Source organism: Eretmochelys imbricata, chromosome 10 (genome assembly GCF_965152235.1).
Source record: "Eretmochelys imbricata isolate rEreImb1 chromosome 10, rEreImb1.hap1, whole genome shotgun sequence".
Taxonomy (NCBI): domain Eukaryota; kingdom Metazoa; phylum Chordata; order Testudines; family Cheloniidae; genus Eretmochelys; species Eretmochelys imbricata.
This window is the reverse complement of record NC_135581.1, coordinates 52624099-52874227: the sequence shown is the minus strand read 5'-3', so window position 1 is coordinate 52874227 and position 250129 is coordinate 52624099. Positions and strand designations below refer to the sequence as shown.

The window sequence follows — 250129 nt, the reverse complement described above, 5'->3', positions numbered from 1 at the left end:
CAAATAAATTGGTTAGTCTCTAAGGTGCCACAAGTACTCCTTTTCTTTTTGCGAATACAGACTAACACGGCTGTTACTCTGAAACATGTCATAAATGTTAAGTCATTCCTCCATCTTGTGGGCAACAACGGAAACAACAATTCATGGCATCATGTCACAATATAGTGTAATACAATGCTACAATAACCAACAGAGGTATCCTGGTTTATTTAGCAAACTTCATATGTTATAGTTAACGTTAAGCGTTGAACTTTAAAAATCCTAGCAGTGAAATCAGAAAATTAATGTAGTATTTTCTACTTTTTGCAAAGCCCTATAAAATTAAGGCTGTATCTGTTTTATGCCAGTAAAGGATATCACGTGCAGAGAGCTTAGAAGAGTGAAAGAATTTAAACACAGAGGATCAATGTTCACCAACGACGGTGCCCTCCTGACTGATGCCTGGCAGCATACTAAAGCTGCTTGATGGAAATGGTGGGAGTGACCCCAGTTCTCTTTGAAGTTAAAAGGCAGAATGTACTTTGACCCATCTTAATGTACACACCAGAGACCTGGTCAGTCATTAAAGAGAAACCAGTACGCTCTCCACGGAAATGAAGATGTTCAGATGGTCGAATGGTTGGGCACTCAGTGATAGGAAATGAAATTAGGTTGTAAGGGGCCTAGTGTTGGTTGCTCCAATTGAAGACAAGTTGAGGGAAGCTAAGCTGGGCATATGCAGCAGAGACTGGAGAGTTAGTAAGGGGCCTAGTGTTGGTTGCTCCAACTGAAGACAAGTTGAGGGAAGCTAAGCTGGGCATATGCAGCAGAGACTGGAGAGTTACATTGGCAGGATGATTGCAATGATTTTGGATGGAAGATGACCAAGTAGGAGACTGAAGACTTGGTACGTGGACCAGATATCAGCGAAACTCAGAGAGCTCAATCTCTCTGACAGTCTGGCATATGATCATAAGGTTTAAAGGAAGGCTGTAAAAGTCGCTCACCCCAAACAGGAAGGTGACAAGAAAGGAGGAGATACCAATTCTCTTGACATTTATTGCTAGAAGCAGCCTGTTTTTTAAGCTTTCTTTTTAATGGGTTACATCAAGATGGTTTCATAATACTGGCACAAGCTACCATTAAGGAAAAGTTAGACACTTTGTGGTCCATTATAGAAGAATCTTACGTATAAAAAAGGATAATGAACCATTCCTCAAACAATCTTCATCACACTGATATATCATTCCAATTTACAACAGAAAAAGTCTTGCACAAAAATCGCACAACACTCACATTAGATTGTAATTAAACTAAGGTATTAACCATTGTATCTGATTGCTTTCTGATTATAAGCTATAAGAAAGTTGCAACAGCTCAGGTAACTTAAGTTCTAACTCCCCACCTGTCCTCTATAGCATATTAGCATGCAACAATTTTATTGGTTGTAATGAATCAGTGGGACAAGCCAGAGTGGACACATATGTCAAAAGTTTTCACAGGTACATTTAGCCCAGTCTCATTGCTCTTTAAAGATAATACTTGATCTGGGTATCAGATCTTGAAAGGCTCCCACTGGCAATGCTGCCTCATCTCCACTGGGCACAGAGGAGTCCTTGTGGCACCTCAGAGACTAACACATTTATTTGGGCATAAGCTTTCGTGGGCTAAACCCCACTTCATCATCAGCATCCTAATTGTTTTTGCTGATACAGACTAACATGGCTACCCCTCTGAAAACTGGGCACAGAGGCAGCAGTGCCAGGGGAATGGAGATATGAACATATGGGGAAGCCTAAAACCACAGACATATTGGAACTCAAGACGTGGGCTTATTACCCCCACCCTCCTTTCACAGTCTCTATCCTATCCTGTAACACAGCGCTGTAAATTAATTGCAGATTAAGGGTGAGAATAACAAGTACACTTTGACTGCTTTGCACTGGCTCTGGAGCATCACAGAACCATCCACAGCCAACGGTTCAGAGGTAGGTCTGGTAAGAGTGGAATTTTTACTAATGCTGTCCTGAATAAGGTGACATTGACATTCATTCGGCTAATTTGGCTCCCCGGGGACATCTGAATAAAACGGTGACCCAAGTAAGTGGCTGTGACATTCACTGGTGTACAATCTGGACCGATGGACAGCTATGCTCCTTCAATTCACCAACCTGGGATGTCTCTTACACTGCTTCACAGAGAGCAACCACTCCTGGTCTGCTCTCTCACAGCCTCCAGCATGCAGATCACTCCCAGCTATACTGTATGAGTGCTATAGCCAGCCATTCATGAATTATATTGCAGGTGACACCAGAAGACTCCTAGTCCCAGACTTTTCCCCAGAAATGTATCTTATATTGCACAGCATCCTCCTGGACAATACAAGCTCATATAAAGTCCATCATTTCATTAATAGAAAGCCTTGTTATTTCAAAAGGAGTTTCCCAAAAATGTCAATCCAAGCACACACTTGTTTAAGACAAGACAATAAAACGAGTTTATTAGCTATGGAAAGATAGATTTTAAGTGATTACAAGTAATGAGGCATAAAAATCAGAATTGGTTACTAAGAAATAAAAGGTAAAACACAAACTAAATCCTAACTTGACAAGCTAAGTGAAGTCAAAGTGAACATCTCTCTCCCCACATGTTCTAGTGTAATTCGTGAGTGGCTGGCTATAGCACTCACACAATATCGGTCGGAGTGATTTACATACTGGAGGCTGAGAGAGAGCAGACCAGGAGTGGTTGCTCTCACTGTGAAGCAGTATAAGAGGCATACAGATTGGTGAATTGAGGGAACACAGCTGTCCATCCGTAACTTGGGGACTCTTACAGTGGCACATACTATACTTTCAAGAGTGAAAACTGCTCATTATGATATACAAACTCCAAACATGAAAGATGAAAATGTAACCAAAGTACCCAGTCCCTTCCTAATGTTGAACATCAGGCAAACAACTAAGTGAAAGCTACCTTCTCAACCACAGTGAGAGACTGATACCAACCAAGTTAAGGCATTACCGTTGTCAAATTCCACAACCTGACCATCTATAGAGAGCGGGGAATTCATATGTTATGACAGAACAAGGAGTAATGGTCTCAAGTTGCTGTGGGGGAGGTTTAGGTTGGATATTAGGAAAAACTTTTTCACTAGGAGGGTGGTGAAACACTGGAATGCGTTACCTAGGGAGGTGGTGGAATCTCCTTCCTTTGAGGTTTTTAAGGTTAGGCTTGACAAAGCCCTGGCTGGGATCATTTAGTTGGGGATTGGTCCTGCTTTGAGCAGGGGGTTGTACTAGATGACCTCCTGAGGTCCCTTCCAACCCTGATATTCTATGATTCTGTCCCTCTTTGGGTAACTAACTTGAAACTAAAAAACAACAAACAAAAATTAACTTTGTAAAGAAGTTTGATAAATAAAAACAGACGATGTAGGAGAGACATTACAACAAAATCAGAAAAATATTATAATAGATGTAACTATGTGGCTAAGAGATTGAGACCAATAAACAGTAATCACAGTATAATACAATCCAGAATTCTCCTAGAGTGCAAAGATTGAGCTCCGATTCCTCAGAAAGAAATTTGGTTTATTTCTACTGTGACAAAGTTCCTCCTCTATCTTGGTGGGTCCTGCGCTTATTGGCCGATTTGCTCGCCTCAGAGATTAATGGCAGCCCTCAGTTTGGTCAAATCTGCCATTCACTCAGTTAACCTCATCACTGGCCAGCATGGGGAAAAAGAGAACAACCACCCCCGCAGTCTCTGCTGATCCACCATGTAGGTCGGAGAACAACCCAGAGACCTCCCCTCTGGTGGAACTCACAGTCGAGGTCAACTCCCCCTGTGTCTGATCAGGAGTTGAGAGGTTTGCGGGGGAACCCAGGCCCGCCCTCCAGTCCGGGTTCCAGCCCAGGGCCCTGTGGATTGCAGCTGTCTAGAGTGCCTCCTGGAACAGCTGTGCGACAGCTACAACTCCCTGGGCTACTTCCCCATAGCCTCCTCCCAACACCTTCTTTAGCCTCACTACAGGACCTTCCTCCTGGTGTCTGATAACGCTTGTACTCCTCAGTCATCCAGCAGCACATCCTCTCACTCCCAGCTCCTTACGCGTCTCTCCCTAAATGAAGTGAAGTCCTTTTTAAACCAGGTGCCCTGATTAGTCAGCCTGTCCTAATTGATTCTAGCAGCTTCTTCTTAATTGGCTCCAGGCTGCTTGGGTCCACCTCCCTAAGAGTGAGACCCTCTGGCTTTGGGCCAGTATTCGGGTTCCCAAGGCCTTAGCTAGCTGCCCGTCTTTCCCTTTTCGTCTTTCTCCCCTGTCTACGAGTGGAGAACAAATCTGGGGATATTTCTGAGACGATTGGGGGATGACAATCTACTGTGGATGCCTCACTAATTTCAGGGTTCCCCTCTTTCTCCAATCCTCCTACTGGGAGTAAGTCTCTAAGCCCTGGAAAGTCCCTCCCTATGAGCACCGGGTATGGGAGTTTAGGGACTACATCTGCTGTTACCTCAGTAGTGTTCCCTTGGATTTCAATTTTTACTGGGATGGTGGGGTAGTAACTAACTGTCCCATGGATGCATGTTATCTCCATACCTTTAGCCTGCAGCGGCTGACTACGCTTCATGAGCTTCCCTGATATAAGTGTGATAGCACTCCCCGAATCTACCAGGTGTGACTTAACCGGTTCCAGCTTGTTCTGGAACTGCCCCTGTCACCTTACCCAGGGAAAAGGATCTACTTAATCTGGGACTAATATATCTGCCTTCTATCACTCTTCTGTAGCCATCTGGTCTGACCCTGTCACACTACTTAGGATAAGAGAGGAAGGAGTAATACTCTTATAGTAATTGATGGATTATACTAAGAGGCAGTTGGACACCTGGGTTAAGAAAAAAAAAGAAAATTGACCATGTCAAACTATTTGGCCTCATATAGACTTGTGATGCAGAAACAAATCTGGCATATACTCATCTCCTTCCACCCTCTCATCAGGACAGAGGTTCACACATCTGCTTAGTATCATGCCAAGGCAGGATGGCATCCAACTCCTGATGCCACTAGGAGCTTTGACCCAGGAACAGGGCTGCCACCAGTCCAGGGACACAGTGTAGGAATAAGAGGAAAAGCCTTAAAATATCCAAACGTCTCAGGGGATGATAAAAACCTAAGAGCAGCAACTGTAAAGCAATGGAGATCGATGTCCAATGATCTGCCTTGCTGCAGGGAACCACCTCAGGATGTCACTCCACACTTCCATGCTCTTTCTGGAGCCCATCCTTCTACCAGAGCCCTCCCAACAGGATGCAGCTCTCCATGCAGACATGCTTGTCTGTGAACAGTCCGCACATGGGCACCCATATGGCCTTCTTTGTGTTTGCCCCAATCTCCGATTGTGCTCTTCTTAGGAGATGATTCAGTTGAAAGAGGTGATGCCTCCCCACCCACTGGAGATCATAAAGTTTGAGCTTGCCAGTACCCTCAGGTGCAGGAGAATGGGACTGAAAATATAGAAACACGGTTTAAGAAATTTATCACTACAGAGGCAGAAATAATGGGTGGCCACTGGTGCATTTGAGATTCAGTTGCAACTCTCCAAGAGGACTCTTACCACCTAGGTCAGATTAATTATGAACCAGCCGAACAGGGAAGCAAGACTGGAATTCAACATTCTCAAGGGAATAATGAATATACACAAGTAGGCTCCTTCCAAACCCTCTCCTTGGTCCCCTGTTGGTGCAGATTGCTGCACCTCCTGTCCCATACCATCACTCCAAGACTATAGATTCGGAGAACATAAAGAACTCCTGTGTACATAGCCTAACCCCATAAATCAGCCCAGAGTACAATCTTCACCTTCCCACCCCAATAGCATTCTTCCTCAAGCACACCTGCAGCAAAGCTGCTGACCAATCCCTCCCTCCTTCCCAGACTTGTACTTCTTTCACTGAAAGAAGAAAAGAGGACTTGTGGCACCTTAGAGACTAACAAATTTATTTGAGCACAAGCTTTCGTGACCTACAGCTCACTTCATCTGAAAAGCTTACGCTCAGATAAATTTGTTAGTCTCTAAGGTGCCACAAGTCCTCCTTTTCTTTTTGTGGATACAGATTAACACAGCTGCTACTCTGAATCCTTTCAATGAGTTACCCACTCCACTCCAGGAGATCGAACTCAACATATGGCCTGGGGTTTTTGCAAAAATGAAAGCAAGAAAAAGAGCAAATTTCTGAAAGTGGCAACATTTTACTTGTCTCTTCCCCTTCATCCCGCCCCCCCAGTTAACAATTCTTGGGCTTACTCTTCTTCTGTTGTGTAGCTGGATGAGGTATTTTCAGTTTGCTGATGTAACAGAAATTGACGTATGCAAAACTTTAGACCACCTTTGCTTATATGAACTTTTTAAATTTAAAAAAGTTCGACCTTTTTGAGATGTCCTTTGCTCCTCTATGCCCATCATCCCATCTTCTCCTTCCTCATATCCTCTTCCTCCTCAACCCACTGAAACCCATCTATTGTTTGGAGGCTTTGGAAGGGGGTGTTGGACTCCCCTGATATATGTCATTTTAGCACAAATAGACAATAGTTTTTCTGGAATATAAATCTCTGCTGACCTGTAGAAAGAATGAAAGGAGAGAATGGAAGGAAATGAATGCAAAGTTTTAACTGCAGAAGTTCGTTTGACAGATCAATTTATTTTCAGTATATTTTTCCCCTTTCACATACATTTCACAGCTTTTCTGCTTCAGCTAGATCAAGTGAATAGATGGAACTACCATCTTAGTTGCTGACAGAACTCCATAGGAGCAAATCAGAGCAAAGAGATTATAGTAGCCAGAGTTGGGAGATTTGCATATTCACAGTATTGTTACTGAGACATAACAATACAGTGATTATGCAAATAAAATATCCACAGTTTAAGGAACTGCACAACTGGAAGGACATAAGCATTCATAACTGAACACAATTCCTACACTTTGACGAAGAATATATATATTTCATCTAGATGCATCACAAAAATGTTTTAACTTTGATTTTGTCCTTCATATGGTGATATATGGTTGTCATCAGTTGAAGGTATAATAAAAACAGAGCCCTAATCTGTTTAAGATAACTTGCACATCAGCCAAATGGCATCAGGTGCTTTCTTCTTACAGTCGTAATGTTACTCCCCTTGAAGTTGGTAGTCCACTGGCATCCATTTTGAGAGCTAGCCATTGTTCATATTCACACTTTGATACATGACAATACATATTTGTAAAATGTTGACCTAACTGATTCAGACTGTATTAAATTTACACCAGCTATTAGCAAAAGGTTTACAAGTTAATTTTTTCACATTTTAAATTAAACTTTTTTGACCTTTTTCATATTTTATGTTTTTTCATGAGTTGAGATGTCCTGGGGAAGAAGTTCTTTGCAGCCAATTGAAGATATATATCATGTTCTATTAATTCAATAATTATATTTTCTCAGATTTTTTTTGAATACTACAAGCCATTAGCTGAAGAATCCATTGAAAACAACATTCATATTCCTGCTATGATAGCTTCAGTTTGAAAAGTACTGCGGAAGACAAAATAGAATGGTATTTGGAGAGGAATAAGAAAGGAAGGGAAGCAGATGGGGTTTGCAGGAGTCAGAGGGAGGAGGATGTAGAAGAAAGTGAGGGTTGGCAGCAGCAGAGGAAGTTGGGGCATATACAGGTGAAGGAGAGGGACAGGAGCCAGGGTGCAGGGATTAGATAAAAGGAGTGTAGAATAGAGGCAGGAGCTAGGGTAGGGAAGATAGATGCAAAGCAGGCAGGATTTAACTAGTGGACCACATTCCCATACATAATCTGGAATTGAACCAAGAGCATGGAGTCTTTACGTCCCTCTTCTGTTAGCAAACAGCTGTGATACCCACTGGGAAAGTGTACATTTAGGATCCCCTCTAGTGGCTGGCCCACATAGTTAGTAACAGCCTGACAGTACCACCAGTTACTGTGTTGGCTCAAGTAGTGGAGATCTGCAATGTGAATCAAAATGTCCAAACCCCTTACTAAATGACCAAAGTTGTAAAAATGTTAGTATTAAAAAAAAAAAAAAATCATTTTCCCCCCATTTTTCCATCCAAATATAAAACTATTTCTTCATGTTTATTTAAATGATTAAGTATTATCTACAACATTTGCAGACAAGACTAAACTACTATTACAGATATAATAGCAACTGTGAAGAGAGCCACATGAGTCAAGATAGCAGAAACTGTGAGCAGAAATTTGGGGTCAGTTTTAATCCCCATTACTCCCCTCAATCAACATGGCAGCCTCTAAAAATCCAAGACCAATTTTGGAAAGAGTAGTGAAATTTCTGATTTCTATCAGGATTTGCCACTTTGCTCCTCATAGGCCAAAAATCAAGCTCAGGAAAGGCAATGCAGAAAACAATGAAACAGTGAGAACTCTTGGGCAGTATGTACGTTTACAATTTGAGTGTATGTGAGTACTCTTTTTCCATCTGTAGCCACCACCGTAAGTATTTTAAGAATGTTTATAAATTTCACTTGGAAAATAAACCTCATTCATCATTTGAGATTCATACCATGGTTTTTGAGACTCAAACCATAAATAACTGCATATAAAGATTTTATTTTGTCCGTATTTTAAACACAGTAGTTGAAATGTACAGAATATACCAGACAACTCATTCTATCAATTCACTATACTGTTTTAACATTAGAATGAAACTACACATTCAGGACTTCTCTAGCCAACAGCTGTGTCTAAGGCCTCACAGTTAAGGAATTAAGGGTTTTTCTTCCTACTGTACTATGTGATGTTCAAAACTACAAATGTACATAATAGCAGTAAATGAAGCACAGGTGCAAGTTTGCCCTAGATGCTTCATATTTGGCAGCACACTTTCATTATGTTTAATTTCTCCCCTTTGGTAAGACAGGCAAAGTATCCCACTTAATTAGATATGAACCCAGGTCAGAACACTAGAATTCCATACCCCTGAAATCTGGGAAAGTTTAGATTCTGGTACAGATCTGAAATTTGGGTCCTCTATCTTTGATGATTGCTTGACTGGAAATAAAGTTCAAATATTAACAGAGGAAGAATCTATTCAACACTGAGTTCATACGGGCAGTCTTTAAGCTTGCATATATAAAGAAAAATAAGGGTAAGTCAATAACTGTTTTTTTTCTCTAGTTGAGGAATGAAGTAAAAAATGCAAAAATTTACAAGTGGTGTTTTAGGGCACATATTTTCTCATTTGAAAGCCAAACATTTGACAGTGGTAGGTCTCAGCTAACCGATGACTCAACTGAACAGTTTGCTCATATAGGCCTGATTCAGAAAGGTACTTAAGCATGTTCCTAACTTTAAGCAGTGAGTTGTCTCAATGAAGTCAATGAAGCCATTTACACACTTAAAAATTAGTTATGCGCTTATGTATCTTGTTGAACTTGGGCCTAGAAGTAGAATTCTAGACAAGCAATAGTACACTCAATAAGAATACTACTGTCAGCTATTGATTATACAATTTAAATAAATGGCAAATCTCAGGCAAATCTCAATTATATACTGAAATATGGACAACAAATCAACGTTCAAGTTTTTGACCTACTGTATATAATTTGTTGTATAAAAAAAGTTGCATTTTCTTCACAGGGAAATCTTCCTGCTAACTATTTAAGTTTTCAACTACAGCCAGTATTCATGTACAATCTACTACTAAATCCATTCTATTATTAAGCGTTAAGATATTAAATGGCTTCTCATGTTAGGAGAACCTAAGCTGTCAATTTTTAAAGTGAGTTAGAGCCATTTCATTTCTAATAATACACAAATTGGCTATTATTTCTAAAGTGAACATCTCTGCTGAGAAGTAACGATGTGTTTTATATATACCCACATTCTTTTTTACATTATTCTAAAGTGCAATATTTTCTTGTATCACAGAGTAAAAACAGCCCTGTATTTCTTTCAAGTATAGAAAGACCAACACCACAAGAACATTTTTAAACATTAGAAATGTTTTCTAATACACAAGACATATTGCGAATAAGCTTCAATTAGATATATATGGATTTTAGTTTTCAAAAGTTAGAATTATTATTTATTGCTAATTCATTTGTAAACCATTATGTTATAGTGCAAATTAGGTATAATTTCATGCAAGTAGCAATCCAAGTCTGTGAAAAAGAATTGTTGGATATTTTTCTTAATATCGGAAAAAAGGCAAGAGGAAAATCAGTAGAGGTCTCTTTTTTAAACGAAATTTTCAACGTATTGAATTTGTTTCCTGCAAAATAGTCAAAATACATATATATGCTGAAGGGGAACGTTAGAGTCCATCAGATGACGTTATACAACAATTGCCAAGAAATTTCACTTTTAAAAATGAAAGGTGGTCTAGATAACATAGGAGCTACACCCTGCAGGAAGACCATCAGTGTATTTCATTTTTTTCTGTACATTGTATACAAATTGCTTCTGGTAAATCTTCAGGAATAAGATCACATACCACTGGTTAAACCAAAGGCAAGCCCTGTTATCATTGGGGTGGTGGTTGTGGTTTGATTAATTTCAGTGAAGCTTTCTTCACCAATTTTTGCTGCTGTCTTGCTGCTTGGGCTTCGTCAACAGCACGACAAATTCTCTGTAAAGCAATAGTAAAATTAATAAGGCCATGTTTATCTAGCTATCCCCACCAAAAAACAGTTGCAACTTACTGAATTATGGCAATTTTTGAAACAGGTGTATTTTCTAAAATGTATTTTAGTTCTGCAAACAACAAAACACGGTGACTGATTAAAATGCTGGCACTCACTGTCTGAAAGCAATCAGCACTAGTGTAAAGGTGTGAACACTGGCCAAAACTTTCAACTTGTGCTCCTAAAATTGGGCACCTAGGCCCTATTCAGCAAGACACTTAAGCATATGCCTAATCTTCAGCAAGTGAATAGTCCCAACTGAGGTCACTGGGCATATTCACATTCTTAAAACATACATGAGCCCTCAGTAAGACTCCTCACATGCTTAAATAGTTAGGCACACACTTAGGGCACTGATACAACAAGGTTCCTTAAGTAACTTCATTTTCACATGTGCTGAGCATGTAAAATTTCCATTTAAGTCAGTGCTCTGTAGCTTTGAAAGTCAGACCACTTAGACGTCTAACTAAACATATTCACCCAAGTTGGAAAGCTTTGGCTACCTGTAAATTGGATGTACAGCCAACAACTCAGTAAGGTTAACATTTTAATGACTGCTCTAAGTATCATATGGTATTCCCAAAAATAGTAATAGATGATTTTCTCAAAACAATGTAACAAAATAAGGATACCAAAGGAGAGTATCATATTTAATGAAAAAAATACAACAAGGAGCTTTTAAGCTAAGAGGATGCATTAATTTCCATTATCCTGGATTCAAACTGGCATGCCTTTCTTTTTAGAAACAGTGTACTCATTTAGTGTATGTAATATGATAGAGTGAAACTGGCTTGTGTGTATGTTATCTCCTTCTCTATACCTCTCGACATCTCAATGCAAACTTTGAATGTGAACCAACCGCAAAGATTTAGGTTCCCCAAAATTTGAAGACAACCTAAAACTTGTAATTAGGCAAGAGATTTTTTTCCACCCTGTAAAATGGGTTGGAGAGGATAGCAAAAAGCCCTCATTGTTTATCAGTGTGGGATTGAGGTGAAGGCCCTATGAACTAGTCTAGGTAAATACACTATAGATTTTAAGTCAGCTTGAATACAGAAATAAGGTATAGTATCCAGCAGTAATGCAAGGAACCTGCAAGGCCCAAGCCTGTAAGGTATTAGCTTACAGAGTTAGCATAAGGAATTCAGGCCTATAACCCTTAGCGTAATTAAGTTGACCAGCAGTTACACTTAGTCATAAGATATATTATTTTGCTTGTTTTGCAGTATATAGTTCTGCTGAGATCTTATAAAATGCTGACATGTAACCACAACAAATCTGTTCATACCACTTTGGGGTATTTTAGGATAGGAATACCAGCAGATGTATAACCACAAGATTGCCATAGTAACCAATTGATGTATATGTTGATAAGTTTGACATCATTAATTACTAAGCTATAGGATAAGGATACCCACAACATTATTAAGGTGAAGAAGTTAGTTAGCAAAGGAGGCAGAGATCTCTTATGAATGTTCAGGGCAGTCATCACACCTTATAATAGGCCCAACCAACATCTAAGCCAGAAATCTCAACCATTGGACTTGCTTGGCATGCTAGAGACAGGTTGGCTCGTGGACCATCACCTGTCTGCCCACTTCCAGAACTGTGCGAGTATGCATATTATATATATGAAGCTGGGGATATATATATATATATATATATATATATATGTATGTATGTATGTATGTATGTATGTATGTATGTATGTATGTATGTATGTATGTATGTATGTATGTGAATATTTGATATATGATATGATGCTGGAAGTCAAATAAATATTGCACTACTGTTACTTTCTCATTTGCATAGGGACATTTGTGTTTTTACTAGTGTTAATAAAATTACAAAAGCTTTTCCTAAGTGCAAGTGTTGCAGCTGTGCATGGCAGGGTTCCCAACCGAACAGTAATTCTAATACTACTATACCTGATTCTGGGACTAGAACCTATCAAACTCCAGAAGTTTTGTTTATTAATTGGAGATTTTCAAATAATCAATATAGCCAATTAATAGAAGAGTCAACAGGGACATGCATTGACCTCTTGCAATATGGAGAATGAGCAAGTGCTTAAATCTGCCATTGTTATCTGAGTTCCTGAAGTTTCCAAAACAAAAAATAAAGATAAGTCACCTAACACTTCTACCTAGCTGTGATAATACAACAAAACATAAGAAATTACGTGAATTTTTGCTCAAAAATCTGAGAAGCAGCTCTGGGCACAGAGAGAGGGTCGTTACATGCACACTTGCTTTGAGAAAGGAGGGAACTGACATAGTTGGGGCTACAGTCTTCTCTGAATCATACCTGCTGCCTTTCAGCACTTACAGAACGCACTTTTGAGGCCTCCCCAGGCACTATCTTGCCTTTCACAAGATTCCCAGTGTTCAGAAACATATTACCTTAGGGGAAATTTACAAAGACTATCTGTCTTTGTTAGGATTGATAATGTACACAAAGGTGTACGTCTTTAAAAGGTACATGTATCTGGGTCCAGTGCGGTGTTAAATGACCTCTGTACCAAATAACTAGTAGTCAGGGCAAGCCTGCTTTAATCCTTTCAAGCAGGCCCTCCCCTTTGGCTGAATTACAGTAGTTTTTGATTTAGCTAGAATGGCATGAGATGTTTAAAAAAAAAAAAAAAAGGTTACCCTTGCAGTAGTTTCATCCTTCAGTTGAATTTTCTTCAGACATTCATGAGCTGCATGGTCCTTTTTTTGGAACATTAATAGCCCCTGATCCTGTTACAAAGAGGAATAAAAATATATTTAAAAGCCTTGGGGGAAAAAATTCACAACCCAATACTGGGTGCTTAAATGCCATCTTTTAGTTATATCTGCTTTTCTTTCTGTACAGATCCAGGCCATATTATAAATAAATGATTTTACCCCACAATCATCCTAATTTATTATCAAAGTAGTTATGTTTAGAGACAGATGTTTACATATCTAAAAATTAATTTTAAATTAGTGAATTTCTATGGATAAGTACCATGCAACAAGACTACTAGCGAACTCATAACCAGTGAAAAATTAAAAATACTAGTCTATTTCCCTAAATTTCAGGCAAAATCTTTAGATATAGGAGGACAGTAAAATTAGCTCCTCTCAGAAATGACAACAAAGTGCTAAGTGATGCAAGGATACAATTCAAGTAGAATTATGTTACAATCTAAGTTCCTGAAAATCACGCTTTTTATGTAATTAGGGCATTTTAAAGAGTATAACAAGGCACAAAAAATGTCATCAACATTACACATGCAGCATGCACTGGCTGAATTATAGTAGTTTTTGATTTAGCTAGCATCCTGGAAATGCAAAGATTTTGAAATTGGCTGACATACAGTAACAATATAAGAACACCTGGTAATATAAACAGCCTGATAAGATTGCTTCTTCAAATCTAGGATTCCTAACTTTCCATTAAGTTCTTGAATTTTCCAAGGAACTGGATGCATATTCTTCATTGAAAATTGATATATCAATATAGGTCTTAAGACCAAATGCTGAAAGCAGCAGAGGCTGTGCTACGCGTAAAAAAAATTTAAATAAAAATTTTCAGTATACCATTGCAGAAAAAAGTTAAGCTTTTGGACTTGTTATAAAAATACAGGTTTGAGCCTTATTAAAATATACTTTTTCTGTACTTGACATTATAACTTTATTAAAAAGTTTCAGTCAGTTAAAACTGTGCATGTCTGTTAAAGGCAGTAAAGATGGAGAGGTTTCACAGAGAGCCTACGTATACATCATGGGGTTGCAAATGGTAGCCAAGGGCATAATTTTGCCTGCAAAACCTTTATTAATGGAAGATGTAAGGCCGGGGTGGGGGCAAGGGGGAGGAACTCAATTTGACTTTCAGGGTGGCAGGAAAACACCACTCTCACTGTAATCACTGACACACAGAACTCCACAATGCCATTTCGATACTTTTTAAATCTAAATAATTTTTCAGAGTAGATCTGCATTTCAAAGGCATAAACATTTCTTTTACCTTCACAGTGATTTTTAGTATATTTGTTTCAACAGAAGGAGGATGTGTAAAATCTTCAAATAAATAATCCCAGTCTGTTACATGGCCTAGGATATCCACGTCTTTTACACACATCAGCCTCCTATCCAAAAGACAAAAGCAATGTGAAATATTTAACCTTCTCCTAGGACCACGACTTTATCAGAAGAAAACAAGGTTAATTTTGACTTAGAATCATAGAATATCAGGGTTGGAAGGGACCTCACGATGTCATCTAGTCCAACCCCCCGCACAAAGCAGGACCAATCCCCAACATTTGCCTCTTCCCTAAAGGGCCCCCTCAAGGATTGAACTCACAGCCCTGGGTTTAGTAGGCCAATGCTCAAACCACTGAGCTATCCCTCCCGCCTTGTCCTTATATTTATAACAGACCAGTGATAATGACCCCTTGGCTCTGGAGCTGTGTTACCTGAGGGCTGTGGGTGTGGTGTTGGGACTACCTTGATAACTTGAGTATCAGGAGTACTCAAAAATAGCTTATGTTTTAGACCAAATCTGCATAAACAAAAAAAAAACCCAACAGCAATTGGTTGGTTGAAAATTCAGGGTTTATCTTCATTGCCACAGCTAGCTCAAGTTGCTCCACTCAAGAGCCAGCACACAGCAAAAAACACACTTGAGCTACACAGAGCTATTTGATGAGTTGTGCTAACTCAAACTGTAGCTGCATTCCTGCTGCATTATTAGCTGGAGCATCAGCAGCACTCAAACGTCAACCCATGTCCCCAACAGGCCAGCTAGCTTGAGTTTAAACTTAACTCTAAGTTAAGTTAAATTGAGTTTAAACATTTAACTCTAGCTACAAAATTTGTGTGTGGGGACAGGAGTCTGCTTAGGACTTACATTCCAGTTATATCTCAAGCTCACGCTGCACTGAAGACAAGCATTAACTTGTTACCACTATCAGGACTTCAATAGTAATTTCAACAGGCTTTTTCTACTGCATTGTGAATTTCAAGGTGGATAGGTTGTCAAAATTAACTAAGAGGGATTTTCATGTGGGTCTTGTATTTGGCAAACTTACCCCATGTGATCAGTAAGATCAGAAACCAGCCACTCATTCTGTTTCTCATGTGCTCTTGGCTTCTGTTTAAGCACTTCTAAAAAACCATCAAATCGCTCAGCTGTTTGGGTCCAAGACCATTAGGCAGTGACCTAATAAGTGACGTTCTCATTGTTCCTAAGTAGCGATTGTTATATTTCTTCCCATGTTTGTACAAAAGAGGCACAGGTGCCTCAACCAGCACATTAATGTTGGCACAGTTGTTGGAGCAAGTGCGATAAAGTAGATGTATACAGATGTGAGTAATGTAATGTAAGAAACAAGGTTGAAATCCATTTCTCAAACAATTAGAGTTTGATTGTTACAACAATTTAGGAATTTTAGTTTCAGTATAACCTAGTCTACCTATTTGAGTAAAAGGGGCAAAACAATCATTTGGGAAACCAAACCCACAGTGCTGGAGTCCATTCATCTAATACATGAAAGAGATTATCTTTGTGGATGTTCATTTGCATGCATTGTATGCTTCCTAGTCAAGTACAGTTGCATGAAAAATGCCACAAACCACAATGACATTGATTAAGATGTATTCCCAAGCAGGTATATTAATATCAATAGAGATTTGGTTCCTTTTAAAATTTTTATAGGAACAAAATTAAGGAAGTTTAAAATATTGGGAAATAGAAAACAGGAAAGTTCACAGAAGTTTAATATAACTTCTATAGGGCAAAGAATAATTGATTTTCATTTATCACACTAAGAGAGAGACAAAGCCCTGAAAATATGGAACTCTTCTAAAAAGCAGCTTTTGAATAGACATTAGGCTATGCTGATAGTAATACCTATTGGTAACAACAAGGTTTGTCTTCTTGCCTCCTGGAAGCACACAGTGGTATCGATAACTTTCTCCTTCCAGCTTTCTGATATGAGAGTTCTGAAAAAGGAAAACAAAGATTTAAACTGGTCATGTTTAGTCTTAAGAAAAGAAGATTGAGGTGGGACCTGTTAACAGTCTTCAAATAAGTGTTATAAAGAGCACTTGATCAATTGTTCTCCATGTGCACTTAAGATAGGATGAGACATAATGAGCTTAGTCTACAGCAAGGGAGATTTAGGTTAGATATTAGGAAAATCCCACTATAAAGGGAGTTAAGCACTAGAATAGGCTTCCAGGGTAGGTTGTAGAATCAACATCCTTGCAGTTTATTAAGAACAGGTTGGACAAACACCTGTAGGGATGGTTTACGTTTACTTGGTCCTGCTTCAGCAGAGAGGGCTGGACTTGACTTCTTGAGGCCCCTTACAGGCCTACATTTTTATGATTCTAGAACATATTTTAAATGAGCTCTCAATTTATATTGGATTTATTATTTCCAGCTCAAAAATTTATTAACGTCACAGAACTATAATGAGTAATCTCATGGGAGTCTCAAACCCAAGTTAAGTCATTTTGGAGATCTGTTCAAGTCCTCAGCCACTCAAACAGGTAGAAGATTCCTATTAATTTTTTCCACTGTCATTCTTTTTCTGCCACTGGCAGTCTCGGAGGTCTCTCCTTCTGCCAAGCCTCACACTGGATCCTTTAACACAAGAGTGAGAATCCTGTGATATGTTGTTTAAAGAATATGCCTAGTTTTAAACACACAACTCAGACCATGATCCAGAGAGAGAGAGAGAGAGGGAGGGAGAGGTGTCCCATACAAGAAACTATCAGGTTGCATCTACTCAGCACCTCTCAGGATCACGCCTTTTATTATAAAATGTTAGCAAGTGAAATGTTAGATACAAGTATTTATGGAACATATAGGTTGAAAAAGAAGCTTAAGGAAAATGCATAGTAAATCCAACATCTCAGGTATGTTTCTGATACATAAGTAGTAGGGAGCGGAGTCTTCAAGTAACAGTAAAGTTAAAAAATTGTTTTCATTTCCAGTGAGTTTTTATGGACTTTATTCTGTTAAACCAAGTTCTTAGAGTTAGCAACGTTTTTATCTGCTGTTTAACTGAAACATGACAATTCAACAATGTAAATACTGTCTGGGGGCTGTCTGTAGACTCGTTTATACTAAGGTACAGTTCAAATATGTAGCATTTGAGAGATTCAGTCACTAATATTGAACCTTTATCTTTGTGATACATCACAGAAAAATGCCAGGTACTGACATTTCATAAACACCAAAAAACCAAGCAGTCCCCTCCACGCATTTACATACACAGAGCCAATGATAATACTGAGGCTATGAGACGATGGGGATATGAAAACACATCTGTGGGCTCTGGAGAAAGCAAACAGACAAGATGACAGTAAGTTATGAAGGTAAAACTGTGAAACAAATAATGTATTTCAAGAAATGAAATCATACTGAACACACAATTTTAACTCCACAATCATATGCAGACAAACTTGCACATATTAGAAAACTTGCTTCTTGCCTTATGTGGTAAACAGTGATTTAAAATCCAAGTTCTTCCCTTGGATTAACTTGTTTCTTGTTTACAGTCCGTATGTTCTGGGGAAATGCACATAAAGTTACTCAACTGTAAGGCAGCTTATTAAGGGCAGGGGAGGTGATTTGCTAGGGTTAAAAAGGAATGTTAATATGGCAGCCTAAGATGTGGGCTGTAAACTGCTTTATGCTCATGTACACGTAAAATATGTAGCGTTTGGGAGATTCTGTCATGGTATTCAAATTTAGACCATGTCTGTTACAAATGTAGTACATCATGAGGCATGAATCCTGCATAATTTATTTTATGATTTATCATACTTGGATGGGTTTGGCTTAAGTTTTGGCCATAGCAATTGTAAAAAAACAACATCCCTACTTTCCAAGTTCACAGAATCAACTTCACACTTTATTGCCAAGCACAAGAGATTTCAATACACAAGAATATTTGCAATATATTTTTGAATAAATGTTTAATAAGATTTCAGCTCAATACTGTCAAGGCACTGATAAACATTATTATAATTACTGTCTGAAGTCTTTATAGAACACATAGACTTCTAAGAAATAATATTTTTAATTAATAAAATGAGCAAGATAAAGCAAATCAGTGCATGTCAGTTTTTTCTAAATTAACCCAACTCCCTACACTGCCTGTTAGAATGCAGCATGCACTGTCGTCATGTGTGAAACTGATGCAACTATGTGAGGGAATGAAAGGAGTAAAGAAAACCATACATCCTCTGCTTAGAGGGATGCAAAATGGATTTGCCTTGGATAAGAATACAGCTAATGCCTATAACTGGATGCCCAGAAGTCCTTCTGTGATCAAGATAATCCAAACCTTACTTAAATTATATAACTGATTAACATGAATACTTTTAGCTCCTCATTGCTACTAATGTTACTTAATTTTCTTTGGGTCAAGTTCCAATACCCTTACTCATGCTGAGTAGTTGCATATTTTGTGAGTTGTCCCACTTAAGTCAGTGGGCTACTCATGAACCTGAATGACATTCAATGGAAGAAAGGGTGAAAGAATTTGGGTCCATTTTTCTTCAGTTATTCCCCTGTTAAAGCTAAATTTTCAATTCAGTATATTTCTTAAACAAATATTCACTGTACTAATGTATATCTATCAAGAACAATAAAAGTTAAGATTAACTTTGCTTCTTTCTTTCTATATTCTACTGTGTAGCTACAATTGCTGTTTAGTTCAAGTAAAATACATGGAAAGGTCTCAAAGTGATCATGGTTCACATCAATACCAAGTCCATTAAAATAAGTTTCAACACTTATTTAGGTTTGCACTTCATTTTCCCATATTTAAAAACTCTTTCCAAATACTTAAAACATATTATACATTGCAATATACATTATCTTTCAACTCAGTTAAGATGGATTAAAATTCCAGCATTTTTAAAGTTATACGGACTCTGTGCGCCTTTAGAGAGGGTTTCAACAACAAGACACTCCAATAAATCTTTTTTAATCCAATATCCATTTCTTTCAGTCACCACAAATCATTACAAACAAGTTTCTAATCTAGTGTAGGTTCATGTTATAACACTTTCAAACTAGACTTCTTCTCTTTCAAACTAGACTTCTTCTGATATTCTTAAATGTGCAATGCCAAATCAAAGAAATGAGAAAGCAGGAGCTTCACATTCAAATATAGATCCAAGAAAATTCTTCACATCCCTCCAAGTTAGAGAACTAAGGCAATGTATGAATTCTGAAATACATAACCCTCAACCTATCTAATGGACTTCCTATACATCTGAAGCATCATTGTTTTACTACTTCAAATAAATGGAGCAAAAAACATTTTGCCAGCTTCATTCCAAAGATAACTGTATGTTGTAATCTATGGGCCAAATCCTAAAGTTAGGTGTGCATATTCAATGGCTGATTGTGAAAGACATTGAATTGCAATCCTTTTTGAAGAAACTCAAAACATCTTTGGGAATTTCAGTGTGAGACATGAGAATCCTCTTCAATTTCCTTCTTAAAACAAGCTTAAAATACTGAAAAGCGCTCAGCCTTAAATAAAAACCTCAACTTACACTTTTATGTGCAGTAGGCTAGCTGGTTATCTTGCTGCTATTTTACTAGCTTAGCTGTCTTTAGAAAAATTAAAGCCAGTTAAAGATACAGAGATGACAAGTATATTTCAAAATAAAACCACCATCTACAAATTCAAGTCAATGCCATTTCCTGTTTCTTTTAACAATTTTGGTTACATTGCAATTACTAAATCAACAAACCAACCAACAAATGTAGCTGGAAAGTCTGAGAATGCAGCATTTCATTCTCAAGAGCTCCTACGCTTTTCTAGGGGAACATCTTTTTCGGGGAGAGGGACAGATGGGAGGTCTTGGATACCTTACCTCTATGTCCAATTAACTGTTCTTTCTATAACCATTTAAGGACAGTCATTTTCAACTTTCTTACAACACAAGACTGAAGAGCTCCAAGTTTAGCTTTTAGATTAGAAAGTAGGTTAACTGTATCCACAAGAAACTTTGGAACTTCTCTGTCCCCAGTGATAATCGCATAATCATTGACTTCAGCCTACCATTTTGAAATACCCAGTTAATTTTTAGGACAATTGCAGTAATAAACAATTGACCAGCTCTACTTGGCATTTAGTTTTAAAGGTGAAAATTTATTTTCAAGAAAATTTTATATTTACTATAATTTTAAAATGCAACCATTTTTCAGTTTGTCACCATTTTTCAGTCATGTTTTTGATAGAACAATTACAAGACAGACATTTTTATTTTAAAAGGGTTTTGATAAGCAAGCAGTTTCTAGAACCTCTGATAATGTTTTTGATAAATTAAAAGATAAAGAATTTTTTTTTTTTTTTTTGCAAAAAATAAAAAGTTAACCAGATCTACTACCAAAAGGGATTGGGGTATAACTGTCACTAGTTGCATTTAGGGCGGAACTGGACATTCACTAAAATCACTCCAGCTAATGCAGAAGAACAATCATAGAATTGGAAGGGACCTTGAGAGGTCATCTAGTCCAGCCCCCTGCACTCAAGGCAGGACTAAGTATTATCTAGACCATCCCTGACAGGTGTTTGTCCTACCTGCTCTTAAAAATCCCCAACGATGGAGATTCCACAACCTCCCTGGGCAATTTATTCCAGTGCTTAACCACTCTGACAGTTAGGAAGTTTTTCCTAATGTCCAACCTAAACTGTCCTTGCTGCAATTGAAGCTCACTGCTTCTTGTCCTATCCTCAGAGGTTAAGAACAAGTTTTCTCCCTCCTCCTTGTAACAACCTTTTATGTACTTGAAAACTTATCTTGTCCCCTCTCAGTCTTCTCTTCTTCAGACTAAACAAACCCAATTTTTTTCAATCTTCCCGCATAGGTCATGTTTTCTAGACCTTTAATCATTTTTGTTGCTCTTCTCTGGACTTTCTCCAATTTGTCCACAACTTTCCTGAAACGTGACACCCAGAACTGGACACAATACAATAGCAGAATAGAGCAGAAGAATTATTTCTCGTGTCTTGCTTACAATACTCCTGCTAATACATCCTAGAATGACTTTTTTTGCAATAGCATTACACTGTTGACTCGTATTTAGCTTGTGATCCACTATGACCCCCAGATCCCTTTCCGCAGTACTCCTTCCTAGGCAGTCATTTCCCATTTTGTAGGTGTGCAACTGATTGTTCTTTCCTAAGCGGAATACTTTGCATTTGTCCTTATTGAATTTCATCCTATTTACTTTAGACCATTTCTCCAGTTTGTCCAGATCATTTTGTACACGTTCACAATCCAGTAGAGGTCACCATCCCATGCAAATTATTTCACGTTCCTATAAATGGATAAATCATTAACTATTTATTAAGTATGAAAAGTTAGCTCACTTTATCAAGAGGTTTTCTACCTTCTTTGTAAAGCACCATTATAAGCCCTTAGACAACTAAAACAGACAAGCCACTGCCTTCTCTACATATGTATTAGAATGAAATTGACTTTGTGTGTGGAGTTGCAGACGTTGTGGGGAACAGAACAAAAGAACTCCCCACTAGTGTCATGATGCAGCAGTCAGTCACAACTGCAATTTTTACATTCTGGGCTATAGAGGGCCAAGACAACTAATGGCACAAGCTACCCCAAGACTTGTTGGTGAGTAATTGAGTCTATTCCAATCTTCTGCACTGACTAGCAGAGCTGGTCAGCTATGGACACTCTACTGTAGGGCATTCCAGAGGTTACAATCCAAGAGGCATTGTTACTGCCTCACAGCCAAAGTTCTTCTGGGATGCCAGTCTGCAGCACGCAATTCAATCAAGTGCCTTTCATGCATAATCCAGCTTTAAGACAGAACAAAACACCATCACTGGTAGTCTGGAAAGTAAGACATTCTTCCTCAAGATTCCAAGCCTTTGTCTTAATTATTTTAGAAACTTACATTTAATTTTAGAGGGGCATCCTAAATTTTATATGCCTCGTTGAAGACTGCATTTTAAGCAGGGACTTCAAGCAGGAGATGGTGGAAGCATGGTGGACTTGGTAAGGAAGTGAGTTCCAGACACAGGGGAAAAGAAATGGAAATAAGTGTGCAAAAAGAATTAGTAGCTAGGCATTCACATTAGGAAGAGTGGAGGGAGTGAGGAAGGTAGCAGATACACAGAAGTGGGGTGGTGAGACGGAGATAAAATTTGAGAAGGTCCAATCAAGTGACAATGAGAAGGTTACATTTGTTGCAGAAGGCAAATGAACCCTAGGTATGGTCCAGAGAGAAGTCTAGGTTTTCACTGGAGAACTTTAGTTGACTTACTCAACAAGACAAAGTGAGTCAGTGTTTCAAACATGATATGTTCAAGACCAGAACAAGGATTTCGAAGCAGGAAAACAACAGCCTGGAAATGCTGTTGAGGCAAAGTGGCAGCAGGACAGTGGCAAAGAGGAGGACAGTTGAACATGTCAATGGTGCAAGGCTGTGAGACAGTGAGTATTGTGAAGCTACCAAATGCAACAGAATGAAAGGAACGAAGTCTGAGACAAATTTACACTATAATAACTCATTTACAACTAAAAATATTCATTTTCTTAGGCTTATACTCTGGCCAATTCACTAGGAAAAAAACATGAGGATTACATTGAAATTACTCCTGGGGGAATTCTGCACCAAAAAAAAAAAAAAAAAAAAGTGTGGTACACAGTATTGTAAAATTTTGAAAATTCTGCATATCTTATTTGTTAAAATACCACAATATAATCACACCAGTTTCAATTATTTTGATAATTTATTTCAAAATACCTGTCAGCAAGTATGTCTATAACAATACAGAAAACAAAAAAGATTCAAGAAATGGTTTTTGGCAAATAGATTCCTTATTAGGCACATTAATACAGAACTTTGAGTAATAATTCATTTAAACTACAAGACAGAAACCTATTTCCTGTACCCCTCAGAAGTAGTGCAAAGGTTCAGGGGAGTCAGGGGTAACAGAGGAGCTGAGGGAGAGGCAAGTAATTCCTGGGCAGGAGCCTGGGAGTGAACCTGGAGGTTTATTGGGTATGGATGGGAGAAGTATGGAACAGGTGGTTTTTGTGGGTTTTTTGGGGGGGGGGGGTGGGAGGGGGAGAAAGACTGTTAGGGAGTTGGGGAGCCTCCCCCATGCAGACCGTAGCTGACCCCTAGCCTCTCCCATTGACTCAGGCACATCTGCTCTAGTCCCCGCGTGTCCCTGCACTCCTCTTCCTGCCCATCTCCATGCGTACCTGCACCCGCACGCAGCCACTACCCTCCCCCATCCTCATGTTTTCCTTGCATCCCCCCATGCCATCCCCATGTGTTTCTGCACCTCCACTCCCATTCAGCCCAACGCAATATTGTCACCACACTAGCTTCCAGGCCCCACCCCATCTGTTCCCCCCACTAGCTCTTCTGAATGCCTGTCTATATAACCCCCACCCCCAGCAGCCCCGTCTGCCCACGCTGTCTATCCCTCCCATATCCCTTGTCATCCCACCTGGCCCCATGGCAGGATACTATGATGGGGCAGTAGCTGCCCTGCTCCCTCTCTGCAGCTGGCTGCTCTGGCCCTGAGCTGGCTGCCCACTCTGACACCACAGCAGCCCCTGGTGTGCAAAAAGGTGTAATTGCAGCGCCTCCCCAACATAATGTGTTTTCTGCAGGGGGACATGAATTCTGCACGTGCAGTGGTGCAGAATCCACTCAGAAGTATGAAATAAAACATTTATGTTTCACTAACTGTAAGATTCTGACAAATTTAGTTCAAGAAATTTCAAAATTAGGACTCAGACTGAGTTATTATGCAGTGTTGTGACAAGTGCAAGCTTTTTATGAGAAACGGTGATTTAGTTTAAAGGCTAAGACTCCTTTACTAAATGTCCTATTTTCCCTCTAAGGCTCAACTCTGTATTTGTTTGATCATTAAAACAGCTCATGTGTGCTATGCTACACTACCACCCTAATTTCTATAACCTCAAAATGTACAGGTACAGCAACAGCGTTGGGTGGTGAAGAGAGCTGTTTCACAGCGACCTTAGAATTTCCTAGCTTTCGACAGAAAGAAAATTCAATATGGAAAACTATGTACAGCAATATTTTTTTGAATAATATTATCAAAACTTTAATCCACAAAAAATAGGTTAAACATACAAATCTTAGAGGCTCCATATATTTATAGCAGCCAATTTCCAACATTAATTGTGCTACATCTTTCCTTTTCATGTACCAAAAGCGTTTTCCCCACATAACAGACCAGGAAGTCTAACACTGCACTGAAAAGTGTTTTTAAGTAATAGAGTGAAAAGCACACACCTAGAACTAACATATTTATATTTTTATTTAATATGGCATGACAAACATGAATTTTAAAAAAAATCTGCTTTTGCACTAAGTTTAAGATAGTATTGTTTTACAAAAGATTGCAACTATTTAATATTGAGAATTTTTGAGAGGGGAACTGAAAAAAATTCATGCTAGTGCAGAGATGCACACAAGCACCACAACAAGCCCAGAAAAGAAGTGTTGACTATTGATCACAATTGTATTGATCACAATCTTATAAATAATGTTTAAGACAAATGTCTGAAGCCAGTAAAATTTTTTGTCAACAGCGTTTATGCATAAAACACAGAACAGACATTTTGTTGCTAGTAAGATTAATTATTGGTTTCCCTAATATGAAATTTCACAAATCAAGGAGAGACTAGTGGCTTCACTCACGCTAAAAAAGTTGGCATTTACATACTAGGGATTACAGTTTTAAATGATGTGCAGTAGTATTTATATGCATCGCATAAAATGGAATACAAAATGTTTATTTGGGGCAAAGGGCAGAGTTAACCAAGCCTTCTGTTCCTTGATTGGAAGAACATATCATATAGAAGACTAGTCATTTTTCAATATGAACATGGAGTCATGTGGCTAGTCAGCAGTGTCAAGGGCAGACCTATAGCAGCTTATTTAAACCATGAATGGAAGCATTTTATCTGATATATTTTCAAATTTTATATCACCGACTCATGAAATTACAAAAGCATTTTCATAGACAGGAGCAAATTTTTTATTCATTTTTAGTAGCCATGCTTACTTTCTTTTCTTGGCATTTTTAAGCAAGATCCCTATATAAATACCCTCCAGAGAATGCTGACTAGTCAAGAAGCATTTTATCATCTACACTACCTTGAATATTTCTTTAGTGACCACTTTATTAACACTTGCCATTCAGAGCTCAGAAGTAAGGCCCAACGTCATTTTAAAAACACGCAAGAGGAAATGATTTCATTTTAGCATGTACTACCGTCCAGTCTTACCCTTTAGACTGTAACAGGTAAATTATTTTGTTCTTACTATGAATTGGGTAATTTAAAGTGCCATTCAACTCCTACATAGAGGTTCTAATAGAAGTCAATGAATAATTTGAGTTTCTTTTACGGAATCATGCCCTTAATCTAAATTCTTAAAGGCCCATGAAGGAAATCATGAAAAAATATGGAAAATGTTTACTCCATTATTCCAGTTCTTGCTGCGTATGCAAGGAGAGAGAGAGAGAGAGAGAGGGGACAACATTAGAAACCCATGCCGAGGGATCACAAACGATATCTACAGGAAATAAATGCAATCATCAATAATTAAGATGCAAGTTTCAGTCTTAACTTAGAAGTAAACATTTTAAATCACTTCTTTTGTTCCAGTATTTTTTATGTTTTAACATAACCAATACTTCAGCTAAATTACATTTGAAATCTCAGCCAGCATGTTCTTAAAGTGCTCTTCCTGTTTGCTGTCTTGTTGCATTTACTCAAAATTAACTGGATTAAAATTCCCCAGTATATGAGAAATAGCATTCATTGTCAATATGGCACCCATGTCTAACACCATGCAGGCGGTCAACCAGACTAGACCATCATATGCGTTGTGTAGCTTTTAGCACACTACCATTAAAAACCACAGTTTGAAAACATGGGAAACATAAGGAACAGGATTAACCTCCTAAATATTGTCCCACAATAGACTGTCCCACAAATGCTAAAATATCTTCACACACACCCTTTTTTAAGCGAGGGTCATGGTGATATATTTAACACAAAATGACGAGATGAGCAACTGGTAAAACAGAATATTGAAAGGCTGTGTAGTAATCTGATTTACTCTGCATAGCACGTATGTTAGTTCTTCATTGTGACTAAAGCTTGCACTGGATGGCAATACATAGGCATATTTTATAAACTGAAATAAATATCCAGGTCCCTTCCCCAAAGTAGCATTTTAATAATATACTGCATTAAGCTCCTCAATGGTTAGAAACTTTAGGCTGTACTTATGTTAACAATGCAACTCCTACCTGAAATAAATCATAACCCTCAGCTTCACGCCTGTCATATGGCCGGATAATGCCATCTTCGTGAATGTGACGTGGAGGACGGAGACTAGATACCTCTTCAGTTGATTCTGCCACCCTGTCAAAGACCAACAATTTCAACGCGTTCAGACCTGGTACAGACTTCGCACCAAAATTGTTTTTGTTACTTGCATTTCTTTTATTTCTTTTACTAGTTTAGTCAGCACAGATTTTTAAATAAGCTATTTAGAATTCATCTCCTCAAACCTTGAAAGATCCTGCTCATACTTGCTAGCTAGCCATGAATTATCCAAAATTATTTGTGTGTCATGGCACTCTATATCATCGCCCTATTGCATCAGACAGACAATTATGAAACTACATGTCTATGGGAGAAGTTTCTTCCAAACTCTAAGTAATTATTGACTCTTCTATAGCTTGCAGGAAGTTTTTCAGTTGCACTTTCAAAAGCGCATAAATGATTTAGGATTACAAGTCCCACTGACAGTCATTGCAGTGGTCTAGGTATTACAGCAGGGTAAAGTGAGAGATGGCGGTGAGCATTCAGGAGTTGAAAAACAACATTTTTAATTACTGAGTGTTCTATATTTTTATTTAGTTTTTACAGCCTTGTATGGACTTTTAGTTGGTACACCATAATACAGGACTTTCATTTTATTTTTCATGTTTGCATGGAGCTGATATAACCTCCATATGACACTGTAGTATATTAAGTTATACTGTAATAGCGTCAGTCTCAGGTGGTTGTAGCACTCTTCCTTCACCTGGCACCTAACAAAGCATCACCATGGCGCACTCTCAGTCCTCCTGATGCAGCTTGTACTTTAATCACATCAAATGGCAAGCAAACATATGTTACCACTGTATCTCTAATCACACACTCCACATACCTGAGAACATTTGGTAAACAGACAATCACTAACTTCCACCCCATCGTTTTACCTCTGAATTCCCTGGAAGGTACTGCTTGCCATATCTACGATGCCACCTGTCGGGCGGGCCACAACACCTACAAGCCCTTTTCCAACTCCTTTGAAGAATCCAGCTGCACCTTCCTTTTTAGCCCCTTCAGAAAAGAAAATACAGTATTAGTTACATACCCTTACAGAAGATCCAAATTCTAAAGTTAATCCACCTCCTGCTTTATGAAGACTTAACTTTAATTAGAACAATTCTATACCTGAAACATTCCAAAATTGCTGGTTACATGCAGTTCAGCTCGGAAAAAATACTATGTATTAATGACACCTTTTGCTTTACGGAACCTTCCCAGTCTGTGTTTGGTAACATAGTTGTTCACCTTAAATCTCATTAGCCCTTCAGAACCAACATAGCTAAGAGAGGGTGAATGGGATTCTTCTTTCTTCTACATTATCAGAATTGTTTACTAAAAAAAAGTTACAATTATCAGAGCCAGTTACGCTAGTGCACTTCCATTGAAGACAATTCTCCACAGGTCTGATTAAGAGCAAAATGTGAAGACTGTAGATTTATGCAAATGCAACTAAGGTAAGAATTTAGCTTCCAAAACCATTCGCATTGGTAATGATGCATGAGAAAAAGAACCAAATGACTGTGTGTAGTTTTTTTATACCATTTTTACAGAATCATTGCTCAGAAGAGAAGAACAATTCACTTAATTTATTAGCATCCAGCAAAAATCAGGTGAAATTTAGTGCTATTAACTGACTAATATTTAGATGGTTCTTCTGTAAACATTTAAGGAATTGGGATTGTATACCTGTGAGAGTGTCCTGATTCCCTATCTAAACGCCAGATTTAAAAGAAGCAATTACACCTATTTTTTAATCTCCTTTATTCTTTTTTACCATGCCTCGTATTGATAGAGTGAAGCAGGCTTAAAACAAAAAAACTACCTGACAGGTTTAAGCACAAGCCAGTTAAGCTTCCCAATTAAAAGAAACAGCAGAAACAGACCAAGTGGTTAAAACAGATGTTATGTCTAGTGTGGCTCCCACTCTAATTATTCTTTACCCTGTCACTTAAACAACAACAAAAATACTACCTGTTCTATTATTCAACATCTAATTGTACACACACACACACACACACACACACACGCATGTGCCACCTATGGGGTGAAATACATTAATGCATAAATTTCTCTACTATTTCTCTACTTCTTTGCTGATAGAGACAGTTACTCAAGCTCAGCTTTATACAGTTAATTTGCTGATATAGAGGAAACTCTGCTGAAATTGTCCAACAGCAAAAATTTACATGCCTGCTGTAAATATGACCGTTCAGAGAAAGTTTTCGTTTTAAACTTATTCATACGCAGCTGCACATGATATTATGTGTACTGGTCTGTCAAAGTCTGCATGTGAATTTGCACAAGAACCTTTAGTAACAACTGTAAAAATATCTGAAATCAAAACTTTAATTTTTACAAATGACATGATTTTAAAAATGTTACTTTTCTTCAGAAACACAGAAATAATGAGCTCAGACCTAAATATACTATCATGTTTAAGTCAATATTTCTCAATAGAAAGTAAGTTATAAGTAGCACAGTGTGTTAGCCTTCTGAAGAATGGACTTTAGGTTTATTAATAATTATTGCCTACCTTCTACAGGTTTAGTAATTATTCCAGTCACACCACCAACAATACCCTGAAAGAAAAATGAGAGTTTCATTGTCAACACTTGAAAGCCAGAACTGCTGAAGCACAATTCAGCCACTAGGTGTCTCTCCTGCTGTGTTTTAAAATTAACATTTAGGCAAAGCGTTCAAATGGGATCTTTCAATAAGGCTTATTTTTGTTTATTATGAATTCCTGTTGACATGATCATCATGAAAGAAAACATCTTTGGAATAATTAGAAGGTACAGGGAACTACTAAACTGGACACAGAGACGATTCCTGACAGATAACATGCGAGAATCTTAACTTAACTGTTGTTTTGCACTACCAGTCACTATTCCCTGGCTGTTCTGTAGCCTATGTCACAGGATGTGACCCACAGATCACTGGGGCCAACTGGCAGAGGACATATACAGCAGTTTACAGAGATCCCCGATGTAATCATTCACCAAAGAGTGGGGGCATGTGAGGTCTCTACCAAGAGCTCGTAGCTTACTGGTCATCATAATAATTGCAAAATGTATGTATAATGATAGTTAAGGAGTTACGTGTCTTTACTGAAAACTATGTTCTTGAGGTATATAAGTTAACACAGGTCATCAGAGGTGATAAACAGTATCTATTCGGTAGAAGGGAGTAAACACTTCTCTCTCTGGCTGGTTATCTTGTACTGAAGGCCTTCCAGTTGAAGTACATTTGCAGTAATGAGCCTGATGCTAATGAAAAGCTTGTAGAGTCAATGAGGAAGGAGCACACAGGGAAAACAACTAGCAGGGGGATCCTGGTTATAAATAAAGAATGGATTGTTGTGGCACAACTTGAGGTGGAGAGAGACATCCTTCACTGAGCATAGCTTTTTTCATGAAAAAGGGATCACAGCTTACCTGGCTGAGAAACACTAGTGAGCAATATTATAAGACACAACAAAAACTAGTTAACTAAGCCTAGGTTATGGCATACATGTTATAAGGGCTTCTCTACAGATAGTGTGCTGCAAGTCAGGATGTAAATTTACAGCATACTAGCCTCCAAAGCACTAACTGGCCATGCAGACTCTTCTACCACGCATTACAAGTTCTCTAAGCCAGAGTGCACTTGGGAACTTCTAGCACACTTTGCTATCATGAACTAAAACTTCTCCACATCACAGTCCACACAGCCAGTTAGTATGCAGCAGGTTTGTGCACTGTAGAGTCACATCCTGGCTTGCCACTGAGGCCTTGTCTACACTACAGGGTAAATTCAATCTAAACTATGCCATTTGAGTTACGTGAACAGCATAATTCAAATCAACGTAGCTTAGATTTACTTACTGTGGGATCCACACTACACTTCTCTTCTCGATCAGGTGGAGTACAGAAATCGACGGGAGAGCAGTCTGCAGTCAATTTAGTGGGTTTTCACTAGACCTGCTAAATTGACCGCCAATGCATCGATTGCCACTTGTTGATCCCCCGGTAAGGGTAGACAAGCCCAAGTCTTCATCTAGGTAAGCCCTGATTCAACATGTATCGCAACAGTACTTTGCCTAATCTTAAGTGAGTGCTTTTAGAAATATCCAAAGTACAGTAAAGCCTTTTAGGAAAGGAGGTTACTAATATGCTGAATAGTTTTATAAAGTAAACAAAAGTAGTAAATTAATGCATTAGGCAGTACCCCAACCACAACAGCACTAAAAAGATTAATGCTTAAGATTGGCAGTGCAATACAAGAATAGCAAACAGGCTTTTACAAATTTGTCAGTAAACAAGATTAGAAAAACACGTCACGCTATGTACGCTACTGAGCAAGTTTGGGAAAGTAAAATGAGTTTTTTCTTTTGATTATCAACAATTATTAACAATTCCTAATGTGCTTAATTTGCACTTCATGTAACAAATAATTCTAGCATAAAGATAATAGGTATGATTCAAAACCCACATAAACAACAGACACTGGACGTAAACACAGCCTTTCATCTCCTAGGAAGAATTTCTCACTTGAGATAAAATGGATCACTTGGGCACTTAGCATCCATTCCAGAGAAACCTCGTGTACATCCATTTCAGAGAAACCTTGTGTAGGTAATGTCGTATTTATTTTGTGGTCATTTGTTCCATGATCATCAGACCCTTACCAGATTTTTCTAAAAAAATCAGTTTGTTGCATGTTACTGCAAACTTCAGATTTGAAACTTGTTTTTCTTCTCTGGTGAACCAAATGATTAGTGATCCGAATTTGCACATGAACCCTTTTACTGCATCTTATAGTTGTTTCTGTCATAGACAATAAAGGTGGACACAGCCTTCTTCAACTGTTCACCTGGGGAGTGAATTCTTCCAAAACTGAACATAACTAGTAACTTATTTACATATGTAATTATAGGTGGAGCTGAGAGTGCTGCCTGTACTTAAGGCTGCCCCAACACTTCCTATTATGACACAGTTTTCAGTTTTTCTAACCGGCCACAACCTGAAAAATTTCAGCTGAAGTTTTACATGCTGGGTCTCTGATTCACATTCAACTTTTTTTTGGAAAGTTTTAGCAAAAATATTACAGCTGCTTCTGAAAACAAGACTGGGGGAAATATTTTTGCCCATGTTAAAAATATTTTTACGAGTGTTTAATTTAGAAGCTCTAGTAGCGTCTCCATGCTTTGGAGCAATGAAAGGTGTGTGTACCCCAACATACCTAGCAGCATCTGCAAGAAAGACAGCAAAAAAGCTTAACTGATACCAAAACCCAGCTTGGAAGGGCTGCAGGGATACAGTCTGTAGTCTCTCTATGGGGGATAGAAAAGACAGGATATGATCCAGGGAAACAGCAAGGTGTCTGAGGCAGCAGACCTTTGCTGCCAGCTTCAAGATTCCTGGGTTTCCGTACCAGTCACCAAGGTAGCTGGGGCCGTAGCACTGATCCTGTGGATTTGTGACAACCTCCAACCACCAAGACAGATGGAAGGCCCACTGTAAAAGACTATTGCTGGGTGTGACTGTTACCCTGGAAGGGGTGGATTAAAGCATAACCTGGCCAGAAGGCGAAGTTGCAGGGAGAGAGACCACCACAACGATGGAGTAACTATAGGCAGGGAGTGCCATAGACAGAGTATGCCGCCACGCCTGGCCACAAGGAGGTGGCTCCTGAGGTGAATGAACCACTCTGCAAGCAGGGACTTGAAATTTGGCAGGTGGGTCACACCCTAGGGTTGGCAATCTGCTTCCTTTGTGGTTTCCGTGAGAAACAGCCCACATTTGGCCAAATTATTACCTTCCTGAAAATCTCAGTTCACACGTGCTCAGTAGAGATTTTTTTTTTTAAAAAAAATAATCTGGCAGCTAAATTCTCTTAAGAGTCTATCTGTATTTTCCATGCTCCATCTCCTCACGGGTTCTGTGTACCGAGCAGACTGGGCAAGACCATCTTGACAGCCATTGAGTATGTTCTAGTCCAGGGAGGCAGGGGCTGAGAAGCACCTCCGCTTGAATTGCTCCTCCCAACTGCCAGGAGCCCCTATGGTGTGGCACAGGAACTGAGAGAAGAGATTCTGTCCTGTGCTTCCAATGCTCCCCCTGGTGGTGGCCAAACAATTTCGTAGAATCAGCAGCCTAACTCAATGCAGAGAGAACAAGAATCAAAGTGGGGTATGGGAGAGAAGGAGAAGGCAGTTTGGACAAGGAGCCCAGGGTGGGGAGGGAGGAAGAAAGAGACAGGGAGCTGGGTGGGGAGAAGACTGTGAGCCAGTGCGTGGGGACACATGTACTCTGACAGGGAGCCCAGGGACGAGGAGACCCAAGGGTCAAACTGAAACAAGAAGATGGGGGAACATGGCGAAGTGTGAAAGAGACTGGACTGAAACAGAAAAACTGGAGGAGATGGGACAGAAGGTCTGTAACCAGTAGAGGAATACTCCTCTCCAGAACCTACAACAGAACTCAAGATTATATACACATGGAGGAATAGGTAAACATAGGTATAACAATATTTCTATAGGTAATATTATATACCTGTCCCGCCATGTGTACTCCCCAACTGATGAGGAATGCATCCATGGTCAAGGTCTTTGTTGGGAACAGGGAGTTGAATGGTACCCATACGCGCGCACACACATTTTTCATCTGTGTTCCCACCAATTAAAAGAGTATAAGAACCTTTGGGGAACCCTGACTAGCAGGTTGAGTCTATGCTTGAACCAGGGTATGCACAGTCAGTAACCAAGCCTTCACACATCGGACAAGAAGCCCAGCTAACGGGATCACATTAGGTGCTTGTGGCTATATGATCCAACAGTGCCAGGATTGTATGGACATCCTGAGCGTCATTGGGGTTCACTGTATGAGACTGATGGAGAGGAACTGGCCATCTGGTAAATATATCCTGGCAGTCACAGCATCCAACCTCATCCACAACCGTGGCTTCTGGGGTGGATTTCTTCAGGTTCACCCTCAATCCAATCTGTCAAAGAGATCTAGAAGCCCAGTAGCTGCTTCTTACATTTTGCAGTAAGATTGTCCCTCTAGGAGCCAGTCCTCTAAGTAAGGGAATACTGTCGCTGCTTGTCAGCAGAAGTAACCTGCCACCACTGACAGCATCTTGGTGAACATTCTTGGTGTTACCCTGAGTCCCAAGGGAAGAATCCTGTACTGATCGTGTTTGTTGGGTGTATGGTGAACATGTGCAACCTGAAGGGCACTAACTACACAGAGGGACAATCAGGAAAGAATTAGTCATTCCAGAGATAAAGATATAAAAACCAGTAAGTTTCAGGCGACAAGAAACTTGCTAGCCAGGGGGAAGGGGAGTTAAGTGGTTGGAAGGGGCCTGAATCTGTCCTTCCCTTTGGTCCTTCATCTTTACTGCTATGGGGGAAAGTGGGAAGTCATATAAGGAATGGAGTGGAAGCCTCCTTCCTTCTCTGTTCCCGATATAGCTATTATCTATAAAATATATAAATTGCATGGTTCTTCACACTTACCCATCAAGATAGATTTTTTAAAAATAAAATACCCTTGATATGAGCCTCCTACTTTGCAAAAACTAGCTGCAAAAAGACAGTAGCTCATAACTACTATAATTGATATTCTTTCAGAAGCATTTAGCATATTTGTGTTAGATCTACAGAAGTTGATAATAATGAGTAGTAATACTTAGGACTTATAGGACAGTACTATTGTTAACTAGAATTTCACTTACTTATGATCAGATATCTCTTGGATTTTAACTCCCAACACTCCCCTGTTCTGCCTCATGTCACATATCTATAGTATTAGGTGTCCTATTTTTCAAAATACTTGCATCATTGTCATGAACAGAACACACTTCAGAATCTAAAGTACATTACATTTCAGAAATGTTGAAGCAATTTGTCTACATATACTTCCTCTTCAGATATTTTTTTAAAATGTAAAATTTTTTTACGACACTCCCAGGTCGATTCTAGAAGAAACAGAAAATAAATCACCTTACGATAATATCCAGTACTCCATGCAATGTAAATGGACTTTCATTTTCTGCTTCTTTAATTATTTCATTAACTGAATATGGAGGATGCCATTAAATTGTTTCATACATGCAGTTAATGATTTTCTAGCACAGACCCAACTGTCAGTTCACTGTAGGTTTAGTTTGAATTTCATACCCGTAAAAAGCCTTTTCCTCCTTTGGCCAAACTGTCACCAAAGTCCTTCGGCTGACGGCCCATCTCCTCTCTTCGTTTTTGCTGGTATTCTTTGTCCATAGTTATAGCAGCCAAGCCTTTTCCAACGGAACCAGTGATCCGAGATACCACCCCGGCAGCGCCCCCTGTCAGCCAAGGAGAGATTAAGTCACATGGCTCCTTGTTTATATTTAATAATGGACAAACCATAATGTACAATTTAAATTGCATGCAATTCAGAGGAATCTTTCTGTGCTAAAGTTGACAATATGATAATTTAGTAAAATCATCAGACAAGAAGCATGGAATACCATATTATCTTTCAAGCAACAGGCTCCAGTGTATAGGCATGAAACTTATTGCAGCAAAAGACAAATACTTCATATTGACCTGGCATGCCTTGAAATATTTTTAGCACAGAGTCAGGTTCCATCCTCTGTTACCTGACTTTTTCCAACAACTGATACAGTATTTAAAATAGATGCTTTAATAAATTAGCCAAAGCAATGGTTGGTCTTGGATATACTATTCTCCAAAAAATGTCTTCGAAGTCTAGTACTTATCACTGGTTTATCATCCCAGCACTGACAATGAATTCTACATTTTCATAAATTAGCTGCCTTTTTCTCCATCATGCTGAAATCTAGGAACTTGCAATGAATTGTGTTTGCTACTAATAATCTGCAAATGAACAAAGCTCTTATGGAATGAGTGGCAGACTTTACAACACCTAGCACAGAATCATAGAATTGCAGGACTGGAACGGACTTTGATAGGTCATCTAGTCCAGTCCACTGCACTGAGGAAAGACTACCCAGATGATTCCTGACAGGTGTTTGTCTAACTTATTCTTAAAAACCTCCAACGACAGAGATTCCACCACCTCCATACGTAATTTGTATCAGTGCTTAACCACCCTTACACTTAGGAAGTTTTTCACAATGTCGAGCCTAAATCTCCCCTGCTGCAGTTTAAGCCCCTTTACTTCATGTCTTGTCCTTAGTGGTGATGGAGAACAATTTATCACCCTCCTTTTTATAACAATCTTTTACAAACCTATAACAACCTTCTGCCTTTTCTGAGAGGGCTTTGATGGGGAACCTTCTCTCCTGAAGGTACTCAAAGACTTATGTCCCCCCTCAGTTTTCTCTTCTCTAGAACAAACAAACCCAATTTTTTCAATCTTTCCGCAAGGTCATGTTTTCTAGCCCTTATATCACTTTTGTTGCTCCCCTGGACTTTCTCCAATTTGTCTACATCTTTCCCCAAGTTTGGTGCCCAGAACTGGACACAATACTCCAGTTTAGGCCTTATCAGTGCTAAGTAAAACGGAAGAATCACTTCTTGTGTCTTACTTACAACAGTCCTACTAATACATCTCAGAATGAAGTTTGCTCTTTTTGAAACTGTATTACATTGTTAACTCATATTTAGTTTGTGATCCATTTTAATAAAGTACTCCTTCCTAGGCAGTCATTTCCCATTCTGTATTTGTGCAGTTGATTATTCCTTCCTCATCATAGTACTTTTCATTTTCCTCACTGAATTTCATCCTTTTTATTTCAGACCATTTCTCCAGTTTGTCAAGATGATTTTGAATTATAATCTGGTCCTTCAAATCATCTGCAACCTCTCTGAGCTTGGTATCATACACAAACTTGATAGAAGCGTTCTCTATGCCACTATCTAAATCATTTATGAAGATATTGAATAAAACCGGACTCAGGACCGATACTTACAGGACACCTCTTGATAGGTCTTTCTAGCTTGACTGTGGACCATTGATAACTACTCTGGAGTACAGTTTTCCAACCAGTTGTACACCCACCTTACAGTAGGCTCATCTAGGCTATACTTCCCTGGTTTGTTTATGAGACGGTCACGTGAAACAGTTTTAAAAGCTTCACTACAGTCAAGATATATACCACATCTACTGCTTCTCCCCTAACCACCAAGCTTGTTACCCTGTCAAAGAAGAATATTAGGTTGATTTGACAGGATTTGTTCTTGACAAATCCATGTTGACTGCTACGTATCACCTTATTATCTTCTAGGTGATTAGGAACAGATAGATACTATATTTGCCCTTTCCCAGTCCTCTGTGATATCTCCCATCCTCCATGAGTTCTGAAAAATAATTGCTAATAGCTCAGAGATCTCTTCAGCCAGTGTTTTCTATCACAGCTTCTGCCATGATTCCCATATTAGTGTTTTGAAAATGCTTCTCAACCCAATTAAAATAGCTAAAGCTCTACAAAGACATTTGGTCATACAGTACAAGAACTAAGTTAACAAGTACTTTTGTCAATGACAAAGGTACATGATACATACCTACTGTGTGACCAAGAAGACTCTTTACACCAATCACAAAGCCCTCAGCAAATTCTTCAGGTCCTTGAACAGCTCCCTAAAGATGAAATTTACTATAAATTAAAATACAGAGAGAGAGAGAGAGAGAGAGAAACAAACCCCTCTCTTCATCCTACAGCTCTTCAAGAATCAAATGGCAACTGCTGTGCATTGGAAAATGTCTGTTCATTTAGCGCATGTCTACACTGTGATAAACCCATAGCACTGAGTCTCAGAGCCGAGGTCAGCTGATGGGCTCACCGGGCTCGGGCTTCAGGGCTAAAAATAGCAGTGTAGACATTTGAGGTCAGGCTAGAGCCCAAGCTGTGAGACCCGCCTGCCTTGCAATGTCTCAGAACCGGAGTTCCAGCCCGAGCCGAAATATCTACACTACAGTTGCATAACCCGCAAACCCAGCAAGGCACAGTCAGCTAACCTGGGCCAACCGCAGCCATCCCATGCATCTTCTGTTACGTTATAGACATACCCTTTAACAAGACATTTCTTCGAGTAGCAAGTGCCATGATTTCCCAATTCATTAGGTTCAAAAATATTTTTAGCAACCTATAGCTAACTGACTAATACAGTGACCTAAAAGAAGAAATCATACCTGAAAAGGCTCATAGAAGAAAGCTTCCACACCCTCAGACAAACCTCTGATTAAGCCAAATGGATTTCCCAGGACATCTAAACCCAGTACAAGAACATACATCTGCTTCAAGAACTAAATGAAGAACAAAAGTGGACATAGTACGTATCAGCTCTTTTTTAATATACTACCCAAGTTAGAATTAAAATCTATAGAACATAGTTTTTAAATCTTCCAAGCGCAAGTAAGATGGTGTTAAAACAGTGGCTTAGCAGAAGTACTGCATAATGCTACAGACCAGGATGAAAGCACGACATAGGCACAGGAGTAAGCATGCTCTGCTTGAGTGACTGTGAAAGAGTCTGGCTATGGCAAAAGATGCTGTACATGTACAAGTAGCTCCATCAGAATGTCATGGTAGATGATGAGTCTAGTACCATATTTGATACAGGTGGGCAAAAGTAAAAGCAGAAACTGTTGAAACTGAAATCCACTTGAAGTAGAGGTAATTCACGTTTAGATGCTTTGCCACAGAAATGACTAGGAACAATGGATTTGTAAAACTAATATTTTATACCCAAATAAGCACAAAAGCTTCACATTCCAGACAAGCATATTTATCCTAAAAATATGTTTAAAAAGTAGAATTCACTGAATGAACTTACTTGTTCACTATAATGTGTAACAACTCTCCTTATCAGCTCATCTTGCCTGTAAAACTGATACTTAATTTCAAAGAAAGCAAGTCTGAAAGACAAATAGCAACATTTAACAGCTGAAAAAAAAATCTCTTATTGATTTATTACTTGAGATTAGAGTATTTAAATTTACAAAATTATTTAACTAACCTATACCTTTTATTGTGCATTATTCAGTAAGGTAGCTAGAGCACTACTTGAGACACTTGTAGGAAGCGAAGGCTACCAAGGGATGCAGTGCAAGGGTTTAGAACAATTAGATACCCTTCCTTTCCCATTCATCTCCTTCCCTCTGAGGATCTCAAGTCCACTTTTAAAAATAACACAAACACACTTTCCACGCATGTGACTGTACTTGATTACAAGGCAATTAAATTCATTCTAAATAGTTAAATCAGACCAATCATTTACTGACTACTGCTGAAGAACTGAAATACCTAAAAGGATTCACTAACTCTATTTACAAATTTAACAGTCAAAATCTATTAATCAGAAGTATCAGCTTACTTAAATATAAGATCATCCACATCAGTCAGAGTAGCCCCAATACTTTTCAATAGCAAGTTGACTGAATGAATAGCGATCATTTCTTTTTTGTCCTTATCTGATTCTTCTCCACCTGAACCCAAAGACAGACTCAAATGCAACTACAAGACAAAAATATTTGTAAAGAGTGAAATCAACAGGTATGTATGAAATCCAACAATCATGTTTGTAAATTGTTTATAGTTGACTTGGTTTTTAAAAATTGCACTACTTGAACAGCTACACCTGCAATGCACTTAAAAAACAGTGATCAGGTTCCCTTAATAGCTCTTTTGTTCACCCACGTGTAGAGCCATGCACGGATACAAAATTTGGATCTGCACCCATCTGCAAGTGGCAAATATGGTTCGCGGATATATGCAGATATCCACAGATTTGCAGGGCTCTACCATGTGCACAGTAAAACTCAAACAAAATCCTCTGTTTATAAAAACTGTGAGAATAACACGTTTATTCACAAGTCATGATGACATCAATCACGTTCACAGACAGAAAATAATGTGGAATATAAGTGGGTCCCGATGGAAATTAGTACTAGCAAAAAAGGCTTGTATTTTAACTAGCCTGAATTTAGCTGGCAAATAAATACATCTTTTTTCCAACATTCTTCTCTGGAACTGCACATTTCACAGTGTTGGCAATACAAGATTTAAGTTCTGAGTCTCTTCAAGCAAAAAATGGTTACCTTTCATAACTGTTGTTCTTCGAGATGTGTTGCTCATGTCCATTCCATTCTATTTGTGTGCACGCCCACATGCACAGTAGTCGGAGACTTTTGCCTTAGTGGTATCTGTAGGATCAGCTGTGGCGCCCCCTTGAGTGCCATGACATGCATTGGTATATTAGGCACCACTGATCCTATGCCCTCTCAGTTCCTCCTAGCCTGCAACTCCGACAGAGGGGTAGGAGGGTGAGTAATGGAATGGATATGAGCAACATATCTCAAAGAACAAGAGTTATGGAAGGTAACCGATTTTTCTTCTTTGAGTGTTTGCTCATGTCGATTCCATTCTAGGTGACTCTCAGGCAGTATCTATGGAGTTGGGCTCAGATTTCAGAGTTTCGTGGCTTTCAGTACCGCCCTACCAAAGCCAGCATCGTCCCGGGCCTGCTGAGTCAGGGCGTAGTGGGACGTAAATGTATGGATGGACGACCAGGTGGCCACCCTGCAGATACCCTGGATAGGTACAGGGCTCAGGAAAGCTGCCAAAGAGGCCTGTGCCCTGGTCAAGTGGGCAGCGACAACAACTGGCGGCGACACCTTCGCTTGATCGTAGCAGAAGCGAATGCAGGCGATGATCCTAGAAGAAATTCTTTGGGTGGATACCGGGTGCCCTTTCATCTGGTCGGTCATTGCAACAAACAATTGTGTAGACTTATGGAATGGCTTGGTCCTGTTGATGTAGAAGACAAGAGCCCTCCTAACGTACAAGACATGTAGTCTACCCTCCTCTGCCAATTTAATGCGGCTTCAGAAAGAAGATTCTGGCTTGAATGAAATTAAGACACCACCTTGGGAAGGAAAGCCGGTGCAGTCTCAGCTGTACCTTGTCCTTGTAGAAAAATGTATACGGCAACTCCAAGGTGAGCGCCCGAATCTCCAAGACTCAATGGGCTGAAGTCACCACGACTAGGAATGCAACCTTCCAGGACAGGAGGAGGAGAGAACAGGAAGCCAAAGGCTTGAAAGGGGGCCCCACAAGATGTTACAGCACCAGGTTCAAGTCCCACAGAGTAATGGGGTCCTTGACATGGAGGTAGAGGTGCTAAAGGCCCTTGAGGAATCTGACAGTCATGTCCTGGCTGAAGACCGGCCTGCCCTTGAGCAGTGGATGAAATGCCAAGATGGCTGCCAGGTGGATCTCAATCAATGAAAGGGACAAACCCTGGAGCTTGAGATGCAGAAGGTATCCCAGAATGAGCTGCAATGAGGCCTGCTCGGTGTTAGGATATAGATATTCAGGCCTGTCTGTAAAGGCCTATACTCTAAGAATTTAGGTGTATTCTTATCACTTGGCTAGTGATAGAGGTATAAAAGAAAGAATCAAAATCACTGTCTGCTGGTGTAAGGGCCTTCTCTTACTGTGACAGTCTGAGGCCCTGTTCTTAGGCTAAGGCCTTTGGCTAAGCAGCAGAGGCAGCCATAAGCTGGGAAGCGAACAGTCACATCCTCACATTCCAAACTAGTCACATTGAAATAAGGTGCTATTGGGCTGTTAGGCACTATCAGGACAGGATTGTGTTCCTATCACCTCCAGAGAAACGGAAGTGCCTAGAAAATGTAAAAGGAAACTTAGTTTGATAGCATCCTGTCTGGCAAGAACTCACTTATCAATAGCTGGGATGTGAAATCCTCACTTCTGTATTGTCTTGTCATTATAGTTCCCACTTTGCTGTTGTTTGTCTGTATAATCTCTGTCTGGTTCTGTGATTGTTCCTGTCTGCTGTATAATTAATTTTGCTGGGTGTAAACTAATTAAGGTGGTGGGATATAATTGGTTACATAATCATGTTACAATATGTTAGGATTGATTAGTTAAATTTCAGGAAAATGATTGGTTAAGGTATAGCTAAGCAGAACTCAAGTTTTACTATATAATCTGTAGTCAATGAGGAAGTGACTGGGTGTGGGTGGGGATGGGCATGTGGGTGTGTGAGATGGGAACAGGGAATGGGGGTAAGAAAATTGGAATCATGTTTTGCTAAAGGGGGAAATGGGAACAGGGAATGGGAGTAAGGAAATTGGAATCATGTTTTGCTAAGGGTAGGAATGGGAACAGGGACACAGGTGTAAGGCTCTGGGGTGTCAGAGCTGGGAAGGAGGATACTAAGGAAGGAAACTGGAATCATGCTTGCTGGAAGTTCACCCCAATAAACATCGAATTGTTTGCACCTTTGGACTTCAGGTATTGTTGCTCTCTGTTCATGCGAGAAGGACCAGGGAAGTGAGTGGGTGAAGGAATAAGCCCCCTAACACTCGGGCTGGATGCCTTTTTCTGAGATCCAACAAGTGAACAGCTTCCACTTGGCGAGGTAGTTCACCCTGGTAGAGGGCTTTTTACTTCCCAACAGGATCTGCTGAACGTACGCTGAGCACTGATGCTCCTACTCATTCATTCAACCACACAACAGCCAAGCCATTAAGTGCAGCGCCGCCAGGTTTGGGTGTAGAAGACTGCCACGGTTTTGGAACAGCAAGTCCGGCCTAAGAGGCAGCTAGAACGGAGTTGCCACCGAAAGGTTCAGCAGTGTGCTATCCCACTGCTGGGGCGACAAGGCCGGTGCTATGAGAATCACCCTTGCTCTGTCCTACTTGATCTTTGTAAGGACCCTGGGGAGCAACGGTACTGGAGGAAAGGCATACCTCAGAGCCCCCAACCACAGGAGTAGAAAAGCGTCCAACAGGGGCCCCCATCCAAGCCTCTCATCGAGCAAAAGACGTGGCATTTCCTATTCTGTTTGGATGCGAACAGGTCCACTCGGGGAGTTCCCCACTTGCAGAAGATGAAACTGACCATCTCCAGGATGGAGGGACCAATCATGGCAAGACAAGAAGATCCTGCTGAGGCAATCTTCCAAGGCATTCTTGGCCCCTTGAAGGTGCGCTGCAATGAGATGTATACCATACTGCAGACAGACATCTCAGAGCCTGACAGCTTCTTGACAGAGGGCCATCAACCTGGCTCCACCTTGCTTGTTGATACAGAGCATGGCAGCCATGTTGTCTGTAAGGACCTGAATCACTTTGCCCAGTATATTCGATAGGAAGGCTTGGCAGGCCAGGCACATCGCACTGAGTTTCCTGATGTTGATATGCAAGGAGCGATCGTGACTGGACCAATGACCTTGTGTACTGAGATAGCACAGATGGGCTCCCCACCCCAGGTCCGAAGAATCAGAGACCAGGGCTGTCAACACGGCCAGAGCCTCGAAGGGAACTCCTTCCAGCACCGCCGCAAGGTCTGACCACCAGGTGATAGACGACAGTACACTGTCTGGAATTCTGATCACCCGTTGGGGCCATAAGCCAATGCCAGCCATGCCTGCAGGGGCCTGAAGCACAATCGCATGTGCCGGACCACATACGTGTAGGCTGCCATGTGTCTCAACAGTTTCAGGCACATGTGGGTGGTGATGAGTGAATGGGCTCGCATACACGAGATGAGGTTCACCATGGCTTGGAACCGAGTCTCGGCGAGGAAGGCCCTGGCCCGAGCAGAGTAGAGAACCACTCCCATGAATTCTATGCATTACACTGGGGTTAAGGTTGACTTTTTCTCATTTATTATCAGCCCCAGGTCATGACAGGTCGGACAGACCAGCTCGAGATGCCTCTGCACCTGGTCTTGGGACCGGCCCTGTATCAGCCAGTCGTGGAGGTATGGATATAGTTGTACTCCCTAATGTCGCAGGTAAGCGGCCACCGGCGCCGTGCACTCTGTGCACATCCTCAGGGCTGATGAGAGACCAAAGGGCATCGCCATCAACTGGAAATGGCGCCGGCCCAGCATGAAACAGAGCAAGTGCTGGTGCCCTAGAAAAATGGAAATATGGAAGTAAGCGTTCTTTAAACTGAGGGCGGTGTACCAGTCTCCCGGATCCAGGGAGGAGATGATGGAGGCCAGGGAGACCATGCAAAGCTTCAACTTCACAAGAGACTTGTTGAGGCGACACAGGTCCGGAATGGGTCTGAAGCCCCCTTTTGTCTTCAGAATTAGGAAGTAATGGGAGTAGAACCCTCTTCCTTCCATGTTCTGAGGGACCTTCTACACTGCCCTCAGGCACAGGAGGTTGTCGACCTCCTGAATGAGGAGCTGCTCCTGAGAAGGGTCCCTGAAGAGGGACGGGGAAAGGGGGTGGGAGGGGTGGTTGGTGATATACTGTAGGGTATAGCTAAGGCTAAGGTTTTGTCACGGATATTTTTAGTAAAGTCATGGACAGCTCACATATACAAAAAGAAACATTCATGGAAGACTTAAAATATCTTGGACAAAATGGGGATCTGCGGATCCCCATACTGCCAGAAAGGGGGGCAGCTGTGCAGGGGCTAGAAGCTGCCTACAGCAGCTGGGAGCTGCAGGGTACCCCCAACACCCACAGCTCAGTGGTTCCCCTGCTGCCAAAAGCGAGCTCAGGGGTTCCTCCACCGCCCACAGCGGCTGGGAGCTGCGGGGGACCCTGCAGCTCCTCACCACTGAAGTCACGGCAGTTGCTGGAAGTTACAGAAAAGGTTCAGAAAAGGGCAACTAAAACGATTAGGGGTTTGGAACGGGTCCCATATGAGGAGAGATTAAAGAGGCTAGGACTTTTCAGCTTGGAAAAGAGGAAATTAAGGGGGGATATGATAGAGGTATATAAAATCATGAGTGGTGTGGAGAAAGTGAATAAGGAAAAGTTATTTACTTGTTCCCACAATATAAGAACTAGGGGCCACCAAAGGAAATTAATGGATAGCACGTTTAAAACAAATACAAGGAAGTTCTTCACTCAGTGCACAGTCAACCTGTGGAACTCCTTGCCCGAGGAGGTTGTGAAGGCTAGGACTATAAATAGGGTTTAAAAGAGAACTGGATAAATTCATGGAGGTTAAGTCCATTAATGGATATTAGCCAGGATGGGTAAGGAATGGTGTCCCTAGCCTCTGCTTGTCTGAGGGTGGAGATGGATGGCAGGAGAGAGATCACTAGAGAACCTGTTAGGTTCAACTCCCTCTGGGGCACCTGGCATTGGCCACTGTCGGTAGACAGGATACTGGGCTGGATGGACCTTTGGTCTGACCCAGTATGGCCATTCTTATGACCTCTGTGACTAAATTGCAGCCTTAGGTATAGCCCAATAAAAACTGCATCGAACACTCAACAGTCTGATGAGATACGGGACTAGGCCGACTGGAAAGGTCGGGATGGATCGATCAGATTGACAGGGGCATTATACTCGGGCACAGCCTTAAAATGATTGCTTTTAGCCTCCCTGGATTCTAGGAGGGTCAGGTTGTGCAGCTGAGCAGGAAGATGATGGGTATCACCGCTTATGCTCCTTGCCTTTCTCCTGTAGGAGCCCGCTTTGCAAGTTCTCCAGGACCTTGGACTGCTGAGGGGAAGGAAGGACGGAAAGACTTCCTGGATTGTTGTAGGGTATGAAGGCCCAGGGAGCGGAGGGTGGTTTGGGAGTCTTTAGGTCCATGGAGCCTTGAGTCTGTAAGCTCAGAGAAGAGTCTGGTGCCCTTGAAAGGGAGGTCTTGGATTGTGGCCTGCATCTCTGGGGACAACCCAGAGGATTGCAACCAAGAGCTGCGTCTCGTGGCCACCGCAGATGCGACCACTCTGGCCACTGAGTCTGTAGCATTCCAGGCCATTTGAAGGACTGCTCTGGTGACTGACGTACCTTTATCCACCAGTGCAGCGAACTCATGGGCACAATATTGTGTGAGGGCTTTTTTGAATTTATTCAGGGAGTCCCACAGATTGAAATTATATCGTCTCAGCAGGGCCTGGTGATTAGAGACCCTGAATAGTAGGATAACCGTCGAATAAACCTTTCTGCCAAACAAATCAAGCCTTTTGGCTTCTTTGCTCTTCGGCGTACTGCTAACTTGATCCTGTCCATCCCTTTTGTTCACTGCGGACACAACCAGTTTTGCCGCAGGGTGATGTGTATAGAGATATTCAAATCCCTTTGCAGGAACTTTTCTGCCTTCTTAGAGGTCAATGGAACAGAGGAGGGAGCTTGCCACAGTGACTCGGCAATTTTAAGGACCCCCGGGAGGACGGGCAACACGACCCTAGCAGGGTTGGTGGCTGAAATTACATTGAAGAGGTCGGCCTCTGCTGCGACCTCCTCAACCTGGAGGTTCAAGTTTTCAGTCACCATTCAAGGATGGTCTGGTGCTCCTTAAAATCATCGGAGGGAGACTGCTGGAGTGGGACGGCCTGGCCACCACCTCATCAGCGGACAATAGAGTCTGTTCCCCCTCCTTGTCTGGAAAAGGCTCCTTTGGTGCTGGGGTCCACTGTGCAGGTGCCGTGTCCGGCTCGGTAGTGCTCTGATTGCGACGCCAGCGATGCCATGGCCAGCTTGTCCAAGGCTGCCAGGAAGGGCTGGAAATATGTGACCTGCATCACTGGCACCCATGTGTTCCAGTACGGCCACTGGGTAGGCCACTGTCGGTGCTGTGACAGTCTCACGTGTCATGAGGAGAATTCCCTTGTCAGGGCAAAGGGCTAAATTTTTGGTCTGATCCAGACCACTGTCCCACTGGTGAACACGGTGGAGTCGTTGAGGCCTGGGTTTGCCTGCTGACTTTGAATGGCGACCTGTGAAGCGAAGGCGAGTAGTGACGTCTGTCGGAGGACTGCCGGAGGGCAACCAGGACTGGCGCCGTGATTCTGAGCGACCCCTCCAGGACAGTGACCAATGTCTAGGAGACCACCTGAACGAGAGAGACTGGGGCCTAGTCAACCTGTGGCCAGAAGTACCTGCAGCATGGGAGGCTCCAGCATCCCACGCCTAGTAGACGGTGACCTGGGTCGTCTAGCTAGAGAGCTAGGATACGGTGCCGGGATCCAAGATTGTGGAGACGGGAATGTGCACCTGCGGTCCGAAGATTCGGGGGTACTCCACCCTCCTGTGAGGCTGCACTCTCATAGGCTTTGTAACCTTTTCTCATAGAGTTGTAGCCAAGACAGCCACCTGGTGTGGTGCCTGCGGAGCTGGCCGCCGGTACCGAGTCAGGCCCTGACAGCCTTGGGAGAGGCCGTAGAGCTTTGCCACTTCCTGGGGTTAGGGGTGGGTCCCTGGCCAGGCAGGGGGGTCTGACCTCAGCGGTACCCCCGTAAAGCCCCACGGTGGGCGTCTGGCCTAACAAAGATCCTTTGCCCACAACCCCTTTGTCCTTCGGTGCCAAGGGGCTCTTCTTCTGGAACTTCTTCAGCACCGATGAGGAGGAAGTACTCAGTGTGATTTGGCTGAAGAGGGCTCCAATGTGAAGGCCCTCAAGCAGATATCCTGCTCCTTTTATGTAAGAGGATGAAAGGTTTTACAAATGCGACACTTGTCCTTTCTATGGGCTTCCCCCAAACACTTCAGGCAGCTGTCATGGGGGTCACTGATCGGCATCAGCCTGCTGCATGACGCACATGGCTTGAAGACAGGTGAGCGGGGCATGCCCCACTCGGGGCCAACACCCAGCCAGGACTTTAAGTACTCTAACTTAACACTACAAAGACTAACTAACTACTATTAACTATACACAGACTAGGTAGAACAAGGGACTATGAAGAACCACTAACGATCTTGCTAAACGCAAGACAAGGCACTTCAACCAACTGTTATAAGCGGTAAGAAGGAACTGAGAGGGCGTAGGGTCGGCGGCGCCTAATATACGCACGCATGAGTGTGGCACCCAACGGGGCACCACAGCTGACCCTATGGATACCGCTAAGGCAAAAGTCTCTGACAACTGTGCACGTGGGTGCGCACACAGCTAGAATGGAATCGACATGAGGAAGCACTTGAAGAACTACCTGTTTAGCAAGTAGGAGGGCTCTTCAAAATTTCTCTACCTTAGCAGGGAGCAGCAAAAGAAAGAGCCTTCTCTATCCATATTCATCCTCTCAGCTATGTTGAGAAACTGCTTACCGCATCAACCTTATTGTGGGGTTTCTTAGTATCTCTCTCCTTGCTTAAGTTTTGGTTTTGTTTCTCCCCCCCACACTCACCTTAGTCACTTTCTGAGCCTCATTACCATCCAGTTTTTTTGGAATACTGGGACCTGCAAGGCTAGTTGGTGGGAAAAAAAACAACAGCCCTTCTTTCCCAAAATAACAGATCCTTAAGATAGAGCTCCAAAACACCAAAAGGCATAGCCATCTCCAATGAATTTCAACAGGTATATGACCAAATTCCGTAAGTAGCTCTAGTTGTGCTTCCTCCCTGCTCCCAAATTAAACTAGTGATTGTAACAATCACATAACTTCAGGACAAAGTTCAAAAAAACAATATCATGGAGCCACAATAAAATGGTGGGATTTGACATTAAGTATAATGAAAGATTAATGCTTTTTATTCAGATTGTGCACATCCGTTAAAAAGGTGAATATTTTCACCATCATATATGATGTTAGTATTTTTATACTCTTCCTACTTTTGACACCCATATGACATCCATTATAGCCTTCTGTTTAGACAGTCACTGTTACTAAGTGCAGATGAAACATAAAACAAATATTTCTTGATGATTCCTAGATCAACTGAGAAACGTTTCCACCAGGTATTGAAAATCTGACAAGTCACAGATTCCTGTAGGGTCATATTACTATAAATGAAAGGCTAGAAAATAGTTATTTAATCCGATCAATGTGAATAGCTAGTTAAACATGATGAAGAAATTAGGAGATACTACTTAAGGCTTTTGCTTCTTCAATGTATTTTCCTCTACAACATACCTTAATTGGAGAAATATGGAAGTGCTCAAAGAAACTGAGGGTTGACATATCAGTTAAGGAAGATTCCATCAATTCAGTATTAAGAGCATCTACATCTTGCTGAATTAACTTTGTCTGTTTGTAAAAAAATAAAATTTTAAATCAAAACTCTGGTTTCCTTAATGTCAACCTGAATTCAAAATGGAAAAAAAAAAAAGTTATGGGATCAAAGAAAGGTAAAAGTAAAATAATTACACAATTGCTTAGATAGCTGTAGCAGAGATGTCCTCCAAGTACGCAAGTACAGCACATTAATTATCCATCATATACTAAATTGTGATAACTATGTTCACTTCTTCCTTATTCAAAAGGGGGCAAACTAATCCTTTCTAGATGACCTATTACACTCGTTTTTCTTTTGATGGGTAAATTTTCTCGTTTTGATGACAAATGTAACTTCTCACATTTATTCCATCTCACTCAAGATTTTTCTTTTTTGATTTTTCTGTCATTCTTTAGTTTTCTAATACTTTATTCATTGAGATGGAGTGCTGAGTACAAACTATAAACACCTATGATTTCCATGACCTCTTAGGTCACCTAAAGCTTTTTGCCCCCCCACTCAGTTAGACAGGGCCTTCAGTTCCACCTGGAAATAAGAAACTTTATGGGTTTGAAAGTTTCATTTCAAGAAAAACCAGTTTGTAGGAACTACTCTCACACAGAAATTATGGGGGATCTTTTCATTTCTGAAGATGTATAGATGACAAAAAACCGTTCCGGTCTTACACTGCACAAGTAGCACCTACTGCTTCCTTAGGAAGAAATAGAATGAGTATGCATACTTTACAGCAAAATGATGGGGTCTAAATTAGTTGTTACCACTCAAGAGAGAGATCTTGGCATCGTTGTGTATAGCTCTCGAAATACAGCCACTCAATGTCCAGCGGCAGTCAAAAAAGCAAACAATGTTGGGAATCATTAAGCAGATAAGACAGAAAATACCATATTGTGTCTATATAAATCCATGGTACACCCACATCTTGAATACTGCATTTAGATATGGTTGCCCCATCTCAAAAGAGATATATTGGAATTGGAAAAGGTTCAGAAAAAGGCAACAAAAATGATTGGGGGTATGGAACAGCTTCCGTATGAAGAGAGATCAATAAGATTGGGACTTTTCAGCTTGGAAAGGAGATGACTAAGGGGCGAAATGATAGAGGTCTATAAAATCATGACTGGTGTGGAGAAAGTAAATAAAGAAGTATTTACTCCTTCTCAAAACACAAGAACAAGGTGTCACCAAATGAAATTAATAGGCAACAGGTTTAAAACAAACAAACGGAAGTATTTCTTAACACAATGCAGAGTCAACCTGTGGAACTCCTTGCTCGGGGATGTTGTGAAGGCCAAAACAGTAACAGGGTTTAAAAAAGAACTAGATTAATTCATGGAGGATAGGTCCATCAATGGTTATGAGCCAGGATGGGCAAGTATGGCGTCCCTAGCCTCTGTTTGCTACAAGCTGGGAATGGATCACTTGATGATTACCTGCTCTGTTCATTCCCTCTGGGGCACCTGGCATTGGCCACTGTTGGAAGACAGGATACTAGGCTAGATGGACCTTTGGTCTGACCCAGTATGGCCATTCTTATGTTCAATCTGACAGTCAATTAAAATGGTAACTATTAACAAGCTCAATTAAAGATACTCCACATATAAGTTAACTATGCATTTTTCATTAGCCCTATAAAATAATTTTATGTCTCGTACTGCAATCTTGGCCCCCAACACGTTGTAGCCATGAGATCCACAAGTTGAACATGCATTGTGCAAACAAGTGTTTTAACATTTCTTACGAATAGTAGTTACCCAAACACTGACAAGCTACTACTAGTAGGCGCCCGCACCAACTAACAGAGTACCCAATTCTATACCTCAATTTGAGAATTCATATTTTTCCCCAACTGTCTGAGCATTCCACTGCTAGCCATTTTACCATTTGGAAGATGCTTTCAATTTATTTTAAATTTGATTTTCAAAATACTTAATTGACATGGTAATAAATCAAACCTGTCTTAGTAAAATAAGTACTTTTTTCCTAAACACACATTACCCTTTGCCGTTCAGCTTCTGGATCTGTAGATGGCGTGAAAAGCCCAATAAGTGCTCCTAGAAACCCCTGATCCAATTTCAATGCCATCTCCTGGATAAGAACCATAAAATATCTAAGAAAAAATAAAAGGAAAAATATGGTGACTGACTTTTTCATACCAAAATCAGAGATCATCTTGTAGATACAGATTTAAATTAACTACCACATGCTGGGTACTAAGGTTCAAGCTCATAACAATATTTTAAAGCTCTGGTTAGAGTATTAGAAGCATCAGTTTATAGCTGGAGGGGCCTAACAGAAAGACATCTGAAGAGATCCGCTATTAATAGTAGGCTACAATTCAACACAGAAAAGGCACAATACATTAATAATCTAATCTATTTAGAGTTTATCCTAATAACTAACTGGTATTTCATACATTACAATACAATTGCTTCATGAAACAAATTCTGAGAAAGAAGTAAAGGTCATGGGATACGTGGCGTCAGACCCTTAAACCCTCATTCTGACCACGGGTAGAACTCCCATGTAAACTGCCCATTTACCTGGGAGGTCACCAGGGTTTGTCAGCTTCTGGTGCGGGAAAACTGCATTTACAACATAAATGTTCTTTGAATGTGTTTAAGTAGCTAATCAAACCAGCTTATGCTGGAAGTATACCAATGATACTGAGACTTGTTTTAGTACTTGGGCTGGAAGACTGGGTACGCTAATTGCATCTTAGCATACAATGGTACAGGCTCAAAGTATTAGCTCCACAGGTATTAACATTTCTAAAGCAAGGTATAATATGCTTTTACTTACTTGAACTGCAGTACTTTACTGTACTCATTGAATCTAGTGATGATGCTGATATCTATGAATGGTTTTGGCTCTAATAAAAAATGTACAAATTAGTTAGTTTTATAATGGATTCCATTCTGCAGTTAAATCAAAATATTTGATGTCTCAGCTAACTAACTTTAGATCACTCTTGCATACTTACCTGAATCCAAAGCTATTGACTTGGGAGGGGCTACAGGGTGAAACACAACTGGGAACATTGGACCAGGTAACTGGTTATCAACCTGAAACAAAGTCATATCAGATGAGCGGTATTTTAGCGAGAGTAAGATTTATAAAGGATTCCTTGGCTTCAGGCAGCTTACGCAGATTAGGTACATAGCGATGTTTTGGAGTAAAAACTGTCATTTACAAGCTTATTTTGCGTTTACCCTAATATCTGAAGCCTTGCCAGCACCTATTTATCAAGACGAATTAGGACCATCAGAATAACAGTTGTGATTGGAAGTGTGCAAATAAGGTTTCAACTTTCAGCACAGGCAGGGGTTTAGGTGCTATTAAAAACACTGACTGTTTGTTGCTGTTTCATATTTTAAATAGTGGGGGGCCATATTGCAGTCCTTACTTACAAGCAAGGATCCCACTAAAATCAACTCCTTTAATTCAAAGGGATTTTTTTTTTTTTTTTTTTTTTAAGTTTTACAGGATTTGGCTCAAATCAAATAAGATGGTCTCTGTAAACTCCAGTTTCAACAGCCTAGTCACGTGCCCCATTCCAGTACACGTGCCTTACATTATGATTTGAGATTCCAACTAAATATGGCATACAATGAATACTTGGTACCATACTGTATTAATGCTCCAAGTACGAAGTGCTGATGTGAACACTAAGCTATAAATGACTGAAGCTAATAGAGCTTAGTAGACAGATAAAGATGGTTTAATTTCTTAAAATTTCACACCTCTGTGGACTGAATGGACTGAACTTTTTAAGTTTGTAAAGTTTTTATATAATTCGGCAAACAAAAAAAATGGAATATAAAAAACACTTTCAGTTGTGGCCTTGAGTCAAGTAACAGTTACAGTCCCAGGATTTGGGAAAAAGCATCCAGTTATGAGGAACATTACTGGTTATTTAAAGAAAGGTTCTTTACAGAAGTATTAATACCAGAATACCACAAGTTTTCTTCCTCCACCAACTCCTGTTTCTCATTCTTTAAGGAAGTATTATCTACCCCTCGGAGAAAACTTTTAGCACATATTCTCCCTTTCTTCTTTTGACTGAACAACACTAGAATCTGTTAAGCTTGGACGTAATCAGAATCTACAATGTCAAATTTAATAGCTATATTTCCACTCTAAGAGCACTTCAAAATATTTACCTTTGGTGCTGAATTCATGGCAGTGAATGAATGGGTATGCAATTACGGAAAGTGGTGAAGGGGAGGTTTGAAGCTCAAGTTTTAGAATGGAAATGTTCTGACTGTACAAGTATGGTTTCAGACTTCCAATACACTGAAGAGTCCAAACTTTCGAACAATTACCACCAAGAATAGTAATTTCTATTTTGACTGCTCATGCTAGTAAACACCACTCCAGGCAATTCTTGTAGGATTGGACTCTGAACCTCTAGGCACAGCACAGAGAGTAAGAGATATCTCATAACTAAATGCAAAATACACAACTTAAATGCTGAAACAATGTTTAAAATTATTTTCTCTGCCACAACAAGATTTCAATCATGACCTCAATTATAATGTCTCCCACTCTTCTTTATTCTGCCCTACAGATTCCTCACCAGCACCGCATGTGAAATTCTGGGATACAGTAAAGTCTCGTAGCATGTCTTTAAGGTCATCTAAGCTATACCGTAATGAAAAAAAGCTAACCGTGAGCTCCAGATCAAAGGATTCCTCACCACAAATACCTTGCGGCTACCACAATAGGACTGTTAGCTTCAGATGATCTCACCTGCTGTGGAATTGATCTCAAGGCTTACTAGCAAAGCCTGTTCAGCCTATAGTGAATAATGAAAAATGATACCTGAAGCCAATTCAACTGTGCCCGTAAGCTTCTTTGGTGAGGAGACTGTTTGAACTCAATATGAATGCCCGATAGGAAGTTTCGTCGAATACTGCATTTGATTGGGAGGCGCATTTTCATTGGCATCTTACCAAAATTCACCTAGGAACACATTATACATTTTAGCTCCATTTGGCTACTATTATTGCTCCTAGATTTCATTAAAATGGCCTTCACTAGACATGAATGGGTGTTCAATTAAAAGAAAGTATACTAGTATTAAAAAAGTTGAATTTCCGGAGCTTTCTCGCTGTTGCATAATAGAATGGTTTTTGAACTCATCATACACAAGCCAACATTGAATTTTTCTTTTTCTTAGAAAGAAGGAAAGAAAACCAGATGTTACTTTGTTACATTTGCTGCATATCTTCAGTTTGTTGAAGATCGGAACAATCTTATCCCAATTTAAGGTGGTATTAACATTTTTAGTCAACAAAATTAAAGACATATGCATGCAAATGAAAATATTTTTGTGCCACAAATTTCTGAAAAAATCATCACCCCATTATTTTAACTCAAAAATACTGCAAAAAGAAAAGGAGTACTTGTGGCACCTTAGAGACTAACCAATTTATTTGAGCATGAGCTTTCGTGAGCTACAGCTCACTTCATCGGAGTAGCTCACGAAAGCTCATGCTCAAATAAATTGGTTAGTCTCTAAGGTGCCACAAGTACTCCTTTTCTTTTTGCAAAGACAGACTAACATGGCTGTTACTCTGAAACCTGTCAAAAATACTGAATCACAAAAAATTGTGTGCCCTATGTATCATTTATTTCAAACACAATCATAAATCAAAGCTACACAAAGACTTAAGGCCTATATAATTTATGGTAGTATAAAAGATTACCTTTTTGGATATAAAATAGAAGAAAAGCTCAGATTGTTTATAATACTGTATATCATAAGAGTTTTGTCTCTATTTTATTTAGCCTTAGAGATTTTTTTCAACAATTCCAATATGCTTGGAATGTACATGTTCTACAAATGACTGATTCTTTAGGAACATCTAAATCACAAGAGAGAAATGTTATAAACACCTGAAAAGCTGCAGATTGTTTTTCTGAATCAACAATATAAAAATGGATAATTCTATTTTTATCCTCAGACCACTATGCATCAACAGCTTTAATGCTATGTCCTCAATTTTTATCTGTGAATCAATTTGAGGATGATGAAGATTCCACAAAATGAAACAACAGCTCCCATTTTTAAGTAAGAAGCGATAATGCAGTAGTCAACATTTACATTCATCATTGCCCTAAAATAGATGGAATCCAATTACCACAATTCAGCAGTACACACCTATTTAGTAAAGCACTTAAGCATATGTTTAACTTCAGGCACATATTTAAGTCTGGTTGACTGCAATCTGATTTCAGCACATATACAATGCTGAGTTGAGTGGAAGTGTGACTGATATCTTTTTAGTGGCTGTCACCTGATCCCTAATATTACTACAGCCAAAGGAGAATTTCTATTAGGAGAAGTTTCAGAATAACAGCCGTGTTAGTCTGTATTCACAAAAAGAAAAGGAGTACTTGTGGCACCTTAGAGACTAACCAATTTATTTGAGCATAAGCTTCCGATGAAGTGAGCTGTAGCTCACGAAAGCTTATGCTCAAATAAATTGGTTAGTCTCTAAGGTGCCACAAGTACTCCTTTTCTTATTAGGAAAAAGTGTAGCAGCCTAAATTTTTTAAATCAGATATCTGAGTTTTTCCACTAATTATGGTCTTGAATTCCAAAAGCCCAAACTAAGTGAAATAGCCAATTGTCATAAAGTCCAATGTGCTTATAAAGTTTCCAGTTCCTGTGTCATAAAAGGGATGAGATGTGTTTCGGTGCTTCATAAAGAATATACATCAAGTATAACTTCTGCATGGTAGAAACTTTTTAGACCAATTTAAACAAGGTTTCATAACCAAATTATCTGCAAATTCTGGAATGTTTTAGTCCTAAACGACATACAACTACTGCATAGTTGAAATTACAGTGTGTGTCAGACAAATATCATCAACGTTTATTATAGCATTTGACAAACGTCTGATTGGAGAGGATCTGTAACATACTTAAATGTACAACTGCATACAATTGTGAAGGCATTTCCCAAATGAAAATTTTTACATGTTGTCTACATTCATTACTGGTACTAATATGGTAAAAACTGTTATACAAACTTTTCTATCAAAATTATTGATTAAATACTGAACAGCCACAGGAGTACCTCAAAGTTGTTGTCTATTTTAACCCAGCCCAGATCCTCCATGGTGTTTGTGGAAAGGTATTTCTGATAGGCTTTTTCCAACAGGTTTATCTGCTTTTGATTAAATGGCTTCCATCTCTGCTTTGGTTTCAATTCCCAGACAACACCAGAACTACAAGATAAGTACATTAATGTAATTAACACTTTTGAATAAAAATGCATTGAAGTAGAGTACACCAAATTTTCTAATGTTTATGAACCACACAACGCCTCATCCCCATGTTTCTGATGCTGATTTCCATTCATCTGTCAAAATTATGATTCTCTCTCTGTCTGCCAAGTCAATGACTGATGAAAGTGGAAATGAAATTTAGAAATGAAATTTATTTTTCTTGAAAACAGATTTCTACAGTTACTGTCACAACACAATGAAGACATGACCCAAATTACTAGTGTCCTTTTGTGGATATTTCTGTGCATCTATCTTTGCAATTTTTTGATGAGAGGCATATGATTTAATACAAAGAATCAAGTTAACAGTAAAGTTATTTCTGAATTATGAACAGGAAATTGAAGAAAAGAATGGTTTATAATCATGCACATAGGAGTGTTTTCAAATTTAATTTGCAATTGGAAAAGTAAGTTACTAAAATGCAGAGTGACAAATTAACTCAAAATTTAACTTGTGTTGTATCACAAGGCACAGTACTTTAACTTGTCACATAGTAACTCCACTGTACTCAAATGAGATAATAGGACTTGAAGTCCAGAAATAAATGTCAAATTAATTAGGGAACTGTGTCAAGACAGGCATTTAAAACCTATATTCCCTTGACAGCTCTACAACAGCAGACAAAATGTAATTTTAAAGATTCATCATATAATGCTAAAAAAATGTCCGATTTTAGAAGCATAATCCACTTCAAAATGACAGTTTTCAAATGTATTAAAGTATATGCTTAAACTACTCCTTGGTCCATTTAAAGGTAAACTTGCTTTCCATCTGAGTACCTAGTAATCCCTATGTATGCGATTTCTTGTTTACTCTCATTGTTGACCAGAGAAAGTCCAAGACTATGAAGTGACAAGTTTATTTCTTGATCAGGTTGCTCCATCTCCTCTGCTTGCCGTGCTTTAGAAACTAATGCAACGTCGTCTGTAAAAAGCAGTACTCTCTGACGTCCATCCAGAAAGGACACCCAGTGTATCTGAGTATTTGAATTATAAGGAAATTGACCACATTCATCCTGAGTTGGAAAAAAGAAAGGTACTTTAATTGGTTGCATAAAAAAAACAAAGCAAGGAGCAAGCAAAAAACATCAACGGCCCAAATTAAGCAGAACAATTAGAATTTCTGAGGTGCCTTATTATTGCCTTTAATTTGTTGTAGGATATTAATGGGATGGAGTCTTCTGTCACCGGGGCTGCCTATACAAACCATCCTTTTTTTTTATTATTATTATTTAGAGTCTTGTGGATTATTAAACTGTTAAATAAGATATCCACATTTTTTAAAAGAAGCTAAGGGTAATGTCAAGAATTGAAGACCGTAGCAGTACAATGACAGAGTTCAGAAAAATTAACCCCCTATTATACAGCACATTATACTAATCACAATATTAAATGGACAAATGTAGTGTTTAAAAGTTATAGCATCCCCTTAACATGTTAGAATTCTTTCAGGGTTAACACAACTGTGAATGGAGGAGAACTGAGAGAGTTATTTAGGCTTTTGAAATATAACTTCAGAAGTGAATATTAATGTAATACTCATGTAATGTACAATAATTAATATAATGCTAACCATACAGTGAGAAGATGTGTCTTAACATACATTAAAACAGGATTGAATAGTCAGAAGATACAAGAAAGTAGCAATTTTCCGGTATTTAACGATGTTTACATTGTAAGGTGCCTCAATTTAAAAAAAAACAACAAAACAAACCACCATCACTAAAATTGAGCGAAGAAAAATAAATTCCAACTCTGACACTGGTCATAAAAAATGCTCCTTTATTCCTCTGCCTGTCACTTTCCAGTTATTTTCTATTTTCCTGTCCTAGACTATGATCTAATCCTTTGCCCATGCAAAATTGTCCATCAGCATTCCCCCGCCGCCCATGAAGTGCTGTTTCTGGCAGGATGGATTTGCTTGATCTTTTCCTATGTTTTCACCTTGGTTTTGCTTGCCTTTCTTCCAGTTTCCTGTCTCAGCATGGTCTTTCTACCCTGAGGGTATGTCTACACTTGTGAGTTAGAGCGCATTAAAGCAGCCCTGGGTGCCCTAACTCACGACGCGTCCACACTGGCAAAGCACATGAGCGCCCTGCGTCCGTGGCTGGAGCGCTCCTGGTAATCCACCTCCATGAGAGGCATAACGCTTGGTGCGCCCTGGCTGGAGCACCGTGGAGCCAGGGTGGATGCCCTGGTCTCTTAATGTGCTCTGATCAGCCTCCAGAAGTGTCCCACAATGCTTGTTCTAGCCACTCTGATCATCACTTTGAACTCTACTGCCCTGCCCTCAGGTGACCAACCATCAGACCCGCCCTTTAAATTCTCTGGGAATTTTGAAAATCCCCTTCCTGTTTGCTCAGCTTCAGTGCATCTTTCCATGTGCCAGGCGATCCCCAGTGTGGAGCAATGGCGAGGTGCTGGACCTCATCAGTGTTTGGGGGGAGGAAGCTGTCCAGTCCCAGCTGCGCTCCAGCCATAGGAATTACGATACCTTCGGGCAGATATCAAGGCACATGATAGAAAGGGGCCGTAACCAGGACACACTGCAGTGCTGAGTTAAAGTGAAGGAGCTGCAGAATGCCTACTGCAAAGCCTGTGAGACAAACAGCCGCTCCGGTGCTGCCCCCGCGACCTGCCGTTTCTACGAAGAGCTGGACACGATATTTGTGTGTGACCCCACCTCCACTCCGAGGATCACCATGGACACTTCAGAGCCCAATTCAACAAGGCAGAAAGGGGAGGAAAACGGGAGCAAGGGTGCTGAGGAGGAGGAGGAGGAGGAAGACACCCTGGCATCCCCAGATGCATGCAGCCAGGAGCTGTTCTCAGCCAGGAAGAAAGTAGCCAGTCGCAGCGGCCGGTGCTTGGGGAAGAACAAACACCAGAGGAGGTGCCCAGTAGCGGCTTTTATTTTGGGAAGGAAGTTGTTCGGTGTGGACTCTTGGGGCAAAGAGGGTTAGGGCTGCATGCATGTCTAGATGCGGAATAGGGCGTTTATGAGCTCTCTCACATCCCCGTAATTGGCCTCAGCGATCTCTTCAAAGGTCTCATGCAGAAGCTGTGCAATGCGCTTGCACAGGTTCCTTGGGAACGCTACTGTGCTCCTTGTCCCAGTCAGGCTAACATGTCCACACCACTATGCCGTGAGGGGTGGGGGGACCATTGCTGCACATTACTGCACATGGGCAAGCTGCATATAGATCAGGGCGGAAACCGCATTTGTACTCGGAGTCCAGGTGGGCTGGTGCCAGAATTGGAATGTGTCCCCCATCTGTTGCCCCTCCGCAGTTAGGGAAACCCATTTTTGCAAAGCCAGCCACATGCACGGTTCTTCTGAGCAGGATGCAATTAATGGCCCTGCAAACTTGCATCAATACAAATCCAACTGTCGATTTTCCCACTCCAAACTGGTTAGTGACCGATCGGTAGCTGTCTGGAGTTGCCAGCTTCCAGATTGCAATAGCCACCCGCTTCTCCACTGGCAGGGCAGCTCTCAATCTCTTGTCCTTGCGCTGCAGGGTGAGGGTGAGCTCATTACACAGTCCCATGAAAGTGGCTTTTCTCAGCCACTGCTCATCATCCCAGACTTGCATGATGATGTGATCCCACCACTCAGTGCTTGTTTCCAGAGCCCAAAAGCGGCGTTCCACAGTGGTAAGCATGTCGGTGAATGCCATCTCGTGTCATATGAGTTACGTGAGTCATCATCATCTGACTCCTCACTGTCAGCTTGTAGCTTAAGGAATAACTCGACTGACAAAGGTGACATGCTGGCGAGACCCATCAGCATATTACTCAGCAGTTCGGGATCCATTCCCACAGACTGAAAGGGAAGACAGAGCGCGCAGTACAAACAACGATGAAAGATGGGGCCAAATGTGGACGGAAGCACAGTGGTTGCTGGGATGCGAAGTGATGCATCACAGGGCATTGGGACAGGACCCAGAATGCCCCGCCCCCCCCACCCCCTTCCCACAAGCCACAGCATCAGAATGGGAAGAGGTGCTCTGTGGGATAGCTGACCATAATGCACCGCTCCCAATGCAGCTGCAAGTGCAGCAAACACGGTCACGCCAGTGCGCTTGCAGCTGACAGTGGGGACACACGGCAGTGCTTTCCATACTGCACTCTCCGACGGCTGGTATAACTCACAGCGCTCTACATCTGCAAGCGTAGCCATGCCCTAAATCATTTTTCTCTCCAACCTGCATGTTGTACGTGCTGCTGAACACTGAAGTAGCTCACAGTGAGCAACTCCTGCAGTACAGTACTCTACTCAATGGAAGTGTTTCCTCCATGTGAGGCGAAGGTCATCAGGGTTGTGATTTTCTCCAACCCAGAAAAAATACATATTATATTCTGGAAAATAACTGCAGGAAGTGCTGCTTTCACCTGCTGCAGTCCAAACAGGAATAATTAGCGTGTACACTGTTCACTTTTGATACTGGTATGAGTGACCATCTTCACTTGCTGCACCATTTCCTCTTTCATTGCCTCCTCTCTTTAGAGGTGTATCAGCAAAGACAGATTTCTAGTCCTGGCAGCAGTAACAGTCTATCCTTCTTACTCCTCATTTATACACAGCCTGCTTATTAGGCTGATTAATGTTTGTTCCAGATAAAGGAAATTGGCAGATCTGAGTTTTGCCCTACACACAAGGGCTTACAAGATTCTTCAACATACTCTCAAGTAGAAACAGCAACTACACAAAAGGTTACCTATGTACAGAAACAAAAACCATGACCTAACAAAAGCTCTTGCATTTTAAATGACCATATCAAAAGACAAGGCCTAATCTCCAGTCTCTCAGTGAACTCATGATTCTAGTTTAGGTCATACCTTTCCTCCCACAATATATATTTTTTTAAATGTACCTTAAGCAGATCATGTTCACCAACATTTTGCGCATACGTCCAAGTTAGTTTTCTTATTCCAGTGGGATCTGCCCAGGCAAACAGTCGCACCTCCTTTGGTTTTAACTCCATCTCATCCTGTAACCCACTGCAATAAAAAAAAGCAGGTAAATAAGCCACTGAAACTCATGGCATAAGCCAAGTTTAATATGAAGCACTGTATAATATCAATTTATTTGAGCATGAGCTTTCGTGAGCTACAGCAGCTCACGAAAGCTCATGCTCAAATAAATTGGTTAGTCTCTAAGGTGCCACAAGTACTCCTTTTCTTTTTGCGAATACAGACTAACACGGCTGTTACTCTGAAACCTGTATAATATCAGTTTCTTATCTTCATTATACTGCATTCAAGAAAAGCGCACAAGAATTTAGGTTCCTTACCTTCAACAGTAAAAACTGGATAAAAGTTGGAAAAAAGATGGCTGAATTCTTACTTTTACATACCTCTGTTTATATTTAAGGGTGTCCCATGGAGTCTGGTTAATGATGAGAGCTGGAGCAGCTCCCTCATGGTAATCTGAGAAGTTTATGACTGTAGAATTTTCAGAAATGTTCACATTTACCAGTATGCCTCCATTCTGTTGAAGACAAAGACTTGCACTGTATATAGTTTATTAAATATAAAATATGAACTGTAGTTACTGAAAATTAACTGAGTCACTTTGCATTATGATGTACCCTTTATAAACCTTTTATAAATGAATGTATGTTTCAAGCATGTTACAGATGCACATAATATGTATAGTGGATAGTCATAAGCAACCTAATGATTAACCAATTATTATACCATTTATTAACCCTTTATACACTATTTACAAATGTAACCTTAATGTAGGTTGTGACTGATTTTTAGTTAAATCTTTGAAATAGCTTTTAAGATTATTTGTTTCAGTGTACTGGCTGAAACAATCACCTTAAAATACTGAAGATGTTAGAACTTATATTCAAACCTTCATATTATTGCTTCTTATGTTGGCATTGCTCCTTATGTTGGCATGTAAAAAATGGCAATGTTAAACTAATTCTAACGAAAACTTTAATGGTTAATTCACAGAGAAAAATCATCCTCTAAAATGGAGACACAGTTGTACATGTGTTCCACAAGCTTTAAGGGGTCAGCACTTTTGTCTTTGGATGGCCAATATCTTTTGGGGAGTGAGGGAGACCTTTCCTGGGTATGTAGATGGTTCAGTCTACCAATCAAGCCTGAAAAAGCTTTCCCTGCCTTCTGAATCTTGTCTCACATAAGGAAGAGCAGAGGGTCCAATATGTCTTCCGAAGTCACAGCCACTCTCCCTAGTCATGTGAGGGTTACAGGCCTGAGAACAGTTGTGTCAAACCTTGCTATAGGTAGCTTCAAAGGAGATTCTCCCACACAGATGGTACACCTCATTACCTCACAACCTTTGTTGTTCTGTGGAGTAGTGTTGGGGGGAGGGTGCAGTTGTTATCAGTGAGGAGTTCTGTTGGTGGCCCTATTCAGCTAACGCATGCCTTCTGAAAATCTCTTAAGAGGACTGGAAATAAAAGGGACTGGAGGACTTACACTCTGCTATATGAAAATTAAATTTTATGTCAAAATTTCAAGTTAAGGTGGAAGTACTAAATCTACACTCTATTTGCATTGTAGAGACAGAGGATTATGAAAAGAAGGGGTGTGGCCTAACCCTAAAGCAGTGGGACAAATCCGGACTGCCTTCAATATTTGCAAAGAGAGGCACAGCCCAAACAGTTTAGATCAGGTTGCAGGTCAGGACCCAAAAAAGGGGAGTCAAAGATATCACGCTTACATATCCTCTGTTTCTAACTATTTGAAAAAAAAAAAAAATGTAAGTGCCTCAGCACATCTCTCCAGACATCTACAATCCATGGTCATCCCCAACAATCAGTTGAATGACATGCCTAAAAATCTGTTCAACCATTCAGTGTTTGGTTTTGATTATATGTAAAGTAACTCTGCTTTGAGTGACTTGTTTGAGCATGCAACACTTATTTGCCTAGAATTTCACAGTGGCATATAATGCAAGTAAAAAATTCAAAAATGTTATCAGTTTAAACATGAAACCATTTTTATACCATACTAATAACTGTCCACTGTTTGTCAAGAATGCAACATCACATATCTTTAGGATGTTGTACTAGCTTAAGCATTTGAGATTCATAAAAGTGATCTTCCCTTCTGTTATGGTGGCACACACATCATAGCAAATCTTGCTGCAAATAAAGTAAACAAACTGCAGGTGACTTATACCATTCTATTTCAATACAGCTGTGCAGTTCTTTATAAGCCTGTGAAGAAGTCAATTCCACCTAATTTCATACATCTAACAAAAAGGATTTTTAAAAGTACAAACTGCATATCCTGCTATAATCACCCTGACTTTTCAATAGGTACTTTAAATCTATCTGCCAGCACTCAATGCAGGCGACTAAGGAATTACACTGAATTGGTTAACACCACAAACATAACAAAATTATAGAAAATATTATTATTTAAAGTCAAAGACTCACCAACTCTTCCAGACTTAACAAAGTACCATTGTCCTGTGTATTACAGAAAAATGGTTTGGATGCACTTTCACAGCCCACCACTCTGACACATAATTTACCAGACAAATTTTCAGGCCAAAATGGAAGACACTGGGGAAAAAACGTCAAGCAAAGTGCATATGTAACATGATGATAATTCAGCAATATTGTTATAAAAGATTAGTTAATGACAAATATGGATTAGTCTTTCAGATATTCTCCCTCCATACCGGACATCCAGCAGTACACATTTACACTGTCACTTACTAAGTTACTCCATCTATGATGATCTAAGAACCTTATATCAGACAGCCCACTGAATTTTCTTCATTAATTTGACAAACAGCTCAGCCTGATTAACAAAAATATGAGTATTTGTTTCTAAATATTTTACCTTACACAGAATCATTTGTGTGTTTTAGAAACATTTAAAGCAATAAAAACAAAGAATACCTCTGAAGATGAGAAATAATTCCAATTACGAGTTGGCAAAGAGCCATTAGACTTGATTTCTCCAACTTCCAGCTCCAGAGAAGAATTGTTTGCTATGGTGTAGAACGGAGTTAAGGTAACTATCCTGGTGAGATTAAAACTACTCATTTTGATGCTAACTCCAACCTGTTGAGTGAAAATAACTTGGTTAAACTCAGCCCATTTCTGCATGGTATTTTCATTTGCTTGACATGAATAAAACAAGTGGAAAAGTAAACCTATATGTGATCCCATAAAGTTATTCCTTCTACATATTTATTATCCTATTAACAGCAATACCCAAAGGCCTCAACTGTTACTCAGCAGTAACAGGACCAGTACTAGAGACCACACAAACTCCAAGGAACAGAGACTGTATCTCCAAAGAAATGTGAGATATACCCAATACAATGGACAGAGATTTTAGCAGTGGTATTTTGTATTCACTTAGAAAAGGGAAACCTAAGGAGGAGAAAATTACTGCAATAAAGTCATGAGATAAATATGGCTTGATCAACGTGTGTGTGTGTGGGGGTCAGATTTTCAAAATGCTATTGGGAGAAAAGTGACAGGCTTTGGATTTAGCCCAGATGAACAGGGCAAGAGACGAAAAATGGAAAATAACCAGAGGTCAATTTGGCCTTTAATAGGATAGGGGGTTGGTTCTAAAGGGTTATCAAAAAGGGGGATACGTGGTTTTGGCTTGATGGGAAAGATAAAGTTTATCTTTAAAAGGAAATGTTTGTGGTCTCCCTATAAATGCTTCCATTTTGCCCCTGGGATGATTATTTCAATATCTGCAAACAAGGTAATGTTATTTAGTTATCTGATTTTTTTTTAAGATAGGCACTGTATATAGTCTGAATCTGATTTTTCAAAGTCTGACACACAAAATTAAGTGCATATGTACTATTTATTATTTGTAGCACCTAGAAGTGCCAGTCATGAACCAGGATTCGCTGTAGTAGGCACTGTACAAATAAATCAAGTATCTGCAACTTGACCATCTGTGTCTCTAACTTATCTGAGATAGCATATGTATCTTTGAAAAGGTAGGCCTCACCATGTCCAAATATTTAAACATCTGTTTTCACAAACTAGGCCTGAATCTCCAGGTGGCCTGATGACTGGCCACCAAACGTCAAACTAAGTGGTATTATGCATACTAGTGTTATTATGTTAACAAACCAATGCACCCAAGAAAAACAAATGAAATATCAAGTTGGCTTTTGTTAAACTTATTTGTATCCAATATATTTAATTACTATTATTAGGCTTCAGAAAGGTTAGTAAACAAATACAGAAAGTAGGCCTTACCAGATAGTCCCTGTCATTGCCTGGGCACTTTACACATCCATAACTTCCTACAGTATCAAGGGAGAAGCTAGTGGACCATGAACTAGTTGAAATACACAATTGGATCTACAGAAGAAAAAGCATTTTTAAAGTATTTTTAAGTAAATTTCAAAAACTTAAAAGTTCATATGCTTTTAAAAATCCATGATGTATTCCTAGCAATTTCACCACTGCAATTCCAGCTAGCTGGGTTACTAAAACCACGAAGTTCTCGGGCTTTGGCAAAGACGTGCACTGCAGCAGAAGATCGGTGATCACTGGAAGAGCACACAAAACCAAATATGTCATCTGCCCTGGTAGCCCTTAGTGACCACAGCATGTAGATAAAGAGGGAGAGGAAAATATATAAATGACTGTGGTCTCTATTTAAAGGTCAGGGTAATAACCAAAAGATGTTGCCAAGACCAGTCTTCAATTATTGCTGACAACTTAAAGATGGAACGTCCAGGACTAAAGGCCTACATAATCCAAAAAAATATGAAAAAAGAATAATACTAACAAATTGTTTCATTTATTTTGTCACAGAAACACTTCTTTTTTTAAAATCATGACTAATGTATTCAACACAATGTACCCTCAGACAAGGTAAATTTAACAGCCCCTCAGTCTGTTAAATTGACTATAATTCTAAACAGCTGTGAGAGAAACGATAGCCTTAAAAATCAAAAGCAAGCTACTATCTCACGTGTCTGCCCTCCCACTTAATGTGCCTCTCTTCAAATCTAATAAATAAGAAATGAAATTGAGCAGCCACAAGACAATAAAAGCATCTAGTCCCCAAAATAAGATGTAATTTTCTCCTCATAATTACAACTCCTTTCATTATTTTTGTAAATACAAGAGTAGCACTGCTTCAAATTTACCAACATTTTTTATTTCCTTTTCTTTAAAAGTTGCACTCCAGATTATATCCGTGCAGAATGAACTAATGCTGCGTTGCCTGCACAAGTTGCTCCCTTGTTTCCCCAAACTTCCCCGAGATATTGGGAAGAGACAGACGCAAGAGAAAAACTAGTGTTAATTTTTCTTCTCAAAAGGAGAGCTAAATTTAAACAAAACACAAAAATACTGATGTTATATTGATCGATTACTTTTAAACAAGTACTGATACTGAAGCAGGGTAAGAATTTCAAGGCCAAGCATGAATAATGTCAAAAGTTAAATAATTCCTCATTTGAGGACATTTTAAAAGAAATTAGGTAGCATACCTTGTTTTTACTAAAAATGTTCCTTTTCTTAAAGGAAAACAGGATAGTATCCCTGTAATCTGCTGGGTGTTTCACATGTATATCTTCAGCACGATACTGGAGAACCCGGGAAGTCTTATTGATTATCCAATAAGGACTGAACACAGACAGGATCATACGGCTACCAACTTGCCTAACATGTACATAGATATCTATTGTCATCATATCTGTGGAATTGGAGGTAAAACACACAGGAAAAAATTCTGGCAGCCCATCATGGACTCTAAAATGTCCATTCCAGTTTTTACCCTGATATTTTATCAGAACTAACTCCATTATTTCCCTACTGATTCTTGAGTGAAGAACATCAGCAGCACTCCCTTCTAGCAACTCATGAGCTTCTGCGGTTCCCTAAAATAAAAACAAACAAATTTTAAGAGGCTTACTAGTAAAAACTATACAGTATTGAACAGTGGTTACTTCAAAAAGAGTACAATAGTTAGAAATTCTACTTTTTAAGTCTTACCTGTTCGCTTGACTCTAGAGTTTCCACTAAGGGATATCTTTGACTACAGACACACAGTACAGGGCCATCATGACTGCCCACTGTACACAGGAAGCCTTAAGAACTCAGGGACAAGCCAATATATTATAGCATAATGATTAATCATCATATTATTATTTCAAACATTCTCTTAATAGCTATATTGGTCTAAAGTCCAAACTCAGTGTTTCAGCATTCAGTATGGCCAGATGGGGAAAAGACGATCACAAATTTAATCTGGTTTCAAAACCTAAAACAGATCAAACCATCAACAAGGGGATTCTTATACAACCTCTTTCATTCAACTATTTCATAGTTAAAGAGGTATTTTACAGGTAGCACAGTAGCTAAATCAACTTGCCTCAAGTTACACATAAAACCCATGGCAGATCTGCGAGCTAACTTGGTCTTTTCCTCCAACTACTAGCACATACAAGTTTAGTTTTACAAATTGAGAGCTATTTGTTTCTGTGAGAGGATCCCCTGCCCAGGGACAACAATTGTTACTCACTTTTCTCTCCATACAGGATTACACTCCTGTTACAATTTTGGATCCAAGCATGACCTACCCAGTCAGCCTGTCCCAAGTTTTTCGAGAGAAATTTATGTCGCAACCAGCTCTACCTACAAAGTTTTTTTAGTAACTATCACGATTAACTATATAAATAACTTAATTGGGCTAATTTGTGGCACATCCATGATCCAGAAGCTCTCTCAGAAACTCTGTTTATTGTTTGATAATTACCTGTCCATCCAAAGACTCTCCTAGTTTGGGACTAATATAGTAGTAGTATTCTGAAGCCCTAAGGTAGGCCTATAGCGATCAGATGCAATTAATGCATTTTACCTCTCATCAATGAAGCCAGGACACACAAATCAGCTGGCGATACCAGAAATAAACACTAACTAGTGCTCTTCAATGCCTCAGAAACGTGTGCAATGAACATTAGGCTGCTTCTTGGCAAATCATGGGATAAATACCAATTTCCTTTAGGCCAGGAGGCTGAAACGCCTCACAGCAGTCATTTTAGGCTCTCTGCCGCTGTACAAAAGCTTAACAGGATTTCATTCTTTTAGAGGTCTTGTTTTCTTACAAAACAAAAAACAAAACAATCCAAGACAAAATGTTCTTACTTCTGCAATACTTTAGCATTTTAGCTACAGAGTTAGAAGTTTTTGGGTGGATTTTTTTTTGTTTGTTGGAGTTTTGGGGGTGGGAGGGAGAGCACGTGTGCACAATGGATTTGGGGAAAAGGATTATTGTCCTACTACTCTTTATGGAAGTCTGTCCTCCTTCGATGTGACACTGGAAACGCTTCTCCATGTTACCTCACCAAGAAAGTGAGGAAGGGGAAATTATCAAGAAAGTCATTAACTTCTTCACATTTCTAGCCAAGTTAAATGTTATAGAAGGCCATCATGAAGACCTAGATCAATAGCCAGAAAAAAAAATCTGGTGTCCATCAGTTTTGACATTTAGCAATATGGTTTTCCTTGGCACTAAACTAAGGTACAAGTGGGGAACAGTTTTCCTTGTATGAGCAATATTTGATCCTCTAGAAAAACCCGGTCCCTAGCCATTGTTACTCCAGGTGGAGGGCAACACAGTAACTCCAACTGTCTCTGGGTACCAAGCCTCACCATACAAGAACACTTGGACTGACTTGGGATGAAGAAAAAGACTCCAGCCCACATCCCTTGCCCTAGATTCCAAGAGCCAATGTAGTCCATAGAATACATAACTTAATATCTTCTGTTTATAGATGGAAATCATTGAATGCTTTCCTTAAACTTTATTTTAAAAAGTCACGATTGCTTAAATTCCATACCTCAAGTAAATATCTCAAAGAGTATGGCAGAAGATTCCTCAAAGTGAGCGTTGGGTAAAGATGGATAATGTAGGCTGGATCCCAGTCCTCCCCGTGAGTTGCAATAAAGTTTAGTTGATCAGGAACAGCAGTTGTCATGACTATTAGAGGCAAGAAGCTTACTTCGGTAGAAGGGCACTGTAACATACATCTCACTTCACTACTTCTGTGAAGCTCTTCTCTCCAGGCAATGTAAGTTGTGGATTCTTTAAACTGACCTTCTAAGATCCCTGTTGGTTGAATAAATAGATGACACCTATGTGGAGGGGAAAAAAAAACAAAAACAACCAATAGAGCCTTCACAAAAACACAAGTGTGGACAACACATTTAATTTTAGTCTAAACTTAAATAGAATAACCTAAATTACACTGAATAACCAAAAAGCTCTGAAATCCCAAACTGATTAACCCTTTATGCAATGAAAAATAGTGCATCAGGATTATCAGAAAGAGTATCAACCAACCACGTTCCTGGACATTCATAGACAACCTTATTAACAGTACAAGAAATACTTATAATAAGATGGTCAGTTCTTTAGTGTTTGTAACCTGGATGAAAAAAGATGTTGCAGCCAATGCAGGAGAATTCTATATTAGACTTTGTCCTCTGGAGTGGTTCGCTGTCCTCAGCTGGAGGCTTCCAGCAGCATAGACCTTCCTTCCGAATAGGTCCATGCGTTCAGCTTCCTTAGACTTAAGGGCCGGTGCCTGTTGCTCCTGACACTCCTTCTCATTTACTGCTGAGACCACCAGAGAGCAAGGGTGTGGGTGTGAGAAGTGGTACTCGTAGCCCTCGAAAGGGACGAAGTACTTCCTCTCAACTCCTCTGGAGGTGGGCAGGATGGAGGCTGGTGTCTGCCACAGGGTCTTATTAGTGCTTTGGATGGTCTTTATTAATGGCAGTGCCTCCCGGGAAGGCCCTTCTGGGGCAAGAACGTCCACCATCGGGTCCTCTGTCTTGATCACTTCCTCCACCTGCAAGCTCATGTTGCAGGTGATGTGATGGAGGAGGTCTTAGTGTGTCCTGTGGTCAACGGGCAGGGGCCCTACGGCTGATGCTCCTGCTAACACCTTGTCAGGTGAGGAAGACTAGGTTCCCAGCAGTGGTACAGGGTCCTCCCTGGCCCTTGAGTTGCCTGGGTTGCTCTTGGACTGCACCAGGCTCCAACACTGGCTCCTCAGGGACAGATGTCTTATGAGGTGCTGGCAGGTATTGGGCAGGTTACTGTCTGCGGGGGCAGCCAGGAGAGGGTCACTTCAGCTCCCCGTGGAGCAGGTCTATCCTTAGGTGACTGGGAAAGAAGGCATCCTGAGGTCACCAATCTAGATCTTCTGGAAGGGGTACCCTGGACCTGATGGTAAGCCTAGTGGGTCCAAAAAGGCCATTTCACGGAGGGTTCCACTGTGGCTGCCAAGCTACACGCACGTCCCTTCAGCACCTGCTCAACCTGTGCCAACTGCGCCTCCAATAGTAGGACTCTATCAGAGTCTGAAGAACCCAAGGGCGAAGACCATGGTGGTGCTGGGGACCCATGAGTTGGCCATCGGTGCTGTGCGGAAGAAACAAGGGACCAGTGCCATGACGATCTTGCCGATGACCGGTGCTGACAGTCTGGTGAGGGAGACCAGCGCCACCTGTCTGGTGATGGCCATCAGCTTCTGCGCTCTGGTGCCACTTGTAAGGGCGTTATGGACCGGTGCAGAGGTATGCTTGGTGCCGGGAAGATGGAGTGCTGCACCTCCGGTGCCAGGCACTTTCCCGCTGAGCACAGTGCTGGGGAATGATGTGGTGATGGCGATCAGGAGTGGTGCCGGGCACGATGCCAGACTGGTGACTGAGCGCTACACATTGCAGGCTTGCCTCTGGATGGTGTCGGCCTCACTGGTACCAGAGACTTGTTCCTGATGACCAAGGGGCTGGGCCACAGTCATCTCTCTGAGATCTCTTGCGGCCTTGAAGTGTCCAGGGTGGAGCGTGGCTCCAATACTTCCACCTGGCCGTGCCCTGCTGGAGAGTCACTTTGCACCCGACTAAACAGTGCCTTCTGGGGAGCTGGAGTTGACGGCGCCAACTCATGCTGCCTGGGAGCCGGTTCTTTCCATGCGTGCTGCGAAGCATCCCCTGACAGTCCGGGAGCTCTGCAAGGGGAGCATCCTCTCCCAGGCTTTTTGCACTTGTGAGGCACCCGAGAAGTGGAGTGGTGCCAGGGCCCTGTGCTTATTTGTGGTGCCGGGGATCACTGATGCTGAGGGTCTCCTGCAGTAGAGTCCTTCCTTGGCCCCCAATTGCAAACCGACACCGGAGCGCTCTGCACCGAGGCACTCGGTCCCAAGCCTTGGCGGTCCACAGGCACTGGGTGAAGTGCAGATTCCATGAACAGCTGCCTCAAATGGAAAACCCGGTCCTTCTGAGCAATCCCACAACTGAGGAAGAAGGCAGTGCTGGTCTATAAACTGACCTGGTTTAGAGGGAAAATGAAGGCAGCTGACGAAAGACAGAAAGAAAGAAAGAACGAACGACGAATATAAATCAGAAGTTAGGAATTGTAGAAAACTGATCAAGAAAGCCAAGGGATAGATACAAGGAGAAATCTATGGCCAGCCAAGTTTGTACAATAAGGAGTTTTTTTTAAATATATTAGGAACAACAAGAATTCTAACAACGGTATGGGCCCATTATTAGATGGAAATGATAGAATCACCAATAATAATACAGAAAAGGTAGAAGTGTTAAATAAATATTTCCGTTCTGTATCTGGGGACAAAACATGATCTAACCCAGGAATTGGCCAGACTTTGGCACATGGCCCATCAGGGAAACGCAATGGCGGACCAGAACAGTTTGTTTACCTGCAGCGTCCACAGGTTCAGCAGATTGCAGCTCCCACTGATCGCGGTTCACCGTTCCAGGCCAATGGGGACTGCGGGAAGCAGCGTGGGCCGAGGGATGTGCTGGCCGCTGCTTCATGCAGCTCCCATTGGCCTGGAACGGTGAACCACAGCAAGCGGGAGCTGCGATCAGCTGAACCTGCAAATGCAGCAGGTAAACAAACAGTCCTGCCCAGCCAGCGGATTTCCCGGACAGACCGCAGGCCAAAGGTTGCTGATCCCTGATAAAGCCTCATTGTGGAATGGTAATACTCTCTCCATTCCACAAGTACCTCTGGAGGATGTTAACAGCAGCTACTGAAGTTACACATTTTAAAATCAAGTGATCCAATGACTTGCACCCAACAGTTTAAAAGACCTGGGTGAGGAGCTTGCTGGACCATTACACTGATTTTTAACAAGTCTTGGAGCCCTGGGCAAGTTTCAGAAGATTGGAAGAAAGTTAATGTTGTGCCAACTTTTCATAAGGGCAAATGGGATGAAGTGGGTAATTAGACACCTTTCAGCTTGACATCAATCCTGGAGAAGACATTGAAGCAGCTGATAGGGCACTCCAATTAAGAACTGAAGGAGGATAATGTAGATAATGCAAATTAGCAAGGGTTTATGGATACTAGATCCTGTCAAACTAACCTGTTATCTTTTTTTGATGAGATGACAAGTTTGATTGATTAAGGTAATAGTGTTGATGTAACGTACTTTGACTTCATACCACATGGCATTTTCTTACAAAATGAGAATATAAAATTCACATAGCACACATTAAATAGATTAAAAACTGGCTAACTGATGGGTCTCAAAATATAACTGTAAATGGGAACTCATCATTGAACACGTCTGTGTCCAGCGGGGTCCCAAAGGGATTGATTCTTGGCCCTATGCTATTCAACATTTTTATCAAGGACCTGGAAGGAAACATAAAATCACCACTGATAAAAATCTGCAGATGACACAAAAATTGGGGGAGCCATAAATAATGGAGAACAGGGCACCGATTCAGAGTTATCTAGGTCACTCGGTAAACTGAATGCAAGCAAATAATGTATGTTTTAATATGGCTAAATGTAAACGTATACATCTGGGAAACAAAGAACATAGTCAATATGTACAGGATTGAGGAAACTACTCTGGGAAACAGTGACTCCGAAAAAGACTTTGCAGTTGAAATAGACAATCAGCTTAACATGAGCTCCCAGTGTGACACTGTGGGCAAAAGAAATAATGTGATCCTGGGATGCTTAGACTCTATGAACTCTAAATTTTGTAAAGTCAATAGAGGCAGATGGGTTAAACTGAATCCTTATGAGACACTAAATGTAGTTTATTTCTTCTAATTAGGCCTGACTCTGATTCCACTATTTAATTCTGGTTTAGCCTATGATTCTTTGGATATATAATTCACCTTAATGAGTGTTTCACCAGACACAGGCTGACAGGAAGTTAAATGAACTGTGACACCTGGAGACCTAAATGAAAATATGGACATTGGAGACTGAGAAGAAAGCCTATCTGCCCCTTCCAAAATCATCTGTCACCTTTTGAAATGTCTGCTTAAGTAAGGCTCACAGTTCTAATATCCCATCTGTTTTAGGCCAGAATTCCACTGGCATGCAAGCGTTTAAAAACTTCTACATTCCCTCAAGTCTCAAAGCACTGAAATTCACAATAAACATCAACAACTGAATATAAACACATTGTAAGTAAGATACACTATAAAGGAAAAAAGGAGTTAAAAATCGGGGAGGGGAAAGGGAACAATGGAAATAATAAACGATTATTCAAAAGTACAACGAAAAAAGCCAAAGTGTTTCAGTGAAAAAGCATGTAAATGCTATACCATTCCTACCAAAGATAATGGATTGACTTTGCCCCTGGATCTTAGAAACTCTCCCCTCATTGAAAGTTATTTCAGGTCAGATTTATAAAAATGTTAGATTTGCAAATGCAGTTATGATTAGGCAAATGGAGTAACTGTTCACAAAATATGACTAATAACCATTGTTATGTTCATGCAATACAAGTAACTGCACATATGTAAACTGAGACCATTTTGAAGGACCATTTGCCCTTCATTACTACTATTTTGGGGGCTTTTTTAATGCACCCAGTTGCATTATATAATTATTTTTAAAAATAAATATAATTTGGCTTTTGTCAATTCAATCGTGAAAAAAGCCCAGCACAAGATGAGTATGAGTGGTCTAGTAAGACTAACAGATTGAGTTGGTAAAAAAATATTTTGATTCAAGTAATGGTAATTTCACATCACACGCTGTAAGAGTTGGCATAACGGTATAAGTGTACCTGTATGAATCTAAAGGAACATGGAATTCCTCTTCAGGCTTAGATACTCCTATTGGCTCCAGCAGCCTAACATCTCTAACGAATTTGTAGATTGTAAATGGGACAGAGAAATGATTCTTGATCTATGATAAAAATGTATATGTCTCATTAAATATATTTTGCAAATTTCAAAATGAAAATATGAACTATACATAATGTACAAAAATTAGTAAATCTAATTAGGACGCTCCTTTGCAAACTGAAACTTACAAAGAATTGTCCTCAGAAAGTAACTAATGTGTACATAAAGCAAAAAAAATGCAATGTGAAACATCAAAATAACACCACCACAATCATGCTACTTTGGAGCCCTTAACAATAACAATTAACAATATTACTTGCTTGGAAGAAAACGTTGCATCTTGCAGTACAAATTACATATTGAAAACGTATAGCTTAGAGCTGTAGGAGAGCCAATTTAAGCCACAATTTAATAACTACCGTCTTTAAATGGAATGTAACCAAGGTAGCACTTCTATCCATTACAGGTATTTAACATAAAACAGATTTTTATACCGGCATATGCATACAACATCTCCATTCAAATCCTATAACACATTTAAAATTACAATCTAAAATGTAAATTTAAAGCAGTATTACTTACATTTATGAAATAATTGCTTTTACTTTATATGTTCGTGTTTGCTTTTTTGCTGAAGAATAATCTCAAAATGTATTAAGAAAAAAGGAAGCCCAAGTTACTCTCCAGAAGTAAACAAACTAAGCAGTGGCCTTGGGCTTATTTAACTTTATGCATTTTATTATACATTTTACCTGCAGAGGAGACCGTATGGTAATAACTTTATTCCCTTCAGCTGCATCTATCTGTACCAGAACAGAGTCCGAGTGGTCGACAAGAGGAGTCCGTACACTGTGCAATCGTCGGCCTGGTTTTGTAATGGGGATGTTTGCCACTTCTGTATAGCCTAGAGGCGCTGTTTTACAAAACAACACTGGTATGTGATTCTGCAAACTTACATAACAAATCATTACCATTTTCAAGCAAACACGCAATGCCAGCCCCTTAATAAAATTACCCCACAGCCTCCAACATAAGAGACCCGCAGGTTGTGTTTTTGGCGCACGATAACTAGAAAATGGTTAACCAGAAGGGAAAATTAAAAGTAAGTTTTACATCAATAATGGCTGGGAAAATCAAGTATGATACCACCAGCTTCTACAAAAGATACTTGCTACATAATGGATATAGATCATGAGGCACCCTCAGCCTATTTGTTTCACACAGAAACAACTCAAGATTCTTAATGAGGAGACGGGGGAATGCCAGTATTGCAGGATTCACACTATCTTACTCCCTCCAATGAACTGACCAGCACAACTTGTTATGTGGGAAATCCTGACTATCCCAAAGAGATTGAATCTAACTATATGAAGTGAGTGGTGACAGGTGGATCTCCATTGGGGAGGTCAGCAGGCCAGCTGAGGTGCAATTGCATCAGCTCACAGACTCTCCTAGCCCTCTGATGGAATGGCAAGATGTTCTACCTGCCTGTGCTTCTTACTAACCTTTAATTCTATTATTAGGGAAGTAAAGGAAAAGGGACTTGAATTTTCCCCACTCCTCTTTTCCCAGCACCCAAGTCAGTGTTATGAGAAATTGACTATGGAGTGGCAACCCTGGCTCTAGGAAACATCCAGCAGGGACAAGAGTAAAGACACTTGCCAGCTGGTGGCGAGCAGTTATCTCCAGAGTGAACAAGGAAATTCAGTGGTTAAGTTTGACCACATGGTACCTGGCCTAGTAACTCTCCCCTGAATCTCTTCACCAAGCACAATTGCTACCAACAGTCATCCCTTGCACACTACCTAAGCTCAAAGTGAACAGGCAGCTCTCTTGACGATATAATGCCGACAGCTTTCCTCGATGCAGAGGTTCCAAAACTGAATATTCCAGTTCCAAATTCTGACCAATTTCTACATCATGAATATCTTCTTTTAAGGTTGAACCAACCACTCGAAGATTGATGGTAGGATGCACTTTGAGAGGGACACCCAGTGCATTTTTCACTGTAAAAGGAGCCCTATCTTTTAAAGAATAATCAAAAGTGGAGGCAGTCCCTTCAGAAAATGCCTGTAAGAAAGTACAATGATAAGATTTTTAAAGATAGTGGTCATGATAGAATAGAACATCTTAACCAGTTAACATAAAAACATCCATACACAATACTACCTTCTTTACAGAAGCAACAGTATATACTGTATATCAGGAAGTATGTGCTTTTGGCATGATTGTATAAAAGCAATATTCAGTATTTTGAAGTAATCTGGTATTACATAAATTAATATACGAGTCATTTTCACCACGCTAAAACGTAAATTCCACTAACATTATTATAACTTATTACTCATAAATTAACAATAATCATATAAGTCTGATATAATTACCACCTACATAGATAAACCCAATTTATATTTATTTAGTAAAGTATCAGTGAGCAATATCCATACAATAGAACATCTTCTGGGACATGAACAAGCATGTCCTACCTCCTCAGGAGTAAGAGGAAAATACAATAGAAATTTAGCACACTGGTGGGCTGCAGAGGCTTGCTTCCATTAAATTTGAAGGGCCAACTGTCATAAGTATCTTTTTTTCCCCAATATGCCTATTGAAAGGCTAGGCTACCCTATAATGGAGACCAGAGACCAGATTGATCATGCACCCATGGGGAAGGGCTGCTTCTATGTCTTGTACCAATTCAGATTAAGTTACAAGACTCCCACTCAGTCATTTCCCTCCCATATTTTCTCCCTTTTGAAGTCCTGTGTCAGCACCTCCATTTTCATAGTTAAGGGAGCAGCTGGCTTCTTTCTGAACAAGTCAAACTCACTTTTTAATAGCTAGAAGGATCAACTGTAAGCAAAAGAAAGAATTCACCCCATCACGAAAGACAGAAAATGAGTAAGTGGACTCTCAACCTGACTGGCTGAGCAGAATAAGAATCAGAATTCAGGACTGGCCACAAACAAAATTAATTCATGTTAAGTCCCGTATGGAATAAAATTACCTTGGCTAAATTATTGAAAACAGCAAGACAACATTTGGATATTGTTATATTCATTGTATCCTTTGAAGAGATGTTAACCACAGTTTGAGCTTCAGGAAGAACAACAAAATCATCCCCAGGTATCAAACTTTTATCTTGTATAGGGTTAGTCTTTATCTAAAGGGAAAAAACAGCATTAAACATTCTCTTTGTCTAATTTTATAAGCATGAACACAAACTGTTTCTCCAAATTTAAGTAGCTTTATGCAGGTTTGCAATTTTCTCTTAAAATCATACTTCACAAATGTGTTGAGAAATCATTAGCAAATTCCTTTAATATGATCTTGGATATATTATTTATTTCATACCCACCAACATTCAAAGTCAAACATAGCACTGTTTTCTGCACTTTTATAACAACATACCCTGCTGCACATTTATCATGTGGTGCTCAATGACTAATTGGTTATTATGAATTAATGAGCAATCTGGAAGATAATGGTGCAAGGTGACACTGAGGACCAATAGAATTCCCCATTTTATTTTATTTAATATCAAGACATTAACATTTGGTGGATTCTGTTGCTTTCATTCAGGAAAATAGTCCAATGGCTTTTAGCTGTTAATATATGCAAGGCTAAGAGTTTTTCCATTACCACCAATATTCAGGCTCTTGCATCTCAAGTGGTAACTGCATTCATTTCCAAGATGTCTAAATTAGCACTTAGCTCTTCTCTTCACCTTTGTCATATCATCATCAGCTGGGCCTCTCTCTTTTGACGATGCCTCCTTAGGCTCCAGGGTCTTGTTAGCAGTACAAAGAGGTAAGCTCCCCTGAAGTGCTTTTCTGCTGCCTTCCCTATGTCTCAGACTAGGGGAGAGTTCTCCTCCAGAGATCTCTTCACCTTTTTGTCCTAAAGTGGTTTTTAGTATCATCACTGTTGGGTGATATTGATTTTTTTGTTTTGTTATTACTTTGTCCTCCTTCAGTTTTTACTAGTTCTTTTAGCTTTTTGACTAGTTCTTTGTTATGCTCTTAAATATTTTTTTTTCTTGAATACCCAGGGTCCCAAAATCCATCAGAAACTAGAAGAGGCTGTAAAAATTCTCTCTCATACTAAAACATCAGTTTTAGTAAGAATTTCCAAGTGCAAATCTTATTAAAAAAATGGGATACAATCTGCCTACGGGGGAAAAAGATTTATTGGAATCCAAAACCAGTACCAGGTGAGAATTAAAGTACACGGCTGTTACTTAAAAATGCACATTGCAATATCCACAAAGGCAGCATTTTCTCCACCTAGGCCTAACAGCATCTCTAAGAAGTGTGGATAATTACAATTCCCTCTCTACACAAGATGTTTTTAATCGCTAGTTAGCAGTGACTATTGTCTTGGCAAGTTCTCCTGAAAGCTTGTGTTGCCCCTCTTGTCAGTAAGACAGATTTAGTATCATGTACAAGGAAGAGGCTATTATATATATATTTTGAAGGCAGCCTCCTTGAGAATTCCACAAATAACGTTCAGAATTTTCAACCCTGACACGTCTGTCTACACTGCAATTAGACACCTACAGTTAGCCTGTGCCAGTTGACTCTGGCTTGTGGGGCTGTGGCTGTTGGGCTATTCCATTCCAGTCTAGACCTCCAGGTTCAGGCTGCAGCCCAAAAACTCTGAGACCCTCCCACCTCACAGGATCCTAGAGCCTCAGCTCCAGCCCAAGTCCAGAAGTCTACAGTGCAATTAAACAACCCTGCATCCTGAATTAGCTGGCACAGGTTAACCATGGGGTTTTAATAGCAGTGTACACATACCCTCAATCAAAGAGGACAGTATCTGGGACGTCATGGGTCAGTATCTTAATGCATCAACATGTTAAAAAAAAGCTGTATGTTCACAATGAATATTTCATATATTGTCCGTTATGTTTCCGTACTTCAAGTTTTAAATTCCATGGTTTCCTTCCTCCATCAATTCGTTCAATAAGAGGCTCCCACACTGCATAAGTTTCATTGTAATAATGAACCTGAAAGAAAATTAAAATTGGGTTGGAAAGCAAAGCATATTTTTAGATCACTCCTTATAGTAGTTATATTACCATGTTATGAAAGCATATGCATTTCTTCCAACTCAAACTTTCATATAATGGTTCTTTCATTGGGTTAAATATTAACTATTTTATAAAAACACAGACCATTTTAATGTGTTTAACGAATATCTTTTATTAAAAAAAGAGGTTTAACAGACCGCACACCAAGCTTAGTTTCCTTACCTTTCATAGTCCTAGACTTCTTTCTCAATCTATCACTTAGAAATTGTAACTAGCTCTAAATCTGATTTAGCCTGGACATTCTGATAATTCAAGTTAGTCTATTAGTCAATTCCTAATGCATTAATGTAATCATTGTCACTTCCCACAGCACCAGTGGCAGCATCTGGAGACCCAGAATTCTCAACAGTGTGAGCAGTTCTGGACTCTGTGAGCTGTTTGGTGGGGTTGGGAATTGACCATGGGGTGGGGATGTGTGAGGAAAGGGATTAGAGTGTTAAGTAATAGACAGACCCGTGCCAGCACATTCACAGTCCTGAACTACAGGAATATCTAGTGTACAGCTCATTATCATGGGTCCACTAACAAGTTAATGGATCTTCTCACCTTCCCCAGCTGCAGGGACCCATTCTTGCCACTTGGACAACACCAGAGATCATGGAGTAACTCTTGGGGTCTTGGTGACCTCCCAACCCCATGTGGGACTCAACACCCTCCACTGGGGAGAATTCATCAGAAGTAGTTGTGAGGATAGATATTTTAAAACACTAGCCAACCATGAGATAGATGCAGTAGCTGTTGATCGTCTATGGCTACAAGTATACTAGAAGCTAGGGGTGTGATTCCCAGCTTGCATAGACCTACTCACACTAGCCCTCATTGAGCTAGCCTGATAAAACCAGCAATATAGCCGCGGTAGCACAGGTAGCATCAGCAAGGGCCAACGGCCAACTGCCCACAGTATGTTCACATAGGGTTCAGTCACGTTGGTAGTCAGGTTGGCTAGCCTGTGCTGCTGCTGCCGCCACCGTGTCCACACTACTAGTTTTAACGCACTAGTTCGATGAAGACTAGAGCTCCTACGTCTAAGAATCACACCGCTAGCTCACAGTGTAAACATAGCCTGTATGGAGAAGAGGAAGTACATGAAGCATGATCATGCATACCCAAGATCACCTTTTCCATAGAGATTAAGAGGGATGGGGTTCATCACCAAGACCCCAAAGGATACGCAAAAATGTTAAAGAAGTAGAGAGGCAACAATGATTGTTATATGATAGGGATTTTTAAAAATAATTGTTTACATTTTTGGAATCATCAAGCTACGCACACTGATAACACTATGAAACCACATTACATTATAATGGTTTCTCCTGTCTGCCCCTCCTCCTTTCCCTGTTATCAGTTCTTACACGGATTACATTGTCTCTAATGCGACTGACTTCTTGGGAGTATTGATTATGACTACCTATGCATTTTTACAGCACTGGTACAATGCTAGCCCAATAATTATTGAGGACTTCAAGCACTACTACATAAAAATCAAGCAATTGTCTTTTAGCATTTCAAAACATTTTTCTGCCTGTAACCATTTTAATTTGGAAGCATGAATTGACCCCACTTACCTCCAGTGTCAAGTCAGCAGTGGCACCCAACAGGGAAGACCAGTTTTTAAGTGTTCCTGAAAATGCTGATTCTATTAATAATAAAGGAACAGTGCGATGTCCCAGACCACATTCCAAGGTGATTTGAACTGATTTCACACCAACGTCAAAATTCTCATTTTTCAGAGCGTGCTCACTGTCCGTGAAAGTTTCAGTTGCTTCCATGGCTACATCAACACCAAGGAACCAAGCATTGCATTGGTTAATGGATTTCACATCCCACAAGTTTCCAGAATCACTTGTTGTCCCTTTGGAATCCTCTTCTTTGGCCTTTGGTTTTATGGCAGCCATTATAGTCATCACAGTATTCAAAATGATTGGTGAAATCTTTAACAATAAAGAGTCTCATTTGTAGCTTACTTTTTTTTTTTTTATTTTACATGTAAGCCAGATGGAAAACAATTAGACATTGAAGATATACCACAAAAGTGTGGTATCTGTTATAGGTTATCAACCATCACATAAATAAGGCATGTATCTGATTACACAAACAAACAACAACTTAAATTTGGAGCACAAAAATGGCCATCATGCATAAGTGTCTCTCACCTATGTTTCCTAAAATCCTCACTAGTTTTCCCACACATATTCTCAGAGTTGTAATAGTATTCTTGATGGTCTAAGTCACAAAGTCTAACCTTCTTACTGTTGCGCACAGAGAGCATATATTTTAACAACGTTCTGATATATACAGTGAACACCACCGCTGCTAAAATACTACCAATTTTCTTGTTTAAGCATCAACATTTATGTTAAGCACACAATATTTATTTAAAAAGCTAAACCTGTTGTGTGGTACGGTACATACTCTACAGAACTTCAACCCAAAGTTAATTTTACAGGCAAGCCACCAACATTCTTACCGTCAAGACTTGCTGTGAGTGGTGAAATCTGATTTACTGTAAAACACCATATGTGCCAGTTACCCTGATATGATTAGAACACACATTATATAAAAATGAAGAGTTAGCAATAATGTCAAGTGAAGATTCTTAATGTAGCTATCCTTAAATTACTGATTAAGCCATTAAGTGAAAGGTATTTTATGACTTATTAGTGCTTCATTCTAAGAACTACCAAATTATACCATTTGCACAGAAGTAACTGTGCATAAATTTAAAGCAACTATCAACCTAAGTTACAGATGTAGGTCTTGAACTCAGTAATAGGGGAAATGTGTTTTAAAAATAGGAAAAACCAATTGTGAAACCAAAAAGACTGGCTGGAGACTCAGGAAAAAGGGTACTATCTGATTTTTTTTAACTGACCAGATTTCAAACTACCCGACTATACATTAATATTAATTAATAACTTAGTACACTGCATTTTAAAATACCTCTGAACTATCAGTGCTTGTTCATAGTGGTATTACCAAAATGTTTTGACATCCACACCAAAATTACACATAGAATTTTGATGGTCTAAATTGGCAACTTTGGACAGCAATAAAAGAAAAAAAAACATGTTAAAATTTTAATCTGAGAAGTGTAACTGCTTTTTCTAAGTCAATTTTTAACAATATTACTAACCTTTATAATAAGTTGTTCTATTGTCACTGCCATACTTTGCAATCCTGAAACATGTGTCATATTTTCCACCACCAAAGAACAAGGCTGTAACACCTGAAGGAGTATTTGAATTTATGGTTATAAAATAAATTAATTCCAAGCTTCCATCTTTTAAAAAAAAAATTTCCCCACATCTTTCTTCTTAATGGCCAAAGAGAGTTAACACTTAGCAAAAAGCATGGAGCTATGCACTGTTTCAGGGGAATACAGTCCTCCCATACTCGTTTTATGTGGTCACATAGGAGCTATCCAAATATGGGATGCTGGCATGGAGGCAGGAGCTCCAGTAGCCGGGCACCAGATACTTTCCTGTAAGCAAGAGGACTGAAGGGCAGGGAGGGACAGAGCTGAACAGATTCCTGGAGTGAGTAAACTACTTCCTGAAAAGAGGTTAAACAAGTTACTCCCCACACTCTCAGCAAAAGGAGGAGCCCAATGGACTTCCACAGTGCTACTTCTGGAGTAATGCCGTTACCAGGTGCCCATACTTAAGGCTAGCCCTACAGACTCAAATCTAACCCGTAATATGAAGTCAACAGTTTTCTATTAACTATTCTTAACTCATCATTCGTAAGTTAACTTTAGTTTCCTAGCTACAATATGTTCTTGCTATCATCAATTTCTGCTTTATGCTCAAGCTCTAGCTCACAGGCTTGTGCTAAAATCCATGTTTAAATTAAAAACACACTATATAATCAGTGTCTTCTCTAGGAAGAAATCTTTCACTGAATGTGCTTATGCTCCATAGTTTTACAACTTTTTCTGTAATATTTCTATTTGAGATCTGGGTCCCGTTAAAGTAGAACTTTCCCATTTCCTTGGGGGATGGGGAAGGAAGGGCAGAAGCAATTGGAGAGATGGCTTATGGAGCTCAGCCATGTTGGCCTGTAAGCAAATAGAATGAAATGGAGCTGGGGAAATGGGGTTAACAGTATGTTTGTACAAATCAGAAAGAACACGCCACCCATACCAACTTGATGTTTTAATTGTATGTGGCCTCTCTCCACATGCAATATTGACACAACAGATATCAGCAGAGGTGCTGAAGCTGCAGCTTATTTAAGATGAAGGGAATATCACAGCATTCTCCAGTTGATCCCATCACTTTTTGGACTAGCTCCCTCCCCTTTGACCCAAATAGCCCAAATTAGTTATCTCTTCAGGGCATAGTACCATCGCCCTGCCCCCCCCCCCATCTTTACACATGTCTTCATGTTACCCTGGAACTGAGCTGGACTTTGGGGGCGGCGAGGGGGGGGAAGGAAGGGTGTGCGACTGATTAAAGGCTATATGAACCAACAGTTCTGTGTCTAGTTTCCTTGTGTGTGAAGCATGCTAACAGGTTTCTTACAGTGGTGATATTCTTGTCCTGCTTTTCTCTGAGGAAAGCACAGGCCAGCACTTTTACATCCTTCACTTGAGCTGTCATCCTTTGTGCAAGCTTATCAGATGATAAAGAGAAATCACACTGGAATGAAGCTTTTAAGGCAGGAGCATCAGCCTTGGTCAAATTGGCAACAAATACAATTTCTGGGTCCAGGACCACTGCTTTTACTGTCATGTTTGGCCGTAAGGAACCCTCTGGGCAAAAAAGAAAAAAGTACTGAGACATATACTTACATCACATCTTAAATTACATCATCAGAAATGCTATCCAACAATTAATTTATGGTGGATTAAGAAGGGCTGTGATTTTATACTGTAGAAAAAAAATCTTAAGAAACCTGTTCCTAGTTTCTGATCCGAAGCAGGACTTCATGAAGGTTTTCCTCAAATGATGACACATTATGCTGTGACTTGGTTTCATTACAACCATTTACTAGACTAGAACCCTGTGGGTCCTATAAACGATACATTGCATAATCTACCAGTAGCCAGACAAAGGAGCTGTACATGAAAAGGCTTGTTGAAAACAGTGGGAGCCAGGGTATACTACAGCTGTAAAGTGGTCACATAGGCAAAAAAACCACACACAAAAAACCCCACAACTGAATAAAAAGCTACTGTAAACATCTACTTGTAGTTCCTAACATTAAAAATTACTCGATCTCCTATTTCCAAGTCTTTATGAGTAAATTTATCAGAAAGAGATCTCTTTACAGAGCACAAAATTCTCCAACTTGCTCCCCTACAAGAGGTTATACTGAAGTTAGAGTTCCATATGTTGCAGTTGGAGAATCCAAAGGCATGTGGGAAACAGATGCCTTGTGATACCATCAGTAAAAGGAAAGCAAGTAATTGCTTTAACTGAAAAGCTTCAACACTGAATTTTTGCAGGATCAGTCAAGATAAAGCCTAAATTCTTGACCCTGGCCTATGAACAGAAATAAATTATTCATCATATTAGACCACAGCTGTTCTGAAAAACAAATTGCTTCTTTTTCTTATTTCATCATATTCCAGTGTTGGAGCCTTAAAATTCTACCAAGCAGGGGAAGGTAGGTAGGTTTTGGATTTTTAACTAAAAATCCCCCCAAAATTTCAAACTAGGGAACTCAGTGTTGTTTTCAAGTCTTCTTTAGCCAAGGAGGAATTTTACACTCCAAAAGCATATATGCAAGATCAAATACTCTTTGTAACCTGCATTTAAAGTGTGCTGTTTCTCTCTTCACTTTCTTGCTTTCTTCAAAGCAGAGAGCTATGCTTAGACTAATGATCCATACAGCAGTATGGTAATTGAAGTGTGCTTCCTTTGAATATTTAAGTGTTTTTTTCAGTGCCTACAGATATACAGCAACTACTGGGTGAAAAAAATAGGTATGCAAGTTGTTTTTACAAAATTTACTATACCAGGGAAAAATACTTCTATTGTCACTGTAGAAATTGATCCCAGCCTATTAAGATCTTTGGAGAACATACCTAGGTGTTGTACGACAGCAAGAGTTAGATACGATTACTGTTCAGTTCAGTATAATCTTGGCACCTTAACTGACCATATTTATCTTCATTTTGGGGACTTAACCCTTTGATATACTGTTCCACACAACTTCAAAAAAATATCAGCAAGTTATGTTTTTCTGGATGTTTCCTTTCCCCCAGGGACTCCTTAAAAAGCCAAATACATTTTTGCAAACCTTTGTCATGTTTGGGCTTTCCAGGGGCATGCTTTAACTGAGCCTGAGTAGACCTTTCAGTTGAAGCTGTTGGCATGGATTTAATGAAGAAGTCTGCCACTGTTAGCAGGAACTCCACACTGGCGCACACATATAGTTTATCAAGGATAGCAACTACTTCAATCCCATTTGTATCTTGCTTGTAGTTTATATCAATCATATAATTATCTGTCTTGTTGTATTTCTTGTCAATCATTCTGAAAAACAATAAATGTAAAAAACATTATTTTAATTAACTTTTATAGCATTAGAAGAATTTGGATAGAGAAGGAGATTGGTAATGGAATGCATTCTTTCTCCTCAAAGTCACTTATTTCAATATATCCCAACTCCAAAGTAATGAATTCCTTTTGTGGTCTATAAGCAAAGAAACTAGGGACAAGTATGAATTCTATTTTACAGTCATACAAATGTAGTCTATATTTATATATATATAAATGTAGTGTATTTTATTACAACATTTCAAAAACTGATATAGTGTGACAGGGAATGTGAATCAAGTTTTTAAGTACACAAAACCACCTAGCTCTAAACGGGGTTCAGCTTGAGCCAGCAATTCCAAGCTTTATGAAGTTCCAGAGATCCAGGCTTCCTATTTACTTCTCTTTCCGTGTCTGGCAGCTCTATTTTGACATTTGTCCATACTATTATTCCATGGCTCAGCAAATATATTCAACAGACAAATTATACCTAACGTTTATTTATAAAATTTCAGTAAAGCTGCTAATGCCAAGATTCTTCTCATAAGTAATTTACAAGTGGTAACACTTTCACTGCAGCTCTTCATTTGCGGAGCATTCAACTAACCTCGCTGTTACTTTCTGAATCCCTTCTCTGAGATCATCCAGGGTACACGTCTTGAGTTTAATATTAACATCCATTGAACCATCTGAAAACATCTTCCCTGATGATGCCATGAGATGTAGTCTGAGTTCACCAAGGCGTAAATTGTCACTATGCAGTGAAAGCAGGGACTGCTACAAAAACATTGGGAAACATTAATTATGGGGAATGGAAAAACAGGGAACGGAAGATTAAACATAAGTGTATTTCTGCTTATGTTAGAGATTGAATGTACCTTATGATTTGGTTATGAGAGAAGTTAGTTATACTTATTTAGATGAGATTAGAGCATGGATGAGAGCAACTAAGGCTAAGATGCTGAAGTGCATCATCTGAGTCAGATGAATGACAGAGACAGTTTTGTGTCATCAGCAGACTGAAAACAACCCTCTTGACTATACTCCTTAGCTGCGTAGATGTGCACAAACTATCAGGTGTGACTGAAAGACATCCTACAGAAGATCTCTTGGCCAAGAAAAGCAGTTGTCCACAACTGCTGAGGGGAGAAAAGAAAACAACTTAACAGCAGCCTCATTCACTACTGTAGTCCATAGATGAATTAACACCATCTCATGATCAACAATATCAAAAGCATCTGACAGATCTAATACAACCCCTGCAGGGACATGTGATCTATATCCACTATCCAGAGAGATTACTGACCAATAGAACCAAAGTTGTCTTTGTCACAAAGCCAGTCTATATCCCACCTGATAAAGTATAGAAAGCCAGGTGTATATCATTCTTGTAGGATAAATATTTGCTTCATATACTGTGGGCGGTTTTTTGTGTTTTCTTTAACTACCTTAAAAAGTATGAACAATAAAGACTTTGATAGCAATTCATCTGATCTTCCTGAAGCCTATGCTACGAATTTCTCGACTGTTTTATTTGTCCTGTGGCAAATGGGCAAGAATGCAACTGAGGCATCTTCAAACTGCACCAAGCGTACAGGGGAAGGATGACAACAAGGAAGAAAAAAATAACCTGGTGTGATCTATCATGCTCAATTAACTGAAGCTTGTAAGCTACAAATACTGGTATTTTTGCTGCACTTACAGCTACCACGACAAACCACATCAAATTCAGGCTTGCCAAGGCCCTGATTATTATGGAGCCCACTAAACATTTAATAGTTAAGTTGATCCCAATCTCAAACAACTTTTCTTAGAGCCTTTTATCAAACTCCGTTTATGATTCAAGAATTGTGGTAATAATTATATGCATCACTGTTGCCTTTAGGATATTTTATTTGTACTAGATCACTGCTGGGAACAAACAGAATTGGAAATTAAGCATAAATGAGACTAGCCCTTTTTTTGTTTTGTTTTTTTCTGGCAATTCTAATTCTGCTATTTCTGTTTCAGAAACTTCTGGTTTTGGTACTACTACAAGCTTTCAGACATCAAATGATGCATTATGGTTTCTTTCATCTAAAAATGAGTGAGGAAAAGTCTACTTTAATCCGTGAAAGAGTAAACTATACTTTTGGAATGATTAATTGTATATTATTATAACTGGTTTTTTGCTAATAGTTTATTAACTTCAATTCCACACAAACAGTGATGGTGGGGGGGGGGAGGGAGGAGAAATTTATATATTATCTGAAAATTTGGGATATTACAGGGTAAATTTGAGGAAGCTCAGATATTAAGTGAGTGAAGAATGGAATTCATTCTGCATAATTAGCAAAAGTGTGATTAAGGTACATCATCTAGCTACAACATATGTGATTTTTGTCACATCAATCACACCAAATGTTAATTTCACTAGCCAGAGTATGGGTTTAGCCAGGGGAGGAGGACAAAAATCTCAGCTGGGAGCAACTGCCCCCTTCTACTTTACTTTCTCTCCCACCCCACATGCAGGTAGGTGGGATAGAGCACACGTGTCTTGTCACTGTGGTAAGGTAGTTGCTGGATCTCTAGTTATGATGCTGGGAGCTAAAGCTGAAAGCCATTTTTGCGCTCTGAAAGGGATTTATCCCCATATGACCAAATCAGAAAAATGCTCTGGGTTTTTTCACCTTTCACTCAGCCAGAATCTAGGTGTTCTGGTTTTGAGGGTTTAAATCACAACTGTCCCAATGTTGGCTGGTTCCATTGGAGTGGGTGGGTTAGCAAGGGTCTGACAGAGGTTTCTGTAACCCAGTGGCCTGTTTGGGCATTGGTCCTGGGCACAATGTGCATGGTGAATGGGCACACATCTACGTCTCTCACAGCTTGTGGTTCATCTCAGCCTCTCTCCCTGACTTACTGGAAAGAAGGGAAGCAGGTTAGGACTCTGGATTCCAGTCAGAGTCCTTGAGCATGCCTGAGGGTGCAAAAGGAGGGTGGCTTCACAGTTACCCTCAGATTTACAGTCCAACCAGGCTATTGGTGTTCTTTGACATTCGTATCAGCACAACTTTGCAGGTGAGTTGTGGGCAGTCAATCCAGTTGGATTATAGTTTTAAATTAAGTTGGGGCCTCTGCATTTAACCATATTAGGCTGTCTGTCTGTCAGCATTTACAAATCCAAAACCACACAAGAATTACAAGGTCACAACCTGAAACAAACATTTTTTCATTATGCCTAGTGTTTAAGACACACACATACACGCAGAAATTTTTGTTTAATTTTAAACAAACATTCCCATGTGTCAATTGTTGTCAGTGGCATTCCCAGGGGCCACTAAGAGCAGATTTAGCATTTGTTTTTTAGCCACCTACAAACACTTCACATTTTCCAAGATTAGCCTCACTTGTACATCTCATTTGTCTAAACACTTAGCAATTTTTTAAATGAATTGCCATTTTTAGCTCAATAATGCAGTTTCCATTTTACTTAATAAAGCCTAAAGCCCAGTGTAAACTGGAATGATGTTTCAAATACGCACATATGTAATTTTTCATGGGAACTGGAACTGGTTTACCATATTCCTAGTAGTATTTATTAAAATGGAAAAGTATGCAACAATTTTACCCAAGTAGTTCATAAGTAACAGAATGCAAATCTTAAGTTCTACGGCAGCAAAGGTGTCATACAAAGTTAACAAGAATAGAGAATATTTTTATTCTCCTATCGTAAGTTTTACTGACAAAAAAATTGACATTTTTTCCCCCAGCTTTTAGAAGATTTCACCACATACCTCATTACGGTCATTGATGTAAAGAACTATTGAAAGTGACTCAAAATTGAAGTCAAATTTAAGAGTTGAATAATATTCCAAGGGAGGCTGTAATGCAGAAATATCTGTTTGTCCTGAAGTGAGACCAGGATCTGCAAATTGAAAGACAATTTCATACACTCACAACAACTTAATTTTGCTTTTAAAAACCAAGAAGTCTATTAGAATATGTCCCAAAAAGCTTTATAGTATCTTTCAAGTTCAGAAGGTTAAGACTGAATTAGTCCCAACAAAAAGCCCTCCTGATACAATTCAAGGACTGTGTCAAGATCATGCCTGGTAAACAAGACACAGTGTGAGACTGGAAAAATCAATGAACCAAAACTGGTTTATCAGAAACTAGGCCTAATTGGTACACAAAATGAGAGGATGGGCTATTCCACACATCATTCCCTTCTGGGGTCCTTTAAAAAAGTGATTTTGGGGAAAATACTGGCTACTGGAGCTGGCTTAACCACCTCCTGGGACCCTGAGCCTTTGTCATCCCAATATGAAAGATGTCCAGACCAGATGAGGCCAAAGACCCATATGACATTGTCACCTTGACCGGCTCCAGCTGAATCCCATACATCTACTGGGATTAGAGTATTTGTCTCTCTGCCTGCCACATGTCCTTTTCCTGCCCCACCTTATTTCTTCTCTTTCCTATCCCACTCCTTTTTCCCCATGGTGTAATTATAAGCTGGCCAAGACTGTATATTTTGCAACACTGCTGTTACCCTGTGACCAGGAAGAGGCAATTAAAAGCAATGCTCTTTACAGCCTGATGCTGGTACACGTTTTCCAGTTCTGGACATGGTAGATAAGACCATGAGCTGTGCCTCTGTTTCTCCAAACAGCAACGTTGCAAGTGAGAGTCAACACCAGAGACAGAAGCTGCATTTCCTATCTTTGCTTTTGTTTTCTCTTCCCTGTTGTGCATGTCTGCCTTGTTTTGTCTTCTAGGATAAGATTTTAACAGCAACACTAGCACCAATCCATATCTATCAACTTCTTCTCTTTTCTCCAAAAGAACAGCTATTATCGTCTTGACCGTCAAAGGAGGAGGTTTTTCCTTCTAAAACCTCTCTCCAACAAAAGGGAACAATGGATGGTGCTAAAATGAAATCCTTACTCAATACTTTAGATTTCAAATGTTTTAACGGATTTTCCTTCTTTTCTGTATCCACAATAAAAGTTAAAAGAATTTTTAAAGGTGTGTTTGCAATGGTACTGAGCAAGCTGAGATCTGTTTATACCAAGAGCTCTAAACCTTGTTTAAGGCTCTTTAATATGGACAGTGACAGGATCTCGTTAACATCTTTGACTCTTTGGGTCCGTATATTCCAGCTAATTACAACAGCACGCACATTTAAGGACATCTTTCAATCTATCTGGTTTTATCATTTAGGGTCTGCGTGGGTTGTCACTTTACCTGAAAAAACTACATCTATGGAAGCAATTTATTATAATGAATTGACAAATGAAACTTGTTTTTACAAAAGCAATAAGTATAAATATCTTAATAAATATTGTTCAGTTTTTATTCAGCTTCATAGTAGTATCACTACGCTTCCCTTAGCTACAGATAACCAATGTTATACTTTCAAAGTACATGCAATTAACAACTGAAAACAGCTCATCTTTTTCTCAACTCGCCAAATTTTGGATTAAAGTTGTACCTTCACAGAGATGAGAATCACTTTGATCTTTTTCCTTTTTTGTTTTTTGAGCTTCTTGAAGGGTCTGTTGTGTAGCACTAGACTGGGAAGAAGCATCTCCAAGGTTATCCAGCAAAATTTTCATGAGGACAGTTAGGTCATCTTCACTGACAGCAATCTGTAAATTGTCAAACACAGCTATTTCCAGTGAAGACATTCAACACCACATATTGAGAACTTGCCTCTTCATTAGTAGTACCATCACCACATTATCCAACCTAGACACTTCAGTCCAATACATTCCATGTTAGTGAAGGTCTTTTCTTTCCAGCAATTCCTACCAACATTCTAATTAAGGGATGTTTCCTCTTTAAACAAGATTGTACTTTGATTGAAAAACACAATCTTGGCTGAAGAAGCCTATAAATTCTAAGATGAAGAATATTTTTCCTTTTTCCAAGATGCCATTTGCTTCTTTTCGATTTAAACGAAAAGAACCTAATCCACCACTTTCAAACGCTTGCTGGCCCCACATATCTTAATGACTATTTAATAAAAGAGTGAGTTAATTCATATGGAACAGAATTCCTTTGCCAATGAAAAAAAAGCAGGCAACATTAAGTCTGGGAAGTGTTAAACTATGACAACTCTTTTTATGACCGAGTAAATAAGTAATTCAACATTAAGGAATCCTAATGCAAAATAGAAAGTTATGAATATATAATTATTAATACAATTTACGAGAAACAGCACTACATCTTTACAGGACAATTCTTAAAGTCTCTAGAAATGTATGCTGTTAACGCATTTAGGTTTTACAACATTTGAATAACTACATTGGGCCTCCTTTGGTGCCATGCCACTAATGGATTGTGGCCATAGGACAGACATCTCCAATCCCTGGCCAAAAGGGCCTGATACATCAATTCCCTCCTCCTTACTGGTACAGGGGTTAGGCAATCCCTACTCTGATTCCTGGCTAAAATTTGGGACTCTTGAGCCCATTAAAATGGGACTCTTGCTACACTGTGAACATGATGGGGAAAGAAAGTGAGAGGATAAAGCTGAGGTCTGATGATTTCTCTTTACAATAAGAACTGATAAAGACTTAACATTCACTCAAATAACTGTGTAATACAGGGCAGTCAAACTAAGCGGAGTTTCAGAGCCTGCAGCTTAGCTTCTGGATTCTAGCAAAGCAGTTTTCTTTCTTGCTCTGATAAAGCAGCCAGGTTTGGTCTGCTTGTGTTAAGTTGCTGCATAATAAAGGAAAACTCATGTGGATGGATACAGCTGGCTATTAATCCAAAAGACTATGGTATCTGAGCTCTACCAGGATCAGTTGATCCTAAATACAGGCTTCATTTTATATTGTTTAATTTATTGTATCATGCACCCAAATCATTCAGTATTGGCCATCTGACTACAATGAAGCCATACAACATCTGGCACCACAACTACATTAGATCACAGTCAGGCTGGAATTGTGCATGACTGGGAGACAGCCAAGGAACACCCTAGTACCAAATAAACCAGTATTCTGTAAATATCAAGAACCTAAAGTGCTACAAAACAAGTTCTGCCTAATCGTTACAGAAATCTATTACTACTTACAACACAACAATTAGTTTGCTGTGGCGTTACCTGCATAGGTTTTAGGTCTCCTTTGATCCCAATTGCTGGAATATCGTGATACCACGCTGCAGCTAAATTTCTCTGAACTGACAAAACCAGATTTACTGGCTGTAAAATTTCAACATCTGGTTGAGAAGCAGTGGGTATAATACTCCTGAAAACACACAGAAAAAGATTAAAGTAACATCTGTTGAATCTCTGTTGACATACAGGTCTTCCCCTACTTCTCCACGAGTAGCTGGGAAATTGGAGAATGGAGCAGGTGAAAACCTAGATTTCTGCACAGAAACCATGCCCAAAAACAACAACTTGGAGCTTTGCCCTTCAGCCTTTTCATGGGACTGCAGCAATAAAGCCCATTCAAATCTCAACTCAGAACCATATCTTAAATGTTTTAGTTTATGTATTCATGAGAAAAGGATATAGTGGTTGCCACTAGCAAGTAAAGATTTCCACAGATATCACACAATCTCTGCAGTTGTGCACTTCTTTTCTATGTAAAGTATAGGGTAGTGCAGTATCACAGGTACCACTGTGCAACAACTGTAGGTAAACACTAGCTTGTCAGCAAAAACCACTGTGGCAAAGCCAACCATCGTATGTTCCTGGAGAATATATGGAATACATTCATCTCTACTACTATACGTAACAAGAGTGTTTCCCACGCAATAATGTATTAATTTATTTCTACTGATTTTACATTTATGATGCAAAAAATAAAAGTATATAAAATGTGATAGAAGATATGAGCCTGTGTGTGAATGTATATCTGTATTCTGGTAGTGAAAGGTAGTGTCTTGATTGTAAGTTTACAAATTAACCACAAGACCCTTTATACTGTTCATGTGTCAATTCCAAAGAACCCAAGCCAAGTATTTAAAAAAACCCAACAAAACAGTTTTGTCCTTCCAGGAAACCTAGGAATCCAACTCCTATCCTCTAAAAACAGTGCTAAATAGAACAGGAACTAAAGAAAATGTTTTTTTTAAAAGCAGATTTAACAATTAACATACTGAGCCTCTTCAATCAACCACTTTGCTTTTCTGCTGCACAACTTCCCTCTCCCCCATGACATCTGTACAACCTGTTTAGGTATTACGTTTTTCGAGGCACAGGCCTTATCTTCTTACTCTATGCAGAGCAGTATTGGCACTTTAACTGTTTTCCAACACTAATTATAAACATTCAGTATCAAGGGAAACACAGTAGTTTATACCTTGATAGCTTCAAATGAGTGAGCTGCACATCCATGCTGTCAATGACTGGAGGGACAGAAGATTTATCTGTGAAGTCCAATTTAAATTCATTCTGAACTCTGATCAAACCAAGATCTGCTACCAGAGCATTATGGGAGACCGAAGACTCAGGGATGACTAAAACTGGAGCTTTTAAGTTGATATCCATTGAAAGGCGGAAGCTCTTCTTAGCAAAATCTTTCATGCTGGAAGCAGCCATTTCTGCAGCCTGGACTGTAGCTGCACTCAGGGCTTCCTTTGCTGCTTGGAAATTGTTCAGGAAGTTCTGTTGGAAAACAGCATTATCTCACGTAGCACAAAAATAAACACTTTACATCAGGGTTCCCAAACCGTGGGCCATGACAGTCGTGGGTGGTCCGCTGGTGCAGCTATGGGTGGAGTTGGGGGTGGCATGGGAGGCAAAGCAGACAGTGACAGAGGGCAAAGTGGAGCCGCTGGGAGGAAGACGAGAAGCGGCCAGTCCTGAGAGGCAGCGGCTGGAGGGTTCGCAGCCATTCTGACTACGAGCCACCACACCCTGCCAATCCAAGAGCGTCAAGGACCCTGGAGTATTGGCCCCACAGCCCTCCCAGGGACTGGGTCTCAGAGAAGCTGCTGTTTCCACCTTGACAACGCCATGATCAGAATCATCATAGAGAATGGCCAGGCCTGCCCAAACACCTGCCACTGACAGCCCCTGAGCCTTTCCCTCATTCCTTGGCAGAGGGTGCCTGTGAAGCATGCCAGGATGCTGGGTGGGTGATTGAGGCAGAACTGCCAGGTGACAAGCTCAAGGCACTCAATAGGCTGCTGAGGCAGAGGTTGTCAGTGGGCTGGCTGTCGCACCTGCCTTTGCGCTCTCGCTGGCCCTGGTCCCTGCTCCCTGCTAAAATATAGTTAAGTTGCAGTTCACAATTCTTAAGTCTATCTGCCTCACTTACACGATCATCTGCTAGCTAAGATTCTAACTCATGGGTACTCAGTGTTGAATTCAACCCTACTTGGAACATGCATCTAAAGCAGGATGTACTGTGTACATTTATGTCTAGTAGTTGTACTTTTGGTTGATAAGGTATCTATATCTGAAGGGTTTACGCTCACATTCAACTATTCATACATGCTAAAACTAAGTCACCATATCACTCCTGTTCTTCATCATTCCCCTTCATATTTATCAACCTCTCACTGAGTGGTGCAACTTTTAAACATTATATGTTCAGGGTAAGGAACTTGGTCTTACATGTTTATGTTTCAGAGGCACAAAGTGAGTGAGGTAAAATCTTTTATTAGACTAACTTCTGCTGGTGAGAAAAGTTGGTCCAATAAAAGATTTTACCTCACCCAGCTTGTGTCTCTCATATCCTGGGATCACCACATCTACAACAACACTGCATAAAACAGGTTTCTGTCTTGCATTCTTGGGCAGCACAGAAACTATTAACTGAAACTAAATGTACCAAATTATACATGCTAGTAACAACATCTTACCAGAAGTGACATGAAGAATTTATGGAGATAAACTATCTGAATGCAGCCCACTTTTAGACACATTTTACCATCCACTTTGGACATATCGGTGTAGTCTTCTCCTTCAGTAGCGTTTGGATAAAGGACCATTTTGAATCGAAACACTTCCTCTCCCACTATGGAGACAGCCTGGAAGAATTGAATTGAGCTATTTTATTAAAGATATGTATTTAGTATCCTAGAGTAACCCTTTGTTAATTCTGTCACAGCCCAAGAATGTAACACAAGCTGTCTAAAACAAATAGGATGTAACCACGAGTGGATTAACAAGCAATACATGTGACTTGGTGGTGATGGGGGACTTCAATCATCCAGACATCTATTGGGAAAATGTTACAGCAGGGCAGAGATTATCCAACAAGTTTTTGGAATGCACTAGAGACAACTTTTTATTGCAGAAGGTGAAGAAAGCAACAAAGGGAGAGGCTATTCTAGATTTAATTCAGACAAACAGAGATGAATTGGTTGAGAATTTGAAGATGGAAGGCACCTTGAAATGGTACCTAAGAAATGGCAGGAAGGCAAACAGTAGAATTAAGACAATGGTCTTTAACAAAGCAGACTTTAGCCAACTCAAAGAATTGGTAGGTAAGATCCCATGGAAAACAAGTCTAAGGGATAAAACAGAGTTCAGGAGAGTTGGCAGTTCTTTAAAGAGACATTATTAAGGACACAAGCGCAAACCATCCCAATACTGAGGAAAGCTGAGATGTATAATGAGGGACAACCCTGTCTTAACCAGGAGATCTTTAAAGACCTGAAATGCAAGAGAGTCATAGAAGAAGTGACAGGTTTCAGAGTAGCAGCTGTGTTAGTCTGTATTCGCAAAAAGAAAAGGAGTACTTGTGGCACCTTAGAGACTAACAAAGAAGTGGAAACCAGTGCAAATTATGAAGGATGAATATTAAAAAAAACATCACAAGCATGTAAGGACAAAATGAGAAAGGTCAAGACACAAAATGAGAGGCAAACAGTAACAAGAAAACATTTTACCAATACATTAGAAACGAGAGGAAGACAGAGGACAAGGTAGGCCCATTACTCAATGGGGAAGAAAAGAGGGTAATAGAAAATGCAGCGTGAAATGCCTTTTTTGTTTCCATTTTCACCAAAAAAATTTAGCAGTGATCAGACGACTAATATGGTCAACATCAGTGTAAATGGGATAGGAGCTGAGGCTCAAACTGGAAAACAACAAGTTCAGAATTACACAGACAAATTTGATATCTTCAAGTCAGCAGGGCCTGACAAAGTACATCTTAGAAGGATCTTGCTAAAGGAATCTCTGAGACATTAGTGATCATCTTTGAGAACTGGTGGACAGTAGCTATCAATGGTTCATAGACAAGATGGAAAGGCATGTCAAGTGGGATCCTGTAAGCATCTGTCCTGAGTCCGGTTCTATTCAATATTTTCATAAAGATTTGGAAAATGGCAGAGAGAGTATACTTAAAGTCTGAGGACAACACCAAGCTAGGAGGGGATTAGACAGGACAGAATTAGAATTGAAAATGATCTTAAACTGAAGAAATGGTCTGAACTAAATAGGATACAATTCAGTAAGGACAAATGCATAGTACTATGCTTAGGAAGGAATAATCAACTGCACAAATACAAAATGGAAAATGACTGCCTAGGAAGGAATACTGCAAAAAATTATATGGGGGTTACAGTGGATCACAAAGAGTCAACAATTAAATACTGTCACAAAAAAATAGCAAACATTCTGGGACATATTAGCAAAAGTGTTCTAAGCCAGAGACACGAGAAGAGATTCTTCCACTGTACTCAGTACTGATAAGTCATCAGCTGGAGCATTGTGTCCAGTTCTTGGCACCACAGTTCGGGAAAGATGTGGAGAAACACCAGAGGTAAGCAACAAAAGTGGTCCAAGGTCTAGAAAATATGATCTTGAGGAGAAATTTGATAAGAGTCTTCAAGTACATAAAAGGTTGTTATAAAGACGAAAATAAATTCTTCTCCTTAGCCACTGAGGACAGGACAAGTAGAATGGGCTTAAATTTGCAGCAAGGGCGATTTAGGTTAGATATTAGGAAAAGTTTCCTAACTGAAAGGGTAGTTAAGCACTGAAATAAATTACATGGGGGTGAAAGGGCGTGGAATCTCTGATCACTAGAGGTTTTAAGAACAGGTTAGACAAACACCTGTCAGGATGGTCTGCATGACCTATCGAGGTATCTTTCAGTCCTACGATCCTATGTTTAATACAGCAAATGATGGATACACAAGTTTGAGTGAATCCAGTCAATTCTATTATCTCATTTAGCCATTACTGGAGATTTTAGTCATTTTGCCAAAAGGTAAATCAGAACACTAGCCTAAGCAAATAATGAAATGTTCAAAGGAAAACAGAAAAGGAGTACTTGTGGCACCTTAGAGACTAACCAATTTATTTGAGCATGAGCTTTCCTGAGCTACAGCTCACTTCATCGGATGCATACTGTGGACGATGCATACTGTGTCCACAGCATGCATCCGATGAAGTGAGCTGTAGCTCACGAAAGCTCATGCTCAGATAAATTGGTTAGTCTCTAAGGTGCCACAAGTACTCCTTTTCTTTTTGCGAATACAGGCTAGCACGGCTGTTACACTGAAACCTGTCAAAAGAAAATATTTTACTTTCCTGATTTAAATGTAGTTTATAAACTCAGTTTTTTAACTTGACAATTTTTGAAGCAACACATTTGTCTTCCACATACATATCTCGATAAAATTGATTAAGCAATTGATTGTGCTCTGTTTAGTCATACAGTATCTTTTTTAAAAAAATCATAATTTTCATAATCTTATCTCATTGCACAAGTCACCTTTTTATGAATGGTCTTTGGATCAACATTTGTGATTATGATGTCTTCAAGTCTGGAAAAAACCTTTATCTTTTTAGTTTTCATAGAAACAGAAGCATCCATTCCTGATGAAAAAAATCCAATTTTAGTTCATAGTAACAACAGGTAATCCATTTTTGCTAAAATTCAAAAAAGAATGTAACAAGCTGTTCAGCCTTAGGAGTTTCTGATCTAACCATTTACTTGATGCCCTCTACCACATATTCGTAGATTAGTGATGAAGAGACAAGACCATTTCTAACTTTCTCTGAAAATACAGGGTTGAGTACCAGTTACTAACACTGATGAGTGCCTAACTCTTAGAGAATTTCAAGTCCACAGCATTTCTAGTGAGTTAGCAACTCAAGGTTTTTTCAGTTCACCCTATTAAAAACTAAGCACTTGTGTATCTTTGGCAAATACACTTTCCTCCATCACACATGTATCTTGGCTATTAAAAATCTCAGATTAATGCTCAGTTGCTCTCTCATCTCCTGTTACAAATTTAAGTAAATGCTATTGAAATATTGATGTATAACTTCTACAGTAGCTTTTTAAAACTTAGGGGGGAAAAGCAATGATCCATCTTCTTAAATTCTACTAGTCAAAATACTTAACTGATAACTTACCTTGTATTTTAATGTCTGCAATGTTACATTTCTGATCACAGACAAAAATGTTGAATGCATTCAACTTCACAGTAAGTTTCAAGTCATATACATCTTCATGGGCTGCACCACTAGATACTACGTAGCAGAAAGAACCATGGTCAGAAGAGGGCACATTCATCCCAGTAATTTAACAGATGCAAAACATCTTGTAGTAATTAAGGTTTATATATATACACACTGTTCAAAAGTTATCTGTTGCAACACCTTGGAAATCTTAACTCTATTTGACCAAAGCTACAGCAAAATCTGATTACATTGTGTAGAAGACTGATAATTGTTCTGGGACAAGAACAGCAGCCAAATGAAATATAGGCATAGCAATCACTTCAAAACAGAATATGGTTACATTTTCCATATTTGTCCTCATTTGAAACTTCCTCTGAGAATAGTATAATTCCAAACACAATTAGTAGTTCATTCTTTACATATTCAGGAAAGAAAACTAGACTTCACAGTGTGGTGAGAAATCACCCTCAACACTGTCTATCCTAGACAGGAAGGGAAGCCTGCAGGTGTAGGGAGAAAAGCAGCTCCTAAGACACAGACCAAGACCAATTAGGACAGTCAGTCAATTTCAAGCTCAAGCCTATCAGGCTTAAAAACAACCCTTAAAAACGGCCAAACTAGCCAATCCTTAAATAGCTTCTAACAAAACTCTCTTTACTGCCCCCATCACTAGGTTACAGGCAGCGCTTGCTGATATGAGCGTTTAGGATTCCCCTTATAAACTGTGTTTCCGTATAGTCAGAAAGTTGGCAAATACACGGTGAAGTTTGGTTGATTTCAAAAGATACAAGCATTCATATGGAATTGTCATATTAGGCAGCAAGAGGAGGTAGTGGCAATACACTTATGAAGCACTAAACTTCAGGTATGTTTCACTGCTGTAATGTGTAGTGAGTTTTCATGAGTCACAGTCCAGTGAGGGCATCTGACAACGAAGCCTCATCCTCTGCAGCTCCAAGTTTTATAGGACGTTCGACTGGCCTTTTCAAATTGTCATGCTGTCTCCTTCAGTGAGATGTTAAGGCTACCAACAATTTCTTGCTACATGTTTGAAAAATGCAATGAAGGGGTATACATATTATGGCAGCTAACTTGTCATCTTTTACGAGAAGCACCCTTGTTTTTCCACAACCATTGTTAATGTTCAATTAGAATACTACTCTATTTACCTATAAGGAATAGTAAAGAAAGGTATTTGTCAAGTGACCAGTTTTAATTCATTCAGGTAATTAAAGTTATGCAAGAAGCTAATGGGGAAGAAGTGGGAGTGTGAAATGATCATAGCTAACCTCACTAATTCATACTAATGAAATAGCTTAACCATTGATAAAGCCGGGTTTGTTTATTTTAGACTTTTGGTGGATGTGAATGTCAGGCAAATTAACCAGTCAAGGTAATGGTCTATAAAAATGAATTCACTATTTGGGAAAATACCTAATGGTAGAAGTATTTGTGGAACAAGAAAGTGTTTAGCAATTACCAAAAAGAAGATTCAATATCCTTAGAAACTCATCTGTGATTTTTGTTCAAACAGATATTTAACATTGTGATTTACTATTGTCTTTTTCCAGGTACAACCGGGTGTGTCACTAATGTGTTGCCAGATGAACGACAACAGAGTTCTGTGTTGCTTGCAAACGAAGTTGATTAACAGCAGCTGGCATGCTATTGCACCACAAATAAAGATATGGAATTTCCAATATCACAATACCTGCTTTGATAACAGCGCTTTTTTGTTCCTCTCGTTGAGGTTTTGGGTCAAATCCTTTATCAGAGCTGGTAAGGCCACCTGATGGAACACTGTATGTGACAAAGTTCATGATGGAAAGTAAGGCTTCTGTGTGGAGTATTAGATCCAAAGATGAAAAGGACACCTGACATGATGTGTGTGAGAGAGAGAGAGAGAAAAATGGTAATATTAATGAAAACGTATCATACTGGTATGTTATGTCTTTGTATAACTAATTCAAAATTATCACCACTGAAATGTAGAAAAATTACTTACTCTCTACTTATGTAATCCGACATTTTTGACCAACGTAGCATTGCATAGCAATAGAGAAGAAAGGCGCCAAAATGCTGTCACATCAAAGCTTAGAATGATACAAGACAATCCTACAAGGACATTATACCACCTTCTGTGCCAAATATAAAATCTACTATTTGATGTGAACCTGCATTTTTAACTAGCGCTACTTAGGTGAATATAATATACAGTCTTAATACTACTTTATACTGCTTAATCCTTCTCCATGTCACAGCTCAGGGCCAGAAAGCACTGCATGTTTAACTATGGCTCTGAAAAAGCCAACCAAGGACACACAGCTGTTTCTGTCTAGAGCACCTACTACATCTAGGTGAAGTTCTGGGATAATAAAAGGCTTCAAACAACGCATCCACAATGGAGGGTGAGCTATAGTGGTTGTCACTAAAATCTATACCGTTAAAATATGACAGAATGTAAGCTAGCATGGTATTGCCTTGTACTATAGTAACTTTTGGCAAATATTTATTTTATTATAACCATGGCTTCTCTGGCCTTCCCCCCTCATCTCTGAAGTGCATATTTCAACACTTAATGAGATTCAAAAGGTGACTTGCCCCTGCAAAGAAGCAAGTAGTCTTCTATACTACAACTGCACTGGAGCTGCTCACTGTCGTCCATGTGATCCATGTGTACAGAGCTTGCTTGCTTACTTGAAAAGGATACTGAAAGGGGGTGGGAAAATAGAGCTGAGCTAGCTCACCTGGGGTGCAGTCTATCCACCAAGGAAACATTGTGAAGAACTCTTCCTCCAAGCAAGGAGTACCCTCTTTGTGACACTGTCTCCCGTGTTCCACTTGGGATAGTACACTGCTCGAGCCTGCTTGGCTCATGTCATAATTTAAAAGCCACCCAGTCCAGAGCGTTTACATAGCACAACTGTTCCTTCCCACTCTGGCTCTATGAGCTTTTACTTTTCTACTACAAATATATTCCCATGTGATATATTAACAAGTTTACTACTCTAGAGTACAACACTTCCTCACTTTTAGCAAATCACATCCCACAAACACTATTGTCAGAAATTGGCATTGTCACTTAGCTAAGAACAGATTAAAAATTCATCAGTTCCTATTTCAAAATGAATAATCAATTCTAGACACACCATTTTTCACGTTACCTTAAAACCAAGTGTACTTTAAAAAAGATATTTTTAGTTAATCTTTCAAAATAAATTACATATTAACATAGGAACTCACCTAAAAAGCTTGCTGAAGTCTACGTACTTATACTTACGTTGACAGCTTGTTTGGTATTTTTGTAAGTAGTGGTAAAGTCTGGTCCATCTGCATCAGCCTATAAAAAGAGTCAAGACTGAAGCACACAGTAACAATATCTGTATTTTAACAGATGAAGTACAAAGTTGAAACTGAAATAAGGTGCCAATTTTTAACCATAAGAATAATTAATCAAAGGAAAAGATTACAAAGGTACATAATCAATTCACCATTGCTCAGAGACCTTAAAATTAAGACTGGATGTCTTCCTAAACAATACCTCCTTTGCCATCATAAGTTAATGGGGTCTATGTGCAAATTTACTGGATGAAATTCTATAGCCTATCTTAAATTAGGGGGTTAGAATAAACAACTACAATAGCCCCTCTTGCCTTCAAATCTACAAACTACCTGACAGCCATTCTGAAAATACCATAATAAGCTCTCAAAACTGGAGACTCTCATACAAAACCAACCTTCCACACAAACTTCCACGTGGCTGGACTTTACAAAAACAAGACAAGACAAGCCATTTACAGTGTACACTTTACTTCTTTACAGAGGAAAAAGGACAGTAGACTAAACTCCTACGTGACACAGGGGGCTACAAGAGTGGTACCCTTAATTCACCCAACAATATTGTTCATCTATCCAACCACACACTTAGCCCGACAGAAGAGTCTCTCCTATCTCAGGGACTCTCTGCACCACCACCCCCATGCATATGATAAAGTTCTGCGGTGATCTGGAAACCTACTTTCGACGTCTCCGACTCAAGGAATATTTTCAACACACCACTGAACAGAGCATTGACCTGCAGGAACCCTCCTACCAACACTACAAGCAGAAGAATTCTGTGTGGACTCCTCCCGACGGTCGAAATGACAGACTGGACTTCTAGTGCTTCCACAGACGTTCACAGGCTGAAGTTGTGAACAAACAGCATCACTTGCCCCATAACCTAGCTGTACAGAAGGCAATGCCATCCCAGAAACAACCCTGACATTATAATCAAAGGGGCTGACAAAGGAGGTGCTGTAGTCATCATGAACAGGTTGGATTATGAACAGGAGGCTGCCAGACAACTCTCCAACACCACATTCTACAGGCCACTATCCTCTGATCCCACTGAGGAGTGCCAAAAGAAACTACACCATCTGCTCAATATACTCCCTGCTAGAGCACAGGAACAAATCTACACAGACACACCCCTAGAGCCCCGACCAGAGGTATTCTATCTGCTACCCAAGATCCATACACCTGGAAATCCTATTTGGACTCTCTCCTCAGACCTTATGCTGCCAGGATTCCTAGCTATCTTTGAGACACCACTGACTTCCTGAGGAAACTACCATGCATTGGTGATCTTCCTGAAAACACCATCCTGGCCACCATGGATGTAGAAGCTCTTTACACCAATATTCCACATGAGGATGAACTACAAGCAGTCAGGAACAGTATCCCTGATGAGGCCATGGCACATCTGTTGGCTGGACTTTGTCCTCACGCACAACCATTTCAGATTTAGGGACAACTTTCAAGTCAGCGGCACTGCTATGGGTACCCATATGGCCCCACAGTATGCCAACATCTTTATGGCTGACTTAGAACAATGCTTCCTCAACTCTCATCCCCTAGCGCCCCTCTTCTAGTTACGCTACATTGATGACATCTTCATCATATGGACCCATGGGAAGAAGGCCCTTGAAGAATTCCACTTGGATTTCAATAATTTCCACCCCACGGTCAACCTCAGCCTGGACTAGTCCACACAAGAGATCCACTTCCTGGAAACTACAGTGCAAATAAGTGATAGTCACATAAACACCACCCTATACCGGAAACCTACTGACCGCTATATTTACCGACATGCCTCCAGCTTCCATCCAGACCACATCACATGATCCATTGTCTACAGCCAAACCTTAAGATATAACCACATTTGCTCAATCCCTCAGACAGAGACAAACATCTACAAGATCTCTGACAAGCATTCTTAAAACTACAATACCCACCTGGGAAATGAGGAAACAGACTGACAGATCGAGACTGGTACCCAGAAGTCAGCTACTACAGGACAGGCCCAACAAGGAAAATAACAGAACACCTCCGGCCATCATGTACAGCCCCCAGCTAAAACCTCTCCAGCATCAACGATCTACAACCTATCCTGGAAAACGATCCCCCACTCTGACAGGCCTTGTGAGGCAGGCCAGTCCTCACTTACAGACAGCCACCAACGTGAAGCAAATACTCACCAGCAACTACACACCACACCACAGAAACACTAACCTAGGAACCAATCTCTGTAACAAGCCCTGCTGCCTTCTCTGTCCCCATATCTACTCTAGCAACACCATCATAGGACCCAACCACACCATCAGAGGCTCATTCACCTGCACATGTACCAATGTGATATATGCCATCATGTACCAGCACTGCCCCTCTGCCATGTACATTGGCCAAACCGGACAGTCTCTACGTCAGCGAACAGCAGAGAGGCTAACAGAGGGAGTTTGCCTGGGATCTGCCTGAGAGGAGGTACGCTAAGGGCTGCATTAAGGAGTCTGTGTTGGTGAGTATCTGAGTGTCTGTTGTGGGGACAGTTTGACCGTGTGCTTGATTGGTTGTTTGAAAAGTGTGAATTGGGCGTGCTTTGTTCCAGGTGAGCCTTGAGTGGGCCTGACTGTTATAAAAAGCCAGTCAGCTGTGAACCAACTGAGCGGCGAACAGCAGAGAGACTAACAGAGGGAGTTTGCCTGGGGAGAGCCCACTGAGCCTTACATCTTGCCAGCTTCTCTGAGTAGTTACTACAACTCCTGAGGAAGCTCGTAGAAGGAAGGTAATATGGATGGGGAGCGTTCAGCTGTTGTGACTTGCACTGGATGTGCCATGTTTGTCTTTCTTCCACAGGACAGAAGCAACTTTGTCTGCACAAAGTGCAAGCTAGTCTCCATATTGGAAGAGAAGGTTCAAGGTCTGGAGCAACAGATATCGACCCTGCGTTGCATAAAAGAAACTGAAGATTTCCTGGACAGACATCAGAATATGCTTCTACGGACACAACGTTCTGAAGATTCAGAGCGGGCTGCATTGCGGGGACAGGAGGACAGTGAAGAAATCTGGCAGCATGTGACCTCAAGAAGAAGAAAGGGGAACGTCCATGTACCAGCAATGTAGATACAGGTAAGCAACCGTTGTCATGTTCTCTCCACAGGTACTAATGCGGACAGTGGACTAGATGATACATCTGAGGGAAGGGAACAGAAGGAGACTCCACCGATTGGAAGGCATGAGATGCACTGTCCTAGGGTTGGGGGTTCCAGGACCACCACTCCCAAGAGAAGGAGGCGGGTGGTGGTGGTCGGGGACTCTCTCCTCAGGGGGACTGAGTCATATACCTGCTGCCCCGACCAGGAAAACCGAGAAGTCTGCTGCTTGCCAGGAGTTAGGATTCACGATATGACGGAGAGACTGCCGAGACTCATCAAGCCCTCGGATCGCTACCCCTTCCTGCTTCTCCACGCAGGCACCAATGATACTGCCAAGAATGACCTTGAGCGGATCACTGCAGACTATGTGGCTCTGGGAAGAAGGATAAAGGAGTTTGAGGCGCAAGTGGTCTTCTCGTCCATCCTCCCCGTGGAAGGAAAAGGCCTGGCTAGAGACCGTCGAATCGTGGAAGTCAACGAATGGCTATGAAGGTGGTGTCGGACAGAAGGCTTTGGATTCTTTGACCATGGGATGGTGTTCCAAGAAGGAGGAGTGCTAGGCAAAGACGGGCTCCACCTAACGAAGAGAGGGAAGAGCATCTTCGCAAGCAGGCTGGCTAACCTAGTGAGGAGGGCTTTAAACTAGGTTCACCGGGGGAAGGAGACCAAATCCCTGAGGCTAAGTGGGGACGTGGGACACCGGGAGGAAACACGAGCAGGAGTGCACGAGAGGGAAGGCCTCCTGCCTCATACTGAGAAAGAGGGACGATCAGCGACTTATCTCAAGTGCCTATACACAAATGCAAGAAGCCTGGGAAACAAGCAGGGAGAACTGGAAGTCCTGGCACAGGCAAGGAATTATGATGTGACTGGAATAACAGAGACCTGGTGGGATAACTCACATGACTGGAGTACTGTCATGGATGGATATAAACTGTTCAGGAAGGACAGGCAGGGCAGAAAAGGTGGGAGAGTTGCACTGTATGTAAGGGAGCAGTATGACTGCTCACAGCTCAAGTATGAAACTGCAGAAAAACCTGAGAGTCTCTGGATTAAGTTTAGAAGTGTGAGCAACAAGGGTGATGTCATGGTGGGAGTCTGCTATAGACCACCGGACCAGGGGGATGAGATGGATGAGGCTTTCTTACGGCAACTCACGGAAGTTACTAGATCGCAGGCCCTGGTTCTCATGGGAGACTTCAATCACCCTGATACCTGCTGGGAGAGCAATACAGCAGTGCACAGACAATCCAGGAAGTGTAGGGGCCTATTTTCTGGTGCAAGTGCTGGAGGAACCAACTAGGGGCAGAGCTCTTCTTGACCTGCTGCTCACAAACCAGGAAGAATTAGTAGGGGAAGCAAAAGTGGATGGGAATCTGGGAGGCAGTGACCATGAGATGGTCAAGTTCAGGATCCTGACACAAGGAAGAAAGGAGAGCAGCAGAATACGGACCCTGGACTTCAGAAAAGCAGACTTTGACTCCCTCAGGGCAGGATGGGCAGGATCCCCTGGAGAATAACATGAGGGGGAAAGGAGTCCAGGAGAGCTGGCTGTATTTTAAAGAATCCTTATTGAGGCTACAGGGACAAACCATCCCGATGTGTAGAAAGAATAGTAAATATGGCAGGCGACCAGCTTGGCTTAACAGTGAAATCCTTGCTGATCTTAAACACAAAAAAGAAACTTACAAGAAGTGGAAGACTGGACAAATGACCAGGGAAGAGTATAAAAATATTACTCGGGCATGCAGGAGTGAAATCAGGAAGGCCAAATCACACTTGGAGTTGCAGCTAGCAAGAGATGTTAAGAGTAACAAGAAGGGTTTCTTCAGGTATGTTAGCAACAAGAAGAAAGTCAAGGAAAGTGTGGGCCCCTTACTGAATGAGGGAGGCAACCTAGTGACAGAGGATGTGGAAAAAGCTAATGTACTCAATGCTTTTTTTGCTTCTGTCTTCACGAACAAGGTCAGCTCCCAGATTACTGCACTGGGCAGCACAGCATGGGGAGGAGGTGACCAGCCTTCTGTGGAGAAAGAAGCGGTTCGGGACTATTTAGAAAAGCTGTATGAGCTCAAGTCCATGGGGCCGGATGCACTGCATCCGAGAGTGCTAAAGGAGTTGGCAGATGTGATTGCAGAGCCATTGGCTATTATCTTTGAAAACTCATGGTAATCGGGGGAAGTCCCGGAAGACTGGAAAAAGGCTAATGTAGTGCCCATCTTTAAAAAGGGGAAGAAGGAGGATCCTGGGAACTACAGGCCAGTCAGCCTCACCTCAGTCCCTGGAAAAATCATGGAGCAGGTCCTCAAGGAATCAATTCTGAAGCACTTAGAGGAGAGGAAAGTGATCAGGAACAGTCAGCATGGATTCACCAAGGGCAAGTCATGCCTGACTAATCTAATTGCCTTCAATGATGAGATAACTGGCTCTGTGGATGAGGGGAAAACAGTGGATGTGTTGTTCCTTGACTTTAGCAAAGCTTTTGACACGGTCTCCCACAGTATTCTTGCCAGCAAGTTAAAGAAGTATGGGCTGGATGAATGGACTGTAAGGTGGATAGAAAGTTGGCTAGACTGTCCGGCTCAATGGGTAGTGATCAATGGCTCCATGTCTAGTTGGCAGCCGGTATCAAGTGGGGTGCCCCAAGGGTCGGTCCTGCAGCCAGTTTTGTTCAATATCTTTATAAATGATCTGGAGGATGGTGCGGATTGCACCCTCAGCAAGTTTGCAGATGACACTAAACTGGGAGGAGAGGTAGTCAAGCTGGAGGGTAGGGATAGGATACAGAGGGACCTAGACAAATTGGAGGATTGGGCCAAAAGAAATCTGATGAGGTTCAACAAGGACAAGTGCAGAGTCCTGCACTTAGGACGGAAGAATCCCATGCACCGCTACAGACTAGGGACCGAATGGCTAGGCAGCAGTTCTGCAGAAAAGGTCCTAGGGGTTACAGTGGATGAGAAGCTGGATAGGAGTCAACAGTGTGCACTTGTTGACAAGGCCAATGGCATTCTGGGATGTATGAGTAGGGGCACTGCCAGCAGATCGAGGGACATGATCGTTCCCCTCTATTCAACTTTGGTGAGGCCTCATCTGGAGTACTGTGTCCATTTGGGGCCCCACACTTCAAGAAGGATGTGGAAAAATTGGAAAGAGTCCAGCGGAGGGCAACAAAAATGATTTGGGGACTGGAACACATGACTTATGAGGAGAGGCTGAGGGAATTGGGATTGTTTAGTCTGCGGAAGAGAAGAATGAGGGGGGATTTGATAGCTGCTTTCAACTACCTGAAAGGGGGTTCCAAAGAGGATGGATCTAGACTGTTGTCAGTGGTACCAGATGACAGAACAAGGAGTAATGGTCTCAAGTTGCTGTAGGGGAGGTTTAGGCTGGATATTAGGAAAAACTTTTTCACTAGGAGGGTGGTGAAACACTGGAATGCGTTACCTAGGGAGGTGGTGCAATCTCCTTCCTTAGAAGTTTTTAAGGTCAGGCTTGACAAAGCCCTGGCTGGGATGATGTAGTTGGGGACTGGTCCTGCTTTGAGCAGGGGGTTGGACTAGATGACCTCCTGAGATCCCTTCCAACCCTGATATTCTATGATACGTAAAAGGATAAATGGACACAAATCAGACAACAGGAATGGTAACATACAAAAGCCAGTAGGAGAACACTTCAATCTCCCTGGACACTCAACAACAGATTTTAAAGTAGCCATACTTCAACAAAAAAAACTTCAAAAAAGAGACTTCAAGGAGAAACTGCTGAGCTACAATTCATTTGCAAATGTAACACCAACAATTTGGGCTTGAATAGGAACTGGGAGTGGTTGGCTCACTACAAAAGCAACTTTCCCTCTCTTGGTATTGACAACTCCTCATCAATTATTGGGAGAGGAACACATCCACCCTGACTAAATTGGCCTTCAACATTCGTTCTCCACTTGTAAGGTAACTCCCTTCTCTTCATGTGCCAACATATATTTATGCTTGTTTCTGTAATTTTCACTCCATGCATCTGAAGAAGTGGGGTTTTTACCCATTTATGCCCAAATAAATCTGTTAGTCTTTAAGGTGCCACTGGACTCCTCGTTGTTTTTGTGGATACAGACTAACACGGCTACCCCTCTGATACATAAGCAGCTTGATCTCTTGTTGGTTACAATTATGTACTTCCAGATTAAAAAGACAAAGAAACGCACTAAGAGAAAGGAATGCACTAGTGTTAAGGACTACTGAACTGAGATGGTGTCCTCAACTTTGTCCCTAATAACCACATACCTTCTGAAAGATATCCTGCATTGTAGGTTCTCTCTTCTTATAACTAAATCTACATTTATAGCTCACTCCCCCATGAGAGGCTGCCTTGTTCAGAGTCCATTCCCCACAATTTGTGAACCCTACTGAGCCAGTACCACTATTAAAGGGGCACCTGCCACACAAATAGGTATGAGCAAATGTTCCATTCCATTTAACAGAGCATTCTTGCAAAGAAGGTTGTTCCTTGTGTGATGAATTGAGAGTTCTGTATCTACCACTTTGGAGCTGTGGACGGTTTTAAGAAATTGTATCATGTAATTATTGTATCATGAAAAGTCTACATGTATGTGGATGCCCCATGAGTTAACAGGGTTCTATTGTGAGTCTGTCAGGCCAGAGACTACAGTGAGTCGTCAGCACTCAAGGAACATCTATTTAAAAGTAAAGTATCTTGGGACAATGTGATTGCTCAAACTGGCAGAAGAAACTCCACTTCTTGTCTGAAGGAAAAGGAGTTTGTAAGTGCAAAGCTAACAGGAGGAAAATAAAAGAAGCAGGTGACTCCCAGCAAGAATTTATAAAGGGACTCATGGGCAGGAGTTGTGCGGGGGGGAGAGATCCATTTTGCATCAGATTAAGGTAAGAGGCTGCTGCAGGGGCAGAGTAGGTAAAGTTGCGGAAGACCCTGCCTGACAGAACACAGATGATCCCTGCCCCAGGGGTGAGCGAGTGAAGGACATTGTGTTTAGGATGTTTTACTGTTTTGCACGATTCCATGATTAAATATAAAGATCATAAAGATACTGTACAAAGTGCGTGTGTATGATGACTGTACAAAATGTGTGTGAATGATGTGGTATGTTCAACCACTGGGGAATGTGAAGGGTCACTGTTCTGCACCCAGAGAGCTAGGCATCTGGACAGTCAGTTCCGACGCTTCCAAAGAGAGCTTCAAATAGAAGGTCTGCACCTTGAAAGTGCATCTAGTCACCCTAAAATTGAGGCAGTGGCTAGATTCTGCTCAGACTCCAGAAGTATAATACACCATTGGGAATCCAAAGCACATGAGGCTTGGATTCCTCACACAGAAATGCTAGTGGATGGCCAGGAAGGGGTGCTTGCTAGGATCTGACACATCTTGTTCCCAGTGGGAGAGGATACATTCAATCATTTGGAAGATATTGCTTTCAATTACTTCATATTGATTCTTCACTTCAGCGAGCACTATGCTTGCTAGTGTAAGAGCAGAATGCAGATTTTATTCTTTAAAATTGACAACTGGCACAGGACTTTGATCATTTAGATCCCAATCCTTCAAATACTTCTGCCTGTGATTGAAGTTTAATGCAGGTGTGTTTGCAGTATCAGGGCTTTAAAACTGGTTAAAATAATCCAGAGGTTTAAATAAAGACTATACTAAAACCTTTATGTATTCCATTTTCAGAAGGTGTTCACCAGTCTCATCTGAAGAATTAATAATATGAAGAGGATCTCCTTTTGAGTCTGTAGACAAAAGGGCACATATACATTTATATTACTTCAAATCACTCTGTCTCACATACACGTTTTATAAGAAAGCAAGCCCCCATGCAAATGCTTTAACTGTTAATTGACTCAGCTATTGAAAGTGAACAAGTAATGGGTCATAATGAAAATAATTTTAAGACCACTGATCAAGTGGCATTTAATGAAAATAAATATTTTATGTAATTTTATCCAAGTAATGCTCTTGGTCGTTTTCATACTACGTTAAACCCAGAAAAAATTTCAGTTTGGAAAAACTGTGCATCTTCCCACTGCTACTTCTATATCGTAGCAAAAATCAGAATCACTACTCAGTTATTTCAATTATACATCTAACACTGCAAAAAAAAGACCAGTAGCAGCATGTTTCAGAAACAAGATCAGCTGTCTCAAGTTCATGCAACAGGACTAAAAATAATAGCGCAGATCTTTAGGCTCCGCCTGGAGCCCAGGCTCTGAAAACTCCATGAGGGACGAGGGTCCCAAAGCCCAGGCTTCAGCCCAACCCTGAACATCTACACTGTATTTTTAGCCCCATAATGTGAGCCCAAGTCAGTTAACCAAGGCTCTGGGACTTGCTGCCACACGCTGTTTTTTTGTTGGTTGCTTGGGTTTTTTTTTTTTGTTTGTTTTCAGTGTAGACACACCCTTAGGGGAAAAAAGTCTTCCTTTTGGGCTCAAATTTACTTACGGATTTTTCCTTATTTAAAAACACACAAAAAATGCTGGAGTTCTCATCTTAACATATATCTATTACTGAGTAGTACTTTAGCTGGGTATGAAGTCATACAACTAAAATTAAACTTTCACTGAAAACTTTTTTTTAGCATTTACTTTTGGAAACAGTACAGCTATCAAATAATTATTACACTATATAATATTAAGGTTGCACAATTAAATTGACAGTTTGTCTTCATTGTGTTGTTAGCTCAAGCTATCACCTGAGTTTTGTTCTTAGTCAGACTCATACTCAAAACCATCTGGCTCAAATTAAGTGGTGCTTTAAGCTCGAGCTAGCTGGCCCGACAGAAAGGGTTGAAGCTCCAACATTGCTGAGAATGCAGCAGCGCGAGTTAAAACTCATCATTTGCTAACCTAATCACTCTGTATCTCAAGTGCTGGTTTGCGGTGTGGTTGCTCTCACTGGAGCTATTACTCCATTTGAACTAGCTTAAGTGTATTAACTCAAGCTAACTTTTTCACCAAAGACAAGCTCTTAGACTATTAAAGGCTGACTTATTGAAGCACCATTACCTAAGGGCAATGTCACAAAGTTAATGTTGCTGTAGAAATTCATTTCTGCACTTCTAAAATTTTTAACTGTACAACCTTATTGCTATACTGTTTGTGTACTATATAAAAAGTGCCAAGTTACAATGCACCCACCAGTAAATTCAAGGCACTTCAAAGTAATTTTATTCAGATATGCTGTTGCAGTCATATCGTGGTTTCCGATTCTGGTTTCAGTTCCAAGCTGCAGCACAGTTAGAATATGTAAGGGATGCCCCTCCTTTTGCACCTGTCTCATCAAGGTTACCACAACCTGGGGGGGATAAATTAAGGTTATATTCCAATAAAATAGTTCACTGGTTATAGTAGGTAATTATAATGTCCACAACTCTACTCCATCAGCAATGCCAGCCTTGACACCTTATTTATTTACCTAACACATGCCTCTATCTATGCTTTTTCCATACTTCTCTATATGTATGTAATGTTCTCCCAATTCCACTTAGTCAAGCCACTATACCTGTAAAATCCCTCCAGAAAAATTTTCACTTACAATCTATTGAAACAGTATGAAAAGAGAAAAAGATTCTCTTTCTCTGGCTTTTTCTCCTCCTTGTCTTATCTAGACCAATTTTATATTATAAACTCTTTGGTGTAAGACTTTGTTCAGTGCTGAGCACAAAACAAGCAAATAAAAACTTAGAAAAATACCAAGTTGCTCTCTCTGGGGGCAAGGAGGGGGGAACTGACACTAATGTGAACCATGTGCCATTTTAGATGAGTAATGTATCTAAATCCTCAAGTGAATGAACAGAATGTGCAAGTAAATAACTGTTCTTCCAGTTAGAATCAAGATGATTAAAAAATAACCTTAACACCACCATCAATGTACCCCATCTCAGTAATACACAGTGCTTACCCCTCAGCACCTTATGATCTGAGCTAAGGGGAAAAACCACCATGAGTCCAGATCCTGAGTACAGCAATTCTGGGTAAGAGATTGATGAGGTAGTAGAAAGCATTGCAGGATGAAGTTAGTTTCATGGAAGTAGATGAAAAATAATAAAGTGCTTGTTAGAATATTATGAGGAAACCATTCCAGGTAGAGAGCCAGCATGGTAAGAGGCATGAAGATAAGAAAGCACAAGAATTATAGTGAGTCAAAAATATTGGGAGGGACATAGGAGGAGTAGAGACATAGAACCTTATAATCAAAACGACAATGTTTTAAATGAGCTATTTTCAAATACAATCATGAGTTAAAACCCAGATTCTATCCCCAGTTCTGGCCATTTTGCAGCATGAAGCACAAAAGACACCTAATCCGTCCCTAACTGAAGAAGTGAGAGTATCCCTGGCATAGGGGAAAAACTCAGATGGTGTAAAGCAGACCAGCTTGATTCTATGGCAACTGTTCCCCAAACCCTGTCATGGGCATCTGCATTCTGTCAATTCTCAGCTAGTGTATATCCCCACAGTGGCCAGAGCTAAGGGGATCAAGTTAATACAGCCATTAGCATGATCCAGTTTACAACAGAACTGGGGACAGAGCCAGAACATTTCGTATTTGGACAGTCTCTGGAAAACAAATTGGTTTCATAATACAGATCAGGCAGCAGATTACAGCTCCTGGATTTCCCCCACCCTCTCAGAAAAGGAGAAAAAATGGGCCAGTATGTACATTATGAATCAGAGCATGTAATTAAGTTTGACTGAATGAAAAACTTAGAGGCTCTTTTCTCTTGGAGGATGAGAATTTTTATTTTCCATTTTGTAACTCTTCTAAAAAACAGTGATTCTAGGGACTATTTTGGATACCACAAGATTTCTTTGCTGGAATCCAAGGTTTTGCTTTGTTTTATTTTATTTGGACTGACACACAACATTCTGATATTGCAAAAAGTCAAAAGCACAAGGTTGTCAGTATTTACATTTGATTTGGGTCCATTTAAAATTACCTAGGGAAATTATTCTTTTCTATAGCAGCATCCATCTCTTACCAACATTTCTTCACTGGCTGAACATGTAACAGACAGGTAGCTGAAAACTGCTGGGGGGGCGCGGGGAGAAGGTGCTACACTGGGGACCAGGAAGCTGGCATTGAATTGAGTGAGTTCCAGCCACTAATGATATCCTTAACCAATATCAATCTGAATATCCTGCTGAACTGGCTTTATGGTTACTCTGTCTTGGTTGATGCAAAGCAGCCCAGTCAGACACAAGCAAGATATTGTACAGTTAAATATATACCTCTTTGATTTCAAAATTAAGGAGCATGTTGGTTACATCTTCACGTAATGCTACTTTTGTTGTACCAGGTAAGCTTTCTCCTGAAGTACTCTCATTCTGTGTTGACAGAGGTATCTCAGTTCCTTTAATTTTTCCTGCCATTTTCAATGATTTGTTAATTTCATTCAAGGAAGTGTTACTACAATTCATTTCACACAAGAAACACACATTCTATGTATTTTATATATTTAAAGATTTTTAGTGAAAATGTACAAAATTTCTTTCAACTGAGCCTTTCAGTAAAGAATGGAAGAAGAAAGCATTGTTGATTACAAATACTCTCACAATATGACAATATTTGGCTAACTCCACATGAATTTTTAGTTCATAACATTTCTCATTTTTACTTCCAATATTTTCACTTTGAAATATATGTTTAAGTATGAGCAATGTCAACATTCATACACAAGACAAGAAAGCAAGAGAGCAAAACAATTATGTAGTAAAAATTAGGGATAGGCTTAAAGAGTTACAGTTGCTTTTCATTTACATTGATCTGTTCACTTTCACTGAAAATTTAATGAAGACTAACACCCATTTAAAATTGAGGATTGCAGAAGAGAAATTCTCTTACCTTCCTTTTGCACTATTGGCTTTGCTTTACTTAACATTTCATCTGCTTCACCAAGGTTTTCTGTCAGTACTTTAAGCAGAACGTTCAAATCCTCTTGACTTAAAATAACCTGTAAAGTAACAGCTTTATGTTTTTAAGAATGAATTGTATATCTGTTCCTTCTACTGTTTACCTATATCAGCAAAACAGCTCTTTATGGCAGGAATATATTACTCTTTATTTATCACGTCTCACTCAGCAGTACCATTCAAAAGAATCAAACACCACAATAATATGGCTTTCATAAATGCAGCTCTAGATGCGACCATCCAAGAAATACAAAAAACAACAACACACAAGTTATGGGTAATGACTTTTTAGGACTGTGAAAAGGAACCTGACTATCTACAATGGAATTCAGTCTTATTTACAAGATGTTCTTTCTAAAAGATGGCTATGAGATTTAAACTCATTGGATTTTCTTTTTATACAAACGTACACACATTCTTGATTACAGTGTATTTTCTTTAACAATTTAAAAACAGTATTTTAGTTCAATATTCTCATGCAGTAAAATATTTTTAAAGAGTTTTTTTCTTTTTTGTTTTTTAATTCCAACTAAATCTAACACAACATGATGAGTCTCTTCTTGATCCAAATAAACCTGCATAGATTTAACCAACCTGTAACTTTTTTTTTTAAACAAAGAATATTTATGGAATTGTTAACAATGTAAAGGTTCACACTATCAACACAAAACAATCAGAAAGTAGTCTGTTTTAAAAAAAAAATACTTACATTCATTGTGTCAAGATGCCCTTTGATTTCTAACATAGGAATTTTGTGATACCAAGTTGCAGCTAGATTTCGATTCACAGACAGATTCAGATTAATAGGATGAAGTATCTGAATGTCAGGCTGTGAAAAACCAGGCTGTATAATTGTCCTAATAAAGAAACAACCAACAAAAATATGAAACAAACCATATGTTGTGACATTTCAAAAAACAACTTAAAGCTCAAATACAAACATTCTTGAAGTGTATTTATATTTTCATAAATAGAACACTATTTGAGGTGATGTTGCCTTTTGTTCTCAGTCAACTCACTATGTAAATGATTTACAGCTTTACTTACCTTCACAATGGAAAAAAATAAACACCATCTTTTTATCCTAAATTCACCAACTAATTTAAGCAATATTTTAAAAGTAATATTTTGTTCTATCCCATTGAGTTCTAAACTACAGAGAAGTTATATTAAATAACTTCATAGCAGGTAAATTACTAATAACTCACTGTTGAATTTTCAGTTCAAGTTCAAGATGGTAAAATCAACTATCATACCTAGACAGCTTAAGCTTCGTGAGCTGCACATCCATTTGATCAATGACTGGAGGAAGTGAGCAGCCTTCAGCAGGTACCAGGCTAAACTTGTTTTGTACCCTGATCAAACCAAGATCTATTAAGACAGCATTATGGGACACTGAAGACTGAGGTATGATTATAACTGGCGCTTTCAGATGAATATCCATTGAAAGGCGAAGACTCCTCTCAGCCAGATCTTTCACGCTAGTAGCAGCCTTTTCTGCAGCTTGAACTGTAGCAGCACTCAGTGCCTCCTTTGCTGTTTGAAAGTTGTTCAGAAAGTTCTGTAACAAATGTAAGGGGGTAGAAAGAAAAAAATTAAGATACAGCTTAGCTGCTCTCCTTTTGAATAACTAATGGGGAAAAGCAAGTTTCTTATCTGTTAACTTTTTCCCATGGCAAGATAATATGGGTTGACAGATCAGATATGTCTGGTTATCTGTCAATCAGAATTAAGCATTTTTTGCACTCATCTACACCCTTATCACCCATTCCCTACAAGAAGGCTCTTCAGTTTGGTGACTTTGTGACATGTCTATTCATTTGGTTCTTTCTCCCTGGTAGCAATTCAAGCCAGTACCTAAATGGTGAGTAACTACATCAATGTCACCTCATCATGGAAAAATACAACAGGTAAGATACTTGTTTCTCCTATAGCAAGAGTGCCACAGGTACAGAACAATTCACACAGATTAGTCCTTGCAATCTTCTTTCTTCTCACATGGTGGCAACTAATATAGTGGAATTGTGTTTAAGCTTTAAGTTAATCATGAGTCTACCATGTAAAAAGCTACATGAAAGCAAAATCAGAAGCTGCCAGAGAGGTAATCCACAGGCCTCTTCTTTTTCCTTGGAAACTGGAGCTGAGTAAAGACAGAGTGGGACTTCCTCCTCTATTTGGTACAGTCTAGATGAAGTTTAAGAGTTCTATGGGAATGAAATAACTGTCAGAGGATCTTACTCAATTTAGCAATTTCAGAAGTGTGGGAACAAAATCTCCTGGTTACTGTGGAAAGCAGAAATTGTAATAGGAAGGTAATTGTTTTAGACTTTCTCTGAAATTTCGATGGTTAGGTCCAGAACTCATGCAAAAAGAGTTTAGATCCTTTGAAAAGAGACAGTAAGTGCCTGAGTTTGTAGGATGGGTCTCCTAGCCATGGACAGAGAGCTCTGAATACCAGGAAGGAGGATTCTAGGATGCCAGCCTCTCGATGGATGGATTTCTGGGACTTTACCAAGCAAGTTAGTGGCCTTTATGTGCCTGGTGAAATTCCTGTGAACAAGTCTGGGTACTTTAAAAGCTAAGGCAACAAGGGATCTAGTCAAGATAGCACCTCAGCCAGAAACACAAGTTGCTTCTTCAAGCAAAGCGAGAGGTGAGCTGAGGAGCATGTCTGCTGAGAGGTGAGAAAAGGTGCAGCCTGGCACAAAATAGGTTACATTTTCACTAGCACCTCCCAGTCTTACTGGGAGAAGACAAGCCACACACCTCATCTCCGTGCCACTTCCACAACAAGAAATCAACGCATGGATAGATAGTGAATAAAGTTAACATTATGTGACATGGTCGGACCAGATAGCTACAGGAGAGTAATAGAAGGCAGATATATTAGCCCCAGGTTAAGTAGGTCCCTTTTCCCTGGGTAAGGTAACAGGGAAGGTTCCAGAACAATCAGGAACCTTCTGGAGACAATTAAGACAGGCTGATTAGAACACCTGCAGTCAATCAAGAAGCTGCTAGAATCAATTAAGGCAAGCTAATTGGGGCACCTGGATTTAAAAAGGAGCTCACTTCAGTTTGTGGTGCGCGTGTAAGGAGCCAAGAGCAAGAGGCGCTAAGAGATGAGAGTGAGAATGCATACTGTTGGAGGACTGAGGAATACAAGCATTATCAGACACCAGGAGGAAGGTCCTATGGTGAGGATAAAGAAGGTGTTGGGAGGAGGCCATGGGGAAGCAGCCCAAGGAGTTGTAGTTGTTGCACAGCTGTTCCAGGAGGCACTCTAGACAGCTGCAATCCACATGGCCCTGGAACCTAGATTAGAGGGCGGGCCCGGGTTCCCCCCAAACCTCCCAACTCCTGGTCAGACAGAGGAGGAGTTGACCTGGACTGTGGGTTAAAGAAAACGGCCAAACTGATGGCTGCCGTAAAGCTCCAAGGCGAGCAAATCCGCCAATAAGCGCAAGACCCACCAAGGTAGAGGAGGAACTTTGTCACAATTAATACAGAAAATTTGAAAAACAGATACAGGCAACAATAGAGACAACTTTGTGAAACTGAAAACTAATTTTAAAAATATTAAGCTTTATGCTCTTTCCTCTAGTTTGCGAAACAAATTTAGTAAATGACAGCTTCTTCAGTGTCTTCCCAAAAGGTATATTGAAAAAATACTGGCAATTTTAATAATTTTAGATTTAACAACATCTGTGATCCAGAGTGAGAACACACATTTGTTTCTTATGGTTTTACTAAAGGAAGATACACGCATATGCTAGGGGACAATTCAGCAACAACATTGTGCTGGGCACATTTAATTGATCTGTCACTCTCTTCTTCATCAGCATTATTTCCTAATTTCCAGATAAAAAAAATAAATGTTTTCCCCTTAAGCATGTCCATACCAATATTCCACAATTTTATAAAAGTGTAGATATTTTTCTTCAAACTATTAATGTGTTTTCACAGACACCTGAATGATTTGGACACCCAGGTCTTATTAGTTTTCATGTGAATTAGGCATTCAAATTGTTTCAATGTAAATTGGACATTCAGCTTTGACTATCTCAGCCCAGACCAAAAGGTACAATGGTTTCTATTACTCCTAAAAGAATTTGTTTCCATTTTCTTAGAACATTCAGAATTAGAAGTACCACAAATTAAATCATAAAAGTCTTGTAAATAGAATACATACAAAATAATGCTGTGCATTAGTTAAAGCAAAAGAGGAAAAATTTGGAATATAAACTTTCCCCAGAGATCTCTTAGATAGAGCATTCTGCTGGATAAGAGAATGGGACTATTGAACACTCAGTCTAGAACATCATTCAGCAACAGTGTAAACAGCTTGTTCTGCTTAAACTGGCATTTTAACAATGTTCACCAGCGATTGAAGGGGTCCCCATTCTGCTATTTTCTCAAATGTAACAACTCTACTTCTTTACCATGATTCACTCTTATGTCAACAAATTGCCAGCCTTCATTAAAGGAATCAAAACTCATTAACCTCAGGGCACAGCAACATTGCTCTTTTGCTCACAAGTCAGCTAAAGAAACCCAAGATGTGGCTAAAAACAAACAATATTAATTAACTGCATTTTAAAAAGTCATTTTTCAGCAAACCGTTCTGAAACATGGAGAACACAGGTCCTAATGACGTCAGCTTTGTAGTACATCCCATGTAATGAAAGATAGTTTGCATCCTGTAAACTAGATAAAAACATTTACCTCATCCATTTTATGAAGAGCAGAAAAGCAAATAGAAATAAGTCTCATGAGCTGTAGGTTATGGTAGAGGTAATCAACTGCAAGAGAAGATCACCTCTAATAATACTGGGTTTTGCGTGATGCATTTGAGTCACTGTGTGTGATGCTGAGAGAGAAAAAACACGTTTCAATTCTGGATTACCACTATGTCTCATTTTTGTAAAAGGAGTTTCAAGCACTTGTAGATCAACATCAGCTTTTTAAATTCAACAGATATTAAAATTAAGAATTTATCCTACAAATTAATGCTTTATCTAACCTTTGTCCTCCTAGTATGTATTTAAAACAGTAAATCTGTCCTTTTTTGTAATGGCAACTGCAAGTTACCAGTGGCTTTCATACAGAGGAGGTACTCAGACAACACTGAACTGGTAATTCAGTACAATCAACAATCTTACCAGAAGTGACATGAGGAATTTATGAAGATAAACTATCTGAATGCAGCCCACTTTCAGAGAGACAATACCATCCACTTTGGACATATCAGTGTAAGCTTCTCCCTCAGTAGCAACTGGATACAGTGCCAGGTTGAAACTGAAGACTTCATCTCCTACTATAGAGACAGCCTGGAGAAGACATAGGTACAGGATCCTCACATCACTATTCCCAGTTCTCAAATAAGTGCAAAACAAAATTTTAATCTATTTTCATATTACCCTTCTGAAGGTTTATGAATAGATAAAGTAGAAAACTAAATATGTAAACAGCAGACAAAGCATATACATTAGTCTGAAATGGGTACTCAAAAGATTCTACTTCAAGTTAAAAATAATTTGCATATCCATTTTTCAAATATCAAATCCATCTGCTAGTTTGTCTTCATAACCACAAAATATTTTTATTTTAAGCCCTCCTGCAGGCAATTTAGCTTTTTCAGTGATCGTCTCTAATGCAGTATATGCATGCAGTAGTTTTAATATTGAAGTCAAGCCAAGCTAAGAGTGTTCATTCACCAAGTCTATTTAAACACTCCATGCTCCAGTTAAAATTAAGGATCCCTTTAAATGATACAAAATTCAATATACAGGTACAATATAAACAATTCTTACTTCTGAAATTTCTTATGCTTAGAGCACAGATATTTATTTTAGCTCTTCTGAAATTTAAGAATTAAGTTTAGAAAGTTAAGAATTCCTATGTCATTTCAGACCTATGATCACGAAAATATTTTAAAGTAATGGTCAGATATTCACACAGCACTGCAATAATCCACTAATTTGTCCTCATTTAATCTTCAATCTTGGCATGAACATCAATAAGGAACTGATTTGCATTCTAAGTCCAAGAGTAACTGGTTAAGTATCAAGAAATTATGGAATATAGTGACAACATACTGTCTGTGCACAGTATACCATTTTCCTCATTTATCCATGTACACAACACAGATATTTTGTGACGATACCTGCAGACAAAATTTGATCCCCTAGGACTTGTTTTGCGTTATAATAATTTTTTCCCCCACAAAGTCCTCTGAATCTCCAGTACTATTAAGGAGGCATTAAAAGCCCCACACTTCTGTCAAACTTGGAGCTGTGATGCTTGTAATTTTTGCTCTTTATGGCATACAACTTAAAAGCAAGTCTAATTTTAAAATGATGTATGTGCAGTCAGAGTAAAAATCAAAATATATATTTGGTTTTCCTTCATCAAATAAATCTGGGATCTCTGGTCATTTTTTTCCTCCTCTTTTTCTTTTCCTTTTTTAAAGGGGGAAAATGCAATCAACGATGACAACATAGCAGTGCAGTTCAATGTTTGGAGAGAAACAATTAGAATGTTCTATTATTCCATTGTTTTAACCACATCTTTAAATGTCTTAATGTAACTCCATATGCAGTAAGACAAATAAGGTTGTTGGGAACTATGTGATCTTCTTCCTTGAGAAGTTGCAAGTTACATGTTGCTGGATTTTCATGTCATTTTCAATCTTGTAGGCAAAATATTAAGAACCAACCCAATATTACTCCTATCTAAATGCTTATTTATTTTTATTTAAAGGGGTACAAACAGTAATCAATTCAGCATAATGATCTGAAATGTGAAAATTATGACAATTACCACAGTAGGTGAAATAATTATAGTTATTTTTATAGTTATATACTAGCAAGAAGGAAACTGGTAGCAAGACTTAGGAAACATACAATTATCCATATTTTATAAAAATCTCCCAAATGCGAGCCTTAAATCCATCTGTTGATTTGTGACAATGCTTCCCATTAGGTTAGCAAGGGGAAGGGATGTAAACTTTCAGTAAGTTTTCATGTCAACGTACTTCCCTTGAAACTCAGTGTTTTGAGCCACAAAGATAGGACATTATGCAACTGCCCAAATATAACTCTGCAATTTCACTTTTATTGAAACCTGCAATATTCCCTGGCTATTCTGGTGCTTGGGACTCATGAATCATAACTGCTATTGTGCCAAATTGAAGTTTTTGTGATTCAAGATCAATACCACCTACAATTCAATTTCTGGAATCACCAATGAAGACCTGCAAACCTTCACCACTGTAGACCTACATGTAAAGCCTACTTGAAGGAGAGAATGCTATCCCACTGAACTACTTACTAAACATTAAAAAAGGTATTACCAGTGGTTTCACATTTTACAGTTCTACCTAGATATTACACACAAAATCTTGTATGCAGCATTGCTATAGCCTTGCTAGTCCCGAGACAGAGAAAGTGGGTGAGGTAATATCTTGTAAAAGTTGGTCCAATAAAAATTACTATCTCACCCACCTGGTGTCTCTAACATCTTATCGTGTTAGAATTTAGCAAATCAAATATTTAAAGATATTCGGGTGAATTATTCTGTCACAAATGGTTTATATACATAAAAGTAAGCAAGGATCAAGTAAAATAGGAATCATCTTATCATGAATTATACCTTTTTATGAATAGTCCTTGAATCAACATCTGTGACAACTATGTCTTTAAGACGGGCAAAGAGCACAGTGTGACTTGGCTGAAGAATGAGCGATGAATCGACACCTGCAAGAGAATGAGAGGTAAGTGCTACTGCAAATTACCGAATAGCATTATTTGTTTCAGAAATATTTGTCTAGTAGTTTTACGTATGATAGATAGTAAATGAATTCCTGTAAGAGCTCTGAAGAAGTTGTTATTTTTAAAACAAGTATGCCATTTGCCAATTTTTGTTCCTATGTTGATTGCAGGTATTGAAGAGAAACAAGCTTCTATTTTCTGTCTTGCTACTGACTAACAAAAATGCGTTTTATCCAGCAGCAGACAGAGATGTGCATTCTTTGCACTTCAGAATCAGATCCCATGCTGCTTGCTTTCAGTTATGTCTATACAAATGCAGATTGTACCACAAAGTTTAACTACAAGTCTAACAGTCAGCTACAGAGTCTCAAGCTTCATACTCAAGCCTCCCCTTAAAGTCTATGGACAACGGTTCCTATCTGCCAAGAGAACGTATCAACTCCATTCTGACTTAACACCACAGCAATTCACCCACATCTGTGTTTAATGGAACTGCTTCCCTATGTCCCTTTCCTCATCTCCTGTCTGTATTTGTGTGTTTGGATGCAGTATGGTCTAGAGGTCAGAGCACTGTGTTGGGACTCAGGAGGCCTTTGTTCTAATCCTGTTAGGTCACCTCAAGCATGTCACTGCCTGCCCTGTGCCTCAGTTGCCCCATCTTTAAATGGGAATAATGATGTTCACCTCCTTTGTAAAGTGCTTTGAGATCTATGGATGAAAAATGCTTTTTAAGAGCTGGTTATTATTATTCAGTTAAGGAAGTGTTAATGTGACATCACAGATAATGTAAGTTAAATTTTCTTTATTTACATATTACAAAATGGAAATGTTTTACATCACGTGTGATTATTAAAAAATTAAAACTTGGGGCAACAGATGGCTTCAGCATACATACCTGGGGCACCAGAAATAGATCTCAAAAAAGCGAAAGAACTCAAGTTCACACTTCCATGGTAAGATATACTTTATAACCTGGTAAAAAGTAATTAAAGAAACTACCGCTAATTTACTAACAAGTCCAGTAATCACTTTCTTTACTAAAGAAGCCATTACCTTGTATTTTGATTTCAGCAATGTTGTTCTTTTCATCACACACATTTAAACAGAAGGCATCCAACTTGGCAAACAGCTTGAAGTCAATAACTTCCTTATCCTTGGCAGCTTTGGTCACTACTAAGTAAAAACAAAGAATATCATAATGCATTTTGTTTGTTTGTTTTCAATATACTTTGAAGCTCTTTGGCCTCTGTCAAGCAGACAAAGGGAGTGTCAAGATTAACCTTTTTATTTTTTTAAATTAAGAACTCCTACTACTGCTGTCTCTGGTTCATCTTCATTTCTGATACCATCAATGGCAGTGCTAATCTTGACAGAGTTCCAGATGACCAATAGCATTTTAAGCTGCTCAGATCTAGTCTATAGGATATGTTTTAAATGCCAGCAGTTGCCTGGAGCCCTTTTGAAAGTAGCACACCCACTTGTGCTACCTCTGGTGGATCAACAATTTTAGAGAAATCAAGTGTGGCAACATTAGGCTTAAGTGCAGTCAATGTTAATTAAACTAATTTGTTTATAAAACATCAATTATAGAATATGAGTTGTTACGGTGATTGATAAATATTTTCTAGTTACGGAAACCCATGAGCATTTTATCAATTTACATCTTCTATGTACAGGTGGTCTTATTTTCAGGATTAAATTTTATTGCTTGGATAAGAAAGGATTTTCTTAAAATCTGAGACTAAGTATTTGTGTTGATTAATAAAAGTGCTGACTGACATAGTTAAAAAGTAATGCTCAACACTGAAGTTTAAATGCTCATAGTTTGTTAGTTATCTGTGCAGTAACTTTGTTACTGGTCTGCAGAAGGAGTGAACCTATCACCTGTAAACAGATCATTAGCTTGATAAACCGCTTTAGACTGCTCTTCTGCCAGAGTAGTCCATTTCTTGGCCCATGTACATTTTATAGCTCTTGGGAAGCTGGCACAGACTGTTGCCTCTGTCACCAACTGTCTTGGGATTTCTCCTTTTCCTCCTATGCTCCAGAAGCACATAGAGATTTTCATTAGGCTAAAAAAAGAAACATGCTACGTCCTCAGCAAGTCTCATCAGAAAAAGTTTATTCTTGCATTTTCTAGTTCAGCACCTAGCTCTTAAGTTAATAACTACTTGCAGAAAGCAACGTGTGCTTCTTCTCTCTGTGTATTACCCTACAATGAGGATTAAGATCCTGCCTTACTTTTTATTCCACAAGCAGAGAAAGAAAGCCATTGGCATACCTCAAAGTTTGAGTGAGCCACATGTGAAGCAGCTCTTAAACAAGCATATATAGGAATAAAATGCCCAACTGAAGACAACACAGGTGACAAACATTTCAATTTTTTTTTCCTTTTTACTAAGGGTATGTCTACACTACGAAATTAGGTCGAATTTATAGAAGTCGATTTTTTAGAAAGTGGTTTTATACAGTCGATTGTGTGTGTCCCCACACTAATGCACTAAACTCTTTAAGTCAGTGGAGTGCATCCACAGTACCGAGGCTAGCGTTGACTTTCGGAGGGTTGCACTGTGGGTAGCTATCCCACAGTTCCCACAGTCTCCGCCACCCATTGGAATTCTGGGTTAAGCTCCCAATGCCTGATGGGGCAAAAACATTGTTGTCATAAATATAAAGGGAAGGGTAAACCCCTTTAAAATCCCTCCTGGCCAGAGGAAAAATCCTCTCACCTGTAAAGGGTTAAGAAGCTAAAGGTAACCTCGCTGGCACCTGACCAAAATGACCAATGAGGAGACAAGATACTTTCAAAAGCTGGGAGGAGGGAGAGAAACAAAAGGGTCTGTGTCTGTCTATATGCTGCTTTTGCCGGGGATAGAACAGGAATGGAGTCTTAGAACTTTTAGTAAGTAATCTAGCTAGGTATGCGTTAGATTATGATTTCTTTAAATGGCTGAGAAAAGAATTGTGCTGAATAGAATGACTATTTCTATCTGTGTGTCTTTTTGTAACTTAATGTTTTGCCTAGAGGGATTCTCTATGTTTTGAACCTAATTACCCTGTAAGGTATCTACCATCCTGATTTTACAGGGGTGATTCCTTTACTTCTATTTCTATTAAAAGTCTTCTTGTAAGAAAACTGAATGCTTTTTCATTGTTCTCAGATCCAAGGGTTTGGGTCTGTGGTCACCTATGCAAATTGGTGAGGATTTTTACCAAACCTTTCCCAGGAAGTGGGGTGCAAGGGTTGGGAGGATTTTTGGGGGGAAAGACGTGTCCAAACTACGTTTCCCAGTAAACCCAGTTAGAGTTTGGTGGTGGCAGTGGATATTCCAAGGACAAAGGATAAAATTAATTTGTACCTTGGGGAAGTTTTAATCTAAGCTGGTAAAAGTAAGCTTAGGAGGTTTTCATGCAGGTCCCCACATCTGTACCCTAGAGTTCAGGGATGAACCTTGACAATTATCTCGGGTGGTTTTGGGTACAGCTCATCAGTCGCCCCTCCCTCTGTGAAAGCAATGGCAGACTATCGTTTTGCACTTTTTTCTGTGCGGGCGCCTTACTGCTTTCAGCAGACGGTGCAGTAGGACTGCTAACTGTTGTCGTCATCCACCGCTTCCACTGCCACTCTGCTCTCTTGATGCTATGAATCCACCTTGCAGGTCCTCTATATGACCATCGTCTTCCACTGGCACTCTGCTCTCCTGGTGGTCTCGCAGGGCTGCTTCCACCGCAACTCTGCTCGGCTGCTCTTGTCTTGCCATACCATGGCAAGCGTGCAGCCTGCTCAGCTGTTGTGTCCTGGCAGCAGATGGTGCAGTAGGTCTGCAAAACTAGTCATCCAACCACCGCTTCCCCTGCAACTCTGTTCTCCTGCGGACGCCACACCATGGCAAGCATGGAGCCCGATTAGACCACCGTGGCAGTTATGAGCATTGTAAAACACCTCATGCATTATCATGCAGTATATGCGGAACCAGAACCTGCAAAAGCAGGCAAGGAGGCAGTAGCAGCGTGGTGACGAGAATGATGAGGACATGGACACAGACTTCTCTCAAAGCACGGGCCCCGGCAATTTGGCCATCCTGGTGGCAATGGGGCAGGCTCATGCCATGGAACACTGATTCTGGGCCAGTGAAACAAGCACAGACTGGTGGGACCGCATAGTGTTGCGGGTCTGGGATGATTCCCAGTGGCTGCGAAGTTTTTCCATGAAAGTGCCCTTACGCATGCGACGATGTGACTCGCTTTCCCCTGCACTGAAGTGCAAGAATACAAAGATGAGAGCAGCCCACACAGTTCACAAGCAAGTGGTGATAGCCCTCTGGAAGCTTGCAATGCCAGACAGCTACCCGTCAGTCAGGAATCAATTTGGAGTGGGCAAATCTACTGTGGGGGCTGCTGTGATCCAAGTAGCCAACACAATCACTGAGCTGCTGCTATCAAGGGTAGTGACTCTGGAAAATGTGCAGGTCATAGTGGATGGCTTTGCTGAAATGGGATTCCCTAACTGTGGTGGGGCAATAGTCGGAACGCATATCCCTATCTTGGGACCCAACCACCAAGGCAGCCAGTACCTAAACCGAAAGGGGCACTTTTCAATGGTGCTGAAAGCACTGGTGGATCACAAGGGATGTTTCACCAACATCGACGTGGGATGGCCGGGAAAGGTACATGACGCTCACATCTTCAGGAACTCTGGTCTGTATGAACAGCTGCAAGAGACTTACTTTCCAGGCCAGAAAATAACCATTGGGGATGTTGAAATGCCTATTGTTATCCTTGGGGACCCAGCGTACCCTTTAATGCCACGGCTCATGAAGCTGTACACAGGCACCCTGGACAGTAGTCAGGAGCTGTTCAACTATACGCTGAGCAAGTGCAGAATGCAGTCATTGTTGTTTCAAATTCATGCATTCTTTATTAATTCGTCACACAAATAGGGGGATAACTGCCAAGGTGGCCAGGGAGGAGGGAAGCATCGAGCGGGGTGATGGAAGAAGGGAGGAGGGAAGGACAAGGCCACACTGCACTTCAAAATTTATTGAATGCCAGTCTTCTGTTGCTTGGGCAGTCCTCTGGGGTGGAGTGGTTGGGTGCCCAGAAGCCCCTTCCCCCCAGCCCCACGTTCTTGAGCATCTGGGTGAGGAGGCTATGGAGCTTGGGGAGGAGGGTGGTTGGTTACACAGGGGCTGCAGTGGCGGTCTGTGCCTTTCCTGCCCCACAACCATACGCTGGAACATATCAGTTTGATCCTCCAGTAGCCTCAGTATTGCATCTTGCCTCCTTTCATCATGCTGCCACCACCTTTCCTCTTGATCCCACCACCTCTCCTGTTGCTCCAGCCATCTATCCTCTCGCGTGTCCCTCCTGTCCTCGTGTTCATTTTGTGCTTTCCTGGACTCTGCCATTGTCTGCCTCCACGCATTCTGCTGGGCTCTTTTGGTTTGGGTGGACTGCATGAGCACAGAGAACATTTCATCACGAGTGCGTTTTTTTCACCTTCTTATCTACCCTAGCCTCTGGGACGGAGATGCTAGTTGCAGCGTTGAAACATTTGCAGCTGCGGGAGGAAAAAAGGGAGATTAAAACTGAAAAAGACACAATGGCCATTTAAAAGGAGGGGCTGATGTTTTTCAGTTAACGTGCAGCACAAACCCAACTAAACCGCCCCCACACCCAATTCTCTGGGATGATCGATTCACCTCTCCCCGCACCAGGTGGCTAACAGCGGGGATGATTTATTTTGAGCCACAGGCAAACAACCCAGCAGGAACAGCCACCTCTGATGTCTCCTTAATAAAATTCCCCTATTTCAACCAGGTGACCACAAATGATATCACTCTCCTGAGGATAAGACAGAGAGATAAATGCCAGCAAACACCGGGACCACACGCTGCCATGCTTTCTTATGCAATGATTCTAGACTACGTGTTACTGGCCTGCCTGGTAAAGTGTCCTAGCATGGAAGACGCAATAAGGCTGCCCTCTCCAGAAACCTTTTGCAAAGGTTTTGGGAGTACCTCCAGGACAGCTTCATTGAGATGTCCCTGGAGGATTTCCGCCCTATTCCCCAGACACGATAACAGACTTTTCCAGTAGCAGTACTGGCCGTGAATGCATCCCAAGTCTTCAGGCCAAATTAATCATTAAACATGCTTGCTTTTAAACCGTGTATTATATTTACAAAGGTACACTCACCAGAGGTGCCTTCTCCGCCTTCAAGGTCCGGGAGCCCGGGTTGGGAGGGTATTGGCTCCAAGGTGATAAATAGTTCCTGGCTGTCGGGGAGAATGGTTTCTCCGCTTGCCTGCTGCATGTTATCTTCCTTGTCCCCAAAATCCTCATCCCTGTTGCGTGAGACTCCCTTGCAGGAGTCCACGTACAGGTGTGGGGTAGTTGTAGGGACACCCCGTAGAATTGCATGCAGCTCATCATAGAAGCAGCATGTCTGGGGCTCTGACCCCGAGCGGGCGTTTGCCTCTTGGGTTTTTTGAAAGGTTTGCCTGACCTCCTTAAGTTTCACGCAGTACTGCTGCGGGTCCCTGTGATAGCCTCTGTCCTCCTCCAAGGGCATGATTTTTTCAAATATTTTTGCATTTCGTCTTTTGGAACGGAGTTCGTCTCCCCATACAGCAATCAGATCCAGTACCTCCCGTTCAGTCCATGCTGGAGCTCTTTTGCGATTCTGGGACTCCATGGTCATCTCTGCTGATGAGCTCTGCATGGTCACGCCATGATGGCCAAACAGGAAATGAAATTCAAAAGTTGCCGGGGCTTTTCCTGTGTACCTGGCCAGTGCATCTGAGTTGAAAGTGCTGTCCAGAGTGGTCACAATGCAGCACTGTGGGATTGCTCCCGGAGGCCAATACCATCCAATTACATCCACACTACCCTGAATTTGACCCGGCGATGTCAATTTCAGCGCTAATCCCCTTGTCGGGGAGGAGTACAGAAATCAATTTTAAGAACCCATTAAGTCGACAAAAATGGCTTTGTTGTGTGGACGGGTGCAGGGTTAAATCAATCTAACGCTGCTAAATTCAACCTAAACTCGTAGCGTAGACCAGGGCTACGTGTTTTGCCTGCCACACCTATCTTTAGATCATATCAATGCTCCTGCATCTTGATCCAACAAATTAAGCACATACTTAACTTTAAGCGAGCAAATAGTCTCCATTAGTTAAGTACTTGTTCTGAACTTGTTCACTGGGTCAGGGCCAGAGTGCTTAGTATCTTGCATGATTGAACCCTTTACTGACCATTAAGATTGGATACAGGAGTTTTAAAGCCAGGAGTTTGGGAAATTTAACAATACACATGTTTAGCTAATTATGTGACAAAATGTTGAAGCTAATCAGAGACATTAAGGAAGGTTTCTGCTTCTAATCTTCCAAATACAGCCAACACTAGACAAACCACGTAAACACTTTTTGGAAGCAACCTAATTGTGAAAGGAATGCAAGACTATGTTATCGGAGCAATAAATCTAGAAGTAAAATGGGCCTACACCAACCACCCCCACTTTTCTTTTCAAAGAAAAACATGAATTTAAACTCTGACAAATAAAACTAGAAATATCCTTTTTGAAATTCATTTTTTTAGTAAACACATTAAAGTCTTCATTCCTTGAACCTGAAGAACATTTATGGTGGGAAACGTTTTACAGAAGATATTGGTTACTTCTAACTCATGTTTCCACTTAAAGATGAAAACCTTTGTTGGTTCTCCAATGCTTACAATGGCATAAGCCTCTTAAAAGGCACATTTGCAAATATTTTGTATCTAAATTAATGCCTTCATTTAATAACTTCCTAATTTCATTGATATATTAATAGTCAGATGTTTTATGCACAATTATAGCAACGTCATTTGAGGCTAAGCTAATTACTCATGTAAGAAGTCACTGAAGTATATGTTTATAGGAATGTAGAAATTAATTAATTGCTGACAGTGCTCCAATAACTCTCAACCCACTCAAGAAGACGAGAAATCATCTTTCCAAAAATGATCATATAGAAGCAACAACTTAATTTGAAGACTTTCAATAAATTATTTAATTTCAAAAGACTCTTGAGAAATAAAAACTGATCAAAAAACAGGAGCATTTGTACTTTTTGAAAAGAGAATTTCTTTGTATTCCGTCCATTATCTGAGGTACTCTTTCAATTTTATTAATGCTTGACTGGAAATAAAAGAGTTAAAACTAACTTTAAAAAGTTTTCTGGATCTTCCCTGCTATAATATTGTATATTAATAATACAAAGTGCATATTCAGGAGCTGAAAGTGCCACCTAAGCCAACCCCAAAGGCATGGAGCCAATGAAAAAGTGATAACCAATTTAAAGCTGAAGAAGTATGAAAAAGGTGTGTTCTAGCATTTCATGAAAATAAAGAAAAGGCTATAAAAAACTCTGAAGTGAGCGCACGCACATGTGCGCACACATACCCTACTACTTAGACAACAAGCACTCCACAACTCATCCTGGCCTCCTCTATAAGCAACCTATGTAAGGAAAACGGAAAAAACCTCAATAAACCAACCCAAAGAAACAGCCCCACTACTTCAACCTGGACTAGTGAGAGGACATTAAGAGACTGCCAACGGATTAGCTTTAAAACTCTGGTCATGATTTTCTTGGTAATACTGAAATGTTGTAACTTAAGAGACGGAAAAAAAACACAACAAGGAGTCCGGTGTCACCTTAAAGACTAGCCGATTTATTTGGGCATTAGCTTTTGTGGGTAAAAAATCCTGAAGAAGTAGGGTTTTTACCCACGAAAGCTTATGCCCAAATAAATCTGTTAGCCTTTAAGTGCCACCAGACTCCTTGTTGTTTCTGTGGATGACTACCTCTCTGATACGTAAACGACTAAGTTTCTCCTGTTAATCACCAAGTGGTTAAACCTTGCATTCCTGGAGAGAAGACAGAGGCTAAACATTGGTAAACTGACATTCAGTGGGATTTAATTGGATTTAAGAGTCTTAATTTTGGCTAACTGGCCTGTCTCAAGATTGCTCCTTAAATGGCTTCTTCTAAGTAACTGGGTTTCCACGTTTTCTTCAGTTTCATAAGATGCAGTAAAGATCACTTACTTTGCCAACTATAAACTGGCTTATTAATATATAAATTGGTTATATATTAACAAACAATGGGACATCCTGCCTTTAACCAAAATTCTCCCCATCTATGAACATTATTTATCTAAGGATATACTAAAGAAAGGATTCACAATAATTTCAGGAAAAATATACTTTAGTTTTAACTTACCAAGAGGAAAACATACCTAAGAGGTGTTCATTCTCAGGGTTGTAATCTCTGGTAAAAGCTTTCCACAGAAAGAGATACCACACAAATTGTAATGTAAATAACCAGTTTATCATTTGTATTGTTTAATGTTTTCTTTTCCTCACTTCAATAACAAAATAGCCATAGTTTATAACTGCCATTATTTTGCTTGGCCTTAATCATGATGTCCCCTAAGCGATGTAAAATAACTCTTGTGACTAAACAGTGGATGCCTCTGAGTTGGCAGTGAAAGAAAATTAGTAAGAACTTGTCTACCATTTCTTGTTTCTGCAAACTAAATATTTTAATAATTTTTAAAATTAAATTAATGTCTAACAATTTAAATCTACCCTTTCAATCCAACGTAACACACTGAACAACATTAGGCTCGCCAAAAAGATTAACTATACCTTTCTTCACACTAGTATCTTTTTGCTGCTTTTCTCCTTGTGTTTGCAAGTGTCCTGTGTCACCAGCACTTGGACTGCTTGATGGAATAACACTTGTTAGAAAATTGATAGTAGAGAGAAGGGCCTGTGTATGTAGCAGAAAATTTAATGACGAAAAGGCCACCTGTTTAAAACAAAAGAATCCAAATCACAAAAAGTAAAGCTACAGGTAACATTCATTTAGCATGTGGATCACTTCCATGAGTAGACTTGTTGAATGGGTTGGGATTTAGGCTTGCAGGGTGACAATTATATAAGAAAATAACACAGATATGTAATCACCAATAAGTATTTGGCTTCATCTTCCCACAATACAAGAACAAGGTGACATGCAACTAAACTAAAAAGACATCAAATACTCGACTAGTTGTGTTTTTTTCCCCCCCTTTTAGTTGACTCCAGTATATTCTTTGAGTAGTTTTTCCTGATCTGTTTTTTAAGTTTGTAAGTTTAAGTTTAAGTTTTCTGGTTCTCTTAACCTTTGTTGCCCTGAGAACTTAGTCTGTTGGGGAAAATGCATAATACTAATTACCAGAAGATGCAGAAAATACCTTCCCAGAGAGTTCTTCAGGGGAACACTTGCATTATTAAACTGTCTGTTCTCAGCTGGACAAAATAAACCTTTCAAGCAAGCTGCAGTTGAATGTTACTAAAAATCCCGTGCTATACCAGAGTTATTAGCCAGGCTTATACCACACTGTAGTTGTCCCAAACACACAAAAAGACAGACAAGATGAAAGAGAGGTAGTTTAATTAGGCCATAACTTGATAAATTAATCTGGGAACCATCAATAACAACTTCATTTTCATTAAAATTATGCTGATGTATCCAAGCCTAGTTCTATCACTTTTCACTAACCTTGACAGTTTCATATAAGGAATGTAAAGATTTAACACTAAGTATGTACCAAAGTATTCAACTCAATATATAGAAGGATTCACAGAAATATAAAACATTTCTAAACTGGGAACAAACAGAATTCACAGACCCAACGTAGAGCACTCTAGTTGACCATTTCAGTCAAATATTCAGTTTGACTGTAACTGGCAGATGCTTCAAAAGAAGATGCCTTCATCCCCAAGGTACTCCTTACATCAGTCACAGCTCACACCAGGGGAAAAAAGTTTCTTCCTGACACCAATTGGCAATATGCCCTATGGTAAGAAAACTGATTACCTTTCTCGTTTTTCATCTCAGGCACAGTTAATGGAGATTTTTTTTAACCTCCCCTCCCTCCCCCCAGGTTGTTTTAATCTCTTCCGACATTTCACCCAAACATCAGATATTGAGAGTACCACACAATAAATGTATTTCCTTTTCACATACTTAAATTTGTTCCTTTATAACTTTAATACCTCCTTGTTCTTGTACTGTGGAGGAAAAAAGCATTAGTACAGAGCTTGCTCACTCCGCCAATTGTTACAGTTATCTAGTCATTTTAAAATGTTTGGTGCCTGAACTAAGGCTTTTAAGCACATATTTCAGTTCATTGGCAGGGAATAGCTGAGACTTCTGATCCATACTCTAATAGCTTCTGGGAGAGCTGGACCTCTTTGCACTGCCAGAGTGGCACACAAGGACAGTAAAACTGCCCTAAGTGGGCAGCTGAGAATTTTCCTAGGTTGGGGCAGCTGTTATAGCCATCTCCTATGAACCCCAGGGTGTAGAGATGTGTCAGGGGCAGGGCTGGAGTGGTATGGTGGCAATCTGGACTTCAAGGCCTTGTCTCTACTGGGTGTGGCGGGGCGGGGGATGGAGATGAAGGGTGTGTTAACTCATAACTCGAGTTAGCTAGTTAAAACCCTAGTGAAGACCAAGCAGCTGGTAGTTTTCACAACAGTTTGCCAGTCAAGGTAAGACTATGGAGGAGCCTAGGCTTCAGCTTGACCTACTGAAACTACAAGTTGCCCTATCATTACTAGCATTTTACCTTAACTTACTTAACACGAGGTAAGATCATACCACTTTACCTAGGGAAGTCAGGCTTAGTCTTCAATGAGTCTGAGTTTTGACTTGCAGGTACCTGCTAAGTAAAGTGTCTAATACTAGACACTTGAAAAAAGTTCACTTACCTGAAGTGTTTGTTCAGTGTTGTCAAAGCTTGACTGAAATTTTGGACCATTTTTGTCAGCCTAAAAGGGAAACATGTTATAAAAGGTTAAAGATAGACAAATTGAATGAGCCATTGCATTGTATAGACTGCAGTCATTTATACCTTGTGTGCTAAATTTTTAACTTGTTACCAGATACACTGAACAGATCATTTTAATAAATACTTATTAAATAGTAAGCATGTACCTTGATATATTCCACCTTCAAAAGGTCTAATCCAGGTCCATCTGAAGAGCTAATTAAGTGAAGCGGTCGTTTTTTATCTGTAACATACCAAGTAAGAGCATATTAAGAAGTCAGCTTTCACAATATTGAAGCAGGCAAAGAAACGATTTTATGAAACCCTTCTCCTCTAACATCATTTTCTATTTAACACTTCAAATTGTGATGCTGCCTGAAGCATTGTGCCAATAACCTAGAATCCATATTTACATTTTGAGTTGAACGTTTAGGCAGGCAATGACAAGTCAACACTGTCATTAGACAGGCTTATACCTTTTCTTTTTGCTGTATTTAAAATACTTATATTGAAGAATAAGAATATTAAAACATTTAAAGGGCTGTAATTTTCAAAAAAGGTAGGTGCCAAACTCGTATTAGAAGTCCATGTGTGCTGGAGACTAATGTTGATATGTGCCCCTGAAAAATGTTTCACAAAGCATTTAGTTGGAAAAAAAAAAAATCATGACAAATGGAATAGGCTCTGCTTCAATATCTCAATACTTTATCTGTACAGTAGTAAAGACAGTAACATGGACAAAATATGCAGTATACACCAAAATCATTAATGAACAAGTATCAGGAAGATTGGAAGAGGCCCTGGAGGTTTTTCGCCTTCCTCTGTAGTGTGCGGCACGGGTCACTTGCTGGAGGATTCTCTTCTCCTTGAAGTCTTTAAACCACGATTTGGGGACTTCAATAGCACAGACATAGGTCAGAGGTTTTTTGCAGGAGTGGGTGGGTGGGTGAGATTCTGTGGCCTGCATTGTGCAGGAGGTCAGACTAGATGATCATAATGGTCCCTTCTGACCTTAACATGTATGAATCTATGGAAGTTCTTCTAGGGCTTGAATTGGGCTAGCATGCACCTAGACTGACCAAAACAGCTCATTTATCAGTGTGTTCTGTCATTTGTCTGTTTTGTTTAAAGTTTTCTTTTCCTTAATAATAAAACACCCATGGTTAATAATTGTGATTATTTTACTTGGCTTCAATCATGGTGTCACGTAAGGTATGTAAAAGAATCACTGGAGACTAAATAGTAGGAATCATAATGCCGGAGGATAGTCTCATGAATTAGCCTGTAACAAAGATTCCATCTTTTGATTTGATTTTCCCTGAATTAGCAAGAGCTAGGCTACCACATCTTGTTTCTCTGGACCAAATTTAAATTTACCCCCTTCCCACTCTTCAACAGATACATTGCCACATATGTATTACTAAGAAAGGTGACTTCCTTTTCTAGGTATCTTCCTAAAAATTTGGATGCGTGTCGAAGGGTAACGGTCAGATTTTTAAAACTTGACTTCCACCATTTTGCAACTACAACTTAGATATCTAAATTACTCATTTACTAGATAAGCACAGAAAACGAGATGGATGTCTTAATGGCATCAACTGTGCCGGCACATAAGTTCCATTATTTGGGCCCACACAACCGCAGCCTCAAAAGAGAAGGGGCTCATTCTAAATATCAAACTTAACTGTCATACTGTAGAACTTTTCTCTGAAAGCGTAGGGTAGGCAGTCCAAACCTTGATACAAAAAGGTTTAACTATGCAGTCTACTAAGCAGAGACATGATTACTTTTATCCTCCATTTTGTTTTATTATTTTCATTACCTTGAATTTTGTGGTAATCCAAGCTGATTTTCTTTAAGTAAGATACAGCTGTTAAGTCGTATGTTCTGACTGTAGCTTCTGTTCCGAGCTGCATTACATTAAATACAAGTATTGTTTCCTCTATTTTCTGTTGCTTTGTGAGTTCTAAAACCACCTACATGAATGAGAATTACACAAATGTCAGTAATAGAGTGGTATCTCTTTTCATATCTGATGTTCCATTTTTTATTAATCAGAAAGAGGAAAATAAAATTGCTGCTAATTTTACTGTCTTATTTTCCTTAACAACTAGCATTCTTGCACAAGAGTCTGAAAATGAAGGTGGGCTGTCAAGATCTGAACTACTTGAAGCATAATGGAACCGGGGGGGGAACACGACATTTCTAATTCTTGGTGAACCAATATTTTCAGTAGAATTTTGCTGTTACAAAGCAGAATCAAATTCCTAGAGTTGGTTCTTTGTTAATGACTCTCCTGATGTTTCAACTTCCTCCTTCATACGTGGCATCACTATCAAGTTACTACATATGGAAGATTGCTGGATTATGGTGCTAAAGTAAATGTATTATCTTCTGAGATTACACTTCATCAACGTGTTGTTTATAAGACTAATGGGGGTGCACTTTGACATGTAATGGATCATATAATAACTGCTTTATAATGGCCTTCAGATTAAGAGAGAGTAATGCAATTTGAAGAGAGAAGAGTAAAACACATGCCTCTTTAATTTCAAACTTCAACTGAAGGTCTATGAACTCCTCATTAATAGCCTCTGTTTTGTTTTTTAGATCATGTCCCTCAGGTAGAGCCTTTTCAGTTAGTGAAAAAGAATTTTCAGCATCAAAATATTCATCAGACTCTAGGAAATAAAGACATGTAATATTTTTATGCTGTCTGTGGCACTGACAGCCAAATATAAAAACAAGCAAACGTTCTCTTTGCAACAGCTAGTACCTTGACATACTGATTTGTCTGTCATTATCAATTCTGTATTTACCTGTGTTTGAGGCCTCTTCATGTAAGTATTTTCTAAATATGGTAATTACAAGCGCAAGATAGTTGTGACAATCAGGATCCAGACACCACAAGTTAACAGCCCATTGAATGACTGATCTCAGATTAGGAAAGCCTCCCATACACTAATTTACATTATGAAAGCTATTTTCTAAACAAAAAAGGCTAATTATTTATTTTTAAAAAGCAAGCTTAGTGTCTTAAGATACTATCAGCAAGATCTGCAAGGCCGCCTTAAATTTTGCAATTCATAGGTATGCACAGGTATTTATTGTCCACTGGACAGTCATTTCATGATCAGAAACACCTAGCAAAGTTTTGTTGCTAAATAGACAATAGTTTTTTTTTTTACTTTTAGAAATAGTTATAAATATTTTGTTACCTGACTCTACTCCTTCCAGCAATATTGAGGTGTCAAGTAACCCTTTCCTCACATCAGTAACCGTGGGGATAGCAGGTACCTAGAAAAAAATAGCCAAGTACAGAAACTAATCTACCATAACTTTTTATGACTTCAGAATGTTCATTTATATTCTCATGAAAATCCACCCTGCTTTTCAAATAAAATCTGTGGATAAGACTCAAATTTTAATTTGAGCTTTCAAGTCAACATATACACTGCCTATTCAAATAAGACTAGTTGTGTGTGCTCAAGTGGACTTTGAAGACTATCTTCATCATCATTTACAGCAACACATGAACATATTACTATATTTTTTTTCAGATATCCTGTAGCTTTCTCTTACCTGCTAATATCGGCTTTCCATAAATACTAAATGAAGGAATGCAGTCACTAAAAGTGGTTTTATGCAGTTATACTATCATGTTTTAGTTCGAGTTTATCATTATCCTAGTCAGTTTACCTTTGTGCTTTGAACTGACATGGCTGACATCTGAGGAAACGGAATGCTATCAATCAGATCAAAAATCCCCTTAATCTTTTGGTCAGAAACCCTCACATGTACCAGGGGAAGGCCTCCTGAAACTTTAAACCTGTGGGGAGAGAATTAAAAAAACCAGCATTTTGTGAACAGTGTAATATTGGAATGAAGTTACATGCGAGCCAACTTTTCAGCAGATACTAAGAGGTTTACTAAATTTTAATTTTAGCATGTCATTAACCATTGAGCAAAGAAGCTCATGATGCAGACATCTGCGTTCAGGGCCTGTTAGTACATATACTTATAGTTAACGCAGCCATAAAAAAAAATTCTATCAGTGAAACTATATTAAACACCCAAGCTAAATGGAGATTTTTCCCCCCCACTATTGAATTTCACAGATAACCCCTTTCCCCCGCCTTCCTATTGAAGCCCAGGGGGCTAGTCATAACTCCCTCCTCCTCTCAGCTCCTCCTTTGTGTTAGCCATACTGATGGCTGGAGAACAATGTAAGGTACTTGCCCGAAAATCCAGAAAAACTGCCTCTACATACATTTTACGTATTCAGGTCACTGGTTTTGCTCTTAACTTGTGATATTTGTTTTTCTTGGAAAAGTTAAGATGTGGGGACAACCCACCCGGAGCTACTTTATTCAAAACACACTCAACTGCCACAATGTTCAAAAGTTTTTGTTCAGTAAACAGCAGAACAGTTTGTGCTTTTAAACAAAAATGTAAAGGAATTATTTGCAGCCTGAAACCGTGACCAAAAACACTTCAGACAAGATTTCCTTGAAAATTTTAAAAGGTGGTATGCAAAAAAAAAACACAATTACTAACTTGTTCCTCAACTGTGGTTATTCGAGGTGTGTTGTACATGACCATTCCACTCTTGGTGTGTGCATGCCCCGAACACAGTGGTGAGAAATTTTTCCCTCAGCAGTACCCATCGGGGCAGCTCGAGAGCTCTCTGCTCTTGCATGCCTGTGCATATATGTATAAAAGGACAAGGTCACCACCGCCATCCTTCAGTTTCTTTTTGCCGGAAAAACACTGCTGCAGAGAGGTAGGACAGCAGGTCGTAGAACGGACATATGCAACTCATCTTGAAGAGCAATAGTTATGGAACAGGTTAGTAACTGTTTTTTTCCTTCGAGTGATTGCACATGTGCATTCCTCTCTTGATGATTCACTAGCCATGGAAACAGGTAAAAGGATCTGAGCCTATCTGCCCAGGGACTAAAGGATAATTCGCCCAAATCTGGCATCATCCCGAGCTTGCTGAGTGATGGCATAATAGGAAGCAAACATGAGCACCAAAGACCAAGTTGCCATCTTACAAATGTCTGAGATAGGAACTTTAGCCAGGAAGGCTGCAGAAGCAGCTTGCTATCTCATTGAACATGCTATCACTCCGCTTAGCAGGCTAACATTAGACAAATAGTAGCACAGGCGGATACATGAAGTTATCCAAGATGATATGCTCTGAGAACGAACTAGGAGCCCCTTCATTCTGTCTGTGATCACCACAAAGAGTTGGGAAGACAGATAGAGAACTGTTTGGACCTGTTAGGGTAGAATGCCAATGCTCTCCTAATAACCAGAGTATGTGCAGCCTTCCTTTCAACTTTATCTGAGTGCAGTTTGGGGCCCACAGCTCACTTACCCTCATAGTCATGGCCTCCAAAAATGTTACTTTCACTGAAAGAGACAATCAAGAGCAGGTAGCTAAAAGCTTAAAAGAAAGAACAAACTTTTACGGTATCAAGTTTAGGTCCCATGAGGAACAGGATCTCGTACCTGACGATCTTTCCAGGTCTTTCAAAAATGTATTGATATTCTGTTAGAAAAGAGAGCAGTCAGCCACCTAAGAGTGGAAGGCTGAGATAACTACTAAGTGGACCTTGATGGAACTAACAGCCAATCTATGTTTTAGGTACAAAAGATAGTCCAAAATATATTGGATTGAAGAATGTATCAGCAAAATTCCAGGCAGATGAGACCAGGCAGAGAAATGCTTCTGCTTAGAGGGTTTGTCTATACAGTAACTCGACACCTGCGACACACCCTGGTCAGCTGGTTCAGGATTGCACAGCTCAGGCTGAGGGGCTGTTTGATTGCTGTATAGACTTCTGGGCTCGGGCTGGAGTCCAGCCTCCAGGTCCCTGTGAGGTGGAAGGGTCCTAGAACTCCGTCTCCAGCCCAAGCCTGGAAGTCTACACAGCAATCAAACAGCCTTGCAGCCCGAGCCCTGCAAGCCCAAAGGTGGCTGGGTTTTTTTTTTGCTGTGTAGACATACCCAGAGAGGCAAGTAGATGTAGATGATCATTTTCTACTATGCAATAGCACATCTTAACCTCTTTTGAACACAACTGCCCCCCAGAGTCTAACCATGGAGCATCTATGCTGTTCGATGGATGTCTACAGGTTTGGGTAGACAACAGACAACCATCGTCTTGAGAAATAAGATTTTGGATGGTCTAGATAATACTTAGTCCTGCTGTGACTGCAGGGGACTGGACCAGATGACCTCTCAAGGTCCCTTCCAGTCCTATGAAATTTAATCCGGGTCCAATGGAAGCAGTATCAGCTTTTTCACTGAAAGGTACAGGACAGTGGAGAGTCAGTGCTGCCTTGGCCACGCTGGGGCAATAAGAATGTTTCAGGCATGGTGCAGTCTGATTTTTTAGTAGCACATTGTGAAGCAGTGGAATCGATCGGAAAGCATGCAGAAGATTGCTCCTTCAGACAACAGGAAAGTGTCCATTAGGGAACCCAGACAGTGACCCTGTAGGTAACAAAACTGTTGGCATCTCCTGTTTTATCTCATTGCAAACAGGTCTACCTGAGGAGCTGCACAGGGCTGGAAAATGAACCTGGTTCCATCCAGATAAATAGACAACTCATGGTGATTCATCAATGACCTGCTTAGGTCACCTGCCAGCCTGTTCTGCACTTCCAGAAGAAGCACTTCTTGGCAGAACAAGGATGAGCGGCCACCTCCTTGTCTGCTGAGGTAGAACATTGTTGCTGAGTTGTCTGTGATACTGAGAAAATTGAAATGGGACGGAAAAACTGGGCACACTAGCCAGATAGTTGTCAACTCCCCTTACCTCATGAGTCAGGTCTTTTGCAGACTATAACCCCTAAAACTGAGGGGGAACCCAGATCAGCATCCCAACCTAAAGCAGATGCATCTGTTACTACCATGAGTGATGGCTCAGGAGGACAAATTAACTCCTTCTCAAATGTTGGCAGAGTTTGCCCACCAGTCTAGTCTAGTCTAGAGAATCTAAAATGTGAGGTGCCCCTTGAGCACAGTGTTCACATTGTGACAGCTTGGCAAAAATACTGAGGCTAGCCAACCTTGTAGAATCCTGATATGTAATCTGGCACACCACACTACATATATGCATGAGGCCACAAGAAGTAAGAAGGAACAGAGGGGTGGAGGGAATAGCTTTTCTCTTTATACTGACACAGAGGTCTGCGACAGGGAAGAGTGAACTGCCATGAAGGGTACCTCAGAAGAAAAAATTTCTGACAACTGTGCTTGGGATGCACCCACACCAAGAGTGTAATGTACTTGTGCAATCATTCAGAGAATAGAATAAATTGGTTAGTCTCTAAGGTGCCACAAGTACTCCTTTTCTTTTTGCGAATACAGACTAACACGGCTGCTACTCTGAAACCTGTCAGAGACTAGATTATTGCAGGCCAGTAGGAACTGTGTGAGCATGGAGCATAGTCAGTGCAAATAGTATCTTCTGAGAATTTAGCTACCAAATGCTAACAAGTATCCACGTGCCATTTTTCAGAGGCTCACAACTAAGGCCAAATTTCCACAGAAATGACAAAAAGCACATTCTTGACACGAGTGTGAATTCTCTTAAGTGTATGCTCTAAAGCATAGAGACGCTTTAGCAATTTAACATGGGCAAAAGAAGATGTTTTTCCTTTATCTGATTCTCACAAAAGGCTACATTGTTTTAGCTGAAACTTTGCTGCAGGCTAAGAATTTTGTAAATGCGCGATATGTCAAGTTTCATCCCAAATGATTGAAGCTTGGCAAAGTTACAAGCAACATATAAACTGTTAGGCAGCCTTAATTATAAATGTAGCTACTGACTTTGCCGTAACAAGGAGAAAATTAAGTCTTCAAACTCTATCTTGTCCCACTGGGCTTCAGTGACAAAGCCCTTTTTCAATAAGAACAAATGACCAAGCAAAAATTAATTGTCTGATAGTGCTGATACATTACTTAGCCATTCTGAGGTCTTTCTCCACCATTGATTTGGCTAATTGCACATGCATATCCATAGGCTGTAATATGTGCAAAGCAGATGGATGCTGAAATCGAGCCTTCTTCCAGTCTTCACCTGAAGGAATGTTTAACCAGTTTAAAAATTAAACTTCACAAGCTTTATTTTGTAATGAAGAGACAGTATAAAAATAATCCAGAAAAATCATTTAAGAATTACTTTAAAAAATCCAGCCCATCTAATGAACTGCAGAAACCTAAGTTCATATAGGCAAGATATTGCATGGATTTCCACAGGTCAGAAAACAGCCACCCCTAACATCATGCTTTATCAGCATCTAGCATGGGCCAAAACCAAGAAGTATTTTCACTTACAACTTTGAAAACCCAGAAGCAAGAGCTATGAACTCAGCCATTATCAGTACGTCAGATTTCTTCTTTTCCTCACAATATTTTTCCTAACATAAGAGTCCTCACATGTAAATCATCATAAAAGACCATCATATACATTTTGAGCTAGTCTGAGCTGTCTATTAATCCAAATAAACAAAAATTCATGAGCCTATCAATCGGTGCGGAATACTAAGTTACCTACCCCTAACTTACTTGCTAACACTTGAATGAATACAGCAATAATATAGATTTCCAGAGAACAAATGGGCATTTTTACACAAGATACCGGAAACATTAAAATAAAGGAAGTTTTACAGTTTTAATTTCTATTTTCTTTACATTATATGTAACTTATTTTAAGAACAAACCACTATCTACTAATATATATTTAAACATTTTTATTGTTCGTTGATTAAGAAGTGATTATGCTTTAATACCTCTTCTGCCAAAAAGAAGTTGTACATTCTTGATTTCCACATCAAACGTGTCATAAGCTTTGTCCATAATCTCTTCCAAGGATGAAAAACTAGAAGATTGATGACCCCCTTGATTTATGCTGGTCAACTGGTGGGACAGATTGAAAGAAATAAAAGTACAGTATTTATACACACACACTATATTATTCATTTCAATACTGTACAGGCAAAACTACTAGATTTTTAAAGCCTGTAATTTTTGGTTTGACTACCTCAGAAGAGGTATTTTAGAAATATCAACGCCATTATCCCTAACAAATATTAAGATAGCATAACTGAAAATAGAGCAAGTTCAGTAACATTTATTTTTATTTTTGTTAGTATATCACATTAGGTCTACAACAGTATATTAGTCAACTTATATAGGACTTCAAGTTTCAGCTTTACAGCACCACCATAGCATCAACTTCACAGCTCCAGAGTAGCTCAACAGCTTTTCTTAAGTCTTATTTGTTAAATAAAAGGAAGACTACTTCGCTGAAAAATGTAGGTGCACAGTGCTTTATAAACAAGTGAAATATATGGCTTTGAAAATCACATAGCTCTTACAGTTTAACTTGTTTGATATATGGAACCACATTTCACAAAGAATGAAATATAGTTCTTCTGGATGATTCTTATTCATGTGTTTATGTCAAAGATTATGATGCAAATGATACTAGTGGGTTTACAAAAAGGTGTCTGACCACTGATCAGCACTGTTGTCAGTCTTAAAATGTGAACAAATAATTGTATAATTTCCCTCTATCTTGAGCTCAAATGAAACCAGAGGAAACCAACTGCATACCTGAAACGTACCGAAGTCCAAAATAAGTAGGTCTGACTTTTCATTGTGGAAACCGGTCTGTGGAACCACAAGATAGGATGGTTTCAGATTAATCCTCAAGTCAAGCACTTTCCGTGTTTCAATAATATGAGCTAGTCCTTAAATAAGGAAAAGAACAGATTAAAAGATGAAAATATATTCACATCTGTAACCAACAGGTATGGCACATGGAACAAACAATACTATACCAAGGTAAAAGTCATATTTTCACTGTAGGAGCAGTTACAGATTAAATGTGATCAATCTTTAATGCAGACATCTTTTTGGTTCACTTCTCTATATGCTAACATCTTGTAAGTTTTTCAGTCAATTTTTCAATTTATTGCTAGAAAGCATTCTATCTGGAGGTTAATCACTCATCTTTGTATTGACTCAAGAGAAACAGAACTCAAAGCAATTTTGATTCAGAGATCCCATGGTGTGATGTTTATTCAAACAGCAATACTAATACTGCCTCGCAAGTAAGGCCCCCAGGCTCTTTGCTAATATTTAAGGGTTCACTTATCAATGGTAGTTACTTTTATCTATTTACCTGTAGCAGTTCTTTCTTTAATTTCTTCCAACTTCATCAAGGTGGCTGATGTTAGTCGTTCCAGATCCATTCCCTTACTTGTCTGGAAGAATTCCACCATTGCATTTATTGTTCTCTTTAAAAACAAATAGCATCAGTTTATATGCAATCATCCAATACACACTGCTTCAGTTCCAAAATATAAATTAAATATCAATTAAACTGAGATGGCAAAAAATTAAGGCAAGGAAGAAAAACTACTTTGGTACAATATTTGAAAGGAGATGGAAAGGCAATGAGGTTGAGAGAGAACAAAAAGGTATTCCCATACTTTTCTAATTTGAATATTACTCACAGCATCATATATGATTTCCACAGGCTGTGATTCAACTATAAGGCTCTGGTCAGCAGTACTATCTTCTGGATTTGTCTCAAACACTATTTTAAGCAAAGATGATTTGGTATCCCCAATAGAAGCCACAAGAGAAGGTACGATACTTTGTTGTTTCAGTCCTGTTACATACCAGTGCTCAAGCTTTGCCTCCACTCTGTAAATGAAGACAAGAATTGTTTTAAATCAATTTGTATTGAATATTCAAGAGTATGTAAATGTAACAATGGAATACAAGCTGCAATTTCACTTTGCACTAACATGAAACAGGAAAATTCACAGTGTCTTAGACAAGATGTAAGTGAACACAAGACACAGGGGCGGCTGGCTAATCATTAGCCAGAACTGTCTCAAGAAGTATCCTAAATTCATAGGACTAACTGCATGCCAAAGGATTTTAGGAGATTCTTGCCTATAAAAAGGCATCAAAGAAATACCTTAGGTTAAACGAAGCTAAATAGTTTAAGTGACAATGCAGGCTACACAAAGAAAAGAATACAACAGGAGACTAAATTAAGCCCTGCGATTTTAATGTCCTTACCATCTACATTCAGCTTTATTTCATTTTAAATTCAGGTTCACATTTCTCTTGTAACTGATTCTCTTATTCAGAGATAGTGCATTTACGCTAGATTAGAAAAAAAGTAATTAATGATTTAGGAGAGCCAGTTTGGAGCCTAATCCTGTAGATTTCAATGCAAGTTATGGACCCAGTCTTGCTCCCTTTGATACCAACGGAAGGTCTTTATTGTTTACTTCAGGAAACAGGAACCAGATTTCTCAATGTGAGATTCTGTTGGTTGGTTGCACCTTAGAAAAAAAATACATGGTTTTTCTACAACTGTCTATTAAGATCTTCATTCAGTTTTAGTAGTAAAGACTTGGGAGTTTAAAACAGGAAAGTCCGTTTAGGCCCACGTTCATAGAGATGTGATTTTTTTTAAACCTTTTAAAAGAAAGGAGAATAGCTAAGGCAGATTAGATCCACCTTTTCCTTTATGAAATTTTATTAGTAAAATCATCACTTCCACATTTTTGAGCATAAGTCTCATTGCCAACTATACTTTCAAAAGTCTCCTTTTTTATTTTTGGGCCAAGTGCTAGTTGTGTGTCCCTCAATCTGCCCAGTGAAACCACATCACACATTACAGAATATTTTAAACAGATATTCTGTGAAATGGGGTTCTGCATAAAAGAAAAGTGGGGGGAAAAACAGAATCTGTTAAAATTACTTCTCCTACTCTCACCACCAATATGCTAACTTGAATTAGAAAAAGTGTGCACAGGTTCATTTTCCAAATGCAACATCTAAGGGTGAGAGTGTATTAGTTCCTCGGTGAAGATTCCATAGGACGTTTGTGGCAGAGCTGGGAAATAAACTCTGATTTGAGGACAGAACCATATCCTGGAAACAGGCCACGTTGTCCATCATCATAACTATTATTTCAAATCTCTGTATTTGATTAGGGCACCCTTTATCATAGAATCATAGAATATCAGGGTTGGAAGGGACCTCAGGAGGTCATCTAGTCCAACCCCCTGCTCAAAGCAGGACCAATCCCCAACTAAATCATCCCAGCCACAGCTTTAAGCAGGGTTAATCCTTTGTGAATTGCTTTGAGATTTTCAGATGAAACAGAACTATGTGCAAAGCAATATTTGTCACTTCTTCAGCTAAAAGTAATCAAGATAACCAACTTAACTGGGGGTGGGCACTCTGGTCAGCACATTTGGCATTGACTGAGGAGCCAGGCTTGGTATTACTTTTAGCACTTTTTAACAAAATATGGAATGAAGACAAGCTGCACATGTATGAATGGGTAGCATAAATAAAAGGTAATTATGTTAAACATTGAATGAAGCAGGGCTCCACAAGAGGCCTTTATTAAGCAAGCCAGCACGGCTCACTCCTTCAACTTTTTTTTTTAAAGATCAATATTTATAACTTCATTTACCTACAAAAAAGTTTTAAGTTGTAAAAAATCTGAGAAAATGTAATAAGGAGAGTCATACACAACATATTGCTTTGTTCAAGAATCATTAATTTTAAAAGGGAATAAGCAGAGTGAAAATTAGCACCCTGAAAATATAATTGATCACTGTTCACAGAAATATGAAAAAGCAAACATGTAATTACTTAAGTGCTTGTGCTCCTGGTCTCTGAGATATTTTCGTGCTTAGATCAATTATCTGTACTTTAAGAGTCTCTGGCACATCCTTGTCTTCTTTAATTGTAAGAGAAGTACTTAACAGCTTCAGTGTCATTACATGAGCAACATACTAGTCGGGGAGATAAAAAAAATTGAGATTAAGAGTCTTTGCACAAATGCTTCATGATAATTTCTACTTTCTTATATTTACCACATATTGCACTGTTTTATATAGTTTTAATGCAGCCAATTCAATAGCCCAACATATTGCCTGGTTACCCACAAAGAAACCTGTGTTACAGGCCCCTGAGTTCAATCATCATCCCCCTCTCCAAGTTTAAAAAAAAAAAAAAAAAGTTACTGAGGTATTTCCTTTCTCTGACAGAACAGACATCAATTCCATCTAACAATAATTATTTTTACTCGAGTCATAGACATACTACATTGATGAAAATCCAGTGAAGCCAGGCAACTCCTAATCCCATGACTAGTTAAACTCAAAGATATAATTACTAGGTGTGGCCATTAATTTTGATTAATGATCTGAATAATTTACACATATATGTATGTCAGTCTCAGCAGCAAGAAAGATTATGTAAATCAAAGTTACTGGATTACTTCCTGGGACCTATGTTTGAGTGCATCCACATAAAATCAGAGCACACTTTTCCTTTTTGAGAACAAGAAGAAATGATTTCTCTTTATCTGAATCAAAACAGAAAAGTAGGATTTGAACATTCCTTGATACATAAACATGGAAAAGAAACAGTTATGTAACCCATACATTCTTCTGAGTACGTGACTAGCATCCCTAACCTAAGGAACAGGACTACCAGTGTGAAGAGAGAAATTAAGAGGGTAGCAATGTACACCGAGTATACTGCCACAGTATATCACCAAAGATTCCCTCATTAAATAATAAATGTTTTCCCACACTGTGTGAAAGACTATTCTACAGAAGGGAAGGTTCTGTATTCCACTGAGGGTAATGTGCATGCTTCTTGCCCCTGGAGCTGGAGCTTTTGAAAATAGTAGTGTCCGTCGGTCTGCGCATGCACCCTTCCACTGCCACATGGTTCCGCCCGAAGCAACAAAAGGCAAGGCAGACCAGTCACGTCTCCAGTTCCTTCTCCACCAGAGACGTATCAGATCCACAGCAGAGGGGAAGTGGGGTGGGTTTGGAATACATAGAGGAACCACACATCTCAAAGAGCCTCCAGTAACTGGTAAGTAACCTCCCGTTCTTCTTCGAGTGATGGTCCCTATTGTACTCCACTGAGGTGATTGACAAGCAGTACCTATATAGGAGAGTGCAAGGAGGACGACGGAAGCATTGAATGAAGGACCGCTGTACCAAATGAAGCGCCCTTTGCCGAAACATGCACCAAGGCATAATGAGAAGAGAAGGAGTGCACTGAGCTCCAAGTGGCCACTTTACAAATGTCAAACAGGGGCATGTCATGGAGTGCAGCGGTAGTTGAGGCTTGTGATCTCGTGGAATGGGCCCGTATCCCACCCAATGGGATCATCCTGCTAGTTCATAGAGCGTAACGCATCCTGAGACCCATTTTGATATCCTCAGGGTGGAAATGTGCTGTCCCTTAATTATCTCTGCTAAGGCCACAAAGAGTCTGGGAGACTTTCAGAATGGCTGTGTCCTTTGAAGCTTACAGAATCAACCTTGTAAAAGTACAAACATTTTCTTGTGATGCTGCCCTGCAAATTTTTTTGGTGGATGTGCATGCACTTTCTACTCACTAAGATGTTGCATAGTTTGTATAGTGAAGTAATCACATCCAAGTTAATATCTGCATGTTTATGTTTGCATTATGCACAACTTCCAATGGTATATTTTTGAACCCCTACTGCAGCATCAAACCAACCTCTGAGGGGACAAACAGAGCAAGTTTATTTGACGGCTGATCATTTTGTTAACAGGGTCAGTGAAACAGTATTCAGGGTCAATCTTGAGAGTAAATACTTCATTGAGATACATAGAAGATTACTGTTTCAGGCTGGTTTACATCTCTCATGAGCATCAAGAATTATTCTAGTTTTTCTTTCACTTATGAGAAGTTACAACTCAGATTACACTACTAAGATCTCCAGTCAAGTCTTCAGGACAAAAAAAATCACATTCAAATAGGTAACACTTGCTGAACTTCTGTATAGCTACAATATCACAAAATACATAAATGGCTAGTCCACTCTGTGCCAAAGGGGTAGAGTTGCCAAGGACAATATTTTGTATACTTGAAGCTCTCTGATTTACTGCAAGGTTCTTATCTCAAGCAATATGCTGTAAATCCAGGTAGTACATTTTCTCCAGCCCTCCAATTATTTTGGTGGCACTTGCTCTGATTTTTTTCATTGTTCTTCTTAAAAAAATGTTGACACCAGAAATCGACATAGTATCCCAGCGTCCATCTCACCAATCCCATATACCAAGGTAAAGTCACATCCATACTCATTACTTCCCTGTTTACATATCCAAGGATCCCATTAGCTTTTTGCCACAGCTCATGTTCAGTTGATTGTCCACTATGACCCCTTAATCCTTTTCAGAGTTACATCTGCCCAGGATTCAACCCCACATTCTGTAAGTAGAACCTACATTATTTGTTCCTGGATGCATAACTGCATTTGGCTACATTAGAACGCATTTTGTTTGAATGGGCCCATCTTACCCATCTGTATGACTGCCTTGTCCACATTAGTTACTCCTCTGCCAATCTTTGTGACATCTTCAAATTTTGTCAGCAGTGATTCTCTACTATAAATGGCCCTATTCAATACTGATTCCCCACTGACAACTGCTTTTTTAAAATCTATCAGTTGACCAATTCTTAATTCATTTAATGTGGGCTTTATTGACAGCGTGTAGTGCTAATTGTTTAATAGACTGTTTTTGGTACTAAGACAGACAGCTTATATAAGTTTAAGTACATTACATCTACGCAGTTAACTTTATCAACCAAACTGGTAGTCTCAAAGATTTAAATCAAGTTGGACTAGAACTCTCTTCCATAAAATCAAACTGAATGACATAGGAATATGTTTATAACTGCATCCCAGATCAGCTTTTCTATTATTTTGGCCAGGACTGATGTCACGCTAGTCAGTCCACTGTTAGCCTGGTCACACAGTTTGTCTTTTTTGACTATTGGCATAAAATTAGCACTCTTCCAGTCTTCTGGAATTTGGTAGGTATTCTAAGATATATTAAAAAGAAGAGATCTCAACCAACTCTTTTAGGACTCTTTAGTGCAAGTTACCTGGGCTTCCTGATTTAAAAAGGTTCATCTCTAGCAGATGTTCTATGATTCTAGTACATTATCCCACTTCTTTCCAAATACAGAACAGAAATATTTATTGAAACTTCTGCCTTTTTTGTATCATTAATTTTACCGTCTCTATCTAGTAATGAGTCTATACTACTGTTAGGATTTCTTTTGTTCCTAATATATTTAAATTCCTCATTGTCCTTAGCCCTGCAAGCCATGGATTTCTCCCTGAGGTCTTTAGCTTCCCTTACCAATTTTCTACACTTCATAACTTCTAGTTTATTCTCATTACTCACTATTTCCTCTTTTTTCCATTTTTTGGGTTTTGCTTTTTGATTTCTAATTGCTGCCTGCACTTCACTGGTAAACCAGGACAGGTTTTAGCCTAAGCTGCCCTCTTTCTTACCTGGAGTAATCGTGGCTTTTTGGCCATGTGAGTTTCTTGTGCACATAACTAGCTGGAATGCAGACTTGGGGATTTCTGAACAATCTAATTGCTTACTGCTGTTTGTTACTATTGTGTTTGTGTAAACAGCACCTTGTGCATATATATTTTTAACCCAACAAAATTACACAGTGTATATACCTGACTCATATGATCAATTTCTCATCCTAACATGAACCACCCTGCCAAGCTCTGAATATTGGTTAACCATTGACCCAAGGCATCAACAATACTATACTAATGTTTGAACTAAATACATATTTATTTCACTTAATTACCATAGAAATGCACTGATGTTAGGATTCTAAGTTTAAACTCCAATTTAAGTTCTTCCCTCCAACACTCAGCAAGAAATAGAGACACTGAAGAGGTCAAACTATTTTAGTTGTTTTTTTTTGTTCGTTGGAATTTGTTTTGTTTTCCCCATTTACAGCAAACCTTTTATTTTTTCCTCTCTTTTAAGCAAGTTTATCTTTCAACTCATTCTGCTCCCATTACCTATTTGCACATCATCTGGGGAATAAAGATCACACATGAATGATTTTATTAAGACATCCTGATAGTAACATCAAGCAAGTGATTTGTCAGGATGCATTTGACTATTGGACACCAAAATCTCAACAAGCCCAGATATTTATACAGCCCAATATAATGATCTTTTAGTCTATATATAGTGAATATGAACTCACAGTGAATATATATTTGGCAGATCAGTATCAGTGAACGATTGGCACTCAAAATATAGTCATTCCTAACTTCACTCCTGTATTACTGACGTATACCAGGACAACAAATTTTTTGTTCTTTTTTCATTAAAAATGGTAAGTTTACCTTCTTAGGTAAAGTCAAGTTGTGAGAGCTGTCACTATACCCAATAGCAGTAAAGAGCTTAGCCTTTTCTTCTGGGGTCATGAGGTCATCAATGGCTAAAAAAAAAAAAAAAAGTGTTCAAATTCACATTAGTACCCATAACTGGTATAGGAAAAACATAATTTAATTAATATATCTTAAAACCACAGGCTGCCAGGGCACTTAATTTAGTTTCTGCTATGAAGTATTTCTCAAAAAGATTGTAAATTATGCAATGTGACTCTCATTCCCCCACCACAGGCTAGTGATATATACCTACGTAACATAAGCTCACTGAAATTACTTGCACCCCAGTGGCACAGAGAAGCCCAGCTGTGATCAAGACTCCATTGTGCTAGGCACCATGCAATACCCTAAGAATTCCTGGCCCAAACAGCCAACCGTCACTAGAGGAACTTGCTAGTGAATACTTACTTGCCTTCTACAACTATCATAAATAATTCAGTATTTTTTCTTTACAATGCACTTCTGAAATTTTCATACATCATTTACAAGAGGCGACAGCTTATTTGCTGACATATTTTATTACTGTGTTTTCACTAAATTACTATCTATTCAGTGATATAACAGCAGAGAACCAAAATTAAACACAAAGAAAACACTGCACTCCATACCTCTACCTTTCTTCTTTTCCTATAGCCAAGCAGGACAGACAGTCACCTACCCACAAGTGAATTAAATATTAGTACTATTTGTCAAGCTTCATGTGAGAATGACCTACTTAAATTCAAACCTACTTTCAGGAACTGGTGATTCTTCATCTTCCTTTTTTCTAGATTCCTTCTTACCCCAGAACCCACTAAACCATCCTCCACCTTTCTTCTCTCCATCAGCAGATTTCTTCCTCAGCAATTTCTGCCCTGATCTTATTACCTACAAACCAAAGATAATTAGTTAATTAACATAAATGTTAGAACCATTCCATATTAACTTTTGTTTTACCAGAAATTAAACAATGGATATATCAAATGATGTACATGCATTTTCAGTAATGAGAGAGGTCAGAGACTAAGTCCCAGCATAAGATGGAAGTATTTATTACATTAGTCTCCCTATTTCAAAGGGGCAAAAATGCTTCACTACCTAACATGACATTTATTCTGTGTTGTGCCCTTTATCTACTTGTAATCCATTGCTCCAAAGAGGCTCCAATCTAATCGCAAACAAATCAAGTGAGAGCTAAAAAAACTAAAGCAAGGGAGATAAAGAAAGGGAAGGACAGCTGCTGGCCCTAAAATCTATGTACTGTTAATACAGTTTAGATACTTTTTTGGATTTGCTATAAATCCATCTTGACAGTTCTACCATTTTAAATTTCTTGTAATCATATTTAGACCTTCCACTTTTAGGTTTTAAGCAGAAAGACCCTATTACCTCAAATTCTAAGTGACAGTCCCTAGCCCAAAGAACTTGCAATTTAAAGATACATCTTACATTATTTCTTCAGCTACCGTTAGCATAAATGCTTGAAAAATTTAAACTACATCAATGGTTTCCTCTCATTATGGCACTATAAACACATAGGCTATGTTTAGTTTATCTGAGGACTCATAGCAAACTGAAAAATAGAAAAGACTTTGCAATAGGACAGTCAGCAAAGAGAAAAATACTTTGCCAGGCTGCCAGACTTTTCAGCATCTTTCAAGATCAAGCCCTATATACAAATGCATCATATCATGGAACCGATGTGTGCTGTTGCTAACACATTATTCCTTGTTGAGCCCAAGACAATCTATATATGGCTCCAGTATAACAGATCCCGGAATACTACGTTCAATTCTGGGCACTATGTTAAAAGATAGATATTAAAAAACGGAGCAATTACAATGAAGAACAAAAAAACTGGAGAAAGCCAAATCTTTATTCATAGAGTACCTAAGTGCTCATCTTGCTACCCGAGATGTGTAACTGATACGACTGGGGGCAGTGAGGACACATGCACCACCAACCACCTCCCACCATTTTGGGTGGGAGAAAAGGAAAGCAAGGGGGAACTCTAGATTGTGTTTATTTCCTCTCCCCTTTCTTCCCAGGGAGGCTGTAGCTAATAGCACCTGAGCTCATCCCACCCACTCCTGCCGCCATTGTATGTGTGGGGTCACATCAGACTGACTGATTGTCTTACACCCTCACAACAGTGGGAAGTAGGAATTGCTTCTGCCCAGCATTTCTTGGCTTGTTCCATAACAGGGTCCTAGCCTCCTCCTGGTGCTTATGAGATACAATCTATCAGGTGCTAGCACACATGGACCAGTGTTTACATCCTATATTAAGCCACCCCAAATGGGTAACATCAATTTAAAATTTCATTATTAAACATGTTGTCTGTCTTTTTCAGGATCACATGGAAAAGCCACACCTATAGATATCTCAGTATTTGGGCACAGTATTTTTCACCGGGGACAAAAAAGATGTCTGGCAAACGTGGTGACTCCATTTAGGCTTCTCCAGTTAAGATCCCCACCTGAGATGGCAGGGAAGGAGAAAAATGTTGTGGGAACCTGCTGGCCCCGTTCATCCACCCTAGGCAGGCTGTTCCTATCCTTCACAGGTCATCATTATTTATTCATCATTGTGATTTAAGCACAGCAAAAGGTATTAGTCTGATCATTACGTTAAAGAGAGATGTCAGACAGATTTCAGCCCTTCCCCTGGTGTTACCTACCTCTGGTCAAAAAACCTTCCAAAACTGGGTTGGCAAGGAATTGCCAGACCAGCAATAATGAATCAGACATGGAAAGAGGTCAACAGGGAAACAAGTAAGTATACTACCACAATTAGGGGTGCAATGGATTTCCTTAATTGAAGAATTAAGTATACTACTCCTGAGCTGTTTAGAGAGAATATGGTACAGATATTTCCTTGGTCGAGACCTCACACAGATTCCTTTCTTGCTGCTCAGCAGTGTGAGAGTAGACATAAACCAATTGCTGTCGTCCCCTGTGGTGGGTTCCAGTGCAATGGGTGGGTTGAGAAAGGGTAAGATGTAAAAACCCCGTAAAACAATGGGCTGCTTGGGCATGGAGCCCAAATGTGACATTGCACAGTGAGGAGATCTGCCTCCAAGTCTTGTGGACACAGGATTTCCTTCCTCTCTCCTCTCCTATATCCAACATGGATGAAGGGAATAGATTGAGACTCTAGCTTCATGCCAGGATCTCCAGCTAGGCCAGTGGATATACAGAGGGCACTGCCTATATATATATATATACATACACACACACACTCAGGTTTGTAGAACCCAAGATTAGCAGTGCTCAGTTAAATTCTGCACTGTAACAGGCCTGCCAATTAGTGGTTCCTTGTTGTTTAATAGCTTAAGTTGTGATCACTGCATTTAACCATACTCTGGTGTGTCTCACATTGCTTCCATTTCTGCCTGAGTAGGAATAAGCTTGTCTGGGTGATAAAGAAAAGTGACCTAACAGTCACATATTTGGGGTGTATAACATCAAGTATGGAGATCAAGTATTTGGGAGGTCATGCAGGAATATAAGTAGTTCTGTAATGGAATAAAGAAAGGGGAATACTTAGGTGTATTAGCAGGAAAAAAAAAGACAGCAAGGTGTATCATGCTATGGGATACCATGCCAGCAGAAGTATTAGAAGTCTCAATTCTTGATACAAATTTAAGACTGAACACCAAACTAGGAAATTATAGTATAGTAAACTGTCCAGCAAAAAGCAAGAATTATAACATAAGAGCTCCTCTCCATCTACCTTCTATGCTTCTATAACGTAGGTAAGACTACAGCATTGAAACACTGTGAACTCTTTCCTGAAGGACAGAAAATCTCCACAAGCCAGGCCTTAACTTCATATGCATAAATACCTGCTACTAAACATTAAAAACTGTTTTTTTATTTATTTTGTTACCTCAACTTGTGCTTGCTGTCTTGCTAAAATGATGTTGAAAATGTCCAGTGCTCTTTCTAGATCCTGTTAAACAAAGGAAATAAATACCCTGTTTAGTGTAAGATGAACTAACTTACGGCCTCTTAAAAAAAAATTGTTGCAGTAATCCATTCCACAAATCCATTTAAGACTCCTTTCTAGCCTCTGCCTTTTAGAATTCATCTCTCTACAACAGGTCACTAGAAGGTGAAAGTTGACTTAAGACAGAATATTTACTAAACCAGTTTTCCAGTTCAATAAATGTTGGGAGTGCATTTCATCTATAATTCAGGAAGTTGAATATAACTGAAGTTCACAAATCCTTTTTCATAGTGCCCACATATTAACAATAATATGGAGGTTTTCTGATACTTTGGAGCTGAAAATTGAAGTATACCCATACAGAATTGCAGTATGGAAAGCAACCAGCCGTCAACTTTATATTACTAAGTTTAAATAATTAATTATCTTAGCTTTCTTTTCCCATGTATGTTTTAACAAAAAGTCAAGAATTGCAGTGATGAAAAAAAGTAATAGCCATTAGAATTTCAACCTCCCGCAAGTTTTAAGCTCAATTTCTGAAATATTTTTTAAAAATGACACTATCCAAATGGCTAGTATGCTTTTAGAACACCAAATTGTGAAAATTAATGTTTCATTTTGGTACATTTTGTTTTTCAAATTCATTTACTATTCCTGACTTTACACTTGATTACACACATTTTACATTAAAGAATCAGGCTCTCACTCTCTCGCTCTCTCTAGATAAAAGGTTGATTATTTTAAAACATTTTTGTTTAAAAAAAATAGCAGAAGTAAAGAATACTACTCCAGATTTTCTCTTAGTTTTCGTCAAGTGTGACTATTAAGCAAGGCTCTTCTTTAAGAGAGGAATTAATTTAACATATTGGTTGGCCGGAGGGATGTTACAAAAAAAAATACACTAAAATATTCATCAGTAAAGATATCAAGATTTACTCCACTGTCAAATATACCACCATATTAATAGCAAGTACCTGAATTTGTCGTCGTGTTTCTTCTGATAGTTTGTTCTGTGTTAGTTTGTTCTTGTACATACTTTTGTAGCTCTTCAAAAGCTGCCTGTGATGTTTCATGTTACTCCATGACCACATGCGAGTGCATCTTCTGATATGAACTTCAAGAATGCTGTTGGCTGCATATTTCCACCTGTAAGAATTTCATTTGCATTAAATTATTTCTGGCTGCATTTTATGATTTACAACTTAAAATTAAATTGTGAAGAAAAAAACAGTAAATCAAGGTTTGATTATTGAGTCCAACAAGAAACTGCAGACTGGAATTAATTTGCAGACTGGATACCATTAAATTAGGCTTGAATAAAGACTGAGAGTGGATGGGTCATTACACAAAGTAAAAACTATTTCCCCATGCTAATTTTTCCCCTACTGTTACTCACACCTTCTTGTCAACTGTTTTATAGTGATAATCAGGATGGCCCATTTCAAAGTTTTTTTTCTCCTGCTGATAATAGCCCACCTTAATTGATTACTCTTGTTAGAGTTGGTACGGCAACACCCATTTTTTCATGTTCTCTGCGTGTGTGTGTGTGTGTTATTATATCTTCCTACTGTATTTTCCACTGCATGCATCCGATGAACTAACTAATAAATTTGTTAGTCTCTAAGGTGCCACAAGTACTCTTTTACTAGAAAAGAAGTTCTTCCAGTTATTGTTTAATTTAAGAAATTAAATTTGAAACCAATGTCTGATTTTCACAAGTGTTGCACACCAGCATCCCGATTCACCTCATCTTTAGTTACCAGGCTATAAGCTTTAACTATATTTTCACTCTGAATAGGGTAAAGCTGAAGCTGCCAATACAGTCAAACATTAAGTTGGATGGAAAAAGAACAGAACTGCTACTGTACTAGATCTATGTTACAACAGCAAATCACATCACAAATTCTTCATGTTAAGTGGTCTCATCCAATGACCAACTGCAAATTAACCTATTGGACTTCAGCAACATAGAACTTGGCATGATAGGCACACTGCTCAAAATAAAATGGGCTGGAACAACATTTTGCATGTTTTGACTGAAATACACTAGCATACCCATTTAGAACAGCTTGCGGAAAGCTACTGGCTATGACATTCTGTATCAGTTGCTTCAGTCTCTTCCTTAATAACTGAAAGAGCTCATCTATTAAACATTCAAAGGAAGACCCCATAAGTTGCTATAACAAGTTCCCACTTTCTTCTGTTTAGCTTCCAGTTAGAACATGGAGTTGGCTTATTAAGCATTTCTCCTGGAGAGTAGACATTTGGAGTTCAGAATATCAATATTTTGCCAGTATTCCTTTGCCAGCTCAAAGGAAGTTCTACAGAAGAGAATGGGTAAGCTTATTCACCTGCAAGTCTTCAATAAGCACTGAAATACAACTCTTAGGAACCCAAGATCCTTTATTAAACAAATAGTAAATGATGTACAGAAGAAAGGTGTTTAATTCCTCTGAACATACCATTACTTCCAGAATTAAATTTGGCATTTTTTTACGGGGAGGGGGAGAGAGCAGGGGGAGGGCTTATGTGACCAAAGGCCACCCTACCTTGAATGGTCATTTAGAATATGTGCTAACTACTTATGCTAAACCATCTGTTCCACCTTGCATTTAGCTGTGATGCTCAGAGTACCTTTCCCAGTCCTGAAGAAGAGCTCTGTATGGCTCAAAAACTTGTCTCTCTCACCAACAGATGTTGGTCCAATAAAAGATAAAAGCTCATCCACCTTGCCTCTCTACTTGTTTAAATACAGTTTTCCTTATTGGCATTACTTTAGAAGTGAGAACTTAACATCGGACAAGTAGTATCTAGACCATCTCATCAATTTTTAAAGCATATTAACAACAAAGTAAAATCAAGAAGGTAACAAATAGTCCTATCCTTAAGAGAAAGCATGAATAGTGGTCATGGCCCATATGAAAGCTTACAGCATTTATTACTCAGTGATCCAGTAGTTGCAGGAGATGCAGTACAAAGCCTGATATCTTAATGCAGTTCTGTTAGACAATACAACTTACCACTGTTTGGCATTTTTATGTAGAGGTACATCTGGTCTGTATTTTCTGTATGGTACATTTCGAACCATGTAATCTATGGACTCCAGAAGGTCAATCATACTGAGGTACTACACACATGAAACAAAACATTATTTCTTACCACCAGAGATTTACATAATTTAATTACATGCAATGATCAGGTTACACATAGAGCTATTTAATTGTCTTCTGTCTTTACTGAAATATATAGAAATGCATGCTCTGTGGATAACGAAGTATAGAGTTACATGCATGACGCACGGTATAAACTGTTGGTTGCGTAAATCACAATCAAAAGGCACAGTTTATATTTCAGTTCGTGTGCTCGTCTCCCTGTGGTAGAGCTTCTCAAATTGGTTTCTTTCCCTCACTTCCCCTCTGTGCATTCCCCACAATGCACTATCCTGTGTGTCTCATTGTATTACTGGAACCCACATACAGATTTATTGCATTTCCCATGCTGTTTCTGTAATACAGCCAGTATGCCGCAAGATTACACCCTCGGACTAGACCAAACCTGAAAAACATCAGTCTAAACACAAAAATTTGACCAAATTCTAACCAGCTGAAAAGGACTATGAAACTGAAAAACACATACAGCTTTTAATTTGTTGCAGCGCAGTCATGCAACAGCCCCAAAATCATGGCCGTGAAGAATTCTTTGTTATCAAGCCCAAATTCCTACACCAGGTACTAGCTGTTCTTTACACTAATCTCTTGTTTAATGTTTCGTGGAAATGCTTCAAAATCCTCATATGCAATTGTTTCCGTGAACAGCATTTACAATTTCAGTGTTATTCATTTTCCTCAATTCCCCTTTAATTTACATGGATTATTTAAAAAAAAATACACCTTGGCCAATTTAAAATAAATTGTCAACCAATAAAATTTTACCTTTTTGCTGTATTTTTATTCAAATGTCCATTCTATTTGCTTAAACTTTAAGTTTCTTCAAGTTCTCCTACACATACCTCTCAATCTTGCAGAACATTATTGTCCTAGAGTCTATTTTATACTGTAATTAGCATCTTCCTAATGATGTGCTTACATTTCTACATAACATTCAAAGTGAAGACTAAAAAAATAAAAATAAAAAATGATATGCTATTTAGTTCTGTAACTTTAAATATGACTGTGTGTGGCTCTTCTCCATGGTTCTCTCCTGAACATACTAATCACTTTCAATACTTCCAATACTTGGTCCTCTCTTTGCTGCACACAGCCATTCCTACTTGATTACATTGTATTATGCCGAGTCACGCAAATACCACACTCTTATTTGCATTGTTACTAATGCAGAAACTAGGTCCTATGTGACCACTAAGCACCACCACCTGCTTTTATATAGATGATTAATGCTATGATGATCTACCAGAAATTAATACTGTTTAACATTATAAAGCTTAAATTTTCCATAGACTCATGTGGATGCTTGACAGAAAATGTACATTAGCACGAAGCAAATTCAATTAGATTAAGATCAAGTTATAAATTAGCATAAAGTCTGCATATACTAAACAAAAGCCTGTATCTGAAAACGGCAAGAATCAAAAAGATAAACTAGAAGACACAGTAACTTGGACTGAAAAAGTCGTTTGCTTGCCTTATCCAAAATATGAGCAAAACGCTCAGCATGCATAACCCTGATTCACTGTGCTAAACTTATGTTTATGCGGGGCAAAGGCAAACAATATAATAGCCCTGCAGGAAAGACACTTCAAATAGGTGGGAAACATGCCAATGTACAAGTGTTAAACATAAATCAGTTGGGATCTTACCCACAGTCAGCCCACAGGTAGCACTTAGCCAGCACCAGGCAATGTCTGTTACAACACAGACAAAAAGAAGCTGCCACACTTTCCCAGGTTTACCATTAGGTAGTTTAGACAGGTATGCAAATGTAACTAACAAACCTGTCTGGTTGAATATATATAGGCAATGTCATAATCCTTAAACAGAGAATAAAAATAGCAAGGTGACTTACCTGTGGCTTAGTGAGTTCAATGGCAATATTCTGTACTTCTATATTCCAATCAAGCTTTGGAGTTTTTAATTCAGTTTCCGCATGCGGGTTGATGTAGAGTTTTGCAGAGGCTGATACTGGCCTAAAAACTTCAAGATACAAAACATGTATAACACTATGGTTCTGATTGGCCAAAATTAGTAAAACCGAGTAAAGAAAACTACTACCACACAAATTCTGCCACTGGTGATGTTCTGAAGCATTCTGTGATATCCCTAATCAACAGGGCCCAATACGATGTAGTAGATCTGTTTAAGACTCACAGTTTGAACCTAAATCAATTATTAAATTTTATATTTACAGAAAAACAGTGCAATATTTATGCCAAAATAGCAAGAGCAAAAGTTCTAGCAGGTGATGCTCATCTTAAACATTGCACAAATTGTTAATCTTGCATTACCTTTAACTAGTAAGTGAACATTCCAGATAAATATTATTTAAGTTGACTGTGTCAGTTCAAAACTATTACAATGATGACAACAAAATGATTATTTTTATTTTCAATCAGCTGCAGGAGAAATGTGCTGTTAGGAAACTATGAGCATTAAAGCTACACATTATGGCAGATGCTTCTGTGATAAACAAATCAACTCTATGAGGAGTCCATAAAAGAAAATGATGACTGCAGTATTGGCTACCAAGAAGGAAACGCTACAGCATGTCTGGAGAAAGAGACCAAAAATACTCCATCAAACCTAGTGTTCGCAAGACAGATTAGAATTTAGAAGGAAAATTGATCATTTCACACTTAAGGAATACACTTCTGCAAATGAGCAAGTGTTTTTAAACCAAACGAGGCAAATTTGGGGTGCAAGAGGAGAAAACGAAGATGGATTCATTCCTCAGTACTGTCTGTAATGGATTTATCAAGTTACTTAAGTTATCTGAAGCCGACACTGCTCTTTATGATCTCCTTAAACAACACTGAAGGGATTCAGTACAAGGACAACATTCACAACATAATACACCACTTACTATGTTAATATAAGAAAAATGAAAAATGTTTATTTGGTCAATTTCTAGAACCTTTGTACAGGTCTCACTCTGAGGACATCTGACTACATTCATTTCAGCGGTTTTATATAATTTCATTTTTTTTATTGTTTTAAGACAGAAAAGCGTACTGTGATTATCACATCCACAACCCAGCTAATTTGGCTCAGCACATCTCTTTTGAAGAGATTCTATCAGCAAGTTCGCAACCTGTCCTTTTTCTAATATTTTTAAGATACTTTAACTTACCTTACTATTTCAGCATGAACACTTTACACAAAGCAGGAGTCCATGCTTAAATGGCATAATAATGTCTTAAATCCATGTCTAATTACTGATATTATAAAAAACTCTACTAATCACTATATACATTTAAAAGAAGATTAGCTTTATTAAAGCTAACTCTTCAAGAAGGAAGATGGGCATTTGTACCCCTTTTTGCTTCATCATAATGTACAGACAAGGTATGTATTTATTTTAAAGGTTTATGTTTTCTTTAAATTTCAGGCAGGGTGAATAAAAATAGATGATTTTTTTAAAAAAATAAAAATCAGATTTTTTTTGATAAAAATGCTTTTTTAGGGAAAAACCTATCTAAAGATTGTTTTAATTAAGATACATTATAGCGCAAAGATATCTCATCATGAAGAGGGATTATAAATTCTAGTTCTATATATTGAGACAATATATTCATGTAATGTTTTAACAAAGTTTTGTAAATGAGTTCCAATAGTTCACAGATTAGGGACCCAATCTTATGGGGTTCCAGGGGCTTCTATATAGATTATTTAGGTTTATCTTTCTATCTACCCAATGGGACTCAGTGCTCAGTATAGAAGATACCATCAGAGATGCTTAGTTTTGCAGTTCTCAAACTGGGGATTTGTGTCTCCAGAGATAACATGCTTGTTAACAGCAAAAATGTTTTGAAATAAATAAATTAATATAGAGGTGAGAAATAACAGACCTCAACCCTATTGTCCCTCTGCAAATTTGTGTACACAGAGTCAATCCCTTACTTCTCTCGAAAAGTGCAAAGTTTCAAAAAGTTCAATGAACAGAAGATGGCTGGGGGAGGAACAGATCTGCAAAAGAAGAAGTCTGGAGATAAATGTGAGAAGGGAGGGACAGGCAGGAGAAACAAAAGTGAAACTGTTTGAGCAGCATATTCCAGAATTCTAGGTCTTTCTGAGTGTAGCCTTCTTTGATTTGAGATCTACCATGCCATTCTCCCACTAAAAGGGAAATCCTATAATGGCAGGCCGTAAAAGAGACCAAGTTTGGGAATATTTTGATGAAGTTTCTCTGGGTAAGACAGGCATGCGTGCAAAATGCAAACAGTGCAACAAAGAAACGCAAGACCTGGTTGCCAGAATGAAACATCTTCATGAGAAGTGCTCCTTCTCAGGAGGAAGCTGCATTGAAGATGATGAAAGGAACACGTCTGAACATGAAGGATTTTCAGGTTGGTAATCATTTTTTTTCCTTCATACTTCTTTCTTAAGGACTGCCTGTCTTCCTTCTGAACTATTCTTGAATTCTCATGTTTTCAGCAAAAAATATAGTTGTTACTCTATGGTACTATCATTTTAGATGTAGTTGTGATGAAAAATAAATAGCTGAAACAGGCAGATCCTCCTTTTACAGTTTCACCTTTAAAGTAGTACTGAGTGTCAGTGAATGCAATGAGTAATACTAAATGAGAAGTACGGTAATAATCATTAAAGAACTGCACTGACTTATTTTATTTAGGAGAATCCATCCTCAACATACAGGATTCTGAAGACTATCCACCTTCAAGTTCACCATCATTTTCTATAGTTTCAGAGTTATCTGCCAATGAAAGTGTGACGTTATTGACATGAACTGTGACCACATAGATCATTGTTGCAACCAAGATCCTATCGTTGCACGATACCTGGTACAAAGGAGGTCAAGTAAGGTGTCTATGGAAAGGTTGTAATTTGCTGTATGTGTGTATCATTTTTGTATTTGAAGTTATGAATATTGGCTATGTACTTGTATCTCAGTGTGTTTGATTCTAAGAAGCATTTGGTCAGCTTCTTGAGAAAGGATGATTCTCAGTAAGTGCCCAATCAAGGAACATTTAACGGACAATGAACTTTGGGAGATGCCAATTCACATCTGAGCTTTTCTGGGAACGTTCAAATTAACATGTAAACAATGGCGCCAGCCTGCCAAAAGCTGAATCATACATGGACATGTGACTTGCCCAGGTGGCTACAAACTCCATCTTGTTGCTGTGACTTTGCACAGAAGAACAAAGGGGTTTCCGCCACAAGAGAGAGAATATAAAAGGCCCTGGAAGCCTCTCCACTTTGTCTTCAGCTGGCTCCACGCCAAAGAGATGCCTGAAAGAAACTAAAACCAAGGACAGTCACTACGGCGGGGGGGGAGGGGGGGGTGAGTGATTGCTGGACCCAGACCATAAGCCACAATGTTGGTCTGAAAAGTATTGGGCCCAGACTAGGAAAGTGTCTAGTCTGTGAAAGACGCTTAGTGGAACATCTCTGAGGGTGAGATTTACCTGTATTCATTTTCCTACAGTATTAGGCTTAGACTTGTGTGTTTTGTTTTATTTTGCTTGGTAACTTACTTTGTTCTGTCTGTTATTACTTGGAACCACTTAAATCCTACTTTTTATATTTAATAAAAATCACTTTTGCTTATTAATTAACTCAGAGTAAGTAATTAATACCTGAGGAGCAAACAACTGTGCATCTCTCTCTCTCTCAGTGTTATAGAGAGCGGACAATTTATGAAGTTACCCTGTAAACTTTATACAGGGTAAAATGGATTTATTTGGGGTTTGGATCCCATTGGGATCTGGGTGTCTGGGTACTAGAGACAGGAGCACTTGCTAAGCCATTTTCAGTTAATTCTGCAGCTTTGGGGGCATGGGTCAGACCCTGGGTCTGTGTTGCAGCAGATTAGTGTATCTGGCTCAACAAGACAGGGTTCTGGAGGCCCAAACTGGCAGAGAAAACGGGCTCAGAGGTAGTCAGGTGACAGTCCCAAGGGGGTCTCTGTGACCGAACCCGTCACAGATAGTGTTTCGGTCACATCATGTATGTCACATGACCACAGTATATCACCTGTAGCAAAAAGGAAAAAACAATCTCCATCATGCAGAAACCACCATAAATAAGTTTGTGGTAAGAACCAGCAGATTACAGAAAGAGGTAATTGATGAAAAAATTGCCTAGTTTGTTTATCCAACCAACTCTCCTTTCCCTATGATTGAGAACCAACACTTCATTAACATGGTTCAGTCATTAGAGGATACAGTCCACCCAACAGAGCAGATGTCACAGGCAAAGTGTATGAAAAAGAAATTGAGCAGGTCTAGAGGGTAAAATTGTTAACTTGAGTCTTGATGGGTGGAGCAATGTCCACAATGATCCTGTTGTATGTGCTTGTGTGACAAAAGAAGAAGAGAATGTCTTCCTTACAGAGACAATTGATAGATCAGGAAATGCACACACAGCAGAATACTTACAAGTAGCAGCAGTAAAAGCAATAACAAACTGAAAAAAAATTTCAAATGTCCAGTACACAGCTTGGTCACAGACAATGCTGCGAATGAATCCAAAATGAGAAGAAATTATTTAGAAGAGAGTGTCCCAAGCTAACAACATACAGTTGCAGTGGTCATTTGATGCACCTCCTAGCCAAAGGCTTCAGTGCTCCAGAAATAAAGGCTAATGATGTTGAAATTGCAAAATACTTCCGTAAGAACCACTTTGCAGCAGCTGCTCTGAAAAAAGTGGGAGGAACCAAGCGAACTCTCCTATATTATGTACGATGGAACTCAGTAGTGGACTGTTTTGAGCACTATATCAAGAAGAGGCCTAATCTGATAAGTTTGTGAACAAAATCATGAAAAAATAGATGTCACTGTCACAGCCAAAGTGCTCAACGTTGGGCTTAAGAGAAATGTTTAACACATGCTGAGTTCCCTGAAGCCTACTTCTGTAGCCTTGAACAAAATGCAGAGAAATAGCTGTTTTATTGTTGATGCTGTTGAAATTTGGAAGGAACTGAGTGAGATCTTAAAAAGAAAAATAGGCAATGACAGAGTTAAATTACAAGTATTAAAAAAAGGAATGGGATAAAGCACTATCTCCAGCTCATTTTCTTCCAAATAGTTTCAATACTCAGTACCAGGGTCAAACCTTAACTGCTGAAGAGGAGGAGTTGGCTACGACATGGACATCCAGCAATCATCCCTCCATAATGCCAGCTATAATAAACTTCAGAGGTAAGGATGAACCAGTCAAAAAATATCTGTTTGCTGATGATGTTTTAAAGAAAGTCATACCAGTGAACTGGTGGAAGTCACTTAAGCACTTGGATTCAGAGACAATTGAAGTGATAATCTCACTTTTAACAGCAGTAGCTTCTTCTGCCGGTGTAGAAAGACTATTTTCTTCCTTTGGACTAATTCATTCCAAATTGAGAAATCATTTGGGACTTGAAAAAGCAGGAACGCTTGTTTTTCTTTCCAGATTATGAACAAACAGGTAAAGATGACTGAGTTAGCTGCAGAAGCCAGTATTTTAAGTTTCTCATGTTGACCTGGCTGACATAGTTGATTTAATTTTTTTTTAATATTTCATTTAACTATTTTAGTTAAAAACAATTTTAACAAAAACAAACTTGATTTTAAAAAACTTGAATGTTTAACTAAATTCAAAAATTTATATGCTTGTTTTGTTAAAATATTCTATGTTTCTGATAAAGAAAAAAAATCCAGAATACATAAAGTTGTTGTTTTAGTTAAATAAAACAATTTAAATGTCTGTCTGGTGACGTTCTCCTCCTAATACAGCATGGCATGAAAATCCTCCAAATATTAATGATTAACCTATTGAATTGGAGATAGTTCACCTCCCAATGACTTCATAAATATCTGCTTCAATTACCTTTGGTAAATGAAACAACAAAAAAATCATTCTTTTTCTGATATAGCTGTAAAACTAATCTAAAAAGTTTTCAATATAAATCACTTTAAAAATGTATAGTGTGTACCTTCTAAAAATGAAACCTACATCTCTCTCGGAGTTGTGAAGAATATGTATTAAGGTTATAACAACCAACAAGAATGCAGTTTTAAGTAGAAATCCATGATTAAATCAAGTCTTCCTGACTAAATCAAATCCACCCTGATTTCAGGAATATCACATCCTGACTTTCCTGGTTTTGCTGGTCCATGGAGAACCAAAGAATTTTGTGGGAGCTATTTCAAGACTTAACTGTTGGTGTACAAAAGGAAAATATTTAACAAGAATCATTTTACTGTTTTTTCTAAGCTTTTGAATTAAGCTTTATTGTTTTTGAAGGAAGAGTCTTGTATTCAGCTGCCTCATTTTTCAGGTTTCCCCTTGCACCCAGGATGTCCTATTATGCTGCCTCTACAGTAGTGCCTAGTCATTTATGAAAATAGGATAAACAGTATCCGTAACTTCTAATGTCAAAAAAGTGGGGGAAGTGGAGGAGAATGAGATGACACCATGGATAAAATTTGTAATGTCTTCTTTATATAGCAAACAAACCAAATATGGCACAACCTATCTTCCTCTCCCTCTACAATCACAAGCATTATCACAGGTCTTGTTTAACAGACGATTTTAAATTATCACAAAAATTGATTCCCAACGTTTATTTTAAAAACCTTAAGCACATCAAAGTACTCACAACTGCTGTATCCAAATACACTCTTCAACATACTTACTATACTGGCAGTTTTTGGGCTGATTACTGCTAGAAGGAACTCCTCTTTTCAGCTGATCCTGCAATTGGAGACAATTTAACTTTATGAGGCTTTGGCTGTGTTGATTACTGCTGTGTAGAAAGTTCTTAGTGAGCTCTTAATTGAGTCAAACTGAGCCTGTGTTTCAATTTCATACACTGTCATTTTGCAGATCAGATGGGAAGAAGTTTAATGCAGCAGTTTATTTAGAACTCCTTACCTCTTACACTGCTGCACTCCAACCAAGTCTTCTGTTTAAGTTTCCCCTCTATCTTTAATCCAGGGTTTAACTTTTAATTCAATTGAACTTCTCTCAGTTCCAAAACTATCAAAGCCAAACACTGCAGATAAAACACAGTGACGCTCTAGATTTTTTTGTTTGTTTGTTTAAAATACCATCTGATATGCAACCTGAGTGTAACACTTCTTATGCCATAGTAGTGCAGTTACACGTACTCCATACTCATGAGTCTGAAGAATCCAACATGGATCTATGCATATGTAAATGCAGCAGAGTCTCAGAAAAGCAGATACAGTATTCAGCGTAGAAACAATTAACCAACTGCCCCGCTTATGACCTGTGGGTAACCAATCCATGGCTAATCCCAGAGTATCGGAAGGTAAAAACAAAAAAACAGCAAGCATCACAAATAATCCATTTACACACTGAAAAGCTGCTCTACAACAACTGCTCTATTGCGTGCAAAGTAGCAGATCTCTCCAGCACCACCAGAACTACACCAGTAATCCCAGGCAGCAGAACTACATGCACTTCAAGTGAGGCCTGTAAATGCTGTCTGTACAGAAGGTATTTCCAACAGAAATTAACACAACTCAGTCACCACCATTTCATTGCAAGACTGGAATATAGAAGTGTGCCACACAGCCCAGAAACAGCTCAAGAGATATGGAGTCCACTCCTAGGCAGCTCCTGTTCCTTCAGGTGAAAAAAAGGCCTCAGCATACACTTTTCAACCACAGCAGGTCAAAGGTAACAAAGCTGAAATCATGACTTGCTATCCCCTTTGTAGCAAAGGATTCTTCTTTCTGAATATGGTTGTGACTAGCTTCCACAACTAGGAGATGATGGAAACAAGCTTATCAGTAGGTGAGTCAGATGCTTTTGGCCCTTATATTGCGTTACACAGTCTCCCTGTATGAGCATTTCGGTAGGTACTGATAACTCTGTTTCTTGTTTTCCTGCATATTCTGAAAATAGCAACTTTTCATGTCTATCTTGGTCATGTTCCCACATTTCAAATAGCTTTTGAAATGACTGCATGTATGAAAACTGCATTATATTCTTTTTACTACAGCTTTTAGATTAAAAATATCACAAGGTGGCAAAATTAGGTGAATGGTTTAAGTACAGTTGTAGCAATTTTATTTTGGAAAAAGAAACATGTATTTTATATCACTCCAAAAAAAGAAAATTAGTCATGGGAAGCACTTGAAATGTATTGGAATACAGTATACGTAACAAAATGCAAATCATATTTATCCCCAAATATCCCCCTATTTAAGAACAAACTACAATTCAGACGAAAATGCATCAATGTTTGCCTACCAGATGTTACTAGAATACAGTGAATAGTTTACACAAGTGCTTCTTTATTGGAAAGATAACCAGATATTAAAAAAATCATGTTTTTACCAGAAGGGGATTTTGTCACAACAAATTTCTTCAAAGTGTTCCGTTCCCCAGCTTCCTCTGTAAAGCTAATTTGTAATTTACTAGGAGGTAGCTTTCTATTCACAATATTTGTATTTCATCATATATCCTGTCTGCTGGACTATATTAATGAAAGCTAACAGTCAAATAGGGATATTTAATATGCAATAACCCATCTCGCAAACAAAGTTATATTTCTGTTACTTAGAAACACCAAGCCCGTTGCTCTAAAAATGATAGATTGCTAAGGCTTACACAATTTATCACTAACACAAAGCAGACTAATTAGCCATTTATCAAACTGAGTTCTTGAGAATAAAGCTTAAAATTAAGACCCAAACATCCTGTTTAGAAGGAAGAACTAATCCTCTGGGAAACAGGGTTTACTGAACATTATGTAAATTAGATGTTTTCCTCTGATTAGCATGGAGCAGAATTCTACTCTTAGTACAAAGATAAAACTACGGAATATATAGGCAAGTGTCAGTCCACAGATCATGGTATACATGTAAGAGGTCGAGACAGATGCCTGATGAATCCACTTCTGGATGACAAGCCCAACTGAAGAGCAACACTGCTTGTTACAAATTTCACAGATCCATGCCTTTTACTGAATAAAACGGTTGCAAAAAATCCCAGCACAGTCATTGGAAAGCGAATGTACAAGCTTAACAATTTTATATTTCTGTTTAGTTTGTATTTTAATCTGTTTCTCTGTTTAAAAATCTTGATATACTGTTCCATTTTTTGCAAAGCTTAACCTATATTAATGCTAGCGTGAAAAAAATTGTGGACAGAAAAAAAGTCCTTTGCTTAGTAATTTAGTTTTAAATTTTCATCTGCTGAAAGATCTCTCTGCTTCTTTAAGTGTCTCTCTCTCCCCCATCACCTTTAAAAGTGTACTAGTAATGGAGTCTGAACAGCAGCAAAAGCAAGCTAAAAGGAAAAAGTGCCTGACTAAAAGTCAGAGGGGTGAAAGAAGGGAGGCCCCATTATTTTGGGCACAGAAAGCAGCTGAGGCTTTGGGCAGCGAGCACTAATTTTGCTTAAGCAGTGTTGTTAGTCTTTACTTTTTCCTTTATGAGTAAGAGTCTGAGGTGATAACACTAGGGGCAATGGGGAAGAGGGGGGCGGGGTGAATAGCATAAGAGTTGCCTAGGTGACCAGTTCTCCACCCCAGCAACCCTTGGTACAGAAACCAGTCAAAACTATTTTTTTTTCCCCCATTCCATCCAATAATGGTAGATAAGTAAGCCTGCCAGCTAGATGTTTTTGCTAAAATAATCTATAAAAATGATTTTGACATGTAAAATCACTGTCATCATAATATACTTCAGAGACTAAGATTAATTTGATAGCTCACGCTTCTCAATTATAGGTTCAGTTCATCTGAAAGTTTGGGAAAACATCTCAATTAATTCATATTTAAAAAAAATTTGTCATTCCCATGAAAGCTAGACACTTCTACTCTAAAATGAAATGGAGTACTTGTGGCACCTTAGAGACTAACCAATTTATTTGAGCATGAGCCTTCGTGAGCCACAGATGAAGTGAGCTGTGGCTCACGAAGGCTCATGCTCAAATAAATTGGTTAGTCTCTAAGGTGCCACAAGTACTCCATTTCTTTTTGCGAATACAGACTAACACGGCTGTTACTCTGAAACCTACTCTAAAATGGACATCTTAGATGTTCCACATTTCCACCGCACAATTCTGCAGCCAAGGAATCATGGGGTTCCTACCCCAAAGGCCAGGGAATCCTGCCCACATTTTTCCTTGTACTTGTAAACAGTTAGAGGGATTGCTACCTAACATGGTCCAGTTTGTGCACACAGCTATGTTTTTCACATCCACACTTATCAAGTTCCCTAATCTTTTCTCTACCAGTCCATTCTGAAGGTCTGGACACTCGTTGCTTCAGCAAGGGAGAGTGCACCTGGAGAACATGGCCAATGAGTTGTGTCACAGGTCAGGGCAACTGCACCCTTAGTGGTTCAGCAAGGACATCCACTCTCAGGCTTCCAAGCTCCTTAGCTATTGCCTTTCTTGGGTGGAGACCCATGTCTCTCTCCTTCCTGACCAGAGTATCTCCATGATTAACCGTTCCCAGCCTACACTGCTTTATTCTCAGCAAAAGATAGGCTGCCTAAGCAAGCTTCACTTGCCTTCTCTTCAGAGGTTAATAAGAGAGTGATTGCCAAAAAATGTAAGATACCACACAGCGCTTCTCATGCAAACCGATTTCATTCTTAAGGTGAAAGCACTATAAAGAAAACATTAAAACAATAAAAGACTCTACACACATGCTAATAAGCTTACCAAGTATCACCTCAAACCTAACATTGGCTCTGTGAGGAACAGCCCTTCAAAACCCCACCCGAGGGATTTCACTGTAGTTTCAAGTTCATCACAGCTTCTGCTCAGATCATGCACCCTCACGAAAAGTTTAGTCTATCTTTTATACAGTTTGGGGGTCTTTGATTGGGAGTTTCCAGCAATAGATAAAGGGTCTGTCCCAGGGTGTAGCTTCAACAGGCCTCCCAAATACCTCCTAGGAAACCCACTTCACACATCTTTTCCCAAACCATTCTTTGGAGTTTCTAATATTTACATTAATCACTTCCCTAGAAGTCACATACAATAACACAAACAATTGCATTTTTAATGGACCCAAAGATATTAAACCTAATTCAATAAGATTTAATTTAATTCAGTGAAGTTTATCTTAATTCCATACGGTTTGTCCAGTATATTGTCAGTCTGTCAGGAGCAACATACTCTGGGATGTCATAGTGCACAAAAAGATGAGAACAAAGATGAACAACCAAACCAGTTAATCAAACATGGTTTGTCTCATCTGTGCTACAGGGGAATAAACAAAATTATTTGCCAATTTAGGTGATAGGCAGAAGCCAAACAATTTAGCTGACATAACTACAGAATTAACTATGTTACTCCAAACCTGTTTCGAGCAGAAGAACAAATTTTGCCAGTGACTGGTTACACACTATTTAAAGCTTAAAACTTATAGGGCAGTATATTTTTGCACTGAGTCCATCAAAAAGCAGGGGGGCATTAACCTATTAACTGCTTATCAGCGGAGTGTGGACACATTCCAGTGAAGAACAGGTTCTTGCTGGATCAGTGTCCTGGACAGCAATCCCTGAGACCCATGTGAAGGAAGCTGTGGAAAGCACAGAACAAAGTAGAGAAACTGTCATTATTCACAGAGTTTCTTACTGTGATAATCACCACCCTGCACTTTAAGCAGTGGAGGCAGGTGCGCACAAGGCTTGTCTGGCTGGCCAGGAGAAGAAGGCAATGCTTTCTGGCTTGCGGGGAGGAGGGGAGACATAAAACTGCTGGAAAACCAGTCAGCGTGGTGGATGACTCACCACCTAGGAATGAGGAGTTTAAAAAGGTCAGCCTGGGCCTGGACCCTCCCTCATCACTCAGCAGGGCCACCCGGGGCAGTGGGGGGGGGGGGGCAAAGTGGGGCAATCTGCCCCAGGCCCCACAGGGAGTTTTCAGGGGCCCCCGACAAGAGTTTTCAGCGGCACTTCGGCAGCAGGTCCTTCAGTGCCGCCAAACACACCCAGAGTGAAGGACCCGCCGCTGCTTCTTCCGCTCCGGGTCATCAGCGCCAGGCCCCGAAGACCCAGAGCGGAAGGACCCCCACCGAAGACCCCAGGCCCGCTGAATCCTCTGGGCAGCCCTGTCACTCAGAGCAAGCTAGGCAACACCCACCCTCCCTCCCTATTTAGGTCACAAATATCCCTTCCCCGCTCCGTTAATTGTGGGGGTTTCACCTGCACTGCACATTTTATCTGCCAGGTTAGTCCCAGACATCTAATAATAAAGCTGTGGCCTGATTAAACCCATATCTAATGTCTTCGGTCATTCTTTCGGCATAGCCAGACAAATATGTAAGCAGTCTTTGTCCTGGCAAAGATGCAGAAGATCTCATGCTCGAATGACGTCTTAATCTGACCTTGAAAGTTTATTCACGCTGTGGCAGTTCAGTTTTGTATTCTGTAATGATCATAGAAGTTGCAATAGGTGGGGAGTATGACATCGTATGAGGTCCACTCCTCTGAAATCTTTTTTTTTTTTTTTTTTTTTTAAGTTCTTCAATTGCCCCACTTTTACGGTCTTCCCGTTTTCTACTCTTCCTTTACCTCCTTTTTTCTTTCCTCGTAAGTCAGCTTTTTTCCATTCTTTCAATGTTATCATGCTCTTCAGATCTACTTTTCTGTCTTCACTTAACAAGTCTCATGAGTTAGAATTAAACCAATCCTGACAATATGTGAACCTTATCACAATCAATTTTCACACAGATAGACAACCTCAGTTATTTTTGGAAAACCACCCTCCAACTTGTCCTTTAAAAAATCCATGCACAAATCATCCCGTTATAAAATCCATGCATGCAGCAATCAAATATTTCCTGATAATGCGATTTGTGGATTCTATGCCCTATAGTAATTAGTACACTTTTCCTCCAGTAATTAGTACATATAAACACAAAAGGGATCAATGAGACAAAACACAGCTGGTTAAGTGGATACTTGTAAACTCTAGTGCTGATGGAAAATGGATTTTCCATCTCCTGAAAAAGTTTTAGAAATTTTCTCAAAACAAAAACTTGTTAAAAATTTGTTTTGGGACAATCAAAATATTTTATCTTGATGAATCTGAAATGTTGTGTTTCAATTTTGACCCTTTTTTACCCAAAAGATAAATTCTGAAACAAGAAGTCATTTCAAAATGAAAAATTGAAATGTATTCTGAAAATGTCAAAACGGGGCATTTTCCAAATGTTTTTCCATTTTGCTACATGAAATTTAGTTAAACAGATACGATTTTATGTAAAATTTTGGTTTAATCAAAACGGCACTTTCTAACAGAACACTTGACAAAGGGTTTCTGACCTGCTCTAGTGAATACCTTTTGTTAAACCCTCAGCTCCATTTTTTTGTCACCCATATTCATGTGACAGTCACTAAGTGCTTAGGTAAAACCCAAATGAGCACCTTCAGTGCTTATACTACTGTTCTGATACACTGAAGAGCCAGGTTGGCACTTGCCTGCAGACTCCTCTTGGAGCATGTTACCAACCAGCAGCACATATTGTTCAGGGGCAAAAGCACACAAGCAACATTTTCATAAGTAAGGAGCTACAGGATTGGCCGTACAGGATAGTTCATCCACACCCACCAGTGTCACACTCCACCTCTCCCTTTGAAATGTCCATTTGTATTCAACTTCTGCTAGTATCCACGTGCACACTCCCCCCGGGGATATTTTTCCATGTGTTCAAACTTTTCAGAATTGAGTCTTCTGAATGTAATTATTTCTTAAGCCATTAGTTAGCTAAATGTACAAGCTTCACACTGGAATCATCTATTTGAACAGATCATACTCCTTCATGAGCTGCACAGAAAGGTAAGTAGTTTACATAGGTTTTGACTAAACATTCACATCAGTAAGTGAAAAAAATTTCAATTTAAACAAAAATTAAATGTCCGTCTTCAAAAACTTTCAAAGCAAGGTAAAACTCCTGTACAGTACTTCTGAAAGCATTCCTCACAAAGGACAATAAAGCTGCAAGATACTGAACAATGTACTACTTCAATTAAATAACAAATCTCAAAGTACCATCTGTTAGTCATTACTTAAAAATGAGGCAACCCATTTAATCACATTACTGAAGCAGCCATATGATGTAATCTGCTTACTAGTAAATGGTCATTTGGCACATCAGAGGTCTCTAACAAGTGCACAGAAAAAAAGGCTTACATTTGTCCAGTCACAATTATTATCAAAACCCAAATTAATTGTGATTCAAAGCTAGATTGGAAGGGTCTACAGGGTTTCTTAAATCTATAAACTGGCTTTGAAGAAATGTAATAGATAGCTAATCATCAGCTTTGTAAGAGGAAATACTAGATTATGAATACAGCAGAACATAAACCTGCATGATAGCCACTTTAAGTTTCTATTTAAGTTAAACTATCATGGCTAGGCTCCTATTTTAATGCATTATGTTCACAACTCCTGCTTTTGCCAGAGCTAATCTTACAACAAGATAATGTATTAATATTGCAAAGAAAGGGAAACTGTTACAGAACATACTAAGTGTTCTTTGCCAGTTAATAGAGATAAAAATTGTGTATATAAAAATTGCAATATTCTATGATTTATTGCTCATTTAGATAACAGCTTGAAGGAATTAAAACCAGACCTCCTGATTTAAACCTATATTTGGCACTCTCTCTTAGCCCAGACTTTCAAGCTGTGGTCAAGTCTTGCCCTGGCCCTCATGTCAGCTTCACTACTTTTCTCAAACACGTACAAAATACTGTTGCTATGACCATCTTCCTGGCTCATAATATCAACTGTCCACTCACATCACTCTACCGGATCTCCCTCATCCACCACCATATCTAACACAAGTTTCTTCTGTTTGTCTTTAAAGCCCATTGCTGTTTAGCCCCACCCTATCTTTCATATATACCAACTTATCGAGCTGTTGATCTTTATCTTTCCTCTGCCAACAATGGCAGCCTTGTTCATACAGTGGTCTGCTTTTCCCTCAAGTCTCTCCATCTTTTTGTTAATTCTGCTCCCTATGACTGGGGGGGAAAAAACAACAATAATCTATAAATCACCACTTTATCATTCTTCGAATTCCTCCTCTAAAACTCTCTCTATTGCGATGGCTACAAGTCACTTCCATCTGGCAGTGGTTAGTCAAGCTGCAAACATAGACTTCCATTTTAATGCTGACCTAACAAAACTAGGTTGATACCCCCACCCTGCCTTATTTGATTTTATTGATATGTCACATCCTATCCAACACCTGAACTGTAAGATCTCTGCGGCAGGGAATATCTTTGTTACTTGGAGCCATAGATGAGAACTGTTACAATATCATCATCATCACCATCATAGTCAGCGATGGACTACCAACACCAGTGTAGCTGGGACCTTCCTGGTCTGGCTTTGGTCGGTCCCATCCTCCGCCTCACTTTCCCTCTCTCAAATGTTCTCCTGGCTTTCAAAGTGGTCAGGTTGTGGAGATGTCTTGGCCTTCTGGCCAACTCACAAAAAGCCCACTCCTTCCAGAGTAAATCTCAAGTCCAAAACAATTAATATTCTGTCCCAGACTCGCCGGGCATAGCCCTTTCTCCTCAAGAATCTGTCTTGTCTTTCACAATACACTCTCAGCAGTCCCCTTCCCTCGGGCTCTAGCCAGTGCCTTCATGCTCCCCTTTTTCAAAGGTGTTCCTATATTACTTCACTAGGTGGCAGCATAAGTCTCTCCAGCCTCCCTTTAACAGCAGAGGACCCTGCATCCCTTCCAATGTAACAGCACAGGCGAACCCACGCCCACCTTTTGCTATGGGAACCCTTAACCACCAGATTATTTGCCTCTAAAATATTAACCTGTCCTGCTTCTTCCAAACGCCTCTCTCTACATTGTCAATCTTCCTGGATGCCCTCCTACTCTTGATGGAGAGCTGACTCCCAGGTCTCTTCTCCCTGCCATCTTCTTCTGATCTCCCAGGTCTACTGCTCCTATGAGTTCCACTTATGACTGCTCACCACAGTCTTCTCTTATCCCCATCAGCAGGCCTTGTTTAGTCACATGACCCTTGACACATGACTTCAGCACTCATCTCCTTCCCAACCCTTTTTATGGGCTAGCTTACCCTGTGATGGGAGTGTAGTACAATAGAGTCCTGATCTCTAATTCAGATTTAAGGTGCTACCATAATGAAATTAAAAATGCTATGAATGGAGAAACCAACACAAAGCCCAGATTAAGTTACTAAATGAGAAAAAAATTAGGTAGCCCACAATCAATTTTTGAACAATATAAGTAATCAGACCCGAGAAGAAATTATAATCATCCAACATTGTGAATTCTACAGTCATAATAGTTGATAGTGTTTATGATCCCACAAATCAATGGGATAACGCTCAGTCAGCGGAACAACAAGTATTAGCATGATCAGCTCCTAAATTCATTATTAGATCATTAGAGGGAGTCGGGGGGAATAAAAATCAGTCACCCAGCTTTACTAGCTTTGCCTAAAAATTTCCTTAAGATCAGAGCACAACACACACTACGAAGGAGATTTTTACATCAGAAATGGGAGTTAGGCACCTAATTTCTATTTTTGCATTTGAAATCTCCCTCTAAGAGATTAATCTAGTAGTATGATATTTATATCATATAACCCTTTACTATATGCAGCCTTCAAAATTACCAGTATTTGTTCACGGGAGCCATGATAATACATCTCGCTATCCACATTCCAGTAGACACTGAGGCAATCAAGACTCAGGAGCTGCAAAGTAAAGAAAACTCAATGGATTTCGCAATTTATGAAAATAAACAATATGACTTCTGTATTAAATGCAATAAGCTTTCAATGTATGTGAAACCCCGCATTTTGATGGTAATTTATTTTTGCCAAGTTTGATTTTAATGTGCTGCTCAAAAATCTGGCCTTCTTTTCCTACTTCTGTTCCTGAAGTCTATTTGTGAGGGTAAAAGAATGAATGCAAGGGGTGTCTGGTTAAATTTGCTTTTTGAGGTCAATATTTGATTCCTTGAGTAAGGAAGCTAGAATCTGCATGAGGTTAAATGAAGTCTAAAATATTGTTAATGAACAGATTACTGCTTGTGCTTAGTATGAGATCCCCATTTACCCAGAGAGTTGAAAACAAATGCCTTATATTTAAGCAGTGATCATGGTTCTACTTCTCACTAGTTATAAAAAGGAAAAACAACTGAAAAACAAGGGCACAGGGAATGAAGAGCTACAAAGTTATAGCACCATTATTTCCTTATTTTGGTTCATTAAACCAGTATGTTCCCCCATCCACCCTTTCATGGATGACTGAATTCAGTTAATTTATCAGTGATATTTTGGTCCATTTTTCACTCCTGACCCAGGTAATAATGAACTTTGACATATTACCTTGTATATGATTTTTGCAGCTTCATTTAAAATGGAAGGTGTCCAGTTTTCATTGGCTGTCTAGAAATTGAAAAACATTAGAAGTTATTCCCCATAAAGCCATCTTCAATTCATTATGTAACATTTATTTCAAAGGGTTTTTTTTTAAATCCTTTTTAACCTGAGGGTGTACAGATAACGTCATAATTTATAACACTTAACATATATTTAAACAATGAAAGCCAAAATAGCCTGTTCTCTGTGTGTGTGTGTGTGTATGTGTCTGTGTGATATATCCTCTGAACAAATTTTGCAACAAATTTTGTTGGCTGGTTTTGAAAGTTTCACCACTTATGTTGATGTATTTCATGTTTCAACACCTAGTCCCATTTACAAGGCTCAACAGCACTTCAGACATAACTTTTTTAAAGAAAATGTCGATACATTTTACCATAAAGGGATTTTAAGACTTACATAACCCAATATGTTTAAAACCAGTTTCTCTATAATATGTAATTATGGACTTTTAAATATAAATCTTTTTAGGAGTTATAAATTTTTAAGGATTGAATGGTTTATGTTCACGTAAGGCTAAACTTGTGTGTGTCGAGCTACAAAGTTCATCAAGTTTAGACAGAGTTAAATATACAAAATTCAGGGTTTATTGATGGAAACTGACACCCAGTTCCCAGCTCTCAGAGCCAGGTACAGCCCATGACCTAGCATTTGCCTGACACTGACGGGAGAGTAGATTCTCTCTGCTTTCAGAGAGCCACGCAACTGATCCTACGCCAGATGTAGTCAACAGGGTCTTAAGGCCTTTTTTCACTGACGAAGGCATGGAACCCTCCACTCCCTACTGCTATGTTACCAAGCAGTGATCTAGGCATAGGCTTTCCACAACAAAACAAAGCAGTATGTACGCTGGCCCAACGTCATTTAGGAGCATGACACGCCTGAACACTGCCCTTCCTACCCAGATCCTCTGAGGCTTTGTTGGCCACGGAATTTTCATATACAAGGACTAGAGATCCAGTTTATTTGGCTGTTTGTTTTAAAGGAGGTGTAAAACAAACTTTTTCTTAAAAAACAAAAAACCTTACAACCCATATTACAGATCAACAATAAAATCAGGGAAATTTGTGGATCAATAATGCCCCAACCAACCTGACCTCAGCTGGGGGGAAGTCATTCTAGGCCTTACACCAGCTAACCACACACAAAGGCGGCAACGGCTGGAGTGGTTCAAGCCACATGACACTTTAATAATCTCATCTCAGAAAAGTGAATGTCCTCTGGCACCAGTCATGCGGTCCCAAGGAGCATCTCTTTCCATAAACTCAGTGGCAACAGAATACAAGGTCCTTCCCACAACTGGGAGTACACAGAGGCTACCTCAAACAAGAATTTCAAGTTTCACATACGTAAGGAATGACCACTCCAGAATCACCGATTATATACTTTTCTTAATAAAAGGATATTGAACTAGGATTTGGGACCTACGTGTAAGTAACATGAATACGAAGATTAAGGCTGGGGATTTCAAAAGCCCTCAGTGCTGAACTAACTTTGCTCTCATTGCGGCCAGTGCCAAGTGCCAGCTTCCACTTCTACAGAACTCACAGAATACTGTTCTAGATTTTTCATCTAATATCAAAATGTTAAGCCTCTCCAACAGATCAGCGATACAAAGAAAGTTACAATTGTTTTTGCACTTTTCGAGTGTTACTGAACGTCAAAGGGTGCATGAAAATATTAAGCAAAAAAAATCCATATACGATTTTTTTCCTGCAGATGTTTTCTAGTTAACTCGCACTAAACTTGTGTTTTCTATGAATTCCTTGTAACTAGTAGCTGACCTAGAAAAAAACTGTTCCATGTACTGCATGTGTACTGCAATATGGAATTGTTTCTCCTATTTTACCTAGGACAGGTTATTGCAAAATCAGCAGTAAACTCTTCCTTCTATCCAATTACACAGATGAGCTGAAGCACGAGGTCAAGTGACATAAACTAGGCCACAGACGGACCTTCCCTACAGGCTCTCAAGCCCATGTTTGACCACAAAAACATGAATAATATTTTTAGAGACAGTGATTGTGTGTTTGTTTTTACTTTCAACTACGTGCACAGCTTTAAGTAAACAGATCCAAGTATTCTGTTTACAAATCTGTTCAGCAAGTCTATATTAATGTTCTAAATCCTGTAACCATGTTATTCATCATAAGTTGAATTAAATGAAACAAACAGAGCTAAAAAACAACAAACATTACCAGTAAACTAAGTTCACCCAATGTCACTCCCAAAGAAAGTGGCCGAAGAGGATCTGTGATCTACAAACAGAAAAGGATAAAAAGGAAATTTTATTTAAATATTGTATTATTTTATGCAGCAAACCAAACACCTATCAGCTCATTAGACATCTTAAAACAGTTACTCCATTTCGTAGCCTTGGAATTTTAATCTCCAATGTAACATACACTTCACTGTAACTAGCTATGCCCTTGATAAATCAGACATCACACAGGAATTGCTAAGAAAGCTTCCATTAATCTGTCCCTTCATTCAGTTTAGAGGGATTATTTCTAGCCTCTTCTTGCATCTAATTTTGCGTCTCCAACCAACAGCTGTCTTGGTTACATCATTCTGCTTTTTAAAGACTTCTCTGAAGTTTCACCTTCAAATAGGTCCTGAAGTGAGGCTATTTTGAGATAATAGGACATTTTCCTAAGCCTCAGTACAACTTTTTCCTCTTTTCAGGTGTGTAACTTTCACAGTTAACTCCTAGCCTCCCTCTTTTCCCAAAAGAAATATCTAAAAAAGTCAAGTTTTTAACATGAAAATCCTCCATTATTGATCCAATTAGTATTAAGACTCCTTAAAAATGTTGTGAAGTTTTCTTTTTTCTTTTTTTTCTTTTTTTTAAAAATGGATGTCTACTATTCTGTTCCTGCCATAATACACTGATCAACAACCTCAATTGCTTATATAAAGACATGAAAAGCAGCTGTCTGTCCAAACTGAAGGGCCAAGTCCAGCTATATATCACAGCATATTAAGTTTTCAGTCATCCTGGAGGGCTTTTGTTTTGCTTGTATTAAACACATGAAAAAACTTCTTCAAGTTGGTTGAAAATTGATTTACTTCAAATCTACTGAGTACACAGTGCAGATAGAAAATAGCCTATTGTCACAGTGAGAGATCTCAGCTGAAATTTGGTTTAAGAGAAAGCAAAAAAAAAAAGTTTAGGACACTTACATCATCCTCATATTTAACATGAATGCCTGTGATTTTGACTTGTACATTTTTTATAACTTGAGTTGCCAGCTTTTCCAAGAATGTATCTTTTTTCTCTGCCTTTGGCTTATCTAAAAAAAAAAAGTTTAAAACAAAAATCAACATTCATTATATTCATTACATTTTGCCCAACTATACATACAAAGTTTTGTTCACCATATTTCAAAAACTTCATCCACTTATTCACATTTAAGTATTGCCTTAAATGCTTTAGTCTAAACTGTTTACAGCCCTTTTGTGCTTAAAATTAAAAATATTAAAGATTAAAGGGGGAAATTTCAAAAGAATGGAACAATTAAAAACTTGTTTGAATTACAGATATTAAATATGGTATGAATGGAGACAGTTATGTTCGTTGACAAACTATATGCTGTACTAAGAACTTCAGCAGACCTTGAAGAGGCAAAAGCAACAGCTTTAGTTTATCCCTCTCGAGTGGACAATTTCCCCGATCCTTTGCCCAACCATAACATTCTGTTAACCATTTTATGTTAAAAAATGTGTTCTGTGGATCATAAGAATTCTGCCTATACTGATATTCAGAATGTATGTTTTTAGTTCATGAAGTGTAACAAAAAAGAGCAAGCAACACACAATCTGCATTATAGTTGTATTTCCTCTTAAAGCCAGATGCTTCTAACCAACCAACTTTTATCTTTCAGGCTGACATTTTCCAAACCCAATCTCTGCTCAAAGTTCATTTTTTTCCTAGTTTGAACAAACCCAGGTTTGAATAAGAAATTGAAAAAACAAGTTTTACCTACAATGAAACAACACTTTAGAAATGGCGTAACAGTGCCAGCACTGGTATGGATAAGAGTAGAAAGGTGCAATTTGGCAGGGGATACTCCTCAGTGACGGAAAGTAGTTTTGAGAGGGTACTGGTGAAAAATGGTTTTGATCTGATCAAGTTATAGGGTTTGATTGGCACACATGAATTTGCTATCTTCCAAGTAAGACTTCTAAAGCCATTTAGAAGGGGCGATTTAAGCAAACAAGGCCGCAGTGCGTGTGTACGGGGCTAACTCAGCTACACAGTCAATGCGTTTCTCTCCTCAATGATGAATTCAATGAGACATGGCTTCTTGAAACCTTGTTCATTCCACATACACCTTATAAGTAATTGGAATTTCCCTGACTGGGACGCAGGCTCTTACACTGTAGAAGAAAATGCTATGCATGGCTATCAGCGGTTGTATACATGAATGTGCATATACTGTATACAAGTAGGCTTGGAAGGATTAGATTTTTATCTGTAAATGTCGATTTCACTGTACCCAAAAAGATAAAAAAATATTTTCATCAATAATAAGTGAAATTTACAGATAGGCTAAGTCAGAAAAACGCTACTTAGGAACTTATTAAAGTTTGATTTAAGGATATTTACTTGGTGTGTATTCTGACATGTGATGTTGACAATTTGTGTTTTAACAGTTATAAAGCTTTAACTTTCAGAATCAAAACATCTATTGTCATTAAATAATAATTGTGTCCCCCGCCCCCAGTCTGACTCCCCCTATATATTTTCACAGTGGTGGGAAATTAAACAAACAGACAAAAAATGGGGAAAATGCTTAAAAAGAAACATGGATATTATCTGTAGAAAATATTTTTTAAAAATCAAATTCTGCCAAGTCACGTACAAGTGACAGGATTAAGGCTGTCTTAAGGTTGCACATATAACACCATCTGACATTTGAATGCTTAATCTTGAAGACTGTTTTATGTATAATTTGTCCTTAAATATAGAATATATAGTTATTATGAATTGTACACAAATATCAACTATATGACCCCAAGTATACATGCACTGTATAGCTCATTTCAAGAGAAAAGTGAACATATCTGTATCTCAAAAAAATTTCACGCATCAAAGTTCAGTAGCATTTTGTTCAAAAATGGAAAGGTGCACGTGTCTTGCTTCTGAAGGTGAATGAGGACGCTGCTCACTCAATGGAAAGCACATAATCACAAACAGATCATCAGCAACTTTGAGCAGAAATGTGTGCAAGCAAAAACTGTATGTCAAGACCACTGACTCATCATTCATTTTCCCCCTCTCATTTATATATTGCACATTTCCACCTAGCTCCTCCCAGGTATGAAAAATCATCCCAAAATATCCAAGAAAGTACCTTCCATTCCCCCCCACCCCTCCCATCCCCTCTAATTAATCCATCTGAAACTTGATTGGGGGTTGGTCCTACTTTGAGCAGCGGGTTGGACTAGATGACCTCCTGAGGTCCCTTCCAACCCTGATATTCTATTCTAAACAGACTCCCAACTCCCACTTTCATTTTAGGGATGGGAGACTATCTGCCTTTCATGCCTTTGAAAAGTCTTCATATTTATTGCTTTATGTACAATCAGTAAGAAAGAAAAAAAAGTGCCTCAGCACTGACATTAACTTTATCAGAGGATGTGAATTCTATTCTCTATATGCTTTGCAATAGCTTATATGCCCACAGTAACTCTGTTTGGCGTTTAGAATATTATTTATTTATAACAAATGCTAACAAAAGTGGAGTTGAGAAAAACATTGATGGCACAACAGGAAACCATTGTCATGTAGGCATCACAAGCCTCTTGATATATGACCACAACTATTTTCATGTTATGGAATAATTTGACACAAACAAAAATAAATTCTGGTTTTAAAATCTTGTGCATTCTTTTTCCAACAGTAAAATTCAAGCTAACTGAACTTTTATATGCAGAGGATAGGCCAAATTCTGCGATAAAGCCTGTTAACCTAAATTTTTCACTACACTGAAATCAATAGCATTACTCCAGCTGTACAATGGAGGAGAAGAATTTGGCCCTGGAAGTCTATGTTTTTCCCATTTGCTATTAAAAACCAAATAGCAAATACAATATGCAATGTAGAAGGCTACATTGTACCCACCTTTTGAGTGATCATGACTTTTAAAGGGTTTCTTAAAATGCTTTTTATGCTTTTTACGCTTACGTCCTTCTCAATGCAGGCAATTTTGTGAGAAAAGGATAAAATTCAAGTTAGTAAAAGTAAGAAGGAAAATGAGGAAAAGTAGCTAACTAGCTTTCTAAAAAGAAAATGATTCATCTTAAACAGTTGCCTTTCTTCAAAACCTTTAAAATATTTCAAATTCACTCAGCGAAGCAACATGCTATCCTGTATGTTTTATCATCTGTTTCCAATTCTCTCTCATCTTTCAGTTCTACACATAGACAGACAAGTCCACATAAAAATGGTTAGGGTTTGGGTAGAGAAAGAATGTTTTTGTTCTGAAAAAAGGTAGTAGAATTCCACGTGAAAGGTGTACCTGTTAGCACCCAAAACGGTCATCCTTTAAACGGCCGCAGTTATTTTTTGGTCCAATCGACAAAGACACAAAAAGCTAAACCAATACAATATTTCAAGCAGTTACTTAAATGCACTGAGTGGAGAATAAAAGACATTTACATATGGATGGGGCCACCAAGTCCACTCCTGCCTCACAGGATCACAAAACACAAATTAAAATGGTTTCAGTGAGAGCTATTCATTGTATCCCCAGGGTGCATTTATCCATGCTCTTCTTTACACTGATCAAATGAAGAACACTAAAATAATTTTTCCATGCTTTTGGTATCATCGTTTTAAGAATGTGAAGGATAAATACACACCCAGTGTACCATGTATACATATTAATCCTTTGAGATTCAAGTTTAAACATGCTATTTCAATGCACAATAATGGCGGCTAAATAAACCTATTTAAATTTACTGAAACTCGTCTTCCATCTCATATTTCTGAAATTGAAGTTTTGTCATTTAAGTCATTGAATTACATTACTTCCTTTAATGAATATTGGAGTCATATGTTTTTGAGTCTGTATAACCCAAACCTTGGACCTGGTCCTGTGAGGATATGTGGTTTTGCTGTTAGTGAAAAGACAATCTCTCCACAGCTCAGGCTCATGAAATCATGGATGCATCCTTATTTTAAGATCCCTTTAAACTCACCCTCTGCCAAAAATCCTCCCATTGACAACTAGAATGTGCCCTGAAAGCTGACCTGACATATTTTTGATACATAAAAACTTCAAACTTTCTGAAATTTTTGCAGAGTTAGTTTCACTGTTTTACCTGCTTACCCCCAAAAAAAAAAAAAATCACACCACACAGATGTAGGTGGAATTTGACACTGACTTGTAAAAAGCAGATTTCAAATGTTAAAATGTGAGAGGAAATTGCCGCTTTTTGAAAACTAGACATGTTCTCCATGAAGAAAACTTAAATTTTTCAATGCAATGCAAAAGCTATTTCACAAGTGTCTAATGCAGGCTTCTCTGCACCACCCTCAAAGTCATCTATTATTGGCCAGTCTCCCATCTGACTGTTGTTAAGAGGAATCACTGGTATGATGCAGTCTGGCAATTCTTATATGGGTAGTTGAATATTTCCTAAATCCTTAGTAATAGGTTTCCTTAGTCTTAAGCAATTGCTTTTTTGTAAAGAACATAATAGGTAAATACGAGTGTAACATTGTCACCCAGCAATCCCAATCTCAACGGCCTCAAAGATAAGTGGACAAAAACTGACTTATTTGGGGTAGCAGTGGGAGAGAGGAGAATGGATTGTATTAAAAATAAAAAACTAACGCTGAGTTCAACTAATATATGGCAACTTCTCTGAATTAATCAAACATCATACAACGCTAGCACCTTTCAGCTAAATACCATGGTTACATGAGGACACAAAACATGATCATGTCATCTCGCATTACAAGAAATATGGGGCCAGATCTTCAACTGGTGCAAATCCACTTCATTTCATTGGCTTCAAAGAACTGTGCCCATTTGCAACAGCTAAGGACCTGGCCCAGTAACAGCCACCTCATAAAAGAAGACTGGCTGCACTATTAAGGTAGTAGTACAGCTTGGCCTTGAAACAGCAGTTCAGACAGACCTTAACGAACACAGTTAGAATACAGTAGAATGATAATTGATGGGGACGTTTTCAAAGGCACCAACAGCAGGCGAGATATTCCCACTGTAAGCCAATGGGATTTGGGTGCCCAACCGCCATCTGTGTCTTTGAACGCTCCTTGAGAAAAGCAACAATACTGTTTTTAGTGACACTTGAGAGTAGAACCAGACTTCACTGTTTGCTATTTATCTTTCTTTTGAAAGTCAGACTCTCGTAACATTCAAGTAACATAGTACGTTACTTTTCAACATTCTCTCAGTGACAAGTTACTTAATATCTTGTTTCCAGAGCCTCCTAAATTTCACTTCGTGCCAACATACTTGACTATCAAGTATATGAGTTCTGATACTGTCAATAATAAAATTAAGCTTTTTTTTTTTTTTTTTTTTAAAGGAAGAAGGTAATGAGCCATGCATACCCACCAGGCTTGTTATCCTTGCAAACAAAGCTCTCCAAGCCATATATGGTGTCTCCTGAATGCGTGCCTTGATCCACATGGCAGCAATAACCAAAAATACGATTTTTTAAAGGAAATCGACTTTCAAATGTCAGAGCAAATGAAATCTTTGAACTTCAAAGCACATTTACATACCATTTAAACACAAGGATAATCCTTTCCTGATATTTAGAAGATAAATATAGACAATGCAAAATGATTCATTTGAAAAACTTGCTTTTTTATGCATGTAAGTTACTTGTTTAAACTTAGGTTTTTTAACACATATGCAAGTAGTTTTAAGCTAACACTGGTAACACAATGGAGAAAGGCTCTGGCAGTTTTTGGTATTGCCCACAATATACAAGTCTCATTTTCTTTAATTCTTTATCTAATACCCAACACACTTATATACAAAGGCAGTCTGTCTCCTTCCTCCTCTCCCCTCCCCAAACACACTGTGTCACTCTTCTAGCTATGTAACTTCTGGGATGGAGCAACCAATTTTCATCAAGCATGCCCTTTTGTGGCAGATAAGGGGACGTCCTGTACGTATGCAGGACAGCTGCAAATATTAAATAAGCAGTTGCAGACCAACTGGCAACACCACTCAGCAGGGCATGGTGAGATAACTGGTGGCTTGGCTGCCTCTGTCAAATGCCACTTAGGCCTTATGACGAGGATAGCAAGGCAAATAAAGACCAGCTTAAAGTAAATCTTCACAGGGCGACTGGGATTCATCAGCCTTGGCAGGCAGCTCACCTTGGAGAAGAAAGCTCCAATTTCAAACCAAAAGTGTCAGGCTTAAACAGCCAGCCTGTAAAGCTTGTCCAGTAGATACGCTCATGTACATCTGAAGTGTACCCCAGAGGGTTATAGCATTCCCCACAAGTGACATACAACAGCTGACTGTTGTAACTGGGTAAGAGTTTTCTAGCTATAGACCCAGTTTTCATGTAGCTCTGAGTTTAAGTACTACTTCTAAAAATTGCCATTTTTTTAAGCCAATGAAGAGCTTCTCTTAATGTGTAATTAGTGAGTAATAGGCTTCTCACTTCAAATTATTTTTGCCATACATTATGTACACTAGCAAATAGAAAAGCATCTTGATTATGACTATTATTAAGAAAAGCATGTTGAGAGCCAGGAGTCCACGTACATCCCAAAGAACAGTCACTTCTCACTTCACTGAAGGAACATCTATGGAATGAGATTAACTCCTCCACTCTGGCCCTTTATGCTGTATGAAAGGTCCAGAGTGGCGTAAGTGAACCCTAAAAGCCTTGTACCCTAGCTGAATGAATCTCCTTGACCGCAGCAAGACAGCTCTAACACTTCTGCTCAATCAGCCACTAGCAAGCTCCAGAAGAGGGGTTGTGCCGGGGCAGAAGGAGCATGCCAGAGGCAAGGCCATAGCACTGGAGAGATTCCAGGCACCAACGCCACCCATAGGGTTCCACAGGATGCACAGTAATTTAGACAGGTGCCCAGTGCTGCCTAAGTTACTCCAGGAGCCTCTCCAACTCCCAGAACAGCCCAGGATCAGGATGGCACAAAGGCATCTTAAAACTTCATTGGCCTTCCCTTCCCCCGGACTGCGAATTCAGGGCTGCACCTCTCCGAGACACAGCATAGAACCTTAGCACTAGTGTCTTTTCATGAAGCAATCAAGCTACTAATTAAATATGTAATACCTCACATTTCTTTCAGTAGTCCAATCAAACTCTTCTAATAATACAGATTTACTGATGGCCATAGCCATTATGAAAGTCTCATCTTTCATAGTGTCTTAAACAATATTCCTGTTCCGTATGCATAGACAAACCCTAATTATATCCAGTTACCAAGATAGCATCAGCTGGTTGTAATAAAAGAGTGTGATGCCTTCCCTCAGAAAGCTGCACATTAACAGTATTATAAATGCTTGTATAGAGAAGATGATGAATTAAGTATGTAACATAAAAATGGGCAAATTGGTTATTAATTTTTCTGGCACTATTGCCCCATTCTACCATAGTTCTGCTCGTCTGATGAGCAGCAGTTGTAATTTATGTAGTAGTCAAGTCTGTAACTCTGATCGTTTCTATTTATGCATATGATTCTTTGGGCCGAACGGACATAAGTGATCAGATTATCCATCAGTATTACATGAATTCACCATGAAATCTACAGTTTCTGGAATGTTAGAAGAACATGTGCAATGAATAAGGGCTTTTCTCTTCACTGTAAATGGAAGCCGAACATGTGCAGTTTAAGGAAACCATTAGCTTACATTTCAAAGTAGCACAAAAAACGGGAAAAACAGAATAAAGTGTGAAGATTGTGTGTTTAATTTTCAAAGAAACTGTACTCCAAAGTTATTTTTAAAGACGTTTTGAAGTGTTATTTAATTTTCACTGACTTCAGAGTTATCATGAAAGTGAAATGATCTGCACCCCTATAAATGGCAGTCACCTATTTATCTTAAAGGACACAACATAAGCAACAATAGTTGAAGACTCCTCACGCTACCCAGCTAATGAGTCTCACCCCTGACTCAGATGGGCCACCTTGGGTAGAGAGTATTTAATTAAATTCTTGGCCTTTGTCAGGACTGGGAGGCACAGGTGCCAATTAAGCTAGTGATTTTTGCAACATGGACATCCATCTGTGAAGCCAAACAGCTGTCCATAGAACAGCCCCTTCTGACCTGAGCCAAAAATTAAGCGGCGACATTATTTTCGATTATCATTTTCCTGTGTCTTGCAATTATTTAATGGTCCTCTTATTTACTAACCATTATTCTAACGCTGACTAGAATATTCAGATGTGACAGCACAAATCAAAACCAAACTGAACATCAGGTGCTTAACATTAAAAACTGAAAATATAGGTTTACTTATTATAGCACCAAAATTACAGCATTTTTCACAGTTACCAGTTCCCTATAGGCTCAATATTTCCTTACCCTTAACAAGACTCAGTTTGAAATTTCCAAAACATATGTTCATATACCAACATCCACAGCTAAAACATACTTGATAACAAACACACTGTCATTGTACAGCTGCATCAAGATCTATATTTTTGCTATTGTTTGAGGTAAGGCATATATTGTATATCAGATAATCAACTTCACATTTCTAGTGGACATTACTAAATAAGCAACTGGAGAGTAAACACGCAGGATTACATCTCTTACTTTAAGTTTCACAGAAATTATTGTTTTTAAAAGCATGAAAATTACATCAGTTAATTAAAATGTTGAGGTGTACCACTTGTGAAGTCAGTCATAGAATAAGGTTTCTCCGACTTCCACAGTATTGTCTAAGACCCCGAAACTTTTAATTATTTTTGTACACATACAATACCTTTCTCTGCTGATTTTTGCAGAGCTTCTTCAATTCTTGATAGCTCTTTTTGCTTATTATCCTGCAAGTATTTTTCTTCCTTCTCCACATCGTATTTAATACCTAGAAGACAAAAATTAGGTTAGATTTCATGTTTAATTCAACATACAACTGCACAAATTAAATAAAAGCATAATATAAATTAATATAATTAATTATATAATATAAATGAATTAAAGCCTAATTAATATTTAGTATCTAATAACCAAGGGCTTGTCTACACAAACATTTAGGTCACAGCAAGCCAGGGCACGAATCTACCCTACACTAGCCTGTCATGGACTAACTGTTAACACGCTTTGACCTTGTCCTCTTTGAAACAGGACTAGATGTGTGTGTAGACAAGCCATAAGTGTTATACAGGGAGCTTACAAATTTCACAGGTGTTACTTGAGCTAGCTGTCAAAGTAAGATGGCCACATTATAGGTTCCCTCAAGGACTCTTACAAGGCTGGGCCTTTAGACCCTTTTTGACCTGTCTATAGTTGTGGACCTTTTAAATAAATATGGTGCACAAGTGTTATAATAACTGAAATTCTTCATGACCAAATTTATCTGTTTTGCAAAATGTTCTGAAAAGAGAATTACCACCATCACCACCAAATTATTCATTTCAGGTCTTACCAAGGAACTTGGCAGAATTAGATTTTTTTAATATAATTTTGATGGATATCAAATTTCTTTAGGCATTTTTTAGATTTCTATCATTATAAATTTTCAAAGTTGCACAAAATTATGGGTTTTAAACATTTTTTCTATTTTTATCTATTTAAATTTTCACAGTTGAGGGAAATTATGAAGGGGCATTAGACAATTATGTTGAGATTCAAAAAATTGAAACTTAAACCACAAATTGTCAATATCACATGTCAAACAATACTAAATAAATATGCTTAAATCAAACTAAGAATTTCTCAAGCAGCATTTTTCTTATTTCGCCTACTTATAAATTTCAGTTATCACTGATGAATATGCTTTTTCATCAGCTTGTGAGTATAGAGAAATCACCGTTTTTCAACATTTATGATAAAAATCTAATCATTCCAAACTTATTTATGGCATTTTGAAGCGCAACAAACAAGACAACATAATTCATCTTCTGTGAATCCTTCTTTCAATGGCTCACAGGTCTTACACTATGCAACATAGCTGGAGGACTTCACAAGGTCCACAAGTCCTTCTCGATACTCTGACTTAAGATCCACTCAGAAGCCTGCAGAATTGGCAACTCATATGAATATCTCAGATACAAGATCCATGTGCCATCAAACACAGCTATTTCTATGTCTTTTGACTTCTTCATGCACCAGACCCACTAAATCATGGAGCTTCTAAAGTTCTATGAGAAAAGTAAGGATAATGGAACTGACAAACTTATTAATCTTACAAGTTGCACCTGGTAGGTTTATGAAATCAATGAGACAGTTCTGATTTAAGAGAATTAAAACTTTTCCATTGAAGTGCAGCTGGTAAAAAATTAGACAGTGCAGGTTATAAATTCTATTAAACCAGCATTTTCGGATCTAGGAATTACTGATTTTCCTGTCAAGATGAGAACTTTTAAGTTTCATAAGACCACTAATGTAGATAAGGTTCATGGAAATTAACCATGTCCTCAGAGAAAAAAGGCAAGATCAAGAAGCATATCATTTTCAATGGTTAGAAGTTAGACAAGATTTCCTGTAAAAGAATAAATTCACAGCCCTTGTCTACATTAGAACTTACTTCAGTATAACTTATTTTGCTCGGGGTATGAATAATCCACGCCTCTGAGAAATGTAAGTTATACTGACCTAAGCGCCAGTATAGACAGAGCTTCTCCCGCGGACATAGCTACTGCCTCTCGTGGAAGATGGAATAATTAAGCCGACGGGAGAGCTCTCTCCCGTCAGATTAGAATGTCTTCACCAGAAGCACTTCAACAGTGTAGCTGCACCGCTGTAGTGTTTCTAGTGCAGATGTAGCCTAAGTCTAATAAACTAGTCCATTCTGGAAAAAACCTACAGAAGACAGAATAAGCAAGTTTAAGAGGGTTTATGGTTCACAAGTTGACAAAGGATAGGGAAGCAAATGTAGGGACAAGATAGTCTGTAAAAGCATCAAGTTTCTTCACTTGCCAATATTTGGCTAAAAATAAAAGTATTCTAATAATGTTTCTCTCTGGAAACAATGTGTAAGTGAGTAATTTACATTAGTTAACAGTTCCATTTTGTACTCATCCATATAGCATCATCTGATAGTAGTAGTTTTACTCCTCTTGCACCATGAATTATTCTATTTCACTATGATTTGATGACATTACTTACTTGCTCCAGGAACAATGAGCAGATATAAGCCTTCTAGTGTTGCAACCACTGCCTCACCATACAGATTTTTCCAAGGAATCTTCAGAGTAAGTTTATCTAAACAGACCAAAATACAATTCACATTCAGCTTCTTCTGCTACAAAGCAAAAAACTGAATAAGCCTAGAGCTTAAATTTAGTTTGCGCTAAATTTCAAACACTGAAAAATATTGCTGATACTGTAAGATAAAGCAGGTCTTTAGCAGATGTTCACTTTTGGTTACCTCAGTGGCACATGAGCATTTCTAGTTTTGGTAACTTCTGAGAAGTACATCACTTCACTTTTCCAGAGCCCCCAATGCCTCAAGCTATATAAGCAGTGGCAATCACTAAAAAAGGACTAAAATTGGGGCGGGTGGGGAGTTACTCAGAAATAGACAATGCTGTAATACCTTGGGCCTGGGAACAATTTTTAAAAGCAATTTAAGTGATAAGAACATATGAAAAAATAAATGTAACATTAAAGATCTGTGTTCAGGTTCAAACATCTCCATATCAGAGGTCTGGACCATTACCAAAGCATATATTTCTGCAATGGGTTCTATATTGCAGCACAGTGATTACTACCAGGAATAATGTACCTAATGTATATGAAAAGAAAACGTTTTCAAATTCAGCTTGTCCACACCAGATCTCAGGTTTGACCCCACATATCTGCTAGCAAGATCCCTACTGACAGGTTTTTCAGGAATGACATGTCGGTATGCTAGAACAGGATTTTATTGTCATTCAGGAAAGATTTCAACACTTGCTATGGAATCAATGTTAAGACATCCACACAGCAAGTCAGTCATGGAAATCAAGCACTCAAAGATCCGTTTAAGGGAACTCTAAGGAAAAGGAAAATTGAGAGCAAGACAGTTTAGCATTAAGACTTACACTTTAACTTCCTCTTCAGAGTGAAAGCTTAGGTTAACCCAGCTTGTGTAGTAAGAAGTGTTTACTTACCTATTTGCCCAACCTTAACTTTAAAAGGCACATCCAGTTCACTCTGTAGGGAGAAAAGTAATAGTATACCCATTAAATTTCAGAGCTATCATCTACTTTTAAGATCAGCTCATTCTGCTGTAGAAGCCAGGGTATCCTAGCAATCTTAGGACTGATTTTCAAGTTATTTTTCTTTGACAAGGAAATTTGCCTTATGCAAAAATATTCCTTCAGTCTGAGACAATGGCGTAACAGTGGTAATTGTGAAATTACAAATTAGGAAATTAGTGTGACAAACTCAAAATAAACTTCCATCAAGTACTGTAGATTATCATAGTTAAAATGAGGTTCATAAAACTTAAGACCAAGCTAATTAGTTACAACTAAGTTAAACCTGTAACTAAGAACATGTGGCAAAGAGAGGTTAAAAATCAGATATTTTCCCAACAGACAGATCTTTAGGGCACAAAAAAAGGTAGAACCTAAATTACTTGTTATGTGCGTGTGTGTATCTATATACACACCCCTCAGTATGACTTGCAACATATGAAGTTATTAGCATAACCTTTTTTTCTTTACAGATAAATAATGCTCTCAGCAAATGCCAACAGAGCTAAAGTCACTCTAAAAAAAAAAAAATCACTTTTCTATACAAAGGTTAAAGATAGCCATCAAATCCAAGAAGTAAGTTTCTGCCAAAAAGGTGAACTTGCTCTAGTGTAATCCGAATAGTTTAGACAAAACATACACATGAAAACACTTAAAACGTGCTTTAAGTTAAGTATTTGCTTAAATCCCATTTACTTCTGAATCTTAGCATGCCCTTTCCTAAACAGAGATGCTTTCTTGAACTGAAGCCTCAGTGAAGAGAAGAATCTCCACACACAATGTGGAAGTTGGTAAGTGGCAAATCTCAAATATATTAGTTGATTAAAATCAGAGTTGACAGGAACCAGGATTTAGTCTTTCTGAAAGATCAGAAACTGAATGAGCAACCTCTATACACTAAAGCCCTAATCATAAAACTGATTCGGGGGGCAGATCCCTGTACCCATGTGGGTCAGCTTAAGATGATCTAAAGAAGTCATTTAAGTTCTAAATAAATGTATTTTATAAAAAGTTAAAAAATAAGTTTATAGTGAAATTTTCTTCTGTAAAGTTGACACTGCATAGCTTAGAAAATAATTAGACTGACAGGAACCTGGTTATAAAATAGTCTCTATTACTGAAAATGGGGTATTAAATAACTTATTGGATAAATCTGTGATACCCACAACCTTCACTATTCACTCACAAGCTCAACTATTCACACAAGAAAAAATAGCACTATTGGCTTATATTTTGTGGTATTTAAAAGGAAGAAAAATATTTTCCTCAGCTTTCCAGTAGTTAGGGCACTAACCTAGGCTTTGCAAGACCCAGGTTCAGGTCCCTGCTCTACCACAGGCTTCCTGCTCAACCTTGGACAAGTCATTTAGGTGGCAGTCTGTTCCTTAGTGCCCCATCAGTAAAATGGGGAGAAAAGCACTTCCTTACCTCATAGGGATGTTGTACGATAAATACATCATGAAGCGTTTTGATATCTACTGATGAAAATCACTAAATAAGAGCTAGGTGTAATAATATTAATATAGCAAAGACAAGTTCAACACAAAACTCCCTGCCAATTATCAAGGACTGAGCAGACCCATAAAGCCATACAACGAAGATATACTACCGTTCACTCAGGACAGTTTATTAACCACAGTCAAGAACCTAAGCTACAAAGTAGACAGTGAAACAAATACCAACACCACTTAATAGAGGGACCAAATGCGTCTAAGATTTAATCATACTCATTCAAATTCATTTTAACTAAACCAAAATATAACTTCTTCTAGTCTACATTAAAAGAAAGATTTGCCAGCTTTGGAGCATGTCTTAACTGACATGGGGTTTCTCTCACTTCCCAATTAGTTTCTGAAACTCCTTACTACTCTGATGCTTTTTTAATGAATCCTATCAATTACTAGATTCAGGAGCCTGGGGAGTATTCTCAATCTCAAAGATTAAATACAAGCAATCAAACTCATCTCTCCCAAGGAGACAGATGTTAGCCACCTCTCCCCACTGACTGGGAGACAGATGCTAGAGCCTGGCTCCCTTTACAATTTGGTAAGCAAAAAAACTCCCCAAAGAAGTAGCTCCACCCCCAGTCAAGAAACAAAGTATCTGGTTTAAAACTTACCAACTTGTATTTGGTGTAAACAAAAGCAAGATGTTAATTGTTTCTTACTGAAATCACTATGGGTCCAAAATTAAGATAATAGGCTTTTAGAGAGATGAGTTTTAAATGAGAAAAAACCCTCAATTTCTTGAATAGATAAAAAACAAGATAGCATGGAAAACTAAATATCAGTGTAAATAAACAGCCGTGAACAAAATCCCTGTTTTGATTATTGCAAAAGAAGAGTCAATAACATTTTAAAATTGACCACTGACAGAAAGCTATTGCAACTCATTCTTACTTCATCTGTTTAAAAAGCAATCAAAAGGTCTGGAATATTTTAATTCCTTCATGTTATATATGCATATTAATACTGAGATTCACTGTGTACTTGAAGTCCCATAAGAAAATGTGTGTACCTCCTATACACTGTGCTTTTAAAGTTTATCCCTCTCTCCTGAGTGGCCATTCCTTCCTAAGAAAGCTGCATATTATAAGTCATCTGTTCAGAAAGCTCAATTTAAAGCTTTTCCATCAGCTTTATTTTTTATAAAAAAATCTTATTTTTAATGTATGAAAAGGAGCATGAGTGAATAAAGTTAATTATACACATCACTCATTATTTTCTCACCACACAGGAAGCTATCATCCCATGTTTGGTATTGTGTTTGTGCTAGCAGTGTTCCACTTTCCTATTGTAATGCCACTGTTAGTCTCCTCTTCCCACTCTCTTTTTTCTTATGACTATTTAAATTTCAAATAGTTACATTTGAAACTATAATTAAAAGGGACAAGCTTTGAAATACCTGTTTCACTGATCTACAGTCCTATAATTGAACATGCAGTTCAAACCTAACCTGCATTTCCAATACCTACCTTTTGAAACCTTTCATTTACTATTGCTCCGATCCACCATGAAGCCTAAAGGTACTGTACTCATACTACCAACTTGAGTAAAGTAGTGCTCACTTTTAGTTCTCTCTAAACTGTCTTACTTCTCTTTCAGCCCTTATTCTGTTACTAATTACATGACAACACATCTTGCCTTGGGAACACTTTTGTTAGTCCTTGAACTGTAAAGCAGAAGTTCTGCAGAAGTACACTAAAGAAGAACCCACAACAGTTAGCATAAGGGCTCTATTACACATAGGATCTGTTGAATCTCTTAAGTGGAATGGAGTATCTGCTCTCTTCTGAGACAAGGTAGAACAGCACTTTGTAGTACTGGTAATTTTGTTACATGAAATGACCAACCTAAAGTATGACAGAAACCAAATGCTAAGCAATTATGTTAAATCTAATTCAAGTATTAAATCTATAACAGATCAGTTCCACACAGATTACATTAATATTGGAGAATGTTCCACTATTACCCTACTGCATACAAAATCAAATATATTCATTAAACACCATCCATTTCTTACAATACAGATTGCCACAGGCAGGCCCAAGTACTGTCTATTGGGCTCATATTTCAAGTAGTACTAGTCAAGGGAGCATTAGGTAGCGGTTACAGGCAGAGCAGAAGGCCAACAGGACTAAAACAGATGCTATTTTTCAAATAGCAGTTTTGATGTGGTCCTTGAATTGAAACTCTTAGAATTTATCAATTTGAATACATATTAAAGATCCCAAAGTAGGTAGCTGATTAAGAGTAATAATTTCCAAACACACCATAAGTAACATTTTCTTACAGACAAAAAAACATTTAAATGTTTAACAAAACATTTTTTATTTTTATGTATTGGACTGACATTTCTAGCAGTAACAGAGCACTACAGCAAGATAGCTTCCTTCAGCTAGGAAAAAAATGATTCCGGTGTTATTTTCCTAAATACAATAAAACCTATGGCTACAGAAATTTCCAAAGAGCAATAACATGCTTTATTAGTGTTACATTTCAGTTACTACAATTTTTCCTAGGCCTCTATATCAAATCCAATAGTGAAAAGCTGCCCACCTGCAAAGGCACAAGCTAAACTGACCAGCCCAGGTGCTTCAGCGACACATGCAACACCTACTTAAGTGGCCAGTCCCCATTCATGCCAGAAGAGAAAAGCTAGTTATTCTGTTAGAGTGATACAGAAAGTATCTGAAGTATTTTCTCAATACTGTGTAGGTTATTATCTTTAGCAGAACTTTGCTAGAGGCATATTATAGATCCTGCAGTGGGATTCACTCCGTAGTACATAAATATCTGCAAGTAAAACTGGTCTGAGTATTTGCTCAGTTATAGAAATTGTTTGGAGTCAGTACAGGCACAAGGACCCACCCTTGCAGATCCACATGCAGGAGAAAAGCCTGGGTTTTAACTATTCAAAATGTAATGACTGTAGAAGTCAAAATAAAGTAGTTCATTATATTCATTTGTTATGGAACGGGAGTAAGAATTTACATCAAGATGGTAAGAGTAGTCTACATGTGCAATTTGTTTTAAATCATCTTCAAAAAACGTATGTCAATACCATTCATGTGAAGGGCAGAGATGCTGGAGGGTGAGACTGAAATCTTGTTTTTCTTATCCTTTCAAGCTTCTATGTATTACTGTTGCACCAGAACTCAAATATGAATAATAAAGATTATAAAAATCAAATTCCTAAGTCATTAGTTTATACGATACGGCTTGGTCATTGCAACCCATAAAAAAAGCATCCTAAAAAGCAACTGATTATATTAAGATACTTACCAGCGCATTCTCTTTTATCTGCAAGTTATCTAGTGCCACGTTACCTACAAAGCAGAAGATTAAAACTATCAATACTCCTGTAAATAAGCAGGACTACAGTATTATTTAACAAAATAGGAAGAGGCATTTTTTCTGAGATTAGGGGGAGAGGGACATCAATAACTCTGATATCACTGGAGAAATTAAGTATTGCAAAAGGTATATATGTGACAGGGTTTGTGTGTGTGTGTGTGAGTTACTATCTTTGTTTTAAAAGATAACATAGTAAGAGAAAAATATTAGGTTTTTTTCAGTTTACTTTCTTCATTTGACAGCACTGAGTATGTCAGTTGCACTAAATCGTCTACATAGTCTCTCGATGTCCCTTATTTTACTGGGTCTTTTAACAATAGGAAAAGAAACACATTTAACAAAAATATATGAATTGTAAAAAAATCACAAAATTTGCCTGGGCATCCTGGGATGATTAGTTCCTGTAACTATTGTAAACTTATTCAAAAATTTGCTAGATTTCACACTTGTTGCTACTCATACTCCATTTGCCTTAGGCATCAGAATTGAAGTATCATTCCCAAATGAGAGTTGGAGGCTCAAAGGATTACATAATAATGATGGAAACATACATAACCAGCTTCCCTGTACTGTATTTACATGCATGGCTTACAACAAACATGCCTTTAGCAATCAGTAAGTTTGCAGGCATACAGCTCTTACCACTGCAACAAGGGGGGAAAAGTGTGCAGTTAAGCAAAAAAAAAAAAAAGGGGGAGGGGGAATTGTTCCTTTTACGTTTCTAAGACTTTTTTTAAGTATTAAACTCCTTACAGCAGGAGTTTCATCCATTTTATTGGCCCAATAAAGCACCACTCATAGCATAAGCACAGAAATAAACACAGAGGATAAGTTATGTGATGCTGGTAAGCCAAGTGCCAGCTCTGGCCAAGGCATACGAATCAGATGAGAACTGACAACTCACAGCTGGAAGCCAGGCAAATTCACTTGTGTATTAGTATAGATCAAAGTGACTATTAAGTATATAGGAATGTATGTGGTGTTTAACTTCATGAAAACTAATGGGATGCTGCAAGCATTATTTTCACTTATCTGTATCCTGATAGAATGTAATAGCAAACATTTACATTGGATACACCCCTATAACTAAATAGCTCATCAAACCAGAAAGCCTTGTGTAATGCAACTAACGGTCTCTAACAAGAAGATGTTAAATCCTGTTCATTAAACACAAATGATCCATTGCATGAGATCAAGGACCAAAGATTTTAAGCGCATTCCTTTCCCCTCCCTCCGCACAGTGAAGAAGAGACCTGCGTGAGAACTGCTTTTGTTAGCTTGGTTTCTTTGAGAAGCTGTAAATACGGCCACAAGGAAAAACTTCATCTCTGGACTGCTTGGATTCTAAACTGGCAGAACAACCCAATGAGAAGATGAAGATCCCCAAAGTTACTTTGAATAGCCCTAATGTCTTTTGGGAAACTTGCAGTTTAATAAAACTCTGCTACCTTTTGGAATTATAGAGAATGCCTCACTCGTATGTATATTTGTACCTCCTTTAACCTCTCAATAACTCTCATTCCCTTTTCTTAGCTAATAAACCTAAGTTAGTTTACTATAATATTGGCTACCAGCATTGTGAGAGAGCTAGTATGCAAATTGACCTGGGTAAGTGACTGGTCTCTTGGGACTGGGTGTAATTTGGAATATTTGATATTTCTGGTGTACGTGACCATTTATCACATAGTCTATCTTGCCTGGGCAGCAGGACAGACTGGATTGTCTAAGGGGACTATCTGTGACTCCATTATAAAAGATTATTGTAATACTTTAGGAGTTACTGGCTTGGTGAAGTCTAATCAGAGACCATACTACCAGTTTGAAGTGTCTGCCCTGAGGCAGGCACTCACCGTCATAAGCCACACTAGAAAGAGTGACAAGTTATTTCAGACATTATTACGGTAAGGTTTTAAAATGTTCAATTCCCCTACTACCAAGTTAATGTCCACAGCACTGTCCCCCAAATATATCAGGTGCTGCTCAGCAGCTCAGACCTCCTCCATCTCCCAGCCATTGCAACACCCTGCATATGTACAACCAACTTTCTTCTGCCAACACAACATAGTTCCTCTAATGCTCCCCAGACTAGCTGATTTAAAGAAATACTTGTTTTGCTTGCTGGCTTAATGATCTCATTGTCCCTCCTCTCAGTCAGCTTCTTGCTTCAGACCAGACCAGCCCAACAGAGCAAACAACTCACTGCAAAAGGTACCACCCTAAACCAGAATTTGCTTTGTAGGGTTTGTTTGTTTTTTGGGTTTTTTTCGGGGAGGCTTCCAGTATCGACCACTGTGTGTCTCACCTGCAATGTTAATTTCCTCTAGCAGCTGGGGCCGACGGGGGGAGAATGATTCTGAATTCCTCTCTAGACCCTGCACCCCTACCCAGCTCCCACCCGCGGGGAGGACATGCCAAAACCAGGCATCCCAAAACTTATCCTCCCCTCTCACCCCTTCCCCCCATTTGCAAACACCGAGCTCCAGGGCCTGGCTGCCCGGGCTTGGCGGAGCGGGGGACACCTGGGGCGCTGACTGCACCTCACCCCAGTAACTCGACACCCCGGTGACAGAGCAGAACCCCTGCCTCGGGCGCTGTCCAGCGCGAAGGGAGGCAGCCCGGCCACAGGCCCAGCCCGTGAGGCGGCCGCGCTGGGGGAGGGGCCCGTCCAGACAGGGAGGGGGTTTAACGGTCGGAGCCCGTGCAGACAGCGCTGGGGGCAGCATCCCACGTCGGGGTGAGGGCTAACTGCAGACCGCTCCCCGGCCGGAGCCGGGGCAGGGGGGCGCTCACAGGCCCCGCCCCGCGCTTACCCCCCCAGATGCCCAGCTTGAGCTGAGACTTGTTGAGGTTCTCCACGTAGTCGCCCAGGAAGCGGTTGAGCAAGTCCGCCACCACCGACTCCAGCACCATGGCGGCGGGCACGGGAGCACCCTCGGGGTCAGCCGGAAGGTGGGGGCACGAGACGGAAGCCTGGCGCGCACCTAGCAGCGCCCTGCTGTCATGTGACTGGCGGGGAGAGGGGGCGGGTCCTCGCCGCAGCCCGCGCGTGACGACGTCGTGGAATCGGCTGTCAGCCCTCGGCCGCCCTGTCACGCACAGCGTCGCGAGGCCTCGCGCGAGCCTGGCCGGTCCGCAAGGGGTGGGGATCCCCTCTCCTGCCAGCCCCCGCCTGCACGGCCCCTCCCGCCCGACAACCAGAACGGGGCCCCCGTGGCCCCGCACCCATCCCAGCGCAGCCTCGGTATTGCGCACGGCCGGGGATCCGGGGTAATGGGCCGCCCCCGCCGGGGAAGGACGGGGTCTCCTGCCCTGACGCTGGGCGGAGCGCGGCCCCCACATCTCGCTCCCCCGGACAGGTAGGTTTGTGGGAGCTTGGAGCGGAGGAAAGGCTACCGCAGGGCGAGGCGTGTTCAGAGCGTGGGGCCCCTCATCCTGAGCTCGCAGAGAGAGGACAGAGCCATCCCACGCCCCGCTCCAAGGGCGAGCTCTTTGGGGTGTCCATGTACGAAGGCAGCCTGTCAGTTTCAGCAGCTAAGCTCATCACTTGCTGGTTGTCCTGGTATTGTTTGTGTCAAGTCAGTGGGGTCAGATTTCTGTAAACAAAGTCCCTTCGGCAAAGACAGAGGGTGGTCACTTCACTGGCTGCCTGCCCCCTCTAATGCAGATTAACGGATGGCACATTTCAAGGGGGTAAAGGACAAATGTATGACTAATAGGCGTCAAAACATATTTCAGACACACCATCTCACAGTACTTCATTTATGATTCCCGATCACAGGGCATCACACTCTATAGGGCTCTGCATAGTTACTTCTTAGATTGAACCAAATGAACCCAACCCATGAGCCCTGATTAGGCACCAAATAAGGAACATTCCTTAAAATGGACAAATGGGCACCATATATAGGGTCCATCTACAAACACAGAAAAATTCTTATGACCCTATAGCAGCTTTTGTGGAAAATAATGGGAATTCATCTTCCACCATGAAATCTCATCCCATTTTAACTGAAGATTGCAGGGACACAGAATGGCAGATTTTATGACTGCAGGTGGCACACCTACTCCTTGTTCATATAATAGTTCAGCCACGAGCCCTGATGTACCTGCACTTTAGGTACTCCAAACTCAGCACTCTGTCATATCCTTTTATTGTTTATATTACATTAACTCCCTGTATGTGTTCAGGCATACAGAAGGAAACCAACCCTGCCCCAAAGCACTAACAGTCTTGAAAACCATTAAGGATGGGAGAAAGATACAATATACCGAGCAAGTGGTCAGGGTGAAGATTGGTCAGGCCCTATTACTTGCATTTGATTTTTTTTTTAAATATATACATCTCCTCAGTTAACCTCTATTCATCATTATTAGTTGGCTTACTTGTAAACTTAAAGGTAGGTATGAGAGATTTGTAGGTGAGGGAGAGTTATGAATGAACGTGAGCCTTACAAAGCAGCTCAGGGTGGATTTTGTGTGTGTGTGTAATTTGCTAAATTTAAAAAAAAAAAAAAAACACCTGATAAAACTAATTCCATCACATACAGTTATATTGACATCCATATGGTTCATCAACAGGGTTGGAAGCTGTAGATCCATCACACGAACTATTGACACTTGAGCTAATGGAGTAACTAACAGCCGTGGAAGGCCATCATTCTCTGCATGAACCATCACTAGAGAAGGATGACACGTCTCCATTGAGTTTCACAGATATTTGCTGACAGCAGAGGAATGTGAGACACTGGAATACTGGGTTCAGTTCCAGGCTCTGGAGAGGAGCATGCTCTAGTTGGCACACTCTTTTCTCTACTGTTGCCCACAAGTGTGACCTCTTTTGCCCAGTCCCTTTGAACCTGTCCCAGTCTTCCTTATCCCAGTCTTCCCTGTCTCCAGGGGCTTCTTGCTCCTCTTCCAACCCCATTTCCCAGCAAGTTCTAGTCTCCCGCAATGGTCCTCCCCAGCCCTCCTGTTTTACACACAGACCCTCCCTCTCCTTGTCTAGCCAGTTCCTATTGCCCTCATCCCCACAACTCCTCCTTCTCTTCCTGCACTGTCTCTTCTCCTACAAGTGCTCAGGCAACCCTGTTCCATGCCCTTCAGCTGCTTTCCCAATCTGAGTTGTTCAGCCCCTGTTTCACTCCCACCTCCCACTCTTTTTATCCAGGCAGTTCCATTTTTTGTGCCCCTCTCTCCTTGTCCCATCTACCCCACCTTCAACCCAATACTAACTCTTGTCCCCTCTCTCCTTCAGCTGAGGTAGCTTCCTCCTCCACACCATCTGAATGTCCATAAGGGGAAGAGGAACTGAGAGCATTGGAGAAACAGTCCAGCAGTTGTCAGATCCTGTATCCATCTTATTGCAGCCAGAAGCAGCAATTTCAAATAAAGTCCTCGTCACTGGTTGCAACCCTGGTTTGGAGTGTGCTCAGTGCAGACAAACTGTTCTGAGAATTTTAGCAGTCAAACTTCAATAACTCACTACTGAGCCTGTTCAAACAGACATTTAGAAGGTTTATAACTTGGCCAGATCTTCACAAGGAGTGCCAAAGACACATCCCTGAAACCAGGGCAAGCCCCCATCTGAATTTCAAGTCTTTGTTCCAAATCTTGGAGAAGCTGGAGCTTCCAAAAATAAATAAATAAAGCAAAAACTTGCAACCTATTCATTAAGAGGTGTATAACAACGTGTTTTTCCCTAATTTCATTCCTGGAAACTGCTGATCTGTTTTGGTTTGTTTATTTTTGCTGAAACTCAGAAACATTTCAGCCTAAAGCAGACATACCATATGGGTACTTTGAGCATGAACAGTTTAAATCTGGCAAAATTATAAGCAATTTGAAAACTTAGTGTTGGACAACCTTAAGAAGCTTCAGTACCTGCTCCACCTATAGAATATACATAAGAGTAATATGAAAGCATAAATGGAACGGCAGTTACTGTCTACATGTATTAAGTGGCCCCTTCAGTCTCAGAAGTGGGTATGCCAGCAGGAGAAAGGAAAAAACAATGGTCCTTTCAAAGAGTACATGCCCCTTGCTGTGGGCATTCAGCGCCCTTGTTGTCTTCAAAAGAGGGCTCTTGGTTGATTTGCTACACTCTTGTGTTTCACCAAAGCATATTGGCTCCACAGCACTTAATAGAAGGGTTTATAATCCCACCCCTTGTCCTGGAGCACAGTTCTTCGAGTGTTTGCTCATATCGATTCCAATTAGTTGTGTATGTGCGCACCGCATGCACAGTCGCCAGAAGGGTTTTCCCCTAGCAGCACCTGTCAAGTCGGCTGTGGAGCCCCCTGGAGTCGCACCTTCATAGTGCAGAACTCAGGGCCTCTGGTTTCTGGAGGAACTGCTGCTTCACATCAATGTTGGGGAGCACAGGGCATTCCGTCTGGCATTTGAGACCTTTTGGCCTCTCCTGGAGGGCAAATGCATATCAGTCCTGACAGAAAAATACAACAGTGATGTTTTTTATCAACAGACTGGGAGGAGCATGCTCCTCTCCCCTATGTCAGGAAGTCCTCAAGCTCTGGGAGTTCTGCATAGCACACTCAATACTCATGGAAGCATCCTATCTCCCCAGGTCTCAGAACGAGCTAGCAGACCACCTCAGCAGGTCTTTTCATAATCACGAGTGGTCTCTTCACCTGGACGTAATAAGCAATATCTTCCAATGCTGGGAAGTTCCCCAGAACGATCTGTTTGCCACAGAGGGCAACAGGAAGTGCCTGCAATTCTGCTTCTTCCTGAACCACAGCCCGGGCTCATTGGCAGACGTGTTTCTTCTTCCATGGAAGGACTACCTCTTCTACACGTTCCCTCTGATTCTGCTAGTTCACAAGGTCCTTCTCAAGATCCGGAGCGACAGAATCTCGGTGATCCTGGTGGCACCAGCCTGGCCATGTCAGCATTGGTACACCATGCTACTGCAGCTTTCAGTGGATACTCCAATTACTCTGCTGTTAGTTCCAGACCTCATCACTCAACATCACAGTTGTCTCCAACATCCTAATCTCAAATCTCAGCACCTGATGGCTTGGAAGTTGCATGGTTAAACCTGCTAGAGCTCATATGCTCAGACCCCGTTAGGGAGGTCCTTTTGGGTAGCAGAAAACCATTCACCAGAGCTACTTACCTGGCCAAATGGAAAAGATTAGCAATTCGGTGCTTGCAGAGCCATATCCCTCCAACGTAATCGTTGGTTCCCTTTATCTTGGACTACCTGCTAAAGTTGAAACAGCAGGGCTTGTCTCACTCCTCGATGAAGGTTCACCTGGCCGCCATCTCACGTTTTCACCCAGGAGAACATGGCCTCTCTATCTTCACTAATCATATGGTGCGACGGTTCCTCAAAGGGTTGGACAGGCTGTATCCTCAAATCCAACAGCCCACCCCAGCTTGGGACCTTAACCTGGTACTCTTGAGGCTGATGGGGCCCCTGTTCAAGCCCCCCCAAAAAAGTAAGGTTTTATTTATTATATCACTTTTGTTACCTCCCAAGTTTCCCAACATTTTATCAATGCTTCTGAAGTTTCACATACTCTTATAGATTTTTTTTGAGGGGGGCAGTAGTGATGCTGTCAAAAGGAGTAAAGAAATTTTATCAAGCTACGTTGGGAAACAATATGCTACACACCCTCATAGTAATAGTAAGATATTTCTGCATAGCCTGTGTGTTAGGATACTTTAGACTCAGCTTTTGCACAGCCCACTGGTAGGTATCAGATTCAGTAATACTAGTTATTTTTCCTCTGGGTATTATCCTCCATTCTCCTCTCCCTCTACTACACTTCTGTCAATTTATTTGATTTTTTTTTTTTTTTTTTGAAACATGCAGAGTTATTGAGTGTGGGGGAATTGTGAGGTTGTGTAAGACTCACAGCAGCATGAGTCTGGGAAAGTATGAATGTAAATGCAATGCTTATCTGCTACGCCCACATACACTTGATATAATGGCTTATACTCTCAGCAGTACTCCTAACTGCAAAGCTTCCTTTCATATACCCATGATTAGCTATGTGGTACAAATCTTGCCTTAGTTCCTTGAGTCTTTATTTGGACACAAGCACAGAACCACTGTCATATTTAAAAAGATTATTCAGATAGTGACTTCATATGCTGAAGGCATTATTTTATGCGATCTGAGAACAGTACAAAATATTTTCCCATTGTGTCCTAAATAAACTTTTCATCAAAGGCCGCAACAGAAAGTAGAAAGTATTACTCCTTAAAAAAGCATGATGCTTGTGCTTAATTAAGTAGATTATTGAATCCATCTTTTAAAAATTCAGATTAGTTAAGTTAATTGATGTTAAGAAAGAGATAAAAGGGCAGTGAGTGAGCTATATATGATCAAGAAACAAACATTATTTGAAAGATTTACAACAAAATTGTTTCTACAATACATTTAATATGTTACTGAATCATAATTAAGGCCATTCTTAATTCACAATATTGCAGAAATTGTGGCTTCCACCGCAATTTTGACAGTCGCAGCCACGGCCGCTGCTCTCAGCCCTGGGTGGCCACTCTCAGCCCTGGGTGGCCAACAGTCAGAGTCCCCACTCTCAGCCCCAGGCTGCCAACAGCAGAAAAATCACAGAAAAGTAATTAACCTTATTACCTCAAATAATAAGGTCCATTATTACTTTTCCACAATTTTCCATGGCTTGTCCACAACTCAGTCACAATTTTTTGACAATCATCCCGTGATTTAAATAAGGCCTTAATCATAATCATATGTTTTTTATATATCTAGAAGCTATGATGCAGCTCTCATAGGCACAATATCAGAGTTGTGCAAAGGGCAGATGTTAAACTGGTAGCAGTTTCCAGAGTTACTGTTCCAGTGTTGCAAAGGCATAGAATGGTTAGATTAATATGAAGGGATGCATTGGAAAGCAAGTCCTCATGTCTCATTTCACTTGGAGTTGCTACGTCCTCCCTTACGTGCAAAAAGGGCATGGTTCTGTCCATCCACACTGCTTTTGAGATAGCTAGCTCCACCAGGAGGCTGTGACTATCAGAAATGTTTCAACTTGGGAAACAAGCACCAAGACTTTAGCTGTCACATGTAATTTATCACACTGGATAAAGGGGAAAGTACCATACCTCTTTCTCTCAACCTCATATGTCCAGGACAAGTCAACATCTGGTTAATTTACAAATACATAAGCAGTCAACAAGTCAACAGTGGTTAATTTACAAATACTTAAGCAGATGACAGCCATCTTTCATCTTGACCTATATATGTTCCTTTTACAGCCACTAGACAGAGCATATATTGACTCCTGCTATGTGACAGGAATAAATGAAGTCTATTTTCTAAACCATGTCTTTTGCACGAGACCTTTCCTTATATGTTCGTGTAGCTTCTAAAAGTGTACCAGGTCAAAATATATGAATAGCCCCTGGTGGCATGTGACCTGTTAGAGATGAGTAAGAGGTGACCATCCCAATTCCAGATTTTTCTGCAAGTCAGTAGTATTGTTGGCAAACTAGAGGGTAAAGTACTGCTACATGTGACATATCCACAGATACTGAGACCAGTAGTCCACTCCAGAGTGATCATTGGGACTAAAACCAATTATGCCAAGTCATTCCAGAATTTTAAGAGTACTGTGATCCATGGAGGAACAGCACTTGGAAAGCCACACATTCTCTTTACAAGAAGCCTGTTCTCAGAAAAGACAAATGAGTATTAGCAATATGTTGTGTTGCAGCACAAAGGTGAATACCAGGGGCCAAGATCTGGCCCTGTAGCCTTAATTATAACATCATCTGATACTATTGTGATGAGGAATTTACACCACAGGTTTATCAGTAGATTGTTGGCATAAAAATGTCCAAACTATTTATTAGGGTCTGAGGAATGTTTCAAAGGAGGGTTGTTTGGTTGCTTTGTTTGTTTTGTTTTAGTTAGTTGGTTAAAAGCTTTATTTAAAATCTCAAAAGACAACTAAGATTAAGATGAGGGGGGAAACCCATACATTTCAGGTGTGTCATGCCACAAAATTGCTGTATGACTCCACAGTACAGCACCCCTGGAAGATAATGCTGTTGTTGGCTGGTGAACAATGCCTGTGCTGTTGTTGATTTCTAATTGAAATAGTATTCTGCCCCAATAATTGGGAACAATATGGTAGGGAGAGATGGGGCATTAAGGAAGGACATTGAAGTCACAATGAGATGTAATCTTATTTCCTTCTTTACTCCTAGAATCTTGGACAAGACTGACTTGGAAGGTTGAGTCACTGTTCTAGAAACTGGCCAAGGAAAAACAAATGACCGTGTCAGAGCTGCAGAGCCACTTGGCATTGCTGCAGCAGAGAGAGATATGAAGCTTAAATTAGATGGCACAGAAAACAGATCAGGGAAAAAGAATGTTAGTGTGACGGGTTTGGTCACAGAGACCCCCTTGGAACTGTCACCTGACATGCTGGAATTACCTTTGAGCCCGTTTTCCCTGCCACCTTGGGACTCCAGAACTCTGCCTTGTTGAGCCAAACACAGTAGCCTGCTGCAACACAGACCCATAGAATAATAAAATCTCAGGGTTAGAAGGGACCTCAGGAGGTCATCTAGTCCAACCCCCTGCTCAAAGCAGGACCAATCCCCAATTTTTGCCCCAGATCCCAAATGGCCCCCTCAAGGATTGAACTCACAACCCTGGGTTTAGCAGGCCAATGCTCAAACCACTGAGCTATCCCTCCCACGTCTGGTCCACCCCCCCCCCAAAGCTGCAGACTTTAACCAAAACCTGCTCAGCACGCAGACAACCAGTTCCCAATGGGATCCAAACCCCAAATAAATCCGTTTTACTCTGTATAAAGCTTATACAGGGTAAACTCATAAATTGTCTGCCCTCTATAACACTGATAGAGAGATATGCACAGCAGTTTGCTCCCCCAGGTATTAATCACTTACTCCGGGTTCATTAATAAACAAAAGTGATTTTATTAAGAATAAAAAGTAGGATTTAAGTGGTTTCAAGTAGTAACAAACAGAACAAAGTAAGTCATCAAGCAAAATAAAGCAAAAACACACAAGTCTAAGTCTAATACATTGAGAAACTGATTACAGGTTGTGACAAAGTTCCTGCTCTACCTTGGTGGGTCTTGTGCTTATTGGCGGATTTGCTCGCCTTGGAGCTTCACGGCAGCCCTCAGCTTGGCCGCTTTTCTGAATTCACAGTCCAGGTCGACTCCTCCTGTGTCTGACCAGGAGTTGGGAGGATTTGGGGAGAACCCGGGCCCGCCCTCTACTCCGGGTTCCAGCCCAGGGCCCTATGGAATGCAGCTGTCTAGAGTGCCTCCTGGAACAGCTGTGCAACAGCTACAACTCCCTTGGCTACTTCCCCCTGGCCTCCTCCCAACACCTTCTTTATTCTCACCATAGGACCTTCCTCCTGGTGTCCGATAATGCTTGTACACCTCAGTCCTCCAACAATCCGCGTTCTCACTCTCAGCTCCTAGTGCCTCTTGCTTGCAGCTCCTCACACACACACCACAAACTGAAGTGAGCTCCTTTTTAAAACCCAGGTGTCCTGATTAGCCTGCCTTAATTGATTCTAGCAGCTTCTTGATTGGCTGCAGGTGTTCTAATCAGCCTGTCTTAATTGTCTCCAGAAGGTTCCTGATTGTTCTGGAACCTTCTCTGTTACCTTACCCAGGGAAAAGGGACCTACTGAGCCTGGGGCTAATATATCTGCCTTCTATTATTTTCCTGTAGCCATCTGGCCCGACCCTGTCACAAGGTGAAATCTCACCCTCCAAGATGTTCCAATAAGCTTCTTTCACAGACTCGACTCCTTCCTAGTCTGGGCCCAATCCTTTCCTCTGGTACAGTCCTTGTTAGTTTCAGCAGACATCTTAGGTGGAAACTAGGGGTTTTCTCATGACTGGCAGCAACCTTTGTTCTGTTTGGCACAAGGTGGGAATCTTTTGTCTCTCTGGGTCCCCATCCTTCCTTCTAAAAGGAAAAGCATCAGATTTAAGATGGATTCCAGTATCAGGTAACATGTTCACATGTCCTGTGAGACCCCAGCCTGCATTCTTCCAGGGCTGGCCTGCATGCACCCAGAAAGGTTTACAAGTAAACAGACCATTTACAACCAATTGTCCTAGTCAATGGGAGCCATCAAGCTTCCAAACCACCATTAATGGCCCACACTTTGCATACTTACAGTAGGACCTCAGAGTTATACTTCATATTCCTAGTTTCAGATACAAGAATGATACATTCATACAAATAGGATGAACAGACTCAGTAGATTATAAGCTTTGTAATGATACCTTACAAGAGACTTTTTACATAAAGCATATTTCAGTTACAGTATATTCACACTCATAAGCATATTTCTATAAAACATTATGGAGTGCATTGCCCATTAGAATTGAAAGGTTGCCTGAAAAAGCTGAAAGAGACAATCCAGTATTGTATGTCAGAACTTTAATTGCAGAGTTCTTAAATCTGAGATTTTTGGAAGAAGTGAAAGTGAACAGAACACATAGGGGTGTTATTCCCTCCACTGGGGCCGCATATCAGACCAAGAGATCTGATTGTGAAATTTCTTCATTAAGAGCAAAAAATATTGAAGTATGGGTAAAAAGCAGAGAGCATCCAGCACTTATACTGAAAAACCACAAACTGCATTTTTTTTCAGGCTTTCCTGGAAAGGGGCTGGGGAAAATTACAGCAGTACTCAGGAGGGCAGAAATCCACTACAAATGGGAATTCCCTTTTAAACTCTCATTCAGCTTCCAAAATTGGTATCATATAGTAAGACTTTAAACAAGGAAAAATATATTCTAGTCGCTTGGGATAGAAATCCAAATCTCAGATATACAGATGGATACTCCAGAGGTAGAAACTAATTATAAGCTGCTGAAAAAATATCTTGGCAGATGAGGAAATCCATGAAGAGGAGGGTGGGGGAGGGGCGGGGAAACAAACTCTGAAGAATGTACTGGCGGTGGCAGAAGTGAAGCTGAGCAAGAGGGATTCCTAATATCTGAGGAGTAACCTAACAATTAACTAGAAGGGACTTATTCAGAATCATCAGGAACCAATAGTTGAACATTAACTATGTAAATGTTGTAAAGGATTGGAGCCTATCTTATAGCACCCTCCTCCTACCAGACCAGGTTTTGCTCTTGCTGAGACAGTTCATTTCCTGGGGTAGTTCTGTCTCAGCTCTCTCACAGAATCCAGGAAAGCAGTTTCCAGCAGAGTTAGTTGTTTTTTTTATATGAAGTCTTTTTAACAAATCAAACCTTCACAGACTCTTCCCTCAAAAGTCCATGCAGGCCAAGTAATCTCTTCTCCTAGTCTGTCCCTCACACCAGTAACTTCAGCAACCCAAAAATTCCTGGCTCTTGCCTCTGAGCCTCAGTAATAAAGGACTTGACATGATCGTGGACCAATTCAACATCTTCATTTCTGTGGTGTAGAGCATACTGATTTCTTTTCTAGCAGCTGGCCAGATTACCATTCTGTACATTAAAATGGGTTGAATTACAGTTTTATATATGCTACCTTTTAACTGTATTGGCATCTTTTTGTCACAAAGAACTGGGGTTAGCTCCCAACATTTGCACCAAGCAGCTTTTGTATGATGCCATCATCAGCCACCATTGATCCTAGGTATCTAAATTCTTTCACTCTTCTAAGCTCTCTGCCTTTTTTATCCTTTGTGATGAGTCTTCCTCCCGCAAGTACCATAGGTTTGGTCTTAATAATGTTCCTTCTAAGTCCCGTCTGCTCAAAACTATGTTGCCACGGTTCAAAGTTGACTTGCTGCTCTCAGTCTTCCACACAGACCATTAAATCGTCAGCAAATAGTGTGTTCCAAGTCAGCCCTCCCTTATCACATCCATGACAACCACAAACAAAAAGGGACCCCGATGCAGGCCAACAATTGCTTGAAATTCTCTACTGTAGCCGTATTAGTTTTGACTGTGGTAGTCGTTACATCATGCCAGACCTCCAGGAATAGCTGCCAAATAGTGCCAATTTTGAAGTGATTGGTCAGCTGGAAAGGGATTCAAATCATGAGCCAAGTGACTTGGAAGTTCCAAATCCATATATAGATGTCCTTCTGCTAGTAGAAAGTCACTAAGGAACATACTCAATAGTTGCATGCTCATCAAAGTAATTGACAGTGTAAGCTGAATGCCTATGCAAAATGAAATGCTGATTTAAGTCCAGTACCTGCCCCTCTGTAGTGGTGATCCGGATCAGCCAGAACTTCTGTTAATAAGGGGGTGCTTCAGGTCCAAACGGAGAAAAGACATTAATAAAACCCTTATTAACTATTTCATGCTGTAACAGTCTTGGGTTTTGTATCAAGTTGTTGCTGGCTTACTCCCATTGTACCCACCATAAAAAATATTTTTAACCTTTTATTTAACTAAGAAGGAAAATAGCACATCTGAAACAAAGAATTGAATAAGTAACATTTTCCCTTAATTCCCTTCCCTTTAACGATATAAGAAGCTTTGATGGTACTGAATGTTCTTTTGGCAAAAACAGAAGAAATTCAAGACCATCTTAACTAATTTTCTCTTTGTTGATGAAGAGAAGCTCAATCCTATTCCCTTTAAGGCAAAACAAGACATACACAGGTGCAACAACAGAAAATACAGCTTCTGTCTTACGTTTTTTACTCACAGACTTGCTACGGAGAAACAGAGGCAGCACGCACCATTTTATCAGACACTCTGAAAACTGGGAAACCTACCTGCACAGGGCTGTTGAAGACACTGCTTTTAGCTTCCTCTCTGCTCACAGGCTTACAGCAGTGTTGCAGAGGGGAAAATGTCTTGGCTGGTTATGCCAGATTCTTATTCGACAAAAGACAGCAAAAGGACATTAAGAAAGAGGAGAAATAAGGTGACAGAAGAAAATAAGGGAGAGAATGATAGGAGTAACCAAAGGCTCTCAACCCAACAGTTGTTCAGATTATAGCCAAGGTGTGAGAATCTGCAAGTCTGGAACTTGGATCTGCTGGCACCTGGGCAGCTGCTGTGTCCACGGCACCACCACTGGAGGGCCCATGGATGTCCTGACTGGCAGAGCCTGATTGGCCCAGGCACACTATTTAAGGCCTAAGGAAAACATCTGGAGACCATCTATGCAACTAGGCAGATCCCTGGCTTGCTGCTGCAAAGAGACCCTGCTGTGCATTCCTGATCCCTTGCCTCATTCTTGATCCCAGTTCCTGGTCCTCATCCCTGCTTCTGATGTTTCACCTTGCCTCTCTTCCACTAACTCTACTTCATCTTAGAGACTAACCAATTTATTTGAGCATAAGCTTTCGTGAGCTACAGCTCAAGTGACAGCTCAAGCTGTAGCTCACGAAAGTTTATGCTCAAGTAAATTGGTTAGTCTCTAAGGTGCCACAAGTACTCCTTTTCTTTTTGCGAATACAGACTAACACGGCTGTTACTCTGAAATCTACTTCATCTGACTCACTTAGCTCCATTGCAGTTCATCAACATCAACTCCATCATGATCCTACAGCATGACTCCAGGACAGATTGCTGCTTCTGTCCTTGACCCTCTTGACTGAACTCTCAGTCCCTTGCCCTCAGGCTCTGGCTTTGACCCCTGCCCCCCATAATTGGGGTCCTGACACTAAATAAGTGGGATGGTGACATCTTCTGGTTCCTTCTCAGTGGCCCTCATCTGGTTAGGGCAATTAAAGATCAGAAAAACAAAGGCTCAATGGTGTCACGGTAGATTGCAGGTTCCCAAGATAGACTGGGGGAGGCAGCCCTGGTAGTAAACCTCATTACTTCCAGTTCATCCATGTCACTGATCCCTTCTTTCGGCGTCCCGATAATATCCAAATATGAAGATATCAAGATAATATCCAAAAGAAGGAAGCAAACATCCCATTAAAATTAACTAATCAAACCATATTTCAATTATTTCAACTATAAACATCTCCTACTTCTAGAATCTTTCATCTCACTGTTATGCCAACCTACGATTTATTATAAGCCTTGAAGATCTGTATCACAGTTCTTTAACAAGTCATTTTGTACCAATATTTCTGTTTCCAATGCTGCATATTTTATAAACAATTTAATACTGTGAAATGAGTTGTACATTTTTTTTTACCTCAGACAGTGATACAGGCCTTTGCACAGTGGTGCTTGCCCATGACTGATGCACCCACATATTGACTTATTGGGGCAGGAAAGGGACAAATGGAATACTGAAATGCTTGTTTCCAAGATAGGTCGGCCTCTGTACACAGAGACAACTCATTCTTGCCTTTAAATCTGTGCTTTTACTTCCCAGGATTTTGGCAATAATTCTGGGCACGATATGATTTCCAAGATTTTGGAAAGGGCTCTTCCACTGCTCCATCTGTGATTGTCAAAAGAAAACAAGTAATCAGAAGAGACCATCTTGCCAGCTGTTCCGCAGCAGTGCAGTTAAAGTAGGAATCTTACTACTCATTAGTGTTCTCAACTGGAGATGGGCTCAAAGCAGAACTCTAGGCCTTACCACCAACAGCTATTGGGCAATTCATATCTGGAGCTCAACTTTGTGACTGAAGCCCTTCTGGCTTAGAAATCAGAGGATATTCTGATGAGCTGATTTCCTATGAACACTCTCTTCTGTGAAGCATCAATGCATGCTGGATCCAGGCTGGCTACTGATCACAACGTGTTCATGTGGAATACTGGATTCATCCCTTGAGAGTCATCAGGGAACATTTTTACAGTTGCACTGCTGAGAATGTCACCCACACTGTGTTGATAACTAGGACAGAGTATTGAAAGTGAACAGAAAGAGAAAATAGGGAGGGACTTAAAAGAGCCTTTTAAGGGCATTCACGTGGATAGAATAATTATAATGTTGTCCAATGGAGAATGTGAAATGGGCAATTAGAGATCTAAGCAGCAAAACACTTGGAGCATAGAGGCTTAAATCCTTTGAGAAGGATTAACAGGAACATTATATCTTGTGGTTGATCTTGTTAAACGTGACTGCTAAACAGAGCAAATCCAGAACTGATGAAAGGCCTTTTGATTTAGCTACTTGAAAGATCATCAAATACTTTCAATTATGCCGCTTCAGTAGAACAGACAATTCTAAACCCTCTTTGAAAAGGGTGTTTCAAAAACATGATCCTGAGATATGGCACAATCTGAACCATGGTGACATGCTCCAGGTGTTTGGGGTATGAATTAACATAATAGAGTCAATTGGAAATTAGTCAGTATATGAGAACAAAGTGATTTTGATAGTTCAGGGATAACCTAGCCTGTAAAAACAGATAGAAAATCCTCAGAAGCTGGTGAAGAATTAATAATGACTGTTATGAGTCCCGATATGAAGGAGCAAGTCACAGAGAAAGTCTAAGAAGATAGAATCAGAGACGACTGTGTTGAGCATTGTGTCCATGATAAATGCATCAGTCATCAGAGAATTAGAATGTGAGAATTAATTTTAAGCAGACAGTAAAATGTACAGTCATCAATATCTGTTAGCCCAAGTACAGACTCTACCTCTCATGACAAAATTTTCTCTTGTAATCACTTGGATGATGTACCAGTCATCTATGGACATGAACACCATTGTGACCAGCATCCCCTAGATCAGGCTTTCAAAGTGATTCAGAAATGAGAGGGACTGATGGGGCTGTGTTTTGCAGCCAAGCATTAATTGAATAAGGAGAGCTGCTGAATGGGCACATTCAGGGCAGGTTCAGGAGTCTGGGTTTCCTTTAGCTTCTGGCAATGCTTTCTTTCTTGAAGGATCACTGATTTGTCATTGGCTAAAATTTACTATAGAGACAGTTAAAGGCCTTTAAGTAAAAAAATAAAGATAAAAGCAGGATATGGCACAATTACAGCCTCCACCCTTGACTAGCAAAGTAAATGAATGATCAGCTGAACTTCAGGTTTTGTAAGTAGCCCAACAAAGGATGGCAAGATTCCATACGTCCCACGCATCACTCAACCTAAAGTGAAAAGGTGAATGAATTCTGTCTCTCCACAAAAGATCCTCCTTACTCAAGGCATTGATCAACTAGACAGTATCGCTATGGGGCAAGAAAGTGTTTCACCTAATAAAAGAACCACAACATTTTGGCAACTTTGCTCTAGCTTACTCTGAAACACACTCTTCTATGAAAGGTTCCTCTATTTTCCAAGGCTGACTGGAGTATGGGCAGTTGCCATATGGGGTACCATACTTGCTTATGGGTCATGCCAAATGCCGATTCCAGATGATCCAGCAGCTCCAGCTCCTTATCTGTGTGCTTCATAGCACAGTGCCCCTTTCTGATAGAGAAAGGCAGATTATTCAGGAGTGGCTAAAAACTCCCCAGATAAATCCTAAAAGCTGGCGTTATTCCAGAGAGCTAAGGCACCCTAGTGTTTTCTGAGATTATCTCTTGATAATGAATACCTGGCATAGCCATGGATACACATTACATAACTAAATAGGTATTAAGATTGATTCTCTTGTCACTTATGTTAATGTAAAACTGCAGTAACTCCATAACAATCAGTGACTACAGTATGTAAAATCAGTGAGAGAGAAGAATCATGTCCAGGACAGGGAGTTTTACAGCAAGTATCCCAGCACTTCATGGTTCAGACCTTCTAGTGTTCATCGAGTTTGGGACTAAAGCAGACACTGATCATAGACGCATAGAAGATTAGGGTTGGAAGAGACCTCAGGAGATCATCTAGTCCAAACCCCTGCTCAAAGCAGGACCAACCCCAACTGATTGGGAACCTCGGATCAGAAGAGACTAAGCCCACTGGGTAACTTTCACTGAACTCCCCCCATCCATGGCAAATCCTATTTTGTGGGTTTCTGAAGGGCTCCAGCAGCACCTGAACTGTGCAGCATGTTCAGGGTTTCTGACAGCACTGACATTTCAATAGCCTTGTGTACCACAAGCTAATGTCAGACACCTTCCGCGCTGCATGGGGAATCCTCATTCAGATTCTGACGCCTGTCACTTGTTGGTTGAGGCAGAAGAATAGCCAATGATATCACAAGTACTTTTGGGAAGTATACCATGGCCTAATTCCAGGGGATATCAGTTTTTCATAAGGCATAGTATATTTTAGAGTGATTGCCTTGTTGACATTGGGGCGAGTTAGCTCTCTGGAATAATGCCTGCTTCTTAGGATTTATCTGGGGAGTTTTAAGCCACTCCTGAATAATCTGCCTTTCTCTATCAGGAGCACTGTGCTAAGAAGCACATAGATAAGGTGGTGGAGCTGTTGGACCATCTGGAATCGGCATTTGGCATGACCAATAAGAAAGTATGGTACCCCATATGGCAACTGCCCCAAACTCTGATCAGCCTTGGAAAATAGAGACACCATTCATAGAAGAGTGTGGTTCAGAGTGAACTGGAGCAAAGTTGCTAAAGTGTTCCACTGCAAATGTCCCTTGCACTGCAATCCCAACACTCCTTTTGGCAATTGCTGCCTGTGCCTATGCTGACCAGCAGTTACTTAGATAGAAAATATTAGAATGGTATTAAGTGGGTTTTTCTTTAAGTGGTTTTGAATTCAAGTTAGCAGCTGGATACTAAGTGGAAAGCCAACAAAAATATAACCAGCCATCTCTCCTTCCACAATTTGGAAACTACTGGGCTAAATTCTGGACCTCTGGGGTGGCTATTTGTGTCATTTCTGTTTATATGTAGTTTTTTTGCACTGGCAACAGCAATGAAATTCTGTGCTCTATTGCAATTTAGCCTTCCCTTTGATACTGGTTCCATCAGTACCAGTCATCTTGCCATTTCTCTCCTCTTACCTTCCCTAGGCACTTCGATAATCCAATTACCATTCTTTGCAGGAAGCCTCATCATTACTACATCCACTCCTTTTTACCATATTTCCTTTTATATTTGCTCTAGACATAGTCATACTGTCTTTTTAAAAAATGCAAGCAAATAAAAACAAACCTAAACCAGTTACACAGGAGGGGGTGTGCACTGGCTCTGAATGAGGCTCTTACATTGTATAGCTGCAGCAGTAGATGAACTGACCTGCATGTAAACTCACTGGAAGCCTGTCTGAGGGTGGGGCTTGCAGGTTATTGCTGTGGCATATAACACATCATCTCGAGAGCGGCAATTGAGGATGTGTGCTGCCCGAAAGAGAGCAGGTCTCCACTGGTGATGGTCTACTTTGCTGCCCACTTCTGTCAGCCTTTATAAAGCAGAACCAGTTGTGTAGCTGAACTGCAGCAGAATTACAGTTTGAACATCTACTGCAGTGTCCCGTCTCTGTGGCATTAGCAGGGACTGTCTCACTGCATTTAAAGAATTAGAGGTAGGTACTCCTTAAATTGTACCACATGCACCCATTCTAACAGCACATCAGAACTGTCATTCGACTAGTATGCTTTAAGATTCAAGTTACGTGTATTGGAAGTCAAGTAGGGTGTTTACTTCTTCTTATAAATTAAAAAGCCAAAAGCTTTTAAGTGATGGCATTTGTTAAACACCATTTAGCAGCAGCCAAGTGATTGCTGCCATTTTGGACACAGAAAAGTCCTTCAACCAAGTTAGTGGTTCAGGAAAACTGACCTAAACTAGGGGCGCCTATCATGTCTCACCACTACAGAGGAAGGCTCCCTCATTCTTTACATTTGTGATTTTGCTTCAATTCATTTAAAATTGCACTCAGGCTTTTTTTTTTTTTTTAAAGTCTCCTTCCCTAACTGTGAAGTCTGTAGCTGGTTCCTCCTGATGCAGTGTTTAATTCTGCCTCCCTCCGGACCATTAGTGGCTGCTGCCTTTTATGAAAAGCAGCAAGTGATCCTCATCTTACTTTTCCTGTGTTGCAGGTTCCAGTGAACAGCCTTTCTCCTAGGACAAATCTCTCCTCCTGTACAATAGCTGTGTGTATCACAAACTGTTCCTGATGTGGTGCCTGGAGAAACTCAGCAAGGCTTCAGAGCCAATCATGTTGGGAAAAGAAGGAGTTTGCTACTGGAATAGAGCTCAGAGGGCAATGGCTGCTTCTCCCAACATCTTAACCCCAGACAGGATTCCAGAATTCTGCATCCCATCCAGATTGATTAGTTCCCACTCTGCAAGGGATCCCAGCTCCCGCATCCAGTCCTATGCAGAGACCAACCTGTGCCCTCGTGAAACTGTTCATAACCCCAGTACACAGCTGCCACATATCCTCTCAACTGAAATTGCTAATAACTTCATTTCAGTGGAAGAAAGCACCAACTCAGACCCACAGTCACAGGCAGCACTTTCCCTCATCCATTTCCCCAAGGTGCAGACATCCTATGGATTTTGCACTTTGCTGGAGAGTCCCCATACCAGAAGAAAGGAGAGTATTTTCCACAATGACCCATGCAGTTGTTCTATGTCCTGTCTACTGTTGCTGCCAAGTTCCAGAATCTACCTCAAAGGAGTAGATTCCAGCATCATCAGCTCTACCACCACCAGACTCTCTTCTAGGCATCCACACATGCCAAGACAAGACACTTGTGATTGTGATACTGCTTCTTCCACCGACTCTTCCCCTTTCACCTCCTCACTTCTCAAAAGATTCCTTCCCAGATCCTGCTTTTTATTTACAATCCAGAGCCCAGAGAGACTGCTCTGCAGGACTTTAAAGGCAGAAAGCAAATCCAGCATGTTAAGGGGAAACTCCTTATCCACAGATGAAGACAGCTCCACAGACAGCAGCCCCAATCCCAATAGGCGGTCTTTGGCAAGTTTATGTGAGTGCTCAAGCACACAAAGCTCTTCTGGGTCACAGTCAACCATCTTTCCCCAGGATTTTACTAATGGCAGAGAGAGACTTAGAAGTGTGCGTACAGTATTTCTTGATAGAAGAGGAATCTTGAGACTGTTCTCTGACTACTGTCCTGAAAGCAGAAGGCTGAGACTCCGTCTGATAAGTGCTGAAGGCTTATATGATGTATTTGTGGAACCTAAAAGGATTAACTGTTGCATCACCTTCTCTCTTGTGCCAGGGAAAGTTCAGAAACAAAGAAGCACTGTTATAAAGAGAAGCAGAAATCCCATCTTTAATGAGGACTTCTTCTTTGATGGTATTTCTAAGGATGATCTTCACAGACGATCAATCAAGATAAAAGCTGTGAATAAAGCATCTACTATGAAGAGAGATTATATTTTAGGTAAAATTGAACTTTGCTTATTGAGTATGGTGCCTATCTGAGGGGCACAGGAAAGCAATTAAGGCTAGTCTATTTTGAGCTAGGTAAATTTACTTTTGAATAAGATGTGTATTTTATGTGGCTATGTTACTTTCCCTTCTTATGTAATCTCTTTCTATTTTACAATTAATTGATGTTATTGTTAAATCATAATTGGCAAAGTTTTATTTTCAAGTACATCATGTGTAAGTGGCTGATATTAAGCAAGGTTTTGCCCCCCCCACATATCAGTATTTAAATTCTACTATAGAGGGGACTTAAAATATCTCATTACCTTAATTTAAAGCAATTGCACGATCCTTTGAAATCCCCACAGCTGTGCATTAAGTTTACAGGCACTAATAGAAAACTGGAGGTTTTGTTATCATGTCAGACCATTGGCTTGTTACCCATGCTGCTGATATGGAAGTTAGTTGCATGTATTTGCCAACACGGATTTTCAACAGAGGAAAGAAACTTCCTATTTAAAAAGCAGTACATTCGTTCACAATTAGGTAAGAGGTACTAAGTGTTGGACATGACTTCAGATATAGTTTGGGAGTTTGCAGCAATAGACATTTACATGTGTGATTTTAGAGAAAATTTATCATATACACGTCAATGACAACTTAATCTATTTTCATTTGCCCAAGAGATTTCATATGTTTGAAAGATGCTAACTTGTCTCAGGAAAATTCTTTAAGTGCCAGGTTATAGAATGAGCATGTTGTTAATCTATAACATTACTTACAACAATGCTTCACTGCTGCCACTTGAGTATATATACACATCAATTAATACTTGCAGTTACCACAATAGGGTCCTAGCTATTAATACTTTAAATGCATCAAGGAGAAATTTCATGTGATGTACTCATTTGATGTAAAAGGGATGGCACTTTATTTAACTTAAGGGGAATATTTTACAGGTTTATTTTTTTGCTACCATTTAACCAAGAAAAACTATTTTAATACAGTATATTCAGTGTGGTTGCATGTGCGCCTCATTTTCATGAAGAAATATTTAATTTTTCTTTACCTAGATTCATTTGTAACTGACGGTGAATTTTGACAGTGTAAGGACTGCATCACTGGCCAACATTATAAGCAAAATGTTTACAGAAGGTCTTTGGTACGTTGATAATTGTAAATTAAGGGAGAGAACATTTGTGGCACAACTTAATTGCTGTTAACTAGGAAATTGCACCATTGGTAAACTGGTATATTGACAGTTTTTTAATAACTCCAAAAATCCCAATTTCTTACTTTAAAGTTCATGCTCACATGATCAAGTGTTTAATGCCACACTGGTTGCATTTCGGATTTATTTGAATATGATACTACCAAGCCTTCAGGGCTTCCAGAAAAGGTAATTTCTTCTACCCTAATCGTTTGAGTATGGGCTATAGAGCTCTAGAATCATAGTTTTTGTCTATTAGAATGGGAATGTGGTCCATTAACTTCATTAGCATGCTTCCAGCAGCATTCTAAGCCTCTTGTTGGAGAAGGCACATAAAACCCTAATACCTGGAGACTTGTTCTCTGATGCATCTAGGGGAAAATGGCTTTCAGTGGCAACCTGGTGGTAGTGAGCTCCTGCCCTGAAGAATGATTCGATTACCCCATCTGATGTTTAAGCTTTGTAAATGCCTCCATCCTGGTTCACATGAGCCTGAGCCTAACCACCCTGTATGGCGGTGCACAAAAGTGTGTTAGCATCGGTGATCTTGACAGCCACAGCAGAAACCACAAAGGCTCTTGCCATTGCATGTATGAGAACCACCTCAGTAATTAACACCTGCTGGGTTCTCTCAAGATTGACTCTAACCATACAGGGGTGAAAAAAGAAAGCAACCACCTTTACACAGAGTCTGGCCAAGATACAAGATAGGTAAAAATGAGGGTAATTTACTTCGGAGATGTTGCCCTTGCTGTTAGATAGATAGTGAATAGGTTAGGGCTATAACACAATTAGCCATTCCAATAATTAAATAATTACAGTGAATCCTACTGGTCCATACCAGATTTAATCCAAGTATCTCTTCATTTTCCCATCAGAACCACACCCTTTGGTTACTAGTCCTTCCCCACACAAGGATCCTGAAGACTATAAGCGTTGTCTGTGGTGCATGTCTCCGATTTGACCTTCAGACTCTCTCCACAATTTGGCGTCTCTCCTTTTGAACTAGCAACTGTTGTGGTGCCTAGGCTGAGCTTTCCATCAGCATCTTCCATACTTATCCCACATTGTTTTTCACTTAACAGGCTGCTTATATACCTTTAACTGAGTACTTGCCTTTCCTTTCCTTTTGCAGGGTTGGTATGCACACCCTCCTTCTCTCTCCTCTGGCCAAACAGTTGCCTCTCTCACTCTGCCTGTTTTTGCTCACCCAAAATAGCTCTGCACTAATTCATTCTCAAAGCAATCTAACTGGCCAGGAAGAACAGAGGAAGTTGTCTATCATGTCATCCTCTGATCAGTTCCAAAACTGAAGCAACTCAGCCCCCTGCTGGAAACATTATAATGGTCCTTTCAGTGGTGTACAGGAGTATGCAGTACAAGTGATTTTTCTTAGGAGTTGTTATGAGTTAGCTTTTTGTCTTCCTGTTTCCTTTTCTAGCTGCAAATAACTAAGAGATTTCCATCCTATAATGAAAAGGAAAAATGCTGCTCTTGTGTGTAATTGATAGTTTTATTCTCATTTTCTTCTGTTCTCCACCCTGATAGACTTCCACGGGGAGAGAGAAACATCAAATCCATGCTCTATCAAGGAGATCTGAGAGCAGACTTAGTTTTGTTCCGGAATTTCTTCATTCCTTCTCATTCAGCCTTGGAGGTACACAAACTTACAATAAAAAGCAGTGGGTCTCACCATTATCATACCTTCCTACTCACAGCTTTCACCACCACACATTTCAAATATTCCAACTAGGCAGAACATTAATATCTTATCTTCAAACCCCAGAAACATATGTGGGTAAACAATGTGTGTTGCTGAATTATGAAGATAACATAGTTATGTTCTGCCGAGCTGGAATGCTCAAAGTATGTGGTAGTAAGAGATATGAGTGGGCAAAGTTAGACACTGTGCCAATGAGGTAGGAGAAAGTGGCTAGCCCAGTGCATGAGACAAAGGAGTACTTTCCTTCAGCCCAGATTCGCCATCTTTGTTCATCAGTCCTTTTGGCTATATTATGACACAAACTGGTTACTGAACACAGCTTAAGGGGATGTATTATGTTGCCTTGCCTCTTTGACATAGCAACTACATGCCACAAAATATTAGTTATCAGAAAGCAAGCTGCTAACACTTTTGAAATAAGCCACTGCACCCACAAAGAACAGAAGCCTGAAAGTCAATCCCTAAATGCATATTATATATGTGAAAACATGTAGATGAACAGGATGAGGAAGAAAGCTGCACAAAAGTAAAGGCAGATATTTATCTTCATTTCACTAATTCCAGGTCCTCAGCAATATCACATATTTTGACTCAAATGTTATTTCATCTTCCACTCTCAATTTGTCCTGTTTTGCTTTTGTCTTTATTTTATGAATCATTTGATTCCAATCAAGGAAAGTTCATATTTCCGTTATATGGCATCCTACAGTTTCAAGAGGAGAGAAAAAGATATATGTTAAGTCAAAGGCCCTGGTGGCAAAAGGAGTAAATAGTGTTGAGAGTTTGTTTGGACCCTGCCACATCCCGAAAAACCACATACAAAAAATTATTCAGTGGTGATCTGTGCGTTTAATAATTTTAATATATAGCCCACCTGAGAACAACAGCAAGCATCAGTGTACCCCACAACTTGATCTGAGTTTACAAACCAAAAGAAGCTTTGATATCTTCTGTAACCAAAGCCATTCAATGTCTTGAATGTATCTATTGAGAAAGATGTACAGTGAAAGAAACAAGACACCTGTAAATTCCTTCACTGTCGCCTGCTGTTTATTACAGGAATTTAATAGGCTTTTTGTGCAAAAAAATCCCCAAGCAAAGCTAAGTTATGTATTTAAAGATCTCACCATCTTTCTTTTTATCACCCTTTAAATCAACACCTGGAGTAAGCCTGCAGCTGCACTGGGTAATATAAGTTTACCATCCCAGGTCTTACATGGAAAATCCCTCACCCACTTGTCAAACAAAAGTCCCAGTAGTTTGAAGGTGTAACCCATAATAGCCCAGGACATTCCTTCCTGAGCTCGATTAAAAGGTTCTCACAGTAACAGCTACTGCTTTTATTTATTTTTCCAACTCACAATCAGCCAAGATTGTTTCCATTCATGCAATAATAGGTCTCCAAGTTGCCCTTCAAAGTTTATCCTATTTCAAAGTTTATCATATTTCAGTTTCCACAAGGGACAAATAATGTTATCACTGAACCTGCTGTAGCTCTGACGCTGATCCTGGGTATAGGTCTTACCAGGATTCTCGAGGGCGGGGAGGGTAATTTGTTGTGTGAACGTAAACAACAGTTATCCCACAAGTAAGGTATTAGAACATTAGAGCTAGGCATCATCTAACACTACCTTTGGTTTCACTGAATACTTCAGTGCTGACCTGAAACATCTGCATTCTAATTATTTACTTTTATATCTACTGAGAACAATTTCTAGGATTGAGCACTTCAAGTGAAAAACCCGTGTATCACAACTTTCACTCTGCAGGCCCGATCCTTCCCTCATCTCTCTATTACTAAGCCTTCTTCTGCTTGCCTTTGGAATTCAGTTACCTATAGAACACCACTCCAGGTTTCATCCAGAGATTATTAGAACCCCCTAAAAGCAAGCGTTTGTCAGAAATATTGACACAGCTTTAGCGTAATCTAGTCAAGGCTTTATGGAGTTTGGAAATGTTAATAGTTATAGTTAGCTCAAATTGTTTCATTTTACTTGGACAATAATTTTGACACTCAGATTGTACCCAACCCCACCAAAAAAAATCCAATGAGTTTAACTTCAGTTCAACAGTACAATTTTGCTGATTTATAAAGTGTCCAATGAATTTAATAGGTCTTGGGCTAACCAACTCTACAATCTTTTTTTCTGAGATGGAAAGGCATCCTTCACTGAAACACCACAAATGAAGCACAGGGTTCAACTACTGGGGCAAGGCTTTTAATTTTGCCCTGAGATGCAAAAATCAATTCTCATCTTACCCCATATGTCATTGAGGTGAACTTTTTTCTCTCAGATCTACATGGCAGTTGGGGACCCTGTATTCTTCCAAGCTTATCACCTCTTTTATGCCAGAGATGAAATAGTCATCTTGTCTTCTGGACTCTTGGAACTACATTTTCAAATGTGTTAAATGACCTTCAAAGGGGTCTGGTTTTCAGAGAGTGCTAAGCACTGACACTCTGAAAGTCTGACCCCTTTTACAGGTCTCATGTTGTACAGCTGGAAAGAGAGGCATCCAGAATCACCAGTCACCTTTGGCTATTTTAGCCTTGCAGGTGGTGAGGCAGAGCCATGAAACCCGGGACTGCTTAAAAAATTTGGATCCCAGCCCTGAAGAAGAGCTCAGTGTGGCTCAAAAGCTAATCTATCTCACCAACAGAAGTTGGTCAAATAAAAGATATTACCTCACCCGCCTTGTCTCTCTAATGTCCTGGGACTGACACAGCTATACTACACTGCTTACTAAAAACTGGGGGACAGGTTTCTTGTAATAAACTCTTTGGCAGAAACTTAATCATTATAAGAATGCCAACTTTTGGAGCAGGTTACTGAAGCGGAGGACAGGAACACTAGATAAATAGAAATAATTTAACTTTTGTCCCTACCTACAGAGCTCCCCTGGGAAGTTGCCAGAAACCACATGCAATGCACTGACAATACAACTTCCAGGGCTTCGCTGTATTATTTCCCCTCTACAACTTCTGGAGTTTCACATTTCTCTGCAGATATGTTGTTAACACAACTTGTCACCTTTTTATATAGAAGCTGTTTTGACAACAAGACCTTACCCTGGTCTGATGTTGCAATGTGACCAAACCATGGGCTTGTTCAATGTGACTGGAATAGGAATGCTGCTTCTTTGACCAGAAATCTTTATTGTGAACATTCCACATGGAAAGGAACAGCCATACATTATGGACTGAACCGTTACCTTACATGAAGAAGTTGACGTTCACACTTTTGCTCTGCACATTTATTGAAAATATTTATCTTGTTCTCACTGCATTTTATAGTCACAGAGCTTGAATCTAGCTACAGATACATCTGAGTTCTCTGCTGGGAGATCCCCATTTAAGGTATGGTATCACCTTCCCTGTTGCCTTTAGGACAAGAGCGTAAGGAGTCCTTGATTCTTTTTAGCTGGTAGATCCTCACCTACAATTACTTGCAGGCATTAAGTTACTATAACAATAGTGGATCAAATACTATCCTACCACTCTCTCCACATATTGGTTCTCATTAACTATTGTGGCCTTCAGAGCAATTTCCCTCTCTCTTCTTGAGGATGCCTGCTGGTGGCAGGAGAAGGAGAACTACAGCTGTAAAGCTTATAGATTCCACCTTCCAGATTATAGCTTGCCCAGGTAGCTCTAGTAGTAATGGCAGCTGCCTGATCTAGACTCAGTGATTTGCAAAGGGTGTTTGTGTACTGACCTATACTCATTGAGCCTGTTCTGCAACTCAGTGCAGTTTGGGTCAATAAAAGACTGGTTTATGTATTTAGGTTTCTGCCATAGGCCTGCCTTTCTCTCAAAACCATCAATCTACTGTATACTCAAACTGTGTAGCCTGGAAAGGCAGAAAAGTTTGTGGGTAGGGTCTCCATGTATAGCCCAGTCTCTTACATTAAGTAAGGAAACACTATTTATGATACTGCATGAAAGTAATGACAGAGAAAAACCAAGGATCTGTTAAAAAAATGGTTGCTCAGTAGAAGGTTGAATTAGGCAGTTGAGAAACTAGGAATGAAGAGCCTCTGGTTTCAGTACAGTCAGTTCTTTATTTCTGACAGCACTGAAGCATATGTACCAAAAGCAAACACTGCTGCTGTTGCTATGACAAGAAAGTACTCTCTTGAATATTAAACAAAAACCACACATGAATAAAGGGCTCACATGGTCCATTGCAGGAGTCCATACAAGTATCTTTAATAACCTAGGCCATTTAAAATATAGGGTTTTGGATAGCTTTCTTCAGGTACACTAATAATCCAAGGCCCTGATTCTGTGCTGTCTTCCACCAGTTCATACCCCTGCACCTGAGCAATATCCCTATGCTATGATGAGGCTTTTCATGTAAGTGGGACTGTGCAGTAGTGCAAGGGTTCATCCAGTGGATTCCAATATAGCATCAAGTCCCAAGTGTTCTTTAATATATCTGCAAAAAGAAAAGGAGTACTTGTGGCACCTTAGAGACGAACAAATTTATTTGAGCATAAGCTTTCGTGAGCTACAGCTCACTTCAATCTCCCACTGTATTTTCCACTGAATGCACCCAATGAAGTGAGCTGTAGCTCACGAAAGCTTATGCTCAAATAAATTTGTTCGTCTCTAAGGTACCACAAGTACTCCTTTTCTTTTTGTGAATACAGACTAACACGGCTGCTACTCTGAAACCTTTAATATATTTATTACCTAAAGTATTAGAGTGTGGTGCACGGACGTTGCTGTTTTTAATTGTATCCCCTGCTTTACATAAAGCTTAACAGACAAGTTTTGTAGTTGAAATCCCCTCCTCTATCTACATTTTAATGATGCTACAGGACACTTACCATATGAGAAAGTTATCACCTCACTACTACTTTCATTACCCCTAAATAATTTGTTACCTAAACAGGTGGGCCTGGATGACTCAGCATATTGGTAGTGAGACAGACGAAGGTAGGTTACTGGTTTAAATCAAACCCAGGTTAGTAATGACTAAGTTGGTTAATGCTTGTGTACATACTATTGTTGTTATGCTTAGCACAAATGTCAAGGTCTATTTATGTCATATAGAACTGAATAGCTCTTACCTTAGAGGAGGCTCAAGGCAGTGTAGGAAATGCATAGTGCTGTTGCCCATGGTGCCCTTGCCTGTGGTGAAATAGCATAAGTCTTCAAGGCTGTCATTCCTACATCTACAACCAGTAATAAATGTAAGAATATGTCAAGGCTGGATATTCTAGTGTTTTGGAGCTGCACCTGTTTATCTCCTTGTGTCCTATTTTCCAAAAAGATTGGCAAATACTCTTATCTAGTATTCTACCCTTCAGATTTAAAATTTGTCCCAGTCAGGATTTTGGTTATGACAGTATGGTAGGATTCTTCTGAGCTGGCTGTACGGGGGTAGCACTAAGTCCTTATTTGTGTTTTTAATGTGTCCTGTAACTCTAATCCTCCTCTCTTTTAAACTACGCAGACTGATGATCTGGGCTGGATTTAAATGAAAGAACAGACAGCACATCAAGCAACGACAACACCACATTACCCCTTGAAGTGAGAAGAGGTTTAAAAAGGTGTTTAGGATTAATGGTACTAAAACCAACCCATTTCCTGATAGCCATTTATTCCTTTGGTCTTGGTCTATGGCTGTTCGGAGAGCTCAGCTATTCTGGCATACTTCTTCTGAAACTGGTAAGAAGCAGCAGGTTGGCCTTGCTTCCACTAAATTTGCTAGCTCCAATGCATTCCTCAGTATCTTGTCTCTTGGGGCGGGGCGGGGAAACTAAAATACTAGAGAGAGACACCCACCCACCCTTTAGACTAAAAAAGCATCAGGTGAAATTGAGTCACTATCTCTGCAAATGAGTCAATGCAACCGCAGCCACTTCCATGATCAGAGAATTTGGACCAAGAACTGCATCTGAGCACCAATTTCTGTTCAATTTACACATAGCTACATCACTGGCAATGTAGGTTCTTCATTGTGTATTCTGATAGAACAAATTACAACTGATTTCCCATGAAGTTTTACATTAAAAGGACAGAGTCTGTAAGAGTATATATACTTCTTGTGTATTGCCCTCAGTCAATTGCTTTTACCCACAGAGTCAAAATTATGCTGGAAGGAAAATATTGAACAGATGGACATGTTTACTAGTAATCTGAATTGTGTGCAGAAGCACCACTTGCCAGATTTCTAGGAACTGGCATAGCCAGAGAAGGATAAAAGCTTATTACAATGAATAACTGCATTAGTCAGCTCAGTTGTAACCAACTTGGTCAGATGATCAGTGGAAAAACAGTCTTTCCTTTTTTTAAATAAATTTCACTTTTTGCTATTATTGGTAGTAAAATGCAAGAATTGAGTTTAAGATAGAATAGAATATGTAGTATAAAATATACTTTGTAAACTGAGGGTCCCCCCCCCCTTTTTTTTTATTACAGTGTTACAACTAGCTACATATCAAAGAATTAGCTTTACCTATCATTAATTTGTCCTCAGATTGGTGCCTTTGAGCATGGCAAGTTGGGTTTGTTACACAAGAACAACATTTAAGATGTGGCTTCTGACCGTAGCTAGCCATACTATATTAGGCTATAATCTAAGAAAAGTAGGACTCAGACTGGCCACTGTTTGGATGGGAGCCCTTAGAAGTAAACCAAAGCACAACAGGAAAATGTACTAGTGATTTAGCAAGTAGCTTTCTTCCTACCCAGGTGAGTAATATATCAATTTAAGAGCATGCTGGGTTCTAATTAAGTGGTACTAGGATGACCAGTTGTCCCAATTTTACAGGGACAGTCCCAATTTTTGGGTCTTTTTCTTATATAGGCTCCTATTACCCCTCACCCCCATCCCAATTTTTCACATTTGCTGTCTGATCACCTTAAGTGGCACTGCTTCCAGATCGCTTCTAAATGGTGGTCTATCTAAAAGTAAGCATGCACACACATCCCCACAAATCAATTGCTTAATGACCACAATACATGTAGTGTCCTGCTGATATTTCATCTTGAATAGTTGTATTCTATAGTTTTAGTTTAACAGCTCTTTAATGAACTGTTACCATATTGAATGGCTGCCTGTAATGGGGGCCCTTAACCCTGGAACACGCCCATGGCAGCCTGGTGCAGCACTGCAATTATGTCTGCCTCAGTTTCTCCTACTGGCCTTTCCATAAGTCCAATGAGGACTATGTATATTGAACAGTGTCCCTTCAAGGATCTAGTTATTTAACCCAAAGGCAGAACATTATACAAATAGGCTTCCACTCCAGCATCCTAGCTAGGCAGGGAAGGGGCTGCATTAACTTTAGTCTGTCAACCCCACTTCTGTCCAGGCCCCTTAACACAGAACCCCTTTCAGGAGAAGGGCCTCTTGTCCTCATCTGGGAATAGGTCTCTCTGCTTGAGTCAAGGTCCACGGAGAGTTCACACCATGACAATTCTTCTTAGGAAAGCATATCATTTCTTTGGTCTAGGGTTGCTGCTGTCTGGTGAAGTCTTTCCATTGGGACCAGGTTTCTCTGAAACTTGGCATTCATAGCTCTGTCCTTTGGGAGCCTCTCACCTCTGTTCTCTGGGGAGACCCCCTGGGAGTAGCTTCCTAGTCAGTTCCCCTGAGACATTCTTTCCCCACCTACTTTCTCCCTGGGTTTTCTCCTCCCTGAGCTTATATAACCCTTTAAAAGGCCCAGGTATTCCTTCGCTAATTAACTACTCCCCAGATACTTAGGCAATCAATTATCCCAAGATGGATATCTGCTGGCTTATTCTCTTTAGCAGAGCTCGTTACAAGTATGCTGAGAGTCTTAAGGGGCCAGCTACTCTTTGGCACTGCCGTCTTCACTATATTTCAATGGCTGGCAAAATAACTATTTGTATGCCGTAGAACTTCAGGGTTATGAACTGATCCATCAACCACACATGTCATTTGGACCCGGAAATACACAATCAGGCAGCAGCAGAGATAAAAAAATAAAATAAAAAAAGTAAATACAGTACAGTACCGTGTTAAAGGTAAACTACTAAAAAAAAGTAAGGGAAAGTTTAAAAAAAGATTCGACAAGAAAACTTTTCTGTGCTTGTTTCATTTAAATTAAGACGGTTAAAAGCAGCCTTTTTCTTCTACCGAGTAAAGTTTCAGAGCTGTATTAAGCCAATCTTCAGTTGTAAACTTTTGAAAGAACCACCATAATGTTTTGTTCAGAGTTACAGAACTTTCAGTTACAAACAACCTCCACTCTGAGGTTTTAATAAAAAGAAGGCTAGATTTGTTAGTATTAAATACTATTCATATTTCTTTTGAATCTTGCATTTATATTTGCACATTTTTAGAGGGGTAAGCAAGGCAGGGAGATGTTGAGGGATGAAGAGTGACGTGGTAGCAAAGTGTTCCTTTCCAGCGTGGCTTTATTTAAGAGACAGAATATTTGGCACATTTATGCAGCGTTAGCAGGACTTTATTTTAACTCGTTCAATCTCAACTCTTACGAACGCTTTTTATTCAGTAATATATTTGCCTTTCTGCATTGTTTCCAACAGCACTTCACACCTGGTAATTTGATTTGTAGTTTATCCAGCCATCAATCTCACTGGAGATACCACATCAACTGATGAACTTTTTGATCAGATTGGCTAAAAGAAATCCTGCTCTGCTGCCAGGAAAGAATAAAAACATCTTCTCTCATCAGGAAGCAGATCAATGGCTTCTTTGAAAGCAAAGGAATAACTCCTGAATTGCTCAAGTGCGGAGAAATGTGATGTAATTTATGAAATAAAGGTAATTTGAGAGTTTGCCTCTTCTCTGGAGACTGATCAGGAACTGCGTTTCATTGGGAGTCTGCATTAGATGTGTAATTAGCTATCAGTGAAGAAGAGTGACCACTAACTAGACAGGTTTCAGAGTAACAGCCGTGTTAGTCTGTATTCGCAAAAAGAAAAGGAGTACTTGTGGCACCTTAGAGACTAACCAATTTATTTGAGCATGAGCTTTCGTGAGCTACAGCTCACTTCATCGGATGCATACTGTGGAAACTGCAGAAGACATTATATACACAGAGACCATGAAACAATACCTCCTCCCACCCCACTCTCCTGCTGGTAATAGCTTGTCTAAAGTGATCATCAAGTTGGGCCATTTCCAGCACAAATCCAGGTTTTCTCACCCCCCCACCCGCCTCCAAAAACCACACACACAAACTCACTCTCCTGCTGGTAATAGCTTATCCAAAGTGACCACTCTCCTCACAATGTGTATGAAAATCAAGGTGGGCCATTACCAGCACAAATCCAGGTTTTCTCACACACCCCCCCCCCACACACACAAACTCACTCTCCTGCTGGCAATAGCTCATCCAAACTGACCACTCTCCTTACAATGTGCATGATAATCAAGGTGGGCCATTTCCAGCATAAATCCAAGTTTAACCAGAACGTCTGGGGGGGTAGGAAAAAACAAGGGGAAATAGGCTACCTTGCATAATGACTTAGCCACTCCCAGTCTCTATTTAAGCCTAAATTAATAGTATCCAATTTGCAAATGAATTCCAATTCAGCAGTTTCTCGCTGGAGTCTGGATTTGAAGTTTTTTTGTTGTAAGATAGCGACCTTCATGTCTGTGATTGCGTGACCAGCTTGTAAGCTACCCATGTGGCCTGAGGACCAGGGGAACCCAAGCTATCAGCTTCCCTCTCTCTCTATGGATTGAGAAGCTAAGACTTTTAATTGGCCCAGAAAGTGGGTTGAGCTGGAGTAAAACCAGGAACAGAGCCAGATCACATGAGAGGCCTATTGATTCAATACGTTCAAGTAGTTTATACTATCAAGGCTTCTATGGACCCATTATGCAACTTAAAGCTGCTTCCCCCTCTGGTGGAGGATAGCTGCACTACCAGCCTCACGCAGGGGGCAATCGTTCTCCTTACCTACCACATGATCAACAGCAAATATTTTAGCTGAGTACGAGTTTGACTGCCACCTTCCTGATACTTGACTCTAGTCCAGTGTGATTTAATTAGCATCCTAAAAAAGGACATGCCGGCTCTTATCAGTTGATGGAACTAGAGGTTGAAATATATTGCCCTGAATTCTCTTAAGCCATGGTCAATATGTCATGTGTTTAAATGCCCCCTGGTGGTGTTGCTTGTCCTCTCCACAGTCTGTTTAAATTTTTTTTTGCCAACGTAAACTTTAGTGATTAGCCATTTCCTAACTTACTGTCTCCTGCTCCATTATGATAGCAGAACAGTCACTCAACCTAATGTACTTATAATAACTGTATATTGCCTGTTTAAACTGAGAATCTCCAGTGCTTCCGATTTCTGGGCCTGATAAATGGGACTACGTTCATTTGAACGCCAAGATCTGAAAATTAAGAGGATTAATTTGCACCTGAAGTAGTGGAATCTAGGCTTCTCCAAGACTGCATTCATAACCAGTTTATTTTGTTTGTTAATGTTAATGTGTCAACTTATTATTTGGGTAAAAGTGTCAGATCTGATGATCTAATATGCTCAGAACAGCAGAGCAGAGGTGCATGTTTCATCAGAGTATCCCATCAGCATGCTAAAGCCCAACTTGGAGAGACTGCTTGCAGAATTCAGAGCAAGGCCACCAGGACAATAGTCAAAATTGGCATTTCTGATTCAAGACTAAATACGAAAGAAGGTTGTCTGTTTTGCTGCTATTTGTGGACAAATTAGCAGGACCAACTGGATACAAAATGTCAAATTATTTCACAGTGAACATGAATTAGGTGAAGCTTTCTCTGCTTACCTATGCTGGATTTCAACGTACTACTGACTTTTCAAGAACCGTGTCCTATGGCAAATAGCCCTGCTTCATCCTAACCACTGAAGTCCAAGTCATGTCTGGTACATCCACATCAAATGGCCAGAAGCTCTTGAGACAGTCTGAAAATGGGATTGCTGCACAGGAGTTGAACTCATGCTCAGGAGTTAAAAGGTTAACCTAGTAGCATTTGTTTGGTCGGTGATTCAGCTTTATAGGTCCTAGTGATCTTATTTTCTTGGTTTATCTACAAGGCTACAAATTTCCTTTACTTACCTGCATGGCTGTGGAACTTTTGACATGTTTATCCTGGAGAAGAAAGGAAGTAGAGAATGACATTTAATGTCAGACAGCTGCTGAATCATTGCCCAAACCGATATTAATGAACTATTATATCAGGTGTCAGTACACTGGTCTTACCTTTGCATAGTCATGAGAAATTGCAATAAGCTTTGACACAGGGGTCTGAAAAAAAATCCTTGTAATGTAATGTAGGGGATCAGCAGAATGTTAGGGGATCAGCAGAATTACTTCATTTAATCTGTAGTAAGGGTTAATGTTTGGGAAGTAATTGCTATAATAATTTGGTCAATCTTCTCTCTGTGTTAATTGTCAATGGGTGATTGGATATCTTAAGTTTGGTTTTAATTAATTCTTCAATATGTTTGCAAAGCTCATTGCAAATAACCTGTACTTGAAATTTTATCCATTTATTACTTTTGATTTGAATAGTTTTGACTTGCTTAACTGGCATGTCTATGTAGGCTCAGATGCTGCTTCTGTTGATATCAATGGCAGTTTTGGAATGGTTGTCAGATTTATGTTTTTCTTACACATTTGGCAAAGATCCATGATTTCGCTACATGTATGAAACGGTTGCTGTTTGGTATGGAACACTGCTTTCCAGACTACCCACATTCTCTTGAATTATTTATTAATAGTCCAACAAAATAGTGTTGCTTTTTTATTTTTGGCACATCAGTGTATAATCTACATTTAGCAGCTGAAGGCGCTATGCCGCACTAACATATAATTCCCCCATCAGTTAAGCTGGTATATTAGTGCACTTTTGCCAGGTCTGGTAATAGAAATAGTAAGTTTATGGCAGAAAGCGTAGAGAAAAGCACAAACTTTCCTTTTGGTAATATCAGGTCAAAGGATGCTAGCCTTTTTGTCAGCGGACCCAAATTACCTATTGGAGTGGCTTTTCCCTGGAGCTTGTGTAAGTGCATTATTTGGGTTCTTTGATTTTGCTCCAAGGGAAACAGTGTATGACGCTTCTAGTGCTTTTCTAGAAATAGTTGAAGCTTTTTTCATTTTAGGCTGACAAGTCTGGAACTCAGAAAGCTTTCTTTGAAAAACTTCTACTGACTTACCTGCATGCACAGGGTCTTTTGTCTTCAAATGTCGATGCAAATGCCCGCAAAGGAAACACACAGCTTGAGGTGGATCGCTATTTGTAGATCTGAATCCAAAAGCAATATATTCCTCGCAGAATGGATGATGGGGTGGGGTTTTTTTTGCAGTCATTTTCAATTTCCTACAATTTATCACTGTTGCCACTCCCGCCGCTTCTAGCTCCTCATTTTAAAAATCGAACCATTTTTACATCACAACCGCATACACTATGACAACTTCAACCTCATTAACATGCTTGCACACATAAGTAAATGACATAAAATGCACATCTAATACAGTGCGTATATGCATGTTACGTTACCTTTTAATATAGTATATAGAGCAGTATAAACAAGTCAGTCTGTATGAAATTTTAATTTGTACTGACCTCGCTGGTACTTTTATGAGGCCTGTTGTAAAACTAGGCAAATTGGCAAACTAGGCAAAACTAGATGAGTTGACATACCCCTGGAAGACCTCTGCATACCCCCAGGGCACGCATACCCCTGGTTGAGAACCACTGCATTAGATCATGAAATCTAAGAGACTTGGAGATGTATTCATAAAAAAATTCCTGCTCAATGATAATTGTATACCTTAATGGGTTACTGGTGCAACCAGTACTGCCCCAGTCTGATAGTCACAGACTATCGGACGAGAGAGGCCATCCATATTGAGCATGTTGCTCCATACAAATGAAGGTTTGCAGGCTTGGAACAGACGTGGCACAAGCCTTCACTGGATCCTGAGAGCACCTCTTGTCTCTAGTGTGTTCAATTTAGCCTGCTCTCCAATCATGCGGGAGAGGGATACTAATGAAGGGAAGATCAGGGAGTAATCTCTTTCTGGAAACCAAGGTCTGGAAATTTTGTCCCTTGAAGATTCATAGATTCCAAGACCAAAATGGACTACTGTGATCATCTAATCTGACCTCCTGTGTAACACAGACCACAGAACTTCCCCAAAATTATCCATGGAGTATATCCTTTAGAAAAACATCCAATCGTGATTTATAAATTGTCAGTGATGGAGAATCCACCACAACTTTTTCATTCTTCTTCAAACCTGGAAACAGTTTTCCAACAGCTCTTGCACCAATGCCAAATACATAGGTTAAAAAACATCTGTCCTCCTACTCAAGATTTCCCTATTTGCCGTTTTGGCCACAGCATTGCTCTGGGAACTCATGTTCAGCTGATTATCCGCCATGATAATCTTAAGAGGGAAGAAAGAATGGGGAAAAGCGTTTTGGTTTTAAAAGCTAAAATTGCAACAGATAGCAGAAGAAATTTAGACTTGTCTGCAGAGAAAGAGGTGCTGTGCTGTCCCTTTGTCTCTTAAGGGAGACCTCAAAATGCAAAGTAGCTTTTCTGTTTTTAGCCATGCAAACAAAAAAAATCAACTTTTTTAGAGTGAAGCTAAGGTCTTTCTTTCTGCCACACCTCCTCCAGTTTAGGTTCTGTAACCCATTCACATGCTCACTTACATCTGAGCAACTTCATGGTCTTCACTGGGTTTTCACAAGTATAACTTGTTTACACCAAATTCTCTTAATGGTGTGTAGAGATCAAAGATAACTCCTCCTTATGAATGAGGACACCAAATGAACACAGCTGGATTCCAGGTGACAATGTTTAACTATCAATAGACAACCAAGGCTTAACTACATAGTGTTGCCCCTTTTAAACCCAAAAGGTTAGCCAAATTTCAGAGGCCTGGGGATATTCCAGTTGGAAATAATAATTGATAGAGTCTGATATTTGATGCAATCTTGTTTTTTGACAAGGAATATGCAAAGACCTGCTTCTCTGAATGCAGGAGGAACCAAGAACAAACAGAGCAATTTCTTAGCTTGCACCCCCAAGTCCTTTTAGCCAACACCAGACCCAAAAGCCCTCACTCTAGCTTTTTCCACACTGCGTTCACAGGCTACTGCTAGGGTTTCTTGCTTTTCACCTCTGACCACTTTTATTAAAATGCTGGAATTAAACTGCTGTTGCATGTCCACGCTGTGCTCCTTGTGATGCTGGAGAGCATCCACATTAGCAGCTCTTGCAACGGCAAAGACAGCCATGGATTGTGGTAGCTATCCCACTGTACAACTGGCCGCAGGGAGCTTTGGGAAGGGTTTGCAATGCTTCATGGGGCAGCGTCACATGATGCAGGTTTCCCAATCCCATTGTTCAATGGGCATCCTGCTTTTCAACTGAAGTGGGGGGGGGGGAATGTGTGAGTGTATGGAGTGCGGGAGAGAGACAGTGTGTTTTGGGGGACAGAAAGTTTGTCAGCATGCTGTCTTGTAAGTTCAGACAGTGGCAGGAAGCAACGAGTCCTGAGGCAGGAGGAAACCCTGACATCAGCCCCCCGCCTCCCTCCCTGGGCTCTCTCTCTCTCTCACACACACCCCTGCCTCTGTGTTCAACAGCACGAGCATTCCACATTAATGGTTTGCTTTGTGTCCCGGAGCAGATCAGCACAGCACGCAATGGCTGTCAGAAACAGTGCTTTGAAAGGGGAGGGGTGCCTGCATCTGGGCAGCCGAGTTCAAAACAATGAACACAGCGGTCACTTGAGGCATTATGGGACAGCTCCGGAGTAGGGTTGCCAACTTTCTCATTCCAGAAAACTGAACACCCCTGCCCTGCCTCTTCCCCGAGGTCCCGCCCGTGTCCCGCCGCTTCCCAAGGCCCTGCCCCCGCTCACTCCCTCCCCCCTCCTTCTGTCACTTGCTCTCCCCCGTCCTTGCTCACATGCTCATTTTCACTGCAAGGCCTAAACAAACACCAGGAGAAGGCCAGGAGCTGCAACAGTCTGAATGTAGGAGATGCAATGTGTGATTCAGATACCCTTCACCTCACCAGGGAGAGATTTTAAACACTACTGGAAAATTAAACTTTTTAAACTTCTGAAGTGTAAAGAAGATACAAACAATATAAAACAAAAACAGTTTTAACGAGCATGCCAATTGAAAGTACTTAAATTTATACTTCTTTTTTTCCCCCATCATGCATGTATTGAGTCCAATAACTTGTTAAATAGCTTATGTTTAGCTAAACCATATCTTCCAGAAGTGCATCTAGTCTTGATTTAAAGACCTTATGAGATGGAGAACCCACCACTTCCCACCGTAATTTGTTCCAATTGTTAATAACAGTCACTGATAAAAATATGTGCCTTATTTCTAATTTGAATTTTTTCTGGCTTCAGCTTCCAGACTTCTTTTTTATGCCTTTCTCTGCTAAATTAAGGAGCCCTGAGGTATCTGATATTACTTCCCCATGAAGATACTTTTACACCGTAATCAAGTTACCTCTCAGTCTTCTTTTTGATAAACTAAACATATTGAAACCTTTAAGCCTCTCACAGTAAAGCATTATCTCTCATCCTCAAATGATCTTTGTGGCTCTCTTCCACACCTTCTCCAGTTTTTCAACATCCTATTTAAAATGTAGACACCAGAAACAGATGCAGTATTCCAGTATTGTTTCACCAATGCCATATACATATACTCCTACATGCTGGTGTTGCTCTCCAAAATGGGTGAATGATAAAAGCGTGAACAGGTCAAAGTGAATTTAAGCTTCAAATGCAGGTGAGTAAGACAGCTAGTAAGACTATAGCTTGTAAAACAGAAACTGAGGACCAATTTTACTTTCTCAGGGGATAATGTGTCATCCAAAGGGAAACTAAGAATCTGCTCCCCTTAGCTCTATTTTCTTAATAACTTGTCAGATACTGCTCTTGACAAGTACAAAACCTGATTTGTTCATGTCACACCATCCATATAAATGCTTTATATAATGCAACGTTGGTGCAACAATTCTGTTCCACCTATGAGAAAATGCCCTACGGTTCACATTGGTCAATGATGGTAACTTGTGGAAATGATAAACCAATAAATATATTTTTATTTCATAAATGCCTATATTGTAATTGTACATGTTGAATTAGGACCACACATTATCACAGCTGCAATGGGTCCCTTAAAGGCACACTCCTGAATCCCAAATACAAATCCACAGAGCACAACCACAGAAATGCACACCTGTCCAGATACCTATAGAAATAAATCTGTAGAAACTGACTCCCACACCTACATGCAGATACACATATGCATTCATGTGTACACACTTCCATATTATTTATTATTACAATTGTTGTTTAGTGCCTAGAGACCCCAACTAAGATCAGGGCTCCAGGGTGGTAGGTGCTGGACATACACATAGAAAGAGAGAATCTGCAACAAAGAGTTTATAATGTAGCTAGGCAAAGGTGGGGAGAAATGTATGATATATTGGCTCTTCTGCAATTACTAGTCAACAGCATTCACTTTTAAGAAATATCTACATTTCTTTTAGAGTTCCCTTCTCTTTTAAAAACTTGTTATGAAACGTATACACACATATTTTATGTCATCAATATTTCTGTGCGCAAGCCAGCAAAAGGAACAAAAGTCAAAGAGTTAGGCTGCAAATTTTATCCGCACATGCAGCAGTACATGCACCTCCCTACACAAAGACACAGTCTCTTACAATGCATGCATGCACACACTTGCCTACACAGAGACACTTTTGCATACACTTTTCCAGGGGCTGCCTAAATCACCCAGCTGGACAGAGAGGAAGGTGGGCTGGAATGGTAAAGATGGGGTGGGGGTGGAGGAGAGAGGATGGGGAGGAAAACAGGCCAAGGACGAGAGGAGGGTAGAGGTGAGAGGGGGCAGTGAAGGCGAGAGGAGAGGGTGTGGGGGGCTATGTGGGGTGGATGGGGATGCAGGGGAGGCAGAAGGCTACAGGTGCATGAGGATTGCAGGGCACAGGGGCATATAGGGACATAAAGTGCGGAAGTGTATGGAGGTGAATGGGGTGCAGAGGTGTAGGGCGTGAAGAACATGGGGTGGCAGCTCTGGGAGATGGAGAGGATGGGTGGGAGAGTGCTGTATGGGGCACAGGGCTGGGATGGGTAGGTGTGGGATGGGTTGGGACGGGGAGCAATGCAATGACAGGGGATGGGGTGCAGGGGGTTGGCACGGGGAGGGATGCAATGATGCGGGATGGGGGTGTGGGACAGGGAGGAATGCAGTGAGGGGGATGGGGTTGCCGGCAGTTGGGACAGGAAGTGATGCAATGATGGGGGATGGGGTGCAGGGGGGATGCAATGATGCAGGTTAGGGGTGTGGGGGGTGGGATGGGGAGGAATCTAGAGAGGGGGATGGGGTTGCCGGGGGTTGGGACAGGGAGGGATGCAATGACGGGGGATGGGGGTGTGCGGGGTAGGACAGGGAGGAATGCAGAGAGAGGGATGCGGGTGCGGGGGGGTTGGAATGAGGAGGGATGCAATCCCTGGGCGCTGGTGATGGGTCAACAGGCCGCAAGTTGCTGCAGCTCAAGCCCAGACACACGAGGAGCCTGAGGAGAAGAGGGCCGGGCAACAGCGGGAGAGGCGTGCACCACACAACCCCTCAACAGCTGCCTGCTGAGCGCTCGCGAGTGGGGCTAGTTCCTCCCATGCTCCCACCCAGCCAACGGGAGCTGCACCTGAGGGCGGGGGGTGGGGCAGCTCACGGTCCCCTCCGGCAGCCCCTACAGCTAGGAGGCAGACAGGCCAGCTGCTTCCTGACCCGGGAGCCGTGCGGGCCGCGGCGTGGCAGTTAGCAGGGAGCCTGCCAGCCTCGCTGCGGCGCTGCACAAAGCGGACATTCAACGACCTGCTCAGCATTGCTGACTGGAGCCGCCAGGATCCCTTTTGGATCGGGTGTTCTGGTCCAAAACCAGACACCTGGTCACCTACTCTGGAGGCCAATTGCAGCCCAGAAAGCAATCAAGTGTCTACAATGGCAATAGAGCGCTGGAGCCTTTGCGCAAATAGTCTTACGACTCTCGTCGAGGTGGGTTTTTTGCAGCGCTGCAACTGAGGAGTTTCTGTGCGCAAAGTGGCTTGGCGGCATGCACACGTTGGCATTTTGAGCACAAAAAGCTGCTTTACTGCGCAGAAACTTGCCACTGTAGATAAGCCCTTAGAATTCCACTTACTCTCAGCTCTGCTCCATTTGGAAGTCCTACAATAATAAAAATGGAGAAAAAGTAACTGACTTTCTACATCATTTTCACAATGTCACCTGTCAGGGTAGACACACACTTGACATTTTAACCACCAAAATATTCTTAGTTGACAGCAAAGTCAAGATCCTCTGCAACACCAAGCCTCCTTCACCCCAAAAACCTGTGGGGAGCTATCTTAGATTTCTCTGTAGAGAGAAGTCAATTCCAAAAGACATTGCCCTTCCCTTTTCATAATGATAGGCAGCACGTCAGCCAATTGATTTCTCAAAATGTAATTAGCAGTCATGCTGAAAAGCCATCAGGCCACATTCACTTGCAGATCACAAAGCTGGTTGTCTGAGTTTACCATTTTGAATGCATTTTAGCTATAGCCATTAGATTTCATTATAACAAATCACACATGGGAAATATTTTGTAATGCAGTCGTGCTTAAGTCAGGACTGACGCCCTATGAGGTGCTGGATGAAACACTTAAGAGGACAGTCTGTGCCCTGAGCACTTAACAGTCTGCAACAAGCATCCAAGATACACCAACAGATTTATAACTTGGTAAAATTTGGGGGAAGATTTCCAGAGATGACTACAAGCACCCCCGTGACTGAATGGCCGTCCCCTGCCATATTTCAGATCCCTGCTCCAAAGCATGGGAGCGCTAGAGTTTTTAAAGAAAAGGTAACAATTTTTTTTTACATGTCCAAACCAATACATTTTTTCCCTATCCTTGTCATCAGTAACAGCTGTATATCTGGCTGAAATTTTCCACAAGAAATTCATCCTCTGGCAGACACCCAGTAAGCGTGTGACATTCCCCTCTGGTGTTATCTGGACCGGTGATCTGCTAGGTCACTCCAATCCTTGTCTCTGGGAGCGAGCCTTACACTGCTCTGCTATGAGAACCCCCACCCCTGGGCTGTTCACACACAGCCTCTGGCATGTAAGCTGCTTGGATTGTACAATGACACAATATCTCTGGTCCCAGACAGAACCCTAGGAACCTCCATCTTGCAGTGTCCAGTTATGCCCACTGAACACTGCAAGCTTATATGATTTCATCAATTTAACAAAGAAATTTATATGTACTAGGCTTGTTATCCCAAGGGGAGTCTCTGACATGCTTCAAACCAAATGCACTGCTTCAGGTAGAATAAACAAACATTTATTAACTACAAAGATAGATTTAAAGGGATTATAAGTCAAAGCATAACAAGTTGGATTTGGTCAAATGAAACAAAAGCAAAATGCATTCTAAACTGATCTTAACACTTTCAATCCCCTTACAAACTTAGATGTGTCTCACCACAGGCTGCCTGGTTGCCCTTCAGCCAGGCTCTCCCCTTTGATCAGAACTTCAGTCTCTCGGTGGTGATGTCTGTAGATGGAGGTGGAAGAGAGAGGAAGAGCATGGCAAACCTCTCTGCCTTTTATCATGTCCTTTCTTCGCTCTTGGCTTTACCCTCCTCTGCCATCTCTCCCCCCCGACTCCAGAGTCAGGTAAGCATTACCTCATTGCAGTCCCAAACTGACCTAAGGAAGGTGGTGGCTCACTCGAGAGTCCAACAGATCCTTTGTTGTTGCCTAGGCCAGTGTCCTTTGTTCCTGTGAGGCTAGGCTGGGTTTGTCCCATACATGCCCTGATGAGGTGTGAACTGCCCCTGGAGAGTTTTTGCTGGGCCTAAGGACATAAGGACACATTTTCAGCCTCATAATTATATACATGAAATTACAACCTATAACATTACTATAACATTACCATAACAACAATGCTCAGTACATTATGAGCCTTCCGAAGACACCTGACATGACAAACTTTGCATTAGAGACCACACAAACTTATTATAAGGATGAACATGGGGGTGCTAGGTGTTCCCCTGAGGTACAGAACATCACAAAGCCATAAAAAGAATCAGCTTTTTCATGTTATTTTTGAGCACAATAATTACAGCTGTTTAGTGCACTATACCTTCACTTAGTGAAAGGACATTTGTAAGCTTTACAAATATTTAATCAGTTATGCATGCAGCATGATTTTAAGTTTATCTCGCTCTTCACTAGAGAATTAACAGCCATACCTAGAGGTTGCTATAGTTATGCTTCATTTGAGAACTATCTACATTGTTGTCTTTTGGTGCTAGACATGGTTCCTAGGATTTTATTTCAGTTGCCACCTTTAGTTTTTCAGAAAATAGATAATCTGGTTATAAGTTATTTTATTGGCTTTGCCAAAGGGATTCAGACACCAAAGTGTTCTGTAACTCCCCAATGAGGACACTTTGACCTAAGAAGTTTAAACATGCCACAGTACATAGTCCAATGACAGCCAGCACTGTTTGTTGCAATCAGTGATAAATTTATCCACACTGATCCAGATTAATGTTATTTTATTATTGAGTTGCAACTGCCAAAGGCCAATCAGAAGAAATTTAAGTACTTCATATTGTTCCAGAGCTAGTTTGCCAAGGGATTTCCCAGAAGTGCTGTGTTTTCACAGGTGTCATTTCCAGCAGTCACTAGACAGAAGGGGGAACTAGATGTTTTGCAGCTCATGTAGCTCAGGTTTCAGTCCTTGTTCATCTTTCGTACATTTTGATGTTTGTCCTATTGTCACTCAGACTGGAAGCTCTAATATAAAAACCCTCACACTATCTTTTCATTTTGGCCCTGGATCAGAACCAAAAGGAGCCTCTTTCTGCTTTTCTTTCAGATGCTGGATAACAACATCACATGATAATGGCTGGAGATCGTCCAAGAACTGTTGTCACACTTTCTGTCACATTGGACACAAGTCAGACCTCACCATTCCACAAGCTTTGTGCCATGGAAAACCGACTCCCAACCCAAGCAGATATATCTTGGTTAGAGATTTTGTCCTCAACCAGGAAGGACATTTGAAAAATATTTATGTCAACTGTATATGAAAAGTGTCCTTTCATTTGGACGTTTTCTCACAATGTTGTGACAAACCAGGTAGGGAAGTAAAGAGGAGCCTTTGAAACATGCTTCAGGAGAAGAGTGCCATGAAGGACTGAACATATAAAGGGAATGTGAGAAATAGGAGATAACAGACTTGTCATGTTTTAAATATGCACAGTAGGTATTGCATTACATGCTCTCCTAACTGAGCCATTGGAAAAAAATGAGGCAAATCAAGAGGCTACAACCCCAGACATAGGGTTCTTGGCCAGAATTCTGAGACACTCCATGGTTTTTCCCCCCAGGGAAACAGAGGGCCCAAGATATGCAGCCAGGTTTTCACCAGCTTACTTGTTGTGGATTCCTCAATTGTTGGCATTAGACTCTGAGAAGCACCCTGTTTTAGAGTGTGATTTAGAAAGTTGTCTTCTTTTTCTGTTCATATGACCTATAAGCACCTTCCGATTGTAAGCTGTATAGTACTTAAATAAACTAAAACAAATAAACCCCCTTATTTTTTCCAGCAAATAAGAGTGTTAACTATTAATCTGAGCAACTGTACACAAAGTGATGTAAAGTTACCTGGGAAATAAAAGGCAAAGTTGCTGGCATAGTAAGTAAAAGCTAAATTTGTAGTGCTCAGGTCTTTGTTTTTTCAGAAAGAGAACCAAGCTATCCATATGGTGACGTATTCAGTAGCCATTCCCCTGCCCTCCAAAACCACCAGCTAAGGAGGCAGAGCCTGCTATATGGTGCACAAAGCATGCTACCTCTCTGCTACCAGTGCATAGAGCATGCTACCACAACCTGCCCCCTCTGTGCCATGGAAACAAGCGAGTTTGAGTGCACTTAGAGTTCTCCGTACACACAGAGAGGGAGGGCAAGGTTTCACCCATTCACTATGTTTATTTATAGAAATTAGCTCAAATACATTTGCACCTGTCTTTTTCTTTCACTACTAAAACAGCATGAATGTGTGATTGCTAGTAAATCGTAGTAAAAAACAAATTAATGAAATGCCAGATATCCTATCTAGCCTCTTCAGTTACACCTCGGTTTATCTCAGTTGACATTTCAATAAGGCCACAGTGGCAGCTTTGCATATGAAAATTCATAAGAGGAACATGCAAAATACCCGCTTTGATGTCAACAGAATATCAGTCATTGTCTACTTCATTGAGATTTAACTTAATTGTAGGAACCGTATTAAATAGTCAACATGAGCCATCTGTTTAAACGTGTGTTTTGAAAGGAATTGCCACGTATAATAAACATGCTCAGCATGCACTGTAATGATTCAGAAATCTGTTTATGTGAAATGAAAAGCTCTGCAATTTCCCCCACAAACACAATGAATTACAGATTGAGGCCTGGTCTACACTATAAAGTTAGGTCAATGAATTGACCTATTTGTGCCTAGGTCTACGCTCAAATTTGTCTCTGGGCAATCTAAGTGCCCTGTTACAGTGGGGCGGTGAAACCACCTCCCAGAATGGCATGTACACATGGTCTGACCTGTGTTGACCCTCATGGTCCTCCAGCAGCTGTCCCACAATGCCCAACACTGACCACTCTGATCACAATTGCTAACTGCACTACCTAGGGGTCACAGAGATCCAAAGTCATCCCCTCCTTAACAACACCCTGCATAGTTTTGAAATGTCTTTTCATGATTGGTGACTACACCTTGTAACTCTCCCCTCTTGCATGCAACTGCTGAACCAACCATGCTGGCTCTTCACACTAGATGCACTCCTGCCTGGAGTAGACAAGAGCTATTGGACCTCCTGGGCCTGTGGGGAGAAGACGCTTTGCAAGCACAGCTATGGACCAGCCATAGAAACATCGACATTTATGAAAAGATTACACCTGGGATGTAGGCAAAGTGATATGAAGGGATCAGCAGCAACAGCCACAGACCTACCATAAGGCCAGGGAGACCAATAATCGATCTGGTGCTGAACCATAGACCAGTGCTTTTACAATGAGCTGCAAGTCATACTTGGTAGAGACCTCACCAGCACCCCACAAACCACTATGGACCCCTCAAAGGAGGCCGAGATGGAGATCCATGCTGTGAACAGTGTGGGAGGGAGGAGAAGGAAGAGGAAGATGCAGTGGGGACCTGTTTGAAACTCCACCCCGGTCTAACCAGTCATGCCAGCCAAGCATGAAGGGGAAGGGACCCCGGGTAAGCATGTGCATGCATTATCCCTTAGAATGTTTAAATTTAAAGACCGTGCCTGGCCCACTCTCAAGTTAACAAGACACAGAATAGACTTTGCATTGTTTTACTTATACGAGAAGAGTAAGAGGTACAACAAGCAGAGGTAGAGTTGGTATCTGCTTTTTGTTCCCTATTGGGTTAGGCAGGTGAGGGGGCTGGCACATGGAGCAGTTTGTTTATGCACAAAGGGATGTCCTTTCTTCCTCCTGAGAGAGAGACCTAGATTAAAACTTTCAAGGAGGTACTCTACAATCCTCTCCCGAAGGTTTCTAGGGATGGCAGCCTTATTGCTTCCTCTTCAGTAAGATGCTTTCTCAGGCCCCTCTGCAATAAGTTCAGCCGTCACCATTGCAGTAAACATGCTAGCGGCATATAGAACGTAGAGGCTTCAAGATGCCAGTAGCAGCTGTCCCTTTGTTACTGTAGTGAGGCAGAGTGGCCTCCCTCTGGACTCAAGAGCGAGGGATCACAACACTCACCCTGACGGGCAGAGCCACACCCACACCATCCCCCCGGCCAGAAGTACCAGGGCGGGGCAGGAAGTATAAAGGGAGGGCTCTGCAGCTCATCTTTCACCACTCTCAAGCTACTTGTTTAGCTTCTGTTGAAATCCTGAGCTCTGAACTAAGACAACAATCAGCCTATCATCAGCTGTTTAACCTGGAGCTCTTAGCAGTACGAACACTTTGGGCCAGGTTTCTAAATCCAGATATATAGAGCCAGCACCACTTACTTTAAGATGCATAACTTTTCATGCATAGACACTTTTTTCTTTGTTTGTTTGTTTCATGGGACCATGCGCCATTTGGCTCGAGCTGTCCAGGAAACCAAATTTTAGTTCCACAGATATTTAGTTTTCAAAAACATTTTTCATCCCAAATCAGGACAAACCCCAAAACCTCAAGATTCTTTGCAGAATTGAAACCCCACAGAATTCCGTTTTAGAAACTCCAAGACAAGGGCTGGAGGAGGAATTAAGAAGCCCTGGGAGTGCTGGCTCCAGGACGCTTGGCTCAGTCAGGTTTCCCGGCTCCCTTTCAGCCCACTTGGTGAGCTGAAGGGGAGCCAATCCTGGGGTCTTTTGGGGTAGCAGTAATACCACCATAGTTTGCAGCAAGCCTTTGATATTTAACAGAGGGGAAAACCCCCTAGCTATAGAAGTGCTTACGCTCTTTTTCCCATGAAATGCCTTTTCGATTTAGCCTCATGATAAAGGGTTGAAACCTAACTATTTCCCCTCTCTCACTTGGGTTGCTCAGAAAATTTTTGGCAGCCTGCCAAAATCACTGAATATTATGAAGAGCCCCTTCCATGCTTCCACCAAAGCAACAACGGAGGCCGCTCTGGGAATACCTAGGAGAAGCCACAGTAGCTGTAACTGGAGGGGGCGAGGAGAAAAATCCTTTGTGTTTCCCTTTGACAACCCCTGCACCTGAACTAGCACAAGGCCTCAGCATCCCATATTCCCCCCACACACACACGCTGGGACATGACATGGGGCAAGAGCACATCCCATTGCTGGAAGGGAGAGCGAGCACTGGGCTCCCCACAGCCATCCCCAGGACCCAGCACAGAGTGGCAGTAGTCCCAACTCCCTCCTGCTGCCAGGTAACGTCATTAGTATTTTAGCTCAAATGGTAGACATTTGTGCTCCTGAAGGCTCAGCATTCAAACCCTGTGAATGATACATGATGGGGAGATTTCTGGAACATTTTTACAGAATAGCTTATTTTTGTCCTTCAGAATCCTAGGAAATGATATACATAAGCCATGTTAAAAGGCAGGCACTCAACAGTTAGGAAATGCCAGACTTGCTGTTGCTGGAACCATCTTAATTTCACCTCCTTGTGATTTCTAATTACATGACCACATACTTCCTTTCCCTGCCCCCTTCTGTCTACAGGTTGGATGCACAAGGGAGCCGAATGAAGGTGGCATGGCCAACTGTAAATCTGGCATTTCCTACCTTTTCAGTGCTTGACTTGAGAATGTTAGCTTACTTACAATTTTTCCTGTGTAATTTCTAAATATTACTAAGTTAAGCTAATAGTGACAATGTCTGGGCACCTAATGTTGATTCAATAGTAAGTGACATGAATTGTTAATAGGATGGCCAAGGACCCAGTGGGTGTTTGCTTACCGCTCTGCTGTATGTTTCCACTCACGTGCGCTAAGGAGATTTTTGTGTTGTTTATCAAGATCTAATA

At 40.0% G+C, this 250129-nt stretch overlaps 2 protein-coding genes across 7 annotated transcripts; one reads left to right on the top strand and one right to left on the bottom strand.

Moving 5' to 3' along the window:
- Nucleotides 1-6661: 6661 nt before the first annotated feature.
- On the bottom strand, nt 6662-202396 carry VPS13C (vacuolar protein sorting 13 homolog C). Its single transcript, XM_077828389.1, has 83 exons — nt 202284-202396; nt 199402-199445; nt 194531-194573; nt 193545-193640; nt 191200-191301; nt 182425-182534; nt 181440-181499; nt 179188-179247; nt 178471-178551; nt 168505-168562; nt 161718-161845; nt 159716-159822; nt 157670-157841; nt 156636-156698; nt 153497-153632; nt 152721-152815; nt 148148-148290; nt 145975-146167; nt 145641-145755; nt 145070-145206; nt 144244-144370; nt 143414-143531; nt 139135-139264; nt 138654-138732; nt 137977-138116; nt 137258-137411; nt 135603-135679; nt 135377-135436; nt 133265-133427; nt 124621-124740; nt 123449-123552; nt 120958-121125; nt 117055-117359; nt 116508-116655; nt 115731-115839; nt 115118-115251; nt 113024-113180; nt 111537-111616; nt 102662-102721; nt 101093-101255; nt 99334-99450; nt 98687-98790; nt 95820-95987; nt 94313-94617; nt 93106-93250; nt 91483-91639; nt 89783-89913; nt 86617-86786; nt 85771-86006; nt 84048-84277; nt 82658-82750; nt 81090-81455; nt 79351-79440; nt 77437-77592; nt 76235-76499; nt 75182-75342; nt 74369-74490; nt 69137-69431; nt 66785-67174; nt 65538-65642; nt 64203-64367; nt 63732-63860; nt 61665-61798; nt 61182-61308; nt 57085-57320; nt 56095-56245; nt 53831-53971; nt 51990-52071; nt 51809-51878; nt 51005-51116; nt 48907-49020; nt 39425-39564; nt 38885-38966; nt 38241-38354; nt 37613-37688; nt 35264-35427; nt 29633-29678; nt 27987-28110; nt 27027-27141; nt 16571-16662; nt 14687-14807; nt 13345-13434; nt 6662-10638 (listed from the first exon to the last, which is right to left on the bottom strand). The coding sequence occupies exons 1-83, from the start codon at nt 202381-202383 to the stop codon at nt 10534-10536; spliced, it is 11175 nt and encodes a 3724-aa protein (XP_077684515.1). The 5' UTR covers nt 202384-202396; the 3' UTR covers nt 6662-10533.
- A 117-nt stretch (nt 202397-202513) lies between these two features.
- On the top strand, nt 202514-233345 carry LOC144270761 (C2 calcium-dependent domain-containing protein 4C-like). 6 transcript variants are annotated; one of them, XM_077827443.1, is made up of 6 exons: nt 202514-202829; nt 204052-206933; nt 220312-221628; nt 229447-229490; nt 230011-230225; nt 233079-233345. In XM_077827443.1, the coding sequence occupies exons 3-4, from the start codon at nt 220389-220391 to the stop codon at nt 229458-229460; spliced, it is 1254 nt and encodes a 417-aa protein (XP_077683569.1). In that variant the 5' UTR covers nt 202514-202829; nt 204052-206933; nt 220312-220388; the 3' UTR covers nt 229461-229490; nt 230011-230225; nt 233079-233345. The 6 variants fall into 6 exon arrangements, 5 of the variants coding, with proteins under 5 accessions (XP_077683569.1, XP_077683565.1, XP_077683570.1 ...); XM_077827439.1 differs by lacking the exon at nt 229447-229490 and adding an exon at nt 224374-224482; XM_077827444.1 differs by lacking the exon at nt 229447-229490.
- Nucleotides 233346-250129: the final 16784 nt, after the last annotated feature.

Excerpts from the sequence above, each read along its gene's own strand:
- VPS13C (XM_077828389.1), bottom strand. The coding sequence starts at position 202,383 with ATGGTGCTGGAGTCGGTGGTGGCGGACTTGCTCAACCGCTTCCTGGGC. Across the intron at positions 182,535-191,199 it reads GCAAAAATCAGCAGAGAAAG|ATAAGCCAAAGGCAGAGAAA; the intron begins GTATTGTATGTG and ends TTTTTTTTTTAG. Across the intron at positions 49,021-51,004 it reads CAGAAGCTGAACGGCAAAGG|ACAAAGTTAATTCAGCAAGA; the intron begins GTAATGTGTGTT and ends TTTTACAAACAG.
- LOC144270761 (XM_077827439.1), top strand. The coding sequence starts at position 220,389 with ATGTGGTGCCTGGAGAAACTCAGCAAGGCTTCAGAGCCAATCATGTTG. Across the intron at positions 221,629-224,373 it reads GAAGAGAGATTATATTTTAG|ACTTCCACGGGGAGAGAGAA; the intron begins GTAAAATTGAAC and ends CCACCCTGATAG.